The sequence below is a fragment of the Loxodonta africana genome, chromosome 26, assembly GCF_030014295.1.
Source record: "Loxodonta africana isolate mLoxAfr1 chromosome 26, mLoxAfr1.hap2, whole genome shotgun sequence".
NCBI lineage: Eukaryota > Metazoa > Chordata > Mammalia > Proboscidea > Elephantidae > Loxodonta > Loxodonta africana.
In genome coordinates, this window is record NC_087367.1 from 27159260 (window position 1) to 27443342 (window position 284083).

General features: G+C 40.1%; 1 protein-coding gene and 1 pseudogene across 3 annotated transcripts; one reads left to right on the forward strand and one right to left on the reverse strand.

The window, feature by feature from the left end:
- Positions 1 to 16661: 16661 nt before the first annotated feature.
- Positions 16662 to 164906, forward strand: STRN (striatin). Of its 3 annotated transcripts, XM_003416074.4 has the most exons (18): positions 16662 to 16963; positions 75939 to 76042; positions 83656 to 83729; positions 96660 to 96738; positions 109703 to 109870; positions 112047 to 112182; positions 125175 to 125310; positions 134578 to 134688; positions 137354 to 137497; positions 141253 to 141389; positions 147075 to 147250; positions 151435 to 151482; positions 152499 to 152620; positions 155929 to 156096; positions 157949 to 158089; positions 161704 to 161811; positions 163201 to 163287; positions 163377 to 164906. In XM_003416074.4, exons 1-18 carry the CDS (start codon positions 16730 to 16732, stop codon positions 163544 to 163546), a joined length of 2343 nt encoding a protein of 780 aa, XP_003416122.1. In that variant the 5' UTR covers positions 16662 to 16729; the 3' UTR covers positions 163547 to 164906. The 3 variants fall into 3 exon arrangements, with proteins under 3 accessions (XP_003416122.1, XP_023411043.1, XP_064133267.1); XM_023555275.2 differs by lacking the exon at positions 83656 to 83729 and having other exon boundaries at positions 16848 to 16963; XM_064277197.1 differs by lacking the exons at positions 16662 to 16963; positions 75939 to 76042; positions 83656 to 83729 and adding an exon at positions 95001 to 95020.
- LOC135228680 (microtubule-associated serine/threonine-protein kinase 2-like) lies at positions 60120 to 62676 on the reverse strand (annotated as a pseudogene).
- Positions 164907 to 284083: the final 119177 nt, after the last annotated feature.

Below are 284083 nucleotides of genomic sequence, written 5' to 3' on the forward strand. Positions count from 1 at the left end.
AGAACATTGCCCCAACTCTGCAAGGTATTGCCACCTAGCTGGTGCTCTAATTGTGTCTTTAGAAGGCCATTCCATCATTCAATCAAGCCAACTTCTTCAGGATGTTGGGGAATATGGTAAGATCAGTGAATACCATGAGCACGGGCACATTGCCACACTTCATTTGCTGTGAGGTGAGTCCCTTGATCCAAGGCAATGCTGTGTGGGACACCATGACAGTAAATAAGGTATTCTGTACTTCCATGGATGGTAGTTTTGGCAGAAGCATTGTGTGCGGGAAGGCAAATCCATATCCATAGTAAGTATCTATTCCAGTAAGAACAAATTGCTGCCCTTTCCATGATAGAAGTGGTCCAGTATAATCAAGCTACAACCAAATTGCTGACTGACCACCTCGAGGAATGGTGCCATATTGGGGACTCCGTATTGGTCTCTGCTGCTGACACACTCAGCAGTGGCTGTAGTCAAGTCAGCCTTGGTGAATGGAAGTCCATGTTGCTGACCCCATGCATAACCTTCATTCCTGCCACCATGGCTACTTTGTTCATGAGCCCATTGGGCAATGACGGGAGTGGCTGGAGAAAGAGGATAACTGGTTTCCACAGAACATGCCATCCTCTCCACTTGATTGTTAAAATCTCGTCTGCTGAGGTTGCCCTGTGGTGAGTATTCACATAAGACACAAATATCTTCACTTCTTTGGCATTTGGTCCACTTCCTCATGCAACTTACTTGTGCCTTCAGGTTCTTCTCAGGTCCCATCTCTATATACCACTTCCATTTGATGATGGAGTGCTACTGTGCATGTCTGACTTTATAACTCTGTGGGTCAGACAATACCCAGTTCGTGATAGGAAGCTCAGGCCACTTGATTACTTGGTGGCCCATGGTCAAGTGTTCAGTCTCTATTAAGGCTCAGTAACAAGCCAAAAGCTCTTTTTCAAAAGGAGAGTAGTTATCTGCAGAGGATGGCAGCATTTTGCTCCAAAATCCTTAGGGTCTGAGCTGTGATTCACCAATAGAGCCCAACCAAAGAATCCAAACAGCATCTTTATCTGCCACTTCCACTTCAAACACCACTGGATTAATGAAATCATATGGCCCAAGTGGCAGAGTGGCTCGCATGGCATCCTGAACCTGTGGCAGAAGGCAGAGCCTTCTGTTGTTCTGGGCCCCACTCAAAAATAGGAGTTTTTCAAGTCACTTCATAAGTAGGCCAGAGCAGCACATTCAAATGGGGAATATGTTGCCTCCAAAATCCAAAAAGGCCCACCAGGCATTGGGCCTCCTTTTTAGTTGTGGGAGGAGCCAAATGCAATAACTTATCCTTCATCTTAGGAGGAATATCTCAGTATGCCCCACACCACTGGACCCCTAGAAATTTCACTGAGGTGGTAGGTGCCTGAATTTTTGTCGGATTAATTTCTCACTCTCTAGCACACAAATGTTTTACCAGTAAGTCCTGAGTCATTGACACTTCTTCCTTACTAGGTCCAATCAGCATGATGTTATCAATGTAATGGACCAGTGTGTTGTCTTGTGGAAGGGCAAGGCAATCAACATCCTTGAGGACTAAATTATGGCATAGGGCTGGAGAGTTGGTATATCCCTGAAGTATGACAGTAAAGATGCATTGCTGGCTATGCCAGCTGAAGGCAAACTGCTTCTGATAGTCCTTCAAAAAAGATATGGAGAAAAAGGCATTAACCAGATCAATAGCTGCATACCAGGTGCCAGACGTATTAATTTGCTCAAGCAATGAAACTACACCTGGAATAGCAGTTGCAACTGAAGTCATTCTCCAAGATCCACCTGTCTTTTGCACAAGCCAAATAGGCGAGTTGGATGGGGATGTTTTGGGAATCACCATCCCTACATCCTTCAAGTACTTGATGGTGGCAGTAATCTCATTAATCCCTCCAGGAATATGACATTGCTTTTAGTTTACTATTCTCCTAGGTAGGGGCAGTTCTAATGGCTTCCACTTGGCTTTTGCTACCATAATAGCCCTTACTCCACTTGTCAGGAATCAAATGTAGGGGTTCTGCTGGTTGCTGAGTGTATCTATTCCAATTATGCATTCTGAAACTGGGGAAATCACCACAGTATGGGCTCAAGGACCCACTGTGAGATGGACCTGAGTTAAGATTTCATTAATAACCTGGCCCCCATATTCCCCTACTCTGACTAGTGGGCCACAATGATGTTTTGGGTCTCTGGGAATTAGTGTCAGTTCAGAGCCAGTATCTAATAATCCCTGAAAAGTCAGATTATTTCCTTTTCCCCAAAGAACAGTTACTCTCATAAAAGGCCGTAGGTCCCTTTGGGGAAAGCTATGAGGAAGACTAACAGTATAAATTTTTGGCAGTGTAGTGGGGCCCTTCCTCAAGGGGGCTTGGCTTCAAATTCATTCAAGGGGTTGTGGATCTGTAAACTGGTTCAAGTCTGGGCATTGATTGAGGGGCCATGACTGTCTATTCTGGCAATTCGAGTTAGACTGTCATTAACTTGACCTAGAATTCTGCCTGTACAGACCAAGTAAATTTTCGTAGATTTCCCATCTATTTCACTCCTATGGACACCATGACTAAGTAGCCAATGCCACAAGTCCATAGAAGTCAGACTATTCTGATTACTGCTTTGACTTTGCTGTTCATTACAGTAACCACGCTCATCTTGTTTTTGTGGATTGAATGCTGCAACTTGGTCTCTACCAACATGAGGTCCAATCAGCCCCATTGTAGTTAGATGTCTTAATTCAGTTAGGGCAGTTCCCATTGTCAAATTTGACTTACATTAAATAGCAATCACAGCTGTCTTCAAGGATGCTGGGGCTTCCTTTGCAAATTTGTTCACCATTGTGATGATGGTGTGCCCTCTGGACACTCCATGGGTGGGTCTGTGGGTCTAACCTGATAAATCCAACCTAACATTCCCTAAGTCTTTGGATACCTTCTGCTACAGTATGCCAAGGCAGGTTTGGAACTTCAGCTTGATTTAGCGTGGGCCACCGCACAATCCATGCTTTAGCAAACCACTCAAATAAACTATTAAATCCCTTCCTAACCTCTTGAGCTGAAATGTTGAATGAAGAATCTGTGCTTTGTGGGCCCATATCAATAAACTCAGATTGATGCAACTTTTTGTTCCTTACACCATTATCCCACACCCTTACTACGATTTCCGCACATATTCCCTAGGTTTCTCTTTGTACATATTAGAAAACTCAAGCAGTTCTTTTGGAGTGTAGTGTACCCCCTCCTTGGTCACACTTCATACTTCAGTTTTGAGGTTTACTGGGACTTAAGTCTAGTTAATAGGTCCATATGGTCACTATGAGTTGGAATCGACTCTACAGCAACAGGTAGTATAGGTAGTATAGGTCTAGAAGCAAAAATGGGTGATGGGGATGTGTTCTGAGAACATTCAGCAACATCTTGTAAGTCACCTGCCTTGGATCCTGGCAATGACTCAGGTGCCTTGCCAGGGGATGACTTAGACAAAAGGTCTTCAGACACAGCTGGGTTAATCTCATCAGATAGGGTTGGAGGGGCTAATGGTTTTACTGGGGAGGGTGGATTAGCAGACAAAGATGCAGTAATCTCTTCAGATAGGAGTGAGAGGACTATCTTTGCTGGCAAGAGTGATTAAATGGAATTTAAGGGCTCAGTGTCCCCAGCTTCCTGACTATTTGCTCATATGTCCCCATTGCAAGTTTCAGAATCCCATTTCTTCCCAATCAATGCCCTCACTTTAACTTCAGACACAATTACAGGTTGGGAATTCAGTTGGAGTTGTAATCCAGCCATTCTTACAATAAGACTCTGTGTTTGTTTTTGGCAATATCAGCTCTGTTACTACAAGAAATAAGGCTTTCTTTCAAGGCACAAGTGTCAACTTTGAGTTTTATGCAGTCCTTGAGCTGTGACTCTGAAGCCTGAGCTCATCCATTTCTTTGACCACTTTGTCTAGTGAAAGTAGGATCAACCAACCAGCTTCTTTATACTTCTCATTTTGACAAAACTGTAGAAAGGTATCAAACATGCAATCACTTAAAGCCTCAGCTCTCACCAATATCTGGTGTATTGGTGGTGATATTTTTTGTATTTTTTTTTAAAATAACTTTTATTGTGCTTTAAGTGAAAGTTTACAAATCAAGTCAGTCTCTCACACAAAAACCCATATACACCTTGCTACACACTGCCAATTACTCTCCCCCTAATGAGACAATCTGCTCTCTCCCTCCATTCTCTCTTTTCATGTCCTTTTCACCAGCTTTTAACCCCCTTCACCCTCTCAGCTCCCCTCCAGGCAGGAGATGCCAACATAGTCTCAAGTGTTCACCTGATCCAAGAAGCTCACTCCTCACCAGCATCCCTCTCCAACCCATTGTCCAGTCCAATCCATGTCTGAAGAGTTGGCTTCAGGAATGGTTCCTGTCCTGGGCCAACAGAAGGTCTGGAAGCGATGACCACTGGGGTCCTTCCAGTCTCAGTCAGACCATTAAGTCTGGTCTTATGAGAATTTGGGGTCTGCATCCATTGCTCTCCTGCTCATTCAGGGGTTCTCTGTTGTTTTCCCTCTCAGATCAGTCATCAGTTGTAGCTGGGCACCATCTAGTTCTTCTGGTCTCAGGATGATGTAGTCTCTGGTTCATGTGGCCCTTTCTGTCTCTTGGGCTCATAATCGCCTTGTGTCCTTGCTGTTCTTCATTCTCCTTTGCTCCAGGTGGGTTGAGACCAACTGATGCATCTTAGATGGCTGCTTGCTAGCGTTTAAGACCCCAGATGCCACTCTTCAAAGTGGGATGCAGAATGTTCTCTTAACAGATTTTATTATGCCAATTGACTTAGATGTCCTCTGAAACCATGTTCCCCAGACCCCTGCCCCTGCTACGCTGGCCTTCGAAGCATTCAGTTTATTCAGGAAACTTCTTTGCTTTTGGTTTAGCCCAGTTGTGCTGACCTTCCCTGTACTGTGTGCTGTCTTTCCCTTCACCTAAAGTAGTTCTTATTTACTATCTAATTAGCGAATACCCCTCTCCAACCCTACCTCCCTCCCCCCTCTCGTAACCACGAAAGAATGTTTTCCTCTCAGTTTAAACTATTTCTCAAGCTCTTATAATAGTGGTCTTATACAATATTTGTCCTTTTGCAGCTGACTAATTTCACTCAGCATAATGCCTTCCAGGTTCCTCCATGTTATGAAATGTTTCACAGATTTCTCACTGTTCCTTATCGATGCGTGGTATTCCATTGTGTAAATATACCATAATTTATTTATCCATTCATCCATTGATGGGCACCTTGGTTGCTTCCATCTTTTTGCTATTGTAAACAGTGCTGCAATAAACATGGATGTGCTTATATCTGTTCATGTAAAGGGTCTTATTTCTCTAGGATATATTCCAAGGAGTGGGATTGCTGGATCATATGGTAGTTCTATTTCTAGCTTTTTAAGGAAGCACCAAATCGATTTCCAAAGTGGTTGTACCCTTTGACATTCCCACCAGCAGTGTAGAAGTGTTCCAATCTCTCCATAGTCTCTCCAACATTTATGATTTCGTGTTTTGTTTTTTTTTTTTTTTGGATTAATGCCAGCCTTGTTGGAGTTAGATGAAATCTCATTGTAGTTTTGATCTGCGTTTCTCTAATGGCTAATGATCATGAACATTTCCTCATATATCTGTTAGCTACCTGAATGTCTTCTTTAGTGAAGTGTCTATTCATATCTTTTGCCCATTTTTTAATTGGGTTATCTGTGTTTTTGCAGTTGAGTTTTTGCAGTATCATGTAGATTTCAGAGATAGGCGCTGATCGGAAATGTCATAGCTAAAAGTTTTTTCCCAGTCTGTAGGTTGTCTTTTTACTCTTTTGGTGAAGTCTTTGGATGAGCATAAGTGTTTGATTTTTAGGAGCTCCCAGTTATCTAGTTTTTCTTCTACGTTCTTTATAATGTTTTCTATATTGTTTATGCCATGTATTAGGGCTCCTAACGTTGTCCCTATTTTTTCTTCCATGATCTTTATCGTTTTAGATTTTATATTTAGGTCTTTGATCGATTTTGAGTTAGTTTTTGTGCATGGAGTGAGGTATGGGTCTTGTTTCATTTTTTTGCAGGTGGATATCCAGTTATGCCAGCACCATTTGTTAAAAAGACTGTCTTTTCCCCCGTTAAGTGTTTTGGAGCCTTTGTCAAATATCAGCTGCTCGTATGTGGATGGATTTATATCTGGATTCTCAATTCTGTTCCATTGGTCCATGTATCTGTTGTACCATTACCAGGCTGTTTTAACTACTGTGGCGGTAGAATAGGTTCTAAAATCAGGTAAAGTAAGGCCTCCTACTTTGTTCTTCTTTTTCAGTAATGCCTTATTTATCTGGGGCCTCTTTCCCTTCCATATGAAATTGGTGATTTGTTTCTCCATCTCATTAAAGAATGTCCTTGGGATTTGGATTGGAATTGCATTAAATGTATAGATCGCTTTTGGTAGAGTAGACATTTTTATAATGTTAAGTCTTCCTATCCATGAGCAAAGCATGTTCTTCCAGTTATGTAAGTCTGTTTTGGTTTCTTGCAGAAGTGTACTGTAGTTTTCTTTGTATAAGTCTTTTACATCTCTGGTAAGATTTATTCCTAAGTATTTTGTCTTCTTGAGGGCTACTGTAAATGGCATTGATTTCCTCTTCGATGTTCTTTTTGTTTGTGTAGAGGAATCCAACTGATTTTTGTATGTTTATCTTGTATCCCGATACTCTGCTGAAATCTTGTATTAGTTTCACTAGTTTCCTGGAAGATTCCTTAGGGTTTTCTGTGTATAAGATCATGTCATCTGCAAATAGAGATACTTTTACTTCTTCCTGGCCAATCTGGATGCCCTTTATTTCTTTCTCTAGCCTAATTACTCTGGCTAGGACTTCCAGCACAATGTTGAATAAGAATGGTGATAAAGGGCATCCTTGTCTGGTTCCCGATCTCAGTGGGAATGTTTTCAGGCTCTCTCCATTTAGGGTGATGTTGGCTGTTGGCTTTTCATAAATGCCCTTTATTATGTTGAGAAATTTCCCTTCTATTCCTATTTTGCTGAGAGTTTTTATCATGAATGAGTGTTGAACTTTGTCCAATGCCTTTTCTGAATCAATTGATAAAATCATGTCATTCTTATCTTTTGTTATATTTATGTGGTGGATTACATTGTTTTTCTAATGTTGAACCATCCCTGCATACCTGGTATGAATCCCACTTGGTCATGGTGAATTACTTTTTTGATATGTTATTGAATTCTCTTGGCTAGAGTTTTGTTGAGGATTTTTGCATCTACATTCATGAGGGATATAGGCCTGTAATTTTCTTTTCTTGTGGTGTCTTTACCTGGTTTTGCTATCAGGGATATGGTGGCTTCATAGAATGAATTTGGTACTTATTCCATCCTTTTCTATGCTCTGAAATACCTTTAGTAGTAGTGGTGTTAACTCTTCTCTGAAGTTTGGTAGAACTCTGCAGTGAAGCCGTCCGGACCAGGGGTTTTTTTGTTGTTGTTGTTGGGAGTTTTTTGATTACCTTTTCAATCTCTTCTTTTGTTATGGGTCTATTTAGTTGTTCTACCTCTGTTTGTGTTAGTTTAGGTAGGTAGTGTGTTTCTAGGAATTCATCCATTTCTTCTAGGTTTTCAAATTTGTTTGAGTATAGTTTTTCTATTTTTTGTATTTTCATTGCCACCTCATGCCATGGATTAGCAGTGCCCTCTTTCCTACTGGAAGCAGAGTCATCAACATCTTTAAGACTAACTAGACTTGAGAACCAATTTCGAAAACTCATCCTAACGATTTTTTTTCCTCTAGTGGCGATGGGTTTGGCTTGGTTTTAGAACTACTTTCAGTACCAAATGTCTTAGGCTGGGTTCTCTAGAGAAGCAAAGCCAGTAAAGCATGTAAATATATATACAGGGAGATTTATATGAAAGAAATGGTTCATGCAGTTATAGAGGCTAGAATGTCCCAACTTCATGAGTCAGGATAGAAGCTTTTCCCGATTCACATACTTGCAAGGGCTGGTGAATCCAAGATCAGCAGGTCAGGCAGCATGGATCTCGTTCACATGCTGCGAAGATCAACGAATCCCAATATCAGCAAGTAAGATAGCAGGTAAGCTGGTAGCTCAAGTTCCAAGAACGAGAGGTCAGATGAAGAGGAGCCAGCTGCAGGACCCAGAGCAAGCAAATCCTTTAAGTCTTGCCAGAAAGTCCCCATATATATTGGATGAAGGCACACCCCCAAAAAAACTCCCTTTCAGCTGACTGGCTACTCACAGTAGATTCCATCATGGAAGTGTTCACATTATATCAAATCTCATCATGGAAGTGATCACATCATCATACAACTGCCAAGGTACAAACTAAATCATAACTATCAAATGTCTTAGACTGGGTTCTCTACAGAAGCAAAACCAGTGAATATATATATATATTCATGTATGTGTGTATGTATATACATATATATAGAGAGAGAGAATAATATCAAGGAAGTGGCTCACATAGTTGTAGAGACTGGAAAGCCCCAAGTCTCTAGGTCTGACTAGAGATTTCTGACTCACATAGCTGCAGGGACTGGCGAACCCAAGATCAGCAGGTCAGACAGCAGGCCTCTGGCTCACAGGCTTCAGAGGCTGACAAATCCACAGATTGGCAGATAAGCTGCTAGCTCATGTCCCATGAACCAGAGGTCAGATAGACGATCCAGAGCAAGCAAAAGCCAGCAAGCTTTGCCAGAAAGTCCACATATATTGAATGTAGACCACACTCCCAAGAAAACTCTGACTGACTTCTCAGATCTCACTATGGAGGTGATTGCATCATTACATAGCTGCCAGACTACATCATAATTGCCAAACCACTGAGAATCATGGTCCAGCCAAGTTGACACACAATCTTAACCATCACAACAGTTACTAAAAACAAAACAATCTGTCAAGTAAAGCTTTCAGTCATTGACAAGTTTGAAAGAGAAAAGGGTACAAAAGTGATGGATGGAGAGTTTATGAAAGGAAAAGGATATGTTCAAAAACCAGTGTACCTTCACTTAGAGAAATAGAATCTTAAGTTGATCACCATCAATATTCCAAGCAGTTCTGCTACAGCTTCATTGCTGTATTATCATTTTGGTCTCCTCTTGTGTTAGTTATTTAGATTTATGAAAACAATCCTGATTTTAGATTTGAGTTCTTTATTTTGCTAAATAACAGCTGCTACAAAGTTAAAGTTAATATTAACTTATAAAGATTAAACTTAGTTAAATTTGTTAATTTAAATTAAATAAATTTAATTTCATTTTAAAATAAAAATGTAAATGAGGCAATTCCCTAACATCGACCGGTGGTACTGAAGGAAGAAGTCCAAGCTGAACTGAAGGCATTGGCGAAAAACAAGTCTCCAGGAATTCACAGAGTATCAATTGAGATGTTTCAACAAATGGATGTAGCGCTGCAAGTGCTTACTTGTCTATGCCAAGAAATTTGAAAGACAGCTACCTGGCCAACTGACCAAAAGAGATCCATATTTGTGCTCATTCCAAAGAAAGATGATTCAAGAGAATGTGGAAATAATTGAAGAATATCATTAGTATCACACCCATGTAAAATTTTGCTGAACATCATTCAAAAGTATTTGTAGCTGTATGCCACCACGGAACTGCCAGAAATTCAAGCTGGATTCAGAAGAGCACATGGAACAAGTGGTATCACTGCTGATGTCAGATGGATCCTGTCTGAAAGCAGAGAATACCAGAAAGATGTTTACCTGTGTTTTACTGACTATGCAAAGGCATTCGACTGTGTGGATCATAACAAATTAAGTGTAACATCGTAAAGAATGTGAATTCCAGAACACTTAATTTTGCTCATGAGGAACATGTAGATAGACCAAGAGGCAGTCATTGGAACAGAACAAGGGTCAGGGTTATATCCTTTCACCATACTTATTCAAACTGTATGCTGAGCAAATAATCTCAGAACTGGACCATATGAAGAACTCAGCATCAGGATTGGAGGAAGACTCATTAACAACCCGTGGTATGATACAACCTTGCTTGCTGAAAGTGAGGAGGACTTGAAGAACTTATTGATGAAGATCAAAGACCGCAGCCTTCAGTATGGATTGTACCTCAACATAAAGAAAACAAAAATCCTCACAACCAGACCAATAAGCAACATCATGATAAACAGAGAAAATATTGAAGTTGTCAAGGATTTCATTTATTTGGATCCACAATCAACACCCACGGAAGCAGCAGCTGAGAAATCAAATGTTGTACTGCATTGGGAAAATCTGTTGCAAAAGACCTCTAAAGTGTTAAAAAGCAAAGGTGTCACTTTGAGGACCAAGATGTTCCTGGCCTAAGCCATGGTATTTTCAACCACCTCATACGCATACAAAAGCTGGACAATGAATAAGGAAGACCAGAGAAGAATTGATGCCTTTTAATTATGGTGTTGGCGAAGAATATTGCATATACCATGGACTGCCGGAAGAATGAACAAATTTGTGTTGGAAGAAGTACAGTCAGAATGCTCCTTAGAAGCAAGGATGGTGAGACTTAGTCTCACTTACTTTGGACATGCTATTAGGAGGGACCCGTCCCTAGAAAAGGGCATGATGCTTGGTAAAATAGAGGGTCAGTGAAAAAGAGGAAGAATGTTGACGAGATGGTTGACACAGTGGCTGCAACAATGGGCTCCAGCGTAATGATGATTATGAGGATGGTGCAGGACAGGGCAGTGTTTCGTTCTGTAGTACATTAGGGTCACTCGCTGTGAGTTGGAATCGACTTGATGGTATGTAACAATACAACAACAACCATACTCTTCTAAAAGAAAATGATAGTACACTAATAGTTAATGATAGCAAATTATGGATGCTATTTTTCCATCCTTTCAGAAGTTTTAAACTGGGATACAGTTTTCATTCTTGGTCTCCAAGAAAAATTGCAGATACTAAAATTTCTTCACTTTTCAACTTGTTATTGGCTGCTTTTACAACTCAGCCGTTACCCGGTTTCAAATCTAGGGATTAAGTTTGGCTGGAGGCTGAGGAAAGGTAGAAGCCTGAGCTGGCCACCTGAAGCAGGATGGGCAGAAAGAAGAGGTGAGAGAGAGAATGGAGTGGACAAGTGGTAAAAGAGGCACATAAACAATAGGATATTTCATATGCCTGTTCCCCATATCTCTCTTCATCCAGAAGAAGGCCTTTCTTCAGTCAAATGACCCATACATTTTTATGGCGAGAATTCTGGAAGAGCCCTAAAGTTTTACCTGAAGCCTTTTCTTTGAGCAGTTGGAAAGCTGGAGACTCAAATAACTGATTATTTTGGACAATTTTGGTAAAATAATCATTCTAGTGAAAAAGCAAAAAAACAGGAGAAGGATTTGTCATTTTGTAGAACTATAATCCTGAAATGAGTAATTTCTCTTATAAGAAGCAGCAGAACGTTGGTTCTTATGAGGCAGAAGTTAAATATGTCCCAATTGTCCAACTCTTCCAAATTGCTGTACTACTCCATCATCTCTAACATCAACTACTTCTCCTCCCCTCCGTACTCTCCCTCCCATCTTTGGGTTCCGTAATTTGCTGCAATGTCTCACAGAATTCACTAACTGTATCAAGGAAATGGCTTACACAATTGTGGAGACTGACAAGTCCCAAATCCATGGGTCAGGCATAGGCTTCTCCTGACTCATGTGTCTGGAAGAGCCCACAAACCCAAAACGGCAGGCCAGATGACAGGCTGCTGGCTCCCAAGCCTATGGAAGCTGGAGAATCAGGTCAGATGATAGGCTGCTGGCCCATGGGGCTGTGGAAGCTGGAGAATCAGGTCAGATGAGAGGCTGCTAGCCCATGGGGCTGCGGAACCTGGAGAATCAGGTCAGATGATAGGCTGCCAGCCCATAGGGCTGTGGAAGCTGGTGAATCAGGTCAGATGACAGACTGCCGACCCATAGGGCTGTGGAAGCTGGAGAATCAGGTCAGATGATAGGCTGCTGGCCCATAGGGCTGTGGAAGCTGGAGAATCAGGTCAGATGATAGGCTGCTGGCCCATAGGGCTGTGGAAGCTGATGATTCCCAGAATCAGCTGGTCAGATGGCAGGCCACTGGCTCAAGTCCCAAGAAAAAGAGATCAGATAGTGGAGGATAATTAGGAAAATCACAGCAGATCACAAAATGGAGGACAGCCACGCAATACTGGGAATCATGACCTAGCCAAGCTGACACACAACTCCAACCACCACACCTTGTCAGGGTTCCATATTCCTTATTTGCATGGCCCCGCCCAATCATTGTGTGGAAGCCACAATGACTATGGCTAGAAGGGCTTTATTAAGTAATTTCCTGTACCTGAATCCCCATCCCCACCAAAGCACACACACATAAACCAAAAAATAGCAAACACTCCATTATCTAAATAATCTATCAGCATTTCACCATTTTTTTATTTTAAACTGGTTTACTGATAGATAAATCAACATTTTGACGAGAGTTCTCTGTTCTTAAAAAGGGAACCCCATTTTTGCATTTTTGTGTCACTTAGGCATTATTAATTATAAAATGAAAAGATCAAGAAATCAGCAACACTGAGGTCTGAGGCTTAATGTTTAAGATTATTTTAACTCTACTGAATTAAAGTTCTGAGTAGGGAATGAAAAAGGTAAAAAGAACAACCACTGAGCCCGTAATATTTGCCAGGAGTCTGTTGTTTTCATTTGATCTTGTGAACTCTATTACAATAAAAAAAAAAAAAAATTACAATAGCAGCTATCATTTTTTAGTGTATTATGTCAGGCACTGTGTTAGGGGATTTACATGTCTTCTCTCATTTAATCTTCACAGTAACTCCATAAAGTAAATGTTGCTCCCATATTAAAAATCATGAGAAGTCCTGGTGGCGCAGTGGTTAAAGTGATCAACTGTTAACCAAAAGGTTGGTGGTTCAAAACCAACAGTGGCTCTGTGGGAGAAAGATGTGACAGTGTGTTTCTGTAGAGATTTACAGCCTTAGAAACCCTACAGGTTTGATATGTTGGAATCGACTTGACAGTAGTGGGCTATATTAAAAATCAGAATACTGAGGCTGGAAAAAAGTTGAACCATTTGCCCTTGTTTCCAGATTGGGAAAATTGTAACATCAGGAAGAAAATTCAGGTTTGACTGAATGCAAGTGCCGTGTCCTTTCCAATCATTCATTTTTTAACTTTTTTTTTTTTAATTATAAAGTTATTCTTGCTGTTGTGAATGAGAGGGCACATGGAGAGGGGCTCCTGGGTGCTTGCAATGCTCCATGTCCTGATCTGGGTAGTGGTTACAGTTTGTGACAGTTCACTGAAGTGTTCACTTAACATTTGTCAAGCTTTCTGTTACACTTCCTATCTTATCTAGTGCTGCTATAACAGAAATATCTCAAATGGGTGGCTTTAACAAACAAATCTATTTTTTCACAGTTTGAGAGGCGAGAAGTCTCAGTTCAGGGTGCTGGCTTTAGGAGAAGGCTTTCTCCGTCAAGAAAGATCCTTGTCTCTTCTGAGCTTCTACTCCTTGGTGATCTTCACGTGGCTTGGTATCTATCTTCCACCATCTCTGCTTGGTCACTTGCTTTTTTAATCTGTATCTCCAAAGAGATTGATTTAAGACACACCCTACAGTAATACTGTATCATTAACATAAGAAAACCCATTCCCAAACGGGATTATAACCACAGGTATACCAAGCCAAACCTGCTGCTGACGAGTCCATTCATAGCGAACCTATAGGACAGAGTAGAACTGTAGCACTTAACTACTGTGCCACCAAGGTTATAGGGATTATAATTTACGACACATATTTTTGGGGAATGCAATTCAATCCATAACACCTCCACAAAACGTTTATTTAAAAAAGGTAATTCATACTGAATACAGAAAATTTGAAAAGCACAGATAAACACAAACAAGAAAGAAAAAAAGAAAATTATTATTCCAAACTAATGGTTTCAGAAGTTGATTAGGTATACCTGTTGCCTTTGAGTAGATTCTCACTCACAGTGACCCTATAGGACAGAGTAGAACTGCTCCATCGGGTTTGCAAGGCTGTAAAACTACAGAAGTAGACTGCCACATCTTTCTCCAGCAAGTGACTGGTGGGTTGGAACTGTCAGCCTTTTGGTTGCAGCTGAGCTTTTAAGCATTGCACCACTACGGCCTCCCTGCTTCAGTATAACACCAAATCCACTGCTGTCAAGTCAATTTCAACTCGCAGTCCCTATAGGACAGGGGAGAACTGCCCCACAGAGTTTCCAAGGAGCAGCTGGTGGATTTGAACTGCCAACCTTTTGGTTAGCAGCTATAGCACTTAACTACTACACCACCAGACTATCCTTCTTCCGTATAGGAGGAAATCATTCTCCTAAAACAATTCAAGGCAAAAGAACTGCAAGGGAAGACCTTTTTTTAAAAAAGTATTTTTTTTTTTTTTGGTTAAAAAGAAATCGTATTATAGAAGTTTTTGGAAAATGAGAAAAGTAAAGTAAATTTTCTTTGTAATTCTACCTTAATATAATCACTTCTAATATTTTGGTACATTGAGTGAATGTCTCTTGCAAAAAGAAATGCTTATAATATTACAGAATTGATTTTGTGTGTACATAAGTCCTTAAAAAGCAAAAAGCTATAATAGTATTGTAAGCAATGCCACTACACTATGAGTTTAAACAGTGTTTTTATATATCTGTGATAGTCCAGGTTATGTTTAAATTTAATTATGTCTTATAGTCTGTTATTTATTGATTTAAAGGATTGTTGGACATGTTAGAGAAAAAGATAATTTTTAACATACAAAGTTCATAAAAACCACAAGATCGCTTAAATCACCCAGATGACAAAGCATGCTGTTATTCATAATTGTCCCCTTTGTGTTCTGGTAGGTCTAATAAGGAACACAAGAGGAGGCAATGAGCTAATGAAAAGATCACTAGAATAGCAGTCAGGAAATCTGGGTTTTACTTTTGGCTGTGCCACTTATTAAAGGCCTCATTGTGGAAAAGTCTCCTAGCCTCTCTGGGCTTTGGTTTCTTGGGCTGTAAAATGAGAGGATTGGCCTCTATCTCAAAGGACACTAAAAGTCAAAATAACTTATGACAAGGAATTTGGCCAGGGTTGGATGCATCTTTTATCATAATAAAGCAAAAACATGCAATAACTGTGGGAAGAGAGCTTGCCATGCCTTATTCGCAACCAGAATAAATACAATGTGTTTCCTGTCCTTCCCCCAAGGATTCATGGGAAGGGGTGGAGGACAGGATAGGGACAGGATGTCCTTCCCTTACATGTCACTCACCAGCCTATATCTTTACATTTTTTCATGGTCATCAGATCTCATATCGCAGACTTTCATCCCACAAAAGAATTAGAGATAACTTGTTAGAGTGACAATACCGGGGCTCAATTACATTTTCATTTGTTAACAATTTTCGTTGTAGTGTGAATTTGTAGTCACATGACAGAGACTTTGGCGAAGAAAAACATTAAAAAGAAACTTTTAAAAGGAGAGGAACTTGGTGTACCTTTGGTAGGCTAATACTGTTGCCAGTTCGCAGGTGAATGGTGGAAGAAATTGGGAATGGGACAAAGGAAAAAAGAGAAGTGCCTGGATACCTAGAACTGCTTTAGGGAGCAGAAAGGGAATTTTGTTCTTTCAGGTAGTGTAGCTTTGACGTACTGTGAGAGTTGGTTATACATATGTCAATCTTCCTTTGATAATAGGAACTATGTCTTATTTATCTCTACATCCTCGGTGTGGGATATAACTAGTAATCTAGAATTTGTTGAATTGAGTAAAAAACCTGCGGGATAAGGTGAAGAAAAGCAGAGCAAGATACCAGAAGCCTTGGATATCTGAAACTTTTACAGGACTTCAGTAGTTTTTCAGATGAGGTGTCAACAAACCAGGATTTGGAAAAGAGAAGCAGAAATCTGCTGCGCTGAGTACAGGAGGGAGGTGGCGAGAGCTTCTTAAAAGTGAAAAAGGATCAGGAAACAGGTCTGAACTTCCGAGTGAAAAGAGGCAAAGCGACGGAGGTATGCAGATTGCCAGAGCTGAGGAGAGTCTAGGGTCAGAGAACCACCCAAGTCGGAGCCGAAGGGAACGGACTGGTCAGCTGGGTGGAGAACACCCGTCCAGGCGCGATCACGGTAGTTCGCTTTTGAGCTTGTTTCTTAACAGAACTACCAGGAAGCCCTAAAAGATGTGCAACTCTGGTATTTTTGGCGTGATAACTTCCGCGTGTGTATGTGTGTATGAAACAGGCAACGCCGCCCTAGAACTTCCGCATGCGACTGAGGCTGGAGCGCTGCCTACCGGCGCCCAACGCCGGCCCGAGAGGAAAGCGCCACTCCCCGTCCCGGCGGCCCCCATCTCCGCTGGCGGGACTCAGCCACACCCCGGCCCAGCCGCAGCCGGAAAGGCGGCCTCGGCGCGCTCGCCCTGCGCCGCGCTCCGCGACTACGTTTCCCAGCAAGCCCCGCGCCGCCCGCGCGCCGCAGTTGACCCATTTCCCGGCCCGTCACGGGCTCGGCGGCCCCGCGCCTAGGCGGCTGCTCTCTGCTGACGGGTGTGGGCGGGGAGCGGCGGAGGGAGGAGGAGGCGCTGCTGGCCGCCGCTGTTGCCTCCGGTGCTGGGCGCTTGGGCAGCTCCCCGGCTTCTGCGGCCGCCATGGACGAGCAGGCGGGTCCTGGCGTCTTCTTCAGCAACAACCACCCGGGCGCCGGTGGTGCCAAGGGGCTCGGGCCTCTGGCGGAGGCTGCCGTGGCCGGCGACGGGGCGGCCGCGGCGGGGGCAGCCCGAGCCCAGTACAGCCTCCCAGGAATCCTGCACTTCCTGCAGCACGAGTGGGCCCGCTTCGAGGTGGAGAGAGCCCAGTGGGAGGTGGAGCGGGCGGAGCTGCAGGTAAAGACCCTCCCGGCCTGGCCCACTTCATCCCGCCTCTTCGCTCCTTACAGCCCCGCCCCGGCCCCCTCCTTCCCCCGGCCCTCGCCTGTCCTCTACGCCTTGCTCCCGCCCATCCCACCCGAACCTCGTCCCGGTCCTCCCCTCACCGTTGCCTTTCGCTGACCCCCGTTCCTTGACCTCAGTACCCACTCCCGCCCCTGGTGCGTTGTTTACCCTCCCCGCTGCTTTTCGCCTGCTGCTCCTCACTCATAACTCTCAGTCTCATTCGAACTCTCTTACTATCCTGCATCTTAGGTCATCCCTTTTAGTTTACTAATTGAGCTGACAGTAGTTTTGAGAGACCTCGAGCAAATCATCTATCCTGGTGTGTCCCATCCTGGGCTTAGGGATCTTCCCAGCAAAGGGTATTGGCACTTGGCTCCGCTCTCTGAAAAGAAGGGGATCAAAAAAGACAACAAGTTGTGTCATTAAGGCCTTGACTTCAGGCAAAAGTGTTATTAGAAATATTAACTTTTTTTAGATATGTAAATGTTTCTAGTCCACCCCCTCCTCCCTCCCCCGCATTTCTTTGAGATAGTTCACATTCATGGATTTTGAAGGAAGGATTTAGATGATCACAGTCAGATAGATGGTGTCTCAGAGATGGTTCCTGTTCTCAGAATCTAAAACTTTCCAAGGGCTAATTTTATTTGCATTGTTTTGTGAGATATCCCATAACTTTAAAAAGAACTACAGGGGCTTAAAAGTTGGTTACATTGCTTTTTGATGCATAGTCTGCAAGATAAGTATATCCAGGGAGGAGCGGTGGTGGCTTTTATAGTTGAATGAAAGTGAGGCGGATACTTTACAGGCCATTTTGAGTTGGTGAGTAGGCTTTCAGTGGCTGATCTTGAAAATTCCAAGACATACACAAATTTCACAAGGAGTTTAAAGAATTGTGAATGGCTGTACCTTTCAATTTTATAGGCTAATCCTGTCTGTTTACAAAACATGAATCTAGTTTTGGTTGGGGAAACACTTGAAGTTCACATGCCACCTAGTGTGTCACTTTGTTTGGTAACGTGCATTTTCTTTGGCACTTAAAGAAAAGGAGAAATCTATTAAATAGAACCATGTGCTGGAATGGTTTCCTTTGGTGTAGTGGAAGTGGCTCTGAGAAGAGAGGAGACAGGTTCTAGTACGAGCTGTGCTTACTACTGTGACCTTGAGGAAATCCTTTAACCACTTTTGGCTTCCTTTTCATAATTTATTCAGAGTATGTTTATTGAGCGCTGGCTATGTGATTCTAGGCCCAGGGATTAACAAGACCTACAAAGCCTCTACCTTCATGGAGTTTGCCTTTAATCAGGAGGCAGATGGGGGGGTGGGGGGAGAGGGGCAAGAAGATGGCCTGTAGTGGCAACTACTATGAGGAAAAATAATTGGGATACAGAAATAGAGTGTGATGGGGTAGCTGTTTTAGATGGGGTGGTCAGGGAAGACTTCTCAGAGGAGATGACATATAAGCAGTTAAGTGAAGCAAGAGTGACTCCATTTCTACAATTCTGCTTTTACAGTTTCTACGGTTATATGTTTATATATTCTTTGTCAGCTTTTTCATCCCTACAGTATTTGGTCTTTTCGTGTTTGTTATTTTTATAATAATGAGTCTGACGGTATAAGTAATCAGCAGATTTGATTGCTTATACCATCACTTTTATTAGCAGTACAATCTGTAAATAAACCTGTGGATTTCAGACTTCAGGGGTGATTTAACTTTGATGTTGAAGAAAATAATTGTTGTACGTAGCTGCTTAAATTTTAATTTATTTTTCAGTTTAGGGAATGTGAGATAAGTCAGACTAGTTCGGTCAGAAGCAATCAAGAAAACAATACTTTCCTTCCTACATGTAGAAGTTAGGGAACTTCCAACCCACCCCATCCTTTCCCCTCTCTCCTCCCCATTCCCCATGTCTACACTTTTTATCTGTGCTGTAGTCAATCTTTAAAAAAAAAAAAGGAGCTTTGGTTATACAGTGGTTAAGAGCTCTGCTGCTAATCAAAAGGTTGGCAGTTCAAATCTACCAGCTGCTCTTTGGAAACCCGATGGTTCTGTGTTCTAGAGGATTGGTTGGAATTTACTCCACGGCAATGGGTTTTTTTTTTTTTTTTTGGTTTTGGTGGTCAATCTTAAAATTTAGACACAGACACAGAGACATATGTTTCTGGGTTATTTATGTCAAATGTTGAACTTTAGGTAAGTTTCCCCATAATCCCCATCATATTAAGGGTACAACTTTTACAGTATCTTCTGGTTCGTGGTCAGAGAACAGAAGTCTACTTAAATATCAAATTAAATTAAGCTTCTGCAGAGAAAATTTTAAAAAGTGTCATTTTTTCAAACAGTATATATTTGTAGGGAGGGGGGAGGGTTGGCAGGAATCTGTGGCCTGAGTCTCCCTTATTAGTATAATTGAAAGTGTTTCTTTTTTAAATTACCAACGTCACTAAATTTGAACATTTCCCTTTTGCCATTGGAATTTTCCTGGAAAAACAATAGGCTGTAAAAGAGTTGAATGAATTGCGATGAAATATGAAGCAGCTGATGTCTTTGTTTTAATTTTTAAATCTCTTCTCAAGCCATTAACATCAAAGTCAACAAAAATCACTTTAAGTCTAATTTGTCCCTTCAGGAACCTGTCAGTCCTGCTCTTTCAAGTTGCCAGGGCAGAGTTGTGAAAGGCAATTCAAGCTCCCATCTCCCTGGTCCAGCCTGCCATCACCACTTCCTGCCTCCTTCAGATCTTGGGAATAAGAGAACTGCCACATTTTGCCAAAAGCTTCTTTGTCATTTCTTTGTCCCTTGCCCATCCTAGTTAATATTAATAGACTCTCTTTTTTACTTTTGATTATTACTCTCCCTTCCCCCCAACACTTGAGAATAGGTACTTCATAGGAGAAGAAGAGTTAAGAAGAGTATTACTAAGCTTTAGGAAATGAACGCGGAATACTAACCATAACATTTGAGAGCATTTTCTGTATGTGAGACATTGTGCTGGATGACCTCAAAGAAACTAGTTGAAGTGATAGAACATAAACAAAACATAGAAGAATCAGAGCATTTCTCATTTGGGGGGTTTAATTTTCTTAGAATGGCATAAGAGAGAAGAGCACTGAATAGCAATGAGGGGGGAGAATATAGCAGAAGGAGAGAACTTTGCGAGGTAATGAGAGGCTAAGGCTCAGTGTTTGAAAATTACTGACTTATGGGAAAGCAAGCATTTAAATAAAAAAGAAAACTTGCTAGCCCCAGATTTTGGAGTGTGTGAGTGTGTGACAGAGAGAGAGAAAGAGAGAGATTTACCTGGAAATGCTAGAGTTGTGTGAAAAAGCGAAATGATCGAGCAGCATGTAGTCTGGAAGTTATATACTGGAGCGTTTATCAATCTGGATTTTGACATTATTGATTCATATTTTCATTCAACAGATATTTTTGATCACCTTTCTCATGCCAGGCCCTGATCTAGGCACTGGAGATACAACAGCGAATAAAACAGGCCCTACCCTCATGAAGTTTAAATCCTGGGGGAAGAGAGACAGTAATACGTAAACAAACACATCAAATGTTAGATGGTGATAAATGCCATGATAAAGTAGAATAAGGGAGATAGGGAATGCTTCAGATGGTGGGGAAGAAAGGCTTTACTGATAAGGTGACATTTGAGCAAAGACTTGAAAAGGTGATACATGAGGAAAGAGCATTCAGGGGAGTGTGCTTGGAAAGTTGGAGGAATAACAATGAGGCAAGTGTGGCCAGAGGAGAGGAGATTAGAAGAAATGATGTCAGAGAGATACTAGGTCTTGGACAATGTAAGGACTTTGGATTTTACCTCAGCAAGATGCATCCATGAATGTTTTGAGCGAAAGAGTGACACCGTCTTTAAAATGAACCCTTTGAAGAGATTTAAAATAGACTTGAAAGGGAGGCAAGGGTAGAAGAAACAGGGAGACCAGTTAGGAGACTATTTTAGTACTTCAGGTGTGAGATGATGGTGACTTGGACTAGAGGGGTAGTGATGAGATATGTGAACATAGATTTTGATACTTATTCAAAATACAATGGATTCTGAATTCACTTTTTTTTGGTAGAAAAAACAGGGAATTTATTATTCCCAACGTAGGGGCAGGTCTTAGCAGGGTGGCGGGAGGCAGTTCTGGGGCAGGAACAGGGCCCTACTTGCTGGCAATGAGTGGGTTCCACAGGACCACATGACCAAGTCCCCACGCAGGAACATCTTGGAGATATAGTGGTCCGTGTTGATGGGCTTGGACTTCTTCTTGCCCTTGCTGCTCTTGGGGTACCCCAGCACCATGTTGCAGTGCCTGTCAGAGGCCTTCACATGGCCCAGGAGCTTCTTGTTGTGACAGTTGTTGAGCACTTGGGTGTTGTTCTTGACTGACTGCGTGCGCATGGAGAGGGGCCATGTGTTAAACTCCTCCTTTTCCCGCTTCTGCAGTTGCCCTGTGGTCATCTCACTCTTGGGCTTGTTGAGGAGGCTCATGGTGCTGACTACGTTTTCAGGTCACTGCTGCCTCCACTGTGTTACTTTTGCCTCTTTGAATTCATTTTTGAAGGTAGAACCAGCAAAAGGATGTGAAGCTTGAGAAAAGGGGAGTCAGAAGATAACTCAAAAGTATTTTGACTGAGCAGCTTCTTAGGACTGTTGAGAAGATTTATTCAGCCTTGAAGTGAACAAAGGAAGCACTTAAAATGACAGTTTACTTTTTTTAATTATAACTATTGCTTGTAATTATAGTAAAAAGCAGTATGACATAGACCTGGGTTTAAACCCTTGCTCTAAAACTTACTAGCTATTGTATTTTATAAGATACATATTTGTAATAATTTTGACTTCTCAGGGCTTTATAGTTTCCTCACGTGTAAAATGAGTATAATAAACTGCCCTGAGATACTGTTTTAAAGTACCTAGCAGAGGCCTGGTATATAACACAAAGTAAAAAAAAAAAAAAACCCAAACCCATTGCCACCAAGTTGATTCCGACTCATAGCGAGTTTCCAAGGAGCGCCTGATGGATTCAAACTGTTGATCTTTTGGTTAGCAGCTGTAGCACTTAACCACTATGCTACCAGGGTTTCCAACACTAAGTAAGCGCTCAGTAAATAAATGGTAGCACGTGCATGGTGTTAAATCTGTACTATGATTTCTATCTCTTTATTCCCAGAGAAAAGCATAACTGTAGCCATGAACTCTTCTATGTTAAAGAATCTAAGTACCACCCAGGAACCATGAAGTCTAATATTGTGGGTCTGACAGTGGCACTGAGGGATGTTTAATTAGGAGTGAGTTTGGTGTCAGCTTCGAAACATTAATTCTTTAAATGTAATTGTTTTCCTTATTAACCCAGTATGTGTTTGTTGAAGGAACCCTGGTTATACAACAGTTAAAGTCTCGGCTGCTAACCAAAAGGTTGGTTGTCGAACCCAGCCAGCTGCTCCACTCGACTTCCGTAAAGATAATAGCCAAGAAGACCCTATGGGTTTTGCTGTCACATGGGGTCACTATGAGTCGGAAGTGACTTAACACCCAACAACATGTATATGTTATCTTGGCACTTGATAAACTCCTTCTGAATGTATTTTAACCTTGCATGACTTCTTATGTAATAAATTATATATATTTACTAACAGCATTGTAAAACTAATCTTGGATTTTATTTGGCCCCTTTAAACCACTTTTAAACTTGAGCAGGTCAACCCATTGTGCTATGGTATAATTTTACGAACAGGTTCATTTTTCGTTCTGTTCATGTTGCGGTGTGCAGACAAGTCGTTTTCGACTCATAGTGACCCCATGTGACAGAGTAGAACTGCCCTGTAGGATTTTCTAGGCAGAATTCTTTACAGAAGCACATCGCCAAATCTTTCTCCCGCAGAGCCACTGGGTGTGTGCAAACCGCCAACCTTTTGGTTAGCAGCCGAGCACTTGACTGTTGTGCCACCAGGGCTCTTTTTTATTCTATTCATATTCTTGATAATTTCATAGTCTTTAATTATACTTTGGAAAGGTTATAAAGGTTATACCGTTTTAACACATATCCTACCATTGGTTGCTTTAGTTCAGTGTTTCTTAACATTAGATGAACCTTAGAATAATTGGGAAAACTTTTAAAAATACCCATTTCTTGGTCTGTACCCCAGACCAATTAAGTCCCCAGACCAATTAAGTCAGAATTTTAGGAATTAGGGCTCCTGGCACTAATATTTTTTAGAGCGTTCCAGTGGTTCTAATACGCAGCAAGGGTTGAGAACCAGCACCTGCTTTAGTAGTTCTTTTTGCTTTACATATATGTACATATGTGAGTATATATATAGATTATGGATGTTTATATATGTGTGTATATATACACACATATATAAACATCTATAATCTATATATTTCCATAAGTACATAATATACATACACACATACATACAGCATATATAAGTTTGATGATTTCAATACTTGAATTAGTATTCAGGATATGGATGGCTTTTTATAGAATTTGGGATACAATTTCTGTTAATACTTCTATTGGTCTTTCTGATGATAAGCTAGCATTTTATTTTTGATCAGTAGAAGATTATAATTTTGTCACCTCAGTCTTACAGAGAGATAATGCAAGTGTAATATTTCAGCTAGAATGAACCTTGGTGTTATGGATTGAGTTGCGTCCCTGAAGAATATGTGTTGTAAATCCTAACCCCTATGTCTGTGTCTGTGATTATAATCCCATTTGGGAATGGGTTGTCTTTGTTATGTTAATGAGACAGGATTAGTGTAGGGTATTGTGGTGCAATGGATCGATTATATATGGCCTTTCTGCCATGGTTTTCTAACTCCCTCCCAAGTGATTGGGTGGGATTATGCAAATAAGGTAATTGTGGCTCACCAAGGGGATTGGATAGCTTGCTAGCTATGCAAATAAAGTTCATGGCACCCATGTGGGGGTGGGACCATGGAAATAAGGTCTAGGGAACCCTAACAAAGGGATTGGTCAGTTTTGCCATCCTGCTAGGCTTAAATGAGCCATCCAGGAGGTGGCAGAAGAGGATCTCACCGCTTCCAAGAAAGAAGAGCCAGGAGTGGAGCGCATCTTTTGGACCTGGGATTGCTGTGCTGAAAAGCTTCTGAAACCAGGAGACCAAGAGAGCTGTAACACTGAAGATGGTGAGAAGCAGTGGCAGAGAGCCAGGAGACCAGCAGGAGGTGGCCCAACCTATGGAGCGAGAAAGGTTGAGTGCCTTTGGGTAGGAGGCTTGCTGGTGCGGTAGGGTGCTTCTGGGCACTTGCTAGAGCTAGGTTTGCAGATCCACATAGCTAGAGCTGGGTGCCTTCTGCCTGAGGCTTGCTGACAGAGTGGTGTGCCTCCGGGCATTTATTAACAGAGCTAAAATAGCTTTGTAACACTTGCTGGAACTGGGCAGAGGCCAGGCCAAGGGGGTGAGGTCCAGATGGAGGTATGCCTGTGGGCATCACTGAGAAGAGGCTGTCCTGATGGAAGAACTGTATCCTTAGTGTTCCTGAACCTGAATTGTAACCTGTTACTTCCCTAATAAACCTCGTAACTGTGAGTATGGTCTGTGAGTTCTGTGTGCCTGTTGCAACGAATCATCAAACCCAGCAGAGAAGTAAAGAGCGCCATGGAGGAACTGTTAGTGTCAGAATTGGTGAAGATGGTGGAGAAAAGAGGCATGCCTGACCTCAACCTCGTGGGAATCAGCCTTGGGCTGTTGATCTTGATTCTCCTTACCCTTGTGAAGTGAGGGGGAAGAGGTCAGATGCTTCTGCCATGCCATTTTTACACGCGTATTTTGAGTCAGTCCCAAGCAAGCAAGAGAATCAGATGGGGTAAGATAGATGCCAAGACACATGGTGCTCTCCAAGGAACTAAGAGGCAGAAGCCGAAAAGACAAGGACCTTCCTCCAGAGCTGACAGAGAAAGAAAGCCTTCCCCTGGAGCTCATGCTCTGAATTCAGACTTCTAGTGTCCTAAACTGTGAGAAAATTTGTTTGTTAGAAGCTCTCAGTTGTGGTATTCTTGTTAAGTAACTAAGACAGTTGAAAATAATCAGCTCCAGCTTTCTTTTATAGGTGAAGTGAGGCCCAGAGAGAGGTTAAATGACCAAGAGTGAATTAAGTGAGAAAGCTTGTACAGAACTTAAACCTCCAGTTGTCTTTTGAGTTTTTAAAAGCCCTCTCAGATACATTATCTTATTTGATCCTTATAACCTTCTTAGGTATTCAGAGCCACACTGATGCATACTGTCTTAGTCATCTAGTGCTGCTATAACAGAAATACCACAAGTGGATGGCTTTAACAAAGAGAAATTTATTTCATCGCAGTAAAGTAGGCTAAAAGTCCAAATTCAGGGTGTCAGCTCCAGGCAAAGGCTTTCCCTCTTTGACGACCTTCTCATTAATCTTCCCCCAGACTGGGAGCTTCTCTTTGCAGGGACCCCAGGTCCAAAGCACGGGCTCTGTTCCCAGCACTGCTTTCTTGGTGGTATGAGGTCCCCCTGTCTCTCTGCTTGCTTCTCTCTTTTATATCTCAAGATACTGTCTTAAGGCACAATCCAGTCTTGGCCATCGAGTCCTGCTTCGCTAACAACTGCCACACGTCCTCCCTTGTTAACATCATAGAGGCAGGGTTTACAACATGTAGGAAAATCACACAGCACTGGGAATCGTGGCGCAGCCAAACTGATAGACACATTTTTGGGGGACATTATTCAATCCATAACACATACTCATTTTTCTTTTTATTTAACAGAATAGATAAATAATTTTTTTTAAAGTAGAGATTTTACTGTTTTCTACTTCTTTTTATCTAATTTTGTTAGCTGCATTTAAGGTGTACATTTGGTTTGTTCTTGATGTTCTGTAGTAGTTTTATTACGATGTGTCAGAATCAGGGCTTTGAACCGGTTTGAACAGTTCTAACAAATTCCCAGGTGATGCTAATCCTGCTGGTTAGGGACCAGTTGTGAGAACCACTTATAGAGCAGTGGTTCTCAAAATTTATTATACATAAGAACCTGAGAAACTTGTTAAAATGTAGATTCTGATTCGGTATATCTGGGGTGGAAATACAGATTCTCAGCAGGGGCTCGAAGCCCTGGTCAGAATACACAGTTTTTTTTGTTATTGTGGTAAATGGTAGGTAACAAAACATTTACCATTTTAACAATCTTCACATGTATAGTTCAGTGACATATGTTCATGTTGGCCAACCATCACATTAACTGTTGAGAATATAGATTTATTATTTTGTTTAGGACCATGTTACACCAACCATGAATCTGTGAATCGGTGTTTCTTTAGTTCTGTAAAATTCTCTCTTTAGATTTTTCCTCTATCCTATTCTCTTTTCTTCTACTTTTGGGGCTCTGATTGCATGTATCTTAGGCCTTCTCCTTTATCTGCTCTGTATTTTCCATCTTTTTTGTCTCTTTGTGCTTCTTCCTGGGAAATTTATTCTGATTTACCATGTTTTCACGCAAATAACACATATCTTCTGTTTGTTTGCCATCCACTCCCTCCTCCTGCAGGGTATTTTCATAAGTGCCGCTATGCTAATTTTTTTTACATGTTGCTGGAAGATATTAGCATAGCACGCTAATGAAAAAAACCTTGCGAAAGGGAGCAGCTGGCAAACAAACGTAGAAGGTGCAAGTTATTTGTGTAAAATACGGTGTATTCCATTCCATCTTCTCTTTTGTTGAATATATTCTGTGAATGCCACCCAGTGAGTTTTTAATTTTGATCATTATTGAGGTTCAGTTTGGTTCCTTTTCAGTTCTGTTGGGTCCTTTTTCATAGTTTCCTGTTCTCTGCATATGTTTTCAGCGTCATAAAAGATTCTTCAAACCTAGTAAGTGTAGTTATTTTGCAGTCGATGTCTCTGTACTTGGAATATTTGGAGTCTTTCAGGCCAGGATCTGTGGTCTGTTGTTTCTGCAGGTTCTTGCTCAGGATGGCGTGTTTCTTTGTATGCTGGATTATCTTTGTGTGCTGCTCACTGTCCTTGAAAAAGTTTTTATAAGAATAATCTGAGATCTCAAATGAAGTATCTTCTTAAGAAATGTTTTGCATTGCTTTCTGCTGTAGTCTGGGGCATTATCAATCCAGAACCACGTTAGAGCAAATTCATTGCTTGAGGGTTTTTTGACCACCCAGCTAATGTATGTTGCTCGTGAGTACATTGGAGGGCCAATATACTTCTGCTTCACATTTGCCTTGAGGGTATACGCCCTTTTGGGTCTTAGCTAAATGTGGGGTATATCACCTGTTAGACCCTGGATCCCAACTGGATGGCAACGAACTAACAACAACAGCAAGACCCTGGTCTTTGATTTTTGCCCTTTGGCTCCTGCAGGGCATTCAAAACAAAAGTTCAGATTTGTTTAAGGGCAGAAGTGCCTGTATCATTCCCTTATCTCACTGGGTTCCCATCTTTCCTTATTTTGGCCAGATAATTCCTTACTCTCTATCAACATTTGTTGCCCTTAGGAGAATTGTAAAAATACTGTAGCTGTAAGCACTGATTATTGGAGATAGTAATAGAGGAAAATTTGGAATTCAAGAGAGAAACCTGAGGCAAGAGAGAGAAATCGAAAACAGATAGAAGAGGGAAAAAGAGAGGGGTAGGGGGAAGCAGAGGCAGACAGAGTGGAGACAGGACACACAGTTACCTGTTTGTGACTCCTGTAGGATGTATTATCTGATATTCATTTCAGCACTTGTAAATGTAGAACCTCAGCTATCAGGCATGCACATAACACATCCTAGTCATTCTAATAGACCAAAAATATTTGACGTCCAGAGGGACCTTAGAAGTTAAGTAGTCCAGTCTTTTGTTTTATCAGTTAAGATCGGAGAAATGAAGTGACTTGTCTTAGGTCATTCTGTGAGTTGGTGTAGTTTAGAACTCAGGAGTCCTGCTGCCCACCCTTGTGCCTCAGTCTGCATACCACATTGTCACCTTTTATTGGTCCATCGCTCATGTGTACCAGCTTCTGAACGAAGGAGCCAAGTGAATTATAATATTTAGATGATTAAGTGTGCCTTGTATAGCTGTCATATTTAAAGTAAATGTTGCTTTTCAACTTATTTCAAGTTTTCCTTCAAATAGAACAATTTAGTGAAACAATTATATGGTAAGGTGTAGGAGATCCTAACAATTTGTGTTCCTTAAAGGTGGTTAACAGTTTATGTTAATGGGAGAGGAATAACTAGGAAAAGGAGGGTGAGAATGGTCGCACTACTCGAAGAATGTACTCGATATCGCTGAACTGTACATGTAGAAATTATTGAATTGGTATATGTTCTGCTATGTATATTCTCAACAACAACAAAATAAAATAAATTATAAAAAATGTTAATGTGTAACGGTAGCTTTTTTTTTCTTTTTATTGTGCTTTAAGTGAAAGTATATAGTTCAAGTTAGTTTCTCATACAAAACTTTATATACATATTGTTATGTGTCCCTAGTCCCTCTCCCTATAAGGTGACAGCACACTCCTCTTTTCCACCCTGGATTTCCCATGTCTGTTCAACCAGCTCCTGTCCCATTTTGCCTTCTCATCTTGCCTCTGGACAGGAGTTGCCCACTTAGTCTCATGTATCTTCTTGAGCTAAAAAGCACTTTCTTCACAGGTATCATTTTATGTCTTATAGTTTAGCCTAATCTTTGTCTGAGGAGTTGGTTCCTGGTATGGTTTCAGTTTTGGGCTAGCAGAGAGTCCGGGGCGGGGTGGGGGAGCATGTCTTCTGGGGTTCCTCCAGTCTCAGTCAGACCATTAAGTCTGGTCTTTTTACTAGAATTTGAGTTCTGCACCCCACTTTTTTCTTGCTACATCAGGAATTCTGTTTGTGTTCCCTGTCAGGGTGGTTATTGGTGGTAGCCGGGCACCATCTAGTTCTTCTGGTTTCAGGCTGATGGAGTCTCTGGTTTATGTGGCCCTTTCTGTCTCTTGGGCTAGTATTTTCCTTACGTCTTTGGTGTTCTTCATTCTTCTTTGCTGCAGGCGGGTTGGGACCAATCGATATATTTTAGGTGGCTGCTCACTAGCTTTTAAGACCCGAGACGCCACTCACCAAAGTGGGTTGAAGAACATTTTCTTAATAAACTTTGTTATGCCTGTTGACCTATATGTCCCCTGAAACCATGGTCCCCAACCCTCTGCCCCTAACTGTAGCTTTTTAAATAATTTTATTTTTGTATAGGGAGTACCGAAATAAAATGTTTATTTCCCTTCTTTAAGAAATCTGCAGATTTGGAGCTTTTTGCGCTTGCTCTGAGGGCGGCCTAATTAAAGTCCGTGTATATATATATCTTAATACATTTTGTGTTTATTGATCATACATCAAGTTTTGTGTAGTACATTGGTTATTAAGTTATTCTTAGCTTTTCCGTTTTACACATGGTATGTTAAAACAGAATAATATGTCAACCATGTATTTGCTTTTATGCAGAAAGTTATTTGAGGAAATAAGATCACTTTCTTTGGCCAACTTACTACTGTTCAACTTTTATTAAAAAGTACTTAATATGAAGAAGGTGATGAAATATTAGTAAATACTGTTATGTTAAAAGGGAAATTTATTGTAGAGTTGACTGGAAACAGTATGGCAAAAGAAAAAATGAATAGGTATTTTGTTTGGAGTTAAGGAGGGGAGAAAAATAAGGGAGTAGGAGCCTTGGAATTAAGGTGAGGTTTGGAAAGTATTGAATAAGGTTGGATGAAATAGGTATTTTGGGTGTGGCAGATAGCTTCTTGGCATAACTGCACTAATAGAGTTCTAAGGACAGGGTCAGGAAATGTTTCACTACTGTACACACAGGTTCCATTAGCACTCATTTGCATGTGGCAGAAATTGGATACAAAACCAGTATATCTTGTTAGGAGAAATAAACATGATGTCAGATTCCACAAGAGTGATACCAATTTTACCTGATGGAAAATTACAGCTCAGTCTGGGACTTGCTCTCAATTTATTTGCTTATACTTCCTGAATAAGAAGGTTAAGCAGTGAAGGAGCCTAAATTATAGGCATAACCAAAACCTGCTTCTGAAGAATGTGGATTCCTGTAAAGCTAAAAGGAGGGAGCAGGCAGGGAGAAGTCTGGAGGTCTGGGTCAGCGCACTTATTGAACTAGAAAGAGTAGGGTTAGTAGGGGAAGAAGGTATGTATTCTGGTCCCAGTAATTTAACCCAGCACTTTATCTGTTGTTTCTTCTCCTTTATCCTCCAGAAATAAAAGTAGTTTCATTTATTGAGCGTTTACTGTGTGCCAAGTAAGTGCTAAGTACTTTACATGTATTATCTATTTTAATATTTTCAAAACTATGTGGTAGGTATTATTAATCATTCTCTAATTTATAAATGAGGAGTTTGAGGAGGGAGGTTAAGTAATTTGCCTCTTGAATGATGGACCTGGGCGTACATAGTAAGAAGGAAATATTTTGACATTCCTCATGTTCCTTCATGCTTCTGGGTCAATGTACTGCATTAGGATGTTTTCCTTCCCTTTGTCTACCTGGTAGATTTCTAATCATCTTCAAAGATTTGGTTTTCTCTCTCTGGGAAACTTCTCTGACCTCCCGACGCAAGGGATCTTCATGCTGTCCTATCCCAAAACCCATTGCTGTTGAGTCGATTCTGACTCATGGTGACACTGTAGCGACCCTAATGCAGAAAGATTGTTATCCAACACCATCCAGACTGGTAGTTGGTCATTTAAGCCATAACCCGTTGCCGTTGAGTTGATTCTGACACATAGCAACCCTATAGGACATAGTAGAACTGCCCCATAGGGTTTCCAAGGAGCAGCTGGTAGATTTGAACTCTCAGCCTTTTGGTTAGCAGCCATAGCTCTTAACCACTGTACTACCAAGGCTCCTTGTTATGTCATGAAGATGGTTAAAATGGTACCGCAAATAATTTATTTAAAGTTAAAAATACATAAATGGATGGTCATTTGTCAATGTAACACTAAGCCTACCCACCTTTTTTTTTTTCAAGAACGCTCATTAGGTTTGGTGTTATCATTCCTGAATAATCACAATTATAATGCATTGTTTATGATTTCTAGGTTTGATTTTCCTTAAGCTGTTTGGCTTTCCTTAAGTGAAGCAAACTGAATGCAGAAATTCTAGATTTTTATGACATTTTCCTTGTCTACGGTTGTTTCACCCACATCTTATTTAACAGCATTTTTTTTAGGAGGTATCCTTTATTGTCTTGTCTTTCCAAAGCATTCAATTCAGTCTTTCTTTTCATACTCATTATTTTATTGATTTATGTAACATTTAATTGAGTTACCTAGTTAAAATAACAAATGCAACTAGTATAAACAGGTTTGGGAGGAAACCCAGTTGGCTCTTGGTGAGCTTTTACAGCTCTACTGTGGAAATCTAAGTGTATGAATGAACTACAGAGGATAATCTACTAGCTGGACTCTTCAGTATGCCATAGGCTTTCGGGCAGTGTTTACAAAAGGAACTAGAGAATACTGGTTAATCCATAGTGTCCGTTAAGAGGGAATTAGCCCAGAGAGCTTCTGCTGTATCTCTGTTCTGCCACCTATCTCGTACTATTTATATTTGTTTCTTTACTTGACTGAGTCACTTAAGGGCTTTTTTTTTTTGATTATAATTTTATTTACTTTGTTGTTGTTGAGGATATACACAGAAAATCATACACCAATTCAACAGTTTCTACATATACAATTCAATGACCCTGATTACATTCTTCTAGTTGTGTAACCATTCTCACCTTCCTTTTGCTAGTTCCTCCTCCATTAATATAAATTCACTGCCCGCCAACCCAAGGTTTCTGTCTAATCTTTCAAGTCATTGTTGTCAGTTTGATCCCATGTAGATAGTTCTTAAAAGAGCATAATGCTCAAGGTAAACGTTTTTTTCCTAGTTACATGAAACTGTTCTCTGGTTTAAAGAAGACTTGAGCTTGAGGGGATATTTTTGTTTTAAGGTTTAAAGATTATCTCAGAGCAGTAGTTTCAGGGGTTCATCCAGCCCCCATGGCATCAGATATGGTGGAGCCTGTGAGAATTTTAAATTCTGGTCTGCGTTTCCACCCTTTTGATCAGGACTCATCTATTGAATCCTTGATCAAAATGTTCAGTAATTGGCTGTGCTGCTTTACCCTTAATCAACCTGATATTTCAATCACTGTCAGCCCCCTCTTTCCACCTCCCTCCTGCCCCTAAAACCGCTAATAAGATTTGTTCTCTCTACATTTGCTTTTTCTTGTCTTTTTATATAAGGGAGTCCATACTGTATTTGTCCTTTTGTGATGCTGATTTATTTCACTCAGCATAATGTCTTCCAGGGTCATCCATATTTTAGCATCTATGAAGACTTCATTTCTCCTACTGGCTGAATAGTGTTGCATTGCATGTATGTACCACATTTTGTTTATCTGTTCATCTGTGTTGGATATATAGGTTGTTTCCTAAATACCCATTTTGGCAATTGTGAGTAGTGCTGCGATGAACATTGGTGTACAAGTCTATGAGTCTCCGCTTTCAAGTCTTTTGGGTATATACCTACAAGTGGAATTGCTGGGTCATATGGTAGTTCTATTTGTAGTTTTTTGAAGAACTGTCACACTGTTTTCCACAATGGCTCTACCATTTTGCATTCCCACCAGTGGTGGGTGAGGGTTCCAATGTCCCCACATCCTTGCCAACATTTGTTATTTTCTCTTTTTTAAATCTTAGCCGTGTTAGTGGGAATGAAATGGTATCTCATTATGGTTTCAATTTGCATCTCTCTGATGGCTAATCTTGGAGCCTTCGTGCCACAGTGACTAAGAACTTGGCTGCTAGCCTAAAGGTCAGCAGTTCAAATCCATCAGCTGCTCCTTAGGAACCTTCTGGGGCAATTCTCCTCTGTCCTGTAGGGCGGACATGAGTTGGAATGGATTCAACGACAGTGGGTTTGGTTTGGGTTTGGATGGCTAATGTTAAGGGCATTTTTATTTCCCTAAGGTCCAGCACAATGACTGGCACGTAGTAGCTGCCTCATAAATGATTGTTAAATGAGCAAATCATTGATTAGGCTACATTGTTATTGAATATGTATCTGTAAATGTGTATCTTGGCTCCATGCTAAATTGCGTCCTTAAGGGCATGGCCTGTGTCTCAGACATTTTTGGTATTTACGGTGTCTGTCATTATATATGGAAACCCTGATGGCTAGTGGTTGAGAGCTATGGCTGCTAACCAAAAGGTTGGCAGTTTGAATCCACCAGGTGGTTCTTGGAAACCCTGTGGCGCAGTTCTACTCTGTCCTATAGGGTCACTATGAGTTGGAATCGACTCGACAGCAGTGGCTTTTTTTGGATAATTATATGCAGTGAATATGCAATACATGTTGTGTAGGGAGTAGCCTATCTGTCCCTTTTGCTGCTAACTGGTTCTGTTTTATGACTTCTACTGGAAAGAGTCTTCTAGAACAAATATTATCTGCATTCAGTTGTAGAGAGCATTGCTTGTGCCTTTCCAAGTCATTCTGACAGCTCATTTCAGGGCCTTCACTGGCTTCTCAATTGTAGCTTCATGTTAGCTGCAGCCAATGGTGCTTGAGTTTTGGTAGTTGCGAGTTGTAGGTTTTCTTTCTTTCTTTTTCTCATTTCTGTGTTAAACACCGTTTTTGTTTTTCGGTGCCGTCGAGTTGATTCTGACTCATAGTGACCCTATAAGGCAGAGTAGAACTGTACCATTGGGTTTCCAAGGAGCGGGTGGTGGATTTGCACTGCTGACCTTTTGGTTAGCAGCTGAGATCTTAGCCGCTATGCCACCAGGGCTCCATGTTAAACACTGACTACCAGGAAATACCTTTGGCATCATATCCTAAAAAGCCTTCATAGTCAGCAGGGTTGTGTAACATTTTTTTCTTTTCTAAAAGCCCAAGTCTTCAGATTTTACACAAATTTTTCGTCCTTCTAAATAGATAACTAATTGAGTATTTATGCTTGAACATAAATTTTACACAAGTTTTTTATTCCTTCTAAATAAATAACTAATTCAGTATTTATTGCTTGAATACAAATCTTATTTTAAAGAAAATATCTAGTTATCATTACTTTACATTCTGTTTTTCCAGTTTGGTTATACGTTGTGTTACCAATATACTGTGGTATTTAACCTTTTTTGAACTCTGCATTTTTAGGCACACACACACACACAGAAACCCAACCACTGAGTCAGTTCTGACCCATGGCAACTGCGTGTGTATCAGGAGTGGAAATGTGCTCCACAGGGTTTTCAGTGGCTCCCAGGGCTTTCTTCTGAGGTGCTTCTGGGTGGACTTGAACCTCCAAACTTTCCCGAGCTCATTAACCATTTATACCACCCAGGGACTTACTGAATAGCTGAGATTCTCGTAGGCACAGGGTATTCAGTGGAGGACCCCAGCTCACACGGAGTCCATGATGCCAGTGGTAATAGTAATATCCATTTGGCCATCTCATTTTAGCTTCCCCTATTTAAAAACCTACCAACTAACCAGTAACAATAAAAGAAACCCTTTTCTCAGCTCTCTTATATATTAGCACTGTCACCTTAAACTCTTTCTCTTTCTCAGATCAGACCATATATACTACCTTCAGTGTTTTGCTAGTTTCATCTCTTTCTGTCTTTGGTTACTTATTTCTCAGCCTCTTGTGATCTTGTTTCCACTCATATATTCAGATAATTGTCCACTGGGTTATACTTTTCTCTGTAGTTACTTTTTGACTTAAGTACTCCCACTCCAATCAGTTCCTTTTATGTAGATGACTTAGAAAATTACATCTCATACCTTTCCACGGTATAATTCTACATGTCTAATTCTTGCTAATATCTTCACCTGGATGACCTGCCATCTATTGAAACCTAGTCATTCTTTCTAAAATCCTTCTACCAAACCAAGTTGACCCTCCTCCCTACTCCCAGCCTTTTTCCAGAAACTAAGGCCCAGAACCCAACCTTTTGGTCTCTTGCACCCGCTCTCCTATCCAAGTATTAAGCTTTGTAAAGTCTGTTGTCTTAGGTTGGGTTCTCTAGTAAAGCGTATACCTCTTTCCTGACCCACGGACTTGGGACGTTCCAGCCTCTACAACCGCATGAGCTACTTCCTTGATATAAATCTTGCTATATATATATATATATATATAAATCTCTCTATAAACATATATACAAATATATATATACAAATATATATATATATACAAATATATATATATATATACAAATATATATATATATATATATATGTATATATATATATATAGTAGAGGCTGGGACATCCCAAGTCCATGGATCAGGAAAGAGGCTTCTTCTGATGCATGTAGCTGCAGGGGCTGGCGAACCAAAGATCGGCAGGTCAGAGAATAGGGCTCTTGCGCACAGGCTGCGAAAATCGATGAATCCCGCTATCGGCAGGCAAGACTGCAGGTAAGCTACTAGTTCAAGTCCAGAGAGCTGGAGGTCAGATGAACAGGAGCCAGCTGCAGGATCCAGTGCGATCAGAAAGCCCATGAGGCTTGCCAGAATATCTACTTATATTCGTTGCAGGCCACAGGCCGAAGGAAACTGCCTTTCAGCTGATTGGCTGCTCACAGCAAATGCCATCACGGAGGTGATCACAACATCATACGACTGCCAAATCACTGAGAATTATGGCCCAGCCAAGGTGATACACAGCCTTAACTGTCATATCTATATAATGTTTTAAATCCATTTTTTAATGATTTAATTCCTAATATTACTCCTACCCTGGTTCAAACACCTGTCACCTCATATCTGGGTGACTGCGGCAGAGGCCTTACTAATTTTTACCTCTAGCCTCTACCTAGCCCACAGTATTCTATACAGTTTGCTTCCTAGTCTTCTAAAAATACTGATTTATGCAAGACTTTTTTTTTTTTTTTTTGACCTGTAACCAAAAACCCATTGCTGTTGAGTCGATTGCGACTTACAGCGACCCTATAGGACAGAATAGAACTGCCCCGTAGAGTTTCCAAGGAGTGCCTGGTGGACTCGAACTGCTAACTTTTGCTTAGCAACTGTAGCTCTTAGCTACTATACCACCAGGGCTCCCTTTTGGCCTATAGTAGCTTTCAAACCTCTCCATGATTAGACTGTATTTCCTTCCTTACCTTTTTTTTTCTTTTTATCATTGTATTAGAGTTCTCTTTCTAAACCGTAATAGTGTAATCTTGCTTTACATATAAGCCGTTTTACTTATTTTTGTCATTGCTCAAAAGGCTCACTATTCTGTAATGTCTTTCTACCACCGTGCAGGCTTATATTATTCTTTATTCAGATTTAACTTAAGTCCCATTTCGTCCATGAAGACTTTTTGAATACCCCTAGCTTTTAGTGATTGTTCCTTTTTTTTAGTACTTGCCTCGTTATTTGGCACTTAGGGTCTGCTACCTTATGCTGTTTACTTGATTTTTATGAGTGTGTTTGACTAACTTAACAAATATTAATTGGACATCTCCTACATACAAGTGAGTATCCTAGCCATTGGAGATAGCAGTAAACAGTGTGGACAGTCCCTGCTCTTTTGGTTCTTTATCAACTTCCTCTGTACCTTTAAACAAAATTTATGCCCAACACCTATCACAGTATGTGTTAATTATGATGATGTTAAAATTGAGTCCATATTTGCAAGAAGAGCCCCTGGTTAATAATGCTGGGGAAAAAAAAAAAAGATAATACCTTGCTGCTGACCAAACTACACTGATAACTGTAAAGGTGATTATTCTGGAGGATGAGAAAATCTTTTGGAGGGGTTTGTTTTTATCTTGATTCAATAATTTTTAAAAAATTAGCCAAAGCTGGACTATATGAAGAAGAACGAGGTGTCAAAATTGGAGGAAGATGCATTGACAACCTGCGATATACAGATGACACAACCTTGCTTGCCAAAAGTGAAGATGACTTAAAGCCCTTACAGAAGAGGTAAATGACTACAGCCTGCAGCATGGATTACACTTGAACATAAAGAAAATGAAAATTCTCACAACTGGACCAATAAACAATGTCATGATGAATGGCGAAGAAATTGAAGTTGTCAAATATTTCATTCTTGAATCAACAATCATTACCTGTGGAAGCAGAGGCCAAGAAGTCAGGTGACATATTGGATTGGGTGGATCTGCTGCAAAAGACCTCTTTAAAGTGTTAAAAAGCAAAGATGTCACTTTGATGACTAGGGTATGGTTTGACATCAATCGCCTCATAAGCATGAGAAAGCTGGACAATGAAAAAGGAAGACCGAAGAATAACTGACTCATTCGAATTGTGGTGTTGGTGAAGAGTATTGCCAGAAGAACAAACAATGTGTCTTGGAGGGAGTACAGCCAAGGAGCAAGGGAGGCAACACCGTCTTGCTTACTTTGGGCGTGTCATCAGGAGGGACCAGTAGCTGAAGAAAGACATCATACTTGGTAAAGTAGTTCTTGTCGTTAGGTGCTGTTGAGTCAGTTCCAACTCATAGCAACCCTGTGTACTACAGAACGAAACACTGCCTAATCCTGCACCATCCTCACGATCGTTGTTACGCCTGAGCCCATTGTTGCAGCCGCTGTGTCAGTCTGTCTCCTTGAAGGACTTCCTCTTTTTCTCTGATCCACCACTTTACCAAGCATGATGTCCTTCTCCAGGGACTGATCCCTCCTGATAACATGTTCAAATTATGTGAGATAAAGTCTTGCCATCCTTGCTTCTAAGGAGCATTCTGGCTGTACTTCTTCCAAGACAGATGTGTTTTTTCTTTTGTCAGTTCATGGTATATTCGGCGTTCGTCTGCAACACCATAATTCAGAGACCTCATTTCTTCAATTGTCCTTATTCATTGCCCAGCTTTCACGTGCATATGAGGTGATTGAAAACACCATGGCTGGGGTCAGGCACACCTTAGTCCTTAAAGTGACATCTTTGCTTTTTAACACTTTAAAGAGGTCTTTTGCAGCAGATTTGCCCAATGCAATGTGTCCTTTGATTTCTTGACTGCTGCTTCCATGGGTGTTGATTGTGGATCCAAGTAAAATGAAATTCTTGACAACTTGGTAAAGTAGAGGATCACTGAAAAAGAAGACGACTCTCAACAGGATGGATTGACACAGTGGCTCAACAATAGGCTCAAACTTAACAATAATTGTGAGGATGGCACAGGACCTGGCAACACTTTGTTCTGTTATACATGAGGCTGCTATGAGTCAGAGCCAACTCAACGGCACCTAACAATAGCATCAACAACAATTTAGTTTTGGTAATTTGTCAGGTTAATGTTGCAGCTTTAACAGGAAACAAAAAGATAGTTCTATTTATTAAAGCTAAATAAATCTAATACTTGTAAAGTAGGTTAAGATGAAGCCACTGGGATTTCTATTTATATTAAGAACATTATTTAACATAACAAGCTTGTTTTATGTAATGAATTAAAATGTAGAAAGGCATATTTTCTACATCTTATCCTCTAGAAATTGACAAACGAAACACACACACGTATACAATTGAAACTACTTTAATTTTTTTGAGAACGCTTTGGGTTTTATGTGTATACAAACACAGATTACCAAATATGTTTCTAGCTTGAAAACTCTTTTGGAACCCCAGCCTTGTTTCCTACTGCCTACAGCTAGTGTCCTTGGTGGTAAAATCAGCAATGTATAAACTTATGTTGTCTGTCATAGATAGAGTTATGTCCCCCCAAAAATATGTGTGTCAATTTGGCTGAGCCATGATTCCCAGTATTGTGTGGTTGCCCTCCGTTTTGTGATTGTTTTTAATTTTACGTTAAAGAGGATTTGGGTGGGATTCTGATACCTTTGCTAAAGTCATATCCCTGATCCAACGTAAAGGAAGTTTCCCTGGGGTGTGGTCTGCACCGCCTTTTATCTTACAAGAGATGAAAGGGAATCAAGCAGAGAGTGGGGGACCTCAGACCACCAAAGTGCAGTGCTAGGAGCAGAGCACGTCCTTTGGACCTGAAGTCCCTGCATGGAGAAACTCCTAGTCCAGGGGAAGACTGATGAAAAGGCCCATAGAGAAAGTCTTCCCCTGGAGCTGACGCCCTGAATTTGGACTTTTAGCCTACTTTTCTGTGAGGAAATAAATGTCTCTTTGTTAAAGCCATCCACTTGTGGTATTTCTGTTATACCAGCACTAGATGACTAAGACGCCATCCTTCCTGGCAGGCTCTTTTCATTGTATCCCTGTTGCCCTTGTATATTGTATATGTATAAGACAAAAGTATCATAGTAGAAGTTTAACTGTAGCATTTATGTTTTCTTCAGATCTGTTAATAATACATATTTATGTTTTAAATATGATCAGTTCATACGTAAATATTTTGTCTTGTGTGACAAAATGATTTAAGAAATATAAAACATTTATTCAGAATAGTATAACATAGTAAGAGCTCAATAAAAATTAGCTTTTATTGATTTTATGTATTTTCATATATGTATAGTTGTATTCCCACTTATTTTTAAAAAATTTTTATTGCACTTTAACTGAAAGTTTACAAATCAAGTCAGTCTCTCATACAAAAAGTTATATATACCTTACTGTATACTCCTAGTTGCTGTCCCTGTAATGAGACAGCACACTCCTTCCCTCCACTCTCTATTTTCATGTCCATTTGGCCAGCTTCTGACCCCCTCTGCCCTCTCATGTCTTCCCCAGACAGGAGCTGCCTACATAGTCTCGTGTGTCTACTTGATCCAAATAGCTCACTCTCCACCAGTATCATTTTCTATCCCATAGTCCAGTCCAATCCCTGTCTGAAGAGTCGGCTTTGGGAATGGTTCCTGTCTTGGGCTAACAGAAGGTCTGGGGGCCATGACCTCCGGAGTCCTTCTAGTCTGAGTCAGACTGTTAAGTCTGCTCTTTTTATGAGAATTTGAGGTCTGCATCCCACTGCTCTCCTGCTTCCTCAGGGGTTCTGTGTTGTGTTCCCTGTCAGGGCAGTCATCAGTTGTAGCTGGGCACCATCTAGTTCTTCTGGTCTCAGGCGCTGATGTAGTCTCTGGTTTCTGTGGCCCTTTCTGTCTCTTGAGCTCATAATTACCTTGTGTCTTTGGTGTTCGTCATTCTCCTTTGCTCCAGGTGGGTTGAGACCAATTGATGCATCTTGGATGGCCGCTTGCCAGCTTTTAGACCCCAGATGCCACTCTCCAAAGTGGGATGCAGAATGTGTTCTTAGTGGATTTTATTATGCCAGTTGACTTAGATATCCCCTGAAACCATGGTTCCCAAAGCCCTGCCCCTGCTACACTGGCCTTCGAAGCATACAGTTTATTTAGGAAATTTCTTTGCTTTTGGTTTAGTCCACTTGTGCTAACCTCTCCTGTATTATGTGTTATCTTTCTCTTCACCTAAAATAGTTCTTATCTACTGTCTAATTAGTGAAAACCCCTCTCTCTATCTCCCTCCCCTCTCTGCTAACCATCAAAGAAGATTTTCTTCTCTGTTTAAACTATTTTTTGAATTCTTATAATAGTGGTCTCATGCAATATTTGTCCTTCTGCAGCTGACTAATTTCACTCAGCATAATGCCATCCAGATTGCTCCATGTTATGAGATGTTTCATGGATTCATCATTTTTCTTTATTGATGCATAGTCTTCCATCGTGTGAATATACCATAATTTATCCATTCATCCATTGATGGGCACCTTGGTTGCTTCCATATTTTTGCTATTGTAAACAGTGCTGCAGTGAACATTGGTGTGTATAAATGTGTTTGTGTAAAGGCTCTTCTTTCTCTAGGATATATTCTAAGGAATGGGATTGCTGGATCATGAAGTAGTTCTATTTCTGGTTTTTCAAGGAAGCGCCAAATCGATTTCCAAAGTGGTTGTACCATTTAACATTCCCACCAGCAGTGTATAAATGTTCCAATCTCTCCACAACCTCTCCAACATTTATTATTTTGTGTTTTTAGGATTAGTGCCAACCTTGTTGGAGTGAGATGGAATCTCATTGTAGTTTTGATTTGCATTTCTCTAGTGGCTAATGATCGTGAACATTTCCTCATGTATCTGTTAACTACCTGAATGTCTACTTTAGTGAAGTGCCTGTTCATATCCTTTGCCTATTTTTTTATTGGGTTATTTGTCTTTGAGTTTCTGCAGTAAAAGTATCATGTAGATTTTAGAGATCAGGCGCTGATCGGAAATGTCATAGCTCAAAACTTTCTCCCAGTCTGTAGGTAGTCTTTTTACTCTTTTGGCGAAGTCTTTGGATGAGCATAGGTGTTTGATTTTTAGGAGCTCCCAGTTGTCTAGTTTCTATTCTGCATTGTTAGTAATGTTTTGTATACTGTTTATGCCATGCATTAGGGCTCCTAGCGTTGCCCCTATTTTTTCTTCCATGATCTTTATTGTTTTAGATTTTATATTTAGGTTTTTGATCCATTTTGAGTTCGTTTTTGAGCATGGTGTGAGGTATGGGTCTTGTTTCATTTTTTTGCAGATGGATATCCAGTTATGCCAGCACCATTTGTTAAAAAGACTGTCTTCTCCCCATTTAACTGACTTTGGGCCTTTGTCAAATATCAGCTGCTCATATGTGGATGGATTTATGTCTGGATCCTCAATTCTGTTCCGTTGGTCTGTGTATCTGTTGTTGTACCAGTACCAGGCTGTTTTGACTACTGTGGCAGCATAATAGGTTCTAAAGTCAGGTACAGTGAGGCCTCCCACTTTGTTCTTCTTTTTCAGTAATGCTTTACTTTCCCTTCCATTTAAAGCTGATGATTTGTTTCTCAGTCTCATTACAAAATGTCTTTGGAATTTGGATTGAAATTGCATTGTACCTATGGATGACTTTTGGTAGAATAGACATTTTTACAATGTTAAGTCTTGCTATGCATGAGCAAGGTGTGTTTTTCCACTTATGTAGGTCTCTCTTGGTTTCTTGCAGTAGTTTCTTGTAGTTTGCTTTATATAAGTCTTTTATATCTCTGGTAAGATTTATTCCTAAGTATTTTATCTTCTTGGGGGCTACTGTAAATGGTATTGATTTGATAATTTCCTCTTTGATGTTCTTTTTGTTCGTGTAGAGGAATCCAACTGATTTATGTATGTTTACCCTGTATCCTGATACTCTGCTGAACTCTTCTTTTAGTTTCTGTAGTTTTCTTGAAGATTCTTTAGGGTTTTCTGTATATAAGATCATGTCATCTGCAAATAGAGATACTTTTCCTTCTTCCTTACCAATCTGGATGCCCTTTATTTCTTTATCTAGCCTAATTGCTCTGGCTAGGATCTCCAGCGTAATGTTGAATAAGAGTGGTGATAAAGGGCATCCTTGTATGGTTCCTGATCTCGAGGGGAGTGCTTTCAGACTCTCTCCATTTAGGATGATGTTGGCTATTGGCTTTGTATAAATGCCCTTTATTATGTTGAGAAATTTTCCTTCTATTCCTATTTTGCTGAGAGTTTTTATCATGAATGAGTGTTGAACTTTGTCAAATTCCTTTTCTGCATCAATTGATAAGATCATGTGGTTCTTGTCTTTTGTTTTATTTATACGATGGATTACATTAATTGTTTTTCTAATGTTGAACCATCTCTGCATACCTGGTATGAATCTCATTTGGTCATGGTGAATTATTTTTTTGATATGTTGTTGAATTCTATTGGCTGGAATTTTGTTGAGGATTTTTGCATCTAAGTTCGTGAAGGATATAGGTCTGTAATTTTCTTTCTTGTGGTGTCTTTACCTGGGTTTGGTATCAGGGATATGCTGGCTTCATAGAATGAGTTTGGGTGTATTCCTTCCTTTTCTATGCTCTGAAATACCTTTAGTAGTAGTGGTGTTACCTCTTCTCTTAAAGTTTGATAGAACTCTGCAGCGAAGCCATCCGGGCCAGGGTTTTTTTTGTTGGCAATTTTTTGATTACCTTTTCAATGTCTTCTTTTGTTATGGGTTTATTTAGTTGTTCTACCTCTGTTTGTGTTAGTTTAGGTAGGTAGTGTGTTTCTAGGAATTCATCCATTTCTTCTAGGTTTTCAAATTTGTTAGAGTACAATTTTTCGTAGTAATCTGATATGATTGTTATATGTTGGGTCTGTTGTAATATCACCCATCTCATTTCTTATTCTTATCACCCATCTCGTTTTCTTATTCGGATTATTTGCTTCCTCTCCATATTTTCTTTTGTCAGTTTGGCCAGTGGTTTGTCAATTTTGTTAATTTTTTCAAAGAACCGGCTTTTGGTCTTATTAACTCTTTCACTTGTTTTTCTGTTCTCTGTTTCATTTAATTCTGCTCTGTTTTTTATTATTTGCTTTCTTCTGGTGCTCGAGGGTTTCTTTTTGTATGTGTGCATTTATTGATATAAATTGACCTCTGAGCACTGCTTTCACTGTGTCCCAAAGGTTCTCATAGGAAGTGTTTTCATTCTCATTGGATTCCATGAATTTCTTTATTCCATCCTTAATGTCTTCTATAACCCAGTTGTTTTTGAGCAGGGTATTGTTCAGTTTCCAAGTGTTTGATTTCTTTTCTATGCTTTTTCTGTTATTGATTTATACTTTTATGGCCTTCTGGTCAGAGAAGATGCTTTGTAATATTTTGATGTTTTGGATTCTGCTGAGGTGTGCTTTATGCCTCGTATGTGGCCTATTCTGGAGAATGTTCAATGTGCACTAGAAAAGAAAGTATACTTGGCTGCCGTTGGATGGACTGGTCTGTATGTGTCTATGAGGTCCAGTTGGTTGATGGTAATATTTAGAGCCTCTGTGTCTTTATTGAGCTTCTTTCTGGATGTTGTGTCCTTCACTGAAAGTGGTGTGTTGAAGTCTCCTTGTATAATTGTAGAGCTGTCTATCTCACTTTTCAACGCTGTTAGTTTGTTTTATGTATCTTGCAGCCCTGTCATTTGGTGCGTGAATATTTAATATGGTTATATCTTCCTGGTATATTGTCCCTTTAGTCATTATGTAGTGTCCTTCTTTAGCCTTTGTGGTGGATTTAACTTTGTCTATTTTGTCAGAAATTAATATTGGCCACTCCTGCTCTTTTTTGATTGTTGTTTGCTTGTTATGTATATTTTTTCTCCATCCTTTGAGTTTTAGTTTGTTTGTGTCTCTAAGTCTAAGATGTGTCTCTTGTAGGCAGCGTATAAATGGATTGTGTTTTTTTTTTTTTTTCCATTCTGCCACTCTCTGTCTCTTTATTGATGCATTAAGGCCATTTACGTTAACTATAGGTATGAGTTTAGTGCGTTCATTTTAATGTCTTTTTTTGCGTGTTGTTGAGTTTCTTTTTCGCAATTAATTTTCTGTGCTGAGTAGTTTATATATTGTCTTTTCCTCTCATTTGTTGTTTATTTTGTTTCTGCTGAGTCTATTTTTTTCTTGTATTTTATTTCTATGAGTAGGATTCTTAGTCTCCTTTGTGATTACCTTAATATTTACCTGTTTTTCTAAATTTAAAACTTTTATTTCTTTATATTGCCTTGTCTTTCCATATGAATGATGTGTGACTACATTTCTTAGTTCCTCTTTATTATTTTAATGTCTTCTTTTTACATAATAACATTGCTGTTCCCCTCTTTTGAGTGTTTTTTTATCTTGATCTATTTTGTGATTTTCCTGCTTTATCTTCAGTCTCACCAATCCTGCCTTCCACTTGCTGAATTCTGCTCCTCTGACTTTCTATTGAGTTGTATAATTCTGTTATTTTATTGTTAATCTTTTGAATTTCTGATTGCTATCTCTCTATCTCTCTATGGATTCTTGGAGCTTATTAAATTTTTTATTATGTTCTTGAATAACCTTTTTAATTTCTTCAACTGCTTTATCTTTGTGTTCCTTTGCTTGTTCTGCGTGTTGCCTGATCACCTTCATGATTCCATTCCTGATGTCTTGAAGTGTTCTGTATGTTAACCTTTTGTATTCTGCATCCGGTAATTCCAGGAAGACACCATCCAGAAGATCCGTTGATTCTTTGTTTTGAGAGCTTATTGAGGTGTTCATGGCCTGCTTCTTTATGCTATTTGAGAGTGACCTTTGTCTCTGAGCCATGTATAAGTTATTGTACTAGTTTATTTTATGTTTGCTTACTGTATCCTAGCTTCTTGTTTTGTTTTGTCTTGATATGCCCAAATAGGTTGCTTGAGTGAGCTAGCTTGATTATTTTTGCCTTTGAAGCTCTGATGTCCTGTTACTAGATGGCTAGAGCTATTGTCAGGTATATCAGCCTAGGAATCCATTCACTTTTCTTGTATGGATTCAGCTCAGGTGTCCAGGTAGCTGGCCATCATGTGTGTGAATCAGGCTTTGTCCTACAGCCTTAGAGGGATGGGTGTAGGTACAGGTATCTGGTTGCAGCAGGGGGTCACGCTGTGAGCAAGGCAGGGGGCTGACAGCCGTCCCCTGAGTGTCTGTGAGGAAAGCACGTCCCTGTTCCCTAGAGCACACAGGTGGGTGGGTTCTGCAGGCAGACCATGGCCACCCAATGCTTTTGGTTGTAAGGACTGGGAGGTACCAGGTATCCTTGGACCTCTGTCGCAGGTGGCTGGGTGACCTGAGTGGTGCCACCAGTCCTTAGGCCCCTCATGTGGGTAGGTGAGGACCCTATTCAATAGGCAGAGTGGTGTCAAACATCAAACACCCTCCTCTCCATTGCACAGCCAAAACAGTTGCGGACTGCCAGCAAGGAGCTAGTCTCCTGAAATAGGCCCACACAGATCCATGCTGGGTGGAAAGGTATTCAAAGTCTACGGACCGTTCATGCCTGGACAGGAGCTGCTTCTGTCCTGAGGTCCCCAGTTTAGCGGAGCTGGCAAATTATCTTTTCCCCCAGTTGTGAATTTATTCCTTCTCTGAGGCCAGGAGAATGGCTGAGGATGCTGAGCAGGACCTATTTCATGCCCAGGGAAATCAACAGCCACTGAAGCCGACTTGGGGCGGGGGGTATGGTAAAATATATGTAAGTACTTAGCTTTTGCCAAAAGCACCCATCTTCTCTGGTTCTAGAGGTGTGAGTAGATTGCGTGGCTGGCTGCTTCTCCCTGAGTAAACTGTAGCTGAATGCTACTGCCAGTCTGCCACAACTGCTTCTGGGAATGGTGCCTGAGGGATCCTGGCAATTCAGGTCCGGCAACTCCTCTCGGCTTCTGAACCATCTCTCCCTCCCTCTGCTGCTCAGTCCATTTTCTGACTTTGCCCTTGATGTTCAGGGCTCCTAGCTTGTCATAAATATAGTTGTTTCAGTTGTTTTTTTGAGTCTTTGTTGTAAGAGGGATCACCGGAAGCATTTGGCTACTCTGCCATCTTGTCCCTGTTCCCCTACTTATTTTTATAATGATGTAACAAAAATATGTTACTCTTGCTTATCATTCGTCTGTCAGAAGAAAATTCAGCAAACATAACATTTTGAGCAGTGGGATGGAGATAAAGGGGTGCATCTATCAGTTTTTCCTTTATATATATTTATGTAAAGTTTGCATTTTTTCCATTTGTATTACATTTGTTATGAGAAAGAAGAATATTAAAAAAAAATTCAAAATATAGCCTACTGAACTCTCATTATTTTGAGCCATTAGATGGTTTTGTTGTAGGACAGCCAAGTACTGTACTATTGTTTCTTTTTCTATTCAACTTTTTGTTTTTCCTGGACTTAATGAGTATTTAATTTTTTTCATAGTTAGTTTTCTTTGAACTGCTTTTCACATCCCTCAGTGACCATTAAATACAAATTTTTATGTGGTCAAACCTATCTTAGAGCTCCCTATCTTGCTCTTATGTGGAATATTTGCTATCTAGGTCTGTGGCCTAGCTGTTATTCTGAAGCTTCCTTTTGGGTTCTTTTATCATTAGAAGTTCTGTGTTAGATTATATGTCTTGCTTTAAGTTTTTCCTTTCTTTTTAATGAAATTGAAGTCTCTTGAGAAAGGATGTATGGCAAGTAACTGTTTTGAAAATTATCATGTCTGAAAATGATTGATTGATGATTCTTGGCTGCTTATATTTATCCTTTTTTCCTCACTTGGAAGCTTTTTATCCCTGGTGGTCTAAAATTTTATGATGATAATATTTTGGTGTCATTTTTAAAAAACTCTTCTGCCATTCATTATGTTAGATAGTGGTGGACTTGTTTCTGTTCTTCAGTTGTGTTTTTTAAAATTATTTATAGGGTCTCTGTGAGTCAGAATCGACTCGATGGCACTGGGTTGGGTTTTTTTCTTTGATATCGTATTGATTTTTCCTGGTCTCTTTTTGGAACTCCTGTTAATTGCATGATGGACCCTTTGATTGATTCCGTTGTTTCCTTACCTTTGCTTGAATATTTTCCATCTCTCTGCCTTTTGTTCTATTTTTTGAGAGAATCCTTTACATTATTTTTTCATTGTTTTTTTCTGTTAATTGGGGGGGCCTAACGCAGAAAAGGAGAGTAAGAATGCTTGCATAACTCAAAGAATGTAATTGATGCCATTAAATTACACATGTAGAAACTGTTGAATTGGTATATGTTTTTCTGTGTTATATTCTTAACAACAAAATAAAAAAAATTATTTTAAAATGTAATTTACTTTTGATTAATTTAAATTTAAATAGCCACATGTGACAGCTAGTGGCTACTGTACTGGACAGTACAGCTGTAGAGAAATTACTAAAGAAGGTCACAACTATTTTTTTATTTTATTTTGTTATTGTTGATTGCATGTTTGATCAGTTACAGACTGCGTAAGTTGTAAAAATCTCCAGTTTCTTCATCTTTGGCCTTAGCGGTTGGTGTGTAAGTTTGAATAATAGTCATATTAACTGGTCTTACTTACGCCAGTTCAACTCTTTCTCTATGTACAATTCAGTGACATTGATTATATTCTTTGAGTTGTGGAACCATTCTCACCCTTCTTTTCCTAGTTGGAGCCCTGGTGCCATAGTGGTTAAGAGCTCAGCTGCTAACCAAGAGGCCAGCAGTTTGAACCCACCAGCTGTGCCTTAGAAACCCTGTGGGCCTTTCTACTCTGTCATGTAGGGTCGCTATGAGTCAGAACCAACTTGATGGCAGCGGGTTTTTTTTTTTTTTTTGGTGTATAGTTCCTAAAGGGCATAATGCTGAAGGTGGAATTTTTTTTACTAGTTAAGCTAAACTATTATTGGGTTTTAAGAAGACTTCAGGGGATATTTTTTGTTGTATGGTTTAAAGATTATTTCAGGGCAATAGTTTCAAGGGTTCTTCCAGTCCTCATGTCACCAGAAAGGCTGGAGCCCATGAGAGTTTGAAATTCTGTTCTGCATTTTCCCCCTTTTGATCAGGACTCCTGTATAGAATGTTGTATCAAAGCGTTCAGTAATGGTACCTGGAGAAAAAACAGTAAGAACATTAGTTGTGCCTTCCATTGTTAATTCCTCTAGAGTTGCACTGTCCACATGTGGCTATTTAAATTTAAACTAGTCAAGATCAGTTTCTCAGTTTCACTAGTTACATTTCAAGCACTCAGTGGCTAATGGCTCTGGCTAGTATATTGGACAGCATAGATAAAGAACATTTCAACTTTGTTCTACGTTTTTATCCCATTCTATTCAGGACCATCTATTTTGTCCCTGTTCAGAATGGTTGGTAGTGGTAACTGGGCACCATCTAGTTCTTCCGGTTACAGGGTAGATGAGGCTGTGGTTTGTACAGACTTTTCGTCTTGTAGACTATAGTTTGAGTCTTTGGTTTCCTTCTTTCTCTTTCCACTTGCAAGCGTTTAAGACCCCAGATGCTAGTCAGCAAACTAGGATGTAGAACATAAACTTTATGAGCTATGTTATGCCAGTTGACCAAGTTGTCCCATGAGACTATGGTCCTAAGCCTTCAAATCAGTAAATCAGTCTTGTGAGGTGTTTGGTTATATCTAGGAAGCATCTATACCTTTGCCCTCTATATGCTGTATTATATATGTGAATATATATGCATCACAGTTACATACATATGCCTACAGATATACCTATACATGCACATGTATAGATACACATATACCTGCCTATGTATTTGTAAGCATAGATATTTACCTATGTAACCACATGCACATTTTTGTTTGTTATTGTTGTTGTTGCAAGATGGTATCTGTTATAGCATTTACCAAAAACGTCCCATATTCTTGTGTACTTCCTGGGGTCATCATTTATCTTGGTCAGGTTGTGCATACTTTATTGACATTCGATATTGCCTTTCCCATCACTGAAAATAGCAAGTGTCTATTATCTAGAGGGTGATTCTTCCTCCTTCCCCCTCTCATCCCTGGTAACCACCAGTGAGCATTGACTTCTGTATATATACACCATTCTTGTCTTTTATAAAAGTGGAATCATGCAATATTTGTCCTTTTGTGATTGACTTATTTCAGCATATTGTCCTCTAGATCCATCCATGTTATGTTTTGAGAACTCATCATTCTTTATATTGTGTAGTATTTCACTATCACTTGCAAGTAAAATTTTGCCGAAGATTATTCAAAAGCAGCTGCAGCAGTACATCAACAGGGAACTGCCAGAAATTCAAGCTACATTCAGAAGAGGACGTGGAAGGAGGGATATCATTGCTGATGTGAGGTGGATCCTGGCTGAAAGCACAGAATACCAGAAAGATGTTTACATGTGTTTTATTGACTATGCAAAGCATTTGACTGTGTGGATTATAATAAATTATGGATAACATTGCAAAGAATGGGAATTCCAGAACAGTTAATCATGCTCATGAGGAACCTGTACACGGATCAAGAGGCAGTCATTTGAACAGAAGAAGTGAATACTGCGTGTTTTAAAATCAGGAAAGGTGTGTCTCAGGGTTGTATCCTTTCACCATACTTATTCAGTCTGTATGCTGAACAAATAATCTGAGAAGCTGGACTACATGAAGAAGAACGGGGCATCAGAATTGGAGGAAGACTCATTAACAACCTCTCTTATGCAGATGACACAACTTTGGTTGCTGAAAATGAAGAGGACGTGAAGCACTTACTGATGAAGATCAAAGACTACAGCCTTTAGTATAGATTATACCTCAACATAAAGAAAACAAAAGTCTTCACAACTGGACCAATAAGCAACACATGATAAATGGAGAAAAGATGGAAGTTGTCAAGAATTTCATTTTACTTGGATCCATAACCAACAACCATGGAAGCAGCAATCAAGAAATAAGAAAATACAAATCTGCTGCAAAAGACCTTTTTAAAGTGTTAAAAAGCAAAGATGTCACCTTGAATGCTAAAGTGCACCTGGCCCAAGCCATGTTGTTTTCAGTCACCTCATATGCATGTGAAAGCTGTACAATGAATAAAGAAGACTAAAGAAGAGTTGACCCCTTTGAATTGTGGTACTGGCGAAAAATACTGAATATACCATGGACTGCCAAGGAACGAACCAATCCGTGTTGGAAGAAGGATAACTAGAATAATCCTTGGAAGCAAGGATGGCGAGACTTCATCTCACAAACTTTGGACATGTTATTAGGAGGGATCGGTCCCTGGAGAAGGACATCATGGTTGGTAAAGTAGAGGGTCAGCAAAAAAGAGGAAGACCCTCAACGAAATGGATTAACAGTGTCTTCAACAATGGACCCAAGCATAGCAACGATTGTGAGGATGGTGCAGGACCGGGCAGTGTTTCATTCTTTTGTACACGGGGGTTGCTATGAGTTGGAAATGACTTGAGGGCACCTAACAACAACAAGTGTTCCGTTGTTTGTATGTACCACATTTTATTTATTCATTTATTCATTGATGGGTACTTACATTGTTCCCATCTTTTTGCTATTGCGAATAGTGCTGCAAAGAACATAGGTGTGCATATGTCTGTTCCTGTCACTTCTGTTACATCTCTTGGGTATATATACCTACAAGTGGGATTGCTAGATCATAAGGTAGTTCTGTTTCCTATTTTTGAGGAAATGTCATACTGTTTTCCATAGTTTTGGTACCATTTTACATTCCCACCAACAGTGTATAAGGGTTCCAATCTCTCTACATCCTTGCTAGCGTTTGTTGTTTTCCATTTTTTTTAAGTTTGAATTCTTCATTGCAAATACCTTTTTTCAACAACATAAATGGTGACTATGCACATGAACCTCACCAGATGGAACACACAGAAATCAAATCGACTACATCTGTGGCAAGAGACGATGGAAAAGCTCAATATCATCAGTCAGAACAAGGCCAGGGGCCAACCGTGGAACAGACCATCAGTTGCTCATATTCAGGTTCAAACTGAAACTGAAGAAAATTAGAATAAGTCCAAAAGAGGCAAAATACGACCTCCAGTATATCCCACCTGAATTTAGAGACCATCTCAGGAATAGATTTGACAGGTTGAACACTAATGACTGAAGACCAGATGAGTTGTGGAATGACATCAAGGATATCATACATGAAGAAAGCAAGAGGTCATTGAAAAGACAGGAAAGAAAGAAAAGACCAAGATGGATGTCAGAAGAGACTCTGAAACTTGCTCTCAAACGTCAAGCAGCTACAGCAAAAGGAACAATTGATGAAGTAAAAGAACTGAACAGAAGATTTCAAAGGGCAGCTAGAGAAGACAAAGTAAAGTATTATAATGACATGTGGAAAGAGCTGGAGATAGAAAACCAAAAGGGAAGAACACACTCGGCATTTCTCAAGCTGAAGAACTGAAGAAAAAATTCAAGCCTTGAGTTGCAATAGTGAAGGATTCTATGGGAAAAATATTAAACAATGTGAGAAGCATCAAAAGAAGATGGAAGGAATACACAGTCATTATATCAAAAAGAATTAGCTGATGTTCAAACATTTCAAGAGGTAGCATATGATCAGGAACTGATGGTACTAAAGGAAGAAGTCCAAGCTGCGCTGAAGGCATTGGTGAAGAACAGCGCTCCAGGAATTGATGGAATATCAATTGAGATGTTTCAACAAACAGGTACAGTGCTGGAAGTACTCACTTGTCTATGCCAAGAAATTTGGAAGACAACAACCTGGCGAACCAACTGAAAAAGATCCGTGTTTATAACTATTCCCAAGAAAGGTGATACAACCAAATGTTGAAATTGTCAAACAATATCATCAACGTCACATGCAAGCAAAATTTTGCTGAAGATCATTCAAAAGTGGCTGCAGCAGCATATCAACAGGGAACTGCCAGAAATTCAGGCCGGATTCAGATGAAGACGTGGAACCAGGGATATCACTGCTGATGTCAGATGGATCCTGACTGAAAGCAGAGAATACCAGAAGGATGTCTACCTGTGTTTTATTGACTATGCAAAGGCATTCTACTGGGTGGATCATAACCAGTTATGGGAAAGGTTGGGAAGAATGGGAATTCCATATCACCTGATTGTGCTTATGAGGAAACTTTACTTAGATCAAGAGGCAGTTGTTCAGACAGAACAAGGGGATACTGACTGGTTTAAAGTCAGGAAGGGTGTGTGTCAGGGTTGTATCTTTTCACCATACCTGTTCAATCTGTATGCTGAACAAATAATCCTAGAAGCTGGACTATATGAAGAAGAGCAGGGCATCAGGATTGGAGGAAGTCTCATTAACAACGTGCACTATGCAGATGACACAACCTAGCTTGCGGAAAATGAAGAGGACTTGAAGCACTTACTGATGAAGATCAAAGACCATAGCCTTCAGTATGGATTACACCTCAGAATAAGGAATACAAAAATCCTTGCAACTGGACTAATAAGCAAAACATGATAAATGGAGAAAAGTTTGAAGTTGTCAAGAATTTCGTTTTACTTGAATCCATAATCAAGACCCATGGAAGCAGCTGTCAAGAAATCAAAAGACGCATTGCATTGGGCAAATCTGCTGCAAAGGACCACTTTAAAGTGTTGAAAAGCAAAGATGTCACTTTGAAGACTAAGGTGCACCTGACCCAAGCCATGGTATTTTCAGTCGCCTCATATGCATGCAAAAGCTGGGCAATGAATAAGGAAGATCGAAGAAGAACAAATAATCTGTCTCGGAAGAAGTACAGCCGGAATGCTTCTTAGAAGCCAGGATGGCAATACTTTGTTTCACATACTTTGGACATGTTATCAGGAGGGATCGTTCCCTGGAGAAGGACATCAGGCTTGGTAAAATAGAGGGTCAGCAAAAAAGAAGATGGATTAACACAGTGATGTAACCAGATGGATTGACACAGTGACTGCAACGATGGGCTCAAACATAGTAACAGTTGTGAGGATGGCGCAGGACTGGGCAGTGCTTCATTTTGTTGTACATAGTGTCGCTGTGGATTTGAATCAACTCGACAGCAGTAGGTTTGGTTTGGGTTTATTGACTAGTCATGTTGAGCATCTTTTCATGTGTTTATTGTCCATTTGGAAACCCTGGTTGGCAGTTCAAATCCACCAGGCACTCCTCGGAAACTCTGTGGGGCAGTTCTGTTCGGTCCTGTAGAGTTGCTGTAAGTCGAAATCAACTCAACCGCAATGGGTTTGGTGTTGGTTTTATTGTCCATTTGTATATCTTCTTTGGAAAAACGTCATTTTAAGTCCTTTACCCATTTTCTGATTGGATGTTTTGTCCTTTTTTTGAGTTGCAGGAGTTCATGTACGATCTTTTAATTTTTCCAGTTTCCTTGGATATTCTAGGAATACAGTCATTCTGTTTGCAAAAATTAATACTTATTTACTATTTTTTGTACACGTGTACAAGCATTTTTTATTACTATATTAATGGAATTGGTGATGGGACCATCTTAGACCATCTTTGGGAAGGACTGTAGTGCCTCTTGTTTAACTGGAATGATGACTTGGTTTAGGAGTCCCGGTGGCACAGTGGTTAAGAGCTCGACTATTAACCACAAGGTTGGCAGGTCGAATCTACCAGCTGCTCCTTGGAAACCCCGTGGGGCAGCTCTACTGTGCCCTATAGGGTCACTATGAGTTGGGATTGACTCGATGGCAGCTGTTTTTACGTAGGAAAAGAAACAGGCACTTTGTGTACCAAAATTTGCTGAACCCATTTGTGTACATTGTTTAGTTTGATGTTTACAAGGAGACTGTGAGCATGGGGATGTTATCCCCATTTTTACTAATAAGGAAATGAAATCTTAGCCAGGTCAAGTAGTTTGCCTCTGTTAAGTGACAAAATGAGCTTTAAAAACATTCGATACTGAATTTTATTGAACGGCTTTTTTTGGACTCTTTTTGACTTCTACCTCATAGTTTTCTGTTGTTGTTGTTAGGTGCCATTGGGTTGATTCCGACTCATGGTGCATACAGGCCTGTGACCTTCGGAAGCAGATGGCTAGTCATGTCTTCTGAGACACCTTTGGGTAGCTTCAAACCTCGAATGTTTTTGCTAGTAGTCGAGCGCCTAACTGTTTGTACCACTCAGGGATTGAGTCTTGTAGTACTGTTGTAAAGTATTAATATACTAATAAGATAGGTATGTGAAAGGGCTGTGTTAACCACAGTGCAAAAGCTGGACATTATTCACTGCTTATAGTTAGCTTAGGAAACCCAAGTGGCATAGTGGTTAAGTGCTATGGTTGCTAACCAAAAGGTTGGTGGTTCGAAACCACCAGGTGCTCCTTGGAAACTCTATGAGGCAGTTCTGCTCTGTTCTATAGGGTCACTGTGAGTCAGAATCGACTCAATGGCAACAGGTTTGGTTTTTTGATTTTTAGTTAGCTTATCCGAGATAAGATATTCAGTGTGGTACGTTAGATACTAGATTAAGACTGCAAAAGCAACAGGTGGTCCTGGAATGATTGGCGGTGTATCAGTGTGGGGTGGGGGGAATGACAGCACAGTGTACCCCTGTTCAGTATTTGCATTTTGAAAAAAAGAACTCTGACACACTTAGAAAACAGGTTTGTGCTGTTGGTTTTATTTTTATTCATATTATTTTATTGTAATAAGTAAAGCATTGTTTTGGTTCAAATTTTTTTTGTAAGAACAAAAATAGTTTAAATTTAATAGATATTCAAAGATACACTTTAGAATTAAATCTGAATCAGCACTCTGTAAACTTTCATCTAAACCACAGTAAAATGTTCAAAAAAAAGAAAACCCTTAGGAGCACAGTTGTACTCTGACGTACCTGAGATCGACATGAGTCGAAGTCCACTTAATGGTAACTGGTATTATCCTGGTACTGGTATAGAAATTACATGTTAAAACAGTAATATTTTGGATATATTGGGCTAATTAGAATGTAAACATTGGAATTAAAATTGAATCAGACATTTACTGAATCTACCTTGATAAGGAAGAGATAAAGGATAATTATGTAAAAAATTATAAATTTGGCAATAATAAGAGTCCATAAAGACCAATAGCAGAGGACAATATTAAAAGATACCAATGTATTCCAAAACTTTAAGCAGAATATTAATAGTGTTAATAATTTTGAAATCTGATAATACTAGAAAAATGATTATAGGTCAGTTTTATTTATGAAAATAAATGCCAGTAGGCAACACCAAATGGACTCAAGACCCACTTATCTATTGCCAGAGCTGAAAATGAAACCTCTTCTGTCTAGCTGCACCTGTGCTGCCTTCGCGATGGTTTCTTAGGGCCTGCTTTCCTTAATTTTTTAAACTTTTGTTTATACTTAATATGTTTGTGTGATAACTAGTTTTTTCTTCCTTCTGGAACATTAATCTTTAAAAATATTTTCAAAGTATACTTTCAAGATTTGTTAAAATACTCACTGCCATACTTATGGTCTTGGATGTTCGACCATAGCGTGTTTCATTTGCATTGACTTAGCTCCATATTTGTTTGCTTTTTTTTTTTTTTTCCCTGTTTTCCTTGTAGAGCCATTTACTGGTAATGAAATCCTTTTAAGGAATATGCTTCTTCTTCCTCTTGCTAACTGTCAAGAGTGAATGTTTTGTAACCACTGTGGTCATAGAATATAAGTTTCTTTTCGAACTGTCTTTTCAGGATATTTATTTTCTTTTCAGGATATTTATTTACTTATTTATAAATTAATACTGTCACTTCTATGCAGCAAGGTTTTTTTTCCCCTTTATTTTAAAACTGAAATTATTTTTCTCTTCCTCAACTTGTTCTGGACTCTGCTGTCTTGATCGAAGTATGTTATTATGTTAACCTGTAAAATTTTGGGTTTTTTTAGTCATAAGTATGTAAGAACATAGAGAGATTATCTCAAAAGGAGAGTTTATAATACTCTTTATTTATTTGAGAATTTGGTAGTAAAATGAAAAGTAGGTTGTGTTAGCTGATACATTAAAATGGAGCAAGAGAGAGCCTATAACCTGAAAGAGAATGGCATTTCTGGGGCTGGTGCAATAATATCAAAGAAAAACAATCAAATTAAACATTAGATAACCTGGTGATTGAACAAGTTTTCCTTGGAATTAAGAATTTGGAGAACATATGCCATTTATACCACCACTTTCCATCTTTCTTAAATATATCTCTTCATAGTTTCCATTTTCTATTGGCTTCGCTGTCATATTGAAAGATAATTTATTACTCACATATGCATAGGGCCCTTTTAAGTCCTGTTGGATGTGTTGCAAAAAAATGAAAAAAAAATTTTTTATTGTGTTTTAGGTGAAAGTTTATAGTGCAAAATAGTTTTTCATTAAAAAATGTTATATATAAATTGTTTTGTGACATTAATTGCAACCCCCTCAATGTGTAATATGAGTTCATTTATAGGAAGGTTTAATGAAAATCAAATTGGTAGTTCAATCACCTAGTCAGTGTTAACATTTCACAGAATATAATTTGTCTTCTAAGTGTATGAATTTCTCCCTGAATACCACATAACATAACTTTCTTACAATTCTGTGGCATTTGTCATTAGAGTAAATGATTATGTATAATTTATTGCCTTGACAGAGGGCAAAAAAAAAAAAAAAGCCAATCCAAAATTTTAGACTTTGTTGTTAGTGGAATAATTGTATCTTCGTATACTATGGAGAGCATAATTTTACTGTAAGAAGACAGTGTCTTGGACAGCTGGTTGCTTATACCATAGATAAAATAGAATATAAGCAAACAGGAAGATTTTGTTTAAATATGAAGCAAAAGGAAGAGAAGAGCTTAAATGTGTTTCATTCAGGGCATTAAGTAGTTTTTTTTTTTTTTAATGAAATTGTTTTCATTATGTTTTTTGTCAGCTTTTATTATCTGTCACTTTGTTTTTGTCTAAATATTTAAATTTATAATTTTCATATGGTAATACTGAAATATTTCACTTGTTCTGTTTTAGTAGCAGGAGCTGTGGTTCATGTTTCATAGCCATCTATGTGGTAGATGAAAAAACTGAGAATTGAAAAATTTTTCAAAGTTATAAGAACAAAAATTTTGTAGTTTATAGTAACTATTTTTTAATTTTTTTTACTTCAAGTTTGTGTCTTTTGTCCGTTTACTGATCAATTGAACTTTTATCTTCTTAATCAAATAACATTAAATAACTACAGTATTGCAAGGTACTGTGGGCCAGAACAGTTCAGTCTGCTTTTTTTTTCATATAGCTGTTGTCCTCAAGAGATTTATAATATAGTAGAATACACGAATCCTGTTTCTGTATCATCAGGACAAATCAAGTGAGAGACACTCAGTAGCCACTTAATGAAAGTTTGCTGAATATATGAATGAAGATTTCTGCCCTTAAACCAAAATAAAAACCAAACCCATTGCCGTCAATTGTGACTAGGAAATGAGATAAACCATAAAAAAAAAAAAAAAGTGGAAAATTAAATGAGAACAAGTCAGTCATTGTGTGATAGTTCCAATTAAATGAGATTACACTGTGAGTTGGTTCTGACTCATAGTGAACGTATAGGACAGAACAGAACTGTCCCATAGGGGTTCCAAGGCTGTAAATCTTTTTTATGGAGGCAGACTGCTACATCTTTGTCCCACAGAGCAGCTGATGGGTTCAAACCGCAGACCTTCCAGTTAGCATCCAAGAGCCTTAACCGCTGTGCCACCAGATTTAGCAGAGTGCCTGGTACACATTAACTGCTCCAAAGTGTTTGTTTTCTTCTCTTTGATTGAACAATAATATTGTTGTTGTTATTAGCTGCCATTGAGTTGGCCCCTGTGACTCTGGGCACAGTAGAATGCTGCCCAGTCTTGCACCATTCCCACAATGGATTTCAGGTCAGATCTTTGCAGTCCATGGAGTTTTCACTGGCTGATTTTTTTGAAGCAGATCACCAGACTATTCTTCCTAGTCTGTTTTAGTCTGGAAGCTCCAGTGGAACCTGTTCAGCATTGTAGCAACACGCAAGCCTCCTCTGACAGATGGGTGGTGGCTGAGCACGATATGCGTTGGCTGGAAATCAAACCGCAGTCTCTTGCATAGAGAGCAAGGATTCTACCACTGAACTACCACTGCCCCCATGAACGATAACAAAACTCTTAAGTGCTGTAAAATGGTAAAACAGTATTTTCATATAGAATTTTTAAAAATAAAGAACAATAAATGCATGTGGGCTTCAGAGAAGGGAGGGATTAAGGATTCCTGTGACCTGAGTAGAACTGGACGTTGGTAGGATCTGAATGTGAAAGGGCATTTTGGGTAGGTAGGAGGTAGAAGAGACGAGCATAAGCCAAGTCATGGTCCTGGGAAATTGAGACGATGTCTGAAGACTAACAGACGGGCAGCTTTGGTTGGAGCCTAGGATCTGTGAGAAGGGATTGTGGAAGACACAGCTAGGAGCATGATTTGGGAACAGATTGTAGGTAGCCTTAAATTCCACTGGGAAGAGTTTGGGCTTTATATACATAGCACAGAAAACCACTGAAGGTGGTCGAGTAGGAAAGCGGTATTATGTTATTGCCTTAAGAAGACTGTTTTTTGCAGTTACATGGGTTACAGTGAATCAGGGAGAGACTAAAAGTCATCTTAGATTTATTAGCTGATAGTTTATACATACAGAATGAATGCTTTAAATATGAAAAGTGTTGGCTTCAAAGAATGCTTCTTTAGAGATTATATACCTCCTAAAAGATAATTTTATTGGTTTAAAACATATTTAAAACTCCTTTGGTGCTTTCTAACCGTGAAGAAAATCATACATTATAGAAGACTTGTCATGGGATGCTTTCAGAGACCTTTGCAAATCCTCAGAATTTTAACTTCAGAGCCTTTGTGTAGAATCCTTCCTGCCTCTGAATTGTATTTCCACTGTGAGTTGTATGTTTATTATGTAGAGCCCTATTCTACAAGTTAATGTTCTTTCCAACTTGAGTGAAAGTTTTATTTCACTTGATGAACAGTTTTTGCTCAAGTTAGAGCACTTGCTGAATCAGTTTAATGAATTTTGGGGGTGTGTGTGTGTGTGTGTGTGTGTGTGTGTGTGTGTAGAACATCTGGTGGACTTGTTCACGTTTGTAGTTACAAGCTGTTACCAAATGTGACATTTTGTATCTTTTCTGGTTAAGGGCAATCACTTTTTGGTTCCTCATATTTTGTTCACTTCTAACAGCTCTGCCAGCAGTTTGGTTTTTTTTTTTTGGAGGAAAAGAGGCATTTTTTCCATAAAGAAACTTATGTTTTTAAAAAATAATTTTTTAGAATTATTGCCTTTGTACTTTGAGATGCAAATGCTTAGTGTTAATGTGGGCTCATGCATTTAGCCTTTGGATCTTGCCTTTAGTCTCACCATTGGCTTAACACAATGTCTTCTTAGATGGTTTTTAAACAGTGGTAACTATGATTGTTAAATCCATGAACGTGAAGTCCGTTATGCTCTATACCCATAGGAATTCCTCCTTTGATTGATATCTTATTCTCTCACACCTCTCTTCTGTGTGTGTGTGTTTGCGTGTATGTGTGTGTGTGGAGTCAGTCAGTCCCTAGGTGGTGCAAAATGTTAAGCACTGGACTACTAAATGGAAAGGTTAGCTGTTTGAACCCACCCAGAAGCACCCTGGAAGGAATGCGTGGCAGTCTGCTTCCAGAAGGTGACAGCCTTGGACACTCTGCGGAACGCAGTTCTACTCAACACTTGAGATTGCCATGAGCTGGAATTGACTCGATGGCAGCCGATTTTATATATATGTATATATGTATGTATGTGTATGTATAGTTTGTTTCTTTTGGTTTCCAGGAGTGTATATTACACAAGTCTGAGTGCAAGAAATGGCAGACAGCTGCTATGTTTTCTTTAAAAAACTCATCAAGTGCCAGGCCAGTGCCAAGCCCTGATCCTTTTCCTTGGTTCTCGGCCTCTCTGGAGCAGACTGGGCTTGGGCTCCTGGGTGTGTGTGGGTAGCCTCTGCATGGAGTATCCTGCGTGCTCTTATCTGAGGCATGCTGTACTTCGTGATGCCCAGGGGTAGCTCCAGCTCTTCCTTTTCTACGTGTGAACACTCAAGCTTCCATAGCCAGCTATGGTTGGGAATATTACGAGCAGATGAATGGGCCAGTCCAGGGACACTGGGTGGCTGTGACCTCTCCACCTGCCTCAGAGATCAGTTTTCAGGGTGGTCTGGAGCTGTGGCTTCCAAGTTCTGGGGTTGGGCTGGCCCAGCTTCCTTCGTTGCCTTTCTGCTTGAGGATGCCGTGTCTGGGCGCTTAGTAAGGAATTTGCAGGACCTTTGGCTTGGCTCCCTAGGGGTAGAGGAAGCAGCAGAGCAACTGGCGTGGGGATGAGTCCTGAAGAGTTGGGACAAAGTGCTGTTAGTGCCTGAGTGTGGAGGTGCTTGGCTTCCCAGCAGCCTTCAGTGGGCATGGGGTCTGTGAGTCTAGCCCTACCCAGGGTGTGGGCTGGTGAGGAGGTGCTGGCAGCCTCCTCAAAGGTTTTCAGGCTCTCAAGCCACCTCAGAGGTAAAGTGGTGGGGTGGGGGGAGGACACTGGGGCCCTCTATTCTGGGAGGCCCTAGTGTGACCCCTGTCAATAGTCCTGGGACCACTGAGCCTTGGTGCCTTGGTCACTGGGCAAGAAGTCATCCTCTTCCCCATCCCCTGTTCCTCTGAGGGATGGATTCTGGCCTACTTCTGGGTTAGGCGGTAAGCTCGGCTTCCGTATACCTTGTTCTTTTCCTCATTGGTGGCATCGTCTGAGGAGTCTACCTTAGATGGCTTCTTGTTTCTGCGGTGACTTTCTGTTCAGCCTGGCCTTACTGGAGGGTGCCCAGGGCACATGAGGGAACAGGCTTGTCTTAGTCACCTAGTGTTGCTGTAATAGAAATACCACAAGTGGATGGCTTTAACAAATTGAAGTTTATTTTCTTGTAGGCTAGAAGTCCAAATTCAGGGTGTCAGCTCCAGGGGAAATCTTTCTCTGTTGGCGCTGGAGGAAGGTCCTTGTCATCAATTTTCCCCTGGACTAGGATCTTCTCCACACAGGAACCCCAGGTCCAAAGGGCATGCTCTGTTCCCAGCAGCAGCTTTCTTGGTGGTATGATGTCCCCCACCCTCTGCTCACTTTCCTTTCCTTTGATCTCTTGTAGATAAAGGGTGGTGCAAGCCACACCCCAGGGAAACTTCCTTTACAATGGATAAAGAATGTGACCTGACAAGGGCGTTACATCCCACCTAATCCTCTTTAACATAATCTAATCTTGTCTTATTAACCACAGGGAGAGGTTAGGATTTACAACACAAAGGAAAATTCTATCCGTCAAAAATTGGAGGACAACCACACAACACTGGGAATCATGGCCTAACCAAATTGACATGTATTTTGAGGGGACACAATTCAATCCATGGCCAGGCTGCAGTTCCCTGGTAGCACCTCCTCCCGAGACAGCGCACCCCTGGTTCCAGCTACCTCCAGAGGGCTGACATCAGTGGGTGGCAGTTCAAAGGTATGCTTGTGAGAAGTGACTAGCTTCTCAGAAGTGGCAGGTGCAGCCACCAGCTTCTTGGATGACTGCACCCTCTTAAGCAGTGGTGACAGGGCGGCTTCGTACTCTTGGGCCATGAGAGTTGCCTGCCTAGAGGAGGTGACAAGTGAAGCTTGATGGGGAAGGCCCGGACCCATGGCCAGACAGGGGTGATGGGGAATGCTGAGGTGAAGCTGTCGGTGGTGGAGAAGGGTGTGGGCCAGTGGTGACACTGGGATGCTGCCTGCTGACTTGCGCCATGGAGGGTGGCATTAGTGTTGGAGCTTGGGTTCTAGACCATGCAGGGGGCTGGGCTATGTGCCTAGAGCCAGCTAGGGAACTGGGCATGAGGGAGCTGAGGGACCTGCTCTGTGGTGAACCCCTCCTACTGAGTGCACGGCATCAGAGGCCACCCATTAGCCCTGAGTGGGAGATGGTGGGGAGGGGTTGTGACTGTGTGGGGTGCCTGGCTCACTCTTTCCTGATGAGAAGGAGCAATTGAGGGAAGAAAGGCTGTGGTTGGTATGGAGCAGGGATGCCTGCTTGGTGTTCTTCCGGAACATGGAGCTTCTTTTCCTGCTTTCTTGCCCATCCTTGCTCCTCCTCTGCTTGCTTCTTCAGGCCATCTGGGCCATCTTGGTCTTGCAGCTGCTGCCTTTCCAAGCTGGTCCCACTTTAATGGATGTGTTCTTCATAGCTGTTGAAATGGATACCGTGTTTTCACTCTCTGGGATCAGCTCCACCACGTTTGTGTGCACCAGCGCACACACAGGCTCCCGTTGACATGAGTGATGAAGTCACCCTCACATAGCCCTGCCTCGCTGGTTACACACACACACACACACACACACACACAGACACACACAGACACACACACACCCATATTTTAAACTGAGCTTTCTAGCCATTTGAGCAAACATTAGGAATATTTGTAAAGGTTTGGAAGATAGGAGTGTGTTGTCAGAACTGCTTGGTTGGGGGCCAAAGGAAACTTTCACAAGGACTCAAAAACCTTCTAACGTACAGTTATTTATATGCCTCTGTAAGCAGATAGCATAGGTGTATTTAATTTAGTGCTTTAAATGAGAATTTGGGCCAGTTGGGGGTATTCTGTATAGGAAAGCCTATATTTGTAATCACATACTTAGGGGTGGAGAGACTGCTTTGTGAAAGAATACACCACCTTCTCCTATGGTATCATCTAAAAAAACTTCTTAATCTTTTTTGAAAAAGAATATAGGTAAATAAGTAAAATATAGGTATTTTATTTATGAGGAGTATTTCTGGAAGCTCACTATTTAAAAGTACAGTTGGCTGAAGATAAAATACAGTTTTTGAGTTGGACATCAGTTCTGTACTTAACTTCAGAGTTAAATAGGCATCGCATTGTATTTTAATTCTGTTTATTTTTAAATTTATTGCTTTTACCTATAACTGTATTTCTGGTTTTAGTTGTATAAAGCATATCCTGCTGGTACACATATGTTTTATGCAACACGTTTGTTCCATCCATTAGACTGAGCTCTGTTATATTTGTTTTATCACTACTTGAGACCTACTTTTTGTTTTTTGAGACCTAGTGCCCATAACTGTGCCTGGTACAAAGTAAGTGCTTGGTTAATACTGTTGAATGAATGAATATTTCTCATGGGCCGCTTAATTTATTTTTATCAGAAGACCATACTGCCTTGTCTTAGCGTCCTTCTGAACGTATGTGTGTTGATCATGTACCCTAACTAGATTGGAAGTGCACTGTGAGTAGGAACTTGGTTTTGTTTTTCCTGTAGTCTCCTTTACAGCAGTTTGGATAGTGGTGGGTAGTAGGTATTCCCGAGACACATGATTGAACGGAAAAATGTTGGAGAATTTTATTTCCTTCTCAGGAGACTGCTGAAAATAGAGTCATAAATGAGGAATTTGGAAAGGAATCAGAAAAGCTAGTATGTACTGGTCTGTCAGTTTGAGGGCCTATGTAGAACTCCATACTTGTGCTGTGTAAAGAGCTATGGTTCTGGGATGGCTCTTTTCCTTGTTCCTTAGCAGCCTATTAGCTTTATTTTTGGCCTTCTAACTGTGTCGCAGATGGTGTACGTGAGTGTTTCTCGAGCGTGGTCTCGTATCAGTAACGTTAGCATCATCTGGGTACTTGTTAGATGTATAAATTCTTGGGCAGCACTACCCCAGGCATTCGGAATCAAAGACCCTGAAGGTTGCATCTGGCAGTCTGTTTTAACAAGCCTTCTAGGTGATTCTGATGCTAAAGTTTGAGTACTCCTGCTGTAGATCACTAAAAATGGGGAGCATTGAGTTGTCTTGTCATTAATTAGTTACCTGACTTTGAGAAAGATGCTTAACCGTTCAGTGCCTGTGTCCTTGTTTCCTATATGGGGAGTGTGGATATCTTTTCCAGTTCAGAACTCAGGAAACCTAAATGGATGTTAATAATATTTTGACCCATATCTGGTAATATCATGCCAAATGGTGATACTATCTTTAGGGGCAGTGATTATAAGCCAGGGAAAGCCATTGGAGTTGACTGAATGTAAGGATAGCAGCAGGCTAGATTTAAGAGCATAATGTAATCCAGAGCTTTTCAGAGGGAATACTTGTTTATAGAAGACATTAAGTTTGAACGCAGATTATTGAATCTTCATTGCACACTATTTCTTAGCTTATGTAAACCATATTATTGACCTTTACATTCTAAGTATTTCTTATTATTTGTGACTTTGTATTTACAGTGAAGATGAGAACCTTTAATTAGTCATGTTTTCTAGTACTTTATTTTAGATTTTTTAAATGTTTACTAAATTTACATTTCCAATTCTAAAATTATAATTGGTGTTCAGTATTATTGTTTAGAATATATTCCAGGAATTTTAAGATTTACTTTCTAACACTGAAACGAATCTGTGTTTTAGTTAAGTTTATGTTTTCCCTGGACCACAAAGCAGAAATTACTGTTCCTAAAAGTGAGTGCTCTTTCCCTCCAATAGCAGCTGACTGCTATTGGACCCAACCCAAACCGATGTTTTGTATAGTTTTCTTAAGACACTTTTTAGTGATTTCGGTTATTTTGAGTTGTAGCTCTTTTTAATTTTAGAGTACAAGATAGTTTAAAATGTCTTTAGTAAATGGTGATGGAAAAATCGCATTGATTTAGGATAGGATTTCATAGCCAATTAATGTAATTGCTGTCAGTAAATTGTACACCTGTAAAAAAATTGAATTGGCAAAAGCTATGTGATAGATATGTTTGTAACAACAACAGCAAAAAAGTAATTGCTGAGGCTGGCTGTGTACAACTAAAAATCTCATGGGAGTTGGCTTTTTGCTTTGGGGGTTTAGGGTCATGGTTTCATGGGACATCCCAGTAATTGGGTTAATAATCTGTTTTTTAGTGCTTCTGTTCTACCTCCTAGTTCGATGTGTAGTGCCTAGGGTCTTAGAAGCTTGCAAATGGATGTCCAGGGTACAAAAATTAGTCTCTATTTGCCTGGAGCAACAGAGGAAAAAGAAGAGTCAGGAATAAGAGAAAGAAACGGAATGTGCGGCTAATGGCCTCCATGAACAGCTGCCTCCTTTACCATGAGACTTGAAGAACTGAATGATGCCTGGCTACCGTTACTGAACATTTTGATCAAAGATTCTATAGAAAAATCCTGATCAAAAGTGGGAAAATGCAGAATGGAATTCTAAATTTTCATGGAATCCAGCCTTTCTGGAGCCTTTGAGGCTGAATGAACCCGTGAAACTGTTGCTCCAAGATAAGCGCTAAACCTTAAACCCAAAATATCCCCTGAAGTCTTCTTAAAACCAAGCAGTGGTTTAGCTTTACTGGTAAAGAATGTCTGCCTTGAGCATTATACTCTTTTAAGATCTATTTACAGGTAGTCACTGACTTACGACATGATGGAATTATGACAAACCGCACTTATGGCTATCCATTTTTGTTTTTGTACCGTATACAGTGTTGCACTGCATAATTTGCTGATGTTATCATTTTCAGACGTTCACTGGCAGATGTTCAATTTTACTATTTTATGATTTACTGTACAAAACACTGCCATATAGCAGGCTATGGCCTGGTCTACAATGAAGTCGATGTCAGTGTGGGGAGTTGTGACAGAAAGTTGGTCAGGGCTCACTCTAAGAACATATGACAATTGAACTGTACAAGTGCCTGACAGGTGTTACAATACCCGCTTCATTGTTACGACACTGACAGACTTCATCGTAGACCAGACCTATAACGTGATCTTACTCAGTGTTTCATACCATAAGAAGCATCAGTTGTTAATTTGGAGCTGAGTTGTTCAGGTTTCTCCAACTGTAACACCTACATTCCTTGTTTCCCCAACAATATGTATAGCAAAAGAAGTCATGCCACCACAAAGTCTAATCCAAAAAAGAAGGTGAGGAAGGCTCTAGACATGGCTATAAGGATGACGATCGTTAAGGCCTGTGATAATGGAAAGATAGTCGGCGAGATAGCAATTGAAGGAAGGACTTTCTCGTTTGACCGTTTTGACAGTCATTAAGGATAAGAATAGAATTTTGGAGGCAGTTAAAGGATTGGCTTAAAATCAACAGTTTCAACAAAGCAGCAGCAAGGGCGACTCCCCTAGATGGAGAACTCTGCTGATGATTTGTATAGAAGACCAAATCCAGAAGAGGATGCCTATGAGTTTACTGATGATTCAAATGAAAGCACGTAGCTTTTTTTTGAAAACTTGAAGGAACAGCAAGGAGAAGACTACCATGAGTACATGATGGAAGAGCTTGGTGGAAAATTGTCCATATGGCGAGAGCAGTGAACTTAGAACTTGATACTGCCAATGTGGAACAGCTCATAGATCACGAAGAAGAGGAATTGATAGATCAGGACTTAATGGATTTTGAAGAGGAAAGAAATGCTGGAGAAGAAAGAAATAATGAGGAAGAAGGAGAGAAGTTGTCAAAAAAAATGTACAGTGAAAAGATTAGCTGAAGTTTTTTCTAAACTAAATCAGACTTCAGTTACTTGAAAACATGGATCCAAATGCTGACTGCTTTGCTAAAGTTGATAGATTCAGGGAGCAGTGAGATGTTACCTCGAAATATGTAAAGAATAAAAGAAAAGGACCATACGGACAATTCTTACTAATTTTCTGACCAGAAATGCTATCTCCATTCACGGGAATGATCCAGATGATCCAGAACCCTCCACAAGTGGAGTTATTACTGCAGCTGACAAAATGACATTGTCTGGCCCTTCGGTGTTAGAGTAAATTTTTATGATTTGTGTATTTTTTTATGTATGCATATATGAAAATATATCCATGTTTGTATGTAATGTTTTCCACTCCCAAAGACAAAGATTGAATTTGTAAAGATACTGATAGTAAATAAGAATGAAAACTTAAAAAAATAATGAGGTATCCAGTTAACATCAGAGCCTACTTATGACGGAGTCGTTGGAACAGAATCCCGTCATCGGCACTACCTGTATATGGGATCAAATTGACAACAGCAACTTGAACGATTAGATAGAAACCTTTGGGGCAGTGAGTTTATGTTAATGTGGGAAGAGCAACTCAGAATAGAAGGTGAAAATAGGTGTAATCAATGTCACTTAATTATACACGTAGAAACTTAAATTGGTATATATTTTTACTGTGTATATTCTCAACAACAAAAAATAAAATATAAAAAAATCTTCAGTCAGTTAAGTGGTACATTTTAAATATTTTAATTCTTTGCCGTGTATTCCCGTGTATGCAGATAAACTTGCTCAGATATAGCAGGTTTATATTCCTTACATAAATCCTTTTGAGCAATTACAGTTGAAAATAAACATTTCCTGCTTACCATTTATGCCTAAATGGTAAAATATCCTGTTACTGTTGTTTTTATCTTTTTTGCTCCTAATGGTTAGGAAATGGTAGGCCTAATTTTAGGTATAAAAAACTTAAAAAACTTTATGGAATTTTAAACATGTATTTTCCTTGAAGATAATTCAAAGTTTTCAAAAAAATATATGCCATTACCATTAGGTTTACTTCTACAGATAAATGAAATGGTCATAGTATGTAAATTAACATGTATTATTTTTATCACTTGAAGCTATTTGTAAGCTTTATCTATTTCATCAGATTGAGTTTCCCTAGTTTTTGCAATTTTTTCTTACTGGGTTAATTGCATGTCTTAATCTCACTCTCCTCCCCTCCCAAACTCTGGAAAGTTCAGGTGAGCTCACTCTGTGAAGATACTGAGGTGACAATAGTATAGGCAGGGGCGAGGTTTCTAAAAATGATAAAAATTAGCTGAATGGTATAAAATAAAGTAAATTTCATATTAGAGGTCAGAAATAGAAATGTATTTGCTCTCTAACTGGAGATCTGCCTCTGTTTTCAGAAGGAAGCCTGTATTGTAGTGATGTGCAAGGAGAACTTTTTAGGGGTCCTTTTGGGCCATACGTTTTCTGTCACATCCTCACTGCTGATACCCCACTACCCTAGGTGTGTGCCCTGAGTTTTCCAAGTGGTGATTCGGTCGTGGTCTTGGACTGTCACCTTGGTTCATTTGTGAGAATACTGTCACCTATTTGTGCTGGACCTACACATTGAAGCACCATAATATGTCTACCTTAAAAAAAAAAAAAAAAAGTGGTTGCAAACTGCACACATTTTTCTTTTTTTCACATTTAACATATCTTGGACATTGTAAAAATGGCTTGGGGGAGGTGTCTGACCTCCTCCAACCCCACAAGGGGGAAAGAGAACCAAGATCAACAGCCCAAGGCTGATTCCTATAAGATAGAGGTCAGACAAGCCTTCTCTCTTTGCCATCTTTACTAATTCTGACACTAACCGTCCCTCTCATGGCAGTCTACTTCTCTGCTGGGTTCTGTAATTCACTGCAATGGTCACACAGAACTCACAGACTATATTCACAATTATGGGGTTTATTAGGGAAGCAACAGTTACAATTCAAGCTGAAGAACACTTGGGAACCTATTATACTGCCGCAGTAGTCAGAACAGCCTGGTGCTGGTACAACAGATACATAGGCCAATGGAACAGAATTGAGAATCCAGACATAAATCCATCCACATATGAGCAGTTGATATTTGACAAAGGCCCAAAATCAGTCAAATGGGGGAAAAGACAACCTTTTTAACAAATGGTGCAGGCAAAACTGGATATCCATCTGCAAAAAAATGAAACAAGACCCATACCTCACACCATGGACAAAAACAAACTCGAAATGGATCAAAAACCTAAATATAAAATCTAAGATGATAAAGATCATGGAAGAAAAAATAGGGACAATGTTAGGAGCCCTGATAAATTGCATAAACAGTATAAAAAACATTACTAACAATGCAGAAGAGAAGCTGGACACCTGAGAGCTCCTAAAAATCAAACACCTACGCCAAAGACTTCACCAACAGACTGGGAAAAAGTTTTTAGCAGTGACATTTCCCATCAGCACCTGATCTCTAAAATCTGCATAATAATGCAAAAACTCAACTACAAAAACACAAATAACCCAGTTAAAAAATGGGCAAAGGATATGAACAGGGACTTCTCTAAAGAAGACATTCAGGCCGCTAACAGATACATGAGGAAATGCTCACAATCATTAGCCATTAGAGAAATGCAAATCAAAACTACAATGAGATTCCATCTCACTCCAACAAGGCTGACATTAATCCCCAAAACACAAAATAATAAATGTGTTGCAGAGGTTGTGGAGAGACTGGAACATTTATATACTGCTGGTGGGAAGGTAGAATGGTACAACCACTTTGGAAATCAATTTGGCACTTCCTTAAAAAGCTAGAAACAGAACTACCATACAATCCAGCAATCCCACTCCTTGGAATATATCCTAGAGAAATAAGAGCCTTTACATGAACAGATATATGCACACCCATGTTCATTGCAGCATTGTTTACAATAGCAAAAAGATAGGAGCAACCAAGGTGCCCATCAGTGGATGAATGGATAAATTATGGTATATTCACACAATGGAATACTGCACATCGATAAAGAACAGTGATGAATCTGTAAAACATTTCATAACATGGAGGAACCTGGAAGGCATTATGCTGAGTGAAATTAGTCAGTTGCAAAAGGACAAATATTATATAAGACCACTATTATAAGAACTGGAGAAATAGTTTAAACAGAGAAGAATATATTCTTTCATGGCTATGGAGGGGGAGGGATATAGGGAGAGGGCTGTTCACTAATTAGATAGTAGATAAGAACTACTTTAGGTGAAGGAAAAGACAACACACAGTGTAGGAGAGGTCAGCACAACTGGACTAAACCAAAAGCGAGAAGTTTCCTGAATAAACTGAATGCTTCGAAGTCCAGCGTAGCAGGGGCAGGGGTTTGGGGACCAGGGTTTCAGGGGACATCTAAGTCAATTGGCATAATATAATCTATTAATAAAACATTCTGCATCCTACTTTGAAGAGTGGCGTCTGGGGTCTTAAACGCTAGGAAGCAGCCATCTAAGATGTATCAATTGGTCTCAACCAACCTGGATCAAAGGAGAATGAAGAACAGCAAAGACACAAGGTAATTACGAGCCCAAGAGACAGAAAGGGCCACATAAACCAGACTATATCAGCCTGAGACCAGAAGAACTAGATGGTACCTGGCTACAACCGATGACTGCCCTGACAGGGAACGCAACTGAGAACCCCTGAACGAGCAGGAGAGCAGTGGGATGCAGTCCCCAAATTCTCGTAAAAACACCAGACTTAATGGTATGAGAGTAGGAGGACCCTGTGGTCATGGTCTCCAGACCTTCTGTTAGCCCAAGACAGGAACCATTCCCAAAGCCAACTCTTCAGACAGGGATTGTACTGGATAATGGGGTAGAAAATGATGCTGGCAAGGAATGAGCTTCTTGGATCAAGTAAACACATGAGACTATGTTGGCATCTCCTATCTAGAGGGGAGATGAGAGGGAAGAGGAGGTTAGAAGCTGGCAGCATGGACATGAAAAGAGAATGGAGGGAAGGAGTGTGCTGTCTCATTAGGGGGAGAGCAATTAGGAGTATACAGCAAGGTATATATAAATTTTTGTATGAGAGACTGACTTGATTAGTAAACTTTCACTTAAAGCACAATAAAAATTAAAAAAAGAAAGCTCAGGATACAGTTCCTCCATCAGGATAGCCTCTCCCCAGCTGTGCTCTCCCTGTCCTTCAGTGTTTACCGAAAGGCACTCATCTCTCTTTCTTTGTAGGCTGGGAAGCCCACCACGCTGTCTCCTGCTGCCAGGTCTCTCCTTCCTTGGTGGTAGTGGGCTCCTCCCTGCTCTGGAATTGGCTCTCTTTTAAGGCAAAACTGACCAATCTCCTTGGTAAAAAAAAAAAAAAAATTTAGGCCACAACTATTCTATCATACAGTCACCTGGGTGGAAATTACAAACGCATGGCTAGAAAGGCCACACACAAAAGTAATTACTCCCACTGCAGACTTTCCGTATCAATATATTTAGAAGTGTCTCTCCTTTGTAACAGCTACATAGTATTCCTTCCTATAGATGTATCCTACTTTCCTTCTGTTTTTTCCCCTTTTCTCCTTTTTTCAGTCTCTCCCTCTCTTCTATTTCCACCCCTCCTTTTCAATTAGATAATCCAATTCAGACAGCAGTGTACTGCCATGTCAGGAGAATCTTTAGCTGGTATTTAATCTTTATTTTGAAAGGATGTAGATTTATACCAGTTATTTACATTTTAGACTTAGGCTGTTTTTTCCAAAAGGAATTGACATCATCCTTATGTAGGAACATGTGTCTTAAGACCTTTTGTTTCTTACTTTCTGACTAAAGTTTTCCAGAAGGAAAAAACTTAAAGAGATTGAGTCTTTTTTCCTCTGCTCTCATAGGCCTTAGTTTCTATCCTGATTTTCTTCCTGTTGTACTCATAATTGATTTAACTAGTTGCCTGGGTTGTACGTTCACTGTTGTCTGTCCTTTTTTAGTGTATCATTTCATATATTTGAAGGATAATGTTCTAGTATTAAAATCGCTGAGTCAAAGGGAATGTGCGTTTACAGAATTGGTAGATAATGGCAAATTGTCCCTTATAAAGATGAAGCCAGTTTACAGTACCACAGCCAATATATAAATGACTGTTTTCCAATGCCATTTCCAACACGGTGTATTATTAAATTATTGAACTTTATCTGTCTGATGGAAAAGGAGAAACCTGACTGTAATTTTCACTGGCATTTCTTTTAAGTGTGAGGATGAACATCTTTTTAGTATGTTTGAGCCTTTTATATTTCTTTTTCTGTCAACGTAAATTGAGTTCTTGGTCTTATTGATTTGTTAAGTGAACCCTTGTGATATGTGATATGAGTATTTTTTTTTCCTATTCTGTTGTTTGAATTTTGTTAAAAAAGAATTGTCTTATATTTTCTAATAGTTTTTTTAAACAACTTACTTTAATTGCCACGTACAGATATTTTTAGGAGTTCAGGTTTATTAGTTTTTTATGGCTTTTGTCTTATTCTTATAAAGACACTCCCAACCCTGAGATTATTAAAACAAAAACAAATCGTATCTTTTCTTCTAATGTTTGGAGTTTCATTAAAAACTTTTGGTCCATTTGGCATTGGGCTTGTTTTTGTGATACTCTCAGCAATAGACCTATCTGTTTGTATACCAGTGGCATTTTTTAAAATGCCTGTAGAATCATAATATGTTCTGAAATATTTTATGACTTTCTGAGATTTTACTTGTTTATACTTCCGTGTTTCTTTTTCCACATGAACTTTAGAATCATTACGTACTCTTTATTTTAACTGGGCTTACCTAACATTTAAAGATTAATTTAGGAGAAACAATCATTACAATGCCGACTGCTATTGTTTAAGAACATGGTGTGCCTTTTCCTTTGGCTGAGTCATTTTTTGTGCCCCTTAGTTGCATTTAAAATTTTCTTTGTATAGTTCTTATTTTTTCTTGTAAAGTTTATTCTAATCTTCTTACCATTTTTGTTATTATAAATGAGATTGTTTTCTTTCACTATGTCTTCTAACTGGTTATTTTTTAGAAGTGTACTGATTTCAGTTTAGTAATTTTGTTTGCAGGTACTTTATAAAATTCTTCCTTTTTTTGTGTTAATTTGTAGTCTTTTTTCCTTAGATTTTCCAGTATCCACTTACTTGATTTGAAAATAATAATTTATTTCCTCATTTCTATTTTTGTACTTATTTTTTTCTTGACTATGTTGCCAGCACCTTCAGAACACTGTTAAAATATTTGTGGTAAATAATGAATATCTGTGTTTTGCCGCTGGTTTTATTGTCAAATGCTTTTAGGATTTCCCGGTTATGCATGGTGCTGACTTTTGGATTGAGATTGTATCTTAATCATATTAAGATTATTAAGCTGGCATAGTGCTTGTTGCAAAGTAAAAAATTAAATCTTAAGCTGACAGAAAAGTTGCAAGGGCAGTACAAAGATTTTTTTTTCCTTAATACTTCGAGGGCAAGTTGCCAACCTGATGTCCCACTGCCTCCTACCAAATACTTCAGTATTAATTTCTGACAAGCAAATGCTGTCCTATATAACCACATTTCCATCAAAATCAGGAAATTAACATGAACGCATTACCACCATCTAGTCCCCAGACCCCATTCATGTTGCTCTAGTTGTTCCAGTGATGTCCTTTTATAGCTAAATCCAGTCTAGTAGAATGCATTGCAGGTCCCTGGGTAGTGCAAGTGTTTGCACTCAACTACTAACCTAAAAAAAAAAGCTGGTGATTTGGACCCACCCAGCAGTGTCAAAGAAGAAAGGTTTGGCTACCTACTGTTGTAAGACTACAGCTGTAGAAAACCCCGTGGAGCATAGCTCCACGCTGAAACACGTGGTGCCCCCAGTCAGAACTGGCTCTGACAGCAGCAGCTTTTTGTCATGCGTCGCATTGGGTTTTTATGTCCTTTTAGTCTCCTTCAATCTGGAGCATTTTTTCCTTGACTTTCATGGTCTGACATTTTCGAAGATTACAAGCAGGTTAATGTAAAAATGTCTTTCAATTTGAGTTTGCCTGGTGTTTCCTCATGGTTCGTTCCAAGTTATGCATCTTTACTAGTATCACAGAGGTGATGCACCCCCTCCTGTTTCTCTTTTTTGTTTGCCCTTTCTTTCTTTTTAATAATTCTGGGCCTTCTGTTTTTATAAATATTTGACGAATCAGATACGTGAATTGACAAGAGGATAGGAAAACGAATGTACGTTTATTAAAGCCGTTTTAAAGAGAGTATAAAATTGTATGCCAAAGCATTGTTTGGCCAGAGAGGTTAGGCTGTCATTTCCTTTTGTATTTTTATCGGCTTTAAATGCATGTGCTATTATTCTGCTTAGGTAAAATAATGTTATCGCAGAATATTTCATTTCAAAAGGTTTTATTATCATTAGGTATAAATAGATAATGTAGGTATTGAATTGTTTTCGAATTACTTTAAATTATTTCAATAAAACAAAAATAATCCTACTTTTAATTGAGATGTAAATTTTTAGAGCTTATTGAAATGATAGCAAAAATATAATGGTACCTACATCATGAGGCTTATATGAAGCTTGGTGAGTTGGATTTTATGTTCATTATGGCACTGAGTAAGTGGAAATGAGCCTCATTCAAACTACTTAGAATTAGGTTTGATGGCTCACTCACTAAACCTTAGTTTGGCAGTCTCCACAATTCCTTAAGGATGTGGCATATGGTATGGCCATCCTTAAATGTAATGTTCTTACTTAAATGGAAAATATTGTGTCTTAGTGGCTTAATATAATAGAAATGGAGAGACCCGAGCATGTGAGAATGGTGAAATTGATAGCTATTCTTGTTGTTGTTAGTTATCTCTGCCTTGTGGTGACCCGATGTACAACAGAATGAAAAGTTCACAGGTCCTATTCCATCTTCACAATTGCTGTTACGCTTGAGTCCATTTTTGTGGCTACTGTGTATTTCAAGTGCCTTTCAACCTAGGGGCTCATCTGCCAGCACTGTATCAGATAATATTCTGTTGTGATCCATGGGGTTTTCACTGGCTAATTTTCACAAGTAGAGTGACAGGCCTTTCTTCCTAGTCTGTCTTAGTCTGGAATCTCCACTACACCTGTCCACCATGGGTGACCTTGGAAGTGTTTGAAATACCGGTGGCAGAGCACACAAACCACCACAGTGTGACAAACTGACAGACGCGAGCTATCCTTGAAGGCCCTGAAATAGACCCCCTACCCTACTCATAGAGGTATATGAGTTGCTTTAACAAGTTAGTATTTGTAACATAGTTTAAATTCCTTAGATGGAAGATATTATTTCTATTTTAAATGCCTGTTTTAATGATTCTGGAGAGCACTTCTTTCCTAACCTCTCTGTTCCACTGTAGACAAGAATTTTAGTAAAACAGAGAGGTTAGGAAAGAGTTGCTCTTAAGAATCACTTGGGGTTAAAATGCAGGGTTTTTAAAAGTAATTCTTTGGAGGGGCCAGAAAAGGGTGGAGGGCTGTTGCTTAGATTTTCCTTTTTCCAACTTTCACTTTTTTTCTGCATATTAAATTTCCTAAAAGGGGACTGGAGTGAAGGGTAGGGACTGAGAAAGGGAAGCTATTTATTGTTTGTAGGGGAGGTCAGGGATAAAGGCACTCAAGACAAGAAATCTATCATACAATTTAAATACGTGGTGAAACTCTGAGAACTCTTAATTTGCAAGGGGATTATAAGATTTTACTTTTGTCCTTTTCCCCATCTTCACTCTCTTATAAAAAGACTTTGCCTTTCTGCCTTCAAAGACAAACACTTGAGCAAGCTAGTACTTACCCCTTGCATATGTCTGTGTTTATATGGTTTTCAATTATAGACTGTTGGAGGATATGGACTACGTGTTGTAACATGTCTAGTCTGAAGTAAAATGAATATAGATGTCTTTTTTTAGTCAAGTTTAAGGCATTTTTTCCCCTTGCTGTCACTGTGTCTGTATATTTACATTCTTTGTGACAGAAATGTACAGGAAATATTTTTGTGTCTTTTTTATCCTGTTTTCCAAAGGCTCTTTCCTCAGAGGAGTTTTAAAAAAAAAATCCATTTGGGCTGAACAGAACCTTGTCTTTCTCTTCTCTACTCAGGCCCAGATTGCCTTTCTACAGGGGGAGAGGAAAGGTCAAGAAAATCTGAAGAAGGATCTGGTGAGGAGGATCAAAATGCTGGAATATGCTCTTAAACAGGAAAGGTAATTTAGTAAAATGGAAGTTAGTATTCCCTGAAATGACTGAATAATTCTGTCATTCTTAAAATAAATTGGAATTTTAAAACTTTAAATTGTTTAATTCAGGAAGCAGTATCTGTTGTAAACTTTTATGAATGGTTGTAATATGTTAATTTCATTATGAATAGTTTAATAATAGTAATGATCAATAAGTTGATTTATATGATTTAAAAAATTTAGCAACTTTTTTTCCTGCCTTAAGAAACTTAAGCACTTTCTGAATTATCAACATTTTTTTTTATGAAGTAGTGTTTAAATAGTAAAGTAAATTTCTATACTGTTTATTCCTTTCCCTACCATCTGATACTAATCAATTAGATATATTTTCGTAGAGAAAAAACTTACTCCGGCAGACTAAGTTGAGATTCTTTTTATAGACTTTTTTTTTGTATTTTGTTCCTTTGCTGTCAGCCCTGTGTCTCCAGAAGCTAATTCTACCTTTTCTATTTCGCTAACCTTAAAACCTTGTAAGATACTTAATTAACCTTGGGCCACAATTAAAGAAAAATAAGTCATCAATGAGAGTTTTGGGAATTATCAAATGAATTAAATTTATATACTTTAACACATGGTCTTTGGATTTTTTTGTTAGCAGTCTGAGATAGTTCTTTGGTTTTAGGTAGTTGAATACTTGCTAGGTAATATTGGAATTCTGTTTTGCTTCACTTTTGTGATTACTTGGCATGTTTTCCTTATCCTTTTTAAGTTGCACAACTGCCATAAAATAGCATTAGCAGATGATATTGGTGAATATCAAATACAGTGACTTCTGGCGTAAACCACTGAGAGGCAAAACTTCACAAGTTAAAGGCTCAGCAAGATTGTCCTCATTTCACACACCAGCTTCAAGCTTAGGCCACCCTCATTTCTGACCAGGTGGCTACAGATTGGGAGTTCCTAGTACACTCTCAGGTTTGATAATATGCTGGAACGACTCCCAGAACTTAGGAAAGTGCTATATTTAAGATTATAGTTTTATTATGGAAAGAGGGGAATACCAAGAATTTTGGGGCTATATCCCAGGAACTGGGGACAAAGGCCAGTCAAATTTTTTATTATACATCAAAAAATAGGTATTGATAGAAATTTTATTAGAACTTATGTTCGCCTTCTTGGAGGGTATTTAAATGGCAGAAGAGACTGAAAACAGGTTGGCCTTTTAGTGAAAAAATAGGGAGTTCTTTTCATACCATGCGAAGTCACTGGTTAATGTGCTTGATTGCTAACTGAAAGTTTGGCAGTTTGAATCCACTGAGTGGTGCCTTGGAAGAAAGGCCTGGCGGTCTGCTTCCAAAAATTCAGTCATTGAAAACGCTGTGGAGCACAGTTCTACTCCAACACACATGGAGTTGCCATGAGTCAGAGTCGATTTGAAGGCAGCTGTTTTTTTTTTTTTTTTTTCATACTTTGATAGGTTGACTGAAAGTTGGATACAGATGGAGAGATGAGAGGAAAAACTTTTAAAAGTATGTAACTTGGGAATATTTGGGGATGGCTAAGTTATAGACATAACCAAAGAAAAAGAATAATGGCATTAATTATACCACAAACTAAACCCGCTGTCATTGAGTTGATTCTTACTGATAGTGACACTACAGGACAGAGTAGAACTGCCCCATAGGGCTTCCAAGGCTGTCAATCTTTACCGAAGCAGACTGCCACATCTTTCTTCCATGGAACAGCTTGTGGGCTTGAACCCTTGACCTTTTGGTTAGCAACCGAATGCTTTAAGACATTAATAATAGCAACTATTTATTGAGTAAGTACTGTGTACCAGGCCTTGAAGATTAAAAGCAATAATTTGTGCAGAGTCAAAGAGCTGTAGTAAAGGTGGGATTCAGATTCATGAATGACTTCCAGGTTTCTGACTTGAGGCACTCCCTGTGTTATGAGTGAGAATTCCCATGTTATCAGATGAAGTAAAGATACAGAATAGGGCTGAAGAGCAGATATGTCAGGGTACTCATGACTAGAGATGTGGAGTTGGGAATCATTAATGTTGTTGTGGGTGAAGTGATAGGAGTAGTTGAGACAAGTAATACAGCAAGTCTAGTGAGAAAAGAGAATTAGCAAGAACCACAGGGAGTAGCACACACACACACAAAACAAAGACAAACAAACAACAGAGGAAAAAGAAGTGACAAAGGAATGTTAGAGATGGAAGAACCAGAGTAGTATTTTGGAAACAAGCTAAAGAAAAAGGGAGTTCAGCAGTGTCATACCAGATTCCATGTCAGTTGTTTACTGCAGATAGTTGGTACTCTTTCAAGAAGTTTCAGTTTGAAGGACAGGAGAGATAAGACATTGGTAAGTTTAGGGAAGGTTTTTTTTTTTTTTTTTCTTCTTTCCCACCTTAACTAATGGGATGCTTCTGGAAAAGAATCTCTGACTTTGTATCCAGTTGAAGTTCATAGAATCATTAGGATTATTCTTGGTGTAATGGCACTATGTAAGTGCAATAAATTAAGAATAAAAGAATTTCCTTGTGGCTGGGAGCAGTGCTTTATACTCTGAAATCGTTTTTCTAGTTCTTTACTGGCAGTAATTTTTTTTTTAATTGAGAAAAATTTCAGACACTTAGACTAGTCTGATGATTCCTTTGTATCCATCTTGAGGCTTCAACAGAAACTGTTTCATTTCATCTTGACCTGTTTTAAAGCAAACTCCAGACATCTTGTCATTTCAATAGAAGCACTATGGTTTTGAATTACTACATTATATAGATTTTTTTAAGTAGTCCATTTTAAGAAAAAAATTAGTAAATTGAGTGAATTGCTAACATTACAGAAGGATTACTCACCTAGCAATGACTTTATCAAAGCATTCTTTAAAGTGTTACAAAATTTACAAAATGACTTTACATATAAATTTTCAAGAATACATGATGTATAATCTGAGGTTTATTCAGTAGTTTATATACTGAGGAACTGCAAATACTATATAAGATAAAATTCTGAAACATGTCTGCCATGTTTTTCAGTCCTCTCTACACACTGCCACTTTTCTCTTATCTGTGTCACTATAATGACCTAATTGTCGGCTTTGTCTTCAGTATTTCCGTATTGTAATTCAGGCACTAAATGCACGGCGGCTTTCCCCTCACCCACTGTGTCAGGTGATGCTCGTCCCTGTCCATCAGTACATTTGTCTGACTGGAAAACCTCTGCTGGTTTTTGAAGCTTAGCTAAAATCTCATGTGGCACCACCTTTGACTGCATTAGAGAATCACTTATCTGCATTCCTGATAACACTCGATGTGGTGACTGAGAGCCCTTATCACTGTGTGCTGTAGTTATTTATTTCCCTTCTGTTTCATGGACATCCTCTTGCCTCTGTCCTTACTGAGTACACACTTCAGGTTACGCTCAGCTGGCATATCATAGGAATTCAGTAGCAGTTGCCGTGTGATAGATTGCCTTTATAGGGCGTTTCTCACCGTGGTCTTGTAATTTCTACCAAGTGATTGGGACTATGCAAATGCCTGTGGCTCACCAAGGGGATTGGACAGCTTGCTAATAATGCATATAAGGTGCATGGTACCCTTGTGGGGGTGGGAATGTGCAAATATGGAGTATGGAGCCCTAACAAAGGGATTGGTTAGTTTTGCTATCCCACTAGGCTTAAAAATGAACCATCTCAGAGGCAGAAAGAGGGGGGTCCTCATTGCCACCAAGAAGAGAGGGGAGTGGAGTGTGTCCTTTGGACTCAGATTCCCTGTGCTGAGAACATCCTAGACCCAGGAGACTGACACAGAGAGAGAGAGAGAGAGAGCTGTAACACCGGAGATAGTGCAAGATGGGGAAAAGCAGTGGGAGAGAAACGGTGGCAGCAGGACCCTGCGAGATGACGCACTGGGCTTCCTAGCCCACAGGGTAAGGATGTTACAGTGGGCATGTGTACCCACGGAGTGGCAGAGCTGAATACCGTCAGGCAGGAGGCTTCCGGAGGAGTGGGATCCCCTTGGGCATTTACTGGCAGAGCTAAAGAGCTTTGTAACACTTGCCTGAGGGGCTCAGGGTGAGAGAGGCCTGCCTGTGGGCACAGCGAAGAAGAGGCTGTCCTGATCCAAGAACCATATCCTGAGTTGTTCCTGATCCTGAATTGTAAACGGTTACTTCCCTAATGAATCCCGTAACTGTGACTGTGGTCCGTGAGTTTTTTGTGGCTATTGCAGTGAATTTTCAAACGCAGCAGAGAAGTAGAGAGTGCCATGGAAGGGAAGGCTGGTGTCAGTTGGTAGAAAGGTTGGAGAGAGGAGGTATGCCTGACCCCTGCCTCGTAGGAATTAGCCTTGGGCTGATGCTGATGGTGAGTCTCCCGCCTTGTGAAGTTAGAGGAGGTCAGACGCCACTCCAGTGCCGTCATTTTTACAACAATTCATTGCATTTAATCGAATTATTTTTAGCATTGATGCTTTAAGATGTGATTGGAATGCTATATTCCTAGTACATTAAAACCAAAAACCAAACCCACTGTCATTAAGTCAATTCCAACTCGTTGCAACCCTATAGAACAGAGTAGAACTGCCCCATATGGTTTCCAAGGCTGTAAATCTTTATGGAAGCAGACTGCCACTTCTTTCTCCCTTGAAGCGGCTGATGGATTTGAACTGCTGACCTTTTGGTTAGCAGCCGAGTGCTTTTAACCACTGCACCACCAGGGCACCTTCCTGCACTTTAGGTATAATAATATCTTTGTGTCGAAGCAAAATTAGAATGAGATTTATTTAGTATATTATAATTAAACAATTTTTAAGCCAATTGGGAGGCCTAGCTCCGTATCAGAGTTCTTAGATATGGGATCTCCGTATTTACCTTAGACAGGAAATGAGACAGGAAAAGAAGAGAGAGCAAGAAAAGATTGGTAGCACAGTGAGGTGAAGTGTTGTTAGCACAATGGGAAGCAATATGAGTGAGAAAGAATTTTAGCATATTGGCTTCAAAAGGAATGCTTGAGGAGGGTTCTGCAAGAAAAACATTTTTCTGTGAATTTAAAAATTCAGTAGGGAGATTCCTGATTTTAGGGAACACAGCTTGTAGTAAATGTAGCAGTTCATTGCATATTTTGTCCTTGTAAAATTTTTTATAAAATGTTATTTCATAGCATGTCATTATTTTTGTTACATTTATTATATAGAATATTTTCTATGCCTTTTTTTGTTAGCCCTGTTGCAGTTTTTCCTAAGGGCACTAGAATGCATTATAAGGCAGCATTTTGTTTGAAAATGTTTTTCTTCTTTTACTGTGTATAAAAAAATACATAAATAAAAAAAATATATTAACTCCATAAAATATTATTGCCACATTTATTTAAAAAGCATAGTATTATCTGTCCTTAAACCAGTTGTTTACAGTTGCCATTTTGCCTTTTAGGAGCCATTGTTACGTTGTGTCATGGTAGATGAAGTATGTTTGTGGAAATATGAAGATTGAAAATTACATTAAGAACCTTGTTTACTTTCTGGTGACTGTAAGTCACATTAATGGCTATAAATCTTGCCCTCTGATAATCAACATTATCATAAATACATCGCAGTAGACTAGAAAATGTTGAGTCTGGTGATGAAATCTTTGAGTAAGAGAGACATTGGGAATAGAGAAAAAGATATTCTAGATAATTTAGACCAAAGATATGTACTAAAAAAAATTTTTTTTAAAACAAACATACACATAGGTTTAATTAACCAAACACAAAGAGTCTCCCTTCTGCCCCAGTTCATTCATTTCTTGTCCCAAAAGAAACCTTAACTGGTGTCTTATGTATCATGTATCCTTCTAGCAATATTCTATTCATATGTATTTATATTCATCCTTTTTTTTTTTTTATTGTGGAGAAAATACATACACCCAGACATTCCCTAATGCAACAACTTCCACATTCAGAGTTCAATGACATTAATTACATTTGTGCTATCACTATTGCTATCCTTTTCCAAAATATTTCACCACCATTAATATAAACTCAATACCCCCCAAGCAAAAATTCCCCCTTTCCCACTCTCTCCCACCCCTTGGTAACCATTAATAATCTTGGTTCTATATATTTGCTTATTTCATGTAAGTGAGATCGTACAGTATTTGTCGTTTTGTAACTGACTTATTTTGCTTAGCATGAACCTTTCAGACTTCGTCCATGATGAGGCATACATCAGAACTTCATTTCTCTTTACAACTGTATAATATTCCACTGTACGTATATAGGTATACAGATCCCTTTTATAAAAGCACACATGGAGGAATATTGTAAATACTGTTTTGTACCTTGTCACTTTAGAGATCATTCCATAGTAGGACATGAGCATTCTTTTTCCTCTTTAATGGGTACATTGTGCAATTTCTTTTTATTACAAAATATTTGAAATGTACATAAAAGGTAGAAAGACTAATATAAAAACACTCATAATTTCCCTTAAAAAATAGGCCATCAAGCTGCCTGTATTTTCCATAGGCTTTCTTAAATTTCTTTCATTTTTCAGTTGCAACTGAAAAAATAGCAAAATAATTATTAGCTATTATTAGAATTTCATAAAGGATTCCAGTACTTTACATATTTGAGCAAATAGTTCTTATTTTTAAAATAATTTTCTTAAATTACAAAGACTTTATTATAAGTAGTCAGTTTTTTATAAAGAAAAAGCATCTTTCAAACTTGGTTATGTTCCTGTTTTCTTCCTTCTTTATTACTTTGGTTTTTCAAATTGTTATTCTTGTCATCATCATCATTACTGTCTAGGTCTTACCACTTTGAGTATTTATTGTAAGTGGCCTTAAATATTTTGAGGGAAGCAAACAAGTCAAAATGTTTAAATGCATTGAAGGAGTATGGCCATATTTAGTTAGCCTTTTCAGTTTCTGCAAAATCTGAATTTTTTTCTGGTTCCAGATGAGTAAACCTGACTCGTTAAATCAAGTTATATAGAAATAATAGTATTCTTGTTAACTTTTAAAAGAAGATAGTATACCTTTTCACAGTGCTTCTTGCGTAAAAGGCAAAGAATACTTTGGTTAGTTAAAAAAATATTATTCCACGTTGGTGAGTTGGGCTGTGTTTGTTTTGTTTGTTTTTTCCTTTTGCCTCCTTAGATTATTCACTATTATGCCTACTTGTCAATTCATAATGACCTGACAAGGCACGTAATATCGTAATAATATAGATGACTTTTAAAAAAAACTTTGTTTTGAGAAAGGGCAGTCTTCCACAATTTATGTCACAATCCAAGCTTTTTCTGCTACTTCTGATAGTAGAGTTCTACTCTAGCAATCATCAAGAAAATTTGAATACTGTAAAAACAAGAATGTTACGTGGTTCATCTCTTATTACAGAAAGAAGACTTTTGGTTCTCAGTGTTATTCCTGAATTTGTTGTAATGACACTTGATGGTGTAACCAAAAATAAAAAAAAAATAAGGTACACATTCTTTTATTATGACTTCGACACCATGGACGACTTGGAACCTTTGAAAGTTTTAGGAGTATTTAGCCAGGGCAACGGCCTGCTGATGACTACCTCAGTTACATACCTTAAAGTTCATTTAAATATGTTTTAAGATGGTTTGTATTTTCTCATTTCTTTGTTAGAGCCAAATACCACAAGTTGAAATATGGGACAGAATTGAATCAGGGAGATATGAAGCCTCCAAGCTATGATTCTGGTAAGCTAACTTTAAAGGAAGTTTAAGTGATAAAAAGAAGTTAATATCTAGAATTTCGTAGCAACATTTACAACTGTAAGTTAATTTCAGATTATTTGCATGTTAGTTATTTTTTCTGACCTACTTATCTTTTGGTGCTAATCATTTAGTGTCATTTGGTATCATTTTCCACCACCTCCCTTCCTTTTCCCTATTTTTCTTTCTTTTGATTCCCTATTTTATGCTTGTGCTCTGTACTTAGTGGATGGATCAGAATTCACGGGGTAGCATGCACCAAGATAACCGTGTCTTAGCTGGGACTTCCCGGCATTAATGGGAACTTTGAGATGCACAGTGCAGAGTATATCACATCTTTGAAGTCCTGAAAGAGTAGAAACTATGGAGAGAAGAGATTTCTTCTTAAATTCCTAATCCCTTAAACTTAATTCCTTCATTTCAAGTCCAGAGCTGTTGGATTTTCGTACCCATATCAGGTTGTGTAACCGGAACATGTTTCTTTTTGTTGTACATATTTATTTTTTAAATAATATTTGATTGTGTTTTTGGTGAAGGTTTATGCAGCAATTTAGTTTTCCATTGGGCAGTTCCTACACAAATTGTTCAGTGACACTGGATGTGTTCTTCATAATGCATGAACTTTCTTATTGTTGCCATTCTGGTTGTTTTGTTACCAGAACATGTTTTAATAGCTAAAAAACATTTATTGCTTTTTTTAATGTCAATTCATTTTCCTGCTCTTGTATTCCTCTTCACCCCACCAAACAATTAATACAAAATAGTGCTTGCAAACAATCAGATACTAAAGAATACAGATATAACTCATTTATTAGTAGGTCAAGATATAAGATATTCCTAATAACCTGACTTTTTTGACCCCATGCCTCTGCCTTATTTGCATGGATAATTTAAAGATTGGTTATTGTTATAACACAATAGTCCATTTTAGATATTTAGTGAAGGTCATTATGTGTTTTTCTTTTCTTAAAATGTTCAAATGTCTTTTTTTTTTTTTTGACAATTCCAAACCGTATCTTTGTCAGCGGTAACATTCTACATATAAGTTCCCGGATGGTGCAAATGGTCGTGCTAGACTACTAACCTAAAGGTTGGCAGTTTGAACCTACCCAGTGGCACCGTGGAAGAAAGGCCTGGTGATCTGCCTCCATAAAGATTATAACGAAGTAACCCTGTGGAGCTGTTCTACTCTGTAAAGCATTGGGTCACCACGGGTTGGAACTGACTCAGGGGCAATGATTGTTTTTTTTTTTTTTTTGGTTCAACATTCTGCATTCCCTCACTCTGCTATTTTCTTTTTACTAGATTTTGTTGTGGTGAAATATATATAACAAACATTTACCATTTTAACCATTTGTAAGTATGAGATTCAGTGACGTTAATAACATTTACCGTATTGTATAACCATCATCACTATCCATTACCAAATGTTTTTGATCACCCCGAACAGAAACTCAGTACCTCTTGTTTTTTTTTTTTTTTAGTTGTGCTTTAAGTGAAAGTTTATAGTTCAAGTTAGTTTCTTATACAAAAATTTATACACACATTGTTACGTGACCCTAGTTGCTTGCCCCATAATGTGACAGCACACTCCTCCTTTCCACCCCAGATTTCCCGTATCCATTCATCCAGCTCCTGTCCCGTTTTGCCTTCTCTTCTGCCTCCACACAGGAGCTGCCCATTTAGTCTCATGTATCTACTTGAGCTAAGAAACACTCTCTTCACGAGTATGATTTTACCTGTTGTAGTCCAGTCTAATCTTTGTCTGAAGAGTTGGTTTCAGAAATGCTTTCATCCTGGGCTAACAGAGAGCCTGTCAGTACCTCTTCTACATTAACTCCCCATTCCCCCCTCTCCCTAGTAAGCACTGATGAACTTTGGTCGCTATGCATTTGCCTACTCTAGGTATTTCATATAAGTGGGATCATACAATATTGGTCCTTTTCTGTCTGACTTATTTTACTTAGCATAAGGTTTTCAAGGTTCATTCAAGTGGTAGCATGTATCAGAACTTCATATCTCTTTATTGCTGAATAATATTCCATTGTATGCTTATACCACATTTCATTTATCCATTCACCTGCTGATGGACACTTGGGTTGTTTCCACTTTTTGACTATTGTGAATAATGTTGCAGTGAACATTGGTGTACAAGTCTCTGAGTCCCTGCTTTCAAGTCCTTTGGGTATATACCTAGGGATGGAATTACTGGGTGAAATGATAATTCTATGTTTAAGTTTTTGAGGGCCCGCCATAGTGTTTTCCACAGTGGCTGTACCGTCTCACATTATCAGCAGTAATGTATGAGGATTCCAACTACTCCACATCCTCGCTAACACTTGCTATTTTTCGTTTTCCTGGTAATAGCCGACCTAGTAGGTGTGTCAAGTATCTATTTTTCTACCCTTGTCAAAAACTTGTCCAAAAAAAACTCTACTCTGTTCTGTAGGGTCGCTGTGAGTCGGAATTGACTCATATCGAGTCAGAATCGACTCGATGGCAGTGGTTTTTTTTTTTTTTGTCAAAAACTATTTTTAGTAAAATACTATTACCATAAACATATGGTTTTCAGCTTGCACGATACGTTTGCCTTATTTATGGAAACTCGTAACATTTTTTGGCCTAGGTTTCAAAGATAGGTGATTTTAAGAAACAACTTTTTTTTTTATTGTGCTTTAAGTGAAAGTTTACAATTCAAGTCAGTTTCTCATACAAAATCTTACACACACATTGTTATGTGACCCTAGTTGCCCTCCCTGCAATGTGACAGCACACTCCTCTCCACCTGGTATTTCCTGTGTCCATTTAAGCCACTCCTGTTCCCCTCTGCCTTCTCATCTCACCTCTGGACAGGAGCTGCCCACATAGTCTCATGTGTGCCTACTTGGGCTAAGAAGCACACTCCCCATCAGCATCATTTTATGTCTTACAGTCCAGTGCAATCTTTGTCTGAAGAAGGAAACTGAACTTTTTTAATATTTTACTGGAAAAAAATGAAATCAGATGATTTTTTAGAATAGCTTTGTAAGCCCTCATATATGATTTTATACATGTGTAAGTTTAGATGTGTCCATAGTTACTTTTTTTTTCATCTTAAATGGCCCTTATACCCCATAGAACATGAGCATTTCTGTTAGGATTCAGAAGAACATTATGAAGGCACCAAACCATTGACACTTATTCTTCTAGGTTTATAGGTGCTGTGTGACATTTCCCTGTTGATGGACTGGTGGAACCATTTTTGAATTATCTTTAGCAAAATGTCACCTGCATGTGATATTAATGATATTGTTCAATAATTTCTACATTCTGTTGGATCATCTTTCTTTGGAATGGGTGCAAATATGGATCTCTTCCAGTTGGTTGGCCAGGTAGCTGTCTTCCATATTTCTTGGCATAGATGAGTGAGCACTTACGGCATTGAATCCATTTGTTCAGACATCTCAGTTGGTATTCCAGCAATTCCTGGAGCCTTTTTTTTTTTTTTTGCCAGTACCTTCAGTGCAGCTTGGACCTCTTCCTTCAGTACCATCAGTTCTTGGTCATATTCGACATCCTGAAACGGTTGAACATTGACTAGATTTTTTCGGTACAGTGACTCTGTGTATTCCTCCTCTCTCTTTTTGATACTTCCTGTATCATTCAATATTTTGCCCATAGAATCTTTCAGTATGGCAACTTGAGGCTTTAATTTTTCTTCACTTCTTTCAGCTTGGGAGGTGCCTAGTGTGTTGTTCCTTTTTGGTTTTCTAACTCCATGTTTTTGCACGTTTTATTGTAATAATTTTACCACTCGTCTGTCAGTTTGTCATACTTAGGTGGCTTGCTTGTTGCTGTAACGCTAGAAGCTATGCCACTAGTATTTCAAATACCAGCAGGGCCACCCATGGTGTACAGGTTTCAGTGGAGCTTCCAGACTAAGGCAGACTAGGAAGAAGAACTTGGAGATCTACTTTTTAAAAAATTGGCCAGTGAAAACCTTTTGAATAGCAGCAGAACGTTGTCTGATATAGTGCCAGAAGATGAGCTCCTCCGATTGGGAGGCACTCAAAATACGACTGGGGAAGAGTTGCCTCCACAAAGTAGAGTTGACCTTGATGACATGGGTGGAGTAAATTTTTCAGAACCTTCATTTGCTGGTGTGGCACGACTCAAAATGAGAAGAAATAGCTGCAAATATGCATTAATAATAGGAACGTGGAATGTACGAAGTATGAATCTAGAAAAATTAGATGTCATCAGAAATGAAATGGAACACCTAAAGATCAATATCCTAGGCATTAAAGAGCTGAAATGGACTTGTATTGGCAAATTTGAATTGGGCAGTCGTGTGGTCTTCTATGGCAGGAATGACAAATTGAAGAGGAATGGTGTCACATTTATTGTCCAAAAGAACATTTCAAGATCTATCCGGAAGTACAGTGCTGTTGATGATAGGGTTGTATCTATGAGCCTGTAAGGAAGATCAGTTAATATGACTGTTATTCAAATTTATGCACCAACCACTAATGGCAAAGATGAAGAAACTGAAGATTTTTACCAGCTTCTGTAGTCTGAAATCAGTCAAACGTGCAGTCTAGGTGAATTGATAATTCCTGGTGATTGGAATGTGAATGCTGGAAACAAACAAGGATCATTAGTTGGAAAATATGACCTTGGTGGTAGAAACGACACCTTTGAGATTGCATGATAGCATTTTGTAAGACCAATGACTTCATTGCAAATAGCTTTTATCAACAACAAAAATGTCGCCTATACAAGTGGACCTCACCAGATGGAATACACAGGAATCAAATCAACTACATCTGTGGAAAAAGATAATGGAGAAAGAAGCTCAGTCAGTCAAAACAAGGCCAGGGGCCAACTGCAGAACAGACCATCAGTTGCTCACGTGCAAATTCACGTTGAAGCTGAAGAAAATTAAAACAAGTCCACAAGAGCCAAAATATGACCTTGAGTCTATCCCACTTGAATTTAGAGACCATCTCAAGAATAGATCTGACATATTGAAGACTAATGAACTGAAGACCAGGCGAGTTGTGGAATGACATCAAGGACATCATACATAAAGAAAGCAAGACGTCCTTGAAAAGACAGGAAAGAAAGAAAAGACCAAAATGGATGTCAGAAGAGTCTCTGAAAGTTGCTTTTGAACATAGAGTAACAAAAGTGAAAGGAAGAAATGATGATGTCAAAGAGCTGAACAGAAGATTTCAAAGGGCAGCTTGAGAATACAAAGTAAAGTATTATAGTGAAATGTGCTGAGTATATGAAGATACTAGCTGTCATTTTATATCATTTCCTCAGTACCTGCTTTGTATTAGGGACTTTATGTATATTAACTTTAATTCTTAAAATAGTCATTCAGTAATGCCTCCTCCTCCCCCCCCGCCCCCGTTGAGTCGATTAGATTTATAGTGACCTTATAGGACAGAGTAGAGCTGCTCCATATGTTTTCCAAGGCTAAAATCTTTAAGGAAACAGATTGCCACATCTTTCTTCCGAGGGATGGCTGGTAGGTTTCAACCACCGACCTTTGGCTAAAGCAGCCAAGTGCTTTAACCACTGCACCATCAGGGTTCCTACTCATTTTATAAAGATAGTATTATCATTTTATGTATATGAAATTTAAACTTAGAGAAGTAGAGACACTTGACCAAGGTCATGCAGCTATTAAGTGATAGAACGTGGAGCTGAACCCAGATCTGTATGGCTTCAAAATTCATATTCTTCTAATTTTTACCACACTTTTTTTTACATTTGACGGTATATGAATCCTTCCTAAAATGATTTCTGAATGTGCTGCCAATTTTGTAATTAATTTTAATGTAGTAATGTTAACAACACATTTCTACATCTGAACATTGAATCTTTGAGATTTAGAACACTATCTAGTTGACTGCTGCCTTTTTTTTTTTTTTTAATTTAAACTCTGATTTGTAGTTGTCCAACCTTTTACTTTGGGGTCCATTCTTGCAACCTGTGATGTATTTAAATAAGCTAAAAAAAAAATTTTTTTTTTTAGGTTAGGTAATTTGTTAAAGACAGCCCTAAAATTATAATGTCTGATTGAAAGAAATGATTTTAATTAATGATTTTATATAAAAAAAATTTTTGTTTCGTAATTTTTAGAACAGTGTCGCTCAGTAGAGGGATCCTGGGCTTTGAAGTCAAATAGGTAGGAATTTGACTCTGTGCTGCCACTTTAAATCCTTTTGATATTACTTAATCTTTATGAGCTTGCTCCATTCCTTTTTTAAAAACTGAGACTAATTCCTAACTCGCAGGTTTAATTTCTTAGTTTATAATACCTCATTAGCCAGAGTACAACCTTGAGTATATCCCACCTGAATTTAGAGACTATCTCAAGAATAGATTTGAAGTATTGAAGACTAATGACCGAAGACGAGATGAGTTGTGGAATGATATCAAGGACATCATACATGAAGAAAGCAAGAGGTTATTAAAAAGGTAGGAAAGAAAGACCAAAATGGATGACAGAAGAGACTCTGAAGCTTGCTCTTGAATGTAGAGTAGCTAAAGCGAATGAAAGAAATGATGAAGTAAAAGAGCTGAACAGATTTCAAAGGGAGGCTTGAAAAGATCAAAGTATTATAATAACATGTGCAAGACCCGGAATTTGAAAACCAAAAGGGAACGAAATGCTCAGAATTTCTCAAGCTGAAAGAACTGAAGAAAAAATTCAGGCCTCAAGTTGCAATATTAAAGGATTCTATAGACAAAATACTGAATGATGTAAGAAGCATCAAGAGAAGATAGAAGGAATACAGTGTCACTGTACCAAAAAGATCTGGTCAACATTCATCCATTTCAGGAGGTAGCATATAAAGAACTGATGGTATTGAAGGAAGAAGTCCAAGCTGCACTGAAGACATTGATGAAAAATAAGGCTCCAAGAATTGATGAAGTACAAATTGAGATATTTCAATAAATGAATGGATGCAGCTCTGGAAGTGCTCACTCGTCTGTATCAAGAAATTTGAAAGACACTGCCTGGTGAACCAACTGGAAGGGATTGTTTTTATGCCTATTCCAAAAAAAGGTGATCCAACAGAATGTGAATATTATCAAACAATATCATTGATATCACATGCAAGTAAAATTTTGCTTAAGATCGTTCAAAAGTGGTTGCCGTAGTACACTGAGAGGGTTGTACTATTGAAGATTGAGAAGAGGACGTGGAACCAGGGATATCATCGCTGATGTCAGATGGATCCTGGCTAAAAGCAGAGAATACCAGAGAGATGTTTACTTGTGTATTATTGACTATGCAAAGGCATTTGACTGTGTGGATCATAACAAGTTACGGATAATCTTGTGAAGAATGGGAATTCCAGAATACTTAATTGTGCTCGTGAGGAACTTGTACATAGATCAAGATGAAGTCGTTCAAACAGAACAAAGGGATACTGCATGGTTTAAAGTCAGGAAAGGTGTGTGTCAGGGTTGTATCTGTTCACCATACTTACTCAGTCTGTATGCTGAGCAAATAATCCAAGAAGCTGAGCTATGTGAAGAAGAACGTGGCGTCAGGACTGGAGGAATACTCATTCAACAACTTACATTATACAGATGACAACCTGGCTTGGTGAAAGTGAAGAGAATTTGAAGCACTTACTGATGAGAATCAAAGACTACAGCCTTCAGTACGGATTACACCTCAACCTAAAGAAAACAAAAATCCTCACAACTGGACCAATAAGCAACATCATGATAAGCAGAGAAGGTTGAAGTTGTCAAGGATTTCATTTTACTTGGATCCGCAACCAACACCCATGGAAGCAGCAGTCAAGAAATCAAAAGATGCATTGCATTGGGCAAATCTGCTGCAAAAGATCTCTTTAAAGTGTTAAAAAGCAAAGATGTCACCTTGAGGACTGTGGTGCTCCTGACCCAAGCCATGGTGTTCTCCATTGCCTCATATGCACGTGAAAGCTGGAAGACCGAAGAAGAATTGATGCCTTCGAATTGTGATGTTGGTGAAGAATGTTGACTATACCATGGATTGCCAAAAGAATGAACAAATTTGTCTCGGAAGAAGTACATCCAATGCTTCTTAGAAACGAGGATGACGAGACTTCGCCTCACATAGTTTAGACATGTTGTCAGGAGGGACCAGTCACTGGAGAAGGACATCGTGCTTGGTAAAGTGGAGGGGACAGAGAAAAAGAGGAAGACCCTCAGCAAGTTAGATTGACACAGTAGCTGAAACAATGGCTCAAGCATAACAGCGATTGTGAGGGTGGCCCAGTACTGGGCATTGTTTCATTCTGTTTTAAAAAGGGTTGCTGTGAGTCAGAACCAACTCAACAGCACCTAACAACAACAAGAATGTTTTCCGTCTGTCTAACTACCCAGCAACCCATTCATACGACAAATATTGCATATATGCTGTTTGTCAGGTCCAGCACCAAATCCAGCGAATAAGACAACCGTGTCCTAATGGGTTTTCATAGGGAAGATGATTAAAGAAGTAAGAATGATAAAGTATGTCGAATCGGCTCAACAGCACTGGGTAATATACAATGGGGGAAGTAACAGGTGTTTTAGAGACAATAGTAGGGGAACCTAATCTAGTTTGAAGTGGTCAAGGAAGGCTTCTTGGAAGAAGTGATATTTCAGTTGACATGTGAAGGACAAGTAGAAGTTAGCCAGGGCAAGTGGATAGAATAAATATTTATTGAAGGAGAAGTGGGGGAAAGAAAGTATTAGTGGTAGATCTTCTGAGGTGAGTGTGGTACATTCGAGAAACTGAATAACTGGGTGGTAGTAGAAAGGAGGCAGTATTTATAGATGAAGCTAGAGGGTTAGACTTGAGGGCAGTGCAGATGGTAGAGGGCCTTGTAAAATATGTTAAGGATTTCAGGCTTTATCATAAACTAAGAATAATGAGAAGACATTTGAATGTACTTTTTAAAAAAATGTTTAATTTTTGGTGAAAATATACACTTATTCAACAATTTCTACATGTACAGTTCGATGACATTGGTTACATTCTTTATGTTGTATCACCATTCTCACTGTCTTTCCCCATATTGTTCCACCACCATTGACTTAGACTCACTGCCCCACAAACAACCCTGGAATGTTCTCAATTAGGGCTGTTGTGATCAGATTTGCTCTTAGGTCACATTCACTACAGTGTGGAAGATGGAGTAGAGAGGGAAAAAGTGGAAATGGAGAGACTGACTTTAGAACTGTTACAATCACCTCAGTAAATGAGGAAGGGTACTTTGGTAGGGTCCTAACAGTGGAGTCAAAGGAAGGTAAGTGTGTCCAGGAAATATTTAGGAAGTAAAACCTGCAGAAACGAGTCCTTGGTTAGATGTAGGGGATGAAAAGAAAAAGAGTCAAAGATGGCTCCCACATATCTAGCTTAAACAACTAGACCGAAGTAGGTTTGGAAGGTGGTGGGTTCATTTTGGACTTACTTGTTGGGCAGCCAAGTGAAGATGACTAGTAGATAGTTGGGTATATGGGTCTGGAGCTCCAGCCAGAGGTATAGGTTAGATAATGTTGATTTGAGAGGCATTAGCATCTCCCACTGATGGCATTTGAAGCCACAGAAGTAGAAGAGATCACCCAGGGATCTTATGCATAGTGAGAGAAAGAGCTAAAATGGATTCCTGAGGATCCATTTAAAAGATTGATAGAAGAAGGAAACTGATAAAGAATATCTTAATGAAAGGAGGAAAACCAGGATAGTGGAAGCCAAGAAAAGAGAAGCTTTTCCAAAGGCCTGAAGAGTATCTCTGATATTTAGTGACACATAGGTCACTGAGACCTTTATTGCATGCAGTTTTGGTAGACAGATGAGGGCAGATAGAAAGACATGAGTGGGAAATGGAGAATGAGTGTAGACAATTTTCCAGAAGCTAGGTTGTGAAGGAGAGGAATTAGACGGTAATAGCTGAAAGGACATGGGGTCAAGGAAATCGAGTGTGTGCACACGCATGAATGCACGTGAGTGTGTGTTTCTTGGAGGAGGAGCCGATAAAAGGGAGAGAGTGGACATTGTCACAATAGAAAATATTTGAAGAAGCGATAGAGATTGAATTCTGAACATAGCTGAAAAATGGCAGGAAGAACATGTCTTTTATTATTACAAAGAGGGAATGTAAGAAGCTAGGTTGTTTGGTTTGCTGGTGGTTATTTAAGGGAATGTCCATACAATGGCTTTATGGATGACACAGGATTACCTGTTAAAAGTGGGTGAGAGGTTTAAGGAAAAGGAGAAAGGTTTTGAACTAATCATGGCGATCAGGAGGACAAACTAAGGAATAGAAGGATTGGGAAAAGCTAAGGCTTCATGATCATGAATTTATATAGAGGCACTAATTTTCGTAGAGGCAAAGAGAATGCATTGAATTCATGGAGGGATAAAGGAACAAGAAAATTGAGGACCTTTGCAAAAAAAAAAAAAAAAAATAGTTGAAGTGATAGACCATGAACTAAAATTAGAGAGGGAAGGAAGTGAAGAAGACAATATGAGGTTGAGGGATGAGTTAAATGTAAGAGGTGGACCTGTGGCCTAGAGCAAGTTAGCAGACTTTTTGTAAAAGGCCAAATAGTAAATATTTTGGGCTTTGCAGACCTTCTGGCCTTTGCTGCTCAACTCTGCTGTTGTAGCATGAAAGCAGCCACAGACTCTATCCATGAGCATAACTGTGGCCCAATAAAACTTTAGGTATAAAAACAGGTGGCAGGCTGGATTTGACCTGCAGGTTATAGTTTGCCAACCTCTGGTCTATAAGTACCAGCTCAACAAACAAACAAAAAAAGAGTTAATCGAGAGTGATTGACCCTCGAGGATATGCTCAGAGTGAGTTTCTCCATCTGTGACAGTTCTTCATTTATGAAAAGATCTAGGGTACGACACCAGTAGCGAGGTGATTGTGGAGAGGCTGTAGCGGATCACCCACGTGAATACTGACTTCACTCAAGATGATGTAGAAGTTTGATTGCACAGGAAGTATGTGAGCCAGGTTTGGAGAGTTATCAAGGGCTCTGTAGATGACAGCGATAGAAACAGCAACTAGGAGAGTATACGAGGTGTAACTAAATGGCACAAACCTTAAAGAACCAGGAGTTTTCCAGCCTTCGTTCTTTTATCCATTTACTGTATTATACTAAAACTGATAATCCAGACATGTTCTGAAACATTTCTCACAAAAAATTACTTTCTCCTCCTTTTTTTTTTAGTTTCATCCATTTCCAAACATTTACATTTCTGCTTCAGGAGAACATTACCCCAGGTTAGGCCAAAATTCATTTATCTTTGATATTTCATTTTCTCCTCTTTCTTATTGGAGACCAAGTAGTTACTGAAAATTGAGCATCTCTGCCTTAATGTTTAGATATTTAGACTATTTGCATTTAATGAGATTGTCGATATGGTTAGGATTAAATCTGCCACCCTTTGCTATTTGTTTTCTCTTTGTACAATCTCTTTGTTCTCTTTTTCAGCTGTCTTTTGGATTGTGTATTTTTTGTTATTTTCTCTCTTGTACTCCATACGTAGGGTTTTCTTGCCTGTAATCTTAACAGAAGCAGATCACCAGGCCTATCTTCCATGGTACCGGTACCGCTGGGTGGGTTTAAACCTCCAACCTTTAGGTTAGCAGTCAAGTGCAAACCGTTTGCACCACCTAGGGACCTTTGTAAAGTTACCCTCTGTGAAGTCATCCCAGAGTAATCTTTCTTGTGTTAACTCACTTCTTTTCTCAAAAACCACCCTCTTCCCACCCACCAAATTTACCCTGATATTTCTCTCGTATATTGCAGAGGTCGGACTAGTTATTTTGGGGTTATTTTAAGAGGAAAATGAGAGTGTAAGATGTAATTCTTATTTTTATTTAGACATTTCTATAATTTCTTATCTTCGTAGTGATAGCATGTGGAGGAAAGTATTAAAAAGCTTGGGCTCTGGAGTCAAACAAATGTGATTTCAATACTTAGAGCCATGTTTCTAATTAAGAAACTTGTAAGTTAACCTCTAAGACTCAACTTTCTCAGCTTTAAAATGGGAATAGTAATAATACCTATCTTTTGAGGTCATAGAATTAAAAGAGATAGTGTATATATGTTTTGAACACAATGTCTGGAAAACAGTAAGCATGCAGTAAGTGCTATATATCAAACATCCCAGTATCTCTTGTCCCTTTTGAATAAGATCCTACAAAGATCAGCTGTTTCTTATAGCTAGGTCAAGGGCTGATGAAAAGTGTGAAATTTTTTGTATAGTTAAAGTTGAGACATAGTGTAGTTTGGAAATTCTTTCCTGCAGATTTACCATGGAGAAGGCTCTTTTTATTTTATTTTTACCAAGTTCTTGAAAAGATTCAATTTAATGATAAGTTTAAAATGCTTAGGAGGCTTTCATTAATTTTAATTCATTATTTTTAACAAAAGAATACTTAAGGCTTTTATTTAATAGCTCGGAAGGGAAATAGGTTTTTTTTTTTATTATTATTCATCTGCCCTTTACCCAACTGGCTTTTCTGCCAACACCTCTGGGCATTTTAGTCTAGCTCTGATGTGGTGCCTCGTAGTACTTTTATTTGGTTCTTATCATATGACTTCATTTGGTTAAGTCTTTGTCCTGGAGGAAAATTCTCAAGCTAGCCAAAGAAGATGTCTTCATTTTAGGTCTGCTACTCTAAGGGGAATCCAGCAACAATAATGAGTTTTATATTAGAGTTTTCTTATGGAAATTAGAGTTTAAAACAAAATTTATGGTATCCTAACATAAATTTTTTCTATTTAACATATACTTTACATCTGTAGTTTTACATGTTCTTAACCTCATACATTTTTATTGGATACTTTTTATAAATCAAGATGCCCTGTAAAATGTAAAACAAGTCAGTTTTATTATGATTTAATGTTTTCCAGATGAAGGTAATGAAACAGAGGTACAGCCACAACAAAACAGCCAGTTAATGTGGAAACAAGGTCGACAACTGCTCAGACAGTAAGTATCCCAAGTTCAAATTATAAATTGACAATATATATTCATGAGATTATTTTGTGTTTCCAATTCAGAATAATTTTGTTTCTCATATTACTATACTGCTGTTGTGAAAAGTTTAATTGAATTACTATTCCTTTTTCATATTAAACACTTTTTCCCCATGGTGGAATTTATTTTTATTAAATATTCATAAGAATAATTAAGAACAGATTCTCTTTCTACAGTTTTATCTTCATCAAAAAGAGTAAAATTTCAAGCTTCTAAATTTTGTTATACACTTACATTTGCAGTTAAAAGAATTCTGTACCCTAAAGTCACTCCTTGCATCTTTAATACATGAATATACATATATTTTAATATAATCCCAGTCGGTGTTTACATGTATTTGTGTTATATTTTCAAACTTTCTATTTTAAATAGGTTGGAGAGCTCCTTTAATTACCAAATTGCAGATGTTGCGCTAACATATACTTTCTTCTATAAAATGTGTATTTGAAACTATAAAGAGGAAACAAAGCTAGGATGAGGTTCAGATGTCAAGTGGTAGACTAGACTCACTCACCAGCTCATGCTTGGCCCTTGCGTATCACTTTTAAAACTGGGATTCAGATTTGTGCCTCAGTAAAATGAAATTAACTACCTGTTTTGAATTTTTGGGTTGCTTGTGAATATTCTAACACTGTGGTCTGCCGGAAATTAAAGCTGGATTCAGAAGAAGATGTGGAATGAAGAAAAATATCATTGCTGATGTCAGATGAATCTTGACTGAAAACAGATACCAGAAAGCTCTTTACCAGTCGACTGTGCAAAGGCATTCGACTGTGTGGATCATAACAAGTTATGCATAACAATGCGAAGAATGGGAATTTCAGCACACTTAATTAATAGTGCTCATGCGGAACCTGTACATAGACCAAGAGGCAGTCGTTCAAACAGAACAAGGGGATTCTGTGTGGTTTAAAATCAGGAAAGGTGTGTCAGGGTTGTATCATTTCACCATAGTTACTCAATCTGTACCCTGAGCGCGTAACCCAAGAAGCTGGACTATACGAAGAAGAACATGGCATCAAGATTGGCGGAAGACTCATTGACAGCCTGCGATATGCAGATGACACAACCTTGCTTGCTGAAAATGAGGAGGACTTGAAGCACTAACTGATGAAGATAAGAGACTACAGCCTTCAATATGGATTACACCTCAACATAAAGAGAACAAAAGTCCTCACAGCTGGACCAATAAGCAACATCATGATAAACAGAAAAGACTGAAATTGTCAAGGATTTCATTTTACTTGGATCCACAATCAATGCCCAGAGAAGCAACAGTCAAGAAATAATGCATTGCACTGGGCAAATCTGCTGCAAGAGACCTCTTTAAAGTGTTAAAAAGCAAAATAGCACCGTGAGGACTAAGATGCGCCTGACCCAAGCCGTGGTGTTTTCAGTCGCATCATATGCATGCATAAGCTGGATACTGAAGAAGATTGACACCTTTGAATTATGATGTTGGCGAAGGATGTTGAATATACCATGGACTGCTAAAAGAACGAACAAATCTGTCTTGGAAGAAGTATAGCCATTATGCTCCTTAGAAGCAAGGATGGCGAGACTACATCTCACATACTTTGGACATGTTATCAAGAGGGTCTAGTCCCTGGAGAAGGGCATCACGCTTGGTAGAGGTCAGGGAAAAAAAGGAAGACCGTCAGCGAGATAGACTGACACAGTGGTTGCAACAACGGGCTTAAGTATAACAGCAATTGCGAGGATGGTGCAAGACTGGGCAGTGTTTCGGTCTGTTGTATATAGGATCATTATGAGTTGGAATCGACTCAGCGGCACCTAACAACAACAACGACAACATGGTCTCCAAAATGGATGGATGTCAGCCATTTCGAGTATGGGAAGAGAATATTAAAACATCTTCTCGTATCAATTTTTTGTCTTAAAAAAAATTAGAAGGAAATGAGACTTTGCTAATATCTAATAAGTGAATTTTCACTAGTGCCCTAACTTTGGTCTTAAATATGATTTGTGCTTTTTTCCTTTTATAATTGATAAGGGTTCATAGTGTACTGGTCTGTTTTTCTTTTTATGAGAGGTGATTATCATAGCGAACTACTCAAGAGATATTTTCAAGTACGTAAAGACTTATAATCTACTACTCAAAGTAAAGGTGACATTTTTATCAACGAGTGAGAAAGTAATGACTTAGTAAAACCAATGTGAGTGTAGAACATGTCTATCAGTTTTGAAAGCAGAGACATGCAATGTGACTATTTTGCCAAGGTGATGTATTAAATATTATTTGTTAGAAATAGAAAAACATAACACCTTTGTATTAGCGTGCAAGAGCAACTGATTAAATTCAGGAAAGTTGGAAATTTATTATAGTAGTCCCTGAATTCCAGTGGGGTTCTGTTCGGACAACTCCATTGTAAATCGATTCTGCCGTAAGTCGAATACCTCATTTTTAAAAAGTTTTAATTATTATTGCCATAGCCTACTATGTGGGAGTATTCTGAGCAGTAAATTGTAACATTGAGCATCTGTGAGTGGACTTCTGTGTCTTAGTCATCTAGTGCTGCTATAACAGAAACACGACAAGTAGGTGGCTTTAACAAAGTTGATTTTCTCACATTAAAGTAGGCTAGAAGTCCAAATTCAGGGTGTCAGCTCCAGGGGAAGGCCTTCTCTCTCTGTCAGCCTTCTCATCAATCTTCCCCGAGACTAGGAGCTTCTCTACACAGGGACCCCCAGGTCCAAAGGACTTGCTCTGCTCCTGGCACTGCTTTCTTGGCGGTTTGAGGTAGAGAGGGGGGCTTCCCCCTCTGCTCACTTCTGTCTTTTATCTCTCAAGAGATTGCCTCAAGACACAATCCAGTCTTGCAAGTTGAGTCATGCCTCACTAACACAACTGCTGCTTGTCCTCCCTCTTTAACATCGTAGAGGCAGATTTACAACATAATGGGAAAGTCACACAATACCAGGAATCATGGCCCAGCCAAACTGATACACATATTTTTGGGGGGACATAATTCAGTCCATGACAGTCTGAGAATGATAATGTAAGCAAATTAACATGCTTCAACATTGTATGTAGAACATATTACTAATGATAAAAAATAAACAACAAAAAACAAACTCGTTGAGTCGATTCCGACTCATAATGACTTTATAGGACAGAGTAGAACTGCCCCACACGGTTTCCAAGGCTGGTGGATTCGAACTGCTGAACTCTTAACCACTGCGCCAGCTGGCTCCATTACTAATGGTAAGATGTACAAAACAAAACAAAACAGATGGCCCTAAGTGCAGTTCTTCATAACTCAAATACATTATAAGTCAGGAACTACCTGTAAAAAAAAAAAAAAAAAAATACCTGTACTCAAATTTTAATCAAAACTTTTCTGTTTTGTTCTACATCCTACTTTGGTGAGTAGTGCCTGGAGTCTTAAAAGCTTGTGAGTGACTGTACTGTACTGATCCTACCCCATCTGGGGCAAGGGAGAATGAACAAAACCAAAGACACAAGGGAAAGATTAGTCCAGAGGACTAATGGCCCACAACTACCAAAGCCTCCACTAGACTGAGTCTAGCACAACGAGGTGGTGCCCAACTGCTAGCACCAACTGACTGCTCTGACAGGGATCACGTTAGAGGGTCCTGAACAGAGCAGGAGAAAAATGTAGAACAGAGTTCTAACTCACAAGAAAAAGACCAGACTTCACTGGTCTGACAGAGACTGGAGAAACCTCGAGGATATGACTCCTGAACACCCTTTTAACTGAGTACTGAAGTCACTCCTTCAGGTTCACCCTTCAACCAAAGATTAGACAGGCCCGTAAAACAAAATGAGACTAAATAGGCACACTAGCTCGGGCAGGGACGAGAAGACAGAAGGGGACAGGAAAGCTGGTAATGGGGAACCCAAGGTCGAGAAGGGAGAGTGTTGACGTGTGGTGGAGTTGGCAACCAGTATCACAAAACTTATATTAATTGTTTAATGAAAAACTAATTTGCTATGTAAATCTTCATCTGAAGTACAAAAAAAAAAAAAAGCTGCTCTCGAGTCAATTCTGACTCATGGTGATCCTGTGTGTCAGAGTAGACCTGTGCTCCATAGGGTTTTCAGTGGCTGATTTTTTTGGAAGTAGATTGCCCAGCCTTTCTTCCAAGGCACCTCTGGGAGGACTTAGACTTCCAGCCTTTCAAGTAGTAGGTGAGTGTGTTAGCTGTTTTTTTTTTTTTTTTTTTTTTACCACCCAGCAACTCCTTTTACTGTGTTACCACCTGGAATTTGGGGGTTGATTTGGAATAGCACCTATTAAAGTACCTAGAGTTACTTTAATATGTTTTAGTGAAGTTCATATTAACATTTATTAGATTCTTTTTATTGATAATACATATCTTATTTAGAAAATTGTTAGGGAAATTGAATAACCACTCTCAAACAAAATTTAGCTTGATAACCAAACATCCATTACCGCTTTAGAAGATTTCAATTATATATCATATTATTTTCATGTTTTTACATGTGAACACCCCTTATATTGACAGCCTAATAGTTTTGAGTGTGTAAGCTGTTGTATACTTTCATTGTTAGATATTTATTTCTGATTTTCTTTTCTTACCAGTAATATCAGTACTTGTGATATTTGTTAAAAAAAAAAAAGTCAATATGAATAAATATATGTTTACATATATTGGAAAATACCATATAAGTAATCCACCCTCTGCTCTGGGTATGTTAACTGTAGCTGCAGCTGCTTCCTGTTGGAACCAGTAAAAATCTAGAAGATGGGAACACTTCTCTCCTTCAGAATGAAGAAAAAAAAAAAAAAACAAACTTCCGTTAATATGGGATGGCACTGAAAAATGACTGCTTGATAAGATACACTTACTCCATCTTGATTACATATCTTTGTGAGCTTTCTTTCAACTGTCATAACTATTAAAACCGAATATTGAAATAAATTGATTTTAGACTGGTTGTCTACTTTTTACATTGAGTAAACTTGGTGTCTACTTACAGTTAGTGCCTAATATTCGTCTGTCACATTTGTTAGTGGCCTTTGCCTCTTTGTATTCCTGTAATTGCTACTTTTGACCACTTTTAGACAGTTTTGGTATTAATAGGTATTGAGTGCCTTCTATATCCCAGGCCCTGTAGTAGGTGTGCCTATTTAAGGAAAAAAAAAATGAGGTTCAGAATTAAAGTTACACAACAAGTGGCAGAAAGGGGTTTTTCTTTTTTTTCTTTAATTAAAGTTTTATTATTAAATATGCCAAGTATATAAAAAAATACAGGAAGTAACAGAATGATGAACACCATTGTAACCACCACCCAGCTTTATCTTAATTGTCATATTTGTTTCAGATCTTGTTATTTTTTCTTTTTAAGTGAAAGTTTACACATCAAGTCAGTCTCTCATATAAAACCTTATATACACCTTGCTATATACTCTCCTAGTTGCTCTCCCCTTAATTAGACAGCACACTCGGTCCCTCCACCCTGTGTTTCCGTGTCCATTCAGCCAGCTTCGGCCCCCCTCAGCTTTCACATTTCCCCTCCAGACAGGAGCTGCCCAGATAGTCTCATGTATCTTACTTGATCCAAGAAGCCCACTCCTCATCAGTATCATTTTCGGTCTTGTAGTCCAGTCCAATCCGTGTCTCGAGAGTTGGCATCGAGAATGGTTCCTGTCTTGGGCTAACAGAAGGTCTGGGGACCATGACCTCTGGGACCCCTCTGGTCTCAGTCGGACCATTAAGTCTGGTCTTTTTACTAGAATTTGGGGTCTGCATCCCACTGCTCTCCTGCTCGTTCAGGGGTTTTCTGTTGTACTCCCTGTCATGGCAGCCATTGGTTGTAGCTGGGCACCATCTAGTTCTTCTGGTCTCAGGCTGATGTAGTCTTTGATTTATGTGGCCCATTCTGATTCTTGGGCTCATACTCACCTTGTGTCTTTGGTGTTCTTCATTCTCCTTTGCTTCAGGTGGGTTGAAACCAATTGATGCATCTTAGATGGCCACTTGATAGCTTTTAAGACCCCAGACACCACTCTCCAAAATGAGATGCAAAATGTTTTCTTAATAGATTTTGTTATGCCATTTGACCTAGATGTCCCCTGAAACCATGGTCCCCAGACTCCTGCCCCTGCCACTCTGGCCTTCGAAGCATTCGGTTTATTCAGGAAACTCCTTTGCTTTTGGTTTAGTCCAGTTGTGCTGACCTCTCCTGTATTGTGTGTTGTCTTTCCCTTCACCTAAAGTGATTCTTGTCTACTATCTAATTAATGAATCCCCCTCTCCCTGCCTCCCTCCCACCCTCGTAACCATCAAAGAATATTTTCTTCTGTGTTTAAAGTATTTCTTGAATTCTTATAATAGTGGTCTCATACAATATTTGTCCTTTTGCAACTGACTAATTTAACTCAGCGTAATGCCTTCCAGATTCCTCCATGTTACGAGATGTTTCACAGATTCATCGCTGTTCTTTATCAATGCACAGTATTCCATTGTGTGAATATACCATAATTTTATCCATTCATCCATTGATGGGCGCCTTGGTTGCTTCCATCTTTTTGATATTGTAAACAGTGCTGCAGTGAACATGGGTGTGCATATATTTGTTCACGTAAAGGCTCTTCTCTAGGATATATTCCAGGGAGTGTCATTGCTGGATCGTAAGGATAGTTCCGTTTTTAGCTTTTTAAGGAAGTGCCGAATCAGTTTCCAAAGTGGTTGTACCATTTTACATTCCCACCAGCAGTGTATAAGTGTTCCAGTCTCTCCAGAACCTCTGCAACATTTATTATTTTGTGTTTTTTGGATTAATGCCAGCCTTGTTGGAGTGAGATGGAATCTCATTGTAGTTTTGATCTGCATTTCTCTAATGGCTAATGAACCTGAGCACTTCCTCATGTATCTGTTAGCTACCTGAAAGTCTTCTTTAGTGAAGTGCCTGTTCATATCTTTTGCCCATTTTCTAATTGGGTTATTTGTCTTTTTGTCTTTGAGTTTTTGCAGTAACATGTAGATTTCAGAGATCAGCCACTGATCAGAAATGTTACAGCTAAAAACTTTTTCCCGGTCTGTAGGTAATCTTTTTACTCTTGGTGAAGTCTTTGCATGAGCATAGGTGTTTGACTTTTAGGAGCTCCCAGTTATCTCATTTCTCTTCTGCTGTTTTTGCAGTTCTAGTAATGTTTTGTATACTATTTATGCCACGTATCAGGGATGCTAACATTGTTCCTATTTTTCCTTTCATGAACTTTATCGTTTTAGATTTTATATTTCGGTCTTTGATCCATTTTGAGTTGGTTTTTGTGCATGGCATGAGGTATGAGTCTTGTTTCATTATTTAGCAGATGGATATCCAGTTATGTCAGCACCATTTGGTGAAACAGACTGTCTTTTCCCCATTTAACAGAGCTTGGGCCTTTGTCAAATATCAGTTGCTTATACGTGAATGGATTTATATCTGGATTCACAATTCTGTTCCATTGATCTATGTATCTGTTGCTGTGCTGGTACCAGGCTGTTCTGACTACCATGGCAGTATAATATGTTCTAAAGTCAGTTAGTGTGAGGCCTCACACTTTGTTGTTCTTTTTCAGTAACGCTTTACTTGTCTGGGGCCTCTTTCCCTTCCATATGAAGTTGGTGATTTATTTCTCCATCTCATTAAAAAATGTCACTGGTGTTTGCATTGGGATTGCATTGTATCTATAGATCACTTTGGGCAGAGTAGACATTTTTATAATGTTGAGCAGGGTATGTTTTTCCACTTATGAAGGTCTCTTTTGGTTTCTTGCAGTATGTAATCTGATATGATTCATTTAATTTCATTTGGGTTTGTCGTGATATCGCCAGTTTCATTTCTCATTCAGGTTATTTGCCTCCTCTCCTGTTTTTTTTCAGCCTGACCAGTGGTTTATTGATGTTGTTAATCTTTTCAAAGAACCAGCTTTTGGTCTTGTTAACTCTTTCAATTATTTTTGTTTTCTGTTTCATTTAATTCTGCTCCAATTTTTGTTATTTGCTTTCTTCTTGTGCCTGAAGGTTTCTTTTGTTGCTCTCTTTCCATTCAAGTTGTAGGGATAGTTCTTTGATTTTGGCCCTTTCTTCTTTTTTGAATGTGTGCATTTATTGATATAAATTGACCTCTGAGTGCTGCTTTTGCTGTGTCCCAAAGGTTCTGATAGGAAGTGTTTTCATTCTCATTGGATTCTGTGAATTTCTTTATTCCATCCTTGATGTATTCTATAACCCAGTAATTTTTGAGCAAGGTATTGTTCTGTTTGCAAGTGTTTGATTTCTTTTCCCTGCTTTTTCTGTTATTGACTTCTACTTTTTTTTATGACCTTATGGTCAGAGAAGGTGCTTTGTAATATTTTGATGTTTTGGATTCGGCAAAGGCTTTCTTTATGGCCTGATATGTGGTCTATTCTAGAGAAGTTCCATGCGCACTGGAAAAGAAAGTATACTTGGTTGCTATTGGGTGGACTGTTCTGTATTTGTCTGTGAGGTCAAGTTGGTTAATTGTGGCATTTTGCTCTTCCGTGTCTTTATTGAGCTTCTCTCTGGATGTTCTGTCCTTCACTGAAAGTGGTGTGTTGAAGTCTCCTTGTATAATTGTGGAGCTGTCTATCTCACTTTTCAATGCTGTTAGAATTTGTTTTATGTATCTTGAAGCCCTGTTGTTGGGTGTATAAATATTTAATATGGTTATATCCTTCTGGTATATTGTCTCTTTAATTGTTGTATAGTTTTGTTTTGTTTTTTTTTTTTAGTACCCTTATCCTTTGTGGTAGATTTAAGTTTGAAATCTGTTTTATCAGAAATTAGTATAGCCACTCCTGCTCTTTTTTGGTTGTTGTTTGCTTGATATATTTTTTTTCCATCCTTTGAATTTTAGTTTGTTTGTGTCTTTAAGTCTAAGGTGTGTCTCTTGTAGGCAGCATATAGCCAGATAGAGTTTTATAATCCATTCTGCAACTCTCTGTCTCTTTATTGGTACATTTAGTCCCTTTACATTCAGCATGATTATACATAGGTTTGAGTTTAGTGCTGTCATTTTGATGTCTTTGTGTGTTGTTGACAGTTTCATTTTTCCACTTTTTTGTCCTGAGAAGTTTTTCTTTGTGAATTGTGTGTTCCTCTTTTACATTGTGGTTAAATTTGTTTTTGCTGAGTCTTTATGTTTATCTTGTTCTTTATTTTGAAGTGTAGGATTGTTAGTCTTCTTTGCGATTACCTTGATATTTACCCCTCTTTTTCTAAGTTTAAGTCTAGCTTGTGTCTCTGTATATCGCCTTGATTTCCTTTCCATATGGAAGATTTATGTGTACTTTATTTAGTCCCTCTTTATTGATTATTGTCATTTTTTACATAGTGATATTACCGATGTCCTGTTTTGAGCATTTATTTTAAATCTTGATTTATTTTTATGATTTTCCTATCTCAGTTGATGTCTGGTTACTCTGTTCTGTGTTCTGGTGTTCGGTTGATATCTGATATTATTGATTTTCTATCCAGAGAATTCCCTTTAGTATTTCTTGTAGTCTTGGTTTTTGCAAATTCACTAAGCTTGTTTTTATCTGTAAATATCTTAATTTTGCCTTCATATGTGAGAGACAGTTTGGCTGGATATATGATTCTTGGCTGGCAGTTTTTCTCCTTCAGTGCTTTATATATGTCATCCCATTGCCTTCTTGCCTGCGTGGTTTCTGCTGAGTAGTCCAAACTTATTCTTTTTGATTCTCCTTTGTAGGTGACTTTTCGTTTATCGCTGGCTGCTTTTGAAATTTTCTCTTTATCTTTGGTTTTGGCAAGTTTGATGATACTATGTCTTGGTGACATTCTTTTGGGATCTACCTCGTATGGGGTTTGATGAGCATCTTGGATGAATATCCTTTCATCTTTCACAATGTCAGGGAAGTTTTCTGCCAACAAATCTTTGACAATTTTCTCTTTGTTTCCTGTTATCCCTTACTGTTCTGGTATTCCAATCACTTGCAAGTTATTCTTTTTGATAGAGTCCCACATGATTCTTAGGGTTTCTTCATTTTTTTTTTAATTCTTTGATCTGATTTTTCTTCAGATATATTGGTGCCAAGTGATTTATCTTCAGTTGCCGCAATTCTACATTCCAGTTCCTCAATTCTGCTCTTCTGACTCTCTATTGAGTTGTCTGATCCTGTATTTTTATTGTTTACCTTCTGAATTTCTGAATGCTGTCTCCCTATGGATTCTTGCGGTTTGTTAAATTTTTCATTATGTTCTTGAGTAATCTTTTTAATTTCTTCAACTTCTTTATCTCTGTGTTCCTTGGCTTTTTCTGTTTGTTGCCTGATTTCTTTCCTGATGTCTTGAAGAGTTCCATATATATATCTTTTGTATTCTATGTCTGGTAATTCCAGGAGTACATCTTAATCTGGGAGAGTCCTTGATTCTCTGTTTTGGGAGTTTGTTGAAGCAGTCATGGTCTGCTTCTTTATGTGATTGGATATTGACTGTTGTCTCTGAGCTATCTATAAGTTATTTATGTTTGCTCACTGTGTCATAGTTTATTTGTTTTGTTTCGATATGGCTTAATAGGCTACTAGAGTGAGCTCGCTTGGTTATTGGAGCCTTTGAAGCACTAATGTCCTGTTACCAGATGGCTAGAGCTGTTACCAGGTATATGAGTGTAGGGGTCCATTCACTATTCTTGTATAGATTCAGCTCAGGTGTCCAGGTTGCCAGTCACCTAGTGTGTGGCATAGGCTCTCACCTACTATCTTAGAGGAGCAGTGGTGATGGGTGTATGTACCGGTTTCTGGTAGCAGCAGGGGGTCACACTCTGAGGAAGGCAGGGGGCTGACAGCCTTCCCTCAAGTGTCAGTGAGGAAGGAGCATCTCTGTTGTTTAGAGCACTGTGGTGGGTAGGCTCTGGAACTGTACCTTTGGCACCCAGTGCTTATATCTGTAAGGACTGGTAGGCACCATTATCCTTTTGCGGGCGGCTACGTGGTGTAGATGGAGCCTTGAGCTCTCGGGCCCCTGCTGTGGGTAGGTGAAGGCCCTGCTTACTAGGCAGAGCGGTATCAAACATCTAAAACCTGCTTCTCCCCGCACAGCTGAAACAGATACAGTTAGATCTCAGACAGATTTGCCCTTGCAGTATAATAGCCACCTGGATCCATGTAGGGGTGAGAGAAAAAGTCTGTGGATTGCTTATGCCTGCGCTGGAGCTGCTTCTGCTCTGAGCTACCAGATTAGCGGAGTAGTATTCCCCCACCCCCATTTGTTAATTTGTTCCTTCTCCTAGGCCAGGAGTATGGCTCAGAGAGTGCAGCAGGTTCAATCTCAGGCCCAGGGAAATCAACTGTTAATGAAGCTGGCTGGGGCAGAGGGGGAGGGATCAGATAGAGAGGAGAGAGTTCTTTCAAAAGAGGGAGCTATTAGATAAAATTACTTATCTTGTGTGGAGAGTGCTGTTTTATCCCAGATTCCAGAGGCATGTGTAGCCTGTGTGTGCTGACTGGGTCCCTGCTGGGATTGCCCCAGGCTGCCCCCCTCCCACACCAAGATTGCCCCAGGGGTTTAGGGCTGTGTCCCACAGCACTTGCCTTCTTTTGCCAAAGCAGCTGTGTCCTAAACTCCTCAGCCAGTCCCATTGGTGGGGGTTGGTGTGCCAGCACATTGGTTGCCTTCTTTCACTGAAGCAGCTGCTTCCTAAATGCCACAGCCAGCCCTGTTGTAGACCTGCCACAGTGTCAGGGGCGCGCCACTCTGCCTTCTTTTGTTAAACTGCTGTGTCTCAGGGAACTACCATCAGCCCCGCCATAGTTGCTCCAAAGAACAGTGCCAAGGAACCGGAGCTGAGACGTGGCACGGGCTCAGCAACTAGTCACTGCTTCCACACCGTCTCTTCCTCTGCTGTCGCTCAGACCGATTCCTTAATTTTGCCTTTGATGCTCAGGGATTCTAGCTTGTCCTGTGTAATCAGTTCACTTGTTTTTTTGGGTCTTTGTTGTAAGAGGGATGGGCAGAAGCTACTGGCTAGTTCACTGTCTTGGCCCTGCCTCTCATTGTTCAGAAATGGGTTTTAGACTCAGCTCTAACCCTTAATACAAAGGCTATCCCCTTTCTCCACATTGCTGCCACTCTGCAACATGCATACATATGTGCACACATACACACACCTCACATCCTGCAATTTTAATTTAATTGCAGATGGTGCAAATGGCTAAGCTCTAGACTACTAGCTGAAAGTTTGGCAGTTTGAACCCACCCAGAGAAGATCGGCCTGGCCATCTGCTTCCACGAGGTCACAGCCTTGGAAACCCTATGGAGCAGTTCTGCTCTGTATGCTTGGGGTTGCCATGAGTAGGAATCAATTTGACAACTACCAAAAACAACAATTTATATTTTAACATTTTTGTAGATTTAAAGCTTCCCTTCTGTAGACATGAGTCTTTGAAAAAGACTACCTGCTTGTGTGTTGTGGAGGAAACCCTACGTGCTAGAAACATTTTCCCCATGTCTCAATTAATCCAGTGACACTTGCCATCAGAAATGTTTTTTAAAAAGTCTACTGGAATTTTTATTTTTTGCTGGAATACTATTATGAATTAGTAATTCAGCAGAATCTGGGAGTTAGCTTTCTCCAATCCAGCCTAGAGTAGAGAGTGTGCTGTTAGGTATATTAAAGAACAACTTCTTCTTAAGATAAATGTAATGAATGGTGTATTGTGTGGTTCTTTGATTTTTCTCAGTGACTGAAGAGGCTGGTACTGCAAGAGACAGCCCCATCTGCAGCTGGAAAATTATTTATTAGCAAGTCTCATTCGCATAGTACTGTACTGTTAAGTCTTACACAGGCAGTGAATTTGAAGAAATGTTTTTATTTACATATTAAATTATAAAGTACTGATGCCTATATGACTGAATTGTAAGAATCCTCTTCACACAGGTATCTACAGGAGGTGGGTTACACAGACACTATCCTAGATGTGAAATCTAAACGAGTGCGAGCTTTGTTGGGCTTTTCAAGTGATGTCACCGACAGGGAAGATGACAAAAATCAGGACTCAATTATAAATGGCACAGAGGCTGAAATTAAAGAGACAGCAATGATTGGGTAAGTATTTTTCTGGAAAGTGTTTCAGCTTGAATTTTATTTCTTATTAAATATTTTTTGTTGTATGGGTGATACAGTTTAAGATAGTGATACAGAAATATAATTAAGTTTAAAAAATTTTTTCATTTTATTTTGTAAGAAGGAAACACCTAAGGATTAAAGTTACCCGTTGTATTTTATTGGCTATTTTAATTTCCGAATATAATTTTTTACTTAGAAAATTCTTATTTTATTGAAATTTATGTATGTATTATAGATTTTTAGTGTCTTGAAGCTCAGTCACTTTCTATTAGAACTTTATAAGAGATTTGGAAATTGACTATTAATCTGTAAGAATGAAATTTCATTATTGGTGACCTAGAAATCAAGCAAATACCTCAAAATTCTTAGAAGTAAACCCCTTTTTTTTTAACTACTTTTGTTTAATAATGCTGTAACTCATATTTCCTATGACTGAAATATATTTTTAAGCATGTATTTTAAATTGATGGACTGTCTAACCCACCTACGTGTGAAAAGTTCAGTAGCTGTTTGAAATATTTTGTTTTGCTTTTTGGATCATTTATCATACAGTTATATATAATTCTCTTTAAAGCGAACATGAATAGTTCAATGAAGAAATTTTTTTTTTATTGGAATAAATTTTCCGTAATTCTTAACTAAATGAAAAACCAACGATTCTGTGAAAGTCCAAGAATGATGTTACTTTATTTTAACACGTTTAGGCTTAGAAGAATGGTATTAATTGAACTCTAAACATTTTTCAATGAGAACATAGTTCCTGTTATTTGGCACATGAACTAATATTAGAGGATTTGTATAAAGATGAAAAATAAGTCTTTTGTAATCAAAATGTCATTGACACCTTCCTAAATTATTTATTAATAATTAGGGATATGTTGACTTATTTTTATAGATGTAAAAGTATAAATTATTTCTCTGTGTAGACATGGAACATGTGAACATTGTTTCTAGTTGCATTTTCACCTTGAGGGTTGATTTTAAGTCATCATGAAGACCTTCACAGAAGACCACTGTAATTGTCATGTGTTTTGGGTTTGCTTAGTTTTTTGAAAGTGACAAGAGTATCATTCTGAATCTGTCAGATTTAGGTAGGAACTGAGAATATGGGGCTGGGAAGGACAAATATGTAGCTCTCAGCTGACCCAAACTTAGGATTTATCTGTCTTGGAAGTTTTGTCCATAGTTGTGACTAAAATTTTTCAGAAAAATGTCTTCTCATCTAAAACATTTCCTAATGAACTGGAGAAAAATCATTCTATTTTGGCCATTAAAAAACTGAATTATTATTTTTGGGTACTGTTGAGTCAATTTCGACTCATAGCAACCCCATGTGACAGTAGAACTGCCCCATAGACTTTTCTTGACTGTCATCTTTACAGGAGCAGATTGCCACGTCTTTCTCCCACAGAGCTGCTGAGCAGATTTGAACCACCACCCTTTCTGTTAGCAGCTGAACACTTAACCATTGTGCCACCAGGGCTCCTTATTTACTAAAGTATTTCCAGGAAACTAAATTCAAGTCTCACATCTTTAAAAACTCAGTCATTTCCAAAAAAGTTAATGGTTTATTAACCAATACTTGACAGCAACTAACAGCAAGGATCAAGTCTTGTAGTAATATTAATTTGACCAATACATTATTTTTAGTATTAAAAAAAAAAAAATTTTTTTTATGTGCACATTTTTTTTTAACCTCTTTAGCTGTTCAGCAGAAATAGAAGGTTACAACAGAGATAATGGCATATCTACTAGTTATTTCCTTAGTTGTAGAAGCTTATGTAAGAGGTCAAAGGAAGTGTTATAGAGAGGAAAAGAACAGAAACACTGGAGGCAGAGATAATAAGAAAAATATTTTTAAATAAGTATGTTAAGTTTGACTTAAAGAACAAAATAATACTGAGTCAGAAATTACTTACATTAGCATAACACTGAGTAGATATGATTGCAAAGTACTTTTAAAACAGTAACCACATCCTGTATTGCTTTCCAATTAAAGTCCATGGAAATGGAATGGATAAGAGTCAACATAGAACATGATTGGGGGGGATCATAGTTACAATGTAAACAGAAGTTAGTGCAACATATCATGGATTAATCCTTATGTTAATGTTAGAAAAGGTAAACTGAGCAAGATGTACATGTTTTAAACCAGAAAATCCGAGTTAACAGATTCTGCCTCCGTACTGGATAATTTCAAATTCCTTGAAAGCGCAGCTGTGGATTTCAGTGACGAAGATGAAGACGATGATATTGATGGAAGAGAAAAAAGCATCATTGACACTTCAACAGTGAGTTGGATAAATCAACTAATATAAATATTTTTAGTGAACAGAATGCATACTTTAAAAATAATCCGTGTTTTTCAACCTAAACCCTTAATTTTTTTTTCATGAATTTTGGAGAACTCAGTGTTCAGGATTGATTTGAAATTCAGGCATATTTTCAGAATAGCAGCTTTCTCTTGAAAGTCCTTACTGTTTTACTTTTTGTTAATTCATTAAATAGGATAACATTTTATAGGGCTAGAGAATGTAGTAAACATTTTGTGTTATAACAATGCAGTGTTATTGGTTACTATAAGACAGTAGAACCGACAGACCTATCATGGTGCCTAATGGCTCTACTCGATACAGTTTTTGTCTCTTGTCAGGGTTGCTTTGGTAGACAAGTTCTACAAAAGTGCCTGCTTTCAGAAATCTAGATTTCTTCATAATTGTTTAGGGTTCTTCTGAAGCTTGTTCAGATCTTTATAAGGTTATAAAACTTCCCCATTGTAATTTCCTGGAATGAGATGTTTCTAAATTGCTGCTTCTGCCTTCTCTCCCTTTCTGCCATCTCATCCCTTTTCCTTCTTTAAGTAAGGTCATGAGGACATGCTTTGATTTGTCTAGGAAAATGTTCGGCATTCCTTTTTTCTCATTGATGTAGTAAGAGGAGGAGGAAAATAAGATACTATAAAGCAGTGGTGTCACTAGGGGGAGATAGGGGGCGCTGACTGTACTGGGTGACGCTGTCAGAGGAGGTAACACCAAAATGACTGTCTATAAAATTTTTGTGCAGTGTTTCAGCAGAAATTTATTATTTTTATGAAACATCCATATAGTTTGTTACAACACAGAATCATTTTTTGTAAGCCTAGCCTACAAGGCTAAAGCTCTATGCTAATTTACTTCTTGAACCTTTTAATGTACTCCAGTCAGAGCTGTCATTATTACTAAATATAATGACTCTTTGAATCTCATGGTTTCATCTGCACACACTACAAGCATGTGCTGTTTTCGTTGTTGCCGATATTTTTATAGTTGCTGGTTTTGTCAAATTTTCCGGTGTTTTAGCTCTAGTATTGTGGTCATTCCACCATTCATCAGTCAGTTTGTCGTACTGCGGTGGCTTATGTGTTGCTGTGATGCTGGAAGCTTTGCCACTGGTGTTTCAAATACCAGCAGGGTCACCCATAGTGGACAGGTTTCAGTGGAGCTTCCAGACTAAGACAGGCTAGGAAGAAGGACCTGGTGATATACTTCTAAAAAATTAACTAGTAAAAACCTTTTGAATGGCAATGGAACATTGTCTCATGTGGTGGAAGATGAGCACCTCAGGTTCGAAGGCACTCAAAATATGACTGGGGGGAACTGCCTCCTAAAAGTAGAGTCTACCTTAATGAGGTGGTTGGAGCAAAGCTTTGAGGATCTCATTTGGTGAGGTGGCATGGCTCAAAATGAGAAAAAAACTGCAAATATCCGTTAATAATTGGAACATGGATTGTACAAAGTATGAATCTAGGAAAATTGGAAGGCGTCAGAAATGAAATGGACCACATGAAAGTTGATATCCTAGGCATTAGTGAGCTGAAATGGTCTGGTGTTGGCCATTTTGAATCAGATAATCATATGCTCTACTATGCTGGGAATGACACATTGAAGAGAAATGGTGGCGCATTCATTGTCAAAAAGAACATTTCAGTCTATCCTGAAGCAGAAGGCTGTCAGTGATAGAAAATATCCATAGCACTACAAGAAAGACCAGTTAATACGACTATTATTCAAATTTACGCACCAACCACTAATGCTAAAGATAGAGAAATTAAAGATTTTTACCAACTTTTGCAGTCTGAAATTGATCAAACATGCAATAAAGGTGCGTTGGTAATTACTGATGATTGGAATGCAAAAGTTGGGAACAAAAAAGAAGGATTGGTAGTTGGAAAATACAACCTTGGTGATAGAAACAACACTGGAGATTGCATGATAGAATTTTGGAAGACTAATGACTTACTCATTGGAAATACCTTTTTTCAACAACGTAATAGGCGACTATACATGTGGTCCTCACCAGATGGAATACATAGGAATCAAATCAACTCCATCTGTGAAAGAGAAGATAGAGAAGCTCAATATATCAGTCAAAACAAGGCCAGGGGCCTACTGTGGAACAGACCATTAGTTGCTCCTATGCAAGTTCAAGTTGAAGCTGAAGAAAATTAAACAAATCCACAAGCACCAAAATAAAACTTGAATATATCCCATCTGAATCTAGAGACCATCTCTAGAATAGGTATGACGCATTGAACACTAATGACCAGATGAGTTGTGTGATGACATCATACATGAAGAAAGCAAAAGGTCATTAAAAAGACAGGAAAGAAAGAAAAGACCAAAATAGATGTCAGGAGAGACTGTGAAACTTGCTTGTGAACGTAGAGTAGCTAACGCGAAAGGAAGAAATGATGAAGTAAAAGAGCTGAACGGAAGATTTCAGAGGACAGCTTGAGAAGACAAAAGAAAGTATTGTAATGAAATGTGTAGAGACCTGGAGTTAGAAAACCAAAACAGAAGAACATGCTTGACATTTCTCAAGTTCAAAGAACTGAAGAAAAAATTCAAGCTTCAAGTTGCAATATTGAAGGATTCCATGGGCAAAATATTGAACAATGTATGGGCGTCAGAAGAAGGTGGAAGGAATACATAGAGCCAGTGTACCAAAAAAGAATTGTTTAACCATCTTCCATTGAACCCTTTGCTGTCGAGTCAATTCCGACTTTTAGTGACCCTATAGGATAGAATAGAATTGCCTCATAGAGTTTCCATGAAGTGCTTCGTGGATTCGAACTGCTGACCTTTTGGTTAGCAACTGTAGCTCTTAACCACTACACCACCAGGGTTTCCATAACCATTTCAGGATGTAGCATGTAATCAAGAACCAATGGTACTGAAGGAAGAAGTCCAAGCTGCACTGAAGGGAATGGCGAAAAACAAGGCTCAGGAATTGACAGAATACCAATTGAGATGTTTCAACAAATGAATGTAACGCTGGAAGCACTTACTTATCTATGCCAAGAAATTTGGAGGGTAGCTACCTGGCCAACCAACTGGAAGAGATCCATGTTTGTGCCCATTCCAAAGAAAAGCGATCCAACATCATTACAAAGCTGCCAGACTACATCATAACTGCCAAACCGCGGAGAATTTACAACCTAAACCATCACAATAATTAAAAACAAAAACAATAGAGTTTTCATTCACTGGAAAGTTTAAAAGAGTAGAGGGTACAAACATGAAGATATAGAGTTTATGAAAGGAAAAGGAAATGTTAAAAAACCAGTTTAACTTTACATAGAGAAATAGAATCTTAAGTTGATCCTCCTTAATATTCCAAGAACTCTTGCATACACCTTTATGGCCGTATTATTATCATTTTAGTCTCCTCTTGTGTTAGATGTTTACATTTATGAAAGCAATCCTGATTTTAGATTTGAGTTCTTTATTTCTCTAAATATCAATCGTTATAAAATTAAAGTTAATTTTAAAAATCAAACTTAATTTAGTTAAATAATTAAATTTGTTAATTTAAATTAAATATGTGTAATTGTAGAATAATTTAAATTAGGCAGTTCCCCAGCATCAACCGATGGTACCGAAGGAAGAAGTCCAAGCTACACTGAAAGCATTGGTGAAAAACAAGGCTCCAGGAAGTGACAGAATACCAACTGAGATGTTTTAACCAACGGATGCAGCACTGGAGGTGCATACTTTCATATGCCAAGAAATATGGAAGACAGCTCACCTGGCCAACTGACTGAAAGAGATCCATATTTGTGCACGTTCCAAAAAAGATAATCCAACAGAACGTGTAAATTATCAAACAATATCATTAATAGCACAAGTAAAGTTTTGCTGAAGATAATTCAGAAGCACTTGCAGCAGTCCATCAACAGGAAACTGCCAGAAATTCAAGCTGGATTTAGAAGAAGACATGGAATGAGGCGTATCACTGCTCATGTGAGACGGATCTTGACTGAAAGCAGACAATACCAGGAAGTTGTTTACCTGTGTCTTATTGGCTATGCAGAGGCACTCAGCTGTGTGGTTCATAACAAATTATGAATAACATTGTGAAGAAAGGGAATTCCAGCTCACTTAATTGTGTTTGTGCAGAACCTGTACATTGACCAAGAAGCTGTCGTTTGAACAGAGCAAAGGGATATGCATGGTTTAAAATCAGGAAAGGTGCACGTCAGAGTTGTATCCTTTCACCATATTTAATCAGTTTGTATGCTGAGCAGATAATCCAGGAAGCTAAACTGTGAAGAAGAACATGGAATCAGGGTTGTAGGAAGACTGATGAACAACCTGCGATATTCAGATGCCACAACCTTGCTTGCTGAAAGTGAAGAGGACTTGAAGCACTTACTGATGAAGATCAAAGGATACAACCCTAAATACGGACTACACCTCAACATAAAGAAAACAAAAATCCTCACAAGCGGACCAATTAGCAGCATCATGATAAACGGAGAAAAGATCGAAGTTGTCAAGGATTTCATTTTACTTGGATCTGTAATCAATGCCCATGGAAGCAGTGGTCAAGAAATAAACAATGTATTACATTGGACAAATCTGCTGCAAAAGGCCTCTTTGAAGTGTTGAAAAGCAAAGATACCACTTTGAGGTCTAAGGTGTGCCTGACCCAAGCTATGGTATTTTTGGTCACCTCATATCTATGTCAATGCTAGACAATGAATAAGGAAGACCAAAGAAGAATTGATGCCTTTGAACTATGGTGCTAGTGGTGAAGAATATTGAATATACCATGGACTGCCAGAACAAACAGATCTGTTTTGGAAGAAGTACAGCCAGATTGCCTTAGAAGTGAGAATGGCAAGACGTTATCTCACATACTTTGGACATGTTATGAGGAGGCACCAGTCCCTGGAGAAGGACATCATGCTTGGTAAAGTAGAGGGTCAGTGAAAGAGGGGAAGATCCTCAGTGAGATGGATTGATGCAGTGGTTGCAACAGTAGCCTCAAACATAGCAACAATTATGAGGAATGGTGCAGGACTGGGCACTGTTTCGTTCCATTGTACATAGGGTCACTGTGAGTCAGAACTGACTTGACGGCATCTAATAACAATAACACCAACAGTTGTGGTAATTAGTATTGGTGAATCTGTATCAATAACTTTTTTGAGAATGAAGTAGTATTTAAAGGTAAAGAAGGAGCGATACATGGAAATTACAGTTTACGAGTAATAATAGTCCATAAAACATTACTAAAGATTCTGTATGGTCTGGTATCGGAGGAGTGACACCATGAATTACTGCACTAGGTGACACCAGCCCTACTAACACCACTGATATCAGGCAAACTAAACCTGTAGCCAGAAGCCTGGGTTTAAATCCCAGTTCTGCCGCTGATTATCTGTGCTTCTTAATAGTTTATCTTAGTTTTATTAGTTTGTAAAATGGACATTATAGCTTATCCCCATAGGATTTTGTGAGGAAAAAATGAAACAGTATGTATGAAAATGATTTAACTATAAAGTGCTCTCTAAGTTTTTTTTTTTTTTTTAAGTATAATCTGTGTGCTTCAGACTTGTTCTCTGGGCCACCGTTCAGTAGTGCTCTGCTGATGCAGTCCTGCCATGGGTATTACTGGAGCTTTAGGCAATCATCCACAGTTTTTTTCTTATTCAAAGAAGTCAATAACATGTCTTAATTTACTGTAGTAAAAGAAAAATCAGTGAGCTGTATAGACAATGACAGGGAAAATGAATTTTTTAATCACTACCCAGTCTTTAAGGAGCCCTGGTGGCATGTTGTTTAAGCACTGGGCTGCTAACCAGTGGCTCTGCGAGAGAAAGACTTGGAGATCTGCTTCCATAAAGATTACAGCCAAGAAAACTCCATGGGGCAGTCACAGGGGCTTGCTGTGAGTTGAAATCTACTTGAGGTCACATAACAACAGCAACAGTGGTATCAAAGCCAAACCAAACCTTAAGCTGTTGTGTCGATTGTGGCTCACAGCAGCCCTGTAGGACTCCCCCTTAGGGTTTCCAAGGAGCGGCTGGTGGATTAGGACTGCCAGCCTTTTGGTTAGCAGCTAAACGCTTAACCACTGTGCCACCAGCGCCCCAACAATGGTATACTCCTTTAAATTTTGTCAGATAAACTTCCGGACTGCTTTCCATAAAGGTTATACCAGTTTACTCTTGCACCAGGAGTACGTGTGCCATTTTCCCCGTATCCTCAGTGATGCTAGATGTTTGACAGTCTGATAGGGAGAACATTTGCCTGTTTCTTTGGTTAATGCGTTAATATGTTGAGCATATTTTCTTGTCCTTAATATTATAATAATGAGCAACATTTTTCTTGTGCGTAATGACTCATTTCTTCTGTGAATTGTCTGTTTCATGTTCTCTCACATTTTTTGTGTGGTTTGTCTTATAGAATCCTTTTACATGTGGAGGCGTGGAGCCTTTACATGATATATGTGTGGATAGCTAGACAGAGAGAAGTGTGTGTGTGTGTATCCATCCATTCTCCATTTCTTAGTAAAGTGCCATCCTAAAGGTCAGGAGGATACAGTTGTTGTTAGGCTTGTTAACAAAGGTTCACGGAGTGAGGTTATGTCCAATCAGACAGATTCAGAATTTTTACCTCTCTCTAATAAATTCCTTTTATCATTAAATTATGAGCCTGTATCCCTATTGAAGCTTTTTGCCTTAAAGTCTGTTTTATCTCATATTAATGTTCCTACCTGGCTTTCTTTTGGAATAACTCATTCCATCCCGTTATTCTCCCTTCCTCTTCCCCATTATTGTAAATAATAGCTTACTGGAAATAGGTTTTGCAGCTTTAGATTTTAGTGTCGGCAAGTCCATCAAATTTCCTTAGAAAGATAGTTTTTATGTTTTATCTGGATGAAAAAACATGCATATTACATAGGATGGTTTTATGTACCTGTTTTGGGGGCTGATCATAGAAAAAGATGCGTCCACAAGATGGCAGTGTTGCACAACAAGCTATTTTTTTGGCGTTGATGGAATGACAGTTGGAATGCAGGGATAGTACTCCATAGCAGGAGGCCCTCCAGAGGCAAATTGTGCTAGAAGCCACCACAAGGGGAAGAAAGCAAGAGAACTCCTGGGTGGGGGAGGGGTGTCACACGTCCTAAGTGATGTCCCTCAAACAGCAAGTTGGGTAGTCTGTGGGTCAGAGAGCTCTAAAGAGCAGCAGCGGGGAGTCTTTGTACCTGCAGTCTTCATCCAATCTCTGGCTAGCAAATGTTCGGGCAGTTTTGCTGGGTATTCAAAGCAGACAGGCTCTGAATAACTAAAGAGCTGCTTGTTCAGACTATTTTTAAAACAATTGGATGTGCAAAAATTTGAGTTTGGCACCAGCAGGCAGGCAGGCAAGCTTTTTGGACTTACGGGCCTTAGCTTGATATGAAGAAACTGATAACCTGGGGCCAGTACATGGAGGCCATCTTTGACTCATTTACAGAACAATACATTATCTCTGCACCACCTTAACAATTTTTTTTTAATAGATAGCCAAGGTAAGAACAATCCAGTTAGGTCACTAGCAGGTGACCTCATGGATGATCCTTGTACTTCTAACCTCCTCCCCCAGTACTGTTGACTACCAATTCATTTTCCGTTTAGGAGAGTTTATTTTGCTCAAATTCCCACCGCAGGGGTATATTCACATCTTGTCTTTTTTTGTCCTGCCAGTTTGTCGTACTGTGGGGGCTTGCGTGTTGCTGTGATGCTGGAAGCTATGCCACTGGTATTCAGATACCAGCAGGGTCAACCGTGGAGGACGGGTTTCAGCTGAGCTTCCAGACTAAGACAGACTAGGAAGAAGGACCCGGCAGTGAATTCTGAAAAGCATTAGCCAGTGAAAACCTTAGGAATAGCAGTGGAACACTGTCTAATATAGTGCTGAAAGATGAGCCCCCCAGGTTGAAAGGCACTCATAAGATAACTGGGGAAGCGCTGCCTCCTCAAGTAGAGTCAACCTTAATGTCGTGGATGGGGTAAAGCTTCCGGGACCTTCATTGGCTGATACGACATGACTCAAAATGAGAAGAAACAGCTGCAAGCATCCATTAATGATTGGAACCTGGAATGTAAGAAGTATGAATCTAGGATAATTGGATATCACCAAAAATGAAATGGAATTCATAAACATTGATATCCTAGGCATTAGTGAGCTGAAATGGACTGGTACTGGCCATTTTGAATCAGACAATCATATAGCCTACTATGCTGGGAATGACAACTTGAATAAGCATGGTGTTGCATTCATTGTCAAAAAGAACATTTCAAGATGTATCCTAAAGTACAACGCTGTCAGTGATAGGATAATATCCATACACCTACAAGGAAGACCAGTTAATACGACTGTTATTCAAATTTACGCACCAACCACTAGGGCCAAAGATGAAGAAATTGAAGATTTTTTCAGCTGCTGCAGTCTGAAATTGATCGAACATGCAATCAAGATGCATTGATAATTACTGGCGATTGGAATGCAAAAGTTGGAAACAAAGAAGACGTATCAGAAGTTGGAAAATATGGCCTTGGTGATAGAAACAATGCCGGAGATAGAATGATAGAATTTTGCAAGACCAATGAATTCTTCATTTGCAAATACCTTTTTTCACCAACAGAAACGGCGGCTATACATGTGGATCTCACCAGATGGAACACACAGAAATCAAACTGACTACATCTGTGGAAAGAGATGATGGAAAAGCTCAATATCATCAGTCAGAACAAGGCCAGGGGCCGACTGTGGAACAGACCATCAATTGCTCATATGCAAGTTCAAGCTGAAACTGAGTTAAATCAGAGTGAGTCCATAAGAGCCAAAATATGACCTTGAGTATATCCCACCTGAATTTAGAGGCCATCTTAAGAATAGATTTGATGCACTGAGCACTAGTGACCGAAGACCAGATGAGTTGTGGAATGATATCAAGGACATCATACATGAAGAAAGCAAGAGGTCACTGAAAAGACAGGAAAGAAAGAAAAGACCAAGATGGATGTCACAGGAGACTGAAACTTGCTCTCGAACGTTGAGCAGCTAAAGCAAAAGGAAGAATTGATGAAGTAAGAGAACTGAACAGAAGATTTCAAAGGGCATCTAGAGAAGACAAAGTAAAGTATTATAACGACATGTGCAAAGAGCTGGAGATAAAAAACCAAAAGGGAAGAACACACTCGGCATTTCTCAAGCTGAAAGAACTGAAGAAAAAATTCAAGTCTTGAGTTGCAGTAGTGAAGGATTCCATGGGAAAAATATTAAACAATACAGGAACCATCAAAAGAAGATGGAAGGAATACACAGAGTCATTATACCAAAAAGAATTAGTCGATGTTCAGCCATTTCAAGAGGTGGCATATGATCAGGAACCGATGGTACTCAAGAAAGTGCAAGCTGCTCTGAGGCATTGGCAAAAAACAATGCTCCAGGAATTGATGGAATATCAATTGAGATGTTTCAACAAACAGATGCAGCGCTGGAGGTGCTTCCTCGTCTATGCCAAGAAATATGGAAGACAGCTTCCCGGCCAACTGACTGGAAGAGATCCATATTTATGCCTATTCCCAAAAAAGGTGACCCAACCGAATGTGGAAATTATAGAACAATACCATTAATATCACACGCAAGCAAAAGTTGGCTGAAGATCATTCAAAAATGGCTGCAGCAGTGTATCGACAGGTAACTGCCAGAAATTCAGGCCGGTTTCAGAAGAGGACGTGGCACCAGGGATATCATTGCTGATGTCAGATGGATCCTGGCTGAAAGCAGAGAATACCGGAAGGATGTTTACCCGTGTTTTATTGACTATGCAAAGGCATCTGACTGTGTGGATCATAACAAACTATGGATAACATTGCAAAGAATGGGAATTCCAGAACTCTTAATTGTGCTCATGAGGAACCTTTACATAGATCAAGAGGCAGTTGTTCGGGCACAGCAAGGGGATACTGATTGGTTTAAAGTCAGGAAAGGTGTGTGTCAGGGTTGTATCCTTTCACCATACCTATTTAATCTGTGTGCTGAGCAAATAATACGAGAAGCTGGACTGTATGAAGAAGAACAGGGCATCAGGATTGGAGGGAGATTCATTAACAACCTGCATTATGCGGATGACACAGCCTTGCTTGCTGAAAGTGAAGAGGACTTGAAGCACTTATTGATGAAGATCAAAGACCACAGCCTTCAGTATGGATTGCAGCTCAACATCAAGAAAACAAAAATCCTCACAACTGGACCAATGAGCAACATCATGATAAACGGAGAGAAGATTGAAATTGTCAAGGATTTCATTTTACTTGCATCCACAATCAACAGCCATGGAAGCAGCAGTCAAGAAATCAAAAGATGCATTGCATTGGGTAAATCTGCCGCAAAGGACCTCTTCAAAGTGTTGAAGAGGAAAGATGTCACCTTGATGAAGACTAAGGTGTGCCTGACCCAAGCTATGGCATTTTCTATCACATTATATGCATGTGAAAGCTGGAGAGTGAATAAGGAAGACCGAAGAATTGATGCCTTTGAATTGTGGTGTTGGCGAAGAGTACTGAATATACACTATGGACTGCCAAAAGAATGAACAAATCTGTCTTAGAAGAAGTATAGCCAGGATGCTTCTTAGATGCAAGGATGGCTAAGCTGCATCTTACATTCTTTGGACATGTTATCAGGAGGGATCTGTCCCTGGAGAAGGACATCATGCTTGGTAGAGTACAGGGTCAGCGGAAAAGAGGAAGACCTTCAGCGGGGTGTTTGGATACAGTGACTGCAACAATGAGCTCAAGCATAATGATTTTAAGGATGGCTCAGGACCGGGCAGTGTTTCCTTCTGTTGTGCGTAGGGTCGCTGTGAGTCACAACCGACTTGATGGCACCTAACAACTACAACAACACAGACGAGGGGAAGAGTATAGGGGCATGGAAGTTAGTTTACCTTTCTTAACATTAAGATGTGAAAAGGGTTATTGATAATCAACTATCAGGAAGGAGATAAATACTGGTTCTTTCTCTTTGCTATACTGTATCTCAGATACTGTACTAACGTCCTTGCTGCCTTATCTTCCTGCTTATCTTCATTCTTTGTAAGGTTATACTGAGATGAGGCCTAGGAACAGATTTTTTCCTGAGTTGATGTTTACTCGGTACCATATTTAGCAATAAGGAATGTTGACAATACGTTCATACTTTCACTTTGAGATTCCAGATACTTCTGGATTGTCCCTGCCTTTTCGTGGGGGGCGGTGGGGGGCAGTGAGAACAAGGACTTTGCATCTCAAGATGTTGGTGTTGGTCTCTCTGAATTTATAGCTGGGGGTCTCATCAGGGTCAGGGAAAGGGAGGGATCAAGCCTTTAGGTTAGAAGCATAAGGATTAGTCAGTACTCTTGCATTTGATACTATGAGGATCAGAGTCTTCTGTTGGTATAAGTCGTCAGAAACACTTTTCTGCCTTAGTCTGGCCGCGTAGGAAAGATTAGAACAGGTTATGGACATATGGTTGTAAATACAGAGTATTGCACATTCAGCGTGAATTTTCTGTTCACAGTCTGCCAAACTGATGGTGTTCTTTTTGTTTGTTTAACAGATTTGTTAGATAGTTGATTGGGACATGCTGTAAACATAAAAGTGTATGTTGATTTTATTGAAGTGTTCCAAATTGTTAACAAATTATTCCAGCATTGTTAAATAATTCTTGATTTCTCCTATTTAGTTTCATATATAACAAGATAGCTAAGATAGGTTTATTCTAGTGTGCCAGCTCTGTTCCGTTGGCAGTGGCTTCCCGGAGTGTTGCTTTGAGAAGGATTTCTGAGACTGTATCTGGTCTCAGATGATAAGTGCTATTATTAATAAGTGGTACTAGTTGAGCCTGGTAACAAGGCTACATAAACCAGGTATTTGTTATCTCTTAGGGTCTATTTCTGGGCATTCTTGCCTTTTCTAGCCTGTCTGTTGAACCTCTATAATTTTAAACTACTCATAAGTGTCCTTGTTGAAGTTTGATTAGGTCATGTTAGTCTCAATTTGCGTGAAGTGAAGAAGCTAAAATCTTGAAAAGTTAAAATATTGAGTCTGTTTTATTTAAAGAAACTTCAAACCAGTCATCCTAATTTCTTTGAGTGTCTGGTGGTGGAGGTGACCAAGAGGAGGTTATTCATGAAGTGCATTGGCATATAGAGCAAAGAAACCACATCTACTCCTAAATGTATACAAATGAGTCATAATAGCCCATATCAGATTTGCTAATTAATCTAAGTCAGATCTCAACTCTAAGAGGTCAAAATTTTAGGAAAAATAATTGAATATAGATAGAGTTATTAAAGAAAATTGATGCAAGGTTAGGACAGCAGAAATAATGCAAACCTTTTTCCCCCTACCTTATAAATCTTGAGGCATGTGTTTTGGAGTTTGTAGCATTCATGGTTTTAGGTTTTGTGATGTAGTAGAGTTAAAATTTATCATGGTCGTATTCTGTAAAAATTTTGAAATGTTTTATAAACTGTCTCATCTTTTGGTTAGATTAGAATGTCTGCAAACTGCAGAGACTGCATCCAAGAAGTGTAAAATTTGTATGTGATCCTCATAATTCAGTATGTCAGAGACATTTTTCATCTGTCTGTGATTTCCGTGGTAAATTGGTGTCTTATATTTCAATAATTTCAGTATATAGTTCAATTAATTCGTTTATTTAAAGCAATTCATGATACCTGATATTGAACAAAGTTTACTGTTTTAAAATGTATAATGCATGTCTTTTCCAAATGATAATCTGTGTTTTTCACTGAGTCGTGTAGGTATACAATTATTTAACACAACAAAAATACACTTTCTGAAAAAGAAAATAATCGATTGTGTTTTCCCATGCAATTGTAAAGGGACACCATCTTCGTTATTTAAATCTGTAATCTATCTTAGTATTTTAATGTAGCATTTTGTTTTTTTCATTAGATTGTTAGGAAAAAAATACTGCCTGACAGCAGTGAAGATAGAGATACAAAAGAAGCTCTAAAGGAGTTTGACTTCTTGGTTACATCAGACGAAGGAGACAGTGAATCTAGAAGTGCCGGCGACGGAACAGACTGGGGTAAGGGAGCATGGCGGTTTCAACCAGAGAGGTTAATAAAACGGACGTTTTCCAACAGGGCAGCATCTTAAAGGACCCTTGAAATCTCTTATAATGTTGAAATGTTGAACTTCCTGTAGACTTTTTACTGTTGTCATCTCTTGATATCCAGTGTTTGTGTGTTTAAAGAATGTTGTTTAACTAGTTACCTAATCTTTTTTATTATAAACAGTCCCGTCTGAGAAGAATTTGTATTCATATACATATTATTATTTGTTTTCTGCCTAGAGAATAGAATTTGCAAATCTAGATTTTGTGGTTGTTGAGTATGAGGAGGTAAGAGAGAATTTTAGAGATCTTATGCCTGGCATCCTCTATGCAAAAAAGAACTGGAAGTTGGAAAGTTACTCATTCTAGTCAGGTTTTGTCAGTTTGTACAAGACATAGAATTATTTTTCTCAAATTGTTTTAAAAGAATTTAACATTTTAAACATAAAACAGGAGTTAAAACTTCTAATAGGTCATCTAGTAGTTTGGAAATGCATTATCCCTGTCAATAAAGTAGGATTGTGATAAATTCTTCAAAAGTAATTGATTCCATTGTGTGTGTGTGTGTGAGGGAGAGAGAGAGAGAATTTTCTGTTGAAGTTGAGGAATTCCATAACTTAATTCATAATCCTGTGTACTTTAAGGACAGGTTAAGGTTAGAACATCAGTAACTATCCTCATTTCTCCTTGGGGCTTTCCTTAGGGGCCAGCTTAAAACATGTTGACATTAAAACCCTGAATGCTGTATTCATTAAAACAATGGATGAAGCAATTTTTTTCCACAGCCGTAATTTTTCTACTGCACAATCTAGTTCTGCTGATGATCTGATACAACTTCCTACTTTGAAGTTTTTTTCAGCCCGATAGCAAGGGATATTTCTTCTTTGTTTTTGAAGTTGAAAGTTTACCGTGTCCTGTACATTTCGTGTTAAATAAAATTGCACAATTTCCTCATGAAGGGTTTAGGAAGCTGGTTTTCCATCAAAGTAAATACATTGAGGAAAAGTAAGAATGAAAAGTTCCTTGTTTCTATTCAGCTGTATAGCTAACTCACTAGGCTTTCACTTAGCAACTGACATGTTAACTGCTGGCCTCCTGCTCCTGTGATCTAAAATCAGATCACATTAAGACTTATTTAGAAAGGAATTAAGAATTTCTTGCTCCTTTGAGATAAAAGAGATGGATGTGGTTTCCCCTTTTTTTAAGTGCAGAGCAGATTTTGCACTTTAGGCACATAAATTCTGCAGTATTCACACATCCATGGATGTGAATATGACTAACTTAGTATGCCTTCACAGGTTTGTTAAATAGCCCAGTGCAATAGGAATTACTTATATATTCATTTACTAAACCTTATATTTAACAAGTTTTTAAAGTTGAACATTATTTGGTAACCTTTAACTTTTAACTGGAAAATATTTGTTACACATTTTCTGCCACCAAGAAGTTAGAGTCACTGAACTTAGCCCTTGTACAGAGGAAATAAGATTACATATTAAAATTTGGTAATGAGATCTACTTTTATGGCTTGTGTTTTAGGATAGCAGAGAGTTAAGATACAAACGTGTCGAAGGTTAAATTATTTCCATTTCTCTATTTTGAATTATTTCACTTTTAAGCACTTAACCAAACTAGATTTCAAATCCTGTCTTTTGTTTTGCATCTGTAAAAAAGTAGTTTGCAATTTTCTGACAGCCCTCGATGTGATTTTAGGATGCATTGATTTGCTAATTAGAAAGTTATAAAATATTTACTTATTTCAATACAAATTCATGTCATTGTAGATACAGCTGTATAGAAGCCTTAGTTAAAATATACTAAAGCACTAATGAGCTGATAATTTAGAATTTTAACATTAAATTTTCTGTTAAATTTAAATAAGGTATTGATTCTTTTGCTAATCTTTGAGAATTTTAACTAAAACACGTAAACTGTAGAGGAGTCGTTTTAAAAAAAGTCGCCGTTAGAAAAGGTAACTGATGGTGTGTGTTGAAGTTATTTTTTTATTAGAATTTTTATTCACCTTTATTCAGGCAACTACTTTAAATGTAGATTGTGTATTATACTTTCAAGAACTAAAGTTGATATTGAATGATAAATCAGCTAAAATTATAAACCTTGATGATTTTTTTGGTATAAAGTAAATTTTAAAAATTGGATGTGTATATGAAAAACAAATATTGATAAAGATATCTTGATTCTCAGTTAAAATATATAGCTATTTTATATAACTATTTCATTTATGTATGTAACTATTACATAAATAAGTTTGTATTAGAATTTTTATGAAGATAGTTTAGGTTGAGACTAATGGTTTGTACTGATTGCTTTTCCCCCTTTGAAACTCAAGAACATTTTGGTAGATTGTTTAAATAGATCCCCAGTGGCCTAATGTTTGAGCAAATATTTATTTATTGAAAGAATGTAATATTGCTAATCATTTTGCCATTGTTTTAAGATTATAAAAACTTGCACTGTTTTCAAAAGATCAAACAAGAAACAAGTGGTTTCTTGTTTGAAATAGATTTTCATTTAATATTTTGTCCGTTAAGATAATAACATGATATAAAATTGTTTTGTAGGGTTATTCATTATTATTTAGATGTGGATATACCACTAGTAAAATCTTATAAGACGAGAACACACATAATACTTTTGGCTAAAATGAAGAACTTTTTAATATTTTTAGTTGTGAACATTGGAATACTAATTTATTTTTATTGTACTTTAGATGAAGATTTACAGAGCAAATTAGTTTCTCATTAAACAATCAATATACATATTGTTTTATGACATTGGTTGCCGGTGCCATGACATGTAAACGCTTTCCCCTTCTCGACCTTTGGTTCCCCGCTGCCAGTTTTCCTGTCCCTTTCTGTCTTCTTGTCCTTGCCCCTGAGCTGGTGTGCCCATTTAGTCTGATTTTGTTTTATGTCGTCGTCGTCGTTAGGTGCCGTCAAGTCAGTTCTGACTCATAGCGACCCTGTGCACAACAGAATGAAACACTGCCTGGTCCTGTGCCATCCTTAAAATTGTTGTTACGCTTGAGCTCATTGTTGCAGCCACTGTGTCAGTCCACCTCGTTGAGGGTCTTCCTCATTTCCACTGACCCTGTACTTTGCCAAGCATGATGTCCTTCTCCATGGACTGATACTTCCTGACAACATGTCCAGAGTATGTAAGACCCAGTATGTCTGTCTTTCCTTCTAAGGAGCATTCTGGTTGCACTTCTTCCAAGACAAATTTGTTCGTTCTTTTGGCAGTCCATGGTATGTTCAGTATTCTTTGCCAACACCACAATTCAAAGGCATCAATTCTTCGTTCTTCCTTATTCATTATCCAGCTTTCACATGCATATGATGTGATTGAAAATACCATGGCTTGGGTCAGGTGCACCCTAGTCTTCAAGGTGACATCTTTGCTCTTCAGCACTTTGAAGAGGTCCTTCGCGGCAGATTTACCCAATGCAGTGCGTCATTGGATTTCTTGACTGCTGCTTCCATGGCTGTTGATTGTGGATGCAAGTAAAATGAAATCTTTGACAACTTCAACCTTTTCTCCGTTTATCATGATGTTGTTTATTGGTCCAGTTGTGAGGATTTTTGTTTTCTTGATGTTGAGGTGCAATCCATACTGAAGGCTGTGGTCTTTGATCTTCATCAGTAAGTGCTTCAAGTCCTCTTCACTTTCAGCAAGCAAGGTTGTGTCATCTGCATAACGCAGGTTGTTAATGAATCTCCCTCCAATCCTGATGCCCCGTTCTTCTTCCTATAGTCCAGCTTCTTGTATTATTTGCTCAGCATACAGATTGAATAGGTATGGTGAAAGAATACAACCCTGATACACACCTTTCCTGACTTTAAACCAATCAATATCCCCTTGTTCTGTCTGAACAACCACCTCTTGATCTATGTAAAGGTTCCTCATGAGCACAATTAAGTGTTCTGGAATTCCCATTCTTCACAGTGTTACCCAGTGATCCACACAGTCAGATGCCTTTGCATTGTCAATAAAACACGGGTAAATATCTTTCTTGTATTCTCTGGTTTCAGCCAGGATCCATCTGACATTAGCAATGATATCCCTGGATCCACGTCTTTTTCTGAAACCAGCCTGAATTTCTGGCAGTTACCTGCCGATATACTGCTGCAGCCATTTTTTGAATGATCTTCAGCAAAATTTTACTTGTGTGTGATATTAATGGTATTGTTCTATAATTTCCGCATTCGGTTGGATCACCTTTCTTGGGAATAGGCATAAATATGAATCTCTTCCAATCAGTTGGCCAGGAAGCTGTCTTCCATATTTCTTGGCATAGACAAGTGAGCACCTCCAGCGCTGAATCCGTTTTTTGAAACATCTCAATTGATATTCCATCAATTCCTAGAGCCTTGTTTTTCACCATAGGGTCACTGCGAGTCAGAATTGACTCCACAGCAATGGGTTTGTTTTGTTTTTTGTGTGTTTGTTTTTTGCCAGTGCCTTCAGAGCAGCTTGGAAGTCTTCCTTTAGTACCATCGGTTCCTGATCATATACTGCCTCTTGAAATGGTTGAACATCGACTAATTCTTTTTGGTACAATGACTCTGTGTATTCCTTCCATCTTCTTTTGATGCTTCCTGCATCGTTTAACAATTTCCCCATAGAATCCTTCACTATGGCAACATTGAGGCTTGAATTTTTTCCTTAGTTCTTTCAGCTTGAGAAACGCCGAGTGCGTTCTTCCCTTTTGGTTTTCCATCTCCAGCTCTTTGCATGTGTCATTATAATACTTTACTTTGTCTTCTAGAGCCGCCCTTTGAAATCTTCTGTTCAGTTCTTTTACTTTGTCATTTCTTCCTTTCGCTTTACAAGCTCGACGTTTGTGAGCATGTTTCAGAGTCTCCTCTGACTTCCATATTGGTCTTTTCTTTCTTTCCTGTCTTTTCAATGACCTCTTGCTTCATGTATGATGTCCTTGATGTCATTCCGTGACTCGTCTGGTCATCGGTCACTAGTGTTCAATGCGTCAAATCTATTCTTCACATGGTCTCTAAATTCAGGTGAGACATACTCAAGGTCATATTGTGGCTCTCTTGGACCTGCTCTGATTTTCTTCAGTTTTAGTTTGAACTTGCATATGAGCAATTGATAGTCTGTTCCACAATCAGCCCCTGGCCTTGTTATGACTGATGATACTGAGCTTTTCGATCTGGTGAGGTCCATGTGTATCATCGCCATTTATGTTGATGATAGAAGGTATTTGCAATGAAGAAGTTGTTGGTCTTGTAAAATTCTATCATTTGATCTCCGGCATTGTTTCTGTCATCAAGGCCATATTTTCCAACTGCCCATCCTTCTTTGTTTCCCACTTTTGCATGCCAATCTCCAGTAATTATCAATGCATCCTGGTTGCATGTTTGGTCAATTTCAGACTGCAGTTGCCGATAAAAATCTTTTGTTTCTTTATCTTTGGTCTTAGTGGTTGGTGCGTAAATTTGAATAATAGTCGTATTAACTGGTCTTCCTTGTAGGCGTATGGATATTATCCTATCATTGACAGTGTCATAATTCAGGATAGATCTTGAAATGTTCTTTTTGACAATGGAGTGGAACACCGTTCCTCTTCAAATTGTCATTCCCAGCATAGTAGAGTGTCTGACTATTGCCGTACTGTGGGGGCTTGTGTGTTGCTGTGATGCTTGAAGCTGTTGCACTGGTATTCAGATACCAGCAGGGTCACCAATGGAGGACAGGTTTCAGCTGAGCTTCCAGAGTAAGACAGACTAGGAAGAAGGACCCAGCAGTCTACTTCTGAAAAGCATTAGCAAGTGAAAACCTTATGAATAGCAGCGAAACATTGTCTGATACAGTGCTGAAAGATGAGCCCCCCAGGTTGGAAGGCACTCAAAAGACGACTGGGGAAGAGCTGCCTCCTCAAAGTAGAGTCGATTTTAATGATGTAGATGGACTGAAGCTTTCAGGACCTTCATTTGGTGATGTGGCATGACTCAAAATGAGAAGAAACAGCTGTAAACATCCATTAATAATTGGAACCTGGGATGTACGAAGTATGAGTCTAGGAAAATTGGAAATCGTCAGAAATGAAATGGAACTCATAAACATCGATATCCTAGGCATTAGTGAGCTGAAATGGACTGGTATTGGCCATTTTGAATTAGACAATCATATAGTCTACTATGCTGGGAATGACAACTTAAATTTTGTTTTATGGGCCTGTGTAATTTTTGGCTGAAGGGTGAACCTCAGGAATGGCTTTCTTACTGAGTTAAAAGGGTGTCTGGGGCCATACTCTCGGGGTTTCTCCAGCCTCTGTTGGACCAGTAAGTCTAGTCTTTTGTGTGTGTGTGCATTAGAATTTTGCTTTACATTTTTCTCCAGCTCTGTCCAGGACCCTCTATTGTGGTCCCTGTCAGAGCAGTCAGTGGTGGGAGCTGGCACCATCTAGTTGTGCTGGACTCAGTCTTGCAGTGGTTGTGGTAGTTGTGGTCCATTAGTCCTTAGGACTAGCCTTTCCCTTGTGTCTTTGGTTTTCTTCATTCTCCCTTGCTCCAGAAACATTAATTTAAACCCTAATGTTTTGCATATTTCTTCTCTGAAGGAAATATGAAAGTCAGAATTTTAAAGTGAAATGGAAAAAAGATGCTTTTTCTTTCTCTCATTCATGTTAAAATTTTTTTTTCCAAAATTTTTTTCCTCACACTCACATGGTCATTTTATAATGACTAATAAAATAGTTTCTTGGGTAAGTGGGAGGAAAAAGTTTCCTAATATTTTTTATAAACAAAACAAGGTCTTTTTGTGACCTTCTTCCCCACCTGTAACACTGCACAATGGGAATTATATATGATCACCTCAAGGAAGTACATGTTCTTTCTCTGTAAACAGTCAACAGTCCCAGTAACACAAAGCCTGGAAGAGAGATTATGTTGCTTACTTTTATGCTATGCATTCCAAGATAAATTTAAATTTCCCTTACTTATCAGACACAGTTTATAATGTCAGGGGCATTTGTTAAATCTTCTAATGACTTTTCCTATTGAGGTATTAAGTAAGTTATTAGTGTATTCCTTTTCATTTATTGGAATTTCCCATGTAAGGGAAGATACCACTTATACTTCTGAGTCCTTTGGACTTATTTGAAAAATACCTTCTAGGTTGGTTGATAGGTTTACTTACCCCAGAATCATTAGAAGAATTATTGCCCAAAGATAGCAGCAACTCTGGCATGCTTGAGGAATTCATTGAAGCCACAGTAGCTGGAGCTGGGTTATCCATGGGGAATGTAATAAGGAATAACCAGATTATATAGGGCCATCTGGAGCCCTGGTGGCACAGTGGTTAAGAGTTGGGCTGCTAACCAAAAGGTCAGCAGCTCAGATCCAACAGCTGCTCCTTGGAAATCTCATGGGGCAGTTCTCCTCAGTCCTATAGGGTCTCTATGAGTCGGAGTCAACCCTACAGCAACCAGTGATGCAGTGGTTAAAGCACTTGGCTGGTAACCAAAAGGTTAGCAGTTTGAACCACCAGCGGCTCTGCAGGGGAAAGATGTAGCAGTCTGCTTCTGTAAAGATGATAGCCTTGGAAGCCATATGGGGCAGTTCCACTCTGTCCTGTCGGGTCACTGTACGTCAGAATCAACTCGATTGCAGTGGGTTTGGTTTTGATAGGGCCACTTAGATTACTGGTGAGATGGGGAGCCATGGGAGGGTTTTGAGCTGAGGAATAACATGATCTGACTTTTATTTTAAAGTGTCACTCTGACTACTGTGTTGAGAGTATACTATACAGGGTAACCAGTGTTAGAATAGACTCGATGGGGTTGGGGGTATGGAAGCAAGTGGGCAATTATCGCAGTAATTCTAGCAAAAGATCTGGGTGGTAGCAGTGAGTTGAGAATTAGATTCTAGAGGTCTTTTGAAGGCAGAGGAAGCAGTATTTCCTGAAATATTTGATGTGGAATATGCCAGAAAGACAGGTTTTTGGTCTGAGCAACTGGAAGTATGGAATTGCCATCAATTAAAATTGAGAACCCTGTGAGTGGAACAGCTTGGGTAGGGAAGAAGATGGGGAGTTTGGTTTTGTACATGTTTAGTTTTGGGATATCTTTTAGACTTCCTAATGGAGATGCAGAGTGAACACTTGGATATATGAGTCTTGAGTTCAAGCCAGAGTTATGAGCTAACCCTTAACATAGCATTATGGTTAAGAGCTCGACTGTTAACTGAAGGGTCGGCAGTTCAAATCCATCAGCCACGCCTTGGAAACCCTATGGGGCAGTTCTACTCTATCCTGTAGGGTTGCGGTGAGTCAGAATCGATTTGACAGCAATGAGTTTGGTTTTATGTATACATATGTAGTATATAAATTGTTTTGTAGTAAGTTTAAAATATAACTTGTATTTACGCTTTGAATCTTGTTTTCCTAAAGTAGTGAAAATTGGTTATTGAATTTCTTTTCTACTTGAAGCTCAGTCTTCTGTTCTTCTTTTTAAGAATTTATAAACAAGTCATTTAAATTGTTTTAAATTTTGGATACAGGTTGAGTAATAAGTTTTACAAAATGCTATTGTTACTTAATAGAGTTTGTAAAATTAAAATTATCATTTTTTGATGTACACATGCCAAAAATATAAAATTTTAAAAATGAAAAGCTTATTGAAGACTGTTGTATACAATTTCTTGATACCTTGATACTAATCTCTCATAAGTTAATAAGTGTTTTTTTGTGAGTCATCTGATCTAACTTGAATTCAGAAAATAGGGTGATAGTGAGGGTTCTTGATTATAAAGCTTTGGGCATAATTTACTAAAAATCACCAAAATTTTCTATATATATATAGTTTTTCTATGTCTCTTTCAAGAGAAATCTAGTATTATCACCTAGGAAGTTGAATTGATCATTATATTTTGTGTGACTTACATTTTTAATGAATAACCAATAGCTGTATTTTCTACTGGAAACCCTGGTGGTGTAGTGGTTAAGTGCTACGGCTGCTAACCAAGAGGTCAGCAGTTCAGATCCTCCAGGTGCTCCTTGGAAACTCTATGGGGCAGTTCTACTCTGTCCTGTAGGGTCACTAGAGTCGGAATCGACTCGATGACAGTGGGTTTGGTTTTTGGTATATTTTCTATTAGTGACACTCTGAAGAAAATAATTGTTATGTCATTCAGACAGATTGACTTAGAATGTTCAGTATTTTATTGAAAAAGACTGTTTCATTTGTTTTACTCTGTTTAGAAAAGGAAGACCAGTGTCTCATGCCTGAAGCCTGGAATGTGGACCAGGGAGTAATTACCAAACTCAAGGAGCAATACAAAAAGGAGAGAAAGGGGAAAAAGGGGGTGAAGAGTAAGTGGAAAACATTGTATCTGTAAATCATAAATCTTGCCTCTTTCACATCCCCAAATTTTTTTTCAATGTTTTCCTAAAACTACTTACTCTTTTTCTTTTCTGCTCCTGACCTCTTTCCTTTTCACCTGCTCTCAGGGGTTGAAATTAAATGGCTCTTTGATTATGAACTTAAAAAAAAAAGCCCACATATGATTATGGAATCATAATATATACTACTACTAAGTACAGAGCTTCATGATAGTGCTGGACTATGTATTCTAACATAGTGATAATTTTATTTTTAATAGCATACATGATTACAACAGTGATTTTTCACTGTTAACAGTATGTAAATTTCAGGTAGTTGAGGCAGTCTGGCAATCCATCAGAATTATTGCTTATAATTTTAGATCTTGAAGACATTAAGAAAGTTAATTTCTACCCCTGAATATTCTGTGTATTCATACCACGCAGTTCATTTGCTGTCACTACTATCTGCTATACAGGGCACAGTCATATGCATAACTTTGCAAGTATTTATTTTCTAATTTAAAATTGTTGTCCAATTACACTTATAATAATCTTAACAATTCTTTTTTCTTTTCAGTCAGATGTGTACCGCATCAAAAACAAGCCAAAATTAACTTTCTAGCCCTGTGAATCATATATGCATAACTTTTATTATGCAAATTATTAATAAAGTTTAATTATAGATCTACTTAACTATGTAAAATAGAAATACAAGACCTTTCAAACATCCCTGGAAACTTTCCTAAACATGTCTCTAGGAGAGCAAGGCTATATTAATTACCTTGTATACTCCCACTCTCATTGACAATATGAACGTGGCTCTCCCTTTTAAGGCAGTAGTGAATTTCATCCTTTGTGATATTAAAGTATTATAAATTGAGATTAGGATCTCACTTAATGAGAAAGTATTTAAAAGTTGCAGAGGACTGCAAGGATATGCTTTTTCTGTTCTCTTTTTATAGTGATGCTAATACTTGTCAAAACTGGCCATTCCTATTAGGATATTCTTTTACAACATGGCAGTTAGTCGAAAACTTTTAAATCTTTAAAGTATGTTAGAATTTACTAATGTTTAGTTTGAATTGATAGAAAGTCAGTGATCATCGTTGATGTTACCGTAGCATCAGCCATACAGAAAAATTGTCTTTTGATGCTTTCTCAATACAAATTAAGTCACAGTGAGGAAGATTAACATTAAAAACATAAGAACATTTTATACCTTTATCTAAATATACTGATTAAAAAATTGATTCTGGATAAATATAGTGGGAAATGATTTGTCATAGCTTTTCAGAGCCATAATAAAATCAAATTGGAATTTTGGAAAAATATATATATCATACATGAGAAACAAGGAAAATGTTTTAATTTCTGGGTTTACTTAAAGTCGATATATTTCTTTAGGTCATTTATGCTACTATGTAAAAGGTCTCGAAGTGTAAAAGATCTTTCGATTGGAAAGGTAGCCAGGACTTATATAGAATCCATCTGCTACCATGTTGATTAGTCACTTTTTGTCAAATGTCAAGGCATCTCTGTAGTTGGGATTTAGCACTTAAGGTCTAAAACTGCACCATTTGACTGGAACAGTTTTCCTACTGATAGAAGCAGCTGGATTTCCTGTGTAGGAGGTTTGATCAGTATTAAAGCATACAGCACATTGCTTTTTAGTGTGGCAAAGAAAAAGGACTGTTTCGAGGAGAAATTTAGCATCTTTCACTGGAGATACAGGGACCGTAGACTAAGGTTCAGCATGTTTTGTTTATCGCCTCAGTTCCTGTTATCTTAACAAAACAGTCTAGGAAGGAGTAAAGAAATGATGAAAACAGAAAGGAACCAAAGCTTCGATTTGGTATATGAAGCATTAATTTATAAACTACTATAAATATTTTTGAATTGAACTGTTCGTTGTTAGAAAATTTGAGTCTTTTTAATATGGTCTAATGGAAATATTTCCAGTCAAATTGTGTATTGCAATTACACTGTCTTGAAGTAGATTTCTAGATATTAGTTAAAATTGCTTAAAAATACTTGTATTCTTTGCTGGTATAGGAAAAAACCATGATGGACTATGGGTAAGATTTTCCCATTCTTAATTAAACTTATAACAGGAAAAACTACCGAAGATCTGTTTCAGCCTCTATCCTATATAAAACAGTCAAAACAGGGATGTGGGAGAATGATGGATCAAAGCTCAGGTAAGTAATTGGCAGGGCATGAGACTTCATCTCGAGTACCGTAGCTTCAGGATGTAAGGCAATGAGTGCAGCTTAACTTAACCAACCAAAAAGGGAAGTCGTTTAATTCAGTACACAGTAGCTTTACGATCTGTGCTGTCTGTCTGCATTTAGAGCAGGATACAAAGGTTTGATAGAATAATCTTACTTTGAAGGATCCATATTGAACATGAGCATTCTTTTTCATGCAAATAATGATGTTATTTCATTGGCTTAATTTAAAAAGTATATGTAAAATCGTTTTCAAGAAATGAAAGTTTCTTCTGAAAATAATTATTTCTTATTAATACAGCACGATAGTGCCATTATCAAAGGTAAATGTTGGCAAATGTAAATAAAGTTTATGGCACCATTTTAATGTAGTTGGATAATTCTATTTCTCTTTTTTTGTCTCCCCCTCCCCCTTTTTGGGCCAGGGCCCAATAGGTCAAAGCTGCAAGATATGCTTGCTAATTTGAGAGATGTTGATGAACTTCCCTCATTGCAGCCATCTGTGGGTTCACCTTCCAGACCCAGCAGTGCCAGGCTTCCTGAACATGAAATAAATAGGGCAGATGAAGGCAAGTATTTAACACGCTGGAGCACAAAAACTTTGGGTATACATATCTAAATTCAGTCATTAGAAAGGACTCTCTAAGAGAGAAGAATTTTATTTTGTAAATGTTTGCTCTGTATAGTATTTCTGTACTAAGAAAGCATAGGCTTTCGTAGATCCAAGGTGGTTTAATTCCAACTTCAATATTTAAGACTTGAAAAAAGATCATAAACTTAAAAACCAGCTGTAAATTCTAGTTCAGAATATCGCCTAGCTCCACAGAGCCCATGAGGTAGGTCCTGTATATACCATTCCAAACAGTGAGAAAATTAAGTCTATAAATAGATGGTAAATACTTATTTGAGACTCTCATTGATATTTTTAAATATTTTACTGAAGCAAGTTATCACTGATAAATGAAAAAGAAAAAATAAAACTTACCTAAAAAAATCTAGTTACATTTTCTGCTTTCTGTTTTTTCTTGTTCCTTTCCAGCTGTTGTTCACATACGTACCTTTTTTACATAGTTATAGTCATTGTGTAGAATAATTCTGTTTACTTAACATGAAATCATAAACATGATTTTTGTAATTATAATTTTAACATTACATATTATATTTTAGATTTGATACTAAGCCATTCCCCTTTTGGATATTTATGTTGTTTCTAGCTTTTTACGGCATAATCTTGTGGTGTATAAATACAGTTCCTTCTGCCTTGTAGATACAAGTTCTGATTTTATATATTTGTAAATATATGAAGTGATTATAGGTGTAAATTGATTTTTAAATGTATATTTATATTAGTTGAAAATCCAGTATGACATAAAAGTAATCCTGATTAATGAGTATTTTTCAAAATTTGATTTTAAAAAATGCCTTGACTCTGAATATTGTAGTTATTTACGGTACGTGTACCACTTTAATAGGCACGGAATAATCGTGTGTTTCTTCTTTTATTTTTTAATTCAGTTACATTTTTGAGAAACAAAAACTAATGGGACCATGACATATAGGTTATCATGGTTGGAATACTTTTTCAATGAAATTTTTGACCATTACAGATTAGTTGCTTGTTAAAGTTACAGTGTCCTTGGAATTTATTAAATAATGGAGAATCAACACAGTACACTCTAGACGTACAATTTATTTGATGTAGACCTATTTCTTGGAAATTACAGATGGGGAATCATGGTCCTCAATAGGTATGTTCAGTAGTAGATTCATTCTTCATAGATACGAGAATTTTAATCAGTTTATTCTAAGATCAAGTCTAGATAAAGGGGAAAAAATTTTCTCTTATTCTCGTAACTCAAAAATGGTATTTTTTCAGAGATTTCATGTGGAGTCATATATATAAATTGTGTAGAATTCTAATAACAGAGGCAGAATATGTACTATTTACTAACTGACAGATGAACAAAAGCATTATTTAAGCCACAGAAAGTGCCCTTGGTAGAAAATACGTTTAAGAACCTAAAACTGAAGTATTAAATGTTTAACTCACCTGCTGTAACAATGGTCCTAAGCCTTCCCCACAGTGCAGATTTTTCAGAAATAGAAAAAAGCGCTTAAGAAATAGATTGTATATTTAATTGCCTGTGACCAGTGTTCCTTGATCTCTGCTTTTAGGAAACGCTTCCATACCCTGTGCGTGCTTTCTTAACGAGGTACTTGTAGAACTTGAGGCCTTAGTTGTGTATGTGCATGCATGCATACATGCACATACATTTATTTATTTTTATTTTAATAATTCAGAAGGCAATGTCACATTCAAGACGCACAGTTAAATAATTTTGTAAAATGGTGATTAGGGCAAGTAATGTTTAGTTACCAAATGGAAATGAAATGTGACCAATATCTTAAGTTCTAAGGCATCTTAGAAAGCAATCAAATCACAGAGCGTTGTTGCTTTCTCCAGCCCTGAAGTCTGCTGGCTCCTCACTGGTCTGTGAGGAAGTAGTCATTGCCTTCCTTTGTTCTCAGGTTTTGGTCGGCCATTTCTAGAGCATTAGTTACGTTAGCCCAGACAATGTGTCTGGGCCCGTTGCTTATAGTCTTGTTTCTTGGCAGAGAAATGAGCTAGAATGAAGACGGTATGCTTCGTATTGGATTGGTTGGTAACTTAGCCAAGGGTTATAGAAAAGCAGCAGAACCACAGGTTTGGAGCAGGCTATGGTAAATACTAGGAAGTGACCACACTAAGAGTAAGTATGGTCAATCTTAGTCTTTTTTTTGAAGAGTCATTTTTATTTCACACCTGAACAAAGATACCTGGACACGTTATAAATGAAAACAAAACTAAAAACACCTGGCTGAAGACCTAGCCTGATAGTCTCCCATGAATCATTTGTTTTCAAATTTTGCATGAAAATTGCTGCTTTACTTAAGTAATCTCCATTTCTCATTAGTAAATGAACTCATTAGTAAATTATTTTATAGGAAATTATTACTAATGAGTTCATTAGTAAATGAACCCCTCATGATGTATGGTATGTTTGAGTAAAACCTATTTTTAATCATTGCTACTTTATTGTGTGGTGGCTTGAACATGTCTTACTAATTTATTCCTCACTTTATTCTTATAATGAGTTTAAATAGAGTTTCTACCACTACTGTTTTTAAAAGCAGGTAACCATTCTTTTATTTATTCAATAAATATTATTAATTATTAGCTATGATTGAACGTGAAGCTGAAAAACACCTTGCAAATCCAGTTTTCTACACGTACTAATTTAAATTGACTTGTTTCTTTTCATTTACCTCTTTAGCAGCCAAAATGTGAACTACTAAATTCCATCAATCAGCTTAGAAATGTTTGTCATTGGTAAAGTAACCACCTCTTGAAACTACTCGAAGACCATCTGAGACTGTTAGATTCTATTTTCATTTAGAAAGAGTGACATTTTATTATTGACCAAGTTAAATAAAATCTGTTTTAATTTGGCATTTTGCTTTTAACTGGTTCTTCAAAAAAAAAAAAAAATTTTTTTTTCTATGATGGTTATTGAAGGAATTGGATTGGTATGTTCAGTGTTACAAAGTAAAAGATATTCAAGTTTATCACAAATTTGACATCTTGAAGCACAGTTGGCAGTTACTGGAAGTATTCAAATGTATGCTTTAAAAATGTTTATTCCACTTAAGTCAGTGGATTATCACAAAATGCACCCACCCATGTCACCACTGCCTAGGTCAAGAAGTAGAACATTACCGGGGCAAGTCCTCCCCGTATTGCCTTCTAATCACTTCCCCTTTTCTCCTCCCTGAAGGCACTCTTGACTTCTAACACTGTATATTAATTTTGTCTCAAATATGCATATTTTATGATTTTAACCATTTTCATTTGTAATTTTCTGTATTCCTCCAGGTTATGGAATTACCAATTTTATTTTGAATGACACCAGCAGTGTTCAGAAAGAACCACTTGTTATATGTGTTTAGTAATTGATAGAAATAATTTGGGTAATTGGCATCAAATATTAAGATTTACTTTTCTTTAGTGATATTTTTCTTTATAGTGAAAATGAAAGGACAGTAGGCTGCTGGTATTGTTTCAAGTTATATATTTTAATTAGGTAATTCCTTTAGCTTGTGATTAAGACATGCAAAAGGCAATTCTTCAGGATTTTCTCCTTACTGAATTTTATTGTATTTAAAAGCATTTAAGAATAATCAAATGTATATATACCCTTATAAAAAATTTGATACAGGTGAATGAGATGAATGGTTGACTCTTTAGAGATTTTTTGTTTTTTTTCTTTTGTCTTCCCCCTATTAGTGGAAGCATTAACATTTCCTCCATCTTCGGGAAAGTCGTTCATCATGGGAGCAGATGAAGCCCTTGAAAGTGAGCTGGGACTTGGAGAATTGGCAGGTCTTACTGTGGCCAATGAAGCAGATTCACTAACTTATGATGTGAGTGGTAGTTTTATTTTTACTCAGTTTTTAAAATTAAAAATTGATTTTGTAGAGAAAGGAGGCAATGGTAAAACTTCTTTATTAAGTGTAGAACTTGGCTCGGTTTTAATTGCAGACTTCGAAAATATGAATATATAAACAATAACATTTGTCACATGACCTAGACATTAAAATTATGGAAGTTACCTAGATCCATATTTCAGTCAGTATACTTTATTCATTGCTTTTAGATAAAGGAAAGTATTACTTTTCCATTACCAAGTTGGTTCTACCGCTAAAACCAGCTGAAATCCATACTTTTCATCTCCCATCTTACTCCATTTTATTCTCACTCATAATTACAGTAACCTTCTGGTGAAATAAGCTCCTTATACTCCATTCTGCACATACAGATTTTATCATTTTCAGTGCTTCTGTATCTTTATATTTTACTTCTTTCTTAAACACCAATTAGTTGACTTTTATTTTTCGATCCAGTCTTTAATAACCTTTGTCTTTTAATTGAAGCATTTACTCTGTTCCTTTTTAAGGTAATTACTGATATATTTGGGTTCCCTTTTTTCTCAGTTTTTCCCTATTTGAGGGTTGATTTGTTTTTATTATTGAAATTCCCACCTCTGTTACTTCGGATTTTATATACTCTTTGGTTTAGAGACTAGCACACATACCCTTATCAAAATGTAATATGCAAAGACCTTTGAACTCTTTGAACTCTATTTTACCCTTTCCCAACTTACATGTTATTCTTGTTATATATTTTATTCATCTATATATTTATCCCGTACAAGATGTTTTGTACAGTCTGTATTCAGCTAGGATTATCCATGTTTACATTTTTACTTTCCTTCATTGTTTCCTGCATGTTGACCATTCACTTTCTTTTTGCTCTAAGAACACTTTTAATATTTCTCTTTAGTGAAGGTCTGCTGGTGTGCAGGTCTCTCAGTTTCCGGTTTTCTTAAATTGTCTTTATTTCACCTGAGTGGGTTAATTATTGTCTCTGGGTATTGAATCATAGTTGGCAGCGTGTATTTTGGGCACTCTAAATGTATTATTTCATTATCTTTTGGCTTTTATTTCTGCCGAAGTCAACTGTCAGTCCTATTGTTGGACATTTAAAGGTAATATGATTTTTTTGAATGATTAAAAAATATTTTGAATATCTTTTTGGTATTCTCTATGCCTTAGTTGCCATCGAAGGTATGGTTTTCATTTCATTTAATCTTTTTGAAGTTCTTATGTCTTCTTGGCTTGGTATATTTCATCAGGTTGGGAAAGTTCTCAGCCACTTCTCTTCAGATATTGCTTTTGTATAACTCATTCTTTTTCTGGAGTTTTAGTTACACATATGTTAGATCTCCTTTCTATAATCTCTAAATCTCCAATTCTTTCTCTTCTGTATTTTCTATCTTTTTTTTTTTTCATGTTTCAGTCTAGATTTTTTTATGACCTGAAGTTTTAATTGGAGAGTCTATAGTTCAGTTATAGTTATTTGTTGTTTCTGCTTGTTTTTAATTATGTTGTCTTACCGCCTTATGTGCATTGTTTTTTTTATTCTATGGCCAAATAATCGTATTTGAAAAATTGTCTGTGGCAATAACTTGAGGCCTAGGATGATAGCTTCCTCCAGAAAGTGTATTTTAATTTGCCTCTCTTCAGTGTCTGGGGCCACTAGAAATCTGTATCATCTTACTCTATTTTTAGTTTTTGAGACAATCTAAAGCTGATCTACAGTCCCTGCAAGGGCTTGTCTTTTTACAATTCATCCTTATGTCTGTGATACAACCCTCATAACACAAAGCAGGGTGGTTTATCAAGCCCCAGTTTCTTAGCAGACCCTGAGCACCAACTTGTATCCCCCAGCACAGCAAGGCTGTTTATTAAAAGCACTACCTGACTTCTCGGCCATCCCTTTCTGGAATCAGTGAACATGTTCTGAAGAAAAACAGCCCCAAGCACTGGGATCACCTCCTTAGGCCTTTGTCCTCCCTGGATCCTATTCTGATTCCCCCTTCTCCAGCCTGTTTTTTTTTTTTTTTTCCTGGTTCTTCATTTTTTATATTTACTTCTACGTTTCTACTTGTCATCAGTTGTGAATTGGTCCAAGTTACCTAGTCCAGTAGAAGTTCCTATTAGGTACTTTTGTTTTCTCTATACTAACCCCACAAACAGGTCATCCATCATCTAATGGAAGTTAGTCCTCTACCTCTAGGAAGCTCATTCTTTTCTCATAGCTGTTAATGGTTGAAAAACTTGGTGTTAGGTCTGTTTTCCTGTTTCCGAAAGTAGTTCCTAGTTTTATAAGTGTATTAGTAATCTATTGCTGTGTAACAAATAGATTATAAAACTCAACAGCTTAAGATAAAAATCGTTTGTTACCTTTTATTATGTCATAGTTTCTGTGGGTCAGGAATCTGAGAGCAGCTTAGCTGGGTGATTCTGGCTAAGGGTCTCTTCTGAAACTGTGGTAAAGACACTGGCCAGGGCTGCAGTGTCATCTGAAGACTCCACTTGGGGATAATCCACTTCCAAGCTCATTCACATGGTTGTTGGTAGGCCTTGGTTCCTTGCTGGCTATTGGCCGAAGACTTTAGTTCTTTGGCATTTGGTTTCTCCATGGGGCTTCTCAGCATGGCAGCTGGCTTCCCCCAGTGCAAGTGCACTCAAAAAGAGAGAGCAGTGAAAGGTTTTATACCTAATTTTGGAAGTAACTTGCTATTACTTCTGCTGTATTCTATTGGTCACACAGACCAACCCTGTAATGGAGGAGCGAACTATGCAAGGTTTAAGTACAAGGAAATAGGGCTCATTAGAGCCATCTTAGTCACTGCCTACCACATTAAGGCATTCAGAAAGAATCCAATTTCTCTTACATAGAAAAACTTTTCAGCTGTTTAACAAGAGTAGACATGTTTCAACTCAGTTTTTTCTTTTCCAGGATAATTAGGTCCAGTTCTTTCAGTGGTTCCTCGCATGTTTTGTGTTCTGTGTATGTTTTTGTTCTCCTATTAGTTCAGTTGTTATGTGTCTTATACAAAATTTTCTACAGGTTTTTTTAATTTCTGGTTTCTAAATTACAGTTTTTGTTACAAATGTGGCTTCTGAAGCCAGACTACATGGGTTTGAATCCCAGCTCCTCCATTTACTTGTAGAGTTCGTTGAGCATGTCACTTAAACTTCTCTTTGCCTTATTGTCTAGTCTGTCAAGTGGAGATAATGTTAGTTTCTGCCTCAGGGAGTCATTATGAGGAGTAAATGAGCTAATGCATGCAAAGTGCTTTGAGCGATGCTCAAAATAATGACTAAAGCTCAAAATAGCAGCTATTATTTTTGTTGGTTTTTGTTATTGTAAATAGAGTTCTTTAGAGTGTTAGGAGCACTTGCCTCCCTCTTGCTTAAGCCTACCATGTTTTTTAGCCTTAGGATGTGAAGGGCTCATATATGGTGCTAGTGTGAAGTCAAATGCCATTTACCTCTTTAGCCCTCCTATTAGTTGATATGGAAAAAATAGAGCCATTTTTTTAGTTGTTGAGATGGCATCACCATGGAGAAAAGGAACATAATGATGTGTTTAATTTACCAATGGAATCTGTTTTTTTTTTGTAATGTCTAATGATTGTCTCATCCAGTTTTTACAGTTTTTGCTTTCAGTTAATGAGCTTTGTAATTATAATCAGTTCAATGAAGAAAATTTAGCTCCTATTAGAAAGTATTGAAAGCATGATCAAAATGTAAAATGTTCACAGATTTTAAGATAACTTCTTTTTTCAATGATTACCCAAATTACAGAGTTTCTGTGTTCTAATTTTTTTTTATGAAGGTTTATAGAACAAACAAGTTTCTTGTTAAAGAATACACATATTCTTTTGTGACATTGGTTGCCAACTCCATGTCATGTCAATACTCTCGCCTTCTCGACCTTGGGTTCCCCATTACCAGCTTTCTTGTCTCCTCCTATCTTCTCATCCTTGCCTCTGGGCTTTTGTGCCCATTTAGTCTCGTTTTGTTTTATGGCTCTGTCTAATCTTTGGCTGAAGGGTGAACCTAAGGAGTGACTTCATCACTGAGCTATAAGGGTATCCAGGGGCCATACTCTTAGAGTTTTTCTAGTCTCTGTCAGACCAGTAAGTCTGGTCTATTTTTTTGTTTGTTTTGTAAGTTAGAGTTTTGTTCTTCATTTTTCTCCAGCTCTGTCTGGGACCTTCTGTTGTGCTCCCTGTCAGAGCAATCAGTGGTGGTAGCCAGGCACCATCTAGTTGTGCTGGGATCAATCTGGTGGAGGCTGTGGTAGTTGTGGTACATTAGTCCTTTGGACTAATCTTTCCCTTGTGTCTTTGGTTTTCTTCTTTCTCCCTTGCTCCAGATGGGGTGAAATCAGTGGAATATCTTAGACAGCCGCTCACAAGCTTTTAAGACCCCAGGTGCTACTCACCAAAGTAGAATGTAGAACATTTTCTTTATAAACTATGTTATGCCAGTGAAGCTAGATATTCCCCGAGACCGTGGTCCCCAGAGCCCTCAGCCCAGTAAGTTAGTCCCTCAGGGACTTTGGATGTGTCTATGGAGCTTCCATGACTTTACCTTGTACAGGTTGTGCTGGCTTCCCCAGTATTGTGTTCTGCCTTACCTTTGCCAGAATTACTACTTATCTGTTTTCTGTTTAGTGTTTTTCCCTCCCACTCCCTCATAACCATCAAAGATTGTTTCTTTTTTTGTGTAGACCTTTTCAGGAGTTTTATAGTAGTGGTCTCATGCGATATTTGTCCCTTTGTGATTGACGTATTTCACTCAGCATGATGCCCTCCAGATTCATCCATGTTGCGAGATGCTTTGCAGATGCATCATTGTTCCTTATCGTTGCACAGTGTTCCATTGTGTGTATGCGCCATAGTTTGTTTCTCCATTCATTTGTTGATGGGCACCTAGGTTGTTTCCACCTTGCTGCTATTGTGAACAGTGCTGCAGTGAACATAGGTGTGCATATGTCTGTTCACCTGATGACTTTTATTTCTCCAGGGTATATTCCTAGGAGTGGGATTGCTGGATCATGTGGTATTTCTATTTCTAGCTTTTTAAGGAAGTGCCATATCATTTTCCAAAATGGTGGTACCATTTTGTGTTCCCACCAGCAGTGCGTAAGAGTTCTAATCTCCCCACAACTTCTCCTTCTGTGTTATAATTTAGGTTGAAACTACTTGTCTTTTTTTAATCATCCTAGTAAAGATCTGGAACCCTGATGGTATAGTGGTTAAGAGCTCAGGCTTCTAACCAAAAGGTTGGCAGTTCAAATCTACCAGCACTCCTTGGAAACCCAAAGAGGTAGTTCTACTCTGTTCTCTAGGGTCTCTGTGAGTCGGGATCAACTCAATGGCAACAGGTTTGGTTTGGTTTAGTAAAGATCTGTTTTTCACATTTACATTATTAAATTATTTGACCCGCTTTATATTGAAATATGTTGTTTCCCTATTACACCTTTCATATTCAGAGGAAACCCCTGTTGATATTTTGCTAATTTTATCTATTGTTTGGTTATTTACGTTAAAAATGATGTTGTTTTAAAATTGTTTTGGAGGTTGCATGGTATGATGGTTTAATGACAAATCAGCAACAGTTATGTTGAATGAGGTTTTCTTCCTGTCCTGAATTAAATGTGTTGGTGTCTTTGTTTTGTTTCTTCAATAGATAGCAAACAATAAAGATGCATTGAGGAAAACGTGGAATCCTAAGTTTACGTTAAGAAGTCACTTTGATGGCATTCGAGCCCTTGCTTTCCACCCCACTGAGCCTGTTTTGATAACAGCATCAGAAGACCATACGTTAAAAATGTGGAATTTACAGAAAACAGCCCCAGCCAAAAAGTGAGAATATTCTACTTTAACTTGATTTGAATATTTTAATTTATGTTTTTTTTTCCAGCATAAAAATCCTTATTTTAACATTTGGTATTAAATTTCCCAAATATCTCTTGTAGTTCTCTCTTCTTCAATGTGTCACATAATTTATTTTTAAAAATATTTTATTTTGTTTTAGGTTAAAGTTTAGGTAGGAAATTAGGTTTCCGTTTAACAGTTTATATACAAATTGCTCCGTGACATTGGTTACAATTTTTGCAATGTGTCAGCATTCTCATTATTTTCATTCTGTTTGTTTTGTTTCCATTGATCTCGCTTCCCAGCCCCTCCCTGCCTTCTCATCTTTGCTTTTGGGTAAATGTTGACTATTTGTTCGGATGTAGTTGATTGTTTAAGGAAGCACATTCCTCACAGGTAATATTATTTATTTTATAAGTCAGTCTGTTATTTGGCTGAAAGGTGGCTTCATTTCCAAGTTAAAAGGGTATCTCAGGGTTGTAGTCTCGGGGGTTCCAGTAATCTCTATCAGTCCAGTAAGTCTGATCTTTTTTAGGCATTTAAGTTTTGTTCTACATTTTTCTCCCATTCTGTCTGAGACCTGCTGTTGTATCCTTGTTTGGAACGGTAGGTAATAGCAGCTGGGCACCACCTAGTTCTGGTCTCAAGCTAGATGAGGCCGTGGCTTGTGCAGGCTCTTAGTGTGGACTAGTTACTTCTCTGAGTCCTTAGTTTTCTTTACTCTTTTTTGGCTCCAGACAGGAAGAGACCAATAGTTGTATCTTAGATAGCCACTCGCAAGCTTCTAAGACCGTAGATGCTACTCACCAAACTAGGATGTAGAACATGATCTTTATGAACTATGTTATGCCAATGGACAGAGTTGTCTAATGAGACTATGGTCCCAAGCCCTTTAACCCAGTAAACCAATCCCGTGAGGTATTTGGATATGTCTAGGAGGTCCTCATAATTGTGCCCCCGTGTTCTTTATTATCTACATGAATATATATGCAGCATATCCAAACATGTGTATACTTATGCCTACAAACATCCAACACATCCAAACATGTATATACTTATGCCTACAAATATACCTGTATATTTTTTTATGTGTATTTTTTTTATGCACGTGCACGTATTCACATATACCTGCCTGTACACATATACACATCTACCTATGTAACCACACACTTATTTTTTAGTTGTTATCACTGTTGTTGCAAAATTGTATGTGTTATAGCATATATGAGAAGCCCTGGTGGTACAGTGGTTTAAAGTACTTGGCTGGTAACCAAAAGATGGGCAGCATGAACCCACCAGCTGCTCCACAGGAGAAAGATGTAGCAGTCTGCTTTTATAAAGATTTACAGCCATGGAAACCCTGTGGGCAATTCTCCTGTGTCCTACAGGGTCACTATGAGTCAAAATCGACTCATCGGCAGTGGGTTTGGCTTGGTGGGTATAGCATTTACTATAATTGTCCTTTATTCTTGCATGCTTTTCAGTGTCTTCATTTACCTTTATCAAATTGTGCTGACTTCCCCCATGTTGCGTTTGCTTTTCCCATCACCAGAAATAACAAGCGTCTGCTATCTAGCAGACAACTTTCCTTCCCCTCCCATCCTCGGTAGTCATCAAAGAATGTGGCTTTCTGTGTGTATACCTATTTTTGTGTGTCACATAATTTAGAGTGTTTTTCCTTTATACTCATAATCTGCTGTTAGGTTGGAAAACTTATGCTTGGAGGGGAGAAATAGTATCATCTGATGTTTCCCCAGGGTTTGTGAAGACTGATTACACTCCTTATGTTGTTATTGTTGTTAGCTTCTGTTAAGTTGGCCTCTGACCTATGGTGTACCGATGTGTTGCAGAGCAGAACTTCTCCATAGGGTTTTCTTGGCTGTTGTGTTACGGAGTAGAACTGCTCCATAGGGTTTTCTTCATGGGAATAGTTTGCCAGGCCTTTCTTCCGTGAAGCCTCTGGCTATGTTTGAACAGCCAACCTTTAAGTTAGCAGCTAGTTGCAAACTGTGTGTGCCACCCAGGCTCCTACAGTCCTTTATTTAGTGTATTAAGTAGCTGTCATACTGAGGAAGCCACTTACTGAGGTGTCTGCTGTGCTTGGAAACAGTGTAAACCAGTACCAGTTGCCATCAAGTCAGCTTCAACTCATAGCAACCCCATGTGTGTCAGAGTAGAACTGTGCTCCATAGGGTTTTCAGTAGCTGACTTTTTTAGAAGTGGATTGCCAGGCCTTTCTTTTGAGGTGCCTCTGGGTAGACTTCAACCTTTAATCTTTCAGTTAGCAGCTAAGTGCATTAATTGTTTGCACTACCCAGGTACCAGTTGCTGTCTAGCCAGTACCGACTCATGGCAACCTCATGTGTGTCTGAGTAGTACCATGCTCCATAGAGTTTTCAGCGGGTGATGTTTCAGGAGATTGCCAGGCTTTTCTTCTGAGGTACTTCTGGGTGTACTCAACCTTCATCCTTTTGGTTAGCAGCTGAGCATATTAACCATTGCACCACCCAGGTATAGGCATGTTTAAAATGACTAAAGCACCCTCTCCCATACCCCTCCACCGTTGTTCACTAAGTTCAGGCTTATGGGGTGGAGGGGAGGGAAGACTAGTTGAGAAGAGGGAAAGGTACCTCTCTTTGGTATTGCCTTTGGGCCTTGAGCCTTTAGCTACTTTCCATACCCACCAGTATGTCTAGACAGAAGGGCACTGTTGTTGCCATCACTTAACTCCTAGTGTGCGTCCCTTGGTCGCTTGGCTCCTCTCTAAGCATGCACACACATGAGTTAGTATAAACCCTGTTAGCAGCCGCCAAGCTGGTTCTGAGCCTGCTTGGTGGAATTTTTATTGGAGCTCTTCTTTTCCCTGGGTCCGCACGGCACAGAACCCAGCAAGAGCCCTTCTGCAGTGTCAAGGACTGCTGTTATTACACAGGTGCGTGTGAACATCCAATGGAGAGGACCTCTGTTGCCCCATCTAAAAGAAATCAGTGGCATTTCTATGTGACTCCCATCATGCATAGGACAGATAAGAGTCCTGATTTATCAGTCTGCATCAGATAGGTCTTGCTGAAAATCAGATGGCTCTGCATATAGATTCAGATGTTTGCAGCAGAGAAAGTTTATGTCCGGACAGTAAATTGTGCCTTTTGTCACAGCGGGCATCACATTAAACAAGAGAATGTGAATGTTTTATCATGTACTCTTGATTAAAATTTAGAAAAACACTGAAGCAAGTTTCTTGCTGATAGTAGCTTAGTAATAATATCTTCATTTATCTTCAGAGATAAAATATGGCCTGTTTATCTCTGAACTTAAAGCTTGGAAATGACATAAGGAAAGATAACATATGCTTATAAATAACTGCAATACAATGTTGTTGTTGTGTGCCATGGAGTCGATTCTGACTAATAGCAACCCTGCAGGACAGAGCAGAACTGCCCCACAGGGTTTCCAGGGCTGTGAGCTTTATAAAGGCAGACTGCCACATTTTTCTCGAGCAGCATAGAAGATTCTAAATACTTGGCTTTTATTCCAGTTTCCATGAACAATTATGGCCACTGTCAGGTATCATTGTGGTGTCCTGAGTCATGAATAAACCGATGACTTAGTTTCTGCAAGTATCAAGGATAGACATATTAACCTTCATAGAAAACCAGGGAAATTAAAGTACCATTTATTCAAATCCTACTGGCTGTCCTAGGCCATTTATTTAACTTGTAGAATTTTATTTAATCCTTGTGAGGTGTTCAGCGTTATCCCCATTTTTATGTTTTGTTTTAAACGTAGAGGAATCTGAAGTTCTGAGAGAATAAATAATTTCCTAAAGTTAGCCTGTTAATGATAGAGCCAGAAATTGAATTCAGAACTTTGTCCCTTCAAAGCCCATGTTGTTTCTCCTGAGTATGACTCTCTCTCTTGCTTTAGTCAGATAGATTATGCGGAGGCTAAAAGCACTGTAACAAAGTGTTATTGTCAAACAAGGATCTTGTTCATGTGAAGCCATGTTAATAATGTGATTGGTGTTAGGTAAGCTTTCTATGCAGCCTGTAATTTAAAATGGTATGTTACCATAATGTTTGTATTTCTAAAGATGATTTTACAGCATATGTTCAATCAGACTGTTCACTACTGAAACTTAGAGTGGTAAAAATTCTCTTCTCTCTCTGATTTAGGAGTACTTCTCTCGATGTAGAGCCTATCTATACATTCAGGGCTCATAAGTAAGTATGTGCTTTTTTTGTTTGTTTTGTTTTAAACCAACATCATCGTACATCTGCCTGATTAGGATATTTTATTTTCTTTCACTTAAGTAATTGTGTTATGTATTTTTTGTATTTAGTAGTGTTTTTTGTAAATGTAAAAGAAACTGACAGATAATGTAATGCTAGAAATAGGCTTATCAACTGAGTAGGGATCCTTGCTAAAATTAGATTTTATTTACATGATGTTTGAATGATATACGTGTGTGTATATATATTATAAAGATATATATATATCTTCAAAATCAGATGAAATAATTAGGTTTAAATATTAGATATTCTAACTTTTTCCTTAAGTTAGTCCAGGATAAAAATATTAGAGTTTTTTTTAAATCGTGATCATGTATTGCATGCTTTTCCTGCTTCTGTTTGAGCTTAAAGAATGTATCCATTCAACTGATTTAGCACAGAGGTGGCATAGTTTTCTATAAAGGTCAGAGAGTAAATATTGTTAGGCCCGTCAAGCCATATCTTTGCATACTCTTGGTTTTTAGTTTGTTTTGTTCTGTAACCCTTTAGAAATGTAAAAACCACTCTTAACTTGAGGATTATACCAACATAGACCACTGGCTGGATTTGGTCTGCAGGCCGTGGTTTGCCAACCTCTGATTTAGCAAAGGGAGAAAAATGAACAATGCTTCAATAGTATTTTTATTCATCATACCCAAAAAAAACCAAACCAGTTGTCATTGAGTCACTTCCAACTCACGGCAAGCCCATGTGTTGCAGAGTAGAACTACACTCCATAGGGTTTTCAAGGCTGTGACCTTTTAGAAGTAGATTGCCAGACCTTTCTTCCAAGGCCCCTCTGGGTGGGTTCAAACCACCAACCTTTCAGTTAGTAGTCGAGCACTTAACTGTGCCAGAGGCTCTTTCAGCAAAAAAAAAAAAACAGAAAAATAGCCATCTGAATGATTAAGCATTCTTATTTTTAACAAGTCATATTCTGAGATAAAAATTGAGTGTTAATCTCCCAGAGGTCCAGTGCTGTGTGTGGTAATGAGCAGCAATGGTGAGCAGTGTTATAGTGGAGGTACTGATGGACTGATCCAGGGCTGGAATACCACTAACCCCAACATCGATCCCTATGACTCTTACGGTATGTGATTCCCCAAAGATCTGAAAGAATAAAATGTTTTCCCATATTTTTTCTAGCATATGTAACTATGTAATCAGATTTTTTTTAAGAATAAATTTGTGAAAGAAAGCATCTTTATTTTGTCAAAAAGGACTCCTATATTTGGGAAACAGTTTGATATATAATACTAAAAGAATGAAGAAAAACACTTACTCTTCCTGAGAAAGCAATTCCCAACCCCCAAAATCTTACTAATTGGAAATGTTGCCTTGATTGACTATTGTTTTCTTCATTTTATGCATCTGTATACTACTTGATTCATTATCAGCTAATCTGTAATGATATTTTATCACTATTCTAAACAACTTTGAGGGCAAGCGAACATTGGCTTCATCCCTTGATCAATTGTTGGAGGGGGGTAGAAGTTAAATATTTTGAAGTCTCTGACACCAAAATATTTTAGATGCCTCAGAATTTAAGAAGTCCCCTTTAGTCTTGGAAATATTATCAGGAAACATAAATCTGTATTATAATCTGCCACCAGCTTCACCAGCTGTTACCATAAATTCTTTTGTCAAAGACTGTTTAGGAATCGGCAGTTTCGGTTTCCTCTTAAATTATAGAAAGATATGAAGTATCATATTTGTCATATAAGCATATATTATTTTCATGGTCAGTTTAATTTTGCCACCTAAGAAGTTCAGTAAACAAAAATTTCTCCCACTGTTGATTTTATAAACATATTTTGTGAACAACAGTCTGCTAGAGGCTGTTCCATGAACAGAGTCCTTGCCCCATAGAGCTGGCTCTCACCAGGACTTGCCCTCTCAGGAGAAAACTGAGGCCCAGCATGTTTTCTCTGATTCCAACTCTCTCGTTCTCTTACAAATTTATCTGTTACTTGCCTTCCCTTACTTCCTTTACTGCTTTCTCAGAGGATAAGTTGTCCCCCATTCTGTCCCAACCCATTCCCTTTTGCTTTTGACCTCATTCTCTCATTCCCTTTGGAACTGGGCTCTAGTAGTCAGTCTGTCTGTCTGTCTCTTCCCTATCTCCATTTTTACCATCTTTGCTCTCTCTCCATCCCCTCAACGTATAACTAAGTTCAGGTGAGGGAAAGCCTTTTCTTGGCTCCATTTTCCTCTCGGGCTTCTATTTAGTTCTTTGCCCTTATCATTTAAGTCTCATTGTGTTGTCTAGAAAACACAGCTGAGCGGGGAGGAGGAGGTTGCTGTCAAGTTGACTCATGGTGACCTCATGAACAGAGTCGAACTGCTCCATAGGGGTTTCAAGGCTGTGACCTTTTGGAAGCGGATCACTGGGCCTGTCTTTTGAGGCCCCTTTGGGTGGGTTTGAACCGCCAGCCTTTTGGCGAGTAGTTAAATACTTAACCGTCTGCACCACCCAGGGATTCCTAAAACACAATTACTAGTTACTAATTTTTTGTGCTTTCTTTCTTTATCATCCCTCTGCATTCTGGCTTCTAGCAACACCATTTAAACATAACAAGATTATCCATGACTACCTAATTGCCTGACCCAAGAGGCATTTTAAAAATCTTCATCTTACCAGATCTGTTGGCTGAGTCTCAGACTGTCGACCACCCTGTCCTTTTTGAAATTTGTCTACTCTGTTGGCTTTTTTGGCACTTGACTCTGTGATAATTTCTGTTTCCTAACCTTAATAAACTTCTTTTATTTTTCTCACCTTAAATATTGGCATTTATCAAGGCCCTAACCCTAGCTCCTTTCTTTTTTTTTTGTGGTATACAAACTTTCCTTGGGTGGTTGAATCCACTTGTATGGCTTTATATGTTGTTCACTCATAAATCTTTTCTCTGAGTTTCAGGCTACCTTCAGGACATCTCAAAGTGGCTGTTGTATTGTCAGTAAATTCCAACATTTTCATTTCCTGTATACTGTTTATTACTTGGTGGTGCTATCAGAATTACCTAAACTAAAAACCTAATAGTTTTCCCTGATACCTTCTTGTGCCTTACTTCTCATAGTCTTTTTGATATTTCTTGAATCTGTTCCTTCCCCTCCAGCCAGTTTATCACTGCCCTAGTTTAGGCCCCACTAAAACAGTTCCCTTACTTCATCTTGATTCTGTCTAGTTTGTCTTCTACACTATTACACTACAGCCAAAGTTATCTTATTAAACACTTACTCAACTTCGCTGCTCCTTCAGAAACCCTTCAGTATTTTCCTGTTGCTTTCAGAATAATTTCCAGGTCCCTTAATATGCCACAGAAATCCTCCTGTAAACTAGGTGCTCTCATCTCATTCACTCCTGCCTCAAACTTCACATTCCAGTAATAGTGAATTGTTTCTAATTTTCCTCACATACCATACTGTTTTTCCTCTGTAGTTTTGCTTGTGCTGCCTCCTTTGTCGGGAATGCCTTCTCGGTATTCACTGACTGGCCAACTCCTTTGTATTCTTAGGTGTGACTCTCTTCAGACAGCTTTCGCATTGTCCCAGTTACTCACTCACCTTGGTTATTGGTGTCTGTCACTATTCTTGTACTGACCACGTTGTCTTCTCCATTAGACTACTAAGGCTCTTGAGGACAGGAATTGCCTCGTGTTTTAATCATCTGTGTGACTGCAGCTTCTAGCATAATGCCTGCATACAGTGTGTTTTCAGTAAATATTTGATGGATATGTGTGAGAGGAGATAAGACAGTAACATCATTGGCATTTTCAGACCTAACATGTCTGAGCCATCTTGAGAGTACTACTTCACAGAGTCATTGTGAGGATTAAAAACATGTTAAAGTTTCCAATTTGCCTTTTATCTTGAGACTGTGTGAAGTGACACCCCACATCTCAGTTATTGCTGTTTGAGAATCTGGGGATTTCTGTAGGTTTCAGGTCCTGTCCCTCATGAATGCCAGAGGCTTGTTGCTCCCAGGAGTAACTGTTATTCATAGTAGAGTAGGACAAGTGGCCCTAGGGAGGTACATCCAAAGTGCTGAAGGAGGTCAGAGGAGGGAAGGATCTGTTCAATTCCTCAGAGAATATGAGCTGTGGTTTCCCTGAAGGTAGATTAAATTCAAACGGTTTGTGGTAACATGCTGTTTTTAAATCTAGACAAATGGAAGATTGGCCCTTGGGAGGAATAGGAAAAAAAATGTGCTTTTTAATTTTAGGCTCTACATTTTGTGTATTTCCAGGCCTACTTTGAAAAAAATAATAGAAACTAGAAAGCATATTTTATACTGGTATCAGGTGCTTTTATGTTTATACTTTTTATTTTCTCTGGAATCTAAATACATTTATGACTTGTTTTTTTCTCCTGATTTTGTATTTTTGCTGTCTTGTTTAGATCCTTCTGTTTTACGAGGCCCCCTTGTAGGCCACACAGATGCGGTCTGGGGCTTGGCTTACAGCGCAGCACATCAGCGTTTACTGTCCTGTTCAGCAGACGGCACTCTGCGTTTATGGGGTACAGCTGAGGCTGCTCCAGCCCTAAGCGTATTTAATGATAATCAAGGTACATACTTTGTTTTATTATTTTGCCGAATCTTTTACAAAATGTCTTATTCTGAAAATAATAATTCTATTAATGCTTTGTTTAAATTTAATTTGAAGGTTTTTTTTAAGCAACAAAAGTATGTTTGTTTGAATTTCTAACTTATATAATTTTAAAAACATAGTATTTGGTAAAGGAGCACACATAATACTTTTATTTTTTTAATTGAGATATAATTTAGACGCAATGAAAAGCACAGATCTTAAGTGTACATTTCAGTGAGTTTGACAAATGCGTGCACCCCTGTAACTCACACACCTATCAAGATAACAGAACATTTCCTTGACTTCCTCAAAGTTCCCTTAATGCCTTCCTAGTCAGTTTTCTCTTCCTAGCCCCCCTCCTCCCAACCAGAGGAGTCCCCTGTTGTGATTTCTTTCAGCATAGATCAGTTTTGTCTATTCTAAAACTTTATGTAAATAGAATAATACAATATTTTTTGTATCTGGCTTTTTACTCTCACTATAATGTTTTTGCAATTCATCTATGTTTCAAGTATTGATAATTCATTTATTTTTATTGTTTAATAGTATTTCTCCTATTTCTATGAATAAACCATAATTGTTTATATTCATTTTTCTCTTCATGGGCATTTGGGTTGTTTCCAGTTTGTGGCTGTTTTGAATAAAGCTGCTATGAACACTCGTATGTTTTCATTATTCTTGTGTAAAGACCTAGAAGTGGAAGTAGAATTGCTGGCTAGGTCTTAGGGTTGATGTTTATTTAACTTTATGTGAAACTGCTAAACCTGCAAATAATTTCTGAGAATTTCAGTTATTCCGCATCCTTACCAGCACTTGGTATTGTCAGTATGTTTAATTTCAGATATTCTGTCAGGTGCATAGTAAGTAGTAGTTCATTGTGGTTTTTTATTAGCATTTCTTTGATGCTAATTATGTTGAGCAATTTTTTGTATGTGCAGATTAGCCATTCATAATCTTCCCCTGGAAACCCTCGTTAAGTGCTACGGCTGCTAACTGAAAAGTCAGCAGTTTGAATCCACCAGGCACTCCTTGGAAACCTTATGGGACAGTTCTACTCTGTCCTGTAGGATTGCTATGAGTTGGAATCAACTCGAGTGCAGCGGGTTTGGTTTTTGGTTTTTAATTTTCCCCTGTAATACGTATATTTTTTAAGTATTAGCTTGCTTTCATTAGATTTTGAGCCAAATGGGGAAAAAAACCCAGATTAGTATATATATATATCTTTTTTTTTTTTTTTTATGTTTGTAAATAAGCTCCGAATGTTAACCTATTCTGGGTGATACATGAAAACACCTTCTGTAACCCTGGGCTATCATAACATATTCTAGGCTTTGATGAGCTGCCTGCATTTGATATTTACATGACTTTTTAAATTCTGTCTTTACGATGAGTTAGAATTCCTGGTAAGAGCTGGGCTTTTTAAATGAAGAGCTCCTGCTGTGCCATTCTGAGCCCCAAGTTGAGGTTGGCAGCAGCAAAACACGTAGTTCATAAATGTTTTTTGTTTGCTTCTGAATACAGGCACTTAGGTTTTGGAGCATATTTCTCTCCTTAATTTATGATTTTCTTATTGACACTAAAATTAACTTGCATACCATGAATACATTAGCTGACTAATAGGTGGAGGATCTGTTGAACACTTAAGAATGGGCTAGGGTTAAAAGTAATAAATAGTCTCTATTGAGTGGATTAGAGCTAATTTTTATTCTAATGGAAAGCCTTATTAGCTTCTTAAGAAAAAAATCCACTCTTTATTTGCTATACTGTAAGCACGTTTTCTGCTTATCTCCTCTAATTAAAACTCTTTGAATATGTTCTGACTCTCTTAGACTTGGGAATCCCTGCCTCTGTGGATCTAGTGAGCAGTGACCCTAGCCATATGGTAGCATCGTTCAGCAAAGGATACACAAGCATCTTTAACATGGAAACACAACAACGCATTCTCACTTTAGAATCTAACCTAGATACAAGTATGTATACCAATTTAAATAATCTGTGTTTGGATCGATTTTCTATTTTTCATTTCTCATAATTTCATTTTTTTTTGTTAGTAATGAAATTAACAAAGCTCAGTAGTGATTAGAATATAGAGCAAGTTTGCATTTTCAGAATCCCAAATCTGAAACTTCTTATTGGCTATGGAAAGTCAGAAATAAACACTTTCTCAGGTTGTGAAGAAGGTATACAGAGTCTTGTTTTTGTGTTTTTTTTTTTTTTAACCATTGCTTCCTGTTTTTAGCCCTAATCCACACTTTAGGTTTCAGTGGATGAGGAAAACCACATATACATGTGATGATGTTGTTAGCTGCCACAGCCCTTGCTTTATGGCCACACAGTAGAATGAATCACTGCCTGGTCGTGCATCATCCCCATGATCAGTTGCTTATTGGACCATTGTTTTTCTTGGCTGGTGTTTTGGAAGTAGATTGCTAGTCTGTCTTAGTCTGGAAGCTCTGCTGAAACCTCTTCTGCATGATAACAACACACAGGCCTCCACTGCAGACAGGTAGTGGCTCCATATGAGGTGTGTCAGCTGGGAGTTGAACCCAGGTCTCCTGCTTGGAAGACAAGAATTCTACCGCTGAACCGCCAGTGCCATTCTACCACTGAACCGCCAGTGCCGTCCACACATATACTGTTGCTTTAATCTGAGAACTAATTTCCATAGTGTACCTATCTGTTTCTCTTTCTCTCTCTGTCTTAAAATTTTTCTTCATTCCTTTTTGGCTTTCTTCCTTTTTTCTTTCCAGTTCTTTGTTTTCTTCTCTTATCCTGTGAGAATCGTGTGGGGAAGTAGGCGTGAATAGAACTTTGCAGTATTTGGGAAAAAAGAGACACGGAAAAAATCAAAAATAAGATTTTTTGGCTTTTGGTTGAAATAATTATGTTAAAATAATATTCTTCCATTCTTCTTTGTTTGTTTTGATTTGCTTGAGAATGTACAAAGTACAATTCAAAATGAGATCAATGACAATTTGGCTGATAAAGTAAAAGGTAGTTGAAGCAGGTAATTGGGTCCTTGTGAACTCAGTGAAAAGGTAGATTATTTCTAAATCACAAGCTGAATACGAATATTTGGTGGATGGTTTTGGATTCGTTGTTAAGAGTGACTGTTGCTGTGTGCTTTGAATTTTTTCCTAGTGTTCTTTGCATGTTGCATATTTGATTTACCGTCAAGTAGAGATACTTTCTTAAAATTATTACCAAATAAGAAGTTTCTTTTTCTTGGTTCCATAATTTGATTTCTTTTCTATCCTAATCATATTCTAGATCTCAAAGTAATTGAGGCTATTCTCAGAAACTCCTCTCGGAATATATTGGGATATTTTACTTAAAGCGTTTCTCTTTTGTTGTTATTGTTCTCTTATTAAATGTTGAAGAGGATATTGCTCAGTGGTATATTCTCTCTGGAGAAAAGAATCCATAGTCTGAACACGGAAACTAAGCATCCCTTTGTTTAGGCCCTTCTCAATTGAGTATAACTAACCAAGAACTGAATCTCTGTGGTCAGGTGACTCATTCTATACTTGGATAATAGGCTGGGTAGCCAGCTGCCAGTAGCACTGGAAAAAGACTGTCTTCAGCTTTTAAGATGTCGTATTTGTAGGAACCATTGTGAAAATATAGTAAAATTAGACTAAAAATAGTGCAGGTCAGGCTTGTTGCTTATAAGTATTTTGTATTATGTGATTGTAAATTTATAATACCTATTCTAGGATTTAAAAAACATTTTAAGATTTTTTTGAAATAATTATAAACTTACAGGAAAGTTGCAAAAATAGTACAAGAATTCCTGGCTACCGTTTATCCAGATTTACCAGTTTTTAACATCTTGCTATATTTCCTTTATTTCTGTATATGTGTATACATTTTTTTTTTTTTTTATTGTACTTAGATAAACCCTGGTGGCGTAGTGGTTAAGAGGTATGGCTGCTAACCAAAAGGTCAGCAGTTCAAATCCACCAGGCACTCCTTGGAAACTCTATGGGGCAGTTCTACTCTGTCCTACAGGGTCACTATGAGTCAGAATTGACTCGACAGCACTGGGTTTGGTTTGGTTTTGGTTTAAACTACTGTTCATATTCAAATTTTTCCGTTTGCCCCAATAATGTCGTTTATAAGGGCAACCTTTTCCCACTGTGGGCCATGATATAATGATTTTTTTTTTTTAATTTTGGTATATATTAAATTAACGTTATGCTTATACAGGCAGTTCCTGACTTATGATAGATTTCCATTCCAATGACTCCGTCATAAGTGGGTTCTGATATAAGTAGAATACCTCATTTTCTTTTAGTATTTATTATTATTACCTTTCATTATCAGCATCTTTATAAGTCGTAACATTGAACATCTATGACTAAACATCTGAGGATGGTAACGCCAGCAAATCGTGTGCTGGAAAACTGTGTGTAGTTCAGTGTGCCGCATGCACGGCCATCCCACGTCTGTCAGTGAAGGCCTTTGTGTTGCTGTGATGGCAAGTGGGTTTCAGTGGAGCTTCCAGACAAAGACCAACGAAGAAGAAAGGCCTGGCCATCTGTTTCTAAAACAGCCAGTGAAAACCCTGTGGAGCACAACAGTCTGATTCCATGGTCCATGGGGTCTTCATGAGTTGGGGCTGACTCAGTAGCAGCTAACAACAGCGACAGCGTTTAGTTGGGGTAAGTTAGAAGACCAGAAGCTAGGAGCTGGGTTTTTTTTTACATGATTTGGGAGAAGTCACGATTTTTTTTAGACCTTGGTTCATTCACTGTGATATGGGCATAGTGTTATGTAGCCTACCTGTTTCATTGTGCACGTAAGTGAAATCTCTTTGAAAGCTATTAAATACTGTGCAAATTATAGGATATGCTAATTAGGATGCTGGGAAGCCCTGGTGGCAAAGTGGTAAGAGCTACGGCTGCTAACCAAAAGATCAGCAGTTCTAATGCACCAGGCGCTCCTTGGAAACTGTATGGGGCAGTTCTACTCTATCCTGTGGGGTTGCCGTGAGTCAGAATCAACTCGACGGCAATGGGTTTGGTTGTTTTTTTATTAGGATGCTGACTATTTTAAGATTCTAAACATATTGGACTATCAGATGATAACCATTTCTATTATGATGAGGAAGAGTGAAAAAGAGAAAATTTAAGGGTTAAGAAACGCTCTTTGTCATGTTTATCTTTAGATGATAACTGTGATAAAAAGCTCTGTGGGTAGAGTTAAGATTTAAATTAGGGGATTTCCTACGTATAAGTAATATTGGGAGTTTATTAAAGTAGCAGAAACATCTCAGAACACTGCACAATGAAAAATATCAGAGGCTGTAGACTAAGCTGTAGATGGCACCCTTCCGTAGCAGGTAGCGGAACAGGAAATCTGAATTGGTAGGCACATTTATATTTGTAAGTATGGCATAGCTCAGATGATTCTCATTTCCTAACATTGAAATTGTGGAAACACTCACAGAATAAATGAATGAAGACAAATTAAAGTCTCATCATTTACTTTTTCAGTCGTTAGGTGAGTATTCAGGTCTACTTTATGTAAAAAAAATCATAGCTTTACTCATTTGTGTTGCTCTTTAATTTTTTCATTTTAGCAGCCAGTACTTCTTGCCAAATTAATAGAGTCATCAGTCATCCCACTCTTCCTATCAGCATCACTGCTCATGAAGACAGACACATCAAATTCTTTGATAACAATACAGGTAAGAATTTATTAAAAATCGATTATTGTTAAAGCAAAACAATTACCACTGTAAGTAGGCTAAGTTTGGTGCTTATCAGTAGGTAGCTTCATGGTCAGCGAGTGGGCACTGAAACACAAATACTTTTCCAGCTCAGTTTCTGTTGATTCCATCCAAATCTGCTAGGAACTAGGCTTCATTATAGAATGTAGAATCGTCTTGGTTTGTTTAATGTTGAGTAGATGCTTTATTGGAAACCCTGGTTTCCAGTAAAGATGGATTAACACAGTGACTGCAACGATGGGCTCAAATATAACAATGATAGTGAGGATGGCGCAGGGCCAGACAGTGTTTCATTCTACTGAACACAGGGTTGCTATCAGTCGGAACCAACTCAGCAGCAACCAGCAACAACAATAATAATAACCTTGGCTCTAGGGATTGCCGTCAAGTCGATTCTGACTCATAGCGACCCACTGGGTCAGAGTAGAGCTGCTCCCATAGGGCTTCCAAGAAGTGCCTGGTGGATTCAAACTGCCACCCTTTTAGTTAGCAGCCAGACTCTTAACCACTTAACAACAACAGTCTTTTCTGTATTGTAACACTGTTTGGTTCTGATTGAATCTGGCCATGGGACTTTCCTAATTTTTATTGGCTTACAGCCCACCAGTCTGAAGGAAACTCATGAGGCGTTGTGCCGGGAGGAAAGCACCCTGTGTTAGCAGGCGTATTTACATGGGTAGCTGCTATTGGCTCTGTAAATATGTTGGCTTTTGCTGACTTTACTAAAGATGAGTAATTCAATATTTTTAATTCCTTTCCATTTAATGTTTCCACCAAAATTGTGGGCAGATTGCCTCTCTGTTCCTTTGTGTTTCTCAGTTTCTTCTTCCTATAAATTGGAATTCTGTTCCCACAACTTGTCTAATTTGCCTGTAAGAGCTTGGCTGCTAACCGAAAGGTCAGCAGTTCACATCCTACTTACGGGGCAGTTCTGCTTTGTCCTATAGGGTCACTATGAGTTGGAATTGACTCGACGGCAACATGTTTGATTTTTTTTTTTAAAGCATGCAAAGTAGTTGATTAATAGTGTCCAAGTTTCAATTAATGAACATTGTTTGAAGGTGTTTGTATGTGCAAGTTACTGTTTATCCATGTTGTAGTTTAAAAGATAAAAGTATGATCTGAAAATTGAGCTTGTGTTCTTTATCACTGCCATGAGTAGAAGTGGTGGTGGTGGTGATGGGCACCAGGGGGGGAATGCGTGTTTTAGCTAATGGATAGGGCTGTTGATACAGTAAGTACACAGAGCAGGGTGGCTGGAGAGACCACTGCAACATGGTAACTGACATCTGCTCAGGATGAAGAAAGTCGTTAGTAAAGAGTAATGCTCTTTTTTTCCCCCCGAAGGCAAATTGATCCACTCGATGGTAGCCCACTTAGAAGCTGTTACAAGTTTAGCAGTTGATCCTAATGGCCTATACTTGATGTCTGGCAGTAAGTACATCAACTGTAGATTACTCATTTTTCCTTATCATTTTCATGTTAATGTATTTCTCCTTTCAATTTCTTTTCTTTTGGTATAGGTCATGACTGTTCAATACGTTTGTGGAACCTAGAAAGTAAGACATGTATCCAAGAGTTCACAGCTCATCGGAAAAAATTTGAAGAATCAATTCATGATGTAGCTTTCCACCCATCCAAATGCTATATAGCCAGTGCTGGAGCAGATGCCCTGGCTAAAGTCTTTGTATGACACGATGCATCATCTTCACCTTCTAGCTCTTTATAAATAATAAACTGCACAAAAGAGATACAGAAGACCAGGGCAAGAGTCAGCTCATCCTGCCCTTGTGTTCTGCCGAAGGAGCACAGAGAACATTTGTTAAAGTATAGTTTTGCAATTCGTATACTGTTTTCTAAAACTGTTCAGGTTGCTGCAAGCTCAGCTGAATTTGTGAGCCTGAAAACTTTCAAAATTTCCCCCAAATAGGCGCTTTTATCTGAGGTTGTTCCAATTCACTAGGCTGGCCTGAGCGGACGTGATAATTAAAGAACTCAATGGCTGGGGATGAGTAGAGGAAGAAGAATGGAAACTTAGACCTAGTTCTCCCTTGAGAAATCTTGTTAAACACATTAGGTAGGGAACATAGTAATCTACCGTACCTGCTGTACTAAGCCGTTTGGCCGAGTGGCCAGGCAGTGTTAAAATAAGGTTTTTCTTAGCTCTCCTTTCAGCCGTTCACATAAAGCCACTGGCAATGCAGTTTACCATTAGCGGGGAAAAACGGCAATAGTATGTTAAATATATTATTATTCAGAAATGCTAAACAAATATTTAGTTTGCAGGCAGATTTCTATATTACATTTTTGAAAATAGATTTGGTACCATTCTAAAATTTAGCTGTCAGATACCATTATGAAGAATAGTTGATAACAGTCTGCCTTTACTAAAGGATTTCAGTAATTCAGGTTTGAAATTCTGTTTATTTTTAAGGACAAGCAGGCCATGTCTCTTTAATAATTTCTAGTAATTTTAAAAGCCATTTTTTTATGTTATAGTACCACAGTAATTTCACGGCATCAAAATCTTACTTTTGATAATTGAAGAACAAGTTATTTGCAGCCTTGTGTTATCAGCACCCACATAACCATGCTTCAGATGCACCCTGGCCTGCCTTCTCTGACTCTCACATTCAGCATCTAGTACCTACCAAATATTGTTCATAATTATTATGTTTTAATAGTCCAAAGAGTAAGGTTAACCTCAGCCAGCTGCTTTTGCAGAAGGACTAAATCAAATGTTTTGTACCCCAGAAGTCCTCTTGATATCTCCAGGAAGCTGCTTGTGGAAAGCTGGTGGGAGGAGTTCAGTGCATAAAATTGGCTCAGAGGTTCTCGTTCTCTCCCTCTCCCATTGTTCTGTTTGGAATATAAAATATGGTTGGATGAGCAGTGAATCACTATTGTTTCTGGGAAAAAAGCATATCTGAAAGGACCAGGCTTCGCTGAACCCACCTTGCCCATGCCCACGTCTGGTCAGGTCTTGGGCTTCCCGTAATCCTACCATCTGGACCAAGTCCCCTGACCTACAGACCTGAGCCCTACAATTGTCACTCTTCTCATACCCTTTTTTTGTTTACCTAGAAGGACAGAAGACAATCTATGAAATAGAAATAAATGATTAATGCCCAATTTTTCATACAGTAGGCTCTCAGACTTAAAAAAAATATATAAAAAAACCAAACCCACTGCCGTCATATAATTATATACCCATAAATATTTTAACCCATTAATATAATTCCTACATTCTTCTCCCCACATATTCTATTGTCATAGCAGTGACACCTCTGATAATATGTACATCTAAACCTTGACAAATTCTGGTGGTGATGTAGATAAAAATTAACAATATTTCTCTAAAATTTCTATTTTCTGCACCTTGAATTCTACAGTGTACAGGCAAATTTTCTTTTAAGCTAAGCACCAGTGTTAATTTGCCTGCTTGTTTTACAGTTAAGCTGTAGTATTTTGACACAGCTATCTTTTCATTTTCTCTGTACTTCGGTTAACAGTGGGCTCAAGAGACTCCTTTGTATAATCAGTTGAATTGACCTAGACAGGAGCTATGGGTGAATGTTTACATTCCCATGCAGATACAGAATTCCACGTTGTGTTATGTAAATTGTTCTTTGGTTCTTCACAGAGTGAAGGTAGGGTGCTAACCTAACATTGGCGAACAGATACTGGGAAATTCCAGTCAGGTGCCCTTCTTTGGTATATTTATGATGGATGACCACAAAGCTATTGTTCTACCAGTTGTTGCTTTAATTATCTTCCAGGGTCCTCAGTGCCTGCTTTGCTTATATTACTGAGTTCTCTAAACTAAGGCACTCTCTTCCCCTATTCATTTTATGCCTCATGGTTGGAATCCTTCCGTTAGTAAATAGAAAATAACCATGAGATGGCTAGACTGTAGTGCATACGATGGAACTGTTGAAAGTTCCTTAGAAAGCCAGTGCTGTGCCATTGGAGACTGTACACAGAGAGAGAGAGTCTTCTCCACTAGAGCTGTGTGGTCTCAGGTTAGAAATGAGCCAAAGCTGTGTTCCAATCAGATAGTGGCATATACACGTGTCTGACCTTTCCCCCAGCCTATCAAAAATTCAGATTATGAAACGAACAGATTCAAGAACCAAACAGTTGTTAAAATGCTTTCGTATTACTTGATTTGTAAATATTTTGGATGACCCTTTTAGAATAATATGAAAATCAGGAGGTGCGGGTCCCTGCCTTATTTTCATATGCTGTGGATACATCTCTGGGAGCTTGCAGCACCCTTCTCAAAATTCAGCTGTCATATGGAGCTCATTTGCTTCTCAAACCATAGACAGATGTTTAACGTAAGTAATACAGTGACCTTCAGTATTTTTCTATTGAACAAGTTTAGCAATTTTTGCCATTAAACAGGTAATTAGTTATGCAAAGTATTTAGCTTTTATAATCATTTTAGTATGACTAAAAGGGGGAAGATTGAGTGGCATCACTGATAATGAGCTTTGTCAAAATTTTTTGTTTATCCGACTTTCATTCCTTCAGTATTCTTGCTATAAATTTCTTTTCGAGGTAATTATGAAGATTTATTTGAAAATGTCTAAAATGTATGTATATTTTATAAATATATATTATATATATTGTACAAATATATATAATATATATATAGACTATATATATATATATATATAAAAAAAAACCATAGGTGCATTTTACTGTTTTGTATTTTCATTTTTGGAGGTAGTGTATACGACGGATAACGATGAGTATGATGAGTGTCGTGCTCTTTGCTTTTGCGGTATAATATATAGTTATAAATGTTTAAATTACTGTATATACTATATTCATTATAGGCTAGCATGCTTGTTTTAAAGACTGTCATTCTAGTTTATTAAAATCTGAATGTAAGAAAAGCTGGCTATTCAAATGTGAATTGAAAAATATTCCATTCTCAGTTCTGAACTATTTCCATTGAACATTCAGGCTTTTTAACAAAACAAATATCATTAAAAGGCAATAGCTAGAGAATGAGAGGTGCCTTTAAAAAAATACAGACGCAGCCTTACAGTGAGGATGAGGACTGAGTTTGTGTGGTAGGCGGGTGGGGGTGAGAGAAAGAGTGTGTATGCATGGGTGTGTGTTTGCCAATCTGTGAAGGTCCTGATTTGTGACCATCAATGTCTTTTTAATGTATCTGCTCAACTTCTGGGACTTCAGGGGACATTTCATGCGCTGTCTTTGTGCTCTTCTGAGTACCACATATACTTTCAAGAATTTCGAATGTGAATTCCTAGAAATTTCAGTAGAGAAAAAGTAACTATTCTTTAATTATAGCCAGGTTTGGGTAAAAGAAGAAATTACAGGTTCACCAAAATTATGGGATCTCATTAACTTTGGCCAAGTAAATGTAATTTTTTAAAGGCCAACTTTCTTAGTACTTCAGATATATTTCTCCCTTACACAAGAGCATGTCCTGAAACTCTTATGAAGATTCAACTAGTAAAAATGATTTTTAAACACCTGAACTAGTTAAAATCCCACTTAAGAGTAGTCTTAAAGTGTTTAAATGGCATCTTTCATATCTACCTCTTTGTTACTGCTGCCATATTAATAGAAGCAAATCTTCATGACATCTGAACTGATGGTTGGATGCAATTTAAAAATCTATGTTGGTGCTTTTCTCAGGCTTTTGTCATCTAAGTTTTATCGGACTAAGATGTCACAAATCATATCAGAAGACAATTGATTTTGGCTTCTTTTGGAAAGAATTGCGTAAAATTAACCATCAGTGTTGACAGTAGAGATAATTTCTAATTGGTATATGTGTGATAATTTCAACCAAGAGCCAAACTGTTACTGAATTTACATGGAAAAAGAGCTCTCTCTACATACAATTTTATGAAGCTTGCTTTTTTCTTTGAAAGGTGTTTCAAAACTATTGTTTTAATCATTCATTTTATTTACTCAGAAGTTGCCTCAGTTACTGTTACTTGTTTAGTAATTTATATAATTGCAGTACTTTAAGTGACACTGGGATTCAGGTTGTATAAAAGTAATAGCCAACAGAAATTACATGTATATTTTCTTGAAATGTATCAATTCCTAAAGTTCTTCTTTAGGGAAAGGCTCCAAATACTTACATATTTGTGTTTAAAAACAAGGATAGGTCATTGGTAAGTAATTTGAATCTTTTTACTTTGCCACAAAAAGCTTTTAAATTGGCCGTATCCATCATCTGACTGATCTTTATGTCATTGTAAGGGACACCAGATTGACAAAGTATTTAACAAATCCTTTGCATCAGTTTTTTTTTTTTTAATCTAAAAAATGCAAATGTTAGGCCAAACAGAGATCCCTAGATCCCACTCCTTTATTTTAGCAGTATTCCTGATGTGGTGATTAGCGGTCAGAATCTTCTGGATCTTTGCAACTCAAGCTTTAGCTATGATTTGACTGGGACCACATGCTTGTCATCTCTCTGATGCAAATTAGAAAGTGCGTTTTAATTTAGATTAACTCTAATGTCTGCCTGGGTTTTTAACAGGCTGTGAACCAGTGAGTGCCTTGTTAATGTGGAATGATTTTTCCCTGGTTGTGTGTTAGCTTCTCTCTGAAAATGTCTCAGAGAATGAATGGTATTTTAATTGACTTGTAGAGAGCTGCTAAATTTGGTATTATCAGCAGTCAGAAAGTCTTGGGTGTACCACATCCATCCATCCCTCCTTTGTTCTCATTGTTTGGCTGAAGTTGTCAGAAAACACAACCCCCTTCTCTACACATTTTCCTGGCCAAGACGACCAGACGAAGAGGAATCTTCTGCCCCCGTTCTAGCTACAGGATCTAGGACCCCCCCCTTTTTTTTGGGGGGGGGGAGGAACCACTTCTTTGTAGTACTGAAATCTGGCTATTTTCTCTCAACTTGAGTTCGCTAGAGCTGGCCTCAGGGCATCATCAGTTCACCTTCCTAAAGGACTCTTTCTCCTGCCCCCAGACCCCATGGTGAGTCCTGGGCCACACTGTTTGATCTTTCAGGTATTTTTGGTCATCAATTAATGTAAATTAATCCAAATGCTAATTTTCGTGGTGCAAGAAGTTTCTTTGTAAATTCAGGGTCTGGATAAGCTAATTAAGATATCCATTTTTGGTGGCTCTAAGTGTACTGTTTGTTTTTAAATAAAGTGTAAAAATATAGTTAATGTGCTATAGATGTCTCGTGAATTGGAATATTTGTTGGATTTGGAATCTAGCTGTGGATTTGCAGTGAATCATTTAAAATACTTTAAAAAAAACCTGATTTTTTTTTTGGGGGGTGGTAAAAAAGGGAGCAGAGAAATAAAAAGGTATTAGACAAAGCAGATGTGAGCCCAGTGTAATGACCCAATCTTAATTACTGATTTGAGGAAGGTGGGAGTTTTATCATAAGAAGAGTTTGGACCTTTGGAAAGCCAGTAAAATTAAAATACCCCATAAGATTGGATCAGTGATATTTTCAGGGACACAAATGGGTTTCCTATTTTTCAAGTGCTCAATTAAATAATTTTAAAAGTTTATGTGTATACATACACACACGTACATAGATTTAATGTGTTTTTAACTTTTTAAGTCTAGTCTTTGGCTGTTTAACAGACAAGCATAAGCCTTCCATACCCCTTCCACCTTTAATCCAACACTTTTTTTCAGAACTCAAAATCTCTTGGTTCCAGTCTGGAGCCACAGTGCAACCCAGAATCTGAGAGGTACTCTGCTGGCCTTGGAACAATCTGTTCTTTGATGTTCTGTGTGCTGCTGCAGTGTTAGATCCTGCAGTATGTACTCAGATTTTCCTGTAGTGCCAGAAATGTCTCTTTTGTCCCTTTTAATGAGAACTGAGACATTTGCTGGAGTTGTTTTAATATTGCACTTCTAGGTCAAGAGGGCCCCAAAAGTTATTCATGGATTGATGGATAGTCTAGGGTCAGCCGAGGTTCAGGGCGCTATTCTTGAGTATTCTGGCCTGCACTGGGTTTCCCAAGACTTTTGAGGTTTTGAGGGGTCCCAGAATTATCCTGGCATTTAGGGTATTCCCCAGGAAAACCTGGAGTCTGGCAGCATCTTTTAACATGAACACTTTAACCATGAAGCATCTTTCTACTTGTTACTTCTCAGTTATACCTGTCATTTATAATGACCAAGACATTCCAGCTCTAGAGAGAAGCACTGACATGGTGTACACCTCTGAAAATTGAAATCCATATTTTCTGGAACACAAATTTTAATTTTGTATATTTTTTAAAATCAAACAAAATCCAAAATCTGCCAAACGAAATAATTCACTTTAAGTATCTCTTAGATCCTATAAAACTCTTAGCCTTTCCTGATTCCTAGTTTCTATTAGACTAAAGGTAACGGTGATTTCAGTCAGATGTGAAGAATGATCTGATTATTTGGCTGGACAAAATGCGCAGCATCCTGCTAATAGGAAGGGTCTACTTCATGGAAAAGTCTCTTATCCTTGGTGATGTAGCCATTCACCTTAACAAAGATTTGTCCAGATGCTAACTTCACATCAACTTTTCCTGTGTGCCTCTTTAGATCATTTGCCCAGTGATAAAAAGGAGAGCCCACGATAGAACATCTGTTAAATAGCACTTGGAGTACCAGAGTTAGTACAGTTAATTCATGTGCCATAGTTTTTCATGTCCTCATAAGAGGCAGTGTATGTACCAGGTTCCCAATCTATAACCTTAAACCAAAGATTTTTAATAGCATCATTAAATTAAGGGTAATGGTAGGGAAACCCATCATCCACAAATGAGAATTCCCAAACTGAAAAACTTAAATTAAAAAACTGCAAAGAAAGCAAAATTTTATGTTAAGCATGAGTTGTGAAAATTAGCAGCAATGTACGAAATGTTAAAGTATACTGGCATCCAACTAGGAAACCCTGGTGATGTAGCAGTTAAGAGCTATGGCTGCTAACCAAGACGTTGGCAGTTCGAATCTGCCAGGCGCTCCTTGGAAACTCTATCAGGCAGTTCTACTCTGTCCTATAGGGTCGCTATGAGTCGGGATTGACTCGATGGTGGTGGGTTTGCTGTGTTTTTTGGGGGGGGGAGGGGGCATCAAACTACTTCCTTATGAACGTGAGACCAAGGAAGTAATTTTTCCAGGAAAATAAGGTTAACTTAGCTTAGAGCAAAAATAATTCCAACAGAAAGTTTATATTGGGTGTTGGGTAACATGGGTGAGAGTTTGGTGGAGGAAGTAACCACACCAAGAAGGAAAACCACCAGGCAGAGTTACCTGAGCCCATCACCCATTGTCTTCCAGATGACCTCTGAGATCCTTTTGTCCTCTAAAAAATGGTCAATTCTGTCCTCTAAAAAATGGTCAATTCTGGCTAGTTTATCATTGATCTATAAATTAAAGATTTTTAGGAAAGATATCAGAAGTATCCTAGGGCCCTCTGGTGAAGTATTGATCAAAATACATTTATTATATTTTAGGAAGCCATATTAACATAGGCTTGGGTATGTTATGCCATCTGCATATGCCAGAATGAAGACCAGACATAAGAAATGTCCCAAAGTGGCCGAGTGATAATCTCATGAAAAGATAGGAGAATCATTTTTATAGAATCAATTATCAGTTTTGAATGTTTTTGACTGTGCTTTTAAAAACATTTTTTAAAGGGTATTTACATCTTTTCTAGAGACTTTTAAGCCCGCATATTTCAGAGTATCCTATGGATGAGATAACTTCATTCAGTGAAATTGTAAATTTCAGAAAATACTCGGTGGTCTCACATGTCTTTTAACAGTTGTTTGTGAATAATACCCCTTCAATACTCAACTGCTGTGGGGTACGCTTTTGTACTTGGTGAATGTCTCAGCATTTCCCTGATTGGAAAAGCAGCATTTTGGGGCCTAGCTCACTGGTAAACATGGATCCTTGTGCATTTGATACGTGTTAAGATGAATGCAGCATTAAGCTATATCGTATGTTCCGTGTGAATAATGTTAGTAACAGCATCCTCTCTAGCTAACAGCTGTGGAGAGTCGCCGTTAAGATTAGATCCTGCCGGTTATCATTCACACGGATTTTGAAAGTATGCAGATTCAGCTAAAATAGCTTTTGATAATTAAATTCACTGAAGTGGACACTTTGTTTTTCAATGAAGTGGTTGGTACCTATTCAGATTCCTTGAATATCTCAGGGCCAGAAGGAATCAGGCTTTCTCCCAACTCTAAAACACAGATTTTTACTCCTTTCCATCAGCCTTTTAAGCAAGAACACAAGCTCCTTTTTCTCATTGCTGTAAGATACTTAGGAATACACATCAACTGATTCCAATTCAAAAGAATTAAAGCTCACAAGCCGACTTCTTTCTCTTTGGAAACATTATTGCTCTTTAGAGGCAGATACGATTTTACTTTTGTGTCTTCCCTATATGACACTTATATACAGCTTACCTCTGCAGATACGTAAAAGCTTTATTTCATGTGGTACAAAGATTGACAAGGAATTTGTGATAAGTTTGTGTATTATCTTTCAAAATCTTGTGGGGTTTTTGTGAGGCCTGGGAGCAGGTAGTGATGAGTTTTATTCCGAATGTTTTGATTCTCCCCTTGTCCACAACCGGATTTTGCGTATTTAATACTGCTCATTTGTCACCTGACAAAATAAAACAGTTAATGATTCTCTGTTTGCTTCTGTCTCTATAAGCTCCTTGAGGCAAGAACCATGTTTGTTTTTCTTGTATTCCCCTTAGCACGTTGCATGGTGCCTTTCCGTACAGAAAGTACTCCGGAAATATTTGTTGATTGATTAATCAGAGAGCACATTTTCAAAACTCTAAATTTATCCAGGTCATCAAAGACAAAGAAGAAAAAATCATCCCTGCTAGGCCCAAGGCGACTCTCAAATGCATTTAGCTCTGTGGAACTGATCCTAAGATTGAGGTTTGTGCCCTGACTGGGGAGAAATTTGGACTCACCTTGCAGGTAGCAACAGAATGTGCAAGGCAGCGCCCTGTTCCTGCTGCACACTTTAGTCCTGCTTGCGTCGGAACTGAGCCAAGGTATGGGGAGAGAGGGGTCTCTGATCCCTGATGCGGCAGTCTGTCCCAGCACCGCTGCCCCCCAGGCCCAACCCACTGGCCTCAGATCACTCCATGGGAAGCTCCCACTCCAGTCTTGAACCTAAGCCTGCTTTGACTGTCCTGGGTGCAGGCTGGGTCTGCTTCGACTTCCTAGAAGGGTCCTGATGTTCTTGACTGGCTTTTTTTTCCTAAGGAGGAAGAGGAGTGCCGTACCAGTGGGACCTTGTCAGGAAAGGCGTCCCTCAGGGGAGTTTGCTTTGGAGTTGAAGGCTCTGGGGTCAGATCCCTCAGGATGTTACCAGGGTTGCTTTTCATCTGAGGATTTTAGGGTGATTAAATGTTTATTAACCCTTCTGGGAGCATCTTTGCCTTGGTGTGGGTTGCTGCCAGCACTCCAGCAGGGCCAGGTAGCCTGATGGCTTTGGCTGAACACCTTAATTTCAGGAGTGAAACAGTCAACGAGTTTGAGACAGACTACTTATATTTAACAATCCAGTGACTTTAAATCATTAAACAAAGTAGTGAATTAGATGAGTATGAAATACTCAATTGAATAAATATAATGTTGAATTTATGTATTATGTAAGAACTATTATCTCTCTCTTTAAAGTGTTTTATGTTATATGAGTCCTTTAAAATATATACAGCAAGAATCTGTTCTGGACACATGTTACGTATTTAATACGTATAAATTTCTTAGTGCACGCAAACACATATACCACACAATATTACATGAATAAAATATTAACATTTTTGGGGGAGGATCAGTTTGCTTTAAATGGGATCATATGGATCCTCTGCATCTTTCCTCATGTAACAACTTATGAAAATCCCTTCAAGCCTGCCTTACAGCTCTTCATTCATTCTTTTAATTGGCTGTGTAATAGTCTGTAGTGATCACATATCATGATTTCTTAAACTTTTTCCATATTGGTGGACATTTACTTTGCTACCAGATCTTTTAAGATTACAGTAGACATACCTGCGTTTACTGTATTTACTGTGTTCATTGTATCATAACCATGATGGAAATAGAAAACTTCTATGGAAATAGATTTCCTCAAGTAGGATTGCTGGGTGGAGGGACGTGTATTTTAAAATTTTTAATAGATATTGACAGATTGTTTCAAAAGAAAAAAAAGGCTGAAACAATATTTCCACAAAACGAAAAAAAAAACCAAACCCTTTACCATCGACTCGATTCCGAATCATAGCGACCCTATAGGACAGAGTAAAATTGCCCCATAGGGTTTCCAAGGAATGGCTGGTGGATTCAAACTGCCGACTTTTTGGTTAGCAGGATACTTTTCCCTTTATAGTCACTTTTTTCCCTGTTTTCATGGAGTCGATTCTGACTCCTAGTCACCCTATAGGACAGAGTAGAACTTCCCTACAGGGTTTCCAAGGCTCTCATCTTTACCGAAGGAGACTGCCACATCTTTTCTCCCGCACAGCAGCTGGTGGGTTTGATTTGGTTAGCAGCCAAGTGCATAGCCAGTGTGCCACCAGGGCTGCTCCCCTTTTACTCACTAGCAATAGCAAAAACAGAAGACAAGGCTTCTAAGTGTCAGGTGTTATCTCAATAAATCTGCATTTCCCTGACTACTATGAATCTGAACTCCTTTCATATGTGTCTCAGTCATTTGGATTGCATTCATAAGTAAATTACCTCTTGGGTTAATTTTCTGTTGCTGCATAACAAATCACCACAGTTTTTGCTACTTAACACACATTTATTCATAGTTTTGTCAGAACACCAAGCAGGCTCAATTGGGTTCTCTGCTAGCCTCCAACAAGGCTGAAAAGAAGATGCCAGCTAGGCTGAGCTCTTACCTGGAAGCTCAGAAGAATTCACTTCCCAGCTTATTCAGGTTGCTGGCAGAATTCTGTTCCTTACAGTTGTATGCCTCCTTGCTGGTTGTCAGCCAGGGGTTGCTCTCAGCTATTAAAGGCTGCTCTCAGGTCTTTGTACGTGGTACCTTGCATCTTCAAAGCTAGCAAGGTGCATCAAATTCTTCCTGAATTTCAAATCTTTGCTTTCTCTTCAGCTACTACCCAGAGGAAACTGTCTGCTTTTAAGGGTGTTTGATTAGGTTAGGTTTGCCCAGATAATTTCTGTATTACATCTGCAAATGCCTTTGCCTTGTACAGTGGCCTAATCATGGGAGGAACACCAGGGTGAAGGTCACGGAGGCCATTTTGGAATCCTGCCTACCACAAATATGCATATTTTAATTTATGCCTGTGTTTTCTTTCATTTTTATTCATATTTATGTCTGTTCCTATTGTGTTTGTCTTTTTTTTAAACCAATTTTTAAGCTCTTTGTATATTATGTATTTAATACGTAATAATGTAGTGCATATTATATATAATATTTATATTGAATAGTCTATCAGTCTATATGTGGGTATATACTAGCTGTTTTACAAAATATAGATATTTGTGACTATATAAAAATTTTGAAGTATTCTGTCTTGATTAAGAAGGCCTCCACCGCTGGGTGGCATGTATAGCGTTTCCTAGAATGACCTTAACTCTTCTTTAAAGCATTTAAATATTTACTCAATTTGATTTTATATAGGATGCAAGCTGTGGATTAACTTTATTTTCTTCCAAATGGGTTGCCAGTTGTTCCCACACCATTTATTAAATGAACTACCTTTTCCCAATGAATTGAAATACCAACTTTGTCATATATTACAGTTTACATGTAATGAGATTGACTTCTCAGTATACTCATCTGTTTCACTTATTTCTCTATGGCAATATCACATGGATTCAATTATCAAACAAAACCAAACTCGTTGCCATGGACTTGATTCCGACTCACAGCGGTATACCAAAACAAACGCACTGCCGTTGCGTTGATTCCGACTCACAGCGATACAGTGGGGTTATAATATGCTTGTATACGGTGGCTTTAGAGTATAGTGAGGCAGAGCTCTTTCCCACCCCATCCCTCTGCCCACTGTTGTTTTTACTACCTTTCTCGACTATTTCCAGGCATTTGAAGTTTGTGATAATTTTTTCCGATTTCAGAAAGCATCCCTGTGGGGGTCTAATTTGAATGATACTAAGTTTACATATTAATTTTGGGATTTTGATATATAAGATATTGTCTTCCCATCTAAGAACATGGTATTTTGTTTATTCAGATCTTGTTTATATGTTTAATAAGATTTGAGAGTTTCCCTCATTCAAATCCTATGTCTTTGTCAAATGTATTCGTATTTCTTAACCTTTTGGTCATTATTGTGAATGGATTTTTCCCCCCATTTCCATTTTCTAATATCCATTACAAAAAAAAAAGGAGCCCTGGTGGTGCAGTGATTAAAGTGGTTAGCCAAGAGTTCGGCAGTTCAAACCCACCAGCCACTCCTCAGGAGAAGGATGAAGCAGTCTGCTTCCATAAAGATGACAGCCTTGGAAACCCCACAGGGCTGCTTTGAATCAGAATCGACTCGATAATAGCGAGTTTATTACAAAGAAAGAGAAAACCTCTTCTTTCTGTGTGTATATCTTGTATACAACCAAATTTATCATTTATCCTTGATAGACTTTCTGATTAATTCTGTTTTTCCCTAGATTCTGCTGGGATTTTTGGAAGTATGATCTTGACATTCACAAAAATAACTTTATCTTTTCCAGTGTTTGAAAGATTCTTTTCTAGAATCATCGTCTAGAAATTCCAATAAAGTATTGAGTAAGATGGTGATATTAATTGAAATGGTTTGGCATTAATTTAGAATACTTGTTTTGCAATTTGGTAAATAATGTTTATTTTATTTAGTTTCTTTCCTATTTTGCCCAGAGATTTTTTAAGGAAAGCTGCTGAATTTCATCAAAGTGTTTTCCGCACTTCTTGATTTGGCCGTGCGTTTCTCCGCTTTAAGCTGTTGGCCAGCTGAGTTATGTGTACAGAGTTCCTGATGTTGAACTACCCTTACAGCCCTGGAATAAAGCCTATTTGGTCATAATGTGTTATTCATTTCTTATAAATCTGTGTTCTATTTGCTTTTATTTAGAACTCTAGCATGCATATTCATAACTGAGATTAGTCTGTAGTTTAGGGACTATTTTTATTAGATCTGAAAATTATGTAGGTTTGGCAAGGATATGGGAATAATCAGAACACTCTTCCACTGCTGGTGAGAACATCCATGGCTTCAAATACTTTGCAAATTCATTGGCAGATTCTACTAAAGCCGGAAATATTCATTACATAGGGTCCAGTACAGGCAGTCCTTGGATTATGAATGAGTTCCATTCTTAAATCTCTAAGTCAAATTTGTATGTAAGTTGGAACAGTTAGGTTCAGTTCGTATCAAATGTCAGTCAAATGTTTGTCTTAGTATATAGTATACCTTTCTATGCATTAAAAACATTAAATACTTCCAGATACACGAAAATATCTTCAACATAATAATACAATAATAATAAAAGTTTGATACATGTCACAAAGTAGCACCCATTATTACGAAACATTGAACGTACCTTGAATTCTTAATATAAGAGGATTTACATGGATGGGTTGGTTTGTAACTACAGGTTGTATGTAAATCAGATGTTCATAACCTGGGGAAAACCTGTAATCTGCTCTTAGGTATGTACTCAAAATTTTATACATATGTTCATCAAAACATCTGTTCTAGAATGTTTATAGCAATGCTGTTAATAATAGCATCAAACCAGAAACTACTAAAAGTCCATCAACTACAGAATGGATAAATTCATATATATTTTTTTCATACCATGGAATATTATACAGCAATGAAAATGAACAGTCTACAGCTGCATGCAACATGTGGATGAATCACGCAAACAATGCTGAGCATAAAAGCCAGATATAAAAGTATTACGATTTCATTTATGTAAAGTGTAAGAACAGGCAGAACTAATCTATGTTGTTAGAAGACAGGAAAATGGTTATCTTCAATGGGAGGCAGGGGAGGAGGTACTACTGTCTGAAAGGAAGTATGGGGGCATTTCTGGAGTGCTGGTAATTCTTTGATTCTTGTTCTGATTGCCTGCTTACATCTGATGTTTTGGTCATAAAAATTGATCAAATTTAACACCTATATGTACACTTTTTGTATCTTATACTTCAATAAAAAGTTTTTAGAACATTGTACTTCATAAAATGAATTAGCGAGTTTGCCATCTTTTTCTACAGTTTAGAATTGTTTAAATAAGAGATCACTGAAATTGGTTGTTAAAAATTAGACCTTGGCTGAGACATCGTTTGGTTCTAAGGCCTTTTTTAATGGTAGGATTTTTAACCAATTCAAAACTCCACTTCTTGGATTAATTTTGATAATTTATACTTTGTGGAAAATATTTTATTCTAATTTTTCAATTTTTTTTTCTATAGGACTGTATGTTTATACTTCTTGTAAGTTCTTCTCCGTGTAGTATTGTGATTTTCATTTTCTGTTTTTATCGAAGGGTTATCTATATGTGTAGTTCTTAATTTCTAAGGAGTTAAGAGCTTTTTAAAAAATTGGTTTTGTTACTTATTTCTATTTTATTTTTTCATGATCAAATAATATGTCCTGTAAAATCTTTTTTACTTTGAAAATTTAAGGCTTTACTTGAGACCGAGTATGTTATTGATTTTTTGTGAAAGTGTCATGGACTGACTTTGTGTATTTTCTATTTGAAGGATTTAAGGTTCTATAAATATCAATTACATAGTTTGTTGATTTTGTTTTTCAATTCTTCCATATACTTACATTTTTCTGAGCATTGTCCAGCTATGAAAGAAGTCTAGTGAAGTATTCCACAGTATTTTAATCAGGCTTTCCTTACTGCTCATAATTCTTGCTTTATATGTTTAGTTACTACATTGTTGGGTACATACAGGTTTATGTCTGGTATAGCTTCTTCATTGTGTCTTTCAATCTTTATCCTATTTACCTATTGTCGTCGAGTCAATTCTGACTCATAGCGACCCTATAGGACAGAGTAGAACTGCCCCGTAGAGTTTCCAAGGAGCGCCTGGCGGATTGGAACTGCTGACATTTTGGTTAACAGCTGTAGCACTTAACCACTACGTCACCAGGGTTTCCTTATCCTATTTAGTGCTTTTAAATTTATATTCTTCCTTGTCTGATACATACCCCTTCCATTCTATTTTGAACCATTCTTTATCACTTTGTTTTGAGTGTTTGTTTTAAGATGCCTAGTTCTAGGTTTCATTTTTAATGATGTGGTAGTTTCTTTCAGTGAATTTATTCAGTGTGTTCACTTATTTTGTGTTTTCTATCTTATTATTTGTTTTCTTTTACTTTATTTTTGCTGGTTTAATTAAGTTATTACTCATTTCCTTTCTCATATTAATGGGGTATTTCTACTGTATCCTTCTCTTTCAATAAAGATTATCTTCTTTATCCTAGTGTTCACATTTTGCTGCTATTATATGAAAAGGAATAGAATCAGCTTCAATTTTGAGAAAATGTGACAAAAGTAGCCTAAACGTGATAGAGGTTGCTCCTCTCCTATAACAAGAAGCCCAGAGGAATGGAGTTGTTGGCCTTGGCTTTGCTGTTGATAAATGTCAAGAAGGACCCAGTCTCTATATTTCTTTTTTTTTTTTTTTAACTTTTATTAAGCTTCAAGTGAACGTTTACAAATCCAATCAGTCTGTCACATATATGTTTACATACATCTTACTCCGTACTCCCACCTGCTCTTCCCTTATTGAGTCAGCCCTTTCAGCCTCTCCTTTCGTGACAATTTTGCCAGCTTCCCTCTCTCTCTATCCTCCCATTCCCCCTCCAGACAAGAGCTGCCAACACACTCTCAAGTGTCCACCTGATATAATTAGCTCACTCTTCATCAGCATCTCTCTCCCACCCGCTGACCAGTCCCTTTCATGTCTGATGAGTTGTCTGCGGGGATGGTTCCTGTCCTGTGCCGACAGAAGGTCTGGGGAGCATGGCCGCCAGGATTCCTCTAGTCTCAGTCAGACCATTAAGTCTGGTCTTTTTATGAGAATTTGGGGTCTGCATCCCACTGATCTCCTGCTCCCTCAGGAGTTCTCTGTTGTACTCCCTGTCAGGGCAGTCATCGATTGTGGCCGGGCACCAACTAGTTCTTCTGGTCTCAGGATGATGTAGGTCTCTGGTTCATGTGTCCCTTTCTGTCTCTTGGGCTCTTAGTTGTCGTGTGACCTTGGTGTTCTTCATTTTCCTTTGCTCCAGGTGGGTTGAGACCAATTGATGCATCTTAGATGGCCGCTTGTTAGCATTTAAGACCCCAGACGCCACAATTCAAAGTGGGATGCAGAATGTTTTCATAATAGAATTATTTTGCCAATTGACTTAGAAGTCCCCTCAAACCATGTTCCCCAGACCCCCGCCCCTGCTCCGCTGACCTTTGAAACATTCATTTTATCCCGGAAACTTCTTTGCTTTTGGTCCAGTCCAATTGAGCTGACCTTCCATGTATTGAGTGTTGTTTTTCCCTTCACCCAAAGCAGTTCTTATCTACTGATTAATCAATAAAAAACCCTCTCCCTCCCTCCCCTCTTCGTAACCACAAAAGTATGTGTTCTTCTCAGTTTTTACTATTTCTCAAGATCTTATAATAGTGGTCTTATACAATATTTGTCCTTTTTCCTCTGACTAATTTCGCTCAGCATAATGCCTTCCAGGTTCCTCCATGTTATGAAATGTTTCACAGATTCGTCACTGTTCTTTATCGATGCGTAGTATTCCATTGTGTGAATATACCACAATTTATTTAACCATTCATCCATTGATGGACACCTTGGTTGCTTCCAGCTTTTTGCTATTGTAAACAGAGCTGCAATAAACATGGGTGTGCATATATCTGTTTGTGTGAAGGCTCTTGTATCTCTAGGGTATATTCCAAGGAGTGGGATTTCTGGGTTGTATGGTAGTTCTATTTCTAACTGTTTAAGATAATGCCAGATAGACTTCCAAAGTGGTTGTACCATTTTACATTCCCACCAGCAGTGTATGAGAGTTCCAATCTCTCCGCAGCCTCTCCAACATTTATTCTTTTGTGTTTTTTGGATTAATGCCAGCCTTGTTGGTGTGAGATGGAATCTCATCGTAGTTTTAATTTGCATTTCTCTAATGGCTAATGATCGAGAGCATTTTCTCATGTATCTGTTGGCTGCCTGAATATCTTCTTTAGTGAAATGTGTGTTCATATCCTTTGCCCACTTCTTGATTGGGTTGTTTGTCTTTTTGTGGTTGAGTTTTGCCAGAATCATGTAGATTTTAGAGATCAGGCGCTGGTCTGAGATGTCATAGCTGAAAATTCTTTCCCAGTCTGTAGGTGGTCTTTTTACTCTTTTGGTGAAGTCTTTAGATGAGCATAGATGTTTGATTTTTAGGAGCTCCCAGTTATTGGGTTTCTCTTCATCATTTTTGGTAATGTTTTGTATTCTGTTTAGGCCTTGTATTAGGGCTCCTAGGGTTGTCCCTATTTTTTCTTCCATGATCTTTATCGTTTTAGTCTTTATGTTTAGGTCTTTGATCCACTTGGAGTTAGTTTTTGTGCATGGTGTGAGGTATGGGTCCTGTTTCATTCTTTTGCAAATGGATATCCAGTTAATGCCAGCACCATTTGTTAAAAAGACTATCTTTTCCCCAATTTACTGACACTGGTCCTTTGTCAAATATCAGCTGCTCATATGTGGATGGATTTATATCTGGGTTCTCAATTCTGTTCCATTGGTCTATGTGCCTGTTGTTGTACCAGTACCAGGCTGTTTTGACTACTGTGGCTGTATAATAGCTTCTGAAATCAGGTAGAGTAAGGCCTCCCACTTTCTTCTTCTTTTTCAGTAATGCTTTGCTTATCCGGGGCTTCTTTCCCTTCCATATGAAATTGGTGATTTGTTTCTCTATCCCCTTAAAATATGACATTGGAATTTGGGTCAGAAGTGCGTTATATGTATAGATGGCTTTTGGTAGAATAGACATTTTTACTATGTTAAGTCTTCCTATCCATGAGCAAGGTATGTTTTTCCACTTAAGTATGTCCTTTTGAATTTCTTGTAGTAGAGCTTTGTAGTTTTCTCTGTATAGGTCTTTTACATCCTTGGTAAGATTTATTCCTAAGTATTTTATCTTCTTGGGGGTTACTGTGAATGGTATTGATTTGGTTATTTCCTCTTCGGTGTTCTTTTTGTTGATGTAGAGGAATCCAAGTGATTTTTGTATGTTTATTTTATAACCTGAGACTCTGCCAAACTCTTCTATTAGTTTCAGTAGTTTTCTGGAGGATTCCTTAGGGTTTTCTGTGCATAAGATCATGTCATCTGCAAATAGTGATAACTTTACTTCCTCCTTGCCAATCCGGATACCCTTTATTTCTTTGTCTAGCCTAATTGCCCTGGCTAGGACTTCAAGTACAATGTTGAATAAGAGCGGTGATAAAGGGCATCCTTGTCTGGTTCCCGTTCTCAAGGGAAATGCTTTCAGGTTCTCTCCATTTAGAGTGATATTGGCTGTTGGCTTTGCATAGATGCCCTTTATTATGTTGAGGAATTTTCCTTCAATTCCTATTTTGGTAAGAGTTTTTATCATAAATGGGTGTTGGACTTTGTCAAATGCCTTTTCTGCATCAATTGATAAGATCATGTGGTCTTTATCTTTTGTTTTATTTATGTGATGGATTACATTAATGGTTTTTCTGATATTAAACCATCCTTGCATACCTGGTATAAATCCCACTTGATCATAGTGAATTATTTTTTGGATGTGTTGTTGGATTCTATTGGCTAGAATTTTGTTGAGGATTTTTGCATCTATGTTCATGAGGGATATAGGTCTATAATTTTCTTTTTTTGTAATGTCTTTACCTGGTTTTCGTATCAGGGAGATGGTGGCTTCATAGAATGAGTTGGGTAGTATTCTGTCCTTTTCTATGCTTTGAAATACCTTCAGTAGTAGTGGTGTTAACTCTTCTCTGAAGGTTTGGTAGAATTCTGCAGTGAAGCCGTCCGGGCCAGGGCTTTTTTTTGTTGGAAGTTTTTTGATTACCGTTTCAATCTCTTTTTTTGTTATGGGTCTATTTAGTTGTTTTACTTCTGATTGTGTTAGTTTAGGTAGGTAGTGTTTTTCCAAGAATTCATCCATTTCTTCTAGGTTTTCAAATTTGTTAGAGTACAATTTTTCGTAGTAATCTGAAATGATTCTTTTAATTTCATTTGGTTCTGTTGTGATGTGGTCCTTCTCATTTGTTATTCGGGTTATTTGTTTCCTTTCCTGTATTTCTTTAGTCAGTCTAGCCAGTGGTTTATCAATTTTGTTAATTTTTTCGAAGAACCAGCTTTTGGCTTTGTTAATTGTTTCAATTGTTTTTCTGTTCTCTAATTCATTTAGTTCAGCTCTAATTTTTATTATTTGTTTTCTTCTGGTGCCTGATGGATTCTTTTGTTGCTCACTTTCTATTTGTTCAAGTTGTCGGGACAGTTCTCTGATCTTGGCTCTTTCTTCTTTTTGTATGTGTGCATTTATCGATATAAATTGGCCTCTCAGCACTGCTTTTGCTGTGTCCCAGGGGTTTTGATAGGAAGTATTTTAATTCTCGTTGCATTCTATGAATTTCCTTATTCCCTCCTTGATGTCTTCTATAACCCAGTCTTTTTTCAGGAGGGTATTGTTCATTTTCCAAGTATTTAATTTCTCTTCCCTAGTTTTTCTGTTACTGATTTCTAGTTTTATTGCCTTGTGGTCTGAGAAGATGCTTTGTAATATTTCGATGTTTTGGACTCTGCAGAGGTTTGTTTTATGACCTAATATGTGGTCTATTCTAGAGAATGTTCCATGTGCGCTAGAAAAAAAAGTATACTTTGCAGCAGTTGGGTGGAGAGTTCTGTATAAGTCAATGAGGTCAAGTTGGTTGATTGTTGTAATTAGGTCTTCCGTGTCTCTACTGAGCTTCTTACTGGATGTCCTGTCCTTCTCCGAAAGTGGTGTGTTGAAGTCTCCTAGTATAATTGTGGAGGTGTCTATCTCACTTTTCAATTCTGTTAAAATTTGATGTATGTATCTTGCAGCCCTGTCATTGGGTGCATAAATATTTAATATGGTTATGTCTTCCTGATCAATTGTCCCTTTTATCGTTATATAGTGTCCTTCTTTATCCTTTGTGGTGGATTTAAGTCTAAAGTCTATCTTGGCAGAAATTAATATTGCTACTCCTCTTCTTTTTTGCTTATTGTTTGCTTGATATATTTTTTTCCATCCTTTGAGTTTTAGTTTGTGTCTCTAAGTCTAAGGTGTGTCTCTTGTAGGCAGCATATAGATGGATCGTGTTTGTTTATCCAATCCGTGACTCTCTGTCTCTTTATTGGTGCATTTAGTCCATTTACATTCAGCATAATTATAGATAAGTTTTTAGTGTTGTCATTTTGATGCCTTTTCATGTGTGTTGTTGGCAATTTCATTTTTCCACATACTTTTGTGCTGAGACGTTTTTCTTAGTAAATTGTGAGATCCTCATTTTCATAGTGTTTGACTTTATGTTAGTTGAGTCGTTACGTTTTTCTTGGCTTTTATCTTGAGTTATGGAGTTGTTATATCTTTTTGTGGTTACCTTATTATTTACCCCTATTTTTCTAAGTAAAAACCTAACTTGTATCGTTGTATATCGCCTTGTATCACTCTCCATCTGGCAGTTCAATGCCTCCTGTATTTAGTCCCTCTTTTTGATTATTGTGATCTTTTACCTGTTGACTTCCATGATTCTCTGTTATGTGTATTGTTATTTATTTATTTTTAATTAATCTTAATTTGTTTGTTTTTGTGATTTCCATATTTGAGTTGATATCAGGATGTTCTGTTTTGTGACCTTGTATTGTGCTGGTATCTGATATTATTGGTTTTCGGACCAAACAATATCCTTTAGTATTTATTGTAGCTTTGGTTTGGTTTTTGCAAATTCTCTAAACTTGTGTTTATCTGTAAATATCTTAATTTCGCCTTCATATTTCAGAGAGAGTTTTGCTGGATATATGATCCTTGGCTGGCAGTTGTTCTCCTTCAGTGCTCTGTATATGTCGTCCCATTCCCTTCTTGCCTGCATGGTTTCTGCTGAGTAGTCTGAACTTATTCTTATAGATTCTCCCTTGAAGGAAACCTTTCTTTTCTCCCTGGCTGCTTTTAAAATTTTCTGTTTATCTTTGGTTTTGGCGAGTTTGATGATAATATGTCTTGGTGTTTTTCTTTTTGGATCAATCTTAAATGGGGTTCGATGAGCATCTTGGATAGATATCCTTTCGTCTTTCATGATGTCAGGGAAGTTTTGTGTCAGGATTTCTTCAACTATTTTCTCTGTGTTTTCTGTCCCCCCTCCCTGTTCTGGGACTCCAATCACCCGCAGGTTATCCTTCTTAATAGAGTCCCACATGATTCTTACGGTTTCTTCATTTTTTTTAAATTCTTTTATCTGATTTTTTTTCAGCTATGTTGGTGTTGATTCCCTGGTCCTCCAGATGTCCCAGTCTGCATTCTAATTGCTCGAGTCTGATCCTCTGACTTCCTATTGCGTTGTCAAATTCTGTAATTTTATTGTTAATCTTTTGGATTTCTACATGCTGTCTCTCTATGGATTCTTGCAACTTATTAATTTTTCCACTATGTTCTTGAATAATCTTTTTGAGTTCTTCAACAGTTTTATCGGTGTGTTCCTTGGCTTATTCTGCAGTTTGCCTTATTTCATTTGTGATGTCTTAAAGCATTCTGTAAATTAGTTTTTTATATTCTGTATCTGATAATTCCAGGATTGTATCTTCATTTGGGAAAGATTTTGATTCTTTTGTTTGGGGGGTTGGAGAAGCTGTCATGGTCTGCTTCTTTATGTGGTTTGATATGGACTGCTGTCTCCGAGCCATCACTGGGAAACTAGTTTTTCCAGAAAATCTGCTGACTGGTACACTGGCTCCAGGCTCTGAAAACAATCGCTGCCTCCCCGTATTTGTTCCTTCTCCATCTCTAAATCTTTGTTTGTTTTTCAGGATTCCTTGATTGTTACGTATGTGATCGATTCACTTGTTTTTCCGAGTCTTTGTTTCAAGAGGGATCTGCGGTAGTGTCCACCTAGTCCGCCATCTTGGCCCCGCCCTCTATATTTTCTGCCATTCTTAAGGTGTTGGTTTTTAATCTCATCTTTGGTCTCAAAATGGCTTTCATAATGCCAGCCATGGTATACAAGTTCAAGGCAAGAATAAGGTAAAAAAGCAGAAGTACTAATCAGGACATTTCACTTTTTAAGAGCAAAGGAAATCTTTCTAGAGGTCTTTCAGCTGACTTCGCCTCATATCTCATTGGTGAGAACATAGGCCTTCCCTATGTTTAAGGGATGGTGAAAAAGTGAGTATCTTACTTTTCAACTCCTCTAGTAGTAGATGGCAAAGGAGCAGTAGATTTGTAATGGCTGCGGGATTACCCAGTACTCTGTCAGAGCTGCCCGTTAGAGAGGAATCTCTTCAGTCACTAATTTCTATTTTGCACTTTCCCTCATCTCCTCTTCCTATCCTGAATATAGTAGGTAATGTATGTAATTTGTAGACACTGAATCCTAACATCTTGACTCTTAATAACAGCACCTCAAATCACTGCCATATTTGCTTCCTCCATAGGATATCATACTCATTCTAATCTTGTTTACCCATTCCCTGCTTTGAATTCACTCACTACTATCTGAAGAATGATCAAACATCAAACCTGGGTAAGTAAGCTTCTGTTCACTCAAATCCCAAACTCTACCTTCCTAGTTATTGTTGTTAGGTGCCGTTGAGTCTGTTCCAACTCATACTGACCCTGTGTACAACAGAAGGGAACACTGCCCTGTCCTGTGCCATCTTCAAAACTGTTGTTATGCTTGGGCACATTGTTGCAGCCATGGTGTCAGTCCATCTCGTTGAGGGTCTTCCTCTTTTTTGCTGACCCTCTACCATGCGTGCTGTCTTTCTCCAGGGACTGGTCCCTCCTGCCTACATGTCCAAGTATGTGAGACATACCATACTTGCTTCTAAAGAGCATTTTGGCTGTACTTCTTCCAAGACAATTTTTTTCCTTCTACTGGAAGTATTCTTTGCCAACACCACAACTCAAAGTCATCAATTCTTCTTCAGTCTTCCTTATTCTAGCCTTTTGTCTAGCTTTCACATGCATATGAGTTGACTGAAAATACCATGGCTCGAGTCAGGTGCACCTTAGTCCAAAAAGTGACATCATTGCTTTTCAACACTTTAAAGAGGTCTTTTGAAGCAGATTTGCCCGATGTAACACGTCATTTGATTTCCTGACTGCTGCTGCCATGGGTGTTGATTGTGGATCTAAGTAAAATGAAACCCTTCACAACTTCAATCTTTTCTCCGTTTATCATGGTGTTGCTTGTTGGTCCAGTTGTGAGGATTTTTGTTTTCTTGATGTTGAGCTGCAGTCCATACTGAAGGCTGTAGTCTTTGATCTTCATCAGTAGGTGTTTCAATTCCTCTTCACTTTCAGCCAACAAGGTTATGTCATCTGCATAACTCAGGTTGTTAATGAGCCTTCCTCCAATCCTGATGCCGCATTCTTCTTCACATAGTCCAACTTCTCGGATTATCCGCTCAGCATACAGATTGAATAAGTACGGTGAAAGGGAACAAGCCTTACGCACACCTTTCCTGTCTTTAAACCACACAGTATCCCCTCGTTCTATTCAAATGACTGGTTCCTAGTGTATGTACAGGCACTTCGTTAAAACAGTTAAGTGTTTTGGAATGCCCATTCTGTTATCCATAATATGTCATGATCCACACAATCTAATGCCTTTGCACAGTCAATAAAACACAAGTAAACAACATTCTGGTGTTCTCTGCTCTCAGCCAAGATCCATCTGACATCACCAATGATATCCCTCATTCCATGTCCTCTTCTGAATCTGGCTTGAACTTCTAGCATTTCGCTGTCAATGTACTGCTGCAACCACTTTTTTTTTTTTTTTTGTCCTCATACAAAAATTTACATACACCTTGCTATGTACTCCTAGTTGTTCTCCCCCAATGAGACAGCACACTCCTTCCCTCCACCCTGTATTCCCTGTGTCCATTCAACCAGCCTCTGTCCCCCTCTGTCTTCTCATCTCCCCTCCAGACAGGAGGTGCCCACATAGTCTCATGTGTCTACTTGAACCAAGAATCTCACTCCTGACCAGTATCATTTTCTATCTTATAGTCCAGTCCAATCCCTGACTGAAGAGTTGGCTTTGGGAATGTTTCCTGTCTTGCGCTAAAAGAAAGTCTGGGGACCATGACCTCTGGGGTCCTTCTAGCCTCAGCCAGACCATTAGGTCTGGTCTTTTTACGAGAACTTGAGGTCTGCATCCCCCTGCTCTCCTGCTCCATCGGGGATTCTTTGTTGTGTTCCCTGTCAGGGCAGTCAACAGTTGTAGCTGGGCACCATCTAGTTCTTCTGGTCTCAGGCTGGTGTAGTCTCTGATTTATGTGGCCCTTTCTGACTCTTGGGCTCATACTTACCTTGTGTCTTTGGTGTTCTTCAGTCTCCTTTGCTCCAGGTGGGTTGAAACCAGTTGATGCATCTTAGATGGCCACTTGATAGCATTTAAGACCCCAGACGCCACTCGCCAAATTGGGATGCAGAATGTTTTCTTAATAGATTTTGTTATGCAAATTGACCTAGATGTCCCCTGAAACCATGGTCCCCAGACTCCTACCCCTGCTACTCTGGCCTTACAAGCATTCGGTTTATTCAAGAAACTTCTTTGCTTTTGGTTTGGTCCAGTTGTGCTGACTTCGCCTGTATTGTGTGTTGTCTTTCCCTTCACCTAAAATGGTTCTTGTCTGCTATGTAATTAGTGAATACCCCCTCCCTCCCTCCCAGCCTCATAACCATCAAAGAATATTTTCTTCTGTGTTTAAACTATTTCTTGAGTTCTTATGATAGTGGTCTCACAATATTTGTCCTTTTGCAACTGACTGATTTCACTCAGCATAATGCCTTCCAGATTCCTCCATGTTATGAAATGTTTCACAGATTCATTGTTGTTCTTTATCAATGCATAATATTCCATTGTGTGAATATACCATAATTTATTTATCCCTTCATCCACTGATGGGCACCTTGGTTGCTTCCATCTTTTTGTTATTGTAAACACTGCTACAGTGAACATGGGTGTGGATATATCTGTTTGTGTAAAGGCTCTTATTTCTCTAGGATATATTCCAAGGAGTGGGATTGCTGGATTGTATGGTAGTTCTGTTTCTAGCTTTTTAAGGAAGTGCCGAATCAATTTCCAAAGTGGTTGTACCATTTTACATTCCCACCAGCAGTGTATAAGTGTTCCAGTCTCTCCACAACCTTTCCAACATTTATTGTGTTTTTTGGATTAATGCCAGCCTTGTTGGAGCGAGATGGAATCTCATTGTAGTTTTGATTTCCATTTCTCTAATGGCTGATGATAATGAGCATTTCCTCATGTATCTGTTAGCAACCTGAATGTCTTCTTTGGAGAAGTGTCTGTTCATATTCTTTGCCCATTTTTTAATTGGGTTATTTGTCTTTTGATGAGTTTTTGCAGTATCATATAGATTTTAGAGATCAGATGCTAATCAGAAATGTCATAGTTAAAAAGTTTTTCCCAGTCTGTAGGTAATCTTTTTACTCTTGGTGAAGTCTTTGGATGAACATAGGTGTTTGATTTTTAGGAGCTTACAGTTATCTAGTTTCTCTTCTGGTGTTTGTGCATTGTTAGTAATGTTTTGTATACTGTTTATGCCATGTATTAGGGTTCCTAAGATTGTCCCTATTTTTTCTTACATGATCTTTATCATTTTAGATTTTATTTTTAGGTCTGCAACCACTTTTGAATGATCTTCAGCAAAATTTTACTTGTGTGTGATATTAATGATATTGTTTGATACTTTCTGCATTCTCTTGGATCACATTTCTTTGAAATGGGCATAAATATGGATCTCTTCCAGTCGGTTGGCCAGGAACCTGTCTTCCAAATATCTTGACTGTCTTAGGCTAAGTTCTCCAGAGAAGCAAAACCAGTAAAGCATGTAAAGATATGTATAGACAGAGAGATGTGTATCAAGGAAATTGCTCATGTGGTTGTAGAGGCTGGAACATCCTAAGTCTGTGCATCAGGATAGAGGCTTCTCCTGATGCACATAGGCACAGGGGCTGGCAAGCCCAAGATTGGCAGGTCAGAAGTAGGGCTCTTGTTCATAGGCTGTGAAGATCAACAAATCCCAAAGAGCAGCAGGCAAGACCACAGGTAAGCTGCTAGCTCAAGTCCTAAGAACCAGAGATTAGATGAACAGGAGCCAGCTGCAGGATCCAGAATGAAAAAAAAAAAAAAAAAAAAAAAGCCTTGCCAGAATATCCACTTATACTCAATGCAGGCCACACACCCAAGGAAACTCTCATTCAACTGACTGGCTACTCACAGCAGATCCCACCATGGAGATGATCACATAATATTAAATCTCATCATGGAAGTGATCACACCATCATACAACTATCAAATCACTGAGAATCAAGGCCCAGCCAAGTTGACACACAATCTCAACCATTACTTTGACATAGAGGAATGAGGAACTCCAGTGCTGCATCCGTTTGTTGACACATCTTCATTGGTATTCCATCAATTCCTGGATCCTTGTTTTTTGCCCTACCCTTCAGTGCAGCTTGGACTTCTTCCTTCAGTACCGTCAGTTCTTGATTATATGCTACCTGCTGAAATGGTTGAATGTCAACAATTTTTTTTTTTTTTTTTGGTACAGTGACTCTGTATATTCCTTCCATCTTCTTTTGATACTTCCTGTATCATTCAATATTTTCCCTGTAGAATCCTTTAATATTGCAACTTGAATTTTTTCTTCAGTTCTTTTAGCTTGAGAAATGCCAAGTGTATTCTTCCCTTTTGGTTTTCTATTCCCAGGTCTTTGCCCATTTCATTAAAATACTTGTCTTCTGGAGCTGCCTTTTGAAATCTTCTGTTCAGCTCTTTTACTTCATCATTTCTTCCTTTTGCTTTAGCTACTCTACATTCAAGAGTAAGCTTCAGAATCTTTTCTGATGTCCGTTTTTGTCTTTTCTTGTCTTCTTAATGACCTTTTGTCTTCTTTGTGTATGATGTCCTTGATGTTATTCCACAGCTTGTCTGTTCTTTGCTCATTAGTGTTCAATGCATCAAATTTATTCTTGAGATGGTCTCCAAATTTAGGTGGGGTACGCTCAAGGTCATAGTTTGGCTCTACTGGATTTGCTCTAATTTTCTTCAACTTCAACTTGAACTTGCATGTGACCAGTTGATGGTCTGTTCTGCAGTCAGCCCCTGGCCTTGTTCTGACTGATAATATCGAGCTTTTCTATCATCGCTTTCCGTAGATGTAGTTGATTTCTTTCTGTGTATTCTGTCTGCTGAGGTCCATGTGTATAATCACCATTTATGTTGTTGACAAAAGGTATTTGGAATGAAGAAGTCGCTGGTCTTGCAAAATTCTATCACGCAATCTCTGGTGTCATTTGTATCGCTAAGGCCTTATTTTCCAACTACTCATCCCTCTTCCTGTCCAGCTTTTGCATTCCATTCACCATCAATGCATCTTTATTGCATGTTTGATCAATTTCAGATTGCAAAAGTTGGTAAAAATTTTTAAGTTCTTCATCTTTGGCATTAGTGGTTGGTGTGTAAATTTGAGTAATAGTATTAAGTGGGCTTCCTTGTAGGCCTATGAATCCTACCATTGGCAGCATTGTACTTCAGGATCTTGAATTTTTTTTTTTTTTTTTTTTTGGACAATGAATGTGACATCATTCTTCTTCACTTTGTCATTCCCAGCATAGTAGATCATATGATTGTCTGATTCAAAATGGCCAGTACTAGTCCATTTCAGCACACTAATGCCTAGGATATCGATCTTTATGCGGTCCACTTCAATTTTGAAGACTTCAATTTTCCTAGATTCATACATTCCACATTCCGATTATTAATGGATGTTTGCAGTTATTTCTTTTCATCAGCAAGTGAGGGTCCCAAAAACTTGACTCCATCCATATCAGTAAGGTCGACTCTACTTTGAGGAGGCAGGTCTTTCCCAGTCATAGTTTGAGTGCCTTCTGACCTGAGGGGTTTATCTTCTGGCACTCTACCAGACAGTGCTCTGTTGCAATTCATAAGGTTTTCACTGGCCGATTTTTTCAGAAGTAAATCACTAGGTCCTTCTTCCTAATCTGTCTTAGTTTGGAAGCTCAGCTGAAACCTGTCTGCCATGGGTGACCCTGCTGGTATTTGAAATACTGGTGGCAAAGCTTCCAGCATCACACCAGCATGCAAGTCACCACAGTACCACAAACTGGCAGATGTTTGGGGTCCTAGTATAGCCCTGAGTTTGTCCCTAAGGTCATGTTTGTGTTATATCAACTGGCGCATGGTTCTTCCTTCCCAAGGAGATTATCTTTCACTCCTTAGGAGAGGTTGGCTTGTTTTCCTGAAGATGCTGAAAAAAAATCTTAAGATGTGTCATAAAAAACAAACACTTTTAGGCATAAATTCTTTGGTTCAACTAACTCTGTAATATGAAGGATGAACTTCCTTAGCTCTTACAAATTAAGAACCAAATTATGCTTCTGGTAAAGATGGAATAACGGGCACCAGATTTACTTTCCCCCTTAAACAACTTCTTAAAATGGGAAAAAAATAAACAAGAATTTTCAGATGTTGAACAACAGTCAGCATAAGAGAATCCTTGAGAGAGAGGAAACAAGTTATTGACCCAGCTTATTACCTAGAGAGAGTGTCCATGACTCAGTGTGGGGAGAAGCAACCCAGGCAGAGTCTAGAGGTCTTTGTGAGTTGAAGAGTCAGAGGTTGGAGTTTGAAGAATCCAAGGTGGCTAGAGTTTTCAGGGCAGAATACCACAATAGAACTCTAGACATCTGAACTGGACCCTCCTGAAGTCTTTAGTTGAGTACTGAGAGGAAACTACCAGAGTCAGGGGAAAGAGTCACTCAAAAGATGCGGGCAGAACAATCCCCTCATGTTACACAGGGCTGGGAGTATTTCATATTTCCCCCAGACACAGTGGACAAATCTAATAACATATGAGGCATCAAGTAGAGGACTTAGAAGAGTATTATTGCCTTGTTAATAGAGAAAGCTTAGCCCTAGACTAAAAATTTCTCTATTCCTGTCTTATCAAGCTTAAAAGTAATACTTAAAAGGATCAATATATTTAACTGTGATCCAGAACAAAGCTAAGTACACACACACACACACACACACACACGAGACTACCAACATTCAACAAGGTAAATTCACAATCTTTAAGATCCAGTTATCAAGGATCCCAAATGAAGAGAAAAATTAATTGAAAATGAGTCAATCCACACATGTGATAGAATTACCATATCTTTACTCAAAACACACACTTTCTACACTTGTTTGCCAACTGTGCCCTCCCATGAGATATTTCATAAGCATGACAGGCTAATTTTTTTTACAGCAACATGTAAAAGAAAAATTGGCATCATAGTACTTATGTAAACACCTTGTACTGGGGGACACAGCTGCAAACAAATGTAGAAGGCATGAGTTATTTGCATTAAAGTATGGTAGTAGAGAAGGATATATAAATGTTATTATAACTATATTCCACTTTTTAAAAAGAAGAAAGCATGGGCATGTTAAAGAGAGATATAGAAGATATAAAGAAGGGCACAAACCAAATTTCTAGAAGGAAAAAATGTATCTGAGATTAAAAATTACACATTCAGGAAAAACAAACATTACAAAGGAACAGAGAAAAATAACATCTAGTTTCTCAGAAAACAGCCAGAAGAAAGTTGAGCAACATCTTTAAAGTATTCAAAAAACAAAAAAAAACATGTCAACTTACAATTCTATATCCAGTAAAAACTTTCCAAACTAAAGCAAAATAAAAACTTTTTCAGACATCCAAAAGCTAGAAGTATTCATCACTAGCAAATATGTTAATGAAGTCCTTCAAAACCAAACCAAACCCCTTGCCATCAATTCGATTCCAACTCATAGTGACCCTATAAAGTCCTTCAGGCAGAAGGAAAATGATGCCAGATGGAAATCCAGCTTGACAGAAAGATATGAAAGACTTTGGAAATGGTAAATAAATATGGATAAATAAAAATTAAACCCATTGCCATCGAGTCGATTCCGACTTATAGTGACCCTATAAGACAGAGTAGAACTGCCCCATAGGGTTTCCAAGGAGCAGCTGGTGGATTCGTACTGCAGACCTTTTGGCTAGCAGCCCAGCACTTAACCACTGTGCCACCAGGGCTCCAAATGAAAATTACTTTTTCTTATTTTTTAAAGTTAGTTTAAAGGATAATTGACAGTTAAAAGAAAAAGCAGTAACAATATATAGAAATATATAAAGCAAATGCAGAAATAAAATATATGACAAGAATAACAAGGGGAAATGAAAGTATACAGTTGTAAGATTCTTATAGGTGAAGTAGTACAATATAACTTCTAGACAGACTGTGATAAGGTATAGATTTATACTATTGAGCCTAAAGCAACCATCTTTCAAAAAATCAAATCAAACTCGTTGCCTTCGAGTCACCTCTGACTCATAGCAACCCTATAGGATAGAATTGAACTGCCCCCATAGGGTTTCCAAGGAGTGGCTTGTGGATTTGAACTGCCGACATATTCGTTAGCAGCCTGAGCTCTTAACCACTGTACTTTGGGTCCAGGGTACCTGTGCTGAGAACCTCCTAGACCCGGGAGACAGAGACAGCATAAGATGGTGAGAAGCAGTGGCAGAGAAATGGTGACAGCAGAACCAGAAAACCAGTACAAGACAAGTGCAGTGGGCTTCCTGGCTCACAAAGCAAAGTGATTAGAGTGGGTGTGCTGACCCACGGAGTAAGAGAGCTGAGTGCTTTCAGGCCGGAGGCTTCTTGGTGGAGTGGGATGCTTCCACTTATTGGCAGAGCTGAAGAGCTTTGTAACACTTGTCTAAGCAGGGCAGAGGTCGGGCCAAGGGGCCAAGGGCCAGAGAGAGGCCTGCTTGTGGGCAAGGCTAGAAGAGGCTACCCTGATAGAAGAACTGTATCCTGAGTCATTCCTGACCCTGAATTGTAACCTGTTACTTCCCTAATAATTCCCAGAACTGTGAGTAACGTCTTCAGTTCTGTGTGGCCATTGCAATGAATTATTGAACCCCCCAGAAGAGTAGAGAGTGCCATGGGAAGGACAGCTGGTGTCAGAATTGGTAAAAAGGTAAAAAGTATGTCTGACCTCCACCCAGGTGTGGATTATCCAATAGGAAAGGTAAGTCTAGTGCTTACCTTGCTTACCAGATCATCTGTAGTGAGTAATTTCAAATTTGTCACCACAGCAAAGATTCTAGGTATCGCTGGCATCTGTCTCCCTCCCAACTTCACAGAGCCTTCCTGCAGAAACAAAGACTCCTTTCAAATTTACAGTCCCTGACAGGGACAGATGACCCAGTAAGCAAGGTAAGCATGGGCTTACTTGCGTGTACTTATTAATCTGTAGTTGAACAATTTCATATGGGTTTCACTACAGATGTGGTGAAATTTTTTGCTACAGATTAGTAAGTATGCACAAGTAAGCCTCTGCTCACCTTGCTTACTGGGCCATCCACCCCTGCCTCCACCTTGTAGCAATCAGCCTTGGGCCAATGCTGATGGTGATTCTCTCTCCCCCTCTGGAAGTTAGAGGAGGTCTGATGCTGCTCCTATGCTGCCATTTTTATAGTTGGCATCAGAAGTGGGATTCATTGCTCCAGACTCATGGGAGCATGGGACTTTGTAAGACAAAGAACAAAAGGGCGTGGGAAGTAAAACTTTTGATATTTAAATGGTTACTTTGGTTGTTGTTACCTGTAATGGGAGAAAGGAAAGTAAGAGATGTTATGCTGCCACTGAGGGGAGAAAAGCTGCATTTGAAGTGGCTTGGGCAAAAGCCAGACTGGTTAAACAAGATGATTGATAGGGGGCCAGGGTATTCTGGTTCTACCCAGACAGAGGCCCAAGGTCATATGCATATGAATGGGAAGATAATCAAAGTGTGGAGAAGGGAAGATGAATCTAGAATGTTTTAAAAAGTATTATGTCTTTATTTGAATATACTGTGGCTATTGAATGTTTTCTCTACATAGTGTTATAAAATAGACCTACATATATGATGGAAATGAATACTGGGTATCATAGATAACAAAGAGTGTGCAACTCCACCTTCAGCCAATCCTTGATTGGATATGCTAAAAGGGGAACTAGGATTTGCCCAAAAGAAACACCGGCTGTTTGTTTCAATCCAGTAACCCTCTGTATAGAGTACTGAGGGTTTGGATTGAAAACCTACGGCCCACCCAGAATTTTAGCAGTCAGGAAATTTGCAATTTGAAAAGATATACGGACCCATTCAGAACTGCTGGGAGAGCAGGAAATTTGCATTTGAAGGAAGGACAGGAGAAAAAAAATGACTGTTTGCTTTTTTAATTTCAAGCAAGTGGTTTAAGGCAGGAAAAGCCAGAGCCCATCACAAGAACCCCCTTCCAGGACTGGAAGTTAAAGGGAGTCAATGAGTAGACAGCCTGGTATGCTCACTTGAGGTGATCACCTGGGGCCATGAGAGGAGTGCAAGAGGGAAGGTGCAGCAATGGAAAGATGGGCTGAATTTGGACATGTTCCTTTGGCATCCATTGAACCAGCCCACAGGGACTACAGATGATAAAGAGAAGGGGCTGACTGGTCAAAAGTGCAGGAAATTGTGTAGACTCCTGAACTTACGGGTGGTAGCTGTTGACCTATTCACGGGGGCTAGGGATGACAGAGAGAGAAGGGGCTGGCTGGTCTCAAGTGCAAGGAGGTGTGTGGACTCCCAGGCCTATGGATGAGCTGACCAGAGCCTGACTGAATGAAGAGAAAGATGTTTGATACCATGAACTGGTGTAGATTGCTACAAGTTGATGACTTGCTCTGGACTGGACTTTGCTTATGGACGCAGATGCTCGAAGTTCCAATTGGAACAGAAGGTTTTTCTGATCAAGGAACATGCTTGTCTCCTCAGAGCACTGGTTTGATAGGGACAGGCAATTTAAACACTGGCTATCTAAAACAGGGGGAGATAAAGGCATGAAGTGGCTGGTTTACATGCCTTCATGGGTGTGCTTACACTCAGAATGAGGAGGACAAGGGAGGATTCCCAGTGAATAGTTTCCTCTTTTGCAGATGGGTCTGGGGTGAAGAGAGGGTGGGGAAAGATGTTGATAGGATTATATGATTCAGTTGTGAGTATTGACTGTTAACGGTGTTAATTGTGATTGTAAAAAATTGTAATTATAGAAGCTGTAAGTGTGAAAGAGTGAACTAAGATGGAGGCACTGCTGGACTGGAGTACAGTGGCTGAACTTAAAGTCCATTAAAGGTTTTGCTATGCTGATACCTCATGAGGCTCAACGCAAGGGAATAATCTTCTCTCAGTTAAATTTTTCAGAGGTCAGAAAGGGTGAAGATGTGATGACTTTTGGAAAACCTGACCAGATCAGATGGACTCCTGCAGCAGACCTGAATGGCTGGTACCCAAGTAACCTCACCCTCGGAACTGTTTGCCCTGCTGAAGGACTAATTGAAGGACTAATTGAAGGACTGATTTTTTTATTCAGAACTGGTAAAATAATTGGGAAGTTATCCTCCAAGTATGAAAGAACTATGGTTAGAAAAGCCAAGGTGTGGCCTATGGTGCAATGGATTGCTTTTATATGGCCTTATCTCACCGTGGTCTTGTAACTCCCACAAAATGCCCAGGTGGGACTATGCACACAAGGTGCTTGTGGCCCACCAAGGGGATTAGACAGCTTATTAGTAATGCAAATAAAGTTCTTGGCACCCTTTGTGGTGGTAGGACCATGCAAATAAGGTGTATGGAACTCTAATGAGGGAATTGGTCCATTTTGCCATCCTGCTAGGCTTAAAATGAGCCATTACAGAGGTGAATGGGGAGGGGAGGTGTTCACTATCATCAAGAAGAAGAGACGGAAGTGGAGCCTGTCCTTGGACCCAGGGTCCCTATTCCTAGACCCAGGAGAGAGAAAGAGAGGGAGCTCTAACACCAGAGATGGCCCAAGATGGTGAGAAGTGGTGGCAGCAGGATGGCTCATTGGACTTACCAGCCCATGGTGCAAGGTGGTTACAGAGGGTGTGCCGACCCATCGAGCAAGAGAGCTTAGTGCCTTCCAGCAGGAGCCTTCCTGGCAGAATGGGGTGCCTCTAGGCACTTAATGGTGGAGCTAAAGAGCTTTATAAAACTGCACCAAGCAGGGCAGAGGCCGGGCTGAGGGGCTAAGGGGCCAAGGGCAACAGAGAAGCCTGCCTGTGGGCACGGCTGAGAAGAGGCTGTCGTGATTGAAGAGCTGTATCCTGAGTCGTTCTTGATCCCAAATTGTAACCTGTTACTTGCCTAATAAACTTCAGAACTCTAAGTTATGTGAGTTCTGTGTGGTCATTGCGACAGATTATCGAACCCAGCGGAGAAGTAGACAGTGTCATGGGAGGGACGGCTGGCGTCCGAATTGGTGAAATGTTGGAGGGTGGAAAGTATGTCTGACCTCCACTTCATAGCAATCAGCCTTGGGCTTCTGATGCTGATAATGATCCTCCTCCGTCATGAAGTTAGGCAAGGAGGCCTGACACCCCTCTACCATTTTATAGCAGAATAAATGGAATGATAAGAGCAGAAACCAATAATATGTCAACCAGAAAAAAGAGAAAGTCAGTGAAAACATAACTTGTTTCTTTGATAAGATTAATAAAATTGATAAACTCTGTTTTTTTACCTAGACCTACCAGGAGTGTTATAGATTGGATTGTGAATGTGTTGTAAATACTTTTACCTGTGGAACCCACCAACTGCTCCATGGGAGGAAGATGTGGCAGTCTTCTTTCCTAAAGATCTACAGCCTTGGAAACCGTATGGGGAAGTTCTACTCTGGGTTGCCATGAATTGGAATCGACTTGAGGGCAATGAGTTTGGATTTGGGAATACCTGTGGGTATAATCCCATTTGGGATTATGTTGTTATATTAATGAGGTCATATCAGTGTAGGGTGTGTCTTAAGGCAATCAATCACCTTTCAGATTTGGCACAGAGAAACAAGCACAGATGGGGGGAAAGAGATGCCATACCACTTGAAGATCGCCAAGGAACCAAGAAACAGAAACAGAGAAGAGACAAATTCCTTCCCCCAGAACCTACAGAGACAGAAAGGCTTTCTTTAGAGTCAGCACCCAAAAATTTTAACTTCTAACCTCCTACACTGTGAGAAAATAAATTTCTGTTTGTTAAAGCCACCTATTTATTGTATTTCTGTTATATCAGCACTGGATAACTAAGACAAGGAGTGAAATGAGAGAAGACAGAAATTAGCAATATCAGTAATGAGAGAGGGGACATCATTATATATTTGAGGGACATTAAAAGAAAAACAAGGGAATATTATGAATAACCTTGTACTAATTCAACAACTTAGATGTTAAGGAAAAATTCCTTGAAAGACCAAGCAAACTCAAGAAGAAATAGATAACTTGAACAGGGCTTTAGCTATTAAAGAGATTGGAATTATTGTTAAAAATCTTTCTACAAGGAAAACTCTAGGCCCAGATAGCTTCACCAAGGAATTCTACCAGATGATTATGGAATAAACAATACCAATTCTATACAAATTCTTATTTTGGATTGAAGAGACAGGAACACTTCTGAAATCATCCTATGCAGCCTAGCATTTTTACTGTGATACCAAAGCCAGAAAAAGACATCACAAGAAACAAAAACTACATACACTCTCTCCTCACTTATCAACATTATTAGGTTCCAAAGATCAGGTCGTTATGTGAAATTGGTGTAATGCAAAAATGAAGGATGACCGCATCAGATCACAAACTGGAAGATGACTACATCATTGCTTAACTGCCAAGTTGCATCATTACATAACTTCCAAGCCACTGGGAACCATGGCCCAGCCAAGCTGACACATAACCTTAACCATCACAGCCAGCGTTACTCTCGCCTCATGCCTCAGTGTTTGTCACTGCCAGTCATACATTGTTAATGCACAAAATAGACAGTAGATTTTTTGCTGTTGTCGTAAATGCTAAATGGCAGATAATGAGTTGATAACTCAGGAGAAAGTGTACTAATGTCCTCAAGAATAAAACAAACGAACAGTTGATGTTAAGTCAATTTCAATTCATGGCAACCCCATGTGTGTCAAAGTAGAACTGCACTCCATAGGGTTTTCAGTGCTTAATTTTTTGGAAGTAGATTGCCAGGTCTTTTTTCTGAGGTGCCTCTAGGTGAACTCAAACCTCCAAACTTTCAGTTAGCAGTTGAGCACATTAACCATTTGCACCACCCAGGAACTCCAACTCATGAATATACATGCAAAAATACTCAATTAAATTTGAACAAATTGAACTTAACAATATTTAAAAAGGATAACCCATCATGACCAAATAGGGTTTATCCTGAGAAGGCTGGTTTAACATTTGAAAATCAATGTAATTCACCACATCAACAGATACAGAAGAAAAATCACATAATCATCTCAGTAGATGCAGGCAAAGTATTTGACAAAATTCAACATCCATTCATGATAAAAACTCTCAGCAACCTAGCAATAGAAAGGAACTGGATCAACCTGATAAAAGACATCAACAAAAAATATCATACCTTGGCCTGGACAATGTGTTGGAGAGGGCTGCTGGTGAGGAGTGAGCTTCTTGGATCAAGTGGACACTTGAGACTATGTTGGCATCTCCTCCCTGGAAGGGAGATGAGAGGGTAGAGGGGGTTAGAAGCTAGCAGAATGGACATGAAAAGAGAGGTGGAGGGAGGGAGTGACTGTCTCATTAGGGGGAGAGCAATTGGGAGTGTGTTGTTGTTGTTAGGTGCTGTCGAGTCAGTTCCGACTCATAGCAACCCTATGCACGACAGAATGAAACACTGCTTGGTTCTGAGCCATCCTTACAATCATTGTTATGCTTGAGGTCATTGTTGCAGCCACTGTGTCAATCCACCTCATTGAGGGTCTTCCTCTTTTCTGCTGACCCTGTACTTTGCCAAGCATGGTGTCCTTCTCCAGGGACTGATCCCTCCTGACAACATGTACAAAGCATGTAAAACGCAGTCTCGCCATCCTTGCTTCTAAGGAGGATTCTGGTTGTACTTCTAAGACAGATTTGTTCGTTCTTTTGGCAGTCCATGGTATACTCGATATTCTTCATCAACACGACAATTCAAAGGCATCAATTCTTCTTCATTCTTCCTTATTCGTTGTCCAGCTTTCACATGCTTGAAAATACCATGGCTTGGGTCGGGCGCACCTTAGTCTTCAAGGTGACATCTTTGCTCTTCAACACTTTAAAGAGGTCCTTTGCAGCAGATTTACCCAGTTTCATGAGTCTTTTGATATCTTGACTGCTGCTTCCATGGGTGTTGATTGTGGATCCAAGTAAAATGAAATACTTGAAAACTTCAGTCTTTTCTCCGTTTATCATGATGTTGCTCATTAGTCCAGTTGTGAGGATTTTTGTTTTCTTTATGTTGAGGTGCAATCCATACTGAAGGCTGTGGTCTTTGATCTTCATTAGTAAGTACTTCAAGTCCTTTTCACTTTCAGCAAGCAAGGTTGTGTCATCTGCATAATGCAGGTTGTTAGTGAGTCTTCCTCCAATCCTGATGCTCCATTCTTCTTCATATAGTCCAGCTTCTCGTAATATTTGGTCAGCATACAGATTGAATAGGTGTGGTGAAAGAATACAATCCTGACGCACATCTTTCCTGACTTTAAACCAATCAGTATCCCCTTGTTCTGTTCAAACAACTGCCTCTTGATCTATGTAAAGGTTCCTCACGAGCACAGTTAAGTATTCTGGAATTCCCGTTTTTTGCAATGTTATCCATAATTTGTTACGATCCACACAGTCGAATGCCTTTGCATAGTCAGTAAAATACAGGTAAACATCCTTCTGGTATTCTCTGCTTTCAGCCAGGATCCATCTGACATTAGCAATGATACCCCTGGTTCCATGTTCTCTTCTGAAACCGGCCTGAATTTCTGGCAGTTACCCGTCGATATACTGCTGCAGCCATTTTTGAATGATCTTCAGCAAAATTTTGCTTGCGTGTGATATTAATGGTATTGTTCTATAATTTCCACATTCGGTTGGATCACCTTTCTTGGGAATAGGCATAAATATGGATCTTTTCTAGTCAGTTGGCCAGGAAGCTGTCTTCCGTATTTCTTGGCATGGACAAGTGAGCGCCTCCAGCGCTGCATCTGTTTGTTGAAACATCTCAATTGATATTCCATCAATTCCTGGAGCCTTGTTTTTCACCAATGCCTTCAGAGCAGCTGGGACTTCTTCCTTCAGTACCATCAGCTCCTGGTGATATGCCACCTCTTCAAATGGTTGAACATTGACTAATTCTTTTTGGTATAATGACTCTGTGTATTCCTTCCATCTTATTTTGATGCTTCCTGCATCATTTAATATTTTCCCCGTGGAATCCTTCACTATTGCAACTCAAGGCTTGAATTTTTTCTTCAATTCTTTTAGCTTGAGAAACATCGGGCGTGTTCTTCCCTTTTGGTTTTCCATCTCCAGCTCTTTGCACATGTCATTATAATACTTTGTCTTCTTGGGATGCCCCTTGAAATCTTCTGTTCAGTTCTTTTACTTCATGTGTCTGTCAGTTTGTTGTACTGTGGAGGCTTGCGTGTTGCTGTGTTGCTGGAAGCTATGCCTCCGGCATTCAGATACCAGCAGGGTCATGCATGGAGGACAGGTTTCAGCTGAGTTTCCAGACTAAGACAGACTAGGAAGAAGGATCCAGCAGTCTACTTCTAAAAAGCATTAGCAAGCGAAAACCTATGAATAGCAGCGAAACATTGTCTGATACAGTGCTGACAGGTTGGAAGCACTCAAAAGACGGCGGAAGAAGAGCTGCCTCCTCAAAGTAGAGTCAACCTTAATGATGTGGATGGAGTAAAGCATTCAGGACCTTCATTCGCTGATGTGGCATGACTCAAAATGAGAAGAAACAGCTGCAAACATCCATTAATAATTGGAACCTGAAATGTACGAAGTATGAATCTAGGAAAATTGGAAATCATCAAGAATGAAATGGAATGCATAAACATCGATATCCTAGGCATTAGTGAGTTGAAATGGACTGGTATTAGCCATTTTGAATCGGACAATCATATAGTCTACTATGCTGGGAATGACAACTTGAAGAGGAATGGTGTTGCATTCATCATCAAAAAGAACATTTCAAGATCTATCCTGAAGTACAACACTGTCAGTGATAGGATAATATCCATATGCCTACAAGGAAGACCTGTTAATACGACTATTTTTCCAATTTATGCACCAATCACTAGGGCCAAAGATGAAGAAATAGAAGATTTTTATCAGCTGCTGCAGTCTGAAATTGATCAAACATACAATCAAGATGCATTGATAATTACTGGTGATTGGAATGTGAAAGTTGGAAACAAAGAAGAAGGATCGGTAGTTGGAAAATATGGCCTTGGTGATAGAAACAATGCCGGAGATAGAATGATAGAATTTTGCAAGACCAAAGACTTCTTCATTGCAAATACCTTCTTTCACCAACATAAACGGCGACTATACACATGGGCCTCACCAGATGGAACACACAGAAATCAAATTGACTACATCTGTGGAAAGAGACGTTGGAAAAGCTCAGCATCATCAGTCAGAACAAGGCCAGGGGCTGACTGTGGAACAGACCATCAATTGCTCATATGCAAGTTCAAGCTGAAACTGAATTAAATCAGAGTAAGTCCATGAGAGCCAAAATCTGACCTTCAGTACATCCCACCTGAATTTAGAGACCATCTGAAGAATAGATTTGACACATTGAACGCTAGAGACCAAAGACCAGACGAGTTGTGGAATGATATCAAGGACATCATACATGAAGAAAGCACGAGGTCATTGAAAAGACAGGAAAGAAAGAAAAGACCAAGATGGATGTCAGAGGAGACTCTGAAACTTGCTCTCAAACATCGAGCAGCTAAAACAAAAGGAAGAATTAATGAAGTAAAAGAACTGGGAGTATGTGAAAAAAAAATGTAGCAAGGTGTATATAAGTTTTTGTGTGAGAGACTGACTTAATTTGTAAACTTTCACTTAAAGAACAGTAAAAACTAAAAAAAAAAAAACATACTTAATGATCAAAAACTGAATATTTCCCCTATAAGATCAGGAAGAAGACGTCTGATCTCACCATGACTATTCAGCATCATCATACTGAAGGTCTGACCCAGCGTAATAAAGCTAGACAAAGATATCATGGAAAGGAAAAAACAAAGCTGTGTGTATTCACGAGAATGCAAGAAAGAGAAATAAAGGACATACAAATTTGGAAGGAAGAAAAAGCTGTCTTCATTCACAGAGGACATTATTGTCTACAAAAAAAAAAAAAAAAAATCCCCCCCCAAATCTACCAAATAAATAAAACTCATAGAACTAGCAAGGTTGCAGGGAAAGGTCAATGTACAAAAATTCAATCATATTTCGTTTTACTAGCAGTGAACAATTAGAAATTAATTTTTTTTAAGAATTATGTACAATAGCACCAAAAAACACGAAATATTTAGAGTCAATGAAATACTTAGAGTGGCTGGTGAATTCAAGGAAACTCTGGTGGCATAGTTGTTAAGAGCTCCATCTGCCAACCAAAAGGTCGGCAGTCCAAATCCACCAGGTGCTGCTTGGAAACTCTATGGGGCAGTTCTACTCTGGCCTATAGGGTCACTATGAGTTGTAATCGTTTCGACGGCAATGGGTTTGGTTTTTGTTTTTGGTGGATTCGAACTGTTGATCTTTTAGATAGCAGGTACACACTTAATCACTGTGCCACCAGGGCCCCATTTAGGTACAGAACTAATAAAATATGTGGAAGATCTGTACATTGAAAACTAGGAAACACTGATGAAAAACAAAAATAAAAAGACATATAAATGGAAAATATGCTGTGTTCATTGATTGGACATCTCAATAATGTTAAAAAAGTCAATTCTCCCCACTATGATTTAGATTCAACACAATTCCAATAAAAATCACAGCATAATCTTATTTTTTTTAGAAATCCACAAGCCAGTTCTAAAATTTAGATTAGAAGGCAAAGGCACTAGAATAGCCAAAATAATTTTGAAAAGAAAGAACACAGTTGGACTTGGCTTAGTTATCTATTGGCGCTGTAACAGATATACCACAAATGGATGGCTTTAACAAACAGAAATTTATTCTCTGACAGTCTAGGAGGCTAGAAGTCTGAATTCAGGGTGCCAACTCCTGGAGAAGGCTTCTTGCTGGGTGTTAATGAGGTCCCCCTCCTTTCTCCTTGCTTCTTTCTTCACTGGGTTATCTCAAAAGAGGTTGATTCAAGATACAACCTAATGCTGTAGATTGTGTCCTGCCTCGTTACCGTAAAGGCCTCTAATCCTGCCTCATTAACATCACAGAGGTTAGGATTTATAACACATAGGATAAATACATCAATCAAATCACCAAAGGAAGGACAATCACACTATACTGAGAATCATAGCCTAACCAAGTTGACACATATTTTGGGAGGAACAGAATTTTATTTACTTATTTTTATTGTGTTTTAGGTGAAAGTTTACAGCTCAAGTTAGTTTCTAATACAAAAATTTACACACACATTGTCCTGTGACCCTAGTTGCTCTCCATATAATGTGACAACACATTCCTCCTTTCCACCCCAGATTTCCCGTGTCCATTCAACCAGCTCCTATCCTTTTCTACCTTAGTCTCCTGTATCTACCGAAACTAAGATGCACACTTTTCATGAATATCATTTTATGTCTTATAGGCCAGTCTATTCTTTGTTTGAAGAGTTGGCCTTAGGAATGGTTTTAGTTCTGGGTTAACAGAGAGTCTGGGTTAACATGTCTTCTGGGGTTTGGGGGCACACAATTTAATCCATAACACTACCTGATTTCAAGGCTTACTATACAGTTATGATAATCATAAAAGTATGGAACTGGTGAAAAGATAGACATACAAATCAAAGGAAGAGAACAGAGTTCAAAAATATACCCACACCATATACTCAATTGACTTTTAGCAAAGCTGCAAAGACAATTCAACAAAGAAAGGATAGTTTTTCCACCAATGGTACTGGAACAACTGAATATCCATATGCCAAAAATAAACCTGGATCCATACTTTGCACCATATACAAAAATTAACTTAAAATGGATCCTATATTTAAACATAAAACTGTAAAACTTCTAGAAAGAAACAAAGGAGAACACTTCTGTGACCTTGGGTGAGTAAAGATTTGTTGGAAACAACACCAAAAGCACAATCCATGAAAAACAAAACAAACAAAAAAAATCAACATAAGGACTTTACCAAAATTAACAACATCTCTTCAAAAGATCACTGTGTGCCTGTCAGTTTCTCGTACTATGGTGGCTAGCCCATTGCTATGATACTGGAAGTTTTGCCACCAGTTTTTCAAATACCAGCAGGGCCACCCTTGATAGACATGTTTCAGTGGAGCTTGCAGACTAAGACAGACTAGGAAGAAGGACTTTGCAGTCTACTTCTGAAAGAATTGGCCAGTGAAAATGTTATGAATAGTAGCAGAACATCAGGTCAGAAGACACTCAAAGCTGGGGGAAGAGCTGCCTCCTAAAAGTCGAGTCGACCTTAATGACGTGGATGGAGTTAAGCTTTTGGGGCCTTCATCTGCTGCTGTGGCATAACTCAAAAGGAGAAGAAACAGCTGCACACATCCATTAATAATTGGAATGTGGCATGTACGAAGTACGAATCTAGGAAAATTGGAAGTCATCAAAAATGAAATGGAATGGATAAAAATTGATATCCTAGGCATTAGTGAGCTGAAATGGACTGGTATTAGCAGTTTTGAATAGACAATCATATGGTTTATTATGCCAAGTATGAAAAATTGAAGAAGAACGGCATGTCATTCACCATCAAAAAGAACATTTGAAGATGTATCCTTAAGTACAACACTGTCAGTGATAGGATAATATCCATACTCCTACAAGGAAGAGCAGTTAATACGACTATTACTCAAATTTACAAACCAACCACTAAGGCCAAAGATGAAGAAACTGAAGATTTTTACCAACTTCTGCAGTCTGAAATTGATCAAACATGCAGTCAAGATGCATTGATAATTACTGGCTATTGGAATGTGAAAGTTGGAAACAAAGAAAAAGGATTGGTAGTGGAAAATAATGGCCTTGGTGATAGAAACGATGCCAGAGATCACATGATAGGATTTTACAAGACCAACAAATTCTTCATTGTCAATACCATTTTTCAACAACAAAAATGGCAACTATACACGTGGCAAGGGCCAGATGGAACACACAGGAATCAATTGACTGCATTTGTGGAAAGAGATGATAAAAAAGCTCAATGTCATCAGTCAGAACAAGGCCAGGGGCCGACTGTGGAACAGACTATCAATTGCTAATATCCAAGTTCAAATTGAAGTGGAAGGAAATTGGAACAAGTCCACGAGAGCCAAAGTACAACCTTGAGTATATCCCACCTGAATTTAGAGACCATCTCAAGGATAAATTTGACGCATTGAACTCTAATGACCGAAAACCAGACGAGTTGTGTAACGACATCAAGGACATCATATACGAAGAAAGCAAAAGGTCATTGAAGAGAGAGGTAAGAAAGAAAAGACCAAAATCAATGTCAGAAGAGACTCTGAAAGTTGCTCTTGAAGGCAGAGTAGCTAAAGAGAAAGGAAGAAATGAAGAAGTAAAAAAGCTGAACAGAAGATTTCAAAGGGCAGCTCCAGAAGACAAAGTACTATAATGAAATGTGCGAAGACCTGGAGACAGAAAACCTAAAGGGAAGAAGATGCTTGGCATTTTTCAAGCTAAAGGAACTGAAGAAAAAATTCAAGCCTCGAGTTGCAATATTGAAGAATTCTATGGGGAAAATATTGAATGATGCAGGAAGCATCAAAAGAAGATGGAAGGAATACAGTCACTGAACCAAAAAAAATTGGTTGACATTCAGTCATTTCAGCAGGTAGCATATGATCAAGAACTGATAGTACTGAAGGAATAAGTCTAAGCTACACTAAAGGGTATGGAGAAAAACAAGACTGCAGGAACTGATCGAATACTAATTGAGACGTTACAACAAACAGATGCAGCGCTGGAAGTGCTCACTTGCCTATGTGAAGAAACTGGAAGACGGCTTCCTGGCCCACTGACTAGAAGAGATCCATATTTGTACCCATTCCCAAGAAAGGTTATCCAACAGAATGTGGAAATTATAGAACAATATCATTAATATCACACGCAAGTAAAATTTTGCTGAAGATCATTCAAAAGCAGTTGCAGCAGTACATCTACAGTGAACTGCCAGAAATTCAAGTTGGATTCAGAAGAAGACACGGAACAAAGGATATCATTGCTGATGTCAGGTGAATCATGGCTGAAAGCAGAGAATACCAGAAAGATGTTTACTTGTGTTTTATTGACTATGCAAAGGCATTCGACTGTGTGGATCATAACAAATTATGGTGGATAACATTTCAAAGAACAGGAATTCCAGAACACTTAATTGTGCTCATGAGAAACCTGTACTTAGACCAAGAAGTAGTCGTTCAAACAGAACAAGGGGATACTGCATCAGGAATGTATGTGTTAGGGTTGTAGTCTTTTGCCACAATTATTCAATCTGTATGTTGAGCAAATAATCTGAGAACCTGGACTATATGAAGAAGAATGTGGCATCAGGATTGAAGGAAGACTTATTGCAACCTGCGATCTGCAGATGACATAATCTTGCTTGCTGAAAGTGAAGAGGACTTGAAGCACTTGATGAAGATCAAAGGCCACATCCTTCAGCATGGATTACACCTCAACATAAAGAAAACAAAATTCTCACAACTGCACCAATAAGCAATATCATGATAAACAGAGAAAATATTGAAGTTGTCAAGGGTATCATTTTACTTGAATCCACAATCAATGCCCATGGAAGCAGCAGTCAGGAAATCAAATGACGCATTGCATTGAGAAAATCTGCTGCAAAAGATTTATTTAAAGTGTTAAAAAGCAAAGATGTCACTTTAAGGATTAAGGTGCACCTGACCCAAGCCATGGTGTTTTCAATCACTTTGTATTGCATGTGAAAGCTGGACAATGAATAAGGAAGGCTGAAGAAGATTTTATGCTTTTGCATTGTGGCGTAGGTGAAGAATATTGAATATACCATGGACTGTCAGAAGAATGAACACATCTGTCTTAGAAGAAGTACAGCCAGGATGGCGAGACTTTGTTTCATATACTTGGGATACTGGATACATTATCAGGAGGGACCAGTCTCTGGAGAACAACATTGTACTTGGTTAAGTAGAGGGTCAGTGAAAAAGAAGAAGACCCTCAATGAGATGGATTGACACAGTGGCTGCAACAATGGGCTCAAGCATAAGAATGGTTGTGAGGATGGCGCAGGACGAGGCAGTGTTTTGTTCTATTGTACATAGGGTCGCTATGAGTCGGAAATGACTTGATGGTGACTAATAACAACTTCAAAAGATAATGTGAAGAGAATAAAACAACAGAGAATATTTGCAAATTATGTATCTGATAAAAGACTTGTATCCAGAATATATAAAGAGCTCTCAAAATTCTACAATAAGAAAACAATGAACTTTAAAATGAGTAAAAAATTTAAACAGACTATTCACCAAATTGAGTCGGTTCCAACCCATACCAACCTTACATACAACAGAAGGAAATACTATCTCGTCCTGTGCCATCCTCACAATTATTGCAGCATTTGAGCTAGTTGTTGAAGCCCCCGTGTCAGCCCATCTCATTGAGGGTCTTCCTCTTTTTTGCTGACCCTCTACTTTACCAAGCATGATGTCTTTCTCCAGGGGCTGGTCCCTCCTAATATCATGTCCGAAGTATGTGATATACACACTTTGGCAAGCACATGAAAAGATGCTCAAAATCAGTAGTAATTAGAGAAATACAAATTTAAACTGCAAGATACCACTTTCCACCTCTTAGAATGGCTCATACAAACAACAATGACAAAATCAAACAATATCAAGTACTAGTGAGAATGCAGAGCAACTGGAATTCTCATACATTTTTGTTGGAAAAGCAAAATGGTTTGAACAGGAACTTGGCACTTGGCACTTTTTTTTTTAATTAACTTTTATTGAGCTTCAAGTGAATGTTTACAAATCAAGTCAGACTGTCACATATAAGTTTATATACACCTTACTCCGTACTCCCACTTGCTCTCCCCCTAATGAGTCAGCCCTTCCAGTCTTTCCTTTCGTGACAATTTTGACAGCTTCCAACTCACTCTATCCTCCCATCCCCCCTCCAGACAGGAGATGCCAACACAGTCTCAAGTGTCCACCTGATATAATTAGCTCACTCTTCATCAGCATCTCTCTCCTACCCACTGTCCAGTCCCTTTCATGTCTGATGAGTTGTCTTCGGGAATGGTTCCTGTCCTGGGCCAACAGAAGGTTTGGGGACCATGACCGTCAGGATTCCTCTAGTCTCAGTCAGACCATTAAGTCTGGTCTTTTTATGAGAATTTGGGGTCTGCATCCCACTGATCTCCTGCTCCCTCAGGGGTTCTCTGTTGTGCTCCCTGTCAGGGCAGTCATCGATTGTGGCTGGGCACCAACTAGCTCTTCTGGTCTCAGGATGATGTAGGTCTCTGTTTCATGTGGCCCTTTCTGTCTCTTGGGCTCTCAGTTATCGTGTGACCTTGGTGTTCTTCATTCTCCTTTGATCCAGGTGGGTTGAGACAAATTGATGCATCTTAGATGGCCGCTTGTTAGCATTTAAGACCCCAGACGCCACATTTCACAGTGGGATGCGGAATGTTTTCATAATAGAATTATTTTGCCAATTGACTTAGATGTCTCCTTAAACCATGGTCCCCAAACCCCCGCCATTGCTCCGCTGACCTTTGAAGCCTTCAGTTTATCCCGGAAACTTCTTTGCTTTTGGTCTGGTCCAGTTTAGCTGACCTTCCATGTATTGAGTATTGTCCATCCCTTCACCTAAAGCAGTTCTTATCTACTAATTGGCACTTGGCACTTTTTAATGCTTAACAAACAACCCAGGAATTCCACTTATTAAGCATTTACTCAAGGGAAATGTAAGCTTATATCTGCTTTCTAAAACGCCTATAGCAGTGGTTCTCAACAGATATGTGGACCTCAGACCAGCAATAGGAACATCACCTGGGAGCTTATTAGAAATGCAAATTCTCAGGCTCTACCCTTGACGAACCAAGTCAGAAACTCTGGGAGTAGGATCTAGCAATCTGTGTTTTAACAAGGCCCCCATGTGATTCTGATGCATGGTTAAGTTTTACAATCAAGGTTTCATTCTGCTTGTGCTGTTATTCAACTCTCCTTGCGTTTGGTCTTCTCAACAAAGAACCTCTCATCTTCCTGAAAGCAGGGATCATAGCTCAGGTATTTTCTTTTTAAAATACTTTCATTATAGGTAGTTTAATCCAGACACAGACCATGAATATTTTCACAATATCTGTGGTTCAGCTCAAGATGAGAGTTAATGTCCCACAGTCACCATGTTAGGTGCTAGGACTACAAAGATGAACATAAGCTATCCTCAGCTTGAACTCAGTCACTACCTACTGCTTATTTTATTATTATTATTTTTTATCAATAAGTCAGTAACACCAGCTGTGTGTCATCCCTGGCATCTTTTATAGGTTCTCTCATTTCTAGTACATCCGATTGTATAGCCATTACTAGTCTGATTTTCAAGAGTGCACCCTACTGCTTAGAGAGTCACCCTTGAAGACTGTCCTGGCAGGTTCTTCAGACAAGAACCCACAACACCTACCCTCCCCCAGGAAAAAGGAAAAATGAGATCTCCAAGCCAGTTGCTGTGGAGCCAATTCCAACTCATGGCGACCCCATGTGTTTCCGAGTAGAACTGTGCTCCATAGGATTTTCAATTGTTGTGATTTTTTGCAAATAGATTGGAAAGCCTTTCTTCCAAGGCACCTCTGGGTGGATTTGAACTGTCAGCTTTTCGGTAAGTAGATGAATGCTTAACCATTTGCGTCACCCAGGGACTCCTAGAGATTTCTAGGTAATGAGAAATGCCCACTACCGCCTACATGGTGGTGGCTGATCTGTTTTCAAAAAACTAGTAAGACCTGATATGTTCTTCAGTGAAGAAAGGGAACAGGATTTCTTGATTCTTTAAGATAGTTTTTCTAGTCATTTGAGAAGTTTCTACATATACTTGAAAGCTCTAAAATAGTATTTCTTTAAATATGTTTATTTTCCTGACTTCACATTTTAGACTTCCTTTTTTCCCTTGTACTTCCTGTTATTCAGAATTTGTAAATTTGAACCTTCCTTATAACTTCACCTTATTTTGTTCCATGACTGTGGTGCAGTGAATTACTTAAAATGGCCATTTTAGCCATGTATGGTCTTGTGACTTCCACAAAATGGGTGGAACTAAGCAAATAAGGTGCTCATGGCCCACCAAGGGGGTTGGACAGCTTGCTAATAATGCAAATGAAGACCATGGCATCCATGTGAGGGTGGGTCCATGCAAATAAAGTGTATGGAACCCTAACAAGGGGATTGGTCACTTTGCCACCCTACTAGGTTTAAAATGAACCATCCCAGGGGCAGAAAGGGGGGATTTCACGACCATTAAGAAAGAAGAACCAGGAGCACAGAGCATCTTTTGGACATGAGGCCCCGGTGCTGAGAACCTCCTAGACCCAGGAGACAGGGCTGTAATACCAGAAACAGTGAGAAGCAACAGTAAGCACAGCACAGTCCAGCAGCAGAGAAATGGCAGCAGTAGAATCAGGAGACAAACTTGAGATGGTGTGGTGGGCTTCCTGGCCCACTGAGCAAGGTGGCTACACTGGGTATGCCAACCCATGGATCGAGAGAGCTGGACAGCATTGGGCCAAGTCTTCATGGTAGAGTGGGGTGCTTCTGGGCACTTACGAGCAGAGCTAAAAGAGCTTTGTAATACTTGCCCAAGCAGGGCAGAGGCCAGGCCAAGGGCTGAGGGCTAAGAGAGAGGCCTGTCCTGAGGGGGGCAAGAGGAGTCAGTCATCAGGGGGCTGAGAGGAACCCTGCATGGTGGAGAGGAGCTGAGAGAATGTCCTGCACTGAAGAAGGGAGACTTCACCTACATGCTTCCTGATCCTGATCCCGAGTTGTAGCCTGTTACTTCCCTAATAAACCCCATAGTTGTGAGTATTGTCTGTGAGCTCTGTGTGCCCATTCCAATGAATTAACAAATGTAGAGTGCCACGGGAGGGACGGTTAGTGTCTGAATTGGTAGAAAGGTTGAAGGAGGAGGTATGTCTGACTTCCACCTCAGAGGAATCAGCTTTGATTTGATGAAGATCTTGATGCTCTCTCTTCCCCCTTGTGAAATTAGATGAGGTCAGACACCACCGCACCCTTTTTTTAGTGACTTCTTTGTTAATCGACTGTCTATGTTTTCCTAAATGAGGAGAAAACCTGAAACAATAGTTTTGTTAAATGTTGGTGTATAAATTTTATTGTGTTTACTAATTAAATAATTTTCGTTGAGACACACTTGGTTTTGACCTTACCATTTATCAGATATGTGACCCTAGGTCAGGTTACTTAACCTCTCTGAGTCTCTATTTTCCCCTCTGCAAAATGGAGATAATGATATGGGCCTGGGATTGTCATTGTAGGATTTATTTGTGATAATAGAATGTGAAGGCACGTGACCCTATAGAACAGAGTAGAACTGCCACATAGGGTTTTCAAGGAATGGCTGGTGGACTTGAACTGCCAACCTTCTGGTTAGCAGCTGAGCTTTTAACTACTGCACCACGAGGGCTCCAAGATAGTGCCAGGCACACAAAAGCCCCTCAGAAGGGGACAGTTCCTTAGGTCCCCTTCTGTCACCCTCATCCCTGCCCCAAAAGCAGCTGTTAACAATGTCTAACCTGCAGAGAAATATATTACTATGGAGAATTCTGGATCTGGTAACCAAAGCAGTGCATTGCAAAGAGTTCTTGGTTTAGAAATTCTTAAACTGAATGTTTCCAGGTGATTTAGAAGAGGAGTTATGCTAAAATAAAACTAATTTTCTCTATTACTGATATTTTCCAGAAAACAAAGAGATCTATCCGGGGGAATTTATAGGCAATGCCATATTCAGGAAGAATAGGTAAGAAAGTTCCCTTTTAATTCTCCAAGTGTGCTTCTTGGAGATACTGCCTTATGCTCCTTAAACCATTGTTGTTGTTTTCATTATTAGCTTCATCAAGTAGATCCCTGACTCACGGCAACCCCATTCACAATAGAACACTGCTCGGTCCTGCGCCATCAGAAAGGGCTTTCGTTGGCTGATTTTTGGAAGTAGATTGCCAGGCCTTTCTTCCTAGTCTGTCTTAGTCTGGAACCTCTGCTGAAACCTGTTCAGCATCATAGTAACACACAAGCCACCACTGGCAGTCGGGTGGGGCTGTGCCTGAGGTGCATTGGCTGGGATTCGAACCGGGGTCTCCTACGTGGAAGGTGAGAATTGTACCACTGAACCATCACTGCCTGCCCCCTGTAAACGATACCAAAAACCCCCAAACTTACGCTGTTGAGCCAATTCCAACTCACGGTGACCCCAACCGAAACCCAAACCCAGTGCCGTCGAGTCGATTCCAACTCAGCGACCCTATAGGACACAGTAGAATTGCCCCATAGAGTTTCCAAGGAGCACCTGGCAGATTCGAACTGCCGACCCTTTGGTTAGCAGCCGTGGCACTTAACCACTATGCCACCAGGGTTTCCCAAGGTGACCCCATGTGTTACAAAATAGAACTACTCCATTGGGTTTTCTTGGCTGTAACCTTTGTGGAAGCAGATGGCCAGGCCTTTCTTCTGTGGCACCTCTGGGTGGAGTCCAACTGCCAACCTTTAGATTGGTAGCAAATCGCCAACAGCTTGAGCTACCCAGGGATCTCACGGATAAATTCAAACTGCGAGAACTGACGTTGCCCCATCTCTTTCCTATGGCAGACATCAATAATCAGTTTTAGCATTTCTTTCTTTAAGGGTCTTGGCCTTAGAATCTTTTTTAATTATAGTTCTTCAGGCAGCCATTATTACTTGTTCTGTTAAGGCAAAACCTATGCATCACCCCAGCCAAAAGGCTTTCAGGGCACCACTGCCTGTGTGGTAAAAGCAGTGTGATTGCAAACACTCACAGATCTCAAGGCAGAATTCTGTGTTCCCTGGTCACCTGCAGATTTCTTATAGCTGGGGTGGGGGAGTTGGGTAAGACTTGTGTTGTCATGCACATGCAGGTCAGGGACATCCAGAAACTTCTTGGGGGACACTGTTGTGGTACATACGGTTTCCTGGGGCATCTGGAAAAAACAACTTCTGTCAAGTGGTCAAGCAGTCCCTACAAAACAGTGGTCACCGCTGTCGCCACTCTGCCATAGATTTGGCAGGTAAAACACAATGAACCCAATGGATTCAGAGAGCTGATAACTTACGTAGTCAGCAAAAATAAGATCAGCATGATGTCAGCTCCCTTCCCCACAGGACACCATCAGACAAAAAGGTCCAGGTGACAGATAACACAAATGGTGGGGCACTCTGTTACCAGCTGCCATCAGGTGGATACGACTCATGGCAATCCCATGTGTGCACTCCGTAGGGTTTTCAAAGCTGTGTCCTTTTGGAAACAGATTGCCAGGTCTTTCTTCCAAGGCACCTCTGGGTGGACTCAAACCTCCAACCTTTTGGTTAGCAGCCAAGTGCATTAACCATTTGCATGTCCCAGGGACTCTGGGGTACTCTGTTGCTGTGAGCCAATTCTAGACAGCAGCAAATTCATTTTACAGCCTGCAGCTGTGGCCTAACAAGGGTGTGGTAGAATGTCCCATGCTTCACTGAAACCAGGGAGGTAGAAAAAACTGCATTGTGGAAATCTCCCGGAAGGTAGAGAGGTGGATGAGAAGTGGCTTTGTTAGCATCTCACAAACTGCCTACCTCACCGTGTTTCTCGGAGGATGGTAGGATATTCCACCAAGGCTTGGGTCAGACTGCAGCTAAGCCTGACCCACACAGCCTGTGTTGATGCATGCAAGGTCACCAGAGCGTCAGGGCAGAGCCAGTCCCCTGCAGCTGCCACTCCTCTGTGGTCTGTGGAAAGGTAATTGTGCCTTGGGGCCTGGGGTTGGAGCATGTGCCTGACAGCCCTGAACTGGCTTACACCCTAGGAAATTATCCTGATGTCATGGATTGAATCGAGTCCCCCCAAAATATGTGTCAACTTGGCTAGGCCATGATTCCCAGTATTGTGTGACTGTCCACCATTTTGTCATCTGATGTGATTTTCCTATGTGTTGTAAATTCCGCCTCTATGGTGTTAATGAGGCAAGATTAGAGGCAGTTATATTAATGAGGCAGGACTCAATCTACAAGATTAGGTTCTGTCTTAAATCAATCTTTTTTGAGATATAAAAGAAAGAAGTGAGCAGAGAGACAAACCAAAACCAAACCAAGCCCATTGCTGTCCAGTCAATTCCAACTAATAGCGACCCTGTAGGACACAGTAGAACTGCCCCCATACGGTTTCCAAGGAGTGCCTGGTGGATTTGAACTGCTGACTTTTTGGTTAGCAGGTGTAGCTTTTAACCACTAGGCCACCAGGGTTTCTGCAGAGACAAGGGGACCTCATACCACCAAGAAAGTAGTGCCAGGAGGAGAGCACATCCTTTGGACCTAGAGTCCCTGTGTTGAGATGCTCCTAGATCAAATGAAGACTGATGACAAGGACTTGCCTCCAGAGCCAATAGAGAAAGGCTTCCCCTAGGGGTGGCATCTTGAATTTGGACTTCTAGCTTCCTGAACTGTGAGAGAATAAATTTCTCTTTGTTAAAGCCATCCATTTGTGGTATTTTCGTTATAGCGGCACTAGATAACTAAGATCTGAGATACAATTAGAATTTGGTTAAAGAAAATTTCACAGGGGCAACTTGTTTCTAAAGTGCTTATTGGAGCCCTGGTGGCCAACTGTAAAGAGGCTTGACTGCTAACCCAAAGGTCGGCAGTTTGAATCCACCAGCCACTTCTTGGAAACTCTATGGGGTAGTGCTATTCTGTCTTATAGGGTTGCTATGAGTCAGAATCGAGTCAATGGCAACAGGTTTGCTTCCAACTTGCGGCAACCCCGTATGTGCAGGGTAGAACTGTGCTCCATAGGGTTTTCATGGCTGTGACCTTTTGGAAGCAGATCACCAGACTTTTCTTCTGAGGAGCCTCTGGGTGGATTTGAACCATCAACCTTCCAGTTAGTAGGTAAGCACTTCATCATTTGTGTCACCCAGGGACTCCCAAAGTACTTAGTTTTTATAAGTATTCAGAGCTCTTTGGAATTGAAAATATTTTGTTAATGAAATACTTAAAAGAAAAAAATCAAAAGGTTTCCATGTTAGGACTTCTGCTATTCCTTTTCCCCCACAGTTGCCCAGAAGGTACATCACATCTGCCACTTATCCTGTGTGAAACCATTTCAAGAGACTGTCAGCACATGGACGAACACTGTCTGAGCTGATGAGCAGCTCTTAAGTAATGACCAGGGAAACATGGAAAGGGACACGGTAGGCAAAAGGCAACTGGGAACTTCCTAGTAACTTTCCAGTCTCCCAAGCCCAGGGATCCCATGCCGCAGGGCAGAAAACAGAGATAAAACAAAGATCTAGGTAATGTTTGGAGCTAAGGAGATGATTCACTATTGTGTGACTAAGAACGTAAGGCGGGGAGTGGCTAGAGGAAGGCAGAAACTGGAGAAGAAGGAAGGAAAAGCAGAGAGCTCAAGGTGGCTGTTCAGTAATGTAGGCAGCACCGAATCTGCCATCAGGAGGTCAGGGTTCATGCCCAACTAGCCTTTGTACCTACTGTGTGGCCCCGGCCGACTCCTCAGCTTCTCTATCTCCGTGTCCTCAGTTGGAAAAGTGAGGTACTGACTGAGGAGAGAAGGCTTCTGGATGGCACAAATGGTTTGTGCTCAACTAATAACTTAAAGGTTGGAGTTCAAAAACACCCAGGGGTGCCATGGAAGAAAGTCCTAGCCATCTGCTTCTGTAAAGCTTACAGCCAAGAAAACCCTATGGGGCAGTTCTACCCCGTAACACATGGGGTCGTCATGAGCTGGAATCGACTCAACAGTAACGGGTTTGGTTTTGGTTTGATTGAGGACATAATGAGGTATGAAAATATGCACATAGCACAAAGCCTACTCCCAATGATGGTTATACTTCAAGACTAACCTAGCTCCCAAAAGAAGCATGGAAAAAGAGTGGTTTTAAAATACTCATTTATTCAACAACATGAATTTTGTGTGACATAATGAGTGTAAGCTTTTAGTACAGTTCACAGCACTTTGGAGGCTTCGAAACCGATACCTGTTATTGGTTGTACTATTGGCACCCCAATTTCCCCAGGCCCCTATCTGAGGGTGCAAATGGAGTCCTGGGACCAGGAACTGCTCAGTGGCCTGACTTGTGCTCACTGGCATGCTGCAGGACCGGGTACACGGGGCTCTCGGAGGGCTGCCCCAGACCTGCCCCTGAAGGAGCCTGCGGCCATGTCACGTGCACTGGCTGCTGAGGCCGCCCCTCCCCGCTCTTCCTTTGCTTTCAGAGGTGTTTGCTGACTGCCCAGATTAGAATGATTTCAAGATGAAAGCGCTGATTTTCCACTTCAGGACAATGCCCCTCTCTGAAGGTAGACAGGGCACGTGGATACTCCTGGCCTTACATTTAGGTCACAGGAGCTGGAATGAGCCCCTGCTGTTTCCACTCTGCAGTGTCCCCAGCTCAGTGAAGCTGTTTTCTTAGGAGGAAACAAAATTCCACCACTCCTTTGCCCTTTAGAAAACTCCATCTGCTCATTTATTTTGCTCGGAGCCTGTCTTAGACACGCATTACTTTTCAACTAGTCCCTGTTCCCTCTTTAGCTTTGGGATAGGACCAAACCCTCCTGCTGAGGTTGAAAAGCCACTCCCTTTCATTGTGATTTAAAGGACAACTTGTATAGCATTAGGATAACTGAAAAAAAAAAGTCAATATCATAATACCAGGATGTAGGATGCCTTGGGGGTGTCAGACCGATGGCAAAGAACTTGATTTCGGGTCTCGTTTTGCTGTTGGCACAGTTTCTGTGGCGTCCTGACGTCGCAGGCTTCTTCGTAAAGGCTCACTTCTTAGGATCCAGATTCCAACTTGCCTTTAACCTGAGCACGCCCTGCTCACCACACCCCAGTGCAAAATTAGAGCAGCCACAGAAAGGGGCTATTCAGCTGGAATTCTGTTTTTTATAAGAAGGTCTCGGCTGCCAAGCTGAGTCTAGTATTTGCTTACTTGGGCAGCTTACTGCCTACAGTTCCAGTTTGTGTAATAGGGATGGCAGGGATAAAGTTCTATTCAGTGGTTTTCAATGAAAGGATATTAAAAAAAAAAAAAGAAAGAAAGAAAAGTAAAAGCAAAGCCTACACTGAAATTATGATCTTTCAAATGTATTTGTTTTCCACGTGGATGGTTATTTAAACAGGCATTTCTCCTCACGCCTTCATACTAGACACAGAAGCGGGTCCCAGAAGCATCACCTCTGCCTCCGACAGTCTGTTTGGGGAATGACTGAACAGTATATAAACAAGTGACATCTTGCAGCCACTGAGGCCAAGAGAAGTAAAAGGGAGTCACAGAGAGGCAGTCACTGGCTTCGCTGGGTAAAGCTTCTAAGCAAAACACAGGAAGACTACAGAGCTGGAAGACTATTATTCAGCTTATATTTGGTTTCGAGAACTTGTGGGGATGTGTTCAGCACCATTCGGGACAGCTTGATGCTTTGAGGAACTTGAAAGCGTCACTAATTACAGGCGATCAGATAGGAGGATGTAAGTGCCCACCCCCTGTGGTAGCCATCAGCCGGGTTTGCTGGGTGGCCCGGCTGAAGGGGGCCACATCGTGGGTTGTGTCTGTAGGGGCAGGCAGTTTCACTGTGTTGCCTCTCTCCACAGCTGTCCAACATCTCCAAATGCAGCTCATCCTGGAGGAGGGTGGAGTAAGAGGGCTGCCTGGTTCTCCTGTCCTCCTCCTGTCACTCATCCCATTTCTGAGCTCTGCCGCTGCCCTGACCTTGGAATTCAGCAGTTACTCCAGTTTCCTCCCAAGAATCCCCCCTTTGCTTGTTGTTGTTAGTTGCCGTTGAGTTGGCTCCAACTCCTGGCAACCCCATGTGTGACAAAACGAAACATCGCTTGGTCATGCTCCATCTTCATGATTCTTGGCATGCCCGAGTCCATTGTTGCAGTCATTGTGTATTTGGAGTGCTTTCCAACCGGGGGTTCATCTCCCAGCACTCTGTTGGACAATATTCTGCTCTGATCATAGGGTTTTCACTGGCTCATTTTTGGAAGTAGATCACCATGCCTTTCTTCCTAGTCTTTCTCATTCTGGAAGATCTGCTGAAACCTGTCCACCATGGGTGACTTTGCTGGTATTTGAAATACCCGTGGCATAGCTTCCAATCCAGCATCATCTCAACATGCAAGCCACCACAGTACAGCAAACTAACAGACAGGTGGTGGTCCTTTGCTAGAGCTACTATGAATTGAGTTTGTGTTACTTGCAACCAAGAGAACCTGAACGAACCCAGCCTCTGGTGGCCTGAGCCCTGCCTCTCTCTCTAGTCTCATTTTTTGCAAGCCCTGAGACAATCTCATGCTATCATCCTCTCTGCACCACAGTGACTCATGACTCCATGTTTTGCTCAGATCATTTCCTCTGCCAGGAATTGTCCTTCCCTTGGCTACAGTGAACTGTTCCCATAAAAGCCAGCCCAGGAGACTTTTCAGCACACCACTTTTGGTGGAGGACAGGACATCCAGAAAGAAGCTCAATAAAGACACGGAAGATCTGAATGCCACAATCAACCAACTTGACCTCATAGACATATACAGAACACTCCACCCAAGAGCAACCAAGTATACTTTCTTTTCTAGTGCACATGGAACATTCTCTAGAGTGGACCACATATTGGGTCATAAAGCAAGCCTTAGCAGAATCCAAAACATTGAAATATTACAGGGCATCTTCTCTGACCACGAGGCCATGAAAATGGAAATCGATAACAGGAAAAGTGGGGAGGAGAGATCAAACACTTGGAAACTGAACAATACCCTGCTCAAAAACGACTGGATTATAGAAGACATTAAGGATGGAATAAAGAAATTCAGAGAGTCCAATGAGAATGAAAACACTTCCTATCAGAACCTTTGGGATACAGCAAAAGCGGTGCTCAGAGGCCAATTTGTATCAATAAATGCACACATCTAGGAACAGAAAGGGGCCAAAATTAAAGAATTATCCCTACAACTTGAACAAATAGAAAGAGAGCAACAGGGGAGACCCACAGGCACCAGAAGAAAACAAGTAATAAAAATTAGAGCTGAACTAAATGAAGTAGAAAACAGAAAGACAATTGAAAGAGTTAACAAGACCAAAAGGTGATTTTCTTACAAAATTGATAAACCACTGGCCGGACTGACAGAGGAAGGAAAAAAGAGGAAGCAAGTAACGTGAATAAGAAATGAGATGGGTGATATTACAATAGACCCAATTGAAATTAAAAGAATCATATCAGATTACTATGAAAAACTATACTCAAATTCAAAAACCTAGAAGAGATGGATGAATTCCTAGAGACGCACTACCTACCTAAACTGACACAAACAGAGGTAGAACAACTAAATAGACCCATAACAAAAGAAGAGATTGAAAAGGTAATCAAAAAACTCCCAACAAAAAAAGGCCCTGGTCCGGGTGGCTTCACTGCAGAGTTCTACCAAACTTTCAGAAAAGAGTTAACACCACTACTACTAAAGGTATTTCAGAGCATAGAAAAGGACAGAATACTACCAAACTCATTCTATGAAGCCAGCATATCCCTGATACCAAAACTAGGTAAAGACACCACAAGAAAAGAAAGTTACAGACCTATATCCCTCATGAATGTAGATACAAAAATCCTCAGCAAAATTCTAGCCAATAGAGTTCAACAACATATCAAAACAATAGTTCACCATGACCAAGTGGGATTCATACCAGGTATGCAGGAATGGCTCAGCATTGGACAAACAATTGGTGTAATCCACCACATAAATAAAACAAAAGATAAGAATCACATGATTTTATCAATTGAAGCAGAAAAGGCATTTGACAAAGTTCAACACCCATTCATGATAAAAACTCTCAGCAAAACAGAAACAGAAGGAAAATTCCTCAACATAATAAAGGGCATTTATAGAAAGCCAACAGCCAACATCACCCTAAATGGAGAGAGCCTGAAAACTTACCCATTGAGATCGGGAACCAGACAGGGATGCCCTTTATCACCACTCTTATTCGACATTGTGCTGGAAGTCCTAGCCAGAGCAATTAGGCTAGATGAAGAAGTAAAGGGCATCCAGATTGGCAAGGAAGAAGTAGAAGTATCTCTATTTGCAGATGACATGATCTTGTACACAGAAAACCCTAAGGAATCCTCCAGAAAACTACTGAAACTAATAGAAGAGTTCAGCACAGTATCGGGATACAAGATAAACATACAAAAATCAGTTGGAGTCCTCTACACCAACAAAAAGAACATCGAAGAGGAAACCACCAAATCAGTGCCATTTACAGTAGCCCCCAAGAAGATAAAATACTTAGGAATAAATCTTACCAGAGATGTAAAAGACTTATACAAAGAAAACTACAGTACACTTCTGCAAGAAACCAAAAGAGACTTACTTAAGCTGAAGAACAAACCTTGCTCGTGGATAGGAAGACTTAACATTATAAAAATGTCTATTCTACCAAAAGAGATCTATACATTTAATGCAATTCCGATCCAAATCCCAACCACATTCTTTAAGGAGATGGAGAAACAAATCACCAACTTCATATGGAAGGGAATGAGGCCCCGGATAAATAAGGCATTACTGAAAAAGAAGAACAAAGTGGGAGGCCTTTACCTGATTTTAGAACCTATTATACCGCCACAGTAGTCAAAACAGCCTGGTACTGGTACAACAACAGATACATGGACCCATGGAACAGAATTGAGAATCCAGACATAAATCCATCCACATATGAGCATTTGATATTTGACAAAGGCCCCAAAACAGTTAAATGGGGAAAAGACAGTCTTTTTAACAAATGGTGCTGGCATAACTGGACATCCATATGCAAAAAAATGAAACAAGACTCATACCTCACTCCATGTACAAAAACTAACTCAAAATGGATCAAAGACCTAAATATAAAATCTAAAATGATAAAGATCATGGAAGAAAAAATAGGGACAACGTTAGGAGCCCTAATACATGGCATAAACAGTATAGAAAACATTATAAAGAATGTAGAAGAAAAACTAGACAACTGGGAGCTCCTAAAAATCAAACACTTATGCTCATCCAAAGACTTCACCAAAAGAGTGAAAAGACTACCTACAGACTGGGAAAAAGTTTTTAGCTATGACATTTCTGACCAGCGCCTAATCTCTAAAATCTGCATGATACTGCAAAAACTCAACTGCAAAAAGATAAATAACCCAATTAAAAAATGGGCAAAAGATATGAATAGACACTTCACTAAAGAAGACATTCAGGTAGCTAACAGATATATGAGGAAATGTTCACGATCATTAGCCATTAGAGAAATGCAGATCAAAACTACAACGAGATTTCATCTCACTCCAACAAGGTTGGCATCATTCCAAAAAAGACAAACTAATAAATGTTAGAGAGGCTGTGGAGAGATTGGAAAACTTCTACACTGCTGGTGGGAATGTCAAATGGTACAACCACTTTGGAAATCGATTTGGCACTTCCTTAAAAAGCTAGAAATAGAACTACCATACGATCCAGCAATCCCACTCCTTGGAATATATCCTAGAGAAATAAGAGCCTTTACATGAACAGATATACACACACCCATGTTTATCGCAGCACTGTTTACAATAGCAAAAAGATGGAAGCAACCAAGGTGCCCATCAATGGATGGATGGATAAATAAATTATGGTATATTCACACAGTGAGGAATCTGTGAAACATTTCATAACATGGAGGAACCTGGAAGGCATTATGCTGAGTGATATTAGTCAGTTGCAAAAGGACAAATATTGTATAAGACCATTATTACAAGAACTTGAAAAACAGTTTAAACTGAGAAGAAAACATTCTTTTGTGGTTACGAGAAGGGGGGAGGGAGGTGGGGGGGAGAGGAGCATTCACTAATTAGATAGTAGATAAGAACTACTTTAGGTGAAGGGAAAGATAGCACATAATACAGGGGAGGTCAGCACGATTGGACTAAACAAAAAGCAAAGAAGTTTCCTGAATAAACTGAATGCTTTGAAGGCCAGCGTAGCAGGGGCAGGGGTCTGGGGACCATGGTTTCAGAGGACATCTAAGTCAATTGGCATAATAAAATCTATTAAGAGAACATTCCGCATCCCACTTTGAAGAGTGGCGTCTGGGGTCTTAAATACTAGCAAGCAGCCATCTAAGATGCATCAATTGGTCTCAACCCACCTGGAGCAAAGGAGAATGAAGAACACCGAGGTCACAAGGCGATTAGGAGCCCAAGAGACAGAAAGGGCCAAACGAACCAGAGACTACATCATCCTGAGACCAGAAGAACTAGATGGTGGCCGGCTACAACCAATGACTGCCCTGACAGGGAACACAACAGAGAATCCCTGAGGGAGCGGGAGAGCAGTGGGATGCAGACCTCAAATTCTCATAAGACCAGACTTAATGGTCTGACTGAGACTGGTAGGACCCCATTGGTCATTGGCTTCAGACCTTCTGTTGCCCCAGGACAGGAACCATTCCCGAACCCAACTCTTCAGACATGGTTTGGACTGGATATTGGGTTGGAGAGGGATGCTGGTGAAGAGTGAGCTTCTTGGAACAGGTGGATACTTGAGACTATGTTGGCATCTCCTGCCTGGAGATGAGAGGTGGAGGGGGTTAGAAGCTGGAGAAATGAACAGGAAAAGAGAGAGTGGAGGGAGAGAGCAGGCTGTCTCATTAGGGGGAGAGTAATTGGGAGTGTGTAGCAAGGTGTATATGGGTTTTTGTGTGAGAGACTGACTTGATTTGTAAACTTTCACTTAAAGCACAATAAAAATTATTAAAGAAAAAAGCCAGCCCAAGAAGTCTTCTCAAGCTTGTCATCTGACACATTAGGCAGATGTTATCTGCTCATGAGTGTTTCTACCCCACTAGCCTAGAGGCTCCTCAGGCAGGCGCCAGGTCTTATTCATCTTTGTACTCCATTGCCTATCACAGCGCCTGACATGTAATAGGTACCAAAAGCATGTTTGTTGACCTAACCTCAGGAATGTTCACAGAAAAAGGGAGATAGTGATTGTAATCTATAGTAATGAACCTCAGGACATTTGAAGATTGGTGCAGGCTGGATGGAATTAGACTCTTTCTCTTGACACACTGTTCTGTTTCTCCCTTCCTGAAGAATCTCTGCCTCTCATCCCACCAAAGCCATTGTATTAGGGGGTTCATGCTGTCATTCCTTGTATTCATGTCCTTGATGATGTGTGTGGGTTATACCCTGTGATGAAAAGGGATCACAGAGGACTCTGGAGAATGAGTGGGCAGGGATTTGGTGTCCAGAGAGCCTGAGTCTAGCTAAGCAAGTTAAGACAGGCTCCAGAGAGGAGGTGGCATTAGGACCGGGACTTAAAGGATGAGTAGGAGTTTCTCAAGAGGATAGAGAAGCACACTGTGTTTAGGGATCTTTAGAGACCATGGACTGGAGATAAAAATCTTCCATCTTAAGTGAGGATAGGATCGCTGTTAGAGAATCAGGAAGAATGATGGGGAGAAGTGGAGTTTACACTGGACATTTAACAGACTCTGTTCACATTGTACATTTAACAGACTGAGAGTACATTAAAGTTGGCAGTTCGAATCCACCCAGCAGCCCTGTCGAAGACAGACTTGGCGATCTGCTTCTGTAAGGATGTCTTAGGCTGCATTCTCTAGAAAAGCAAAACCAGTAAAGCGTATAAACATATACATAGAGAGATTTATATCAAGGAAACAGCTCACACGATTGTAGAGAATGAAACGTCCTAAATCCATGGATCAGGGTAGAGGCCGCTCCCAGTTCATGCAGCCTCAGAAGCTGGCAAACCCAAGATTGGCAGGTCAGGCACCATGGCTCTTGCTCACAGGCTGAGAAGGTCCATGAATCCCAAGATCGACAGGTAAGCACCTAGCTCAAGGCCCAAGTACCAGAGGTCAGATGACAAAAGACAACTGCTGAATCCAGAGCAAGCCAAAAGCATTGGCAAAGTCACCGGGAAGGAAGTAGGCTGCAGAGGGCGGAGAGGTGAAGGCTGAGTGGGTGGTGAGCCGCCACAGGCCCCACCCCCACCGGTAGATTCCATCATGGGGTTGATCACATATCATTTTTCTATAGTGAAGTGATCACAATATTATACAACTGCCAAAACACCGAGAATCATGGCCCAGCCAAGGTGACACACAATCTTAACCATCACAAAAGATTACAGCAAAAAAAAAAAAAAAAAAAACCCTATGGAGGGAGGTCACATATAGGGTGACACATAGGGTCGCCACAAGTCAGCATCAACTCTATGGTAAGGGGTTTGTTTATTTTTTGGTTTGAGAGTGTATCATGCAGAATTGTACGCATATTTTAAACTGTCAGACTTAGTAAAGAACCCCGCATGTGGCCACTTTATCTACTTCATGCATCACCCTTTTAAGCAGCAATGTGGTTAAGGACCCAGACCCTGGAGTCAGGTTGACTGGGCTGGATTTCTGGCTCTGCCTCAGACCAGCGGGGTGGCCTGGGGCAAGTTACTGGACAGTTCCATGCCTCAGTTACATAATCTGTAAAATAATAATAGCATCTCTTAGTAAATTGAGATAAGTGAGTTAATACAGGTGAAGCCTGTAGAGCAGCATCTGGTACACAGCAAGCACCTACTAATTGTTAGGCATTATCATGATTTTTTTTCCATGAGGTTCTTTGCAATCGCCAGTCAGGCACTTTGAGCCTGATCCCTTGATAATAATTATATGATTTTAATTGTTCATTTGTATGCGGTTTTCCACTGGATTGAGAATTCCTCAAAGTAATTGAATTTGTGCTTTCAAGCATATCTCCTACTTACAACATTTATATATTGGTAACCTAAGGGGAGAACATTTCTTAGGATTTTGATTTGAAAATTACACTATTATTTGGAAGCTCTTCTCTTAGGCTGGAAAATTCGTGGAAGCAGAAGCATTATTTTCTTTATAAACCCATGCTGGCCCATGTGAGACTGACGCTGGAAAACTTGCTTGAGGGAGGTTTTCTCCTGTTCAAAACGGTTTAAAGACCCCAGAGAAACAAGAAACATCTGGACCCTGTCAGCTTGGCCAGAAATTTCTAGCAGATCCTTGTTGCAATGGGTCGAGTCTTAGCAAAGAAATCCTTTTCAAAAGGCCTTGATTCCTGAGAGGTAGAAACATTGATATGGGTAGGCTTTAGACACCATTGCACCCAGAGAACCAGGTTCAGTGCTTCTTGTCTGCTTGTTCTGGTTGCCTTTGGGGAGAAAGGGCATGGGAGAGCTTTTCCAAGAAATAAAAGAAAGTTGCTTCAGGAGACTGGTTGGGGAGTCTATAGGGCTCAGAGAAAGAGCTCTGCAAAGGTAGACCAAAGCCCAGGAGCATGCAGCCCTGGGTTGGTAAGAGGCTCAGGGAGACAGCTCTTCGAAGATGGACTGAGCCCAGGTGTGTGCAGAGCTGAGTTGGGTGAGTGGGTCAGGGGACAGCTCTGCGAAGATGGACCACAGCCCAAGGGTGTGCAGAGCTGTGTGGGGGTGAGAAGCTCTGATCCTAACAAAAGGTGGTCAAGTGAGTCAACAGAAGACCCCAGAAGATGGGATCTAGTTCTTTTCCTCCATAGCCGCCTCAATTTCCTCTTTTGCAACTTGAGGGTTTGACATAGGTTATCTCTAAGGTTCTGTTTCCAGTGTCAAGATTTTTGTCTTGCTTTAGCAGTGCTGGGCACAGTTGAGCAAGGTGGCAGTTCTGTCCAAGCCTCCCATGTCATCCATCATCACCAGGACTGTCAACCTCAAACTGCACCCCCTGATGTGCACCCCTCAAACCGCCACTTCCAACCCCAGCTTTCCTACTGCCTCTTGGAGAAATTCTCTCTGTTGTCAGCAAGCTCCCAGAAGCCTCACCCCCTTCCCATTTTGCCCCCACCTCGCTAAAACCTGACTGTCTCTTGCAGCCTCCCATGTGGGGCTGTTTGTTCTCTCTCACCTAGTATTAGACAGGGTTCTCCAAGGAAACAGAATTGATAGAATACATACACACACACACAAATATCGATAGAATATATGTAACATGTATGTACGAATTGACTCACGTGATTATGGAGACTGGCAAGTCCGAAATCTGTAGTCCAGGCGGCAGGCTGGAAACTGGCAGGACTTCTGTGATTCCGTCTTAAGGCAGAATTCCTTTTTCATGAAACCTCAGTTTTTACTCTTAAAAGTCCCCCAACTGATTGGATGAGGCCCGCCCACATTACTGAAGGAAATCTCCTTTACTTAGAATCAACTGATCTGAGTGTTAATCACATCAACAAAATACTTTCACAGCAACATCTAGGGTAGTGTTTGATCAAACAACTGGGCATCAGAGCCTAGCCAAGTGGTCACATAAAATTAACCATCACATACCCTGTGCATTTCAGGCTTGGAACAGGATAGGTCTGTGCCTTGCCCCCTCTGCTCCTTCCTAACTACTTGCCTTCCTTCCTACCTCAAAGCCCCCAGTTCCTCTGCCCCTCTGCCCTCCTATCCCCATCACTGCTGTCTGCTACCAACCTCCCCATCACACTCTCTCTCTCCCCAGAGGATACCACTGCTTGGCTCGCTATTTTTCTTTCTAACCTAACTCCTGTCACTATTTTTGTGACTCCCGTCACTATCCTTGGTGACTTGAACATCCACACAATTTTGATGACACCATGGCCTCTGAGCTTCTCAGCCACCTCACCTCCTGTGGTCTTTCCCTTCCCAGGGCTTATATGCAGATATTTGTTGATGACATGACACAATGTGCCTGTTTGAGGAGGTTTTGTTTACCTTCAAAAGTAGAGTACCTATAACTAGGGCCACCACATCATTTATATTCCAGACTAGGACATTTTGTGAGTGGGAGAGGGCACTAAAGTAATTAAAATTATATTATTTTGGGAAATATTTACTTATTGACTACTATTGGTTTTATTATATTAAAGTCCCTATAAAAAAGCTATATTAAAAAACTATTTTCCACAAAAAATTTTTTAAAGAAATTAAAATAACTTAGATGAGTACATTGAAGCAGCATTTTTAAAACCTCCTTTAGATTGATTATCTGCCCATTCAAAAACATAGGCAGAATAATTGTTCCTATGTCCTGGTGGCATAGTGGTTAAGAGCTACGGCTGCTAACCAAAAGGTCAGCAGTTCGAATCTACCAGGCGCTCCTTGGAAACCCTACGGGGCAGTTCTACGCTGTCCTATAGGGTCGCTATGAGTTGGAATTGACTCGATGGCAGTGGGTCTGGTTTGGTTTTGGTTTAGTACTTATTTCGGTTAATTAGTATCTTTGCTGTATCTGTCTTTTATAGTGTGGTATCTTTTGAGGAATTTCTCCTTTAAAAATGGTTTTCATATTTTGAAGTTTTTGAACAAAACTGTTTGCAATCACCTTCAAAGTAAATTTTTATGGCTATAAACTTAAAGTTGATTACGCCTTTAGTAGATTCTTCCCCGTAGACCATGATATTTTTAATTGATAAGATATTCTCTCTCCAAGTACTGAAAGGTGTGGTAAACTCAGAGAAAATTCTGCTAAGTGGAAAAAAAAGAGATCATCAATTCCAATTTTTTATGTAAGCATTTTATCCCAAGTATTGATACAGGCAGGAGTCCCTGGGTAGCAGAAATGGTTAAACACTGCACTACTAACCCAAAGGTTGGCGGTTCAAACCCACCCAGAGGCACCTCAGAAGTAAGCCCTCGTGACCTGCTTCGGAAAGGTCACAGCGTTGAAACCCTATGGAGCAGTTCTGCTCTGCACGTGCGGGGTTGCCCTAAGTCAGAATCGATTCTATGGCAGCTAACAACAGCAGGCACAGGCACTATCTTTCGCCTCCATGCAGAGGAGCATTCTTCAACACCCATTTTTACCAACGATAACAAGCCCATCCTGGCTCATTTTGAGGCAATTGTTAACATTTAGTTAACAAATGAAAAATCCAAGACAAAAGCTAAACTGGATGGGACTCTGGACAACAGGTGTAAACGGGGCCTCTCCCAGAAAGGAGCTGTAACACTAGGTTTCTCAGGGATAGCTCCGTGGTTCTCAATCTGCCTGCATTCAAAATCACCAGGACAGCCCATAAAAAAAAAAAACGAAAAGGAAAACAAAACCAGTGCCCAGGCTCCATGCCCCAGAAACTCAGATTACACTGGTATTAGGATATAGCCTGGGAACCGGCATTTCCCCGCTCCCGTGGTGATTCTAACGTGCAGCCTGGGCTGAGAGCGCCTGTATCGGCCTAATGCACCACTCTTAAGCAAGATCACCTTGGTCCTTCGTGGCCTTTCACCAGCTGCTCCTGAAGTAATGTTGCAGGTACTCAGGGATTCAGGTGATAGCGACAAGTTACTAGTGGCCATGGAGCTGATCTTGACTCATGGAGACCCCACGTGTGTCAGAGTAGAACTGCACTCCATAATGTTTTCAATGGCTGATTTTTCAGAAGTACATCACCAGGCATTTCTTCCACGGTCCCTCTGGGGGTATTCAAACCTCAAAACGGAGCCGAGCACATGAACTGTTTGCACCACCCAGGGACTTCGATGCTAGTGAAAAGGGAGGCAAATTCTCTGCACCTCTATGGATGTGCTGTCACCACGGCTGGTGGAGCACACAGCAGGGGCTCTGGAAAGGAGCAGGGCAGAGGGGGAGGCCCCCACAAACCCTGTGAGGGCTGTACGTGATAGCCAGAATGATTGCACTTGATCCTGGTAAACATTTAATTAAGCAACTCTTACAATACCATGACAAGACGAGACTTGTTGAGGGTTACAGAGCTCTAATGAGAATAAAGGAAAAAATCCCACCAAAACTCCACTTAAACCTGCCACGAGTGCTGCGCTCTATTCTGAAAATAATCATGGAAACATAAAATCCCCAACCCCCTCAAAATGATGTATCATTTCAGCACATTCTGCCAATTTATGATCATCTTTCTAGCTCCAAGTTTTGAAGTATGAGAAACAACGATGGCAGAGGAGGAGGAGAAGACATCTGTGTGCCACACCCTCCGTGCCTCGGTGCCCAGCGTCGGCTGCGTGAAGCGCTGGGGTGGCCCAACCAACCAGTCGGTAGAGCACGTTTGCTGCTGCTTTGTCTGCTCTGAGCTCAGTTCCGCGGCCGGGAGTTGAACTCTGTACAAATGTTCTGGATGACCCTGGGAACGAATCTGTAGAGATGATCAAACTCGTCCACGAAGAAGGAGTGGTCCCTGGCAGGGTGAGTGGCGATGACCTCCAGCTCGTCCTGTGCGGCCCATGCAATGCCTATTGCATAGGTGATCACTCCTGTGGGGACAAGGGTGGGGTGAAGAGGTGTCCCCCCCGGGAAAGGCACTGCCAATGAAGCAGCGCCTTCCCGTGACTTTGTTGGCTGTTGTCTTCAAGTGCAACCAAATATGCCAAAACAGGCCTCCCTGCCAGCCTCTGGGCTTCTAGAATTAAATGGCCCTCATTCATTCACTCCTTCGTTCAGTAAATACCTTTGAACATCTACTATAAGCTAACAGTAAATACATGGTAAGAATTTCATGTCCCAGAGCAGGCAGAGAGGAAGATAGTTTGGGACAAGTAAAACCTGCAGGTCACACCACATGACACACACCTGCTCTGCCCTGCGGAGAGCCAGATCTCAGTGAGTCCTAAATGCATCAGAGTTAGTTCAGTATCTTTTTTTAACTGAAACAGTGGAACTGAATGGCTTTAGGTTTGAGGGTGATTTGAGAAGCCATAGGAGCCCTAGTGGTGCAATGATTAAGTGCTTGGCTGCTAACTGAAAGGCCCACAGTTGAAACCCACCCTGCAGCTGGCTCCGTGGGAGAAAGATGTGGCAGCCTGCTTCCGTAAAGATTTCAGCCTACGAAACCCTGTGGGGCAGTTCTATAGGGTCACTATGAGTCGGAATCAACTTGAGGGCAATGGATTTTTCTTTTTTTGGTTGAGAAGCCAGGCAGCCCAAACTCCTTCCCAGTGCAGGAGCCCTTGCACAAGGTCCCAGGGGGTGGTCACCCAGCATCTGCTCCAGCACCATTTGAAGAAAGCCTCCCAGATAAGGGGTGGGCCCACACTGTTGAATGCTTCAGGGAGGCCTCATAGGATGAAAGCAGAAAAGTGTTCAAAGGATTTAGAAAAAACAAAAGCAAAAGCAAAAAAAAGAAAAAGACACTAGTAGCTTGGTGAGAGCAGTTCCAGGGGAGTAGGTGTAGAAGAAACCAAATGAATCGCTGGAAGTTGAAGGTGAAAATGAAGTGAAGACATGGGGATAGCAGATATGCTGTTGTCAGTTGCCACGGAGCCGGCCCCTGACTCATGGTGACCTCTTGTGTTACAGAGTAGAACTGCTCCATAGTGCCTTCTTGGCTGTAGTCTTTACAGAAGCAGACCACCAGGCCTATCTTCTGTGGAGTGGTTGGGTAGGTTTGAACCACCAGCCTCTCTAGGTTGGCAGCCATTTGCAAACTGCTTGCACCACCTAGGCTCTCTTAGCATGTATAGCTAACCCTTTCCAGAAGTTTGGGTGTGAAGGGGTGGAGGCAGGTGGTAACTGAAGCAAAAACTTGGGATCAGGGAGAATTTTTCTTTTTTTTAGGATGGGAGGGACTTGAGCAAGTCTAGATGCAGATGGGAAAGAGTACAGTGGAAATGAAGGTGTTAGGTTGTAAAAGTGGTGAAGGGAGGAAGGTCGGGTTTGAAAGATGGCCCAGGGAGGAGAGGATATGTTTCAGAGACTAGGTATCCATTCTTAGTGGAAAGTAGTGAGTCTGCCTGGTGTGATGGTCTTTGATTTGAGCTGGGGGCAGCTGGTCAACAAAAGCCTGTCCACCCCCACCACCTTCAGGCTGGCCCAAAGCGGGTGAGCAAGATGCTATGAAAGAAGATGGCAGAGCCTGGTGTGGCCTCATGCCCAGGCACAGGGCCCATCTCCCTGATTCCAGTGTCTTCTCCTGGGAGCTCTGTCCTGTTGACTGCTGAGCTGAACCTGCCCACACGGTTCTGACCTAAGCTGCTTTCAAATGTGGCCCACTCAGCTGGATTTCATCTCCCAGTCACTTTTCTCATCTCTCCAATTTCTTTTCTCTGAATATCATCTAGATTGGGAAAAGCCAGCTTTGGGCTTTAAAATAGCTATAGGTCTGGGCTTAGACTGACTAAGCTGTCTTTTCTACTCAAAGATGGAAAGGCTGTCCCTAATAAAGACAGCACAAACAGTACCAGAAATTTAGCTTTCCAGATCCTTGAGTCCGCTGTGCTGTAGGGAGCCTACTGGCAATTCTAACGGCCTCGTCTTGGATGCTCCCAGGGATGAAATGCTCATTCGTTTTCAGATGAGTCTTAGTGTTAGGTTGAGCAGGAAACTGCCTCCATGCAATTTGTACCTATTGGTTCCAGTACTTTAACATTTTCCAGATCATGACACCCCTGGTAGCTCCCAGGACATCTCCCTTGGTCTTCACTTCTCCTGCTAAGCAGGCCAGGGATACCCACTAGGTTAGGCCCAAAGGAGGTCCATGTAGAAAAATAAGTGTTGGTGGTGCTGAACACAAGCAGGGGGTCAGATGTTTGGAGAAAGCAGGAGAGCCCTGGGCTTGTCATCTAGAGCTGGTCCATCCAGCTGTGTGTCCATCCAGTTTCCACTTTGAAACTTTGGACAGCTTGCTTCTGAGTCTTAAACCATATTGACTCTGCTGGTATGAGCCCAGGGGACATGGTGACTGCTGGCATGTGGGCCATGAGGCATTCTGTCATGGCTGAGTATGCCCCAAGGGCTCCGTGAGGGTAAACCATGAGCAGTCTGTACCTGAACCCTGGGCTTGTTACTTTGGTTTCCCAAAGCTACTGTATTAAGGCTTATTTTACTCCTCCTCATTTCAGAATGGATTAAAAGCAGCTTTTAACAATACAGAAAATCCTGCAAAATAACTCAATTTAAGTGCAGGCAGAGAAGAAAAAACAACCAGTCCTGGCGAGTCCTGCACACTAGCACTTATCTATGTCCTTTGTGTTCACCAACTGCTTGGTGCACTTTTATTATTGTTACTATTTCTACTAAAACATGAGGTGTTCTCTAAGTTGTTTGTATTTTATGGTACTTTAGAAAAAAACAGTGATTATACATAGATCCTATAAAAAGGGCATACATGTGACCATTTTTATAAACATTTACAAAAATATCTTGCTCATTTTTCATAGTTTTAAGCTTTCTGATGTGCTCTTTTATACGTTTTTATATGGAAATATTTTTTTAAACACAGTCATGCATCACTTAACATCTGTGATACATTCTGTGAAATAGGACGTTATGTGATTTGGACATTGTGCAAATATCGTATTATATACTTAGCAAAGCTATACGGGATGCTGTAGTGTACCTGTATTGCCTAAACAGCCAAGGCCCTGTACACATACAGTACTGTACTTCTCCTTTGCCTCTTGCTGCTGCTATCCCTAGCACTGGTTTTGCTGTGTTTGGCAGCCATGATGTGCTTCATGGTGATATTTTCGAAAGAAAATTAAACAGAGATAACGGTACAACACCCAAGGGACATGCGATACACGAGGTTGGATGCTGCTGCCTACCAGTCAAAGCATACACTGTTACATGGTAAACTTTTTATTTGTAAGTAGGGAAAGTTCTCATTAAAACAATAGAAAGTACAGTACAGTACATACATAAGCCAGTAACATAGGTGTTTATTATGACTATCAAAACATATGTATTATAGGTTATATATGTACTGTACCATTATATGCCTGGCAGTACAATTGCTTTGGATACAAGAGACATGAGATAACATGTGTTGCATGTGGGAAGCTATTGATGTCTGATTATGTCCACTACATCCCATTCTCCAGTCAGGGTTCCTGAACTCTATTATAATTTTACGGGACTACGGACTTATATGCAGTGGGACATTGCCTGAACAGACCTTATATGGTGCATGACTATATTTTGAATAAGCATTTCTCTAGGGTTGTCCCCAAACCCCCAAAATCTTGTTAGCGATTACTTATAAAAATAGTATTTTTCTTTAAAAATATTGTTTTTCTTTAAAATGTTCCAACACAATTTGGTGGTCTTCGATAGAGATTAAAGTAATGAATCTAATTCCCTTTCATTGTATCACACCTTCATGTAAAATGCCTTAGGGTGTAGGATGTAAAGGAAGGGTTAATGTTCAGGTCACCCTTGGGTTTTCAATGACACTTTAGGAAACTAACTTGCTGTCCTCCTGGTCTGTTCCTTCTTTTTTTCTTTTTAAAATTGTGCATCAGGTGAAAGTTTACAGAGAAAATTAGATTCCCATTTAATAGTTTATATATAAAGTATATAAAGTGTTTCATGGCCTTGACTTCATTCCCCACAATATGTCATCATTCTCCCCATTTCCACCCTGGTTTCCCCATTACCTTTTGTCCTGATTTTCTGCCCTTTCCTGTCTTCTCATCTTTACTTTTGGGCAAATATTGCCCTTTTGATCTCATATAATTGATTGTTCTAAGGAGCATGTTTCTCTTTGGTGTTATTGTTTGTTTTATGGATCTGTCCATTGTTTGGTGGAAACCCTGGTGGTGAGTGGTTAAGAGCTATGGCTGCTAACCAAAAGGTTGGCAGTTCGAATCCACCAGGCACTCCTTGGAAACCATATGGGGCAGTTCTACTGTTTCCTATAGGGTCACTATGAGTCGGAATCAACTCGACGGCGATGGGTTTGGTTACTATTTCGCTGGAAGGTAGTCTCCAGGACTTTAGCCTGAAGAGCATCTCAGGACCGTAGTCTCAGGGATTCCTCCAGTGTCTGTCAGATCAGTAAGTCTGATCTTTTTTGTGAATCTGATTTTTTTGTTCTACATTTTTTCTCCCACTTTGTCCGGGACCCTCTGTTGTGATCCCAGTCAGAATGGTTGGTAGTGGTAACTGGGCATGGTCTAATTCTGGTCTCAGGGTCATGTAGGCTGTGGTTCACATGTCCGCTAGTCCTTTGGACTGATTATACCCTTGAGTCTTTGGTTTCCTTCACTTTTCTTTGCTCTGGACAGGAAGAGACCAATAGTTGTATCTTAGATGGCTGCTAGAAAGCTTTTAAGACCTCAGACGCTACTAACCAAAGTAGGATGCAGAACATTGTCTCTGTGAATGATGTTGTGCCAATTGACATAGATATCCCGAGTCTATGATCCTTTGCCTTGAAGCCTAGGAACTTCATCCTGCAAGGTGTTTGGTTATGTCTAAGAGGTGTCCCTGACTGTGCTCCTTGTGTGCTCTATTATCTGTATTAATATATAAGGAGCACCTGTAGTCATGTATGTAGCAATGTCTACCACCAAATCTGTACCTGCTGGTGGGTGGTGTATTCCCCCTTCACTGTTGAAAGGGCCCTGCAGGGTTTAACTACAGTCCTAATACTCTCTATGGTTTTGTACATTTTATTAAATGGTCACAAAACCAATCACAAAAAGACCACTAGTTGCTGTAGAGTCAATTCTGACTCCTGGTGACCCCGTGTGTGTCAGAATAGAACTGTGGTCCACATGGTTTTCAATGGATGATTTTGCAGAAGTAGATCACCAGGGCTCTTCTAAGGTGCCTCTGGGTGGACTTGAACCTCCAACTTTTTGGTTAGCAGCTGATCACATGAACTGTTTGCACCATCCAGGGGTTCCTCATAAAAAGACAGTACCTTCCTTACCCCACTGGCTCATGAGCCCCTGAGAAGCTCCTCAGAACCCAGACTGCCTGGCAAGGCCAGCTTACCCTTCTGATGGGCAGCCATGGCTGGTATTCGGACATCGTCGTAAGACCTCCCATCAGTGATGAGGACCATTAACTTCCTTTTGTTGGGCTTGGACTTCTTGAAGAGCTGCTCCAGAGCATAGTTGATGGCTGCCCCTGTGCTAGTTCCTCCGCTCCAGTACCCTACCCTCTTGATGGCATTCAGGATGTCAGGCTTGCTGCTGTACTGGTCGAACCCAAACTCCAGCCGCTGCTCGTAGGTGTACTGCACAGCCCCAATTCGAGTGTCTGTGTCAGAAATCTCAAACTCTTTGCTTAGGTTGGCCACAAATTGGAGGACTGTGCGGAAGTTGCTGGTGCCCACGCTGCTGGAGCCATCGATGACAAAGCCTATATCTGCCGAGTTGAAGCAGGTCTTGCTGCAGGCCAGGCGGTCGGAGTCACAGACCCGCTTCACCAGGGGCTGCAGGGTCTTGTGTAGGCTGAACCAGCTCTGCACGTTGAGGGAGTAAAAGCCATTTGTTCTGCACACAGCCTGGGAAGACACAGGGGAGGGACACTCACCAGGCTGGCGGGCAAGTCCTCCCACCTGTCACCACTACCCTGGGCCACCTGGACAGTCAAAGAAGCAAACAGACCCCTTGTTTCCTGCCCTAATTCTCTGAACATTCTCTTTTTCTATCTCGGTTCACCCAATCAGGCACTCACTGGCGCAAAGATCCCTGCAATCATCTCAAGACTCACATGATTCCCCCAGCTGGGGCTTAGTGAAAAGCCATCTGCCAAACAAATCCAGAGGGAGGTGTGAATCACTGATTTCAGCTTCATATTTATGCCTCTCTGGGCCCTTCAACTCATTTGTACTGGCAGCAAGCCACAAGATGGCAGTGGTAGGTGCCACCACATAAGAGGATTAAAGAAAGCTTTTGTTGTGATTGGGAAAACAGAAGACACACAAGAGAAATGACTACAGCAAATGTTTCCAGAGCAGCCCTTCACCGAGTGGGAAGGGGTCCCATCGTTGTGGAGTGGCCACGTGTGTCAGATGGTACACCAGATGCTCTTGGAGAGATTCTCTCAATAAATCCCCACCTCAATCCTATAAGGCGGAGCACAAATGGTAAGTGCTCACTGCTAACCAAAAGGTTAGAAAACTGAACTCACTAAGAAGTACCTTGAAAGAAAGACCTAGTGATCTGCTTCCGAAAATTTACAGCCTTGAAAACCCTATGAAGTACAGGTCCGCTCTGCACACATGGGGTCACCATGAGTCAGAATCCACTCCACACAACAGGTTTGGTTTTCTGGTTTTATAACCTCGTCATGAAGGAATAAACTGAGGTCCAGCCATGAAGGAACATCCTCAAAGTCCCTGAGACTGGAACACAAATCTGTCTTACTTCAAAACCTGAGCTCTGTCCTCCATACAACCTTACCTTGAGGCAAATGTTCCAGAAAAAATTTAGCGCAGCTGCAAATAAGCATTGAGCAAAGTGTTTGGTGTGCTCCTGGACGTGGCTAGGGTTCCTGAGGTGGGGCGTTTCCTCCTCGCCCTTGCCTCTCCAGGGGTCAGAGACAGAATCACAGACTTGTGACCATAGATGAACCTGTACTACTTAAAAAACATTTAAAAACAAGATGGTTGAGAGCTTTCCTAGGAAACATTTTTTAATTGGCTTAAAATGGGGTCCACAAAATTTCCATGGAAGAGGTGGTATTTGAGACAAGTGTTGAAGGCTGGGCTGAGTTCTAGCTAATAGATGGAGAGGAGGGCCTCCCTCCAGGCAGATGAGCCAAGTCCTGCCAGGCTCGGAGGGAGACCAGTTGGCTGAAGCACAGGGCCTGTGTGTGGGTCACAGGAGATGCTCAGGGAAGGCGGGTTAGGATCACACTCCAGAGGGCGAATGGAGCAATGGGGGAACAATGGTGGATTTGGAGGAGGGAACATATAGGCTTGGAGGAGCCCTTCATAAACATGAGTTGGGCTTCATTGTGAAGTCTAAACTGAACTGCGAAGACCTTGGAGGGAGAGAGGCCAGATATGGATACTAGCTGGAAATGAGGAAGCGGCAATGGGTATGGGAAGAATAGAGGGATGTATGAGATGGGATCGTGGGTCTCAGCAGCTGAGTAGGCGTTCTGGGGTGGCTCTGTGTGTGAGGTAGACATGGTGCCATAATGAAAAAGTCCAGAGGAGGAGCCAGTTTAGGTGGGAAAGAGGATGGATTTGGCTTTTTAAATGTAGGATTTAAAGTTTTGACAGGACATCCAGGTGAAGAAAAGTCGATCAGCTAGAAATGGATGTCTATAAAGCTCAAGAGAGAGGCCACAGTGGAGACTTAGGAGGGAGTTGGTGCTCTGAGTGCAGACTGAAGCTGAGTCCCTGCGTGAGGTTCAGGCGGTGGGGGGAGAAAGCTGAGTGAGAGAAGAGCAGAGGGCCAAGGACTGAGTCCTGGAGAAGTCTGCATTTAGGGTACAAGATGGAAAAAAGGAGAGAGCAAATGAAACAGGAGCTGCTCCATGTCCTGGAATTTGAGGGAGAAGAGAATTTCAAGAAGGATGAAATAGTCAGCAGTTGGCTATGATGCAAGGTGTTGATCACTATTAGATCTGAAAATGGAGAATATTAAAGCTGGAAGAACATCAAAGACAAACCAGTCCAAGGGTTTCTTTCTTTCTAAGTTGGAACTTTTTCTTTGGAGGATGGCTATTGTGAGTCCCACTGAAACATACAAAAGCTGAGCTGGTTGATGCAATGAGTGTAGGAGGTTTCCTTCCCATCTGTTCTGGTCCCATCTGCTGACAGGCATCTCCACAGGACCCAGGAGTAGTGTTTGAAAACCACCGATCTGGTCCAATTATTCCTTTTCATTATTTATCACTGAGTGTGTGTGTGTGTGTGTGTGTGTGTGTTTGTGTGAGTGAGTGCAGGCAGGCTCAATGGGGTCCTGCCCTAGGTCCTCTGGGGCTGTGGGAGGAATGAGGGAGAGCCTCTAGGTAATGCTGGGGACAGTGTTCCTCCACTTTCTTCCCAAAGTAGGTGTGAGATTTTGTTTTGAGGAGGTTATTCCAGGTCCCAGACTTACTTAGTCCGTCACTAGAGGCCCTCCTGCCTAGAAGTGGGCTTAAAAGACAGCCAAACAAACAAACAAACAAAAACTCAGTTACTATCTGACCCCAAGTCATGGCAACCCCACATGTATCAGAGTAGAACCGTGCTCCATAGGGCTTTCAATGGCTGATTTTCCAGAAGTCCATAGCCGTTTGCATCACCCAGGGACTTCATGTTTGAAGGAAGGAGAAACACAGCTTTGACGGTGTTGCAGGTTTTCAAAGTGCAGGGAACTCTGGGAAGTTACATACCTTGTTTGCAAAATTGGGCTCTATAACATACTGCTTCTCTTTTTCAATGGCACCTTCAATGGTGATGAAGAAAATGTTGATTCCTGACTCTCTTGCAAGTCTTGAAGCCTCCTCCACCTTGTCCGTGGGCCAGCCATCCACCATGACCACTGCCACATTGGGAGCACCACCTCGGTTCCCATTGGCTTTTGAAAAGAAGTTCTTGGTCACAAAGGAGAGGGCCCGGCCTGGAAGAGAGAAAACTTGTTCTTGGAATGATCATGCCAGTTATAAATACAGGAGTTGATCACAGTCTTAGTAGGCAAAGGATACCATGACTCGGTTGCAGAATATTTTTTAAAGAAATGTAGATTTAATGTGTTCATATATATGGGATAGAGAAACCTCAATTAATAGAAACCTAACCGATTAACTGGAAGCCCAACCTATATGACCACCACTGCCAAGTTTAGATGTTTTAGAATGCTTAGAGCTGGAAGTATTAATTTGAAATAAAAAGAGCTTTCTAAAGGCTAACCCTCAGTTAACCCCAAAATGTAATCAAGCAATAAACCTAAGTAGCAGAATTCTCCCCCTAGAAGGTATTGTGGTTTTAAGGATCCCAGGGACAATGGCTGTTCTGCAAAGGAGAGAAAGGAAGATAAAAGAAGAGGAACAGTGAGACCATGGTCTGAGAAGAGAACCGTTGTATTTTTAAGATGGCAGGGATATCTATGTATCTATATATCTGTATCAATAATTTTTATTTTTTATGTGAAATCTTGGAAACCCTGGTGGCGTAGTGATTAAGTGCTATTGGCTGCTAACCAAAGGGTCAGCAGTTCGAATCTGCCAGCCACTCCTTGGAAACTATATGGGGCAGTTCTACTCTGCCCTACAAAGGTCACTATGAGTCAGAATCAACACCACGGTACTGGGTGGGTATGTGAAATCTATGTAAAATGGTGGCCTGAGGGAGCCAGGCTGGAGTGTTTTGCATCAGTCCTGAGGCTGCTGTAATGCACAGTTGGAGGGAGATGAGGGATTCACAACTATGTCTACGAGAATGACACCTTTTGGAGCTGTGCAGTGCCCAACCTGTGCAGCTGTACATGGCTGCTCTGCTTCTGTAGTGTTCTGATGTGCTCTGGCTGAGGATACTCTCAGGGACATGTGCTCTGTCTCCTTCAGTCAGGCCAGGCTGAACATGTGGCATATTGTTCCTCCAAGCTCTTTCCAACTCAAGCATCCAGGTTACCCTGCTTCTCTGGGATCACAGGGGGATGCTGGGAGACAGGAGCCAACACAGAAAATGCAGACTAGGTGATAAAACATGGCTACGCAGAAATTCTGCTGGGACTTGAATCCCCTAGCTAAGGTGTAGGCCTGTGTGGCTGGGCAGCCATGAATTACCATATGCGCTGTTTGTATTTTACTGTGAAGATCATCAGTGGGGCTGTTCCTGAGCAGACCGTCCGAGTTTGAGGCATATGCTGCCTCTCCTGCTCTGTCTCCTCCTCGTGGGAATATCGGCAGCCCCTTTGTGCCCCCAGATGACTCCTTTGGGACCCATTCCCACCACCAGAACAGGTAAGGAACTGACAGTGGCACAAAGAGGTCCAGAAAAACACGTATGCTCACTCCCATCCCAGTTTCATTTTAAGCCTTTAATTTCTAATTGTCTTTTCTTAAAAAAAAAAAAAATTAGGGGCCAGAAAGCAGGTGGGAAAGACTTTTAACAAAACAAAGGGGTCCCTTCTCTGCCTGGGCGCTGAAACCATACTAAGTCCTTAAGCTGGTCCCATGTTGTTTCAAAGAGCATGGGGTGGGAGGAGTTGGCCTGGAGTGACTGACAGTAGCCTCTTGGCCTCCTGCAGTCTGGGGTGAGCTCCAGGAGCTGCCAGCTGTGGAGGGCTGTATTCTGGGGTCGGTGGTGTCTTTTCTCATGGCTGCAGTGCTAAGCCAAGGGCACAAGTCTGTCTGGCCAAGGGAGAGCTATATCCACAAGAATTGGGAGACTGTGCTCTAGCCCTGGCTACATCACCTGCAGGTGGTGTGGCCCAGGATAATTCACTCCAGATCTCTGGGCCTAGATTTCCATTGCAACAATCTGCTTCAGCTGAGAGCAATGGTGATGCAGTGTTACAAGGCCTTCCAACATGCCCTTCCCAAGTGCTTATTTCCCACCTTCTAGGGCCTCAGGAAAATTTCGGAGTCAGCTAGAATGACTTACTGTCCTGGTGTGCTTACGACTTGCCCAGTATAGCAATGAAAGTCCCGTGTCCTCCCTGGAAAACTGGGACAATTGATCCCCTTAGAATCAGCATAGCTGCATGAAGAAAGGCAGGGCTCTTATCTGGGGCTCTGTGGACCCCTGGAGCATAGAGGAAGCCTGAGGGAGCCAGGCTAGAGTATTTGTTTATTCACAAATTCCTTGAAATTATACACAATATCTTGTGTGTATAAGTATTTATCTGGGTGAAGGACCATGGCTCTCATCAGATTCATAGAGAGGCTCTCAATCTTAAAAAAAAAGTTAAGAATCACCTTCTGAAAATGTTAGGATTACTGTCATTACATTCTCTGCTTTCCTGCTTTTGGCCAGCCTATTACCTACCAAATGAGAAGACCAAATGGTTACATATGCAGTTGCTGGAGAAATGTCCTGGAGAACCCGTGTGAACTGGTTACACAGAATCTGGTTGCTAGAAAAAATCTTGGCCTCTGAGAGCTGCTTTCTCAGATAATATATCATTTTCTTTAAGGCCAAGGTCACCCAGCAATCCCCTCTGGCTCCATATCAGAGCACAGGGAACCATAAGATCACTTCAATCCCACCCAGTTTGGAGACCACAGTGAATTAGTGCCCAGCACATATTCCCAGCACTTTCCTGAGCAGAGGCTGGAAATAGGAAAACTACATTGTTTAGACTCCCTTGCAGCTAGGGTTCTAGATTCGTTTTGATTCCATGAATTGATGCACTCACGTGTTATTTGGAAGGTGGAAGTAAGGCAGAGGCTGGACTTTTGTTTCTGCTGTTTCTGTGGACAAAGTATCTGCAGAGAATTTGACTTTTTAGTGTTAGCAGAGTTGCCCAGGTTTAGCTCCATTGGTGTTGAGGTGGTAGGGTGCTGAGCATCTGTTTTAAGGATATGGATAGGAATAGGCAGGGAATGGCTCTGGACCTGGCAGCTGTAGCAGCAGCTTCCTGATCACAGCGGCTTCTTGGCTAAAGCATGTTCCTGACTTGGCTGTAACAAGGTCCGGGAGCTGGTGGGATTCAGAAAGTGATTTCCTGATCTTGGAAGGGGCAGCAGCCCCTTTGGAACCTGGTTCTACAGGGAGCTTTTGGAAATCATCACGGAGAGCTCAGCCGAGAGTCTGTTTCTTTAGGCATCCCAATAATTTCTTTTATTCGTTTTCCAATAATTCTTTTATTTATTTTCCAGTAATTCTTCAAACCATTTAATATGCTGAAATAAATCCCTTTCTGCTTAAGCCAGCTGGAGTAGATTCTGTTCTCTGAACTCAAATCTTGATCAATACAAAGGCAGAGTTAGAGTATGCAATTAGATTAAGGCATCTCACTAATTTCATCAAAGAAATAAAGTGCCTTCTGAAGTCTTTTCCAGGATACAGTACTGGAACTTCACTGATGTAAGTATAAAGTTGAAAACAAATCAGAAATGAACTCTATCATGTTTGTGATGAGGCCCTATTGATTTGGGGGCCTGGACAGGAGTGACTTGGCCAGTGTTTAGCATTGTTCAAAGGTCAAGGCTCTATATTTGTCAGATACTAATTATGATGGTTAAGGTTGTGTGTCAGCTTGGCTGGGCCAAGGTTCTGAGTGGTTTAGCAGTTACATAATGATACAGTTATCCATTTTGTGATATAATGTAATCACCTCTATGATATAATCTGACATGATCAATCAGTTGTAAAGGGAGTTTCCTCAGGGGTGTGACCTGCATCCAACATATATGGATGTTTTGGAAAAGCTCACTGGCTTTTGCTTACTCTGGATCCTGCATCTGGCTCATCATCATCTCACCTCCAGTTCTTGGAACTTGAGCCAGCGGCCTGCCGTATTGCCTGCCGATCTTGGAATTTGTTGGCCCCTGCAGCCTGTGAGCCAGCAGTCTTGGATTCATCAGCCCCTGCAGCTGATCAGCTGATTCATTTTCCAATAATTCTTTTATTTATTTTCCAATAATTCCTCAAACCATTTAATACGCTGAAATAAATCCCTTTCTGCTTAAGCCAGCTGGAGTAGATGATCTTGGATTCATCAGCCCCTGCAGCTATGTGGGTCAGGAGAAACCTCCAGCCTGACACCTGACCCACAAACTTGGGACTTGCCAGCCTCTACAACTGTGTGAGCCATTTGTTTGAGATAAATCTCTCTCTCTGTCTCTCTCTATATACATGCTTCACTGGTTTTGTTCCTCTAGAGAACTCAGCCTAAGACACTACTATTCTGATCACTACAGAGATGTACACTAAAATGGAGAGAGAGATAATTAATCAGATTTACTGTAACTTCGAGGATGCTTCCCCAAAGACAGTTCTTCTCTATGTGTGTGCTCCATGCCAAGCAATTGTACATCGCTTCTTCATTTCCCTGCACTTCGATGGTAGGAACAGGTTCTTGAGAGGTGGACAATTAGTCCTCCCAGTGCCCTCAAAGCCAGGGCACCATTTATAAATTAATACATTGGCATGGGCTCTTGGGCAGTCTTTGAGCTTGGTTAGAGTGAAACTGTTTCCTAATGCCCGGTTACCTCTGGGTGAACCAATAAAATGGAATTTCTGGACCTGCCCTGTTGAAGACTAGACCTTGGATTTCTGGTCACCTCACCCAGGCTTTAGACATCTCATGAGACTCAGCTTGAAACCAAGAACATGTCTCTCCCACACAGTCATCACTGCAACAGGAGTCGGTGGGAACCAGACTCTCAAGGGGCATTGGGGAGCCTCCTGAGTGAAACTGGTTACAAATTTAAAGTTAAATAACTGACAACTGTAGGCCAATCAGGAAAAAACCACAATAGAAGTGCTACTTGTCCTGAAGATGCTGCCATTCTCAAAAGCTGGGCGTTGCTGTGGCTCTGCAGCATGTAGATTATAGTGACTTTTGCCCCCAGAATCAACGATAATACTTTAGAAAATACACAGATACCAATGTGAGTCATTTTGTGATGGATAATTATTTTTTTCCTCCCATAGAGAAAGTTGAGGAGCCCTGGTGGTGCAACTGTTAAGTGCTTGGCTGCTAACCAAAAGGTTGGCAGTTCAAACCCACCCAGCGGCTCTGCGGGAGAAAGACCTGGAGATCTGCTTCCGTAGAGATTACAACCTAGAAAACCCTACGAGGCAGTTCTACTCTGTACCATGGGGTCACTGTGAGTTGGCACAGACTCTACGGCACCTAACAACAACAATGTATAGAATGTTAGAGGGCAGTGGTAGAATTCTAGCCTTCCATGTGGGAGACCTGGGTTTGATTCCTGGCCAGTGAAAGCTTGTAGGTTGCTATGGCACTGAATAGGTTTCAGCAGAGCTTCCAGACTAAAATGGACTAGAAAGAAAGGCCTGGTAATCTATTTCCAAAAATCAACCAATGAAAACCCTATGGATCACAACAGCTCGACCTGCAACCAATCCTGGGATGGTGCAGGAGTGGGCAGTGTTTCATTCCATCGCGCATGGGGTCGCCATGAGTTGGGGGGTCAACTCGACGGCAGCTAATAACAACAGCAAAAACATACAGAACGTTTGAAGACATCCACGTAGAAAGAGAACCATACTAACAAGATAGAATTTTCTGAATCCAGATCACATACCTACATTAGAAAGCCCTCCTCTTGGGGTCATTTTCTCTATGGCTGCTTTCACATCTCTAGAATTCATGTGAGTCTTGAGGTTAAACTGGATAGCAGGGTTGTCTCTGGAGAATCAATATAAGAAATAAAAATCAGCTGGGAAGTTATTACTTTTGGAGAAAAGCAGAAAACATAATCTCTTCTTTTATGTACAAATAGAATGGAAGATGCTTCACAGTCTTTACCTGTGGTTTGAAAAATGCCCCACTACCAAATGGTCAGTGGATCATAACAAATTATGGATAATATTGCAAAGAATGGGAATTCCGGGACACTTAATTGCACTTATGAGAAACCTGTACTTAGACCATGAGGCAGTTGAACAGAACAATGGGATATTGCCTGGTTTAAAGTCAAGAAAGGTATGCATCAGGGTTGTATCATTTCATCATAAGTCACCATACTCTGAGCAAATAATCTAAGAAACTGGACTATATAAAGAAGAACTGGGCATCAGGATTGGAGGAAGACTCATTAACAACCCGAGATCTGCGTTGACACAACCTTGCTTGCTGAAAGTGAAGAGGACTTGAAGCACATACTGATGAAGATTAAACATCACAGCCTGCAGTATGGATTAAACTTCAATTTACATAAGGAAACAAAAATCCACATAACTGGACTAATAAGCAACATCATGATAAATGGAGAAAATACTGATATTGTAAATTATTTCATTTTATTTGGATCCACAACCAATGCCAGAGAAACAGAAGTCAAGAAATCAAAGGATGCATTGCATTGGGCGAATCAGCTGCAAAAGATCTCTTTAAAATGTTAAAAAGAAAAGATGTCACTTTGAGGACTAAGGTGTGCCATGGTGTGTTCAATTGCCTCATATGCATGTGAAAGCTGGACAATGAATAAGGAAGACTGAAGAATTGATGCCTTTGAATTATGGTGTTGGCAAAGAATACTGAACATGTGATGGACTGCCAGAAGAACGAACAAATCTGTCTTGGAAGAAGTCAGCCAGAATGCACCTTAGAACTGAGGATGGTGAGAATTTGTCTAGTATACTTTGGACATGTTATTAGAAAGGACCAGTCCCTGGAGAAGGACATCATGCTTGGTGGTGAAGCATCAGTGAAAAAGAGGAAGACCCTCAATGAGATGGATTGACACAGTTGTTGCAATAATGAGCTCAAACATAACAACAATTGTGAGGATGACACAGGACCAGGCAGTGTTTTGTTCTGTTGTACACAGGGTCATTATGAGTTGGAACTGACTTGATGGCACCTAACAACAACAATAACCAAATGGTCAGTGATTCAAATCCACTAGCCGCTCTGCAGGAGAAAGATGTGGCAGCCTAATTCTGTAAAGATTACAGCCTTGGAAGCTCTATGGGGCAGTTCTACTCTGTTCTATAGGGCTGCTATGAATTGGAATCCACTCGATAGCAATGGGTTTGGTTTTAGGTGGACAGAAGTAATGGAAAAATGAGGAGACCGGAATCCCCCCTCAGTGTATGTAGAGGGAAACAGCTTATTCTAGGACTCAGAGGTGTGTGTTCTAGTTCTAACTGTGCCGTTCCCTAGCTGTGTGGCCTTAGGGAAGTCACTTAACTTTTCTGGGCTGCAGTTTCCTTATCTAGATAAAAACAACAACCATAACATCCATCATACTTCTAATGATCAGGACTGTTGTCAAGTGGGATTTTGCCAATGTAGGATCATGCCTATTTAGTGCCCAAAGTCCCTGGGCTGTCCTAGACCCTGCTCTACAGGAAGAAAATTTAAACAATTAGCTACTTCTGGAGTTACCCTTTGTCTTAGTTATCTAGTGCTGCTATAAAAGAAATACCACAAGTGGATGGCTTTAAGAAACAGAAATTTATTCTCTCACAGTTAAGGAGGCTAGAAATCAGAACTCAGCTCCAGGGGAAGCCTTTCTTTCTCTGTCGGCTCTGGTGGGAGGTCCTTGTCATCCATCTTCCCCTGGTCTAGAGCTTCTCAACGGAGGGACCCCGGGTCTGAAGGACTCGCTCCCTGGAAGTCCCCCTGTCTCTCTGCTCAAGTCTCTCTTTTATATTTCAAAAGATATTACCTGAAGATACAACTTAATATTATAGACTGAGTCCTGCCTCATTTATGTTACTGCCCTAATCCTGCCTCCTTAACATCATAAAGGTAGGATTTACAACACGTAGGAAAATTATGTTCGATGAGAAAATGGTGGACAATCATACAATACTGGGAATCATGGCCTAGCCAAGCTGACACACATTTTTGGGGGACGCAATTCAATCTATAACACCCCTTGAATGGGAAATGCATTTTAATAGTGACGCCAAGGAGAAGACAACACTCCATCTTTCTCATCATGTGGCTCCTGAGAGTGGGAGAGACTACTCGAATCTCACTCAGAGAATCTATGTCTACCTACTGAGATTTGTTAGCTGCTGTCCAGTCAGCTCCCAACTCATGGCAACCTCATGCACAACAAAATGAAATGCTGCCCAGTCCTATACCATTCCCATGATTGGTTGGGGATCGAACCATTGTGACTCATAGAGTTTTCTTTGGCTGATTTTTGGAAGTAGATCACCAGGTCTTTTTTCGTAGTCCATCTTTGTCTGGAAGCTCTGCTGAAACCTCTTCAGCATTGTAGCAACACACAACCCTCCAATGACAGAGGAGCGGTGGCTGTGCCTGAGGTGCATTGGCCAGGAATTGAACCAAGGTCTCCAGCATGGAAGGTGAGAATTCTACCACAGAGCCATCACTACCCCCAAAACTGGAGAGAAAAAAAAAAAAAAGGAGAGAAGTTGGAGCAAATTCACTGGAGAAAAAGAGTGAGGATCCTTTTCTAGTGCTAAGTCTCCACAGTAAGCCCTGAGAACAGGCTTGGGAGCCGCTGAGCAGCAGGATATGGAATACTTTTTACGACCAAGTGGAAGGAGTGCCGGAAAGGAGGAGGGCTCTATTAGGTGGGGTGTGTGCACGTCCAGGATGAAGTGGGCACCAGCAGTAAAAGACACCTCATGTTGCACTCAGAAGGGCCATGCTTGGTTTAAGGTTCTGTGGTTCTTACTAATTTTTGACTAAGGGGCCCTGCAATTTAGTAGACAGTCCTTGAGGAAAGAGAAAAGCAGACCTGAAAAGCAGCTTTCCACAAACATCAGGAGTAGATCCAGAAAGAAGCAGCTCTGGGCAGTTTTCCTGTGGGAACTCCAAGGGTCCCTAGAGTAGATTCTTGGTTAGTCCTTCAGGAGACCTGTAGCGTCACCAGGGAATTGCTCCAGGACCTCCCTCCTGCCCACCCTGTCTCCCCATTTATAATCTTTCCAGTCATCTCAAGGTGATCTGTGTTAGAGGAGAAAGTATAAAGAGGCTTGAAGGATGCTCTCCTGCCCACCCATTTATTAGTGAATCCGAGGGGCTGGCTCTTAAGACAAAACCAAAGCAAAATGGCCAAAAGGCATGCTTCTCTAAATGAAGGTGATGCAAAGCTGAGAGAGGAGACAGATGGAGGCTTAAAACAAGCTCAACCAAGTGGGGACACTGGGTAAAACCCAACCATATCCCATATACCAGATGAAAACCAAGTTCCACTAGATAAAAGCTGAGTTTTCCATGTACCAAAACAAAAGAACCCAAACCTGGTACCATCAATTCGTTTCTGATTCATGGCAACCCCATATGTTACTGAGCAGAACTGTTCCATAGAGTTTTCTTAGCTGTAATCTTTATGGAAGCAGATCGCCAGGCCTTTCTTCCCTGGTGCTGCTGGGTGGGTTCGAACTGCCAACCTTTAGGTTAGCAGCTGAATAAAAAACATTTGTGCCACTCAGGGACCGAGTTCTATGTATAGGATTAAACAAAAATGAAGAAACAAGGAACAACAAAGCTGTAGGGTAATGCTATTCAGCTATATGCATCCCCTCCCTAATGGAGTCAGCTTTGCTCTTTCCCGAAGCATGCTGGGTCTGAACTCGGGATGGACTTGGGCTAAGGTACAAGGCCGGGAGTGGCATGAGTGGGCCAGCGGCCAAGGCCGAAGAATGCCTTAGCAACAAGAAAGAAAACATCTGGGCCTGGACGTGAAGTCCCTGGGAACGCTGACTGCCCAAGGACATGGGAGAAAACGATGAGCTTTGGTCCCAGATGGAACGGTATATAAGCTGTGTCCCTTGCTAGGTGGTTGCAGAGCGCTAAACTGGTCCAACCGCTGCCCGGGGCCACAGTCCCATAAGTAAGCTTTCCAAACAAACCATATGTCATGATCGTGGGTTCAGGAGCCTTTCTTTGGTCTCTTAGAGATGCGGCTGACCTTGGGTTCAGGTGCTGCTGGGTTGTTACACAACAAAAGCAAACTGCAGAACGGGGAAATCTGGGCAGTAGCTGAGTGCGACCTTACTATGAATCTACAGTGTGAACTGGCTGCCTTGAAGCCATCCTGACATGAGGCTGCAGTAATAAAAATCAGGTGCAGATGACAGGGAGGAGGAGTCACACAAAGATGGAGCACTACTGCTTTTCCTGCTTTATTCTTCTCTCCCACTAGGCTTAAGGGCTTAAGTGTTTCTATTCTTACAGACCAATTTCAGTATATGCTATATTCACCTCCCAGCCACCAAGCTTAAAACCTGGACTGTCTTTACTTACTCCACTCACTCAACCTGTGACGAAGGTCCCCTCTGTCACTGGCTTTTATTCCATCCTCAGTATCTATGGCAACCCAGAGCTCAGGCCCCCCCTTACTTTTTGCAGCTTCTGAGATTTCTACGTTGGTCTCTGCAATGCCAGTGACACATATATACGTAAAGGACTCTTCCTCACATTCAGCCCTGACTGTAAAATTCTTTTGCTCAAAAACCATCAGTGGCCCCCACTGTTAATTTTCATATTTTGGCTCTCAAAGCCAGTACTAATTTAATTCCAGCCTATTGTTTAATGCTGTTCTCACTCTTTCCCTTTCCCTCCCTATCTTCCCCAATCATATATATTCTATAATCTAGTCAGAATGAAATGCTCACTTTCTAGCTTCGTCCCTTTGCTTACTTCTTCCTTTAGCCGGAAAACCCAAATCCTGCTGCCGCCCCGCCCCCGACCCCAGCTCTAGCTACTCTTCCTGACCCCGCCCCAGCTGACACCTTTGTGCCTAATTCAGCTTTTTCTTCCACACAACGCCTGGCACCTACAGTATTGAAGAAACAAATATTTCTTTGTTCTTCTTCAGTGTATCTCTACCTCTAAACGCTGGTGTTCCACTAGGGTGCTGTCTCCATTATGCTTCAATTCTTAATTAATGCACTTTCCTGGGGAACCCCATCAACTCCTGAGCTCAGCAACCACTCACATGCTGAGAGCTGTCCAGGGCACACCTGGTCCTCTCTCTTGAACCCCAGATGTACATCAGATGGCTTCCATACGTCTCCATCTGGAACGCACCTTGTGGCATCTAGGGTGGTTCCACAGACACCTCAGGTTTGATAGTTCCAAACTGCAGTTGTTTGTCTCCCAAACCTGCTCCACCCAACCACCCGTCTCCCCTTCCATATTCCCTTTTCTGACTCACTGGGTCGTCCTTGTTGTTGGTTGAGTCAGTTTGACTCATGGCGACCCCATGTGTGCAGAGTAGAACTGCTCCATAGGGGCTGCAAGGTCGTGACCTTTCAGAAGCAGACTGCCAGGCCTTTCTTCTGAGGCACCTCTGGGTGAGTAGAGCTGTCAACCTTTCAACCAGTAGTGTGCTTAACCATTCACCACCCTGAGGCTGGAGCCGTCATAGCAGTATGCATTCTTGACACCCTCCTCATCAAATACCGTGCCCTATCTGACCTACTTCTTAAAATTCTCTTGTGTCTTCCCCATCCTTCTCCATCTCTTTCCATCAGGAAAGAAAAGATGAAAGCCTGTCTTTGAACTTTCATCTTCTCTTTCCTGGACTATTGCTGTAGCTTCCTACCTGGTCTTCTTGAACCCCAGGTGGCCTCTGCACAAAACAAATTATCCAATAGGCTCTAAGTGCCTCCAAGAGGCAGATTAACCGGGAATCTAGTGATGCCTCTTCCAAAAGGCCTGGTTTTGCATTTATAATTTTGTATTTTTTTTAAGGTGGCTCTCATACTGTATAAACTTCAAGGCCCCCAACATCTGGGTCTTCTCTTGGTGACCAAGGATTATGAATGTTTTTAGAGGCTGAGACATTAAAAAAAAAAAAAAATTGGCTACAAAACTGCAAAACTGATACTGACAATAATAAATATATAATTGTCTACCAAACATAACATCATATATACGTCATTAACTGTAAAATTTTAAATTCATTAAAAATTTAACTACATTTAAACATTATTTGTAGGCTAGATTTTCTCACTTTGTAAGATTTCTTTAGTGTGTCTGGTGATTGTTGAGAATTTAGCCAATCATAAGTTTAAATGTTGCTCATCAACAAATCATTTAAAAAGAAAAAATATAAAGATTCCTTTCAAAACTTTTTACAGGAACCAGAGAGTACGTCATCCTGAGACCAGAAGAACTAGATGGTGCCCAGCCACAACCGATGACTGCCCTGACAGGGAACTCAACAGAGAAGCCCCGAGGGAGCAGAAGAGCAGTGGGAAGCAGACCCCAAATTCTCAAAAAAAGACCAGACTTAATGGTCTGACTGAGACTGGAAGGACCCCGGTGGTCATGGCCCCCAGACCTTCTGCTGGCCCAAGATAGGAACCATTCCTGAAGCCAACTCTTCAGACACGGATTGGACTGGACAATGGGTTGCGGAGGGATGATGGTGAGGAGTGAGCTTCATGGATCAGGGGAACACTTGAGACTATGTTGGCATCTCCTGCCTGGAGGGGAGATGAGAGGGTAGAGGGGGTTAGAAGCTGACGACATGGACATGAAAACAGAGAGTGGAGGGAGAGAGCAGAGAGTGTAATTGGGAGTATGTAGCAAGGTGTATATAAGTTTTTATGTGAGAGACTGACTTGATTTGTAAACTTTCACTTAAAGCACAATAAAAATTATTAAAAAAAAAGTTTTTACAGAAAAAAAAATCGAATGTGGAACGTCTCCCCCGTTACCTGGCCACACTGATGGTGTTCCCTGGGAACCCTGTGCAGGCTGCTGTCTGAACGTTGATAATTTTTTAGACCAATTGTTGATTACCTTTCTCTTTCCCATACTGCATAGAATCTACTTGTGAACAGGTGCTGTGACTTCGTATTTCCTATTCTAATACCTAGCATACCAAAAAAACCAAACCCAGTGCTGTCTTGTCAATTCTGACTCATAGCGACCGTATAGGACAGAGTAGAACTGTGCCATAGAGTTTCCAAGGAGCACCTGGTGGATTTGAACTGCCGACCCTTTGGTTTGCAGCCATAGCACTTAAACCACTACACCACCAGGGTTTCCAATACCTAGCATAAAAAAAAAAGGGGGCAATAATTTACTGTGGAGTAAATAAATGCAGGAAAGCTCAGGTGCCCTCTCCTCTCTTGGACTATTCCAGGTGGAACTGAGTACTCTATGTCTGAGCTCCACACCATGCTTCTTCTGCCTGTATTATATCATGATGTGGTGAGTTGCTGTTAAGTCAGCTCTGGCTCATAGCAACCTTATATATAACATAATGAAGCACTGCCGGGTCCTATGCCATCTCCATGATCTTTGATATGTTTGAGGCTATTTTGTCAATCCAGCTCCTTGAAGACTTTCCTCGTTTTTGCTCTCTTCTTCGCCGAACATGATGTCTTTCTCTGGCGACTGGCCTTTCCTGATGACATGTCCAAAGTAAGCAAGACAAAGTCTTGTCATCCTCACTTCTAAGGAACATTTTGGTTTTATTTCTTTTAAGATTGATTTGCTCATTCTTCTGGCAGTCCATGGTATTTTCAGTATTCTTCACCAACACCACAATTCAAACGCATCAATTCTTCTGTCTTCTTTTTTCGTTATCCGGCTTTCGTATGCATATGAGGCAATTGTATCGTACCAAACTGAAAACCAAACCGGTTGCTGTAGAGTGGATCCCGACTCATAGCGACCCTGTAGGAGAGAGTAGAACTGCCCCATGGAATTTCCAAGGAGTGCCTGGTGGATTCGAACAGTAGACCTTTTGGTTAGCAGCTGTAGCTCTTAACTACTATGCCACCAGGGTTTCCAGTTGTATCATAGAAATACATTATACCAGAGGTACATGAATCCATCTTCAGAGGCAAACAGGTTAGCTAATCATATACCTAATTAATAAAAATAGCTGCTTTTAATTTTATTTAATGTTATTTCTTTTTAAAATATTGCCTCCCTTACTAGCTTGTAAAGTCCTGAGGAAGGGAATCTCCGTCACATTTTAAAATTTTTGAAAGTGGATTGAAAGGTTGAATCAAAGGACCTCTGAGACCTTTTCTAATTGCTAAAATTATGACTTAAGGCAAAGCCATAGCCCATCCACCAAAGAATTTATAAGCAATTGAAATAAAACCACTTAGATGAATTTCACATCAGTATCCCCAACAAATGCATAGTGCTAGTATACGGCAAACACTCCAGAAATATTTGTTAAACTATAATTTAACTAAGTCATAGGAGTGAATGAGAAAGCTTGGTACCAGAGCAAATAGCTGCATGCTTGCTTTTTCAGGATATATGGGCCGGTGGCCTGAGACCCTCATCTGGTGACTTTCCACAGATAGAGAATATTAAAAAAGTTCAAAGAGGTATTCCACTATGTTTTTATATAAGCAAACTTTTAATTTATAATTTTATTACAAGTTCTCATTAAAGGAAAACACAGTTTTTATTTTCAGCAATGCCCAACGCTTCCTTTGAAAGTAAGAGTTGAAAATAAACAAACAGGCTGATACCTCAAGGAGAAAACACATACTTGTTCTATGTTTAGAAGAAGAGCCAGGACTAATGAAGAGAAATTATGGGGAGCCAGACTTTGGCTCTGAATAGAAAGGATAATTTGTGCAATAGGAAATGGCTACCCTGCATGTGCTGAAGAGGAAAGCAAGTAGACCATCAGTCAGAGAGGACCCATAAAAAATATGTCCATGTAAATGTGGACATAACAGGAGACTCCAAGGAAAGTGTGGGGTGGGGGCAGGGAGTGGGGCAGACCATCAGGGTTTCCAGAACTCCTTGATGATAAAAGTCACCTGGAGCAGTTGTTAAACTACAGCTCACCAGGCCTCTCTCCCTGGAAGAAATTCAAAATCAGTAGGTCTGGGCTAGTGTCTGGCATTAAAAAAAAAACAAAAAACAAGGGCATCACGTGATTTTAATCATCAGGGAAGTGTTGAAAGCACCGGATTCTAGAAGCGTTTTCAGTCCTAAGGCTCTGATTCTGGCTAAAGTCAGCGTCTACTGATTTATTTATCCCACAGCACCTGGTTTAAAGCCAAGAAAACGGTGCGTCAGGGCAGGTAGGTGCTGTGGAAGCTGTGTCTGGGCAACAGAGCTTCTTAACTCTCCTGTGTGTCTGGCCACCTGGGGCTCTTGTTACAATGTAGATTCTGATTCCTGAGGTCCTGAGCAACAACCTCTCTGATGAGACTGTGGGCTGCACTTTGGGTAACAACGTCTTGGAGGATGCTTTAAGGATCAAGAAAATCAGCAGTGGGGCTTGGGCTGCCAGGGACACCGGCAGGGAAGGGAACATGGAGTAAGTCTAGAGAAAGCAAAAGAACAGAAAGCCTGTCTGAGAAAGGCCTCCCCCTGAGGAAGGAAGGTGGGGGAGCCCCTGCAGCCCTCTGGACTCCTAAGGCAGGTGGCGGGAGGGGCTGGGCAACGGGTTCACCAGAGATCAGCTCGGGCCCCCACAGGAATAGACCTGGCTTCACTCTGTGGTGGCACTTTGGCTGCACAATAAAATCATCTTGGGAGGCTTTAAAAACTGATGGAGTCTCACACAGATTTCTGACTGCGTAGTCCTGAGGTTTAGTCTGGCTATCTATCAGGAGTTTTAAAGGCTCCCCGGCTAGTTCTAATGTGCGCAGGGATGGCGATCATCTTCTCTGGGTGAGCGGAATCTCAGGGGTCCCTGGAAAAGCCCAATGAATACGTGATGTGAGTTCAAGGGGAGCCGTTTAGCAAAAGCCATGGAAGTCAACTGCAACCATCGCTTTGGCTTTGTGTACTGCCGAGAGAATCGCACAGCGGGGAATAGAAAAAGCCTAAGGTTCTTGTGCAAATTGTATTCGTAGCTCGCCAGGCCTCAGAACTCAGCGTTCCCCAGGTGCTCACAGAGAGAGAGAAGCGTGTGGTGGGGTGTTTGCAAATGCTCCTGGGCCCTGGGGAATGAGTGTGTGCTGTCCTGGGATTCTATTAGCTCCTGTGCGGGCGAGTATACTGCGTACCCGATGGGAGTCAGGATGCTTTCAAAACGGGCCCTGCCACTGGGAACCTGGGAAGCTGGCTGAGCCGTCCCTTCCCCTCTCAGGAGGTGGGTTCAGTGACTCTTAACCTCAGCTACAGATGAGAATCAAAGATTAAAATACTGATGTCTGGGCTTCACCTTGTGCCAGGTTCGGACTGAATAGGTTTAGGGTAGGCCCAGGCGTCAGCCTTTTTTAAAAGCACCCTCCTGACACCAGGCTGTCTCTTCCTGCTCTGAAGTCCTGTGGTGGGCCAGCTCCTGGCACTGTCTTGGGCTGTGCCTCATTCTCCAGGCCCTCCTACTCCTTCCTGCGCCTGGCTCACCTGTCCTTTGCCTGCAGACTTAGATAATTTGACAGAGTGGTCCTCCTTGCCAGTCTGTTAGTTTCCTATTGCTGAGTGGCTTCAACAGCACTAATCTACCATCTTACAATTCTGGAGGTCAGAAGTCCAAAACAGGTCTTCCATGGTAAATTCAAGGTGTCGGCAAGGCTGCGTTCCTTTCTAGAGGCTCTAGGGAGAATCTGTTTCCTTGCCTTTTCCACCTTCTAGAAGGCTGACTGGGGCCCCATCTTCAAAGCTAGCAACACCACATCTTTCTAACCCTTCTGCCGCAGTCACATCTCCCCCGACCCCACCCAGGAAAAGTTCACAAATGTTTTTTTTTTTGAAATTGCCACTTCTGACATTTTATTGGCTGCAAGCTTTGAGACATTGATTTTTTTCCCCCTGCTTTTCTAAAATCAGATATCCCGCCCAGAGTTGCAGAAATTACTGAGATGGGGGCTGAATATGGACTTGCTCATTCTACTTGCTCCATTTGCCAGGGGATTTTATTATTTTCCTAGAAAAGGAAGATGGGAAAACTGAGATCGAAATTCATTTTTGTAGTTACAGCTCAAAACTGAGCACTTACTATTTGCTAAACACTGTTAAGCATCATGCAAGTATTGCATATTTAATCCTCCCAGCAACTCAAACCTTTGCTGTTGAGTTGCTCAGGGTTGTATCCTCTCACCATACCTATTCAATCTGTATGCTGAGCAAATAATCCAGGAACCTGGACTATACGAAGAAGAATTGGGCATCAGGACTGGAGGAAGACTTATTAACAACCTGCATTACACAGATGACACAACTTTGCTTGCTGAAAGTGAAGAGGACTTGAAGCACTTACTGATGAAGATCAAAGATTACAGCCTTCTATATGGATTACACCTTAACATAAAGAAAATAAAAATCCTCACAATTAGACCAATAAGCAACATCACGATAAATAGAGAAAAGTTTGAAGTTGTCAAGGGTTTCATTTTACTTGGATCCACAATCAAAGCCCATGGAAGCAGCAGTCAAGAAATCAAACGACATATTGCACTGGACAAATCTGCTGCAAAAGATCTCTTTAAAGTGTTAAAAAGAAAAGATGTCACTTTAAGGATTAAGGTGCACCTGACCCAGGCCAAGGGGTTTTCAATTGCCTCATATGCATGTGAAAATCTGGACAATGAATAAGGAAGACCAAAGAAGAATTGATGTCCTTGAATTATGGTGTTGGTGGAGAATACTGAATACACATTCCATGGATTCCCAGAAGAATAGTGAACCAATCTGTCTTGAAAGAAGTACAGCCAGAATGCTTCATAGAAGCGAGGATAGCAAGACTTCATCTCACATACTTTGGACGTGTTATCAGGAGGGACCAGTCCCTGGAGGAAGGCATCAGGCTTGGTAAAGTGAGGGTCAGTGAAAAAGAGAAGACCCACAAAGAGATGGATTGATACGGTGGCTGCAACAATGGAGTCAGGCATAATAATGATGATGAGGCTGATGCAGGACCGGGCAGTCTTTCAGTCTGTTGTACACAGGGCTGCTATGACTCAGAACGACAACAGCAGCAACCCAAAGAGGTGGACGTTACCGTTAGCCCCCCTTTCTTTTCTACATTGATTACATTCTTTGAGTTGTGTAACCATTCTCACCCTCTTCTTTTGAGTTGTTTCTCCTTCATTAACATAAATTCTCTGTCCCCTAAGGTTCCTATCTAATGTGTCGAGTTGCTGTTGTCAGTTTTATCCCAATTAGATAGTTCTTAAAAGAGCATAATATTCAAGGCAGACCTTTTTTACTAGTTAAGCTAAACTGTTCTTCAGGGGATATTTTTGGTTTTAGGTTTAAAGATTATCTCATGGCAGTACTTTCAGGGGTTCATTCAACCTTCATGGTTTCTGGAGGGTTCACAGATTTTAAGGACTTGTGTGATTATATTGGGCCTACTGGATAATCCAGGATAATCTCCCCATCTTGAGGTCCTTAACTTTGAGGTCCGTAACATATCTGCAAAGTCCCTTTTGCCATATAAGGTCACATAATGACAGGTTCCAGCATCAGGAGGTGGACAGGTTTAGGAGCCATTATTCTGCCTATGACACCAGACTTGACCCCTTGCTTCTTCTCCCCCTCTGATTGTCCTGCACTTGGTGGCTCAGTTGATCTACAGGAGCCTCTGTGCATCCATCCTGCTTCTTGGGCAGGAAGGGAAGCTCAGCTGAGAGTGTGGGCTGAGTCCTCCAGTCCAGAGCTCAGGGTGGGTGAGCTCAGAAGTAAGAAGAGGAAGGGGATGCAGCTCAATTCAGAGCCACTCCCTTCAACAGGGCAGAACTGTCACAGAACCACGAGCAAACGAGAATCTATTTCATTTTTAAATGAAGAAAAGCCAGTGTTCTGCAGTTTTTAAGAATTGTTTTCCAATTTTGATATCCTAGGGTTGATTACAAAGTTCAAAAGAACAAGTGCAATTGTGTTCCGTTTATACTGAAACTGGGGATTAAAACGAGATCGTACTGAAGGTCTGGAGGGCATTTAACACCTGCGGGTCTAGACTGCAGCCAAAACGCAATCTGTCCGGCCTTGTTTGTTTTGTTTGCTAGAGTTCACCTAACAGCCACTTGTTCTGACTGTTCTTTCATTTGGCCTTTTAGTGTTCCCGTTGGTATTAAGTGCAATTACTAGCCTGTTGGCTGTGTAATTTTAAATTTGAATGCATGTGCAAGACAAGGGCTTGATCCTTAGCCTTTTGTTCAGGCGCAGCGTCTCAGTCTTTGTTCTGGGGGAACGCTTCAATTATCAGAAGTGTTCTTGGCAGATAAGCAAAATCCTCAGCAGCCTATTTTAGCTTTGAAGTCGATTTTATTTGACACCTGGGAATTGACCCAAGATTAACATTTGCCCACTTCCCAGTGGTCATGCATTTAGCTGTGTGTTCTTGGGAAAGTCACTTAACCTCTCTGAGTCTGCACTGAGGCTGCCCCTCTTACTGTGGGTGTGTGATGATCATGGCAGGAATGCTGTGGTTGCCAAATGGTTAGCAACCGTGCTGGGTGGTGGGTTATGAGTCTCTGCATGTGCAGAGGTGGGGACACTGGGGAGGGAGTGCTGCCAGTTGCCACAGTGGTTGGGGCTTTTCTCTGGGCCTGGGCCAGACGTGAAAACTCAGCCAGTGCAAGTTGAAGTTACAGAGGAACAGAAACCAAGAGCCTGCCAGAGGATACTGGTCTGATGAGAGGAGAATGGGGCGGGCAAGCGAGAGAAGTGGAGATGAAAAGAACTGCAGGGAGAGACGGAGGGACCAGGAGGGAGGGCAGGACCAATGACTTGTCAGTCCTGTGAACACTCTCCTTCCCATACATCTCCCTTCTCCTGAGCTACCTGGAGTGGCTTTCTGTCCCCTGCACCTAAAAGACCTTTGACTAGGACACTTAGTAGTCAGGACACGGAACAAGCATTGCATTTTGTAAACCAGGCTGTTTTTTATACATCTTGTGTTTTTTGTTTATTTCTCTTTTGACTTCCCTTAATATTTGTATGGGTCCTTTAAATTCTAGCCTGACCCCATCTCCTAAAGAAAACCAAGGGACGAGATCTCCTGGCGAAGCAGTGTGCAGTGTGGACCAGTGGTCACTGAGCAGAGAAGGATCAGAGGAAGAAGAAATTCTGTCTGAAGAGTTCCCGTCCCTCGGCCCGTTCCTTCCCAAACTGAGCCTCCCCTTCAAGTGCTCATTCTTGATGGGGTAGTGATTTCTTTGTAGGGCTTCATTTCCTCACTGTAGCATGAGGAGATGGGTCCAAGTGTTCTTGAAAGCCACTATGGTCTGTGATTTCAAGACAGGAGGGGCAATTCAAGTGGGAGTATAGAAGACATTCCACCACCTGTCTGTCAGTTTGTCATACTGTGGTGGCTTGTATATTGTTGTGATGCTGGAAAGCTATGTATTTCAAACACAAGCAAGGTCAACCACGGTGGACAGGTTTCAGGGGAGCTCCCAGACTAACGCAGACTAGGAAGAAAAGCCTGATGGTCTACAAATTAACCAATGAAAACCCTATGTACGTATCACAACAGAACATTGTCCAATATAGTGCTGGAAGATGAGCCCACTATGTTGGAAAAAAAAAAATGTTGGAAGACACTTATAATACACAGTGGCTGCAACAATGGGCTCAAGCATACCAATGATTGTGAGGATGGTGCAGGACTGGGCAACATTTTTTCCTGTTGTACATGGGGTTTCTCTGAGTTGGAGCCAACTTGGTGGCAATGAACAGCAACAACAAAGAATCTGGTGGGAAGCCACAATGCTGCTTGAGGAATCAGGCTCCTGATCCAGTAAGCATGTGCTTTTCTTTTTTCAGAAATACAGGCTCCCAGACCACATCTACCTCTCTACCCTGCCCCTTCCTGCCCACCCCTTCACTAATACCTGTTTGATAAAGAAAGGTCTGAAGAGGGACACCCAGGGGAGGAAGCTGGGTGACTGAAATGAAAAGCGATTTCAGCTGGACAAGCATGTCTCCCCTTCAACCTCAGCCCTCCCTTCAATTTACTTTATTCCGCACAGACGGATGTATGACCTCCAGGGGCGGATTAACCAGTAAGCATGGTATGCACCAGCTTACAGTAAGCAATGTACACACGGGCTTAATTGTGTTTACTTTCTAATCTGTAGTGCATAATTTCACATGGGCTGTACACTACCGGTATGTACACTGCATGCTTTGCTTATTGGGTAACCCGTCTTTAATGTCCTCTGAGCAAGCCATCATTGATCATCTTGGCCTGATTGGAACCCTGAGGCTGGAAGGAAGGCGGGGGGGTGGTGGCTTACCTAGTCTGTTCATCCACTGTTCACTGATGGGGTGTCTCGGGATATAATCACTGAGTTACAGGACACCAGGGCTGGCAGAGCCCTCATAAATCATCCTGTTCAGCCCCCTACTTTACAGATGGCAGCACTCACTGGAGAGGTTAAGTGACTGGCTTAAAGTCACACACAGAGCTAGGGCAGAATTCAGGTATTCTGTCACCAAGGCATCGTGCTTTCCACTCCACCCTGCTACCAAGGAGGGTGAAGACAATGGATTAGCTTGTAGGAGCAGAAAATGAAGGAAAGACACACACTGCCCTTAATGCTCCAAAGGACTCTGGAATAGCAAATTTTCTAAGGTGCACCTGACCCAAGCCATGGTATTTTCAATTGCATCATATGCATGTGAAAGCTGGAGAATGAATAAGGAAGACCGAAGAAGCACTGATGCCTTTGAATTGTGGTATTGGCGAATAATATTGAATATACCATAGACTGCCAAAAGAATGAATAAATCTGTCTTAGAAGAAGTACAACCAGAATGCTCCTTAGAAGCAAGGATGGCGAGACTGCATCTTACATACTTTTGATATGTTGTCAGGAGGGATCAGTCCCAGGAGAAGGACATCATGCTTGGCAGGGTACAGGGTCAGTGGAAAACAGGAAGACCCTCAATGAGGTGGATTGACACAGTGGCTGCAACAATGAGTTCAAGCATAACGATGATTGTAAGGATGGCTCAGGACCAGGCAGTGTTTTGTTCTGTTGTGCATGGGGTCACTATGAGTAGGAACCGACTCGACAGCACCTAACAACAACTGGAATAGCAAAGGATCACTTAGGAAGTGGAATTAGGAAACATGGAGGTAAAATCTTTCCTGCAAATGTTGATCATGTCAGAAAAATGTTTTGGCTTTTTGGGGGGTGGGGGAGGGGAGAGGGATATTCTTCATTGAATTGTTTTTCCTTCCCTGATACATTTGTTCTTTAACCCATGTTCGCATTGGCACACAACACTATTTGCCTGCTTCTCCTTTCCTTGACGTCTTTATCACCTCATTTTCATATTATACTATAAACTCTGGCATACACAAGCTTCTAGAACAGCTATTTTTAATGCAAGATAACACATCAAGCTTTGAACCCCAAATAAAATTGACCAGGGACATCTGGTACTCAAATACTTGGAGTTCTTCCCTAGAGAAGCCTGCTATCAGTTCATGGTCCTTAAAAAATAACACAGGAATAAAAACGGGCTGACATTTTGAAAACTAGAAAACAATGACCAAAAAAAAAAAAAAAATTCTTTTCCTATTTCAAAGCAAAATCCTCAAGATAGATGATTTGACATTGAGAGTTAGCATTTGTAGCAATTGGCTATTTTTATATAATTGACTCTCTGACTACATACAAGTGCCAGCTAACTAATCTATTAAGTTTCTTCACAGGAATAGAAAATAGTGCTAAATGCGTTACTGGAATTTAATTCTAAAAATAAAAATGTTACAGGTTCTTATGAAAATAAAGCATTTTATGTTTATTTCTCTTGACAACTCAAAAATAAAGTCTAGTGTCAAAGGTCCCTGGATGGTGCAAATGATTTGCTCTTCACTAACCTAAAGGTTGGACTTCAAACCCATCCAGCAACACTGTGGAAGAAAGGCCTGGTGATCTGCTCCTTCAAAGACCGCAGTCAAGAACACCCTATCGGGCAGTTCTGCTCCGTAACACATGGGCTCACCATTAGTTGGAATCAACTTGGAGACACCGGGTTTGGTTTTTTGATTTGTCGTTGATATGAACAACATTGGCTGCAATGTTGCTACAAGAGGCCCTTGGGAGACCTTTGAAGGGAGCTAGAGACCCCCTGGATGTCATCGGGTATGCATGTTTTCAGTTTCCAGGGGGGGCTAATGAGCTGTGACTGCTGCTCTGAGCGAGGGGCACTAAGCTGTGTGTTTCCACTTCCAGTGTTAAGCTGCAGAGCTGAGGGGAGGGCATCATGCTATGTGCAATGGTCCTTGGTGGAAAGTGTTTCAATTTATGCAATAATTATCCTGCCCTCAATGGTTCATGTTTGATATTTATGCATGTTCTTCTGTTTGCTTATTATCTGTCAATATTTGTATATCTGTTTTAGGGAGAAACCTCTTCATATCCAAAATAAGATTGATTCATAATCTCAAGTAAGAGAGAAGAAGGTTAAGAATGGATGTCAATAAACTATTGCCATTGAGTTGATTTGGACTCATAGCAACCCTACAGGGCAGAGTAGAACTGTCCCATAGGGTTTCCAAGTCGTGGCTGGTAGATTCGAACTGCCCACCTTTTGGTTAGCAGCCATAGCTCTTAACCAAAGCCTCAATTTCTACCCTAAGTAAAATAATAAAACGAACTGGGGAGAGTCACCTGGTGTGGCCAGCTGCCTATTGGGAGCCACCCCATCCGCACCCGGTCTTGCCCATTAGTTGGTAAGCATTCCCAGTACCATTGCAGAGACCTAAGGTTATCCAGGCACTTGAAGATTCCCGTCTTCTGGCAGAGGGAGTGGACTCTGAAGAAAATCATAACTTAAAGTGCTGTGTTTTCTAGGTGTCTCACCTATAGGTGGCAGAGCAGGGCGCAGCCCCTCAAACACAGGTTGTAATAGTCAGGGTGGAAAGGGGGTTGGGCCTTCTTTATCTTCAGATGAGGAAACTGATGATCAGAGAGGTGAAGCCCTGGTCCAAGGCCACACAGCATGTTAGCCTCAAAGCTGGGACTTAAACCCAGTTCTCCTGATTCCCAGGCAAATAACTACTCTCTCTACTGGCTATGAGCACAAATGCTATTTACTTAAGAGTGTTTACTAACCTATCCTTCCCCTGGTGGTGCAGTGGTTAAGGGCTCAGCTGCTAACTAAAGGTCAGAAGTTTGAATCCAACCAGCCACTTCGAGGGAGAAAGATGTGGCAGTCTGCTCCCATAAAGATTAACAGCCTAGGAAATCCTATTGGGCTGTTCTACCCTGCCCTATAGGTTGCTATGGGTCAGGATGGACTCCCGCTCAGCAATAAGTCCTTTCTGGAATTCTTGAATTTTTAACATGGCGTCTGGATTGTTTCAATTTCTTTCACTTACATTTGCATTAAAAAAAGAAAACTTATCTGTGCACTGTTGTTGTTAGGAGCCTTTGAGTCACTTCCAACTCATAGCAACCCTATGTACAATGGAATGAAACAGTGCCTGGTCCTGTGCCATCCTCACAATAGTTGTTATGCTTGAGCCCATTATTGCAGTGATTGTGTCAATCCATTTCCTTGAGGGTCCTCCTTTTTTTTGCTCACCCTCTACTTTACCAAGTGTGATGTCCTTCTCCAGGGACCGGTGCCTCCTGATGATATGTCCAAAGTATGTGAAATGAAGTCTTGCCATCCTTGCTTCAAAGGAGCATTCTGGTTATACTTCTTCCAAGACAGATTTGTTCGTTATTCTTCTGGCAGTCCATGGTATATTCAATATTCTTCGCCAACACCATAATTCAAAGGCATCATTTCTTCTTCAGCCTTCCTTATTCATTGTCCAACTTTCACATGCATATGAGGCAATTGAAAATACCACAGTTTAGGTCAGGCACATCTTAGTCCTTAAAGTGACATCTTTTCTTTTTAACACTTTAAAGAGGTCTTTTGTAGCAGATTTTCCCAATGCAATATGTCATTTGATGTCTTAACTGCTGCTTCCATGGGTGTCGATTGTGAATCAAGTAAAATGGAACCCTTGACAACTTCAATCTTTTCTCCACTTATCATGATGTTGCTTATTGGTCCGGTTGTGAGGATTTTTGTTTTCTTTATGTTGAGATGTAATCCATACTGAAGGCTGTAGTCTTTGATCTTCATGAATAAGTGCTTGAAGTCCTCCTCACTTTCAGAGAGCAAGGTTGTGGCATCTGCGTATCGCAGGTTGTTAATGAGCCTTCCTCCAATCCTCATGCCCTGTTCTTCTTCATGTAGTCCATCTTCTGGGACTGTTTGCTCAGCATACAGATTGAATAAACATGGTGAAAAGATACAACCCTGATGCACACCTTTCTTAATTTTAAATCATGTAATATCTCCTTGTTCTGTTTGAACAACCGTCTCTTGGTCTATATATAATTTCCTGATGAGCATAATTAAGTGTTCTGGGATTCCCATTTTTCACAATATTATCCATAATTTATTATGATCCACACAATCAAATGCCTTTGCATAGCCAATAAAACACAGGTAAATCATTTATGGCACAAAATGAAGCGTTCAGCATCACCTCGTTTCTGGACATAAATGCCACTTACCCATACTGAACAACACCCATCAATGGACCAGCAGGGCCAATGTCAAGAGCTTGGGCAACATCAACCAGGAACTGCTTCTGGATTCGGAATCGACGTTTACCAATGCTCGAGCTCCCGTCGATTACAAATGACAAGTCAACTTTGCAGCCTGAGGAATGGACAAGGACTCTGTTATTCTGATTCTCCCCCATTGAATTCCCTAGGCATTCTCTCGCTTCTTTCTGTTTCCATTCAGACCCCACTGACGTTCCAATGGGAAAAATAAAGAGGCAGTAAGATGCAAAGCATATTCATTTATTTGTACCCATCACCAGACTTTCACTGGACTCTTTCCAGGTCCTGGATGCTTGGGCTAGTACTTATTTCCATGAGTGTTTTAGAATTCTATGTATCAGCCACAAGTATAGGCTTTAGGGGCAGTGACAGCCCAGTTAAGCTTTGGAAGACTCTCAGAACAGTTTCCTAGGCTCAGATTCTATGTGCAGACTCCCAGATGAGAGACGCCACCAAGACTGAGTCCCAGGAGCTTGTGGCTTTTTACTTTGATCCTAACTTTTTGGAATTATGTGTTGGGTCTGTACAAAAGTATCAACGAATCTTCAAGGCTAGTGCTGAAGGGAGGGCGGGAATTGTAGAATGAGAACTAGTTGGACCCAATCTTTTCCTTCACTTCCCTGGGTGGGAAACCAAAGAAATCACCTACATATATCTACAGAATACCAGCACTTGTGGTAGCTATCTTAGATTTTTTTTTTTTGGTCTTTTCTTTTAGTTGTGATAGAGACTAGGGTAATTGCTCCTAGCTTAGGCTCTCCTATCCCGAGCTCTGTGACTATGTAAAGGTTATGGCGGAAGTGGAAGAGAGGGGTTTGCAAGTTATCAGTATTTCACAGGCTAATAGGGAATGGCAGAAAGAGAAATAGGAATTAGCCTTTTCTTTGCTTTTGACCTTTGAACTTACATCATCTCTGGATGATAAAGCTGATTATTCAACACTGATCAAAAGAAGCTTTTATCAGAAGTTACCTCTTTGATTAATAAAATATGAGATGAATGATTGAACAACTTCAATTTGGGAGAAAAATATTTTGAATGGAGGAAAAAAAGAGAGAATAAAGTTAGGAATTTCTGGGCTGGAGTAACCAAGGACACACATGAGCCAGCACTGTCCTGGTGGGTGGGGGTGCAGCTGCCAAGACAAGCCTGGATCTCCCTGCCCTGCCACCCGAGTGCCCACAGCGCCCACCACCGGCTTCTCTTCTCCGTGTTGCATTGCTGTTGTCTGGAGTCTTCCCATTCCCATTCCCAGGAGAACGTCCCTAGGGAGGGAGGTGATTTTTTTTTTTTTTTAATGTAAGCAAGAGATGGATGTGTGCTCACAAAGCTTTAGCAGGGGAATTGATGAGTAGTATTTATTGATGAGGGATACTGCAGAATTGGTGGCTTAAAAAGAAAAGTTACATCTGAGAATGTGCTTTCTTGTCTTGCAAAGATGCACGGCAATTGAAATCAGAGGAGAGGTAGGAGATGACAGAGACAACCCTGCACCTGGCCCACTCCTCTTATCTGCACTTAAGACACTTGTTTGTGTCTGCTCATTGGCAGACTTCGCAAACTTCTATCTCCTGTCTGCCTGGACATTCAAAAAAAAAAAAAAAAAAAAAAGGACATTCAGTGCCTGCCAATTCTTCCTGCTCAGCTGGCATTCCCCCATCCCTAAACTCCTTATAGCCAGCATGACCCTCAAGATGGAGACTGAAAGAAGCAAATAAAATTCGGTAATGGAGTTTAAAGATGCCACTAAAACCTAGGATAAAGCCAAAGAGAAGCACAACGGGGCTCTGTGGTTCGTCATGTTGGTGTCTCCCAAATAGGGCTGAATTGGCCAGGTGTTCTCTCTGGGGGCCCACTCACTTTTCCCTAGATCTAGCCTTGCAATGTGAATTGGGGCCACCAGGTGGCAGTGGTGTTCTTTCGGGCTAGCTGCCCACCAGGCCCGGTTTGCTAGCAATGCCGACTCTTCGGCTCCACTCAGGCCTATAGAATCAGATCTGCATTTTAATGGGATCCCTGGTGATCCTGTGCCCATTGAAGTTTGAGCAGCACTGCTGAAGGGGGAGTTTCCCTCCAGATGTCAGCAGATTAGTTCATTATGTCTTTAAAAATGCAAACAACTCTTTGTTAAATAACGATGTTAATAGAGTAAGAGCCAAGGGGGTTCTTCTTTTTTTTTTTTTAAATGAATGAAGTACATGGATTTTGTAGCCTCTGTTTTGGCCCTTTACAGACAGTTTCTTTTCTCCTTGTTTCTTGAACTGCGTTCAGGATGGAGGTGTTCAGGGCATGGCTAGGGTTAAAGAAGGTGCAGGGTTTCCCTGTTTAATTCTCTTCCCTCACTAGTCTGATGGGTGATGTTGGGGTCACCTTTGCCTCCACCTTTCCCGGTAGGTATTAATGAGAATGGTCCTGGCCCCGAGCATGTGCTGACTGGGAGCTGGTGGCTCTTCCTACTGAGATGAAAACGTGCTGATCTGAAGACAGCCTTAATACAGAAAGGTAGAATTGGGTTACCAATTGGAGGATGAGGAAGAAAAGGTAAGACAAAGGGTCAACAGGAATCAATCTACCAATTTTCTTAATTGCTTTGGTTTTCTGTAACATGGTACACCCCTATAGATCAGTGCAGTGTTGCCCAATGCATCAGGCCAGTGCTTCTGAACCCTGCACATGTATCAGAGCCATTACACAGCACAGTCCCTTAAGCAGCGTCAACAAAGAAAGGTGCCCGGGAACCACCCTGGGCAGTGAGTGTCTCTACAGCCTTCTCAGTGAGTGCCTGGATTCAGCAGGGCTGAGGTGGAGCCTGCAACTCTGCATTTCTAACAAGCTCCCAGGTGATCCTGACACTGCTGGTCCCCACATCACACCCTGGATAGCAAGGTCTAAGAGAGTCCAATTCAGTAGGTATGAGGCAGGAATTAGGCATTTTTAATTTTTAAAAAACGTCTCGGGTGATTCTAGCACACAGCGGGGTTGCGATTCACAGCCCATTGGTGGCTGCCTTGTAGTGACTTTCTGGGGAGTCTGCAAGTAATTTCCCTCGGCTTGCAGGATGCTTGCTACACCTTTCTGGTTTTCCTGTTTTTCTCTGGACCCTCCTTCCTGGTGCCCTCATGTAGCTTTTGTTCCACCTACTTAGTGTCGAAGTTCTTCAGGTTTAAGTCCTCTTTTTCTTCTTACTCCATTTTCTAGGCCACATCTTCCCTTTCCATAGCCTCAGCTTCCACCTGTATCTCACCATCTCCTGGCTCCAAATCTCTAGCAGGGCTGTCCCTGCTGAGTGTCAGATCTGGGTGGGCAACTGCTTTGATTTCCTAGGACTGCTGAGTCAAATTACGTGAACTGGGTGGCTTAAAACAACAGAAATTTATCCTCTCACAGTTCTGGGGGCTAGAAGTCTGAAATCAAGGTGTCAATATGGCCATGCTCATTCTGAAGGCTCTAGGGAGGACCTTTTCTTTTTTTTATCATACTTTTTTTTTTTTTTTTAGATGAAGGTTTACAGAACAAACTAGATTCTCATTAAACATATTGTTCTATGATGTTGGTTAACAACCCTACGATGTGTCAACACTCTCCCTTCTCAACATTGGGTTGGGAGTACCTTTTCTTGCCTCCTCTGTTTCGTAGCCCCAGACGTTTCTTGGCTTATGGCAGCCTGACTCCAGTCTCTGCCTCATCTTCACACGGGCGTTTTCCCTCTGTGTTTCTCTAGTTGTTTCTTCTCCTCTCCTTATCAGGGCATCATAAGCCCTTACAGGGCTCAGCTACTCCAGTATGACCTCATGCTAACTAATTGCATCTGCAAAGATGCTATTTCCAAATAAAGTCACATTCACAGGTACTGGGGCTTAGGACAGAACATGTCTTCTTGTGGGGACGCACATCAACCCATATGGATTAGACCAGGTGTCTCATGGAAGATGATAGATACAAATGATCTCCCTGCCCCCAAGGTGCTCCATACCCAGTGTTCCTCATCACGGTATCATTTACTCAGTTGCTCAAATCATCTTTAACTGCTCCCTCTCTTGCACTCCCATCTCCAACCCTCTAGACTCTTCCTTCTCTACATCTCTTGATTTCTCTCCATTTCCAATTTCAAATCCTAGCTCTGGTGACTATCATCCTCTACTGGATCACTGCGCCTGCCCCCACGTCTCCTCCTGTCACCCTCTCTTGTCTCCTCATGCCATGCTTCGCCCTGTTGCCATAGTGATGTTTTTTAAAAATCTGATCCTCTCCCCCCCTCTCATGCACACAGAAAATTTAAATCCTTCAAAAGGTTTTCCTTGCCCTTAGAACAAAGGGACAGAGAAAGGATAAATAGATCCATGTAGGAGAGAGGCAGGTTTGGGTGGGAGTGAGTGGGTAGAGAGGAGAAAGCAGATCAGACGTCAAAGCCACCCTGGGTTTCCAGTTGTCAATTAACTTACTTGGATCTCCCTGGGATACTGGCTGCAAAGGCTGTGTGCTTAATTCTTCTTTTGGAACAAATCCTGGAAAGAGCAGTAAAACTTCTGGTGACTTACAAGCACAGGAAGCGTCTGGCCTCACCCGGAGGAAGGGGACATAACGGGTATTCACATCCAGCTCAGGGCTTGGCTTACAGCTAACTGTGCTCTTCTCCACACCACTCACGTCCTGATATACATATATACACACGCACACACATATATATATATACCCAGTGCCATAGAGTCATATATACATATTAATATTTACCGACAGCCGACTAAAGTCATGGCATTCTGCTGGGTGCTAAAAGAGGAGTTGGAGAAGAGCCCCATTCTGTCCTGACTGCCCTATTTATCCTATGTGAGTCTTGCTTTACTTATCTGAAAGCATTATACATCTTGCCAGTGTAAGTGATCCCTCCGTAAATTTCTGAAGATCTTGAGGTCAGGGAACTGTGTCTCACTCATCCTGTAAATCTTCACTGTGCCCAGCACACGTACGTTCTCAGTCAACTATTTGGTGACTGAGTCAATGAACAAAGGTGAGACACGAGGAAGACAGTCTAGTGGGGGCTGGATGTAGAATGAAGGGGAAGAGAATCAGATCCAAATAAATCAAACACAAGGGTCTAAAATGCAAATACCTTCCTCCTCCTCTCCCCAAGTCAGGCAAGAAGTAAAGATGCATGAAGGTCTCACACTTGGAGAGGCTGTGTGAGTTGAATCTCAGCTTCAGGGGGTTCCTTTAGAGGCATTTACATGGCAGCCAAGATCACAAATATACCATTTAAGAAAATAAAGACAATACATACATAATCTTTAGGCTTCGTAAACCAATGTGCTTCACAGGCAGAGAGACCCTGGCAGCGCAGGCAGTGAGTCTTTCCTGTTCGATGCCCAGAAGCCCCAGGAGTTTCCTGCCCTGGAGGAAGGTGCTGGGACCTCTCCTCGCTTTTGGCTGCAGTGAGGTTTCTCTTTTTCTTGTTATTTTTTCCAATTTGCAAAGCACATGATTTCATCTTCCTGCTAAAGGTCAGCTTGGTCATCCCACTTCCTCCCATCATTAAAAAATTCAATTTGGGTGCCTAATAACATTTCTCAGCCAGGGGCCTCTTAGAGAAACTCCAGAAGGTTCCATATTGGAGGGTGGGTGAGAAATGCAAGTCTAGAGGCCTGTTGTCCTCTCATCCAGCTTCTTCACTCACCCACCGGCAAACTCTTCCCTCAAACCAAGAGCCCGAAGTTTCAAACATTTATTGCAGTGATCAGCAAACAGCACCCATTCACGTGAAGGGAAAACCTGACTACCACTTTGCCAAGAACAAAAGAGTGCTGTTGGATGGAGTGAGGGTTTATATCCATTTTTGGGGTGAGGAACTAACTCCCTTCTGCTTTTGGTCTTTGCTTTTCCTGTCTCCCTTTCTTTATCCAATGTTGCCCCTGGCCCCAGGCCTTCTTGGGAGAAATCTTTGTGCTTAGCTTGGTCAATGGAAGCCTACAGAAAGACTGCTGTTGCTGACCTTGGCTTCTCCCGCCACCAACCTGATATTAGACTCTCCTAGTTCTGTATACTTGTGAATCTTAATCTATTCATGCCTGTGAGGTTGGCTGTATAATTACCTACATCTAAAGGGACCAATCCAAGTTTCCACGAATCTGTTTCTTCCAATTTTCAAAATTAAAAAGAAACAAACTTGTCACTTAAATGAAACCAGCAGGAGCGCTCAAGGAAAGTGCGAGGGTGATAAGGCTTCCCAATTGTGGCAGAAATTCCAGTAAAGGAGCATGGGACCAGGTTTATGAATGAAGCAACCTGAAATTTGTTGGACTTTCCCACCTAATACTCTTAAAACCAGAGACAAAATCATCTTTGTCCCTTCCTTTCACTACACATTCAAGAATCACGGAATAAAAGGAATCTTATGATCCGGAGGGCCCTAAAAGCTCATCTAGTCCAAACCAACCCTTCGACCTGCTCCTACCTACAACACCTGCACCAAGTGAGTGCTGGCTGGTGTTTGAACATTTCCAGAGAAAGGAAACTCATTACACATCTAACCAAAGATAGTGCATTTTTGCTAGATATTGAGACTGTGAGAAAAATTTTCACTGTATCAAACTGAAATCATTTGCCTTAAACCTTTATCCATTCATCTGTCCATCTGTCCGTTCATCCATCCATCTATTCATACACCCATCCCATTTATTAAGCACCTCCTATGAAAATCAGCCAATAAAATTTCTGTGATCAGAATGGTACAACTGATCAAGGGGAACCATCCCCATGACCTGGATGGGACCTGCAGGACCTGGCAGCATTTTGTTCTGCTGTGGATGGGGTTGCCACAAGTTGAGGACTGATTCAATGGCATTTAACAACAGCAATAGTAATACACTTAATATCATTCCAGGTACATTTGTCTCACCTGTCTGTTTGATTTCTCTTCTTCGGAACTACACAGAACACATATGGTGAGCAGGCAGTCCACTTGTTTCCCTAAGGCTCCGCTTCTCACCATTGCCTCAAGCAGAATAATACAGAATGGCACCTCACATCCTTTATGTAGTAATATACTTAAAGCCCTTCATAAGGAACTTGTGCTGATAAAGTGGAAAGGGTAGGAAAGAGGGGGAGACTCCTAGTCAATACTCCCCAATCGTTTTTGCGGAATCATGGCTGGGAGGACTCAGAGCCAGCACAAACATGTTAGGAAGCTTCATAAGGGCATCACAAGGGCCATGTGGAGCTGTCTTTATTCTCTTTGAGCTCAGAAGACTGAGGACAGGATCAACTTTCATTTCTTAAAGATTATTAGCTTTGCTGCCTGCTGGAATTATTAGCACACTCAAGAGAAGCCATATTCTTCTTCACATGATTAAGATACAAGGCTATTTGGAGAAGGAGGCAATCAGTGCTCTTGTACGTTCTGGTTTAATGGTGAAACCTGAGTTTAGTCTGGATCAGCCATTAACTACTGAGCAAGTCACTCACGTACCCACCCCTCGTAGGCTTCAATTTCTTTGTGAACAACAGTAGCAGATTGGACGAGATGGTCTCCAAGTTCAAAATATTTATGATTAATATTTTTAAACATCCTGCTTCTCTAGCCTTATTATTCTGTTGCCACCTACTGGTAAAGATATGCATTTTGCTCTTTTCCTAAAACAAACGACATGCTGGTGGCATCTGTCAGTTTTTGCTGAAGGTTTTCAGCACCCTGGAATGCCCTGAAGAATTGGAATGCTGGAAGTTCTGCTTTTGCTGGAGAGAAACAGTTCCCCGACATCAGGGATTTCCGAGCCTCTTACTCCTCTCCCAGAACCCCAACCTTCTATTAGCGTCACTTTCATTTTATGTGGGACAAGCTTGAACCAAATCACTTTCACCGAAAAGCCAAGGACTGAAAAATATTTGGACAGCTGAGGCTTGGTGTTTCTTGGACTTGGTAGTAATGAGAAGTAAACTTGCAAGAACCTTCATATTCTGTTGCCAGGAGGAACAGGGTGGTATGGGGAAATAAGTCAGAAGACCTGTCCTGGGTCCCCCAACTCTAGCTGGGCAGCCAGGGTGGCTCACCAACCCTCTCTGACCCTCAGTGTCTCCCTCCGGGAAGCTGAGATCATAAAGATGCTTCCTTCCCTGACTCTCACCGTAGGAGACTCCAAGGAGACAATTGTGTATAAAATCACTGCAAGAAGTATAAGACACTCAAAAAAGAAAAAAATGGAATTATTTTTGTGACAATCCTTGCTTGGTCATCTCATACCATAGAGATGATGGCAAAGAGTATTGGTTCTGAATGATTTCCATGGTAAAAAATTAGAAACCTCTAACATTGAGAGCTTTCTCAGTATCAAGCACTGACTAACCCTGTGAGGCAGGTACAACTAAGAGCCCATTGTGACGAGGAGACCGATGCAGAGAAACTGACGCCTAGGGAGTGATAGAGCTGGACTTCAGACTGGAGGGGGTAGATGCCTGAACCCTAGACATGCAACATTTCAAGGGCTTGCTTAGGCCACTGAAGAGCCAGGCCTGGCATGGCCACCTGTAACTCATTCCAAGTAGCTAAGTTGTCAAAAGGCTGCACACCCCTGCTCCTGAGATCTGGTGTGGATCCTCCTTACTCTGGTTACAGCCCCTTCTGCTTCCCCTACACATCTGGAAGTCACTAGCCTAGTACCTGAGCAGGAGCTGCACCACATGGCCCTTAGGACTCTAAAGTTTTATGGGACAGGAGTCCAGGTGGGCACTTCAGCTCCCTGGTTTCTTCCTCAGTGACTCCCCCCAGCTGCTGTTTTTAGGGGGAGGTGGCAGGCCTTTGGAGCTGTGGGGAGTCTCCAACGCGCCCCTTCACCTGGCTTAATGCCCCAGAGATGTGCACTTTCCTTGGAGAACTTCCTCTTCTGTGCTGAAGTGTGAAGTGCTGAGGGGGCAGGGTACAGCCGAGGACTTTCAGAGAAGGCTGAGGACAGCACGAGCCCCTGGACAGGAGCCATCACACTGCTGGAGCATCGGCTGGCCCAGCTTTACAAATAGGTTCTGTTCCACAGCTCGGTGTAGGGCATTTGTTTGGACCCTGGCAGGCTTTTCTCAGGGAAACAACATTAACTCCATGGTTAGGTTTCCAGGCCAGTGAAGCACATTTGACTCAAACAGAGCTCATGGTACTGTGAAGCAAACTGGCACAGGGATGGTTCTGAGGAAAAGCCACCCAGTTCTAACTTGAATCATGAGAAGACATGCCCCCATCTCCCCTGAATGCAGTGTGAACAGCCAGGCCAATGGTGGTGGTTCTTGCCCAGACACAGAGGGTCCCAGCAGGTGGGGTAATGGTGAGTTGTGGGGGGTCCAATGTGTAGAAGGCCATGGCATTGCTGATGCCCTCTCTCAGGAGTGGGTATGAGACCTGTGATGGCAGAAGTTCCAGGTGCAAAGTTCTAGAATCTGAAAATATTTGATTCATCTTTGTAGTTCTAACACCTAGCACAGTGTCTGATATACTGTAGGCTCCATAAATAATGTGTATATATATATTTGAATTAAAAAACAGTTCCCCTGCAGTGGGGATGGTGGCTTAAATTGGGGCTATGTAAAGCTACATCTGTGTGCAGAAGGTAGAGTGGGGTGTGGGGGCAGGTAGCAGGAAACATTCATAGGTCGTAAATCTGGTGTCTTGTGGAGAAACAGATGAAATACTGGGCCTAATGAGAGCATCATTAGGTCCATATCTAGCTGCTGGTGGCTGTTAATGGGTTGCCCTGAACATAGAGGAGGGTTGCCCTGTGTTGTCCTGAACACAGTGAGGCTCACGGGATTCTGCTCCATGTGATATATTTTTATCTATGACTGGAATAGAGACAGGTGGTATGTTTATCAATTTTGTGGACAACACAAAGATTAGAAGGCTAGCTAACACATTGAATGTCAGAATTAAGGTTCAGAAAGATTGCAGCAGACTAAATGAAGGGAGAATTTAATAGAGAGAAGTATAATATTCCAACTTGGGTTCAAAAACTCAGTTGCACATAGACAGGATTGGGGTGATGTGCTTTAACGTTTCACATATATATGTATATATTTATATGTTAATATGTTAAAGCATGTTAGTATATAATATGCTTTAAAATTAATATACAAAGATAGAAGTACAAGAGAAAAAAGCCTAGGAACTTCAGCTATTGCAAGCTCAGTAGAAGATGAGCCAATGGTGAGACAGAGCTTTGTCCAAATGGAACTCGGGGTTCTTTAGTGGACGCAGAATATTTAGGATGAGGGAGGCACTTCCCCAGCACACCCCTTGCAGCATTGTGTTCTACTCTGGATACCCTGTTTTATGAGTCACTAACAGACTAGGTTGGCAGTTCAAACTCAGGAGAAAGACCTGGCAATCTGCTTCTGAAAAGATTATAGGCTAGAAATGCCTACAGGGCAGTTCTACTCTTTTACATGGGGTTGAGATGAGTCAGAATTGACTCAACAGCACCTAACACCAACCAATCAGAGGCTGTACTAGAAACCAAGGCCTGAAGGACTTGTAGGAAGAAATGGGGAAATGTACCCTGGAGAAGATGAGGCATAAAGGAGGAAAAGAAGAGTAGTTCCATATATTTGAAAGGCTCTCAATTTTTTTTGGTCTCAGTCTCTTTATGCTCTTAAAAATTATTGAAGACTACAAAGAACTTTTGTTTATGTAGGGTAAAACTTTGTTGATTTTGACAATATTAGAAATTAAAACTGTACATTCTCCCATTTGAAATAGAATGTTAAACATAAATTTATTCAACTATTAATTCATTTACAAATAACAATTAAAAAACAAACAAACAAAAAAACCCTAAAAATCCCAATTGCTGTTGAGTCGATTCTGACTTAGGGTGAACTGTTATATTTTAACATTAATATCATTTTTATGAACAAAAACAAAAAAACTATGTTTTCTGAAACAAAAATTCAGCCTAAGAGGAGTGGCAGATGTCTTCAATGTCTGGCTTAATAGAAGACAGTTGGAATCTGATATCAACTTCTGCAGTCCATCTGTTGTGGTATGTTGTTTTGGGTAAACTACATGAAGAAAATCTAGCCTTACACTGATACATAGTCAGAAAAGGGAGCCCCCCACTGAAAGTGGGGTCCTAGGATGACATTCTGAGAACCACTAGTTAAGACAAATTAGAAACAATGGGCCAAAGTTCTAGAAAAGGATGTCTAACAATGCTGTCCACCAAATGAAAATTAGTTGCTAGTGAGTCAACTCTGACTCGTGGCCACCCCATGTGTCTCAACATAGAACTATGCTCCATAGGGTTTTCAGTGGCTGATTTTTTGGAAGTAGATTGCCAGGCCTTTCTCCAAAGCCCCTCTGAATGAACTTGACTCTCCAACCTTTCAGTTAGCAGCCAAGTGTGTTAACCGTTTGCACCACTCAGAGGCTCCCCAACAAATGATGGAACTGGGAAATTCCTGACACACAAAATTATCAGATAGAGGGTAGATGCATCTGTCTGGCGTGCCGTGAGGGATTCATTCTGACCAGATAAACTTTATGCAGTCCTTTCCAATTCCATGATCTGATGGTTTTATAGGTGAGGAACTGAGTAACTTTCCTGATATGCAGGATATGTTATGCTATCAGTTAACTATGCATCTACTGAGGTGAAAGCTGGTTGAAGGATATCTAAGAACTCCAAATGGTCTTACTTGCCTTTACCCAGGGTGTGCAATGGCTTCCTGCCATCTGCAGGAGCCATAGTATCTTTTTTTTTGTCTTTTTCTAAATTTTATTTATTTTGTTTTCGAGCATATACACAACAAAACGTACATCAATTCAATAGTTTCTACATGTACAATTCAGTGACATTGACTACATTCTTTGAATTGTGCAGCCATTTTCGTCCTCCTTTTCTGAGTTGTTCCTTCCTCCTTGACCCCTCACTGCCCCCTAAGGTTCCCATCTAATCTTTCAAGTTGCTATTATCACTTTGATACCATATAGATAGTTCTTAAAGGAGTATAATGGTCAAGGCGGACATTTGTTACTAGTTAAGCCAAATTGTTGTTCGGTTTTAATGTAACTTCAGGGATATTTTTGTTTAAAGTTTAAAGATTATCTCAGTGCAATAGTTTCAGGGGTTCATCCACCCACCATGGCTCCAGAAAGTCTAGAGTCCTTGAGGATTTGAAATTTTGTTCTGCATTTTCCACCAGGAGCCATAATATCTTGACTCCATATATCTATAGTCAATAGAAGTCCCTGTGGTGCAAACAGTTCAGTTCTTGTCTACTCACTGAAAGATCAGTGGTTTGAACCCACCCACAGGTACCTCAGAAGAAAGGCCTGGTGATGTGTTTCTGAACATTCACAGCCTTGAAAACTCAATGGAGCAGTTCTACTTGGCAACACATGGAATGGATGAGAGTTAGAATCAACTTGACGGCAACTGAATAATCAATAGATGTCTTAACTTATCATTACTGGTTTAGGTCTGAGCACCTTCTGGCTAGAAGAATCCTTCTAAGGCCAAGGCACTCTAAGAGTAGATGGGGAGGGTCTGAGTGCTCAAAGCAAAGTTGCAGGGATGATGGTAAGGGGAGGGGAGCAGCAGAAATGGGTAGGATTTGAGGATAAAAACAGTGCTAGAAGCATCTGTATACGTCAGCAAGATAGAGGGTAATCGTTAGGGGCATGGAAGAGAAAGGAGAAGAAACAAAGACCCGCAGAGCAATAGAGTCGGGGAGCAGTAAAGGTAGGAAAAAGTTAGTGTAACAAATCCAGGGCTGTCAGGCAGTAAAATGTAGGCCTGGAGATGAGGTGATTTGCTTTGTGGTCCCTGGCCCCACAGCCCACATGCCATGTTTGACTTGTGTCGGGTATTTGCGCTTCATCCCAGAGGTGAGCCTGGGATGGACAGGGTGGGTGCTCGGCTGCTCAGGTGGGAGCCTGTTAAGCTGACATGAACTGATGAGAACCCTTGGGTGTCTGAGCTGACAGAGATTTTCTCTTTGATGCGCTGAGGACAGAGCAAATAGACATTTTCTAGAGGTTAGAATAACTTGGCATGACCCCAAACCCCAGTGACTAGGCGCTGAGCTGCAGAGGCTCGCACTGAATGTGTAGGAAGGTAGGTATCTGCAGAGCAACTCCCTCAGCAGCAGGGATGGCAAGCAGAAGCCACTTACCCAGGCTGACATCCACTCCAGCAGGTTTCTGGAAAGCAGCTCCCAAGGAATCCTGCCTCTGGATACCTGAGGGGATTGATGACACAGGGTCAGCGGATTTACTTGCAACCAGCAAACTGCTTTCTTCTCTTATTTTGCCCCTTGAGGAAAGTGACACCAGTTCAGATTTTCCTTGGAAATCAGCCAAGCTCTCTGTGGTTGGCTCCACTTTCAGGGCTTGCAGAGAAGGCAGAAATCCTGGCCAAGGGGACAAGAGGAGAGCGTCCCATGGGCCTACTGAGGCCTAAGATGGCCTTGGAGTCCGTGCCCTGACAAACTTCCAATTCTTAAGCCCTTTTGTGCAGGACAATGGCATGTACATTGGCAAAGGTGCAGTTGTGAAGCTCATGGAAGCTGCTAACCCTGTCCAGGGGACCCCATGGAGCCCCTGCCCTAGATCTGGTGTCAAAGCAAAACAACCTACAATACCTAGGATTTTTTTTTTAACATTGCCGTTGTACATTTTTTATTTTTTGCCTACGTCTAGACTTCAAACATTCTTAATATATATGCATCAATAAAAAATATGCTTTGTTTAGGGTGTGTCCGCAAAGAACCAAGAGAATTGAAATATTCATTACTTTTGACTTGTACATAATCAATTTCAGCCAAGGACAGAGGACGATCCAATATCAGTACTAAGGTATTTCTCGACTCTCTTTATTGGTCTTCTCTTCTTTGACAGTCTCTACCCTTGGTTCTTCCAATTAACCTGCTTTCTTTTTTTTTCCTTTTTCCATTAAATACTTTTATTTTATTTTGCTGTTGTTGTAGGGAATACACACAGCAAAACATACACCAATTCAACTGTTTCTATGTGTACAATAGAGTGCACTGATTACATTCTTTGAGTTGTGTAACCATTCTCACTCCCTTTTCTGAGTTTTTCCTCCCGTATTCACATAAACTCCCTGCCCCCTAAGGTTTCTATCTAATCTTTTGAGTTGCCATCATCACTTAGATCCCATATATAAAAAAAAAAAAACATATAGATAGGTCTTAATAGACACAGTGCTCAAGGCCGACCTTTATTACTAGTTAAGCTAAACTGTTGTTTGACTTTAAGAAGATCTAGGAACTTCTAACATGAGGAGGACAGGTGGTATTCACCAGCAGAAAGAAAACCAGAACTCTTGGATCGAAGTCCAAGCCCTCCATCTTAGTGCCTTGCAGCTTCAAAGGGAATTTTATACTCTTATCGAGTCTATCATGAGGCACGGGCTGTTCAGTGGTAGAGTCCTTGCCTTCCATGTGGGAGACCCAGGTTTGATTCCCAGCCAATGCGCCTCATGCACAGACACCACTCGGCTGTCCGTGGAGGTTTGTGTGTTGCTATCGTGCTGAACAGGTGTCGGCTGAGCTTCCAGACTAAGACGGACTGACAGGAAAGAAGGCCTGACAGTGCGCTTCTGAAGACTCAGCTGCTGAAATGGGTCACGACAGTCTGATGTGCAACAGATCATGGGGAGGAGTAGCACAGGCGTCTGTTCTGTCGTGTGTGGGGTCACCAGGAGGTGGGCGCTGAGTCCGTGGCAGCCTATCGACACAGAGCAGACCCTGGGCAAAGTCTATGGAAAGCACCTAACCCTCTGCAGGCCTCGACAAAGTTATGGAGAAGAGAATTTGCTTTATTCCTCTGCATTTCCAGTTCCTGGGCTAAATCATGCAGGAGTGCACACAGAAGTGAAGAAAGGAGAGCCAGGGAAGGTCACAACTCACAGGAGACTTCCTGGAGGAGAGAGAATGTATTTCTATACCCCATGTTGTAGAAGTACCCAAGTGAAATCAGCTCTGTCCTTTACTGGAGATGATAAGATCCTCCCTTGCTCTTTGAGCCGAGTTCCTCAAGCGTAAACCCCAGGTGGTATCCCTTTCCAAGTTTTAAAGAGCCCGGTTGCTGAATCCTTAGGAATTCTATCACAAAAAAAAATTTTTTTTTTTTATCACAGCCTCCACAAAATCACCTCAAGGGAATTGAGATTTCGTGAAGGCTTTGCTTTTCCTTACTTTCCTTACGAGTTGGACTCTGTAAGGGCAGGATCTTCCCTTGGCCTAAATGCATTGATCTTTCGGTCCAAATTTAAATCAGGTGGCAAGAATTTGGGGCGACAAACCCCTGTAGCTGGAAAGGTGAATTGAGGTTCTTACCTGGGTTGGCACGGGAGCTGTTGTGGCTGCTCGTGTAGGTAGTTGTGGACCAGAGATCTGCAATAACATTTGACTGGTCAGAGAATGAATTTTAATCTAACTGCTCTCATTCTTTCCATGATCCAATCTAGCAAGACATTACCAAGGTCAGAATCAAGGTACAGCTTCGTCCTTGGGCGGTCTGAACCTGCCCTGGAGGAGACATTGAAATGGAGAAAAAAAAAAGTGGATTTAACTCAAAAGACTGGCTGAAAATTCCAGGTAATAAAAACCTTTGCATTTCACAATTGTCAAAATAAGTGTCTTTTACCAAAGTGCCATATTTCTTTACATTCATTATTCTTATAATAACTCTCCTCAGCTGTGCCACTCACGAGGAGGTTAAGGTAATCCTTCAATAGAAATGTCACTTAACGTTTAGCAATTTGCTTGAGGTGTGTTAACATGGTATTGATGCAAATGGCATTGGTTTTCAGTCATTTTTGAAGGTACACAATGGGTTATCCTTAATTACCCTGTGTGAGAATCAAATACACTTTAGCATTCATTATTTATTGGGCAATTTCTCTGAAGCAAGATTTTAAAAGGGAGAAGGGAGACAGGGATTCTGTAAAGAGAAATGTAAAGCCCCTTTTGGAGAATGGGGGCCATGTGAAAACCAGTCGAGGAAAGAACCAAGTTTCATAGAAGGTAAGGGATGAGAGGTCACGGAAAAATACCAGTTTCTCTTAGAATGGTATCTAATCTGCAATCCACTTAGGACTCCCTTTGCCTTTGGTTCAGTTATTTGGAGACAAACTCATAATAGTTTTATGTTCTCTCTAATTATTCAGACAACACATGCTCACTGTAAAAAATCATGTACTATAAAAAAAAAGTAATAAGAAATCCCTCTACCCAGCAGTTACACGTATGTAATTTTGGTATACGTTTTCCTATCCCTTTTCCTACGCACACGTTCTCATGTACAATGCACCCCCCGTGCTGTTTTGTAGCTTGGTTCTTTGTCTTAACATTCTGTCACAGGCTGCTCTTCCCATGTCAGTATGTACACATATTCATCATAATCTTAATGACTGTATAGTAATTTCTTTGGAGTCCCTGGGTGGTGCAAATAGTTAAAGGACTTGGCTGCTATCAGAAAGGCTAGAGGTTCAAGTTCACCCAGAGGTACCTTGGAAGAAAGGCCTGGTGACCTGCTTTTGAAAAATCAGCGTTGAAAACTCTATGGAGCGCAGTTCTACTCTGACACGTGTGGGGTCGCCATGAGTTGGGGTCAGCCCATCAGCAACTGGTATAGTAATTTCTTTAACTGTTCTAATAATAGACAATTAAACCATTTTCATTTATTTTTCTATTATGAACAACATCTGTATCCAGTCTTGGGTGATAATTGCCTTAGGATATGTTCCTGTAAGTGCTAATTCTGGGTCATTTCTCCACATTCTTGCCAATACTGTGTATTATCATTTTTCAATCTGAATTGGTGAAAAGTGACATCGTCTCAGTTTAATTTCTATTTCTTTGATTCCTGGAGAAGTTGAACATGTTTTGTCATATTTATTGGCCACTTGTAGTTCTACCATCGTGGCTTTACTGATCATGACCTTTACTTTTTTTCTTTTGGAATGTTCATCTTACTATTTGTAATACTGGATTTTAAGAAAACCTTCTCCAGACACCTTAAGGAAGATGGACGTTCATTGATGAGGTATATATGTTGGTGAGAAGTGAAAATGTATGTGGAAGGGACGGGCAGTTAGAGATGCTGGTCTCTCTTCCTGTCCCAGATTTCAGCACTTCCTCCCTCTGCACTGCCTTTGGTCAGAGAGGGCAGTGGGGAGTAGGAAGATGAATGATCACAGCCACAGCTGCCTGGCCACTAGGCAGCACTCTGATCCCCCTCCCTGGCCTACCTTGGTTGTGGATCCATTTAATCTGTTACGTCAGCTGAGACAATGCTGGCACTTTTCAAAATGAACCTGACCAGGAAAACACTGGTGGATAAAGCCACCCCACCTTCTAAGCCTGCAATAGATGCAGCTGGCCTGGTAGTGGTCTGCATCTTTTCCAGAGCTCTTTTCTAGGCAGCTGTCTGGATCTGGCCCTCCAGGCTGCCACCTCTGACCCTGGGGTACAGCTCTATGGCCGCCTTGGGTCCTATGGATCACTGTAGTCCTTGGTGTTTTCCATGTTGCCTCACCCTTGCCCCTTTGAGAGGTCTCCGCCACTCTGGCTCTTGGCTCTCTTACCCTCAGCCTTGATTTGTTCCCATTTGTCTTGTTTGGATGCACATTTCTGGGTCAGTTAAGGGGCTGTTACATGGCCTTGGTGTCCAGTCCCATTTTTCTTGGAGTCCATCTTCCTTGGAATCCTTCCGCCTCCATCAGCTCCTGTCCACGGACTGGGAGAAGCCCTGTCTTTTCCTGCTACAC

Coding starts and splice junctions, on each gene's coding strand:
- STRN (XM_003416074.4), top strand. CDS start 16,730: ATGGACGAGCAGGCGGGTCCTGGCGTCTTCTTCAGCAACAACCACCCG. Junction 76,043..83,655: donor TATGCTCTTAAACAGGAAAG/GTAATTTAGTAA, acceptor TTTCTTTGTTAG/AGCCAAATACCACAAGTTGA. Junction 161,812..163,200: donor ATTCTTTGATAACAATACAG/GTAAGAATTTAT, acceptor TTCCCCCCGAAG/GCAAATTGATCCACTCGATG.